Source organism: Macaca mulatta, chromosome 6, assembly GCF_049350105.2.
Source record: "Macaca mulatta isolate MMU2019108-1 chromosome 6, T2T-MMU8v2.0, whole genome shotgun sequence".
In the NCBI taxonomy this organism is placed as follows: Eukaryota; Metazoa; Chordata; class Mammalia; order Primates; family Cercopithecidae; genus Macaca; species Macaca mulatta.
The window spans coordinates 20,183,662-20,472,019 of record NC_133411.1 but is presented as its reverse complement, the minus strand read 5'-3'; positions in this window follow the sequence as shown (position 1 = coordinate 20,472,019).

Below are 288,358 nucleotides of genomic sequence, written 5' to 3'. Positions count from 1 at the left end.
CATTGCCATTTCCTCATCATGGAATGCATTGACTCTAAATTTCCTCACGACTGGCTGCTTCTCATCATATATTCTCTTGTCATCCTCTTCCCCCCACTCAGTTTTATGTCCTTGTACTTCTCACAATATGAAATTAACTCATTTGTGTCTGCTTACTTGGTAGCTTTATTTCTTCTTCTAGAGAATGTAAGCTCTCTAATGTCAGGGACTGTCTTTGAATGTTATAACATTATCTCCAGCATCCAAATTAGTTTCACACAGAAAATAAGAACTCAAAAATGTTTTCTTTACTAAATTAATAAAAAGTGGTCATTCATTTCTGCATAATTATAAGCCATTTTTTAAAAAACCAGATGAATGCTTTAGCTTAAAGTTTTTTTGAGTTTCTGGTTGATTTTGGTCATTTTCTAAATTATTATATTCATGTTGAATCAAAATTCTTTTCTGCTATTGGTTTGCTTTTAACACAAAGGATAAATGCTTAAGGTGATGTATACCACATTTATCCTGATGTGATTAGTATGCATTTCATGGTTGTATCAAAAAATTTCATGTGCACTGTAAATATATACACTTACTATGTGCCCACAAAAATTAAAAATTAAAAAAATATGTTAATGTGATGGTTGCAGTAATATTGTGATTTATGTACTTATGAAAAACAATTTTGATTTGTATTTTTATCAAACACTTTTGACAATGACATCATAAAAAATATTTAGGTGCTAATTCTCCCTTTTACTAACCTTCTGTATATGGAAAAAAACACTCTAACCACCTAGTATGCACCTCGATTTTTTATGTTGTGCACAATTGTACTTCTGTTTCAGGTGAAGTCTATTATATGAAGCAAAATCAGAGAAAGGAAAGGCCAAGTTGATAAGCTTTTTCTCAATTAAATGTACAAATCTTATCACAACAGTTCCAATATTTAAAATATTCATCTGTATTTATACTTTTTCCTCAACTTATCTTTGCTGTTGCACACAAAATAATAAAATAGAAAAGAATAAATATAATATTTCTTTAAAAGTAAGAGTTCGTATTCAATATATTTAAAGGCAGTATACCATTTTATTTAGTTTTATTTTCAATTCATTTGAGTCTCCTTAAAAATAAGGAATATGAATACAGTGATAATGATAACATTAATTTTCCTATTTCTCATGAGACTTCACACTAACCATGGGGAATTAAATTGTTTAGACAATGTTGTCATCAGATACCCACATACATACCTATAGGAAGGCAATGCCTTATTTCTTTCTGAAAGATTAGGATTGGTTCTTATCTACCAGTTTCTAACTATGTAAGCTTGTGCAAGTTTATGTACTTAGATTGGTTAAATTGCAATGACACGCCTTGTGCAATCCTAGAGAGAATCATGGGCACAATGCATGTGATATCTTGCTCTTACCAGGCATGAAGTAAGGACTCTAATCATCTACTATTATTACTTAATTTTTACTTTGTCTTTTATTATATGTATACTGTTGGTTGCACAAAGGCCTCATTAAATTCTATAGACAAGGATATAGGTTTCCTTCTATTTGGTTATTAAGGCCATCTATTAAATAAAAAATGTATTTACCAAAGTTAATAAAAATATAACTTTTACTTAAAGCTTTTGAAATGTATGTACAATATGCCATTAAAGAGAGCAAAGTTGAGTCACTGTCACATTAAAATTAAAAGAAATTCATAAAGAACACTAAAATGTTGACACAAGTTGATCTAAAGATTTGAGCTATTGCTAATTTTCTTTTTTCTTCTATTTTTTACCTAATTTATTTTTACCATTTTGTTTAATACGTTCATTGACCATTTTTCCTGTTTTGGCTACCCTTTTGATTTGGGAGAAATCTCAAGATAGGTGGAAGCCAACCAAGCCATCTGCTATGGAAACTGAAGAAGGCTGGATAATCCCTTCCTTTTGGCAACATGTTATCTGAGCTCAACAGCCATACCTTCCCTCTCTCCCACCACTAACGACTTTGAATCTTGAGTAAATGAAGCAAAAGTACGATGACATTTAGAGATTTTTGATAGCAGAATCAACAGAGTGGAGAGTCTAATAACACCGTACCAAGTGTCCCAGTGAAATGGAATCCAGCAGGACAGTGGCAGCAGTCCAGACATAGTGGCCACAGTGGACAAGGCAGTGAGTGTCCTGTCAGATAGCAGCAGTGTTCTGAGGTGGCTAAGCATGGAAGCTCTGTTGCTTTCTTGATTTTTATTTAATTCTTACTGAGCTTGATTTTCAGCAACCTTTTCCGTGTTTGGAGCAATTGAGTTCTCTGCCAATAAATTTCATTTCTGTTTAAGCTAACTAAGTTATAATCATATTCAAGTGAGAATTGTGACCTATTCAGAATTATATGAGACAAATCAGTACTGGTGCAAGAGGAGAACATGGAAATTCAGCAGTCCCTGTTATGTATTTTTCCAGCAATTAATAAATGTAGCCTGAAATAAAGTTTTCATTAAAGGTCATTCTTATGGAATCAATGTCAACCAGTTCTATACAGCACATATGTCTCAAGGGCATGGAAAACATTGGAAAGTGTGATAGCAATGGATAGCTGAAGGAAAGAAAATGACAAACTAAGGGCTGTCAGTTCTCAACTGAAGTGATCTGAAGCCTTGCAATAGTATTGCTTTAGAGGATTTCTCTGCTTTAGAGGATCTCTTCACTGAGGCAAATTAATGCAATTTCTGGTACTTGATGTGCAACTTAATCTGACAAATGGGCTTCCTATATATCAATAAACAGAGAACACAAGAGGCAAATGCTACAATTACAAATTTATGTTTTCATGTACGCATACATGAAGACAGGTCACAGTACACCTTTGCTCTGTGACTTAAGTTTATATTACCGTCTATTTTTTAGCAAGGAGAGATATTGATTGTCTTTCCAGGATATCACAGATCTGGTTTTTTTTTTTTGTTTTTTTTTTAATCACAGATAAATGACATCTTGCTTAAGTGTCCTAATAAACAAAATATATGCTCCATTTTAGGTGTATTGGTCAGGCATGTACATGACACATAATGGAGATATACCCCAAGAAAATTTATAAGCCTGTAACAAATTGGCAACATTTTTGCAGTGTCAAGCCAAAGTAAAAAACCCGATGCTATACTTTCTACTTTGACTCTCCTACCACAGAGAAAAAGCAACCATTATTTGTAGGCGCCACTTATTCTGAAGGGAATGTTTGCAATATTTCGGTTCTAAACATATTAAAAATGCAGAACTTTTGAGAATCAAAATGTGAAGTTTTGAGCCTCCTAAATCAGGTCTCAGCAGCTAACTCTGGACTGGATACATAGATCTGAGATTGTTGATTTTGAATTCATAGTTCATGACCTGACTTTGGATCAGCTGGAGGACTGAGTCTCATTAATATTGTAAGGGGAGAAATTATAGAAGGGTCAGGATGATACTAAGGGAACCTAATTCGTGTTTTAAAAGCACGTCCAATTTCTAGTCTTCTGGGAAGCATGTCTGGTCCAACAAACTAAAAAAAAATCTGATTTTTAGCAATCTGATCAAGCATTTAAGTATCTCTTATGAAGAAAAAGTGTAAAATAATAGCTAAAACAAAGGCTCTGAAACCAGATTGCCTCATTCAAATTCTGGCTTTGCCATTAGCTCTGTGACCTTGATCAAGTTACTTTCCCTCTGTGCCAGTTTCCTCATCTGTGATATGGGGATGCAGTATGTACTAGTAGATTAGCTATAATAATTATGTAATATGCAAAAATGCTAAAGAGATTTCTGATAGCAAGTAGATTCTCAGCATATGTTAGTCATTAGTTTTGCACTTTTTACCTAAAGGCATTGACTGTAAATATTTATCTTCATATTTATTTTCTGTCATATAGTGAATGATTCATGGTACTCGTTCACTAGATCCTTCTGGAATGAGGTGATTTATTACTTTAAAGTGTATTTCATCATGTTTAAAATTTATGAAACTAACACTTGGAAGAAGTCATCATGTAAAACTACCAATAGCTAAATTATCTTGACAGTGGATACTCGGTATATCATTATGAATCCAAGATAAAGAGGAGCACTATATCCTAAGGCATCACCTCTAACTCTAGATTCGATTTCCATATCAAACAGTCACAACTTCTGTTAATTCCCGAGTTGCTCACTGACCACAGGCAGAACTTCCTAAGAATGTTTTACCTTTACTTCTTCTGAGCTTCATACTGTGCTTTGAACCAGTAGGTTTTTCAATCTAGCCAACAGAAATTGTATCTGTTACATTTCACCTTTCAAATTCAGCCTGCTTCTTACGTCTATGAAGAACTTTGGAGATCCTGATTCTGTCAGAATATTTTGATATAAAATAATTTTAATGAGAATTAACTCTAGCAGATTTACTTTCTTGATGGACACATTAAGAAAAATTTATGAGATTGTAGTTCATTTTCAATTCTCCAAAATATGTAATTTGAGAGTTATTGAGAGAAAGTCTAAACTTACTTCATATCTTTCTAAAAGGCCAGTCTTGTCTATGTGAATTTTGAAAATCAATATTGTGTTAAATAATCTCTATTTACCTAGTTCATCACTCTACCCTTGACCATTTTGATGAATACCCAATGCTCTAAATGATTGACTTCTATAGACAGAATTACCCAGATACCTGTCTATAGTTTCTAATTGGATTGGTCAATGGGAGACACTGAGAGGAGAATGAAGAATGAGAATCAGGGAGCACAGGGTATTAATTTCCCATGCATCCATTCCCCACCATGCCGCTGTATTCACAGTAACGATGTTCCTCCAACTATAGCCAGAAGACCCAGAGCAACAGGTCCTTCCAAATTCTGCTAACCTTATACCTTTATTGCTTTGTCAAGCCTAAGGTAAACTAATGGCTATCTGTTATAACTATCAAAGAATATTTCAAACCTTTTGCTAGCCCACCTAGTCCTGCCTATATTTCTATATCACTTACAGAAATCTGATTTTCAGTATCTGATCAAGCATATAAATATCTCTAATGAAGAAAAAATGTCTTATATTATCATTTAAGTTCTATTGCTCTTTTTTTGCCAGGAATATAATTGCTACAATCACCAATTTATGTAGTTATGTAAATATACATGAATATATATTCATTTTTCTTTTTGGTGTCTTGAAATTCAGCATAAGTTATTTGTCCAGTGAAAATGTTTTATTGGCATTTTATCGATAATATGAAAAAAGTACTATTAATATTTCATAAATTATATGTTATATATAATCTTATTTTACGTAGTTTAATAGAAACAAATTTGTTATTATTATTATTCATAAAGCCTCATATGGTATTGTTACATGCTTTGATTAACAAATGATTTTATTTCTATCTTTAATCTGTAGATTTTACAATGTAAGCTAAAAAGATTCCTTCAATGATACAGTCTAGGTACAGTAAGTTAGGAAAAGATTATTAACATTTTCTGAAAACACAAGGGAAACAGGAAAAATAGAAATGGATAAAGATAACAAAAGAGAAAAAATATTTAACCTACATCAAAACAAAAGATAGTTGAATTGCTTTTGAAACACATTGAAAGCATTTCTCAGCTGCAGCTTTGGCAAGGGAATATGAGATCTGTCAGCAACTACTCCTCATTATTCATTCAAATTCATATGACTTTTAAAACTAGGCTCCTGCTTCTAATTGGTATGGGATCAAGTTCTTTGCAACAATTGCTAATTTATTTTTATTCTAAGATTCACTCTTGGGTTTTTATGCTTTTAAATTTTTAGTAGAAATACAAAAAATGAAATTCATAGAACTTGCTTTATTAACCAAAAATGGCTCATTTCACTAATTGGAAACTGAAGTTATCTTCTTCACAATAATTTTATTCAAACACCTTTTATTTTTAATTCCACCATAAATTGATTGTATACTTTCCAAGAATAGGAAGAAATCATTAGAATTATCACACTGTAAAAACCACACAATTTATTTATTAATATAAACATATTTATTCCATCCTTTGAATATGTCCCTTTCATTTTTAAAATATAAGAAAGTGAGAGAGGTGTGGGTGTAATTAAATAATATTTTATTGAACCAACTTTAACCTCCAGTATGAATATTCAGGTTGATTTAAATCATACTTACAGTCAATAGTATGAGATCGTATCACATGTAACTGTGGATCACTGTTAGTGTCCACTAGAGTGACTTTCAAGTGGTATTTTTTCAAAATCATGGAAAAGTGAATGATATAAAAGTTCCATCTTTCATTTTCTTGAAATGTTTGGTGTAGACACATAGCCCTCTTCTTGGTGTCTCTTAACATGGATGGAAACAGCCCAATTAGTACAACATGGGGGAGGAGGATAATTTGGAAAAGTTAATACACAATATCTGAAAATGTTTACTTTGCAATTGTATCTTGAGACAACTGAATGAGAAAAAAAAAGGCACGATTTTCCTATGTGAAGAATACACTGATGAGTCTCCAGAAATCATACAGCAGAGGTTTGAAATTCTAAATACATTTAAATAAAATTGGGATTAAGCTTAAAGAGAATGGCTGTGGAATAGAACATTTTATTTCCTAGAGATATTCAAGCTTAAAAATAAGGTCCATTTTACTTACCACTATATATCATGCAGAGATTGGCTGGAGTTTTTTGAGAATTATTTTTATTAATATGGTAAAATTAGTCTAAATATTTTAGGATAGCTAATGTTATTATGCATGAAAATATGATTTTCTACTGGCTAGGCCTGCTGAAATATGTATTTATTAAAGTCTTTTAGTATTAGATAATGGAATATAAGAAAACAAAAAAGCTTAAATTAAAAAATAAATCAAGAAAAATTCTCACACAAAAATTTCAGTAACATTTTATTTGCATCAGATTCAATTTACTTGTTATGCAAATAATATATTAAAATGTATTTTGACAATGTGTTTTAACATTTCTGAGCAACATGGCATACAATTACATTTATTTAAGTCATTGCGTATGTTGCAACTTACAGGTGTTCAAGATTTTAACATAAAAAAACTAATTTCTAGAAAATTATCTTACTCTTTAAAGGAACCATCAGTTGTATTTTTTAAGTTTTCCGTAATTTGCAAATTGGTTTAAAATAGGAAGATTCCTAGCAATTAACTTTTCTCTACTCCAGAAATAAGCAATCTGAAAGTTACTTTATTCTAAATGGCATGCTGGGCTTGTTCAGTGGAAACCATTACTGATATAATTTGCCAAGTGTAATTATTTTATTAATATGAAAACAGCTGGCCTTTCAAAATATTTTAAAACCCCACCAGAAAAAAAAAAAGGAGAAATTTCAATTTTGACCAAGACAAACTAGCTTCAAACAATATACCAGGCCAAGACCAACATGATAATCAGAATAAAATACTTTTAAAATATATTGCATCTTCTGACTACTTAGTCATGGAACGTCTCCAACATCAGCTTTCCCAGGCCTGTTGAGTTTTGAGCCTTTCCAGGCTTCCAGAGGCCTGAATTTCTTGTATAATCCCTGTCTACATGGATTTTATGTTGTGACTTCCTTCATCTTGCTGATTCACTCTTTCACGATCTTTCAGTCTGATAAATCTTTGTATTCACATTTAAATCATTTCATTTGCTTTACCCTCTTCTTCTTTTTGTCTTTGTAAGTATGTAAGTGTTTTTCTGTACTGTTATATTAGCTGTTGATCTAGGACTTGGAGTGATTAAGTATTTGAGTTCAGTTTCCCTTTTTAGGGCCAAAATATACTATACGTCAACTAAATTCTAGTTCAATAAAACTTAATTCAAATGATTGAAAGGTACATTAATGATAATGTACTATTTGCTACTCAAAATAGTATTTTAAAAAAATTTCCCAAGATGTGAAACTGAGTTTGTATGTATTTAGTGAGCTGGACAATAATACAATCATGTAATTTATCTTTAAAATCTTTCCCAGTTGCTACAATTGGCTTAATCAGAAAGCTAAGATGCTGGTATTAAAAAGACTCTAAAGGGGAATAATTTACTATTTTTTAAAATGTAAATACGTAGTTTATAAAAGTAACCCAACAAAAAGCAAGAATCTTAATATTTGATATTTGGTCATTTAAGTAACACTAGATTTAAACAGTTAAGCTACCTTTCATCATAGGCATAAATCTAATAAAAGAGATTGGCACCTTAAATTAAACTATTACTGGATATACTTTTCAAAAGGCTTGTGAGGAATACAAAACATAACATATTGCTTATAATTTTAAAGAGAATGTTAAAAAAGAAAGCTTAGCTCTTTAAATATTTTTTTCTAGAAATCAACTTCTACTACTCTTAAAACTATTTCAAAGTAATTTTTTGCATATTAGATACAGCTATTAAACTATTAAATTACAACACTAATGATTTATATGTGTGTATTTGCTAAAATATTGGACTATTTTTAGGCAAGGATTACTATAAAAATAAGAATTATTACTTACATATCAGATTAAATCTAAGGGTTGAATTTTTATATATCCAGTATTTCAGAAATAAAGCACTTTTCATGTTGAAATTATTAATATAGAAGAAAAATATTCATTAATTTTCAGTAAATAAATGGTAAATTGGTTAAAGCACATAGACTTTAAACTGCCATTAACCTGAGCAGTTTCATCCTTTGAATGAGACCTTTGACCCAATCCTCTCAAGTTGGTTTCCTTTCTTTGGTCTTCTAATTAAGTCATCCAATTAGAAGATGTAGATGTGCTTTTATGTTCCTGATATTAGTCTTAATTGTGTTAACAAGAGTTTTCTCATTTATCTCTATAGGTTCCATTGGTAAGTATATGCCACTACTTTGATAACAATAATAATTTGATAATACACTTTCCCAAGTATCTATAATGTTAATCTATGAAGCATGTTGGATAAGTTTGCATTTTTATATTAGTAAATTTATATCTCATAATAGTTCATCAAAAATAAGTTGATTATTTGACTAATTAGTGAGGTATGGTTAAATGACTCATTCAAAGAATGTTCACATGTGGAAAAAACACATAGTTCATTCTTTATAATTAATCCAGTCTCACAACTCCCATCAACAGGGTAGCAGAGGGGAAAAGTATAAATCTACTACAAATCACCAATAGTCATTTTGAAAAGTGTTTGCTTGGCCAACCCATTTCCTCTCCATTCATATTGCCATATATAAGATAGTGTGTACTCATAAGAGACAAATGTGGTTTATGTGATCTTGGTGTGACAAGGAGAACAAAGGGTTCTCAGAGGCAAAGTGTATGCTCTTGATCATCTTGTTCTCTGGTGATGAATAAACAACAGTTAACCATTTAGAAATGTGGCAAATGATTATGATTTTTCTCTTTTCGCTTATTCTCAGAGTACAGATCTCTTAGAATGTTGAACTTCTGCTCACTGTTGCTCTGTGACCGTGGCACATCCCCTCAGATCTTGGAGTCCTTACCCATAGAGTCTTCTTTCTTCTCACTCACAATTTTCCCCCAGAAATAGGGACTCAGCATTTACACATCTCATTGCAGTTCTCTATCCAAACCTTTGCTTCTCCTCTACACTGAAATTGAGCCAGAAGAGCAACAAACTCACTATTTGGACACAGGCCAATCATGCTGCTATACTTTAGCCCAAGGCTGATGGACACTGGATAGAGGTATTAAACCAAAAAAACAATTTATTATTGGACACATGGGTTTTTGCTAAGTTCTCACAACCTCTTCATGGGGATTCTATGGGACTATATTCATACATTCATGATATTCTTAGTCCCTTTCCCTTCGTATCTGATGACTCCAAAATGTCTCCTATTCTAGAACATTCTTCCATCTAAATAGAAAAAGCAAACAAAACAACAACAACAAAAGAAAAACAGAAGCTTGGCGTCTGGAGTATTTTATTTCTCTTCTTTTTCTGCTTAAAATCTACTGGGAATAGAGGGGGAGTCTTTCTCTGTTTTTCTTTATGCCTAGTAAGGATCTCTCATACATAGCAAATATACAAGAGACCAGGTCTGTAGGCTTTCTTAGGCTAAAAAAGGTGGCAAAAATGATAATAAAAAGGAAAGAGAAGTATTCTATCTTTTTCTGAACAATATTAAATCTTTTTTATCAATACAGAGATCACAAATGTGAGCTTCCATCTGAGCAATAAAGAAGAGAGAAAGGGCACAGCAGAAAAGCTACAAGAAAACGTAATTTAAGTAGAAAATAAAAATGTAAACATTTTTTGTTTGTACAACAGTAATTTAATTGTCTTTTCTCTCTTAGAATGGTTGGCAGTTTATTTACTTACTCAACAGTTATCTTGTCGATCGTCTGCCATTGTCAAAGCATTCTTCAGGGCTTTGTGAAAGAAACACAATTGAATAAGACCCAGTTGATCTTCTCAAGAAGTTTGTCATTCTAGGACAAACATACTATCTAAAAAATGCATACACTTGCTCTCAATAGGAAAACTAAGTACAAAAGAGTGTTTTTGCTTTTTTTTTTTTTTTAACTATGTATTCTAGGATCACATTTCTTTAAAAAAGTTAAAATAAATCATATTTCTTTTAAAATTCTTGTGATGGATTAGATTTCAAAATTTTTGTAATGAGTTATCACTTTCATAATTCCTTCAGTGATGAAAGTAGGATGTTAATAAACTTGACTTTGCACATATTCTTTTGAAAAGAGAAATTAATTTCAGAACAGTTGATCAGAACAGTTATTTGTCATATATATGTGTGTATATATATATGTATATATATCAGTGATACAAACACACACACACATACACACACACACACACACACACACACACACACACACACACACAAACTTTTTCTCCCCCAGCCTTGTTTTGGATAAAACAAATATTTCAAATGTAGCATGAACTGCAAACACTCCCTTAGGAGTCAATTAGTACTTAGCAATATTTGTCTTTTGTTTTTTTCTGATGCTGCTTGACAAAGTTTTACTTAGTTACTTTCATATGGGGCCTATGGGTAAGAAGTCTTCAAAGTATTTGAAGAGACAGTATCTCTTTACACACCACAGTGAAAGTTTGGATAAATTACTGTAGGGAAAAGTCAATGGATTAACCTTGGTTGGATACTGTCTGAAAATCAGTCTACATTCAGTTTTTTCAGATATTTAAAGAAATAAATTAATCAGTATAACATTTTATATCTTCTAGTATTCTAATTAAAATAAATAAGTATACACAAATTCTATGTATTTAATTACTGTTAAAAATTACATCAAATATCTGCCCATTTGCCAACTTTTTCAGAGTGGTTCAGAAGATTCAAGAAATTACCTATTTTGATTACAAACTCAGTTATCATATTCAAGATACACTCTAGTATTCTAAGAAAGCTATCTTATACATTTTATTTGCTTCAAAAAACTGTAATAAAAAGGTTGATTAAACTATATAATATAGGAGAGCTGTTTTGGTCAGATATTTTCCTTAGAAATAAATCTGATATGAACCTTTGAATTGTAAATTATGGCAAGAACGTTAATTCAAATATTAGCCAAAAAGAAAAAAAACCTGTGACGATTTTTCCTACAATTATATAAATAATGAACAAAAGAAATCCTAACAATAAAAGAATAAGGTTATTTAAGTATGAAAATAAAACTTATGATTAAAATGATTTTAAATTTAAATGCAAAATTAATGGTTAGAAATAACATTATTGTCATCAAACAAACCAAATCCTACATCCACAGTGAATTTACAATTTAATCCATCTTTTGATAAGTATCAAATATATGTAATATAGAAATGAATTCTACTTAGTTACATTTTAATTTTATATAATAAATTCATTTTAGTTACAAAACCTGTTTAATTTCTTTGTAAATTCTATTTCACCTAACACTGATATATACATATATATGTACATGCACTGTATATATATATATAGCATATAATATATATGTATAGTGTATATATATAAATATCTGCTTAACATTGTCTTCCGTTGATTTTTTTTCTAAGTGTTAACATTAGTCTAGCATCTATGTTATTAAGCTTCCTCTCACTGATTATCTTCTACTGTGTCTTTAATATACAAACACATTCTTTACCTAAGAACAAACAATGATGTATGTAGAAGGCAATACTGTTTAGAAAATGGAACTTGTTCAACTTATTCAGCTACTGAATGTTACAGTCACACATGCTGAAGGATCGGCCAGATTGCTTTGCAGCGGAATACCTTGAGAATGAAATATAGGTTTGTTTGAAGCATGAAGGGAGATGTTTCAGAGCCTGGGCACCTTTCCTTACTATGGCTAAGAATAGTAGGTTTCTGTCTCCCCGCCACAGTTAGAAAAAAAAGTTATCTATTTCAAACTGAATTGAAAAATCGGTTTATCTATTTCAGGCTGAATCAGCAACCTCTTGAATAGAGGTGACTTGGCATGTACACACTTTACTATAGGTAACATTTTTACTACTGTACTCAGTTACATGGTTTGCAGAGAAAGGGGGGCAAAAACTGTTTGGATTAGCATTAGTCAAGTGACAGTAGGAAAAATCCTCTAAAGTAAAGGTAAATATACATCTTCTGGGTTTATAATCACTTAATAATTTCTATTTGCAACAATAATCTACATCTGTGCAAATTATGGTAAATGGTAGAAAGAGAAAAAGTGAACCCCAGAGAATTAACGCTAACAGCTTCCATCTTATGGCATCACACTCTTCACATTCAATAAATATTGATTGAATTATAATCAATATACAAGTAGAAATTAGATATATATTGTTGTATGGGTCAAAAGGTAAAATATTTAAATGTTCTAAATTAGTTAAAGTATGAGGATAAAAACTAAATCATTTATGATAAAATAATTGTTAAGATCAATATATTTTATGGCTAAAACGTGTTGTAAATATGTATGAAGTAACCTAAAACACTTTTATGTGTTTTTTCTACCCAGGTTATTATAAAAATGAAACAAAGAAAATAAAATTAAGGAAGATGAAACACAGTTTTGAGAGAACCTAGATTTGAAACATGCATGATGATTTCTAAAATTAGTTGATATTGTCAAAAACCATAATATTCAGAATATATTCCAAAAAAATTCAGTGTTTACATGTATAGTAAATTATACGATTAGCAAATATTAACAGATCTATATGTCTGTTAGCCCTTTATAAATTAGTGTATTATTTCTGCCTATGAAATAGGTGGTGTCTTGCAACTAAGGCAACTGAGTCATAAAAACATTAATGAACTGGATAAAATTATATAGTTCAAGGCTAAGTGGGGAAAGTTGGATTCAAAACATAGTTTCAGTTCCAGAGCTGATGTAAGTAACCGCTGAATGTGCCATCTTTTCTAAAGCTGATGTCTAAAATCGCCCATTATTATTTCAGTAGCAAAAGGTTAGAAAAAGTACAAGTATTACCCCTAGGCAACTGATTAAATAAATTGTAACATAACTGTTCAGTGGAGAATTACATAGCTGTTAAGTAGAATGAGGTAGCTCAACATGTACTGATGAAGGCTAACCTCCAAGATATATAGGTATATATAAAAGCAAGGTTCACAACATTCTGGATGGTATTTTGGGAGACAAATATGCATATAAATATATTTTTATGTGCAATGTCTCCAAAATAGTTTAGAAGGGACCGATACTTGTGATTACCTTTGAAGGGTAGAACTAAGTTTCTACATATATAAGGCAATGGGAATATATTCTTCATTGTAAAGTTTTTTCTGAGATTTTAAAATTTTGTACATGGTCAAGTATTACCACTTTTAAACAGACAGAATTTATTTTGTAAAGCAGTTTTATGTACAGAAAAATAAGATTCCATGCTAGAATAGAAAGAAAAGCCCAAGTACATGTGATTTCCTGATTAACTCTACCAAATATTATTTAAAAAATTAGCCCTGGCTTTTTATAAATGCTTTAAGACATATGCAGAAGGAGGGAACACTTCACAACCCTTTCTACAAGGCCAGTATTACTGTGATGTAAAAATGACATGAAGACTTCACAAGAAAACAATGTAAATCAAAGTTCTTTATAAGTATACATGTGAAAAATCCTCAACGACCTAGGAAACTGAATCCACCAACATATAAAAGAGGATTATAGACCATAACCAAATATAATTTATTTCTTAGGTGCAAGGCGAGTTTAACACTTGAAAATCAATGTAATCCATTATATTAATAAACTAAAAAAGAAACCACTTATGAACATGAAAATTATCAAAGATATCTCAGAAAAGCAAATCCAGTAACATAAAAATGACTGTACCCCATGAAATGGTATTGATACCAGGATTGCAGAGTTGGTTTAACATATAAAAATCAATTAATATAATACATCATATTAATGAAAAAGGACAAAAACCCAGTGATCATCTTAATATATACAGAAAATGTTGTTCATAAAAACCAAACTCTGTTTATGGTAAAAACAGTGAACTAGAAATAGAAGGGAAGGAAATTGCTCAACTTCATGAAGAGCATTTATTAGAAATCCTCAGCTAAGATCGTATTTATATGGAGAGAAAAAGCTTTCTCTAAACATTAGCATATGGATGTTTACTATTGCTACTTTAATTCAACATTGTACTGAATGTTTTAGACAGAGAAATTAGGCAAGAAAACAAAAATTGATGTATGTTAAAATGATTTTGCAGACGACATAATCATATCTAGAATATGTTAAGAAATAAACATATATACACACTATTAGAGCTAACAAATGAGTTCAGTTAAGTCACAAGACGTGAAATCAACATATAAATATTAATGTTAATTCTATGCGGTAACAATGGAAAATCCAAAATTGAAATTATAAAAATAATTCAATTTGTATTAGCATGAAAGATAATAAAATACTTACGAATAATTTTAACAAAAGAAATGCAAAACATGTATACATCAAACTATAAAACACTATTAAAATAAATTAAAAATAATTTAAATCAATGGAAAGGTTTCCTGGGATCATGAACTGATAAACTAAATATTGTTAAAATAGTAATCCTCTCCAAAATGATCACTAGATTCAATACAATGTAAATCCAAATTCAGTGTTTTTTTTTTTTTTGTAGTAATTGACATGTTGCTTCTAAAATTCATACATAATTCGAAGATATAAGAATATCCAAAGTAATCTTAAAATACTGGAGGGATCACATTTCTGCAAATTTCACAATGTTTTTCCAAAACAAGAGTAAATAGGACTAGGTAATACCGTATTAAACCTAGACATACACATCAGTTAAAAGCCCAGAAATAAAGTCATACATGTTTTGGTAAGAATGTCAAGGAAATTAAATAAAAAATGAATAGTCTTTTCAAACAATAGTGATGGGAAAACAATATTCACCAGCAAAAACAAATGACGTTGGATTCATACTTCAGGCCATATGTAAAAATTAACTAAAAATTGATCAAACAACTAAATGTAAGAGCTAAACGTGTATAACTCTACTAAGCAAACATAGTTATAAATCTTTGTGACTACAGATTAGAAAATGAATTTTTAGATAAGACACTCAAAAAACAAGTAACCAAAGATAAATAGATGGTTTGTTTTGTTGTTATTGATGTTGGGTGTGTATGTGTTTCCTTAAAAAGATATCAAGAAAGCAAAACACAATGACACAATAGAAGGAAATATTACAAATCATATATCTGGAAAGAGTTTAGTATATTCCCTTTTTATAGATAGGAAGATTCAATATTATCAAGATGTCAGTTGTTTTCAATTTATTGTATAAATTCAATGCAATCTCCTTCAAATTTCACTAAGTTGCTTTGTGGCTATCAACAAACTGAGTCTAAAGTTTACATTGAGAGGCAAAAGACCCAGGATAGCTGAAACTGTATTGAAGGAGAAGAACAAAGTTAAAAGACAAACACTATCTGACTTTAAATTTTACTATAAACCTATTGTAATCAAGAAAGTGTGATACTGGCAAAGTAATAGATGAATAGGTTAATATAACAGAATAGAAAGAACAGAAATAGACCCACATACGTATAGTAAACTGATCTTTGACAAAGAAGCAAAGACAATACAATAGAAAAAAAAGATAGTCTTTGCAACAAATTGTAGTGACAAATACTGGTAATCCACATGCAAGAAAATTAATCTAGACTTAACCATGGATAACCAAGTTACCATGCAACCTGAGCTATCCCTTATGAACTAACTGTTATCTTACCTGCCAAGCTCTGAAGATGGGAATTCATAGCAGCACTCCATCTTCAAATGGAAGTCGTATATACATGACTGTATCTAAGTATAGTCTCAATATATAAGTTACATAAAGAAATTGACCAAATAACCATTTATCCCACTCCTGCTACGTTACCTTCTTTCTCCCAGCCTGCACCTATGACTTCATAGAGAGCTTCCCATAGTTAGTTAACAAAGAAACATAAGACTTAGGCACCATTTACATATAGTTCTGTATGATATGCAGGCATCACCTGAATGTAGATAGTTGCAATACTACAGCCCATTTATGGGACATCCATAAAGGACAGTGAGGGAGGACTGAATATGAACAGACCTTCAAGCAGCACATCTGATTGTTCACTTTTCTTGAAAGGAGAAATGATCAGAGATCTGGTTACATACTACTTTGACCAATGGTTTTACTGGTTGGTCAGAGAATTGGAAAAGACATACTTGGAAAATTGACAAGAAAATTTGGGAAAGAGGTGGGTGGAGATATCTCCTCTGAAAGTTTGAAAACAAAGATATTTGTATCCCGTGTACATCCTCACCAAAGAATTAGCTTAGTATAGAAGAATTTTAATAATCAAGTGGCTATAATGACTCATTTTGTGAATATGAGTCACGTTGTGTCCCCAGCCACCAATGGACTCATGAACAAAGCAGCTATGGTGGCAGGAATTGAGGTAATGCATGGGCTCAGAAAAATAGACTTCCCCTTTATTGCATGTGATGAGTCACTTTTCTTATGCTGCACTTTCTAAATTCTCTCTTTGACTTCTGGCAATTTAATTATAATATGTCTCGATGTGTATTTTTTTATTATCCTGTTTGAGGACTTTAGGCTTAATGTCCATTTCTCTCCCTAGATTTAGAAAGCTTTTGGCTATTGTTTCTTTAAATAAGCTATTAGCCCTTTATCCTCTCTGGTCCCGTTGGATCTCCTATAATGAAAATATTAGCTCACTTAATAGTGCCCCGTAAGTATTGTAGGCTTTCTTTAATCTTTCATTACTTTGTTTTTGTTCCTCTGACTTTGTTTTTGTTCCACGGACTGAATAATCACAATGGCCTGTCTTGTACTTCTCTGATGCTATTGAACTCCAATGGTAAATTTTTCAGTTTATTTATATTCTTCTCCTCCAGAATATCTGTTGAGATCTTTTAAAATAATTTCTATCTCTTTGTTGACATTTAAATTTGATTCATACTTTATTTTACTGATTTCATTTAATTGTTTATCTGTGTTCTCCTTTAACTCACAACTAACAGCTTTTAAGGTCATTATTTTGTATTCTTTGTCTGGCATTGTATTGCTCTTCATTTTTGTAGGTTTGGTTGCTGGAGATTTATTTTGTTCTTTGATTGTTCATGTTTTCTTGACTCTTTATCTTTCTTGTAGCTTTACATTAGTGTCTCTACATACACAGAAACAGGCATCTCACCCACTGTTAACATAATGTTGTTATCAATGGGAAAATAACTTCACCAATAAGCTTAGCTCAAAATTCTTGAAACCTTTCAAAAATTTTCTATAATATATTTTATCTGAACTTGTGCTGTATAGTTTGAATTATAGAGAGCCCGCCTGCCTGCCTGCCTGCCTTCCTTCCTTCCTTCCTTCCTTCCTTCTTTCCTTCCTTCCTTCCTTCCTTCCTTCCTTCCTCTCTTTCTCTCTCTCTTTCTTCTCTCTTTCTCAACCCCACAATTTCTTATTCCCTTCAGATGACTCTGAAGTTCCATGAGCTGGGATGTTAGATCATGCTCCACTACTTTTACTTCTCCCTTATGGAGAAGTCTCAAGTTCTGCACCTTTTCCCCGTATTGCAGGGCTGTACTTGGTACTGCATTTACTCAGACGTTTCTCTTTGTGCTTAGCTGCCCTCAGGAAAATGTGTGGATTATATCATAATTCCTGTGAGATGAGACATAAATCAGGACTTTGAGTAGTGAAACAAGGTACAGGATGTTGAAAGTAAATTCGACTTACCTTTTCTTGCCAAGAGAAAAGTTTCAAGCCAAGGCAATTTTATTTGGTTTTTAGCTATGTTATCTTGTGGGAAGCGGTTAATGTATTAATAGCTAAAGTAATATTATTCTCACCTGTTTCAATGCACCTATTCTCATGCTTGCCTTTATCTGGAGCAAAACAATTTCTGAAGTAGATTTTAGACCTCTCACAAAGGTTTGTTTTCAGCCATATATTGTGGTTAATTTGATGTTTCTGTAAAGGAATGAGGTCTGGGACTTTTTATTTTGCTACCTTGCTGATTTCACTCCCTTAGTTTTTTCTTATTGTTTGTGATATAGTAGCAATATGGAGAGAGTAATTAAAAAATTTCTTTTATGCATATTATAGAGTTGAACTAGGAAGTAAAAGCATACCATATGGCAGGAAACCAGTGTTCTCCATGTGGAAAGGGAGAATAAAACATTAAATGGGGAAAGAAGGGAAAAAGAATTTATAGTGTTTTATTGGAATTGGAGTGATCTCTATCTCTATCTGTATTTATATTTCTAGTTACATAATTTTTTCTACTCACACACCTTGGATTGCAAGCAATGTTACAACAAACATGCTCAACTCTTATTTTCTAAATATAATTTTTCAATGCAAGAATCCTTCTTTTTTGTACTCTTTGGAGGAATGAATAATTCCAGGACTATGGAAGGGATTTACTTCTTTACCATCGATCTACTTGCCTACTTTTATAAAAATGCCAGTATTTGATCATTCAGAATCTACAGTAATCCTTGAAGTCAGATAGCGTCAGTATTCAAAACGTATTCCTCTCAAATTTGTTTTTTTGCAAAATTCTTGCTATTCTAGACCTTTGAATCACATATAAACTTTACAATTATATTTTGATTTTTTTTAACACATGCATGCATGCATGCACATGCATACACTTGATTGCACATGTACACACACACACACACACACACACACACATAAACACACACACACACCTTCTGGGATTTTGAATAAGATTACATTGAAAATATACATCAATTTGGAGACATTTGGCTTCTTAATAATATCATCTTCTCATCAATTCACATGGAATATTTCTCCATTTAGATTTTTAATTTCTTTTTACCAATATTATAGTTTTCATTATACAATGCATATACTTCTTTTGTTAAATGTATTCATGTTTTATTCTTTTGATGCTATTTTGGATACTTTTATAGTTTTATTGTTAGATTATTCAATGCTAATATATGGATTCTTACTGTATGTTCATCTTGTATCCCGTAATGTGATATAACTCACATATGTTTTATATTTTCCTTAGAATTTTCTGTGTAGATGTTCATGAATTATATAGAGACCATTTTACTTTTTCTTTGTGATATCAGTAATTTCTCTTTTAATTGTCTTATTTCACTGCATAGTGATTTCAATACAATATTGCAGTAGTTATGAATATCCTCAAAATTTTTCCCCAATCATACATAGGGTGAAAGCATTCAATAATTGCCATTAACTATCGTGTTAGGAGCTAAATTTTTTAGATTATTTTCATGAGGCATAAAAAAGTTTCCTTCTATTCATAATTTGTATGGAATATCCTAATTAATGAATGTTGAATATTGTCAAATGCTTGTTCTTCATTTATTAAGATGATCATGTTCTTTTGTCTTTTGCATAAAAAGATATAAAATATATGTTTGCTAATATGGCTAATTATATTGCCTTATTTTCAATTAATAAATCTTTTGTTATTTGAATAATTTCCAGTGGTCATGATTCATTATCCTTTTTTATGTAGAGCTACCCTTCATATTCTAAACATTTATTAAAAATTTTTGTATCTGTATTGATCAGAAATATTGGTCAGTAGTTTTCTTTTCTTGAGAAATCTGTTTTTCAAGTCAGTGCAATCCTAATATCAGAGAATATCTCATGTTATCTTTCTGATCAAATTGTGAACAGCTGTACCATTTCTTCTTTAAATATTTGGTAATATATCAGTAAAACCATTTGAGTCTGAAGTTTTTGTTGTTATAGTTGTCATTACTAAAGACTTTTAATTGTGAATATGATTTCATGGATATATGGTTATTCATGTTATATAATTCTTCTTAGATGAAATGTGGAGGTTAGTTTCTTTCATGGTATTTTTCCATTTCACTATTTTTTTTCAATTTACTGGCATAAAATTGTTCATAACATATGCTTGTGGTTTTGCAATTTGTAGGATGTGAAAAAGTATTCCATATATTATTCTTAATACAGTTAACTTTTTGCTTGTCTCCTTTTTTTTCTTGGATGGTCTAGTTAGAAGTCTATTCATTTTATTTATCATTTCAAAGACCAGATGTTGATTTTCTTAATTTAATCTATTTTTTTCTGTTTTAAAATTATCGACATTTGCTCTATTTTATTTTCTTCCTTCTCTTTAAAATGTTCATTTTTTTTGTTTCTTAATAGAAACTTAGAATATTTATTAGATACTTGTCTTTTTTCCTAATATATGCATTTAATGCTCTCATTTTCTCCCTCACACACTGCTTTAGCTGCATTCCAGAAATTTTGATACATTTTGTTTTCTTTTTTATTTAGTTTAAAATGTACCTAATTTATCTTGAAACTTTTTAGATTTCTGTTCTTAATCTCTAATTTATACCTGCCATCACCTGGAAATATACCTTTTAATATTGTAATTTTAGTATTTTTACATTTATGGAAATTTGTTTATGGCTCATAATATGCTCTATGTTGTTAAACATTTTATGTGTATTTATTGCAAAATTCGTATTCTGCTATTCTTAGGCAAAATGTTTAATGAAAGTCTACTAAGTTAAGATGGTTGATAGTGTTCAAATTTTCTATTTGTTGCCTATTTTCTGTTTACTTTTAATATCAATAACTCAGAATGATGCACTGAAATTTTCAGCTGTAATTGTGGATCTATTACTCCTTTAAGTTCTATCAGATTGCTTCATACTATGATATGTGGAAAGCAATTTTGTTAAAGATCCTAATTCTACAGACAGGTAACTATACAGTTGTGTTTTTGTGTGTGTGTCTACTGAAGTGAGGTAAACAGTCTTTCCCACAAATACAAAGTATTTTATTGTAAACATGTGTTTCTCAAATTCAGTTAATATTATGCTTTCCTTTACCACACTACAAATAAGCATACGACTACCTCTCTGAAAGGAAACAAACCTCCTATGTACTCTAAAGCCATCGAATTTTGAAAAGTGTTGGAGTGTTCCAGAATGTATTGATAAAATGCAATATAATGTATGTGACTAATGATAGCATAATTTGTTTTATTGGATTAAAATATTCAAAATAAGTCTGACACAACTGAAAGTGAGTTGGAAAAAAGGCATGTCAGTAGCACCCAGCTCTTCAATGAGCATATAAAACTAGCCAACGAGACCAAGATGAATGTTCGCTATTTCTGTCTCTCCAAAGCACACTGAGCTTATTGGTAATCACAGTGTACTACATATAAGGTGTTTCCTACCTCTGCTGAAGACTGGAACAAAACAACTATGAGCAGAGATCATTAGATGTGCAGACTGGAAGTAAAACTTTTCAGTCCCTGGCTAGGTAACCCTTAATAGGTAGCATGTGTCTTTCACAGATTTTTTTTTTGTTATCTTGTTTCATCCGAGTTGACCTTAGATAGTTAAAGGAAATAAATAAAAGAAAGTTGTTGTCATAGGGCACATAGACTTATATTTTAAAATGCTCATCACTTTTCCTTTAAAAAAAGTAATCTTATGTATGTCAAAATTTAAGTAGAAATTCTCATTGGTAAAGATTTCTGGCAATGATGGAATAAAAGGGGTTAGATTTACCATCCAACCTTAAACAACTAGAACCCCACTCCCCAACCCTGCCCGACACACACACCCAAGGATAGCAATTCCTGGGTGGAGGAAAATGAAAATGAATGGGATAAACTCTAGCAGCACCCAATTCCCTGCCTAGAGAGATTACAGGATGCAATGCAGAGATGGAATATCAGTATTGGTGAGTTGAGGTGAGATAATTTGGAGATCTTAAGAATCAAAGCAGTTAGAATTTAAGGGGTAGATTATTGGAGAAGCAGAGGCTGTACCAAGAGAGACAGTCCCGGAGAGATCGCTTTGTGTTTTTGGCAATGGAGTCAGATTCAGTGGCTGGAGGAAAGGAAGGAGACTAAACTAATGCATACTTTCTTCTTAGTAAAAATACTAGAAGAAAATGAGTCCAGGAGAGGAGAATGAATTAAGAGGTATCTGGCTGGGCATGGTGGCTCACACCTGTAATCTCGGTGCTTTGGGAGGCTGAGGTGGGTGGATCACTTGCGGTCAGGAGTTTGAGACCAGCCTGGCCAACATGATGAAACCCTGTCTCTAGTAAAAATACAATAATTAGGTGGGCGTGGTGGTGGGCATCTGTAATTCCAGCTACTTGCGAGGCTGAGGCACAAGAATCCCTTGAACCCAGGAGGCAGAAGTTCAGTGAGCCAAGATCGCGCCACTGTCCTGAAGCCTGGGAGACAGCATGAGACTCAGTTTCAGAAAAATAAATAAATAAACAAATAAATAAATAAAGTATCTATCTCACCTAAGTATCTAAAAATCTTGAGAAACATGTAGGTTAAAAACAGGGTAGAATCTGGAAAGATACATGAATTAAAACATGTGATCATGACATTTTGAAAGTGGATAGGAACTCCAAGGGATATTAAGTAGAGTGATAAGGAGAAAAAAAGAAAGAAAAAAAAAAGGGAAATACAAAATGGGTCACTCTGAGTGCAGATGAACATTGCTGTAAAACAAATACCAACCTTAAAATGTTTTAAATGATTTGAATTACTTTTGAATTTGCAAAATGCCAGGTTATTAAGAAGAAAAATACCGCTATTCTAAATGAAATTTTGCTTCAAAATAGTTATGAGTTCCTCTTAAATAAATGCATAAAGTTTGGCAATATAAATGCTTCAGAACTTTCTCTGACTTAGATTGGGCCATACAGTATTTTTTTTCAGAATACTGATATGCTTTAGTACATTTCTATTGTTGTATTTTAAAATTTGATTTTGCAAAATCATTTTTGGATATGCTTGAGAATTACGACTTTGTATAAGCTACCCTCCTCTCATAGAGACAGCTAGAGCATAATTGTAACCTATTACTCTCCATTTTCAACATGTGTCAAATATTGGTAAACAGGAGTCTGGAGTGAGCCAGCAGGAGAGCTGACTTTTCTTCAGAGACGCTGTTTCAGAAATAAAATAGATAAGACAATTGTTTGGGAAGCACTGATAGGTTAATATATGTTCATTATGGGACAATGTTACTTTCCTTTTGACATTTTAAAACAACATAATAAATACTCAAAAAGTAACTGTGAATAAAGATCACATTATGAAGAACAAATGACAAAGAAATTACAAATATGCATTTAATTTACTGTGCTCTAGTTTTTTACAGCTAAACTTTTGACATATTCAGAAGTTTTTCCTGTATATAGAAAACTAAGTACTGATTGGTACCCAAAGAAAAGAAGAAAAGGACTCCATTTATTTTTTCCATTTTTATTAAAAAAGCTCTTCATTTTTAATGTAATGAAAACCCTTTGATTAGTACTCTGGTTAAGCTTTATATTTTGATTTTAAGTACTAAAACACCATATTCCTCAAAATATTTTAATATATAAGACTGTTTCAAAAGTTTCAATATATTTGTAGTGAATCATATGGTAACATCCTCAAAAAATAAGTTCATATTCTAACCCAAAGAAAGGATGAATGTGACTGACATGGTTTGGCTGTATCCCCACCCAAATCTTGACTTATAGCTCCCATTATCCCCATGTGTCGAGAAGGACCTGGTGAGAAGTAATTAAATCATGGGGTGGGTGTTTCCCATGCTGTTCTTGTGATACTGAATAAGTCTCACAAAATCTGATGGTTTTATAAAGAGCAGTTCCCCTGCACACACTCTCTTGCTTGGCACCATGTGAGACTTGCCTTTGCTCCTCCTTCTCCTTCTGCCATGATTGTGAGGCCTCCCCAGCCATGTGAAACTGTGACTTCATTAAACCTCCTTTTCTTTATGAATTACTCAGTCTTGAGTATGGCTTTATTAGCAGTGTGAGAACAGAATAATACAGTGACCTTGTTTGGATAAACGTGTATGGGCAAAGGTGGATTTGGTGTTTTCCGTATTTTGGATTTTAGTCATTCTAATAGATGTGTAGCAGCATCTCATTGTTGTTTTAATTTGTAATTAGCTGATGACATATAATGTTGAACATATTTTCACATAGGTATTTGCCATTTGTAGATCTTCTTTGGCAAGATGTCTGTTCATCATTTTATGTTTTTAAATGGGGTTGCTTTTCTCCTATTGTTGAGTTTTAAGTGTTTTTTTTTTTTTGTATATTTTGGATAACAGTGTTTTATCAGATATGTCTTCCACAAGTATTTTTTCCCAGTCTCTGGTATATCTTCTCATTACCTTGAATTCTCTGTTGTTTTAAGCCAACAAGTTTGTGATAATTTTTTACTGCAGCCCTTGGTAACCAATGAAATATTGAAAAAAAGTTTTTCATTCTGTTTATATTTCATACCTTTTGCTTGATTGAAAATCCACCTCAAATGGCTTAATTCTAGGTATAGTGAACTAGGAAATGCAGAAAAAGAGACCATCTGAAATTAACTTCAAAAGCAGCAATAAATAATGGGGCCAAAATCTCTTGTGAGAAGGAATTACAAAGAAATTATCCCAGTCCTAGTCATATGGGTAGTTCATTTCAGGGAACATCTATCCATTAGAGGAAGAGGTAGTTGATAAACTGAATCCGGGAGTAGAGCTTTGGAGTATGTCACAAATCTTTGAAAAGTTTGTCCCTAGCAAACACTACATATTTTCAGATTGGGACTCTAAATGATACTCTCTGGGATATACATAACGGGAAATAGCAAAGGCTTCACAGGGACTGAAGCCAGGTCCTCAGTGTCTTCATTGGATTAAAGTTATCAGGGATTGCTAACGTCTCTTATCTCCTGTCAAAATCAATGAGAAATGTTCTCTGCAGAAGATAGCATGATCCTGAGATAAATTTTTCTCCTTTTTAAAAATGCAGTATTCTGTAATCAATAAAAATAATCAGGAATGTAGGAATACAAGGCAATAGAATCGGAACAAAAAGTAAAAACTGGACTAGAAGGGATCTCAAATTGAATTTGGATAATGTAGTTATGCCGTATATCATGAATTTAGCCAATCCAATACTGGTTTGGTTCTGTGTCCCCAGCAAAATCCCATGTACAATTGTTTTCACCCAGTCAAGGATATGGCCTGAAGGGAAGTGATTGGATCATGGGGGCAGATTTCCCCCTTGCTGTTCTCCTGATAGTGAGTGAGTTCTCACGAGATCTGATGGCTTATAAGTGTGTGGCACTTTGCAGTTCGCTCTCTTTCTCTCCTGCTCCAACATCTGAAGATGTGCCTGCTTCCCCTCCATCTTCCACCATGATTGTAAGATTCCTGAGGCTTCCGAATCATGCTTCCTGTTAAGCCTGTGGAACTGTGAGTCAATTAAACATCTTTTCTTCATAGATTACCCAGTCTCGGATAGTTCATTATAGCAGTGTGAGAATGGACTCATGCAAATCGTTGTCATTACCAATAAATAAACAAATGAACAAACAAACAAAAGCCTTTTTATCATGTGCCAGTACTGTTCTAAGGACGTTATATGTATTAGCTCACTTAATGATAAAGATGCTATAAATGTACAGATAAGAAACCAAGGCACCGATAATATGTCCAAGGTCACTCAACTTACAAGTTGCAGAGCTGATGTTTAACCCCAAAGAGTCTAGTTCTACAACTGTGTTCTTATGTACTGTGACACACTCCCTCTGATTAGGTAAACATTTGTTCACTGCTGAGCCAAGTATTATTCTATTATTAACTTTCCTTCCTCTTATACTTTATTTTGCTGAAGTCAATACTTACCTTGCATTTTCCATATTTCTTAGTTTTTTGTATGTTGATTCCTATATTAATTTCTATACTATGCTCCCATAGATTACTTGAAAAATTACTTCACATTATTTATTTTTCTTTTAGAAAACCAAACTTTCTTCTCACAGACCTACCACTCTCTGCTTTTATCTGAACTCTTGAATCCCAGAGTTGAGTGCAAATCTATCTTCCCAGCCAGACCATTTTTAGCCTGTTAACATATCCATCCCTTCTTTTGTGTTTTTCTTATTTTGTGGGAGCACATCCTCTATGTTTTCCCTAATTAAAAATGTTTCCAAGACTATGAACTATTGGTTTGTTTTAGAAGTATAGCTTTTTAGAGTATACTTCAATAATCCTTTATATACACTTTCATATCTGCCAAACCGCTGTTTCCGAATCGATATTTTGCATTTCTTGTTTTTGTTTTCAAAATATAGACACAAATAATAAGCTAGATATTTTTATTTTTCCCCACCAAATACCTAATAACTAAACAAAGCTTGCTCAGAAAAACAGTTTGGATTTCAAATATCTAGATGTATTTCTGTTGAAGGGAAATAAGGTGCCAGAAGAAAATAGAAAGTATTTTATTGTGTGCTTTTTTTTGAATTTGTACCCATCAAGGAATTTATCATTTGTCTTGTGACAAACACAATATGGAATCATAGAAAAATGAGAAATTATTTAATGCACTTCTGGTGCTTGGTGAAAGACATTAAACTACCAGAGAAATGGAGCTATGTGAAGGTCAGAACAAACATCTTTCAATTTGATAATCTATTAATACTTAAAGTGCTGGAAGAAACCATTAAATAAAGATATAAAAGTTTTTGAAAATGCCATTTGCTTTAGATGAAACTGTACTGACATGTACTTTCAAGTGATACATGAACTCTTCTTCAAGAGGTATTTATGAATGAGTTGTGAAATGTCATCATTTGCACACAAAGTTTTGTGCGATGGTTCAAGTACTTAACTTTTTTATTGAAATTAACTTGAGTATGAAAACTACTTCCTGAGGTGGTAATATATGAGGAGTTGTAGTTTACTTACTCATTTTTGGTAGATAAAATAGATTTATCTATATACTAAAAATGTTCTCTGACTTTTAGCTTCAGACTGCTAAGCTAGTTTCAGTCTATAGGCATAGGATTTGAAAAATAGGCTTTTCTGTACTTTAAAAAACGTTGTGTGGGTAGTAAGACATTACATTTGAATTCCCTTGCAACCAATTACTGTCTTAAAATTATAAATTATGAAATATATTGAATGTCATTGTCTATTTTAATTGAAAATTTATCTTTTCTTCAAAAGGTTATGAAAATAATGTTTTTGAATGCCTTTCTTTGACAAAAACCTTTATAAATAGTAAGTCAATAATATTGTAATTCTTATAATAATCCTTGGAAATAATTATTATTGCCACCATTAAAAAAGTAAAATAAAATAAAAGGACACTGGAATTTAGACAGTATAAGTAGTTTACAGAAGTTCAAACCCCTGGTAAGTCAAGGAGGGAGAATTTAAAATTCAGTCTTTGTAAGTTTAACCTTATGCTGTTTTCACAACTCTGCATGGTAGTAAGAGTTTGTGCTTTTGATGTCTTTAAAGATTTCCTTTTTCAATGTTTAGCATAATTCTGTGATATGGTATTTATTAAATACACATTGATTGAATGTCTGTCTTAAAAGCAATCTAGGAGATCTTAAATAATTTAAAAATTTTCAGTACTTATTATGAGTCAGGTACTATTGCAATTTAAACCTCTTATTGTGCTTAATTCTTACCCTGAAAGTTAAAAGTTACTTTATTATTTCCCACTTTGCATTTTTATAAAATGAAATCTAAAAGTATTTAGTATTTTAATTTATTCAACAAACAGTATAAGTTATTAGTATTGCACTAAGACTCAGTGATATATTATTTGAAAAAATTATCATATAATACATATTTAACATTTAATACATATATATAACATATAATACATAAGTTCTCCATTCATATGTATTACAAAGTAGAATTAAAAAGAAAGGCATTATTTCAAAATTAATAAAACAAGTTCAATATGACTGCTCCTATAAAGGCTTTGAAACAAATGCCTGTTGTTCTCTGATTTTTGGCAAAAGGGGTATTTAACCTATTTCAGATATGTTTCATATACACCAGTAATTCTTGTAGGCTGGTTTGGGAATATTCTTTGAACTTCTACCTCCCTTGCCTGTACCTTACATCCCCAATTCCTCCCAAAATATGCAATGTCTAATTCCTACAAAAAATCATTTATTTTGTCAAACTACTTCCCCAATTAGAACCTGATACACATTGTGCCAAAATAGTCCCGTAGCTTACTTACTAACATCTAAGGGAAAAACTTACCTTTGCAATAAAGAGATCTCAGAATCACCTCTACAAACAAATGGTTAACTTTAGTGTAACTTAGAATGGAGCAACCAAACAATATAATAAATAAATAATAATATGTACAATTATGTGCTTCTGTCTCTGAGCTCTTCTTGTACCTGGAGAGGCTGTTTCTGTTTATTGCTGCTTAACAAAACACTTCTTTAACGTATGAAAAAGATATAAAAAAGATTGTAGATCACATTTAACATTTCCAAATTATTTGACCCAAAATAACTCTCTTGTAAATACACTAAATTTTCAAGCTTTTTATTTTACATATATAAACATAATGTATGTATCTAAATTATATATATTTATATATGTTATTTATGTTATATATAATAATATGTTATATGTAAATAAATGTTATATATAATTATATATTATATAATTATATATTATATAATATATGATTTATAAAAAATAAAGGCATTATTTATATAATGACAAATATGTTATATATAATAAAGGCAAATATATAATATATATTTATATATAATATATATTTTATATAGTATATTGTATATATTATATATAATATAGTCTATAATAAAATATAATATATTATTTATTATATATAAATAGATTAAATAGCTCAATAGATAAATAATAAATAGATAGATAGTTAAATAGATTAATATATAATATATTTATATTATTTTATATTGTATATAAAATATATTATATTATTTATATTATATTATAATATAATATATTATTTATTATATAAAAATACATATTTATATAATGATAGATTATATAAAAATACATATATAATGATAGATTATATAAAAATACATATTTATATAATGATATATTATTTAAAAATACATATTTATATAATGATATATTATATATAAATATATATTATAGAATAATATATATAAATATATATATGTATATTTTGAGAAGGAGTCTTATTCTGTCACCCAGACCTCACCTCAGGTCATCCATCCACCTCCCAAAGTGCTGGGTTTACAGCTATGAGTCATTGTATCTGGTCAAGCATTTTATTATACTTAATTATTAAAGCAATTGATCCAAGCCAGTTGAACATAGAACTCAATTTCATTTGGAATTGACACAATTTCTTGGAGATTTTTAAATTGATTACTGTCTCTTATTAATAAAGGTTCTGGTCACCTAAAGAGTCAAAGTTAGGAACATTAAATGTGAGAAAAAGTGTGGTTAAATTGCACTTTTCCCCTTGTTGATCTATTTAATCAGTAATTGGAAGGAAGAATATGGAAACAAAAAATTATTATTTCCACTTTCTGAAAAAAAATAAGTAACAGAAAAATAAGTAGTGAACACAATACAACATGTTACTTTTAATTATATGATAAACACCTGTAAATCAGTAGTTTTCCAAAATTGATCATTTACTTTATCCAAAAACATATTTAATTTGCATTCTTAAATAAGTAAATAATCTTCTACTATGATTGGAGTCCTTATATGGTTAGCCAAGCATTTGCCTTACAGAAAGTAAGAGGCTTATTTATAAATAATATCAACAAATCTGTAGAATGGCTTTAGAATAAGGTTACTGAACAATGGGACCGATACTTTTCCAGGTTTCTGCTGTGTGACTGTCATTTTATTGTGACTAACAACAGTAATAATAGTGCTACTACTACCGACAATAAATAATTCTGACAAAAATAAATAAAATTTCAAAGGAAGTCTGCCATTTTCATTTTACAGAAAAGCAAAATACAAACATGTGACAAATATGAAAGCATACTTCTTTCCATTCCATATTCTTAAATTCTAATGACTCTTCCCTATTATTCTTCTCTTCATCTAAAATCTGCCAAATTTCCATTTACTTTGATAAGCAGGATTGAGAGTATTTTACTAAAATTAATAAGTTATATTTTAAACTGTCATGTCTAATCCTAAAGTTGGTAGCTTGTTAAAATGTCAGGGTCCTGAGCCCCACCAAATTCCAACCTGATCAATACTCTAAGGGGAAGACACAGGAATATTAATATATCAGGACATTAATGTTTCAAAAAGAACATTAGTTGATTTTGCTATAAATGATGATGGAGAAACAAATATCAGGAGACTACTGTCTTAGTCTCTATTCTAAAATTTTCTCCCGGAATCCCATCCCCCTGGAGTACATGCTTTGTATTATCTCTTCTGCTGAATACAGGCTAAATATGTGAATATGATGAGATTGTGATTATTGATTGGGTTATGGTACTTGGAAAATGGTACATGGTAACTCCAATTATTATGTTATATAAGAGTCTGAAGAAGAAGAAATCCAATAGTTTCTCTCTAACTGGCCTTGAAGAAGTAAATGTGCATGCTATAATCTATGGAGAACAAGTGACAAAATATTGCAGTGGCCTCTAGAAGCTGGGAGTTATTCCTGGCTGCCTGATAGATAGCAGAAAACAAAGAACTCAGTTCTACAGACACAGTAACTGCATTCTGTCAATAACTAGAATGATCTTCGAAGAAGGTTGCAAGCCTCAGAGGAGACATACAACTAAGCTATTACTTTGATCATGGTCTTGTGAGGTTTTGATTAAAGTCTTGTGTAAGCAGAGAACCCACTCAAGTTATAGCCATATTTAAAGCCTATGGAAATTGTGAGATCAATAAGTATTATTTGTCAGGCATCATGGCTTATTCCTGTAATCCTAGGAACTTGGGAAGCTGAGGCCAGGAGTTTGACACCAACCTGGGCAATATAGAGTACCTGTCTGAAAAAAAAAAAAAAATCCTATTTGATCCAACACACAAATAGGATCCAAACACAAAATATTTGTCTTGATTTTTTTTTACCATTTTAGGTGAAATAATTTATTTGTTATAAAATTCAGTGCAAAGCTAAATTATTGTTTTCACATTGAAACCTTGTATCATTGCATCAAAGAGAACTGAATTTTTTTTCTCTTTATGTTCATTGTATTGCTTGGCAATATATGGTAAATGTGACAGATGGACAATCATCTATTCATTGTTACTGTTGTTGTTAATAGAATTGTCCAGACAGCAAGTTAAAGATTTTTGTTGTTATCCTATCAGATAACTTGCTTTCAGGAAGATATTATGCTGATAAAGTCACTGCAAATTTCCATTCATCAGACTTATATGCTTCAAATAATAAATGTGAGGTCTGTACTATCTCTAGTGACATATTTAATACAAACCTGATTCTCATATTCAATCAACACTAAGGCACTAAGATAAGCATGTATTCTCTTTCCAAGGCAGAAGTTTTGATCCTAGACTGTGTCAAATTCACCAAGTTTAATACTGTCTTGCAAAGCTTCTTCCTGGCTACTTATATCAGATGATACCTCCAACTTAATGTATGTCTCTCAAATAGCTGACAACTTTAAGATTCCCAAAAAAAGTATCTATATTTTATTGAGTTTTGTGTCAACATTGCGTTTAGCGAAATATAGCACGGTTGCAATCAACAAAATCTGGTTGAATGAAGGAGTGATCTAATCAATTAGTTTAGATTTTTTTAATAACTGGATTTTAATTTGACATTACTCACAAAATTGGTGTCAGTAAATATATATATAAATTAAATAAGCATATATTAAATATATGTATTACTTGATTACCAAGTATATATTTTATTTTCCATATTTTCATAATAGTTTGATGAAATCTTGGTTTCTACTAGCCTAAAAATCTGAACAATAAATAAGTTTTGTATGTGCTTGAACATTTTATTTTATTTAGGTACAATGTTATTACTGGTAGTCATGATTTTTTGAAAAACAGATTTTCTAATAATATATTTTCATGTATTGTAATCCTATTCCTAAAAACGTGAAAACTAGGTGAAATGATTATAACACATGATAATTATAAAATGTATAGCTTTGATGCTTGCTGATGTTTGCATCAGCTACTGAAAGTAATGCTGAATTATCCTATTAAACCAATAATAACATTAAAATAAACAAAAAACGATGAGAATCTTCCTTATGTACCAGGCAGTGTTCTAAGAAAATAACTAAGGACAAGTAGATAAATACAGACTAGAGACTAAACTAAATAGACACAAAAAGAGAGAGAAAAAGGAACTGTATATTACCCTGTATGATGGTAAGTGCTATAGAGAAACTGAAAGGAAGAAATGTGGAAATAGAAAGCCTGGAGGGTGTAATTTTCAATAGAGAGGTCAAGCACCTCATTAAGAATATGGCATTTGAGAGAGGCCTTAAAATAATGAGGAGAGGTCCATGTGGGTATTTAATGAAGAACATTCCAAGCAAAGGACACAACAAAGGCAGATCTCGATAGATGCAGAAAAGGCCTTCGATAAAATTCAATACCTCTTCATGTTGAAAACTCTCAATAAACTAGGGATTGATGGAATGTAGCTGAAAATAATAAGAGCTATTTATGACAAATCCACAGCCAATCTCATACTGAATGTGAAAAAGCTGGAAGCATTCCCTTTGAAAACCAGCACAAGACTAGGATGCCCTCTCTCATCACTCCTATTCAACATAGTATTGGAAGTTCTGGCCAGGGCAATCAGGCAAGAGAAAGAAATAAAGGGTATTCAAATAGGAAGAGAGGAAGTCAAATTGTCTCTGTTTGCAGATGACATGATTATATATTTAGAAAACTCCGTAGTTTCAACCCAAAATCTTCTTAAGCTGGCAAGCAACTTCAGCAAAGTCTCGGGATACAAAATTAATATGCAAAAATCACAAGCATTCCTATACACCAATAATAGATGAACAGAGAGCCAAATTATGAGTCAACTCCCATTGACAATTGCTACAAAGAGAATAAAATACCTAGGAATAGAACTTACAGGAGATGTGAAGGACATCTTCAAGGAGAACTACAAACCACTACTCAAGGAAATAAGAGAGGACACAAACCAATGGAAGAACATTCCATGCTCATGGTTAGGAGAATCAATATAGTGAAAATGGCCATACTGCCCAAAGTAATTTATAGATTCAACCCTATCCCCATCAAGCTACCACTGACTTTCTTCACAAAATTAGAAAAAAAAAAAAAAACAAACAAAAAACTACTTTAAATTTCATATGGAACCAAAAAAGATCCCGTATAGCCAAGACAATCCTAAGCAAAAAGAACAAAGCTGGAGACATCATGCTTCCTGACTTCAAACTATACAAGGCTACAGTAACCAAAACAGCATGATTCTGGTACCAAAATAGATATATAGAACAATGGAACAGATGCCTCAGAAATAATGCCACATGTCTACAACCATCTGATCTTTGACAAACCTGACACAAATAAGCAATGGGGAAAGGATTCCCTATTTAATAAATGGTGTTGGGAAAACTGGCTAGCCATATGCAGAAAAGTGAAACTGGACCCTTTCCTTATACCTTATACAAAATTAACTCAAGATGAATTAAAGACTTAAATGTAAGACCTAAAACTATAAAAACCCTAGAAGAAAACCTAGGCAATACCATTCATGAGTTTGAAATACTGGTTATATATCCTTGGGAGAACACTAAGAAGTTCAGTGTAAAGTTCTCAGATAGAAACATACAAAAGGGAGAAATCAGTCTGGAAGAAACATTTAAAGCCATAAGAAAGAATGAAATAAATAAAAGAAGATGTAAGCTATGTGTAGAATGGTGAGTCCTAGATGGGCACATGCTGTGTATCCCTACTAAGAGGAGGAAAGACACAGTTTATGGACATCATGTAGCTCATCTAACGGATGTGACAGTGGGAAGCTGTGAAAGTTCTCTTCTGATGCTACAATTAACTCAGTGAAATAAAAGGAAAGAGAATTAGTTTGACCTGAATATGAAGAGACAGTTATCATGTTTCAAGGAGAGGTAATAGTTTAAAAATATAATTAAGGACTCACTTGAGATAAATTATCATTAAAGTGACACCAGTTATTCTGGTTGTGTTTTTCACTAGTTAGATCCTGCCATAGTGAAAGACAACCCTAAGGATCTAACTAGGATTGGAATTTTGCCAGAAGATTACAATTAAAAGAGCAACACATAAATTTGAAATTTATTAATTTTAATTTTTTAAAAAATGGCATTGAAATTAGGTTGAGCAAGGATCCCACAAGATAGGTCTCTTTTCAATTGCCACCAACAGGCAATGGGGGGTTGATATGGTTTAGTGGTGTACCCACACAAATTCTCAACTTGAATTGTATCTCCCAGAATTCCCACATGTTGTAGGAGTGACCCAGTGGGAGGTCAATGAATCATGGGGGCTGGTCTGTCCCACACTATTCTTGTGACAGTGAGTAAGTCTCATGAGATCTGATGGGTTTATCAGGGGTTTCCACTTTTGCTTCCTCCTCATTCTCCATGAGGAACTGTAAGTTCAATTAAACCTCTTTCTTTTGTAAATCGGCCAGTCTCTGGTATGTCTTTATCAGCAGTGTGTAAGCGGACTAATACAGTAAATTGATTCCAGTAGAGTGGGATTTTGCTGAAAAGATACCCAAAAATGTGGAAGCAGCTTTGGAACTGGGTAACAGACAGAGGCTGGAACAGTTTAGAGGGCTCCAAAAAAGACAGGAAAATGTGGGAAAGTTTGGAACTTCCTAGAGACTTGTTGAATGGCTTTGCTCAAAATGCTGATAGCAGTATGGATGATAAAGTCCAGGCTGAGGTGGTCTCAGATGGAGATGAGGAACTTGTTGGTAACTGGAACAATGGTGATTCTTGTTATGTTTTAGCAAAGAGACTGCTGGCATTTGCCCCTGCCCTAGAGATTTCTGGAACTTTGATCTTGAGAGAGAGAATTTAGGGTATCTGGTGGAATAAATTTCTAAGCAGCAAAGCACCCAACGTGTGACTTGGATGCTGTTGAAGGCATTCAATTTTATAAGGGAAGCAGAGCATAAAAGTTTGGAAAATTTGCAGCCTGACAATGTGAAATTTAAGCGGGCTGCAGAAATTTTCATAAGTAATGAGAAGTCAAATGTTAATTCCCAATACAATGTAGAAAATGTCTCCAGGGCATATCAGAGATCTTCCAAGCAGCCCTTCTCATACAGGCCCAGTGGCCCAGGTAAAAAAGGTGGTTTCGAGGGCTGGGTCCAGGGCCCTAGAGCTGTGTGCAGCCTAGGGACTTGGTGTCCTGCGTACCACCCACTCCAGCCATGACTAAAAGGGACCAAGTTACAGCTCAGGCCATGGCTTCAGATGGTGCAAGCCCCGAGCCTTGGCAGCTTCCACGTTGTGTTGGGCCTGTGGGTGCACAGAAGTCAAGAACTGAGGTTTGGGAATCTCTGCCTAGATTTCAGAAGATATATGGAAACATCAGATACCCAGGCAAATGTTTGCTGCAAGGTTGGGGCCCTCATGGAGAACCTCTGCTAGGGCAGTGTGGAAGAGAAACGTGTGGTTGGAATCCCCACAGAGAGTCCCTACTGGGGCACTGCCTAGTAGAGTTGTGAGAAGAGGGCCACCATCCTCCAGACCCCAGAATGGTAGATCCACCGACAGCTTGCCCTATGTGCCTGCAAAAGCCACAGACACTCAATGCGAGCCTGTGAAATCAGCTGCAAAGCCGTAGAGGTGGAGTTGCCTAAGACCATGGGAACCCACCTCTTGCATCAGCATGACTCGGATGCGAGATATGGAGTCAAAAAAGATCGTTTTGGAACTTTAAGATTTGACTGCTCTGCTGGATTTTGGACTTGCATGGTGCCTACAGTCCCTTCGTTTTTGGAATGGCTGAATTTTCCCAACGTCTGTACCCCATTGTATCTAGGAAGTAACTAACTTTCTGTTGATTTTACAGGCTCATAGGTAAAATAGACTTGTTTTGTCTCAGATGAGACATTAAACTGTGGACTTTTGAGTTAATGCTGAAATGGGTTAAGACTTTGGGGGACTGTTGGAAAGGCATAATTGGTTTTGAAATATGAGGACATGAGATTTGGGAGGGGCCAGGGGCGGAATGATATGGTTTGGCTGTGTTCCCACCCAAATATCAACTTGAATTGTATCTCCCAGAATTCCCACGTGTTGTGTGAGGGACCCAGTGGGAGGCAATTGAATAAAGGGGGTTGGTCTTTCTCATGCTATTCTTGTGATAGTGAATAAGTCTCATGAGGTCTGATGGGTTTATCAGGGGTTTCCACTTTTTTATCATCCTCATTCTTTCTTGATGCTGCCATGTAAGAAGTGCATTTCACCCCCTGCCCTGATTATGAGGCTTCCCCAGCCACGTGGAACTGTAAGTCCAGTTAAACCTCTTTCTTTTGTAAATTGCCCAGACTCAGGTATGTCTTTATCAGCAGTGTGAAAATGAACTAATACAGGGTTTTTGACCAATTTCACATTACACATTAAGAAAAAAAGTCTTTATTGAAGAACACTACAAGTCAGGAATCAGCAAAAAACTGAAGACTTGGGTCTTAGGCTCTCATAATCAGAAAGCCATAAGCTAGGGTCAAAGTACTCTACTGGACAAACAGCATGAGTTTACCTTCCAGAAAAGGGAACACAGCCTCCTGTTCCTTTTCATTTTCATAGTTCAAAAGAAGACGAACTTTGTCAGTATGGACAAATTTACTAATGAGGTAACTTAGGTCATGATTTATGTGACAGCTGCCCTACTTCTGTGGACCCTGGAGGCTGGGAGAAGTCGTTAAGGTTCCATGCCTCACAATGAGGAGGAGAAGCCACAGCCATGTGGGCAATTGAATTTGGGGGCAGCCTTTTTTTCTTTTTTTTTTTTCCTGGGAGAACTGAAGTACTCCCAGTGCCAGCTGGTTTATTGTCCAGGCAAGGCAGATATATTCCCATGGTCATTTTTGGGCAGCTGTGTTTGTCACGTTACACCAGTGAGGTCATGACCTATTAAAAAGGTATGAACTAAAAGGTTAATACAGTAATGTTACAATATATGAAGAATGAAACCCATCATGATCTCATTGAATTCCTTCAGTCCAAGATTGTTCCAGAAATGATTCGGTACAAAAACAACATAAATAATTATTAGTAAAGTGATTCTTCAATGCCCCATAGGTGCTTTGAGCAAACGTTAAAGGAACTCATTATTTAAATAAATATGAACCAAAGCTTCTCAGCACATACGAAAGAAAAGAAAACTGAAAGATATTGGCAAACAAACAAAAATTACACATATGCAATTTCATTTAAAGAAAATCTTAAAGTATTTAAGAGCAAAAATATTAAAATGTGCAGGGTAGAAACAGTGGAAAACGGGATTAATGTATTTAAAAAATCAAGGGTAAATGAGAGACTAAGCATAAATGGCATCAAATTCTCAAAGGCTACCGTAATTTTACAGCAAAATGAAATGATGAACTATAAAGCAAGGGATTTGCAAGAAGAAACACTTCTCATTGATCTATTTCATTTTAATTTCAGAAAGAACCTTTTTGATCTTTCTTATATTCCTCTTTGTGAAATATTTAACTGCACCCTGGGATGTAAAGCTTATGTTCAAGAGAAGTTAGAATGAAGCACAGTTCTGTTAAGGAAATATCAAAGAACTATTGTCTTTGCTCTCTCACTCTCTCTCTTTCTTTCTCTTCTTCCTTTTTATCCTTCCTTCCATCTTTGTCTTTGAAATATTTCAAAAAGACTTACCTTTTTTTTTTGTTTTAGTTATTAAGACATGTTATGTGTCGCCTTCTCTGTTACAACATTTGGTTAGTGACTAAATGATAATGTAAGCTTTGTGCATATAATAAAATTATAGAAGAAAATCACTTTGATGATATTCATAATACCTTGTTGAAGACAGTTGATTTAACAAAGTAAGTATAGTCATTTGAATTTTAAAAAAAATGGAAGGAAGAAAAATCTCATTAAAAAATATCAAACTTTTGATTGATTTTGTAAAGATAATAATTTACTTGGAATTCTGCAGGTTTTCACTATTGTGTCCTCGGTTTTCAAACATCTAAGAAAGTCAATTGGACAGTGACTTTATAAAATAGATAATATCATATGTTTAATGAAAAATACCATTTTTAAACTCAATTTTAACCTTCTAATCTAGTTTGTAAACATACCTAAATAATCAAATGAGATTGTCTAATGTCTTGTTATTAGAAATTGATCCACCATCAAAAATTCTGTAAAGATAAGAAGCATTCTGTATTGATATATTTTAACAGTTTTCCCAAAGAATAAGAAAGTAATGTGCAAACATACCTCACATCAGTATAGCCAAATGTAAGCTCATTTAACTTGTGTCATATTGTCTTCTGTATATTTTTCCTGTTCAGTAAATGGCACCTTTATGTAATCATAAAATCTGGTATCATTCTTAATTATTTCTCTAACACCCCACATTCAGTCAAAATCCTCTGATCAATTTCTCTGAAGGTCATTCCACACTCAGTCCAATTCTGTCAGCCTCCATTGCATCTAGCATACTCCAGGCCATGTGCCTAATTTATCTGAATATGTCAAAATTTTCGTTTTGGCAAGTGTATTTTCTATACTAACATATTCAAATCATTCTCCATTTTTAAACATGTGAGAACCATTGAAATTGATCATCTATTTATGACATATTATTTCTTAGTATATCTTAATTGTTCACATAATGTAGCCAAAGTCCTTACTATGATTTAGTATACCTTACAATGTACTGTTTGCTCTGAACCCTGCTTAATTCTCCAGCCTGATTCTTGTTCTTTGCAGAGTTGCTAACATTTGGTTGGAGGTTGAGTATACCACAAGGCAGTGAGAGACCTAATAATTGATGTAGATTGTTGACTTAGAGTTACAGTCACTGTGTCCCTGAGTGTCCAAATCAGTCTATTCACTCGTGAATTCTTGTCTTTATTCAGAAGCAAATAAATATCTAATGACAATGTCTTAAATACTATAGCAGGATCGGGCTAAAAGTAAACAGGAGGCAATTTATCAAACAAGGTAGATAAGTGGTGGTCAATACATATTTGGAACTAATCTTAACCATCTTAAACATGAAAAATATAGATTAATGTGTACAGAAAAAATTTTAAAGTGAAATATCAGCAAAAGTTTAACACATAGTTAGAATTCACTTCTGAGAAGACATTACAGGCAGAATTAGAAATATATTTCATTGCTAAAGTAAGTATAAATCGGTAAAAACTTTAAAAATGAACTTTACTAGTACCGTTCAAAATATTAAATTTATATTTCCTAACGTTCAGTAACTCCTCTTATGAATATTTATTTTACTTAGAATACAGCCTGAGATGGATGTGCAAGTATAGTTGTATCATTTTTTAACAATAGCAAATCTGTGCAAAATGCTTATGTATTATTTGGAAGAAGAATGATTACATAAACCATGTCCTAGCCACACAATTAAGTGCTAGGCAACCATTAGAAAAACACAAGGTAGATTATGTTTATTAACCTAAAAAATCTAATAAATTTTAGGAGAGATAAGGCAAAGTACAAACAAATCTGAATAGTGTGATACATTTACATGAGATAACATGTAACAGTTTTGTGAAATATTATACATATTTTGCCTATTTCTTTGCAAATAAATGTGTGAGTAGATGGATAAATAAGCATAGGTGTGAGTCAGAGGGAGTGGTTTATTATAAACAGTGTCTATCACTTTACTCTGCAGAGTACAATGGACAGGTGGCTGTATTTTCTCTGTGCACTTTTTGTCTATCTTTTTATAAATAAAGGATGTTGGAAAGGTAACTTATTCAGATAACAGTGTCCCTTTTATTACCCCACTTTCAGTGAAGAAGAATGAGTACAGGCCCTTTCCAGAACAAAGTACTCATCTAAACAGCCCATTTCCAAATGGTCAGGAAAGGAGGGAAATGTCATTTTAATTGCAATATCTTAATTCATTAATTTATCCTTGTAGTGGTTGCACTGGCCTGAAATGCTTAGGATGTGGGATGGTGGTTACAAAGTCTGGAATGCAGTGTTCACCAGGGGCTGTGAACCGAAGCACCTACACTTCACAACAACAGCAAGACATGCTGAGGATACTTTATAGAACAGTTCCTAATCCCTTCAATGACAGATAGAGGTTACTTGCATCCTTCTGAATTTTGGCTGAACTTGGTGATGTGGTTGAATATGACACAGCTCTTGTGTAATGTCTCAAAAAATACTTGTTTTCATATGTTTTAATAACTAAATAGATGATTATCTGGGCAGTTTTTAGAAATCTTGAAACTAACCAACTAGGATTTTATTGTAATTTTCTCCACTTGTTACTTTTTCTGATATTATTGCTTATAAGTAGATATTCCAATCTATCTATTATTTCAAAAATTCCCCCATGAGAACTCAGTAAATTCATCCTTCTTCCCCATTGGTGGAATTCTAGCACTGAGACACTTGGGCAAAATAACAATACTAATTACCTTGTCCCTTGGTGTAATTTCCCTTCAGATCCTATCATTGATGAACTAATCCTCTTCTTTATTCTCCCACTTTCCCAAATCACAGATTGATTTCTTCTAAATGAATCAAGTCTCTGTACACTTAGGAGTGTGAGTAATACAGTAATAGAGGTATCACATATGTTTGAAAGCTAAAAGTTAACTGATTAAACCCTGATACTATTTCTCGACATGCTTTTAGTTGATGCAAATGCCATTCTGAAACGATGAAGGGAAATGGAGGAGAAAATAGCCAAGCATACTATGACATAAGAGTATGCATGTAATTCCTTTTAATGAAGGTTTGTATGAGGTTGCAATGAAAGTTGAATGACAGTAGATGTGAAATAAAGCACAAATCAGTAGTTTCCTCAGCCAATCTTAGCTCTGGGGATATTTATTTCTGGATAAAACATGTTGCATGTGGTACTGAGTTTATTGTTTAATTTTTTTTCTCCCACTTAATATGACCAGCCAACACAAAATCATCTTTTTCTCAAACACACACACAATCATACAGATACCTACAGCACTCTGGTTGAACAAGTTGAACACTGAAGAAAAGCTGGATGAATAGGAACTTTTTATCAATATAGCATTTTTCTTATCACATATTCAATGGCAATTTGTATTATATGTGATTTTTGCCTCTTGAGTTCAATTTTGAAATAAAACCTCATGTAAAATGTAATCCTTTTTAAATTGATTTTCTTCTTAACTCATTCTGCTTACGTTTAATGTCCATTCACATTATAAATTGCAGTCTTCTCTTGAAAAGTGAACTCCTTGGCAATTTGGTGTCCTGTATGTAGTAAGGGAAAGTAATATCTTAAAGCCACATAGGCCAAGTTTCAGACAGAATATAATTGAAATTCCAGTAATCAGCTACAAAATATTGCACATAAAACGTTTTAGAAAATGCCTGGTAAGTTCTCAAAAAAGGTGCCCTTATAATAACAATAATAATAATATAATTGAACTTTAATTGGTACATAATCATTTAATTGATCTTTCCCGTTCTGACCCCTTAGTGTTCAGCCATAGATTCTATATGATACATCTAATTCGGACGTTCTAGCAATAAAGGTTTTCATCTACTGAGTAGATAATATTTACTCCCTATGACTATTCAGTGAAGGTAACAGAGCTTATAAAGTAGAAATACACTTCATTGTACACCTTGGAGGAAGGAATAATGCATTACTAGCTTTAGAAAGATATAAGCAAAATGGACCTAATCAGGCTGTGGGCTAATTTTGAGTAAAATAAAATTATACTAACAATATTTATAAGGATGCCATTGCAAATCACTGTAATATATGGTGCTAATTTCATTTTAAGAAGAGATGAGACACATAGCTGTTGTTTATGTTGCAGATAATGCATATAATGTAATAGAAGTCCATTTGTATTTATTAATACCATTTAATGTGTAATTTTATATTCATAACGGCAATTAGTGTTGAAGAATTATGCCTCAAGCTTTATTTCTAGGGACTTTGCTCACACCCTCTCTTATTAAATATATATATTATTTGTGTGCTTTAAGTTTTTAAATTTACTACAGCTTGGGAGTAATATAGGAATATCAGGTAATTAAAGAAAGCATTTTCTTATATATATCTAAAGTATAAGAACCTTAAATTCAGCTTATTAAATCAATTTATACAAATAAAAATGAAGTATGAGTATATTATGATATTTCTTGTGTGGCGAGCATAAAGCTACCGGGTTATAATGGCTAAGTTTAATACTCTTTATTCATATTTCCGTAAATCAGAAACAGTTCTTAGAATGCATTTTAAAGTTGACCTTTTGTTCTTAACAACTTGGTTTTCATATTTAATTAATAATAATGGTAATTATCAATCTAACTTAATATATGAATATTAATTTATATTATTTAATTTTAAAATTGTCATCTTGATTACAAATTAGCATGTTTTTCAACCATACCAAATAAGATGTAGTGAATAGAAATAACTAATAAAATTGTAGAATAAAATACGTTATTCCATTTACAAATTTACTTTATAATTTCAGTATAATAAAATCACTATTTAATACCAAGTGCTCATACAATAGTTATTTCAAAAAGTAACTATTTACCAAGCCACAAAAACTTAATATTTATCAAACACAGAAATAGTAGAGATTACATTATTTAACCAAAATACACTACTTCTAAAAATTAATAGCTGAAATATTTTTAAATACTTGGACAAAAAAACAGGTTTAGCATTTGATAGACGATGTGGTTCAAGGTAAAAGCAAATCAAAAATAGCAGTATATCTGGGAGAAAATCAATGTATAGCTAAAGCCTTCTCCTCGGAGAATAAATAATGACAGTTTTCAAAACTAAATATAAAAACAACACAAAAGTATCTCCAAGGGTAAAGAAGTTAATATAAATATTAAGTTTATATTACAGTTTATTTTCTTGTTCATTTAAATAATATTTGTTTTATTCAATCAATTTATTACTGAGGAAGTTTCCCTTGGTGTTTTGATATGTGTGTTCATGTTTATTGATTTATTGGTAGATAATAGTTTTATACTATTTGTATTTGGGCATATACATTATAATGTAATATATGCTATTTTGCTCATTTTCAGTGGTTGTTTAGACATTTATTAATCACTTAATATATGCTTGAGATTTATTTGTGAAAAAACAGAAAACATGTCTACTTTTGTGCAGTTTAAATTCTGTTATAGAGAGGTAGGAAATGTTTAATGTGTAATGAGTATAGACATCTAAAAACGTAAATTGTATATATGTTAGAAGGCGATTTCTACACATTATTAAAATGGAAATTGGGTACAAAATGGTCAATTTGCAAATTGAAATTGGGTCATGTTAGCTCTTTCAGAAAAGATGATTCCTGATTGAGGTCTTGAATGAGGTGAGGAAGTGAACCAAATAAATATGAGGAAATATACAATACTTGTGTATTGCAGTCACAAGTGAGGTACGCTGGGTAACTTGGCACTAGTGAGTTACGGAGGATAATGGGAAGATGTATGGGGTGATGTGTCAGACCGTTTTGACCATTCTAAGCTATTATAAGAAATTGAGCTATTACTCTGAATCAAATGAGGAATTAAAACTCAATCTTCAAATAGAGAGAGTGCATAATTTGACTGAGGTCTCATAATGATCACTTTTGTAAGACAATAAGGATGAAAGCCGGAAGGTCAGTTAGGAAGCTATTGTATTTATCTAGATGAGGAAGAATGGTGTTTTACAAAAGATAGCACCAGTGTAGTTAGTGAGAAGCAATCATATATTTAATGTAAATAATTTCCACTTACAGCAGTGCTTGTCGGAAAGTAACAAAATTGAATGTTCTTTTAATCTGTTGAAGTTGTTAACAAACCATGGACTTTGAGCAATTTACCATATGATACTGAATAACAACTAAGAATTTTTAGTAAGTGCATATACGAGATCATCAATGGAACTAAATGAATGGCCTTCCCTGGCCAATGAACAACAGGACTTGTTTGAGTCAACTATGTACAGGCTCTGGCACTTACTCTAAATTGTCTGGATTGCAGCTTCTCAACCCTTAATTAATCTACCATGAATTTCATCTTTCTGCACATAAAATCCATGGCTATTTCTCTTTAGTGATCCATTTAGTGAATTTTTTAGTGTGTTTACTTGAATTAAGCAAAGTCAGATTTAAACTTTTAATTTTTAAATAAATTTATATACCAATGTATTTAATTTTAGATTGGGTGGTTATTTATTTACAACCATTGGAACATAGTTCAAAGCTAGTGCTGATAGGATTTCCTGATGCAATTGGATATGGGAAGAGGGACAGAGGGAGATAAAATATTTACACATGAGTCTAACCCACTTGAAACACAGGCATAATACAGTAATTTCATAAGTATTTATGTTTCAAGAGGGCAGCTAATGCATAAAGACTTAAGAATACTTATTAATAAAAATAAGATATAATTGTAACTATGCAAGGAGATTTCAGAAAAGTAAATGTAAACCTTTATTAGGTCCACTATTGTTACTGAAAACGATATCATGATCCTTTTGTTTATGCATCCCTCACTTCTTACCCATCAAGCAAAGATTTTTCCACATAATATAACAGAGGCTGAACACATATTATTTGCTCTTCCTGAGCCTCTCGGGAAGAGATTTATTACTTATAGCAAATATGTTTTGGAATTAGAATATCAAAAGAAGGTAAGTATAACATTTCTTCTCTGGAAAATGAGTATAATATTACATATTACCCAAGTGTTATTCAAGATACAAATTTAGAAATTCAAAAGACTCTTAGACAACTTTTAGGCAGCTTATTTCCTCATAATATCAAGACACAACTCACCCAGCACTTACAAGATTAAAACTGATCCAACATCTTCTAGGACTTTTTGAGTGCTACAGGTAATATACTTCTTTTTATAAATTTCTTTTTTATTTTTTCATATTTTATATTATTTATTATAAAATGTTATGCATATGTAACATTTTACACATTTCTAATCTTTGTTATTGACTATTTGCATAATTTAGCCATTAAGAAGAACGGTACATCCTGTATAGTTCCTATGAAACTATATTTTAAATAGTTTTAACTCTTTTGTAGTATTTTTTAACTTTTATTTTAAGTTAAGGGTTACAAGTTAAAGGTTGTTACATAGGTAAACTTGTGTCGTGGGTGTTTTGGTATGGATTATTTCATCACTCGGTTACTAAGCCTAGTACCCATTAATTGTTCTTCCTGATCCTCTACTTTCTCCCCCGTCCACCCTCCAAAAGGTTCTACTGTATGTTTTTCCCCTCTATGTATCCATATGTTCTCATCATTTATCTCCCACTTATAAGTGAGAACATGTGTTTGGTTTTCTGTTCCTGTGTTCATTTGCTAAGGATAATGGCCTCCAGCTCCTTCCATGTCCCTGCAAAGGACATAATCTCATTTTTTTAAATAGCTGCATAGGATACCATCATGTATACATAACACATTTTCTTTCTCCAGTCTATCTTGATGGACATTTAGGTCAATTCCCTGTGTTTTCTATTGCAAATATCACTGCAGTGAACATACATGTTTCTTTATAACAAAATGATTCATATTCCTTTGGGTATGTAGCCAGCAATGGGATTGCTGGGCCAAAAGGTATTTCTCCTTTTAGGTCTTTGAGGAATCACCTCACTTTCTTCCACAATGTCTGAACTAATTTACAGTCCCACCAACAATGTATAAGCATTCCATTTTCTACACAATCTCATCAACGTCTGCTGTGTTTTGACTTTTTAATAACAACAATTCTGACTTGTTAAATGGTGCTTCACTGTAATTTGTATTTCTCTAATGATCAGTGAGTTGAGCTTTTATTGCATATGCTTATTGGCCACATATATATCTTCTTTCGAAAAGCGTTTGTTCATGGTGTGTGCCCACATTTTTATGGGGTTGTTTTTTAATTGTGTATTTGTTTAAGTTCCTTATAGATGCTGTATATTAGACTTCCATCAGATGTATAGTTTGCAAAAATGTTCTCCCATTCTGTACGTTGTGTTTACTCTGTCGATAGTTTCTTTCGTGTATGGAGGCTCTTTAGTTTAGATTCCATTTGTCAGTATTTGCTTTTGTTGCAATTGTTTTTGGCATCTTCATCATGAAATATTTGATTGTGCTTATGTCCTGAATAGTATTACCTAGGTTGTTTTCCAGGATTTTTATAGTTTTGAGTTTTATACTTAAGCTTTTACTTCATGTTGATTTGATTTTGGTATATGGTCTAAGGAATGGGTCCAGATTCAATCTTTTGCATATGTCTAGCTGGTTATCCCAGCACCACTTATTAGATAGGATGTTCTTGCCCCATTGCTTTTTCGGTCAGGTTTGTTGAAGATCAAATTGTTCTAGGTTTGCAGTCTGATTTCTGGGTTCTCTATTCTATTCCATTTGTCTATATAACTGTATTTTATTTATTTATTTATTTACTTACTTAAATAGTACCATGTTGTTTCGGTTACTACAGCCCTATAATATAGTTTGAAGTCAGATAGTGTGATGCCTCCAGCTTTGTTCCTTTTGCTTAGGATTGCCTTGGCTCTTCAGGCTCTTCTTTGGTTCAATATGAATTTTAAAATAGCTTTTTCTAGTACTGTGAAAAAATGTCAATGGTAGCTAATGGGAATAACATTGAATTATACTTTGCTCTTTGCAGTATAGCTATTTAATTTTTCCTATTCATGAGCATGGAATGTTTTTCCATTTGTTTGTATCATCTCTGCTTCTTTGAGCAGTGGTCTGTAGTTCTCCTTGTAGTGATCTTTCACCTCCCTAGTTAACTGTATTCCTAGGTGTTTTATTCATTTTGTGGCAATTGTGAATGGGAATGTATTCATGATTTGCCTTTTGACTTGAATGTTCTTGGCGTATAGAAATGTTAGCAAGTTTTGCACATTGATTTTGTATCCTGAGAATTTTCTTAAGTTGCATATCAGCTTGTATTGCTCTGTTCTCATGCTACTACAAAGGACTACCAGAGACTGACGAATTTATAAAAAAAAGAGGTTTAATTGGCTCACAGTTCCACATGGCTGTGGAGGCCTCACGAAACTTACAATCATGGAAGAAGGGGAAGCAAACATGTCCTGCTTTATATGATATCAGGAAGGAGAAGTGCAAAGCAAAAGGGGGAAGTCCCCTTATACAACCCTCAGATTTTGTGAGAACTCACTCACTATCACAAGAACAGCAGCATGGGGGTAACTGCCCCCATGATTCAAATACTTCCTACTGGGTCCCTCCCATGACATGTGGGCATTACGGGAACTAAAATTCAAGATGAGGTTTGGATGGGGACACAGCCAAACTGTATCACAGCTTAAGTATATTTGGGCTGACACGATGGAGTTTTCTAGATACAGGATCATGTCATCTGCAAAGAGGGATAGGTTGATTTTGTCTCTTCCTATTAAAATGCCCATTATTTCTCTCTCTTCCCTGATTGTCCTGGCTAGAACATTCAATACTATGTTAAGTAGGAGTGGTGAAAGGGATATCCTTGTCTTGAGCTGGTTTTCAGGAGAAATGTTTCGAGCTTTTGCCCATTCAGTATGATGTTGCCTGTGGGACTGTCATATTTGACTCTATTATTTTGAGGTATGTTCCTTCAATACCTAGTTTATTGATAGTTTTTAATATGAAGGAATATTGAATATTATCAAAAAGCTTTTCTGCATCTATTGAGATAATCATGTGGTTTTTATCTTTAGTTCTCTTTATCTGATGTTGAATGAATCAACCTTACATCTCAGGGATGAAACCAACCTTGTCATAGTAGATAAGCTTTTGAATGTGCTGTTAGACTTGGTTTGCCAGTACTTTGTTAAGTATTTTTGCATCAATATTCATCAAATATATTGGCCTGAACTTTTCTTTTTTGTTGTTGTTGTATCTCTGCCAGGTTTTGGTATCAAGACAATGCTGGCCTCACAGAATGATTTAGGGAGGAGTCCCTCCTTTTCAATTTTTTTGGAATAGTTACTGTAGGAATGGCACCAGCTCTTATTTGTACATCTGGTATAATTCAGCTGTGAATCTCTCTAGTCCTGGGGCTTTTTGTGGTTGGTACACTATTTATTACTGCCTCAATTTCAGAACTCATTATTGGTCTTTTCAGGGTTTCAGTTTCTTCCGGGTTAAGTCTTGGAAGGGTGCATATGTCCAGGAATGTATACATTTCTTCTAGATTTTCTAGTTTATATGCATAGAGGTGTTTATAATATTCTCTGATGGTTGTTTTTATTTCTGTGGGATAAGTGGTAACATCCTCCTTATCATTTCTGATTGTGTTTATTTTAATCTTTTTTCTTTGTTAGTCTATCTAGCAGTATATCTATTTTATTAATGTTTTCAAAAAAATAACTCCTGGATTTGTTGATCTTTTGAATGTTTCTTGTGTCTCTATCTCCTTCAGTTCAGCTCTGAGTTCAGTTATTTCTTGTTTTCTGCCAGCTTTGGGATTTGTTTGCTTTTGGTTCTCTAGTTCTTTTAATTGTGATGCTAGGTTTTTAACTTGAGATCTTTTTAACTTTTTGATGTGGGCATTTAGTTCTATAAATTTCCCTCCTAACACTTCCTTTGCTGGGTCCCAGAAATTCTATTTCGTTGTCTCTTTGTTCTCACAGGTTCCAGAAAACTTCTTGATTTCTGCCTTAATTTCATTATTTACCCAAAAATTCAGGAGCGGGTTGTTCACTGTCCATGTAATTGCATGGTTTTGAGTTGATTTATTTGTCTTGAGTTTTAATTCGATTGTACTATGATCTGAGGGACTGCTTGTTATGATTTCAGTTCTTTCACATTTGCTAAAAAGTGTTTTACTTCTGATTATGTTATCAATTTTAGTGTAAGTATCAAGTGGCAATGAGAACAATGTATATTCTGTTGGTTTTGGGTGCAGAGTACTGTAGACATCTCTCAGGTCCATTTGATCCAGTGCTGAGTTCACGTTTCGAATATCTTTGTTAATTTTTCCTCTTGATTATCTGTCTAATATTGTCAGTGGGATGTTAATGTTTCCTACTATTGTCTTATAGCAGTTTATGTCTCTTTAAAAGTCTCTAAGAACTTGCTTTAGGAATCTGGGTGCTCCTGTGTTGGGTGTGTACATATTTAAGACAATTAGCTCTGCTTGTTGAACTGAATCCGTTACCATTATTTAATGCCCTTTTTTTTGTCTTTTTTAAATTTTTTTTTTTTTTTTTTTTGAGACAGAGTCTCACTCTGTCGCCCAGGCTGTAATGCAGTGCTGCTATCTCTGCTCACTGCAAGCTCTGCCTCCCAGGTTCATGACATTCTCCTACCTCAGCCTCCTGAGTAGCTGGGACTACAGGCACCCACCACTGTGCCCAGCTAATTTTTCTTTTCTTTCTTTTTTTTTTTTTTTTTTTTTTTTTTAATGGAGACAGGGTTTCACCATGTTAGCCAGCATGGTCTTGATCTCCTGACCTTGTGATCCACCTGCCTCAGCCTCCCAAAATGCTGGAATTACAGCCATGAGTCACCACACCCAGCCTTTTTAAAATCTTTATTGGTTTAAAATGTGTTTGTCAGAAACTGGATTGCAACCCCTGCTTTTTTGTTGTTTTGTTTTTTGTTTGGTTGGCAAATTTTCCTCCATCATGTTATTTTGAGCCTATGTATGTCATTGCATGTGAGATGGGTCTCTTGAAACAGCATACCAGTTGGTCTTTGTTCTTTATCCAGTTTACCACTCTGTGTCTTTAATTCAGCCATTTAGTCAATTTACATTTCAGATTAGTATTGCTATCCATGAATTTGATACCGTCATCATGATGTTAGTGGATTATTTTGCAGACTTGTTTATGTGGTTGCTTTATAGTGTCACTGGTCTGTGTACTTCTGTGTATTTTTGGAGTGGTAATAATCTTTCCTTTTCACATTTGGTGCTTCCTTCAGTAGCTTCTGTAAGGTAGATCTAGTTGTAATTAATTTCCTTATCATTTGCTTATCTGAAAAGGATTTTATTTCTCCTTTGCTTATGAAGCTTAGTTTGTCAGAATATAAAATTCTGGGTGGGAAATTCTTTTCTTTAAGAATGCCAGTAATCCCAGCACTTTTGGAGGCTGAGGTGGGTTGATCATGAGGTCAGGAGATCAAGACCATCCTGGCTAACATGGGGAAACCCCATCTCTACTAAAAAAAAAAATACAAAATATTAGCCTGGCGTGGTGGTGGCTGCCTGTAGTCCCAGCTACTTGGGAGGTTGAGGCAGGAGAATGGTGTGAACCTGGGAGGCAGAGCTTGCAGTGAGCAAGTCCAGCCTGGGTGATAGAGCAGGACTCCGTCTAAAAAAAAAAAAAAAGAAAGGTGAATATTGGCCCCCAGTCTCTTCTGGCTTGCAGGGTTTCTACCAAGAGGTCTGCCTTTCTCTCTAGCTGTCCTTAACATTTTTTGTTTCATATCAACCCTGGAGAATCTGATGATTTTGTGTCTTTGGGATGATCTTCTCACAGAATATCTCACTGGGGTTTTCTGCATTTCCCAAATTTGAATGTTGGCCTGTCTTGCTAGGTTGGGGAAGTTCTCCTGGATAATATACTAAAGTATGTATTCCAAATTGCTGCCAGTCTCCCCATCTTTCAGATACATCAGTCAATCATAGACTTGATCTCTTTACATAATCTCATATTTCTTGGAGGTTTTGTTCATTCCTTTTTATTCTTGTTTTTCTATTCCTGTCTGCCTGTCTTATTTCAGAAGGACAGTCCTCAAGTTCTGAGATTCTTTTCTCTGCTTGGTCTATCCTGCTATTAATACTTGTGATTGCATTATGGAATTCTTGTAGTGTGTTTTTCAGCTCTATCATGTCAGTTATGATCTTCTTTGTACTGGTTATTTTGTTTCTCAGCTTCTTCAATGTTATATCATGATTTTTAGCTTTCTTGTACTGACTTACTACATGCTTCTTTAGCTCAGTGAAGTTTGGTTTTATCCATATTATAAATTCTACTTCTATCATTTCAGCCATCTTATCTCAGTCCAGGTCCAAACCCTTGCTGGAGATGTGATGAAGTCATTTGGAGGAAAAAGGGCATATTGGGTTTTTGAGCTTTCAGCATTCTCGTGCTGATTCTTTCTCATCTTTGTAGGCTTATCTATCTCCAACCTTTGTTGTTGCTGACCTTTGGATTTTTTTTTTTCTTTGAACAGTCTGGCCACTTTTCCAGAGGGCTGCTGCAGTTTGCTGGGGATCTGCTCCAGCAGTCCCTGGTCATCTTGGATTTTTCAGTACTTCAAGGTATCACCAGTGCAGGCTACAAAATAGAAAAGACGGCATCCTGCCCCTTCATCTGGGAGCTGTGTCCCAGGGAGGTACAGAACTGTTGCTGTCCCAAAGGCACCTGTAGGAGGTGGCTGGAGACTCTGGTTGAAGGTCTCAGCCAGTCAGGATGACTTGGATTGAGGCCTTGCTTGAAGAAGCAGTCTGGCCATGCTTTCATAGAGCAGCTGTGCTGTTCTTGGGTACTGCTTCTGCCACTGATCAGCTTAGGCTCTCCCTCTTGTTATAAATTTACTTAAGCACATACATATTTGCTGCTACTTGCAAATCATCCCAATTTCCCAAACGTCAGGTGAGCATATTAGCACTGGGTATCTTGACCAGAAACTGAATTCATTTGAAATTTTATAAATATAAACCATTACCAGTGGACTGGCTATATGGTCTATTCCAATGGCAGCAACATTAATTACTTATCCAGACTTTCTCCCTCTGGAAGTCTCTTGCCTTACAGATACTCAAAATATAAATCCAAGTCACACAAGTTTTTACACATACTAAAGCCACTACACAAGTCCTAAGGAAGATATTGCACACCTGAACACAAAGGATAAATGCTTGAGGTGATGAATACTCCATTTACCATGATGTGATGATTACACACTGTATGCCTGTAACAAAATATCTCATATACACCGTAAATATATACACCTACTATGTACCCACAGAAATTAAAAATAAAAAATTTCTTAGGAAAAGACATTACATAACCCCTTTGAAGTTGTAAGTATTGACAACTATTAAGTCACTCATTTAACTTCTCAAAATACACAATGCTGGGCTGTTAAATAAGGCATGCAATGGAACTTTCACCTGTCTTAGCAGCCTCAGGCTACATGTCACACAGAGCACCATCATAAAATAATTAAACACATTCAATTGCAATTAAATGAAACATGGCACATTTTAGTCCTCAGCCAAACATAAAGGATTAATTTTAATAAAGTGTCTGACTCCATTATTGACGTTTGACTGCTCACAGTTTTCAAGTCCCACCACTCCCCTTCTCCTTTGGTCCTATATCTGGACAAGCTGATAAAAATCTCAGGTGATTCTTCCTTTGGTGCTGCTGGCAAGTTCAAACCAAAGAAGCTACAATCCATGCAAGGGAACCCTTACTTTAACCCTACTTCTTCAAAACCACAAAACCTGAAGTCAGTGGTTTCTTCCTGTTTTCTCAAGCTGTCTTTGGATTTCTTGGGGACCTGCCCTGAAAGCCTCATTGTGTGAGCAATACATTTTTTCATATCTTCTTAAATGATGTGAGTATCATCAGTCTTAGCATCTGAATCAAATTTGGGAGTAGGTGTGAGGAGGTTTACTAATTACTAATTCTAAGAGAAAACTCCCACTTTGTGGAGGCTAGAAAATGTCATCACTATACCAACCACCAGAAACAGGAGGCCATGTGCCATATCGACTGCATCCTGAGCTACTACTTACATCAATCATCCACTGATTACCAATTTTTCTGAGTCAAGTGAGACATTACCCATTCACACACAACTTATGTCAAAAAAATTATTGCATATACTTAGGCATCCATGGACAAAAATAATGTTGGATACATTGTAAGCCTGTACCCCACACCTCAAGAAAGCTGCCCAGGGCAGATGGAGTCTTGGCTGCATATTTCCTGTTTCTCATTACTCTGAGGAACCCCAAAACGCAGTTTGCCCTAGGTTATATACATCGGGCAGTGACATACTAAGCTTTGAGGAATATCCTGCTTAAGAGAGAGAAGAAGAAAGCTCGGACTATCCTGGGAAGCTTCTCCCTAACTCAAGATGTTATATCCCTAAGAGAGACAGGAAAAAGTCCTGGGTTGTCACCAACAATTTGTTTATATCTCAGGATATTACATCTCCAGCACATTCTACAGTTATTCTTGAGGACCACAAGGAAGTGAAAGGGAAGAACTGCATTGGTTCAAGGCCACCAGGAGAACAGCCCTGCAACAGGAGGATTCCAGTTCTGCAAGGTAACCAATACAGTTAGCTAATGTAATATATAGGAGAAATCTTTAAGAATATTGTCTATTTTCTGTTTTCAGGTATAAGATTATGTGGACCATGCGAAGATAATAACATTTGCCTGACATCGTGTTCTGAAAAAATCATCCCATTGAACAAAATACTTTGGCTTAGCAAAGTAATACTTAGCAAAGGGAAAGTGTATGACTGCACAAAATGGAAAAGCACTCAAGAGATATTTTCAAACCACAAAAATTGGCCTGTTTGGGGTTGTAGTTCCGACATTTTTAAGTGCCGTGTAATTAGTAATAATTATAGTAACAAACCTGTTCCTAATATCTTCATTTCTTGAATAGAAAATGTGTCTTAGAACACGATGATGATTCAGGGCATACTCTTCATGTTCCTTGCTGATTAAATCATCACAAATGAGATACAATTATAAAAAATGATGATTCTTTTTAATTTAAAAATTTTTATATTTATTTTAGAGATTGGATTCCACTCTGTCACCCAAGCTGGAAAGTAGTGGAGTGATCACAGCTCACTGTGGCCTCAAACTTCTGGGCTCAAGTAATCCTCCCACCACAGCCTCCTTAGGAGCTGGCATTATAGACACATACCTGTAGATTTTACAAAGATGAGGTCTCACTATGTTACCCGGGCTGGTCTCAAACTATCGTCCTCAAGCAATCCTCTTGCCTCAGTCTCCCAAAACACAGGAATTACAGCTGTGAGTCACTTTAACAGCCTGATGATAATTCCTGAAACCTGAATATTATTTTTATTTTATTCATCCAGTAGTTGTCCAGCTGCATGTGGGAATATAATGCTACAAGCAACACCTAAGAACTGAAAACAATTTGGATTGTGTTTGTTATGTATCAAATTGTTTGCTTTAAGTGGAATAAATGAAAATTAACATTTACGTATACTAGAAAATAAATTTTAAAATATATTAAATGCCCTTGGTATTTAAAAAAATCTTTATGTAATAAAGATTATATGTATCCCTATAACATTTCAAATGTATCAATTTTCTTTGAGATGAAGGATGTATTGTAAGCTTCTTGGTTTTAATAGAAGATTAGCTTATGATTAATGGAACATTAATTGAGAAACTACTCAAATGACTTTTGGTCACAATAACAGAAATTGGCATAACTATTACTAAAAGTATTCACTGCTAGAAGGCTTGGTTCAGGACTGAAACAAGATAGTGACTATTTTGATAGCATCAATGACATGCCATGACATTATTCTAACCTGTGTTTGTTACCTTTTTATCTTCAATGAAAAATTATATTTAATATGACTCATTTTTCTCATGGTAAAATTTGTGATTAAACTTTATTGAAGTCAAGAATATGTTTTTTGAAAAGAAAATTTATAAAATGCATGATAAATAAATCAAAATAATGATCTTAAGAAAATTAAATAAGGCTCAAGGGAACACAGAAAATACAAAGAAATTACTTCATAATCTGAATGAGAACTCAACCAATTTGATTTGGTTCAGATATCATAAAAATAACCAAATTGAAATTCTGGAATAAAATAATTTAAGGAATTAAATATTATTAAAACTGAGAGCTTCAATAATAGACTGACACAAGCAGAGTGATTTATAATTTAAGTATAGTTCTTTTGAAATAACACAGTCAGATAAATAAATATAAGATGAATGCCCATGTGACATGGAATAACATTAAGTGAGCAAACTGTTGCATTTTAGGAGCTCCAGAAGGATAAAGGTGGGAAAAGCCATAGAAAACCTATTTATTAATAATAAAATAATAGCTGAAAAATTCCTAAGTCTTGGGATAGAAATACAAATTTTGATATAGGGAGCTCAATGTTTCTAAAGTAAATGCAAACCAAAAAGATTATATTTGAGGCACATTATACTCAAACTTTCAAAAGTCAAAGAGAAAGAGGTAATTCTAAATACAGAGAGAAAATCATCAAGTCACCATAAGGGACACCCTGTAAGGCTACCAGAAAATTTCTCAGCATAACCCATATAAACCAGGAGAAAGTGGTGTGATATATTAAATGTGCTGAAAGAAAACAAAAACCATCATCTGAGAATATTATACCTGCAAACTTATTTTTCAAAAATAAAAGAGAAAAGAAGTTTTTCCCAGACAAGCAAAATCCAAGAAAAGTCATCACCACTAGGCTAACACTTCAAGAAATGTTTAGGATTGTCCTGTATCTGGAAGCAAAATGATTATATATGCCGTGATAAAAACATACAAAAGTATAAAACTCACTGGTAGAGCAAATACACAAATAATTAAGAGAAAGGAATCAAACATTACCACTACTAAAAACGGTCAAACCATAAAGATAAACAATAAAAGACAAAGAAATCAAGAATATATAAAACAATCAGAACACAATTAACAAAATAACAGGAGTAACTCTCTACCTATCAATAACAACCTGGAGTACAAATGGTGTAAATTCTCCAATTAAAAGATATATCCTGGATAAATGGATTTTAAAAATGCAATTATATGACACCCATGAAAAACTGACTTCACCTGTGGAGACACAGAATAAAATTGATGAAATAACAAAAATGAGATTTTACACAAATGCATTTCGAAAACATACAGGAGTAACAACACTTATATCAGACAAAATAGACTGTATTGGGAAAACATAAAGAGACAAAGTTATTACATAATAATAAGGTGATCATATCTGTAAGAGGATATAACAATTATAAGCATATATGCACATAATAATGGGGGCACAAATATAATATATGAAGCAAATATTAGAGGTAAAAAAAGAGATACAATAATATAATAGCAGTTGGGTAGTACAACACTTTATTTTCAACACTGGAAGGATGAATGTAGAAAAGCAAAATTAACATAGAACCATTAGATTTAAATTACTTTAAAGACCAATGTGATGTAATACATGTTTACAGAACATTTCATTCAATAGGTACAGCATACACATTTTTTCTCATCAGTAAATAGAACATTCTCCAGGAAAGACCATATGCCAGGCCACAAAACCAATCTGAATGAAAATTTTAAAATATGAAAATTATATCAAGTATCTTCTCAGATCATAATAAAATAAAACTAGAAATCAATAGCAAGAGGAGCTTTGACAACCATACAAATACATAAGAAATAAACAATATGGTCCTAAACAACCAATGGATCAATAAAAAAATTAAGAAGAAAATTAAAAAATGAGGCATAGAAGAAAAAATATATTGACACAAAAAACCAAATTCACAGCTAACATTATACTGAATAAGAGATAGTGAAAACCTTTTCTCTAATAACTTGAACAAAACAAGGAGGCCCACTTTCACCAATTCTATTCACCATTTTACTGTAAATTCTAGCCATGGCAGTTAACAACAGAAACAATTAATGGGCATTCATATTGGTAAAGAGGAAGTCAAATTGTCCCTCTTTGAAGACAATATGTTCTTGTAGATAGAAAAACCTAAAGATTCTACCAAAAAACTCTTAGAACTGATAAACAAATTCAGTAATTTTGTAGTATACAAAATCAACATGGAAAACCAACGATGTTTTTATCCACCAATAACAAACTGAGAAATAAATCAAGAAACTGTGAAGGGAAAATATCTTGGGCCCCCAAAATTACTAAGCTAAAGGGAAAATTCAACCTGGGAACTGCTTAGGGCAAACCTGCCTCGCATTCTATTCAAAGTTATCCTCTGCTCGGGGAGATAAATGTACATCTGATTGCCTCCTTTGGTAAGGCTAATCAGAAATTCAAAAGATTGCCACCATTTGTCTCTCACCTGTCTGTGACCTGGAAGCTCCCTTCCAGCTTTGAGTCTCCCTGTCTATGCTTTGAGTTGTCCGGTCTTTCCAGACCAAACCAATGGAATTCTTACACATGTTGATTGATGTCTCATGTCTTCCTAAAATGTTTAAAACCAAGCTGTGCCCGGATCATCTTGGGCACATGTTGTCAGGACTTCCTAAGGCTGTGTCACAGGTGCGCATCCTCAACTTTGGCAAAATAAACATTTTAAATTAACTGAGACCTGTCTCCAATTTTCTGGGTCCACAAAAGCAAGACCATTTTCAATAGTTACTAAAAAGTAAATATCTAGTAATAAATTTAATTAAGAAGGTGAAATATCTCTACCATGAATACTACAAAACACTGATGAAAGAAATTGTAAATGGAATAAACAAATGGAACGACATTCCATGTTCCTGAATTGGAACACTTAATATTGCTAAAATAGCCATGCTACCGAGAGTAGTCTATAAATCCTACCAAAATACCAATAACACTTCTTATAAAAATAGAGAAAACAATCTTAAAATTCATTCGGAACCACAAAAGACCCTGAATAGCCAAAGCAATACTGAGGAGAAAAAAAAAAAAAGAGTCTGGATGAATCACCCTACCTGACCTAACTTCAGAATATACTACAAAGCAAGAGTAACCCAACAGCATGATATTGGCATAAAAACAGATATGTAGACAAATGAAACAAAATTGAAAACCCAGAAGAATTTCACGTACTTACAGTCAACTCCTGTTTTATAAAAGTGCTAAAGACACACAATGGGAAAAAGACACCCTCTTCATTAACTGGTGCTGAGAAAACTGGATATCCATATGCAGGAGAATGAAACTAGACCCTGTCTCTCACAAAATTAAAAAAAATCAACTCAAAATGGATAAGAACGGAAACTATGAAACTACAAGATGAAAACAGAGGGGAAATGCTTTAGGACAATACTTGAGGAAAATATTTTTATGAGTAAGACTACAGCAGCACAGGCAACAAAAACAAAAATAGACAAATGGACTGTATCAAACTAAAAGCTTCTGCACGACAAAGGAAACAATCAACAGGGTGAAGAGACAACCTATAGAATGGGAGAAAATATTTGCAAATTATTGGGTTAACAAGGCACTAATATCCAGAGATACTAGTGGAACTCAAGTGACTCAACAGGAAACAAACTAATATCTGATTAAATAAATAAGCAAATAATCGGGTAGATATTTATCAAAAGAAGACATACAAATGGCCAACAAGTAAATGAAAAAATGTTCACCATCACTAATCATGGGGAAATGTAAATCAAAATTACAATGAGATTATCATCTCACCCCAGTAGAATGACTGTTATCAAAAAGACAAAAACAAACAAACAAAAATGCTATGGAGGTTGCAGAGAAAACACTTGACACATTTGGTGGGAATGTAAGTTAGTACATCCATTATGGAGAACATTTTGGAGGTTTCCAAAAATCTAAAGATATTAATAGGACTTTTATATAATCTAGCAATCCCATTACTGGATACTTATTCAAGGAAAAGTAAGTCAGGTTATTGAAGAGATACGAACACTCTCATGTTTACTGCAGCACTATTCACAATAGCCAAGATAAGGAATCAAGCTGAAGGGTAATCACCAGATGAATGGATATAGAAAATGTGGTATATATACACAATGGAATATTGTTTAGCCATAAAAACAATGGGCTCATGTCAGGAATGGCAGCATGTATAAACCTGACAGACATTATATTAAATGAAATGTCAGACACTGAAAGAGAAATGCCTCAACTTCTCACTCAAATGTGAGATGTTAAAAAAGAGAGCTCATAGAAGTAGAGAACAGAATTACGATTATTACAGCCTAGGAAGGTAGAAGGGAGGAGAGGATAGAGGTTGGTTAGTGGGTACAGCTAGATAGGAAGAATCAGTCCTAGCATTCTATAGCACTGTAGGGTGACTACAGTTAACAGTAATTTACTGTATGTGTTCGAAAAGTTAGAAGAGAGAATTTTAATGTTCCCAATGCAAAGAAATGATCAATGTTTGAGGATGGATATCCTGATTAACCTTATTTGATCATTACACAGCATATACATGTATTGAAATATCATGCTGTGGCCCCCAAATATGTACACTCATTACATGTCTACTAAAAATAAAATAAGAAATATATAAAAAATTAAAAAGCATGTTTTTGATCATTCATTGCCTACTTACAGATATAGCAAACCAATAATAAACTTGCCAGAGTCATGTGTAGCTTCATATTCGGCATTATCTAAAGAGTGCAATACTAAAAGACATTAAAATCATTTTAAAAGATGCTAAGAAAACAAACATCCAAAACTAGACCTTGTTTGATGTGTGATGTTAATCATTATTTTTATCTCTGTCAGTTTTGCATTTTGCAAAGTCCCTTTATAAATCTTGACCCAGAGAATACTTATAATCCTCTAATTTGAGTAAGGGAGGAGGTACCTGAATTAGTATTCTTACTTAATGAAGGATGACTTGCCTGAACTTCACAGCTAGTATGTGATGGGTCTAGATCTAATACCAGGTCCATCTGAGTTCAAGTGAATTACACTTTCTAATGAACTACAATGTATAGATTTATCTGTTTGGGGAATTGAAAGGCAGTATCTATGAGACTCTGTCTCATCTACCTGTCTTACAGGATCTGTAAAGATCCCTCAGCCTCTTCCACCACACCAAAATGCCCCTAAAAGTATGAAGCACAAATAATAGAATGATCAAATTAAACCAATATGAGCACATTAGAATACACAGGGATAATTTCGTTTCTATGGGAACTTCTGTGATTTCAACGATGCAGAATAAAATTTCCATAGACTTTGCTGGCATTAGTAAAGTTTTCCACTTAGAAGTTGGAATGCCTAACACGTTGATCAAAATTATGCATTCAATTATTTATTCATTCATTCTTGCATTTATTCATTTAATAAATATTGAATGAAAACTACTCATACATAGGACATTATGAAGGTATATAAAGATAAAAATGGTATAGATCTTGCTCTCTAAGGAACTGAATTACACAGAAAATAAGTAAGGAATAAAAAAATGTTTACAATTTAAATTTTTTTGGCAGTTTCTTAAAAAGTTGAATATAAATTTACCATATTACCTGACAATTTGACTTCTAGATGTCTGTCTAATGGAAATGAAAACATTAGTTCACACTTGCATAAGTATCTTAATAGCAGCATTGTTCACAGTAGCAAAAAAGGTAGAAATAATAAAAATGTTCATTAACTGGTAAATGAATAAACAAGATGTGATATATTCAGAAAACTTTTACAACCAATATGTTCTTTTAGAAGCATAATTCTTCGAATTGTTATAATCTTACCATAAATGCAGGAAAATTATTACTTTTCTAGTTTTATGTACAACAAAAACTGAGGCTCTTACAAAATGGGTTCCATGTAAGACCAAATGGACAGTAACAGAGCTGAGAATACCAACACCATTTTTTCTTTTTCAGGTAGTGTCTTGCTCTGCCACCCAGGCTGCAGTGCAGTGGTGCGATCATGGCTCACTACAGCCTTCAACTCCTGAGCTCATATGATCCACTGGTCTCAGCCTCCCAAGTGGCTGGGACTACAGTAGGTACATACCATCATACTTGATTCATTTGTTGTTGTTGTTGTTTTTCATACAGATATGTTCTCACTATGTCTCCCAGGCTGGTCTTGAACTCCTGAGCTTAAGCAGTTCTTCCCCTTCGGCCTCCCAAAGTGTCGGTATTACTGGTGTGACTCACTATGTCTGGCCCCAACACAATTTTTCAATGCCAAGAATTTTGACATTATACCATACAGTGTTACCTAAACAGTATACATAAGGATCTCAGTCACTTACAAAGTGATATATTCTTCCTCTCCCTAATTAAGCTACACTGTTCAGGTTATCTATTAATTCAGACAAAGCAGACTTGGTAGAAATGAAATATATTTAATGACTTTACTGTACATGATTTTGTTTATCGTTCCAGATTCAACCTATTAATTCCTTATTTCATTTTATTGCCATCTATAAATAAGGCCTTAAATATTTAAGTGAACAATAGCTAGAAATGTAGTTAATATTCACCATATGGATGCCAACTCATTTCTCTTCTTGTCAGCACTGGATTAAACACCAAAGTAATGTATTATTTATAGCTTAAGGGAAAATACTGTACTGCTGTAACTTTTAGCAATGTTTCTATTAAGCAGCTAGCTGCTCTGTGGGATAACATTATGTACAAACTCAACACCGTCACACCTCCCCTGACACATTTTTATTTTCAAGATTATGAGATCATATTTTAAAAAAAGCAAATATGTTCTAGGAAGGAATTTACTGTTTTTTCAAGAACACAGTGATTGATTTCATAAAGTAGGCATAGAAAACATTCAATGAAAATCTTATTTCAAGAATTTTTTAGTTATATGGACTTAATTTCCAGTAAAATACTTTTAATATGTTATTATCAAGATTAATATACAACATCATTGTATGTGTTAATCTTTCTAGTTAGTCTAAGAACTATGCCATGATTTAGATATTAGCAAAATGATTTTCAGTAATAATCAATGGCGTCACATACTTCCAGAAATAATTATAATCACACTAGTAAAATGGTGTCACAATTTCTGAGGACCTATGCCACATGTCATCAAGTGCTGGATGAGTCTCCAAGAGGAATTGTAAACTGTTTTTAGTGATTGCTGACCACAGAGCCATAGATAAATTAGCAAAGCTCTTTCTAGGTATCTTTTCTCCTCTCTTTTTTTGTCCCTTGCTCTCTATGATCTAAGTTTCCTTCCTACTATCCTCAATTTTTCTTTCCCTCGTTGCCAGGTTACTTTTTCGCCAGGCTACTACTCTATGGGAACTGAAAATTTCTGCTTTAGTACCATCCCAAATGTATTTCTATTCATACCACTCTTCCTCTTTTAATCATAACTTGTATCTGTACACACTTATTTGCCCTATTAATAACTTAATTTTTTAAAGCTAAGTTGGGTATCTAATCCCAGGTGCTAAATTCTCTGCTTAGTACCAAGGGAAAAACAAATAAAAACCAGAAAAGTCATATGGATTAGAGACTAAGAAATACAGTATATAATTAATTGAACAAATATACTTAATTATTATTTGATAAGTTTATAATGAGTGTCAGGATCCTCTGCAGGGGAATAAATGATTCGTGTTATTTGATTAAATGAATGTATCCAAACCAGGTTTTGTAAAACTAAATAAAATCTTTGTTTAATGGATAAAGCATTACCACTTCCTCCCCCTACTCAGCATCTTTAGTATTTAACGATTCTTTTTCAGTTATTCATTTACATGATTATCAAGGTTACTATGGGCCATACACAGTAGTGCCTGGCTACTGATACTTAATAGTGAATAAATTATTTTTACTCTATGATAAAAATGCTAAGTTGTATTTTTAGGTGGTTCTATAGGCATGTTGATTTAAAAGTGTATTGATCTCAAGAGATAATCTCCAAATAATTTGTACTTTATTGTAAAATCTCCCAAATTGTTTGACTACAGTTATTCAACACAATCCAGAGAACATGAGAAAGAAAACAAAATATGTTTTTCTGAGAAAACTTTTAAAGACATGCTAATATAATATTTCTTTTAAGCAGACACATTCAATACCCGGTCCAGTATCACTGAAATACATCTTATAATTGTTTTCTAGTAAGGATCAGAAGATGATTATATAGAATAAAATTTCTTTCAGATGCTTTCTTTTATCACACACTATTTTTTATCTTGTTTTGAGTTCACTGTAGGTATGCTCTCTGCTTATGAAACCACAACAATTATAGCAATTGAAAGTGTAATGAAACCAGGCACACTATAATAAAATGCAAAAGTGTCGCGAGTTTGAACTATGAAATTACAGAGAGTTTTTGTTTTCATGTGTTTTCTCAGTGAAACACCTTTGAATATAAAGCATTTTTTTTTAGGATGGATGAATCAAGAGTCTCCCAGTTAACCCTCAAGTAAATATATAATTTCATGAATTATTTCCTACACTGAGTATTTACCTGAGTACACACCAGCACTAAAATCTAGTCTAGGTTTTGGGGCTATCTACGTGAATAAAACAGGGAAAATTCTTCTTGCCTTCAATGTTCATCTCTAGGAAGGAGAAAGGAAATAGGAGATTTAATTAAAGCATTATATAGTGTTCATTCAGTAACAGGTGCTATGAGAACAAAGTGCAAGAAAGGGAAGTGAGAACTAAGGAAAGACTAGACCCCACTAGTCTTCTACAATTTTAAAATAAAATTCCCAAGGTGAGTGCCATAAGTAAAGAATCAAGAAAGCAAGGGAGACACTCAGTGGATATGTGGTAAGAATACCCTATAAGGAGAGACCAACAAATGCAAAACCACCAAAAAGGATCATGCTTTCCTGCCCAAGGCACAACAAGGAGGCCAGTCTGACCAGATTGGAGCAAGCAAGTAGGTGATGAGCTTAGAGAGGGGATGCAGGGGACATTTATTCTAAGGTGCTTGTTGACATTTCACAGATATTTCTTGTTTCTTAGTGATAAGAAAAGGTATTAGAAAGTTGGAGCGGGGAAATTGCACGAGTGGTTTTAATTTTCAATTAGAATCAGTCTGGATGCTATAAGGGGAGCCATAGCAGAATGAGACAGACCAGATAGAAGATCATTGACATATTCTAGCTCAGAAAAGGTGGTAGCCAAGGAAAAAGCGAGCAGTGAGGGGTTAAGGGAGATGTGTCTATATAGAAAAGACTACAGGATATGCTGGTGGCTTAGATGGGGTGGAGTGTCAAAGAGTGAGAAGACTCAGGAAGGACTCCAGTGTTTTTTGACGTAAGCAATCGCAAGGTTGGACATACCTTTTTTTGTGAAATGAGGAAAAGTGAGAAGGAATAAATTTAGAATGTATGTGTAGATCAGGAGTTTCCCAATAACCATACTCCTTTTGAGATGTCTAACAGAACTCTTAGTTGGAGAGGTCAAGTGGGCATTTGCATATACAGGTCAGGAGTTTAAAGAAATTACTGGCTTGGTGAAAGAATGTGGAGAGGGCAGTGGGGGTTATTGATGTCACACCCATCTCACCTTATATTTACTATTTCTTTACATATTTTCTCAATTTTGAATTACCAGTCTTTCCCAAAGAGTTGTCACCTAATGACAGATCAGGGTGGGTAAATATTCCTGTTTCTCTAACCTTTCTGATGGGACAACCGAAGCATATGTTTTTCTCCAATTATCCTGGATCCCTAGTAGGATTTGAAACTCAATTTTTCAGTGGTAACTAGTTTATTAACAAATTTATTTTTAGTCTTTAGTTTACTCACTAACTTTCCTACTTGTGTAATGGTATTTTCTAGGTTTATTCCTCCCCCTAAATAAACTACTTACACTTAAGTCTTGATGCCAATGTCCCTTTCTTAAAGAGCCAATATTAATAAAGGTAGTGTCTAATGTATAGATGGTATTTAATGCCAGGAGTGTGGATGAAATTATTAATCAGTAAATGTAGGCAAAATGTTGGACATGTTGGCTTGTGCCTGGTCATCCCAGCTACTTGTGAGTCAGGCAAGAGAATCTCTTGAGCTCAGGAGTTTGAGACCAGCCTTGGCAACATAGTGAATCCCTGTCTCTAAAAAAATAAAATTAAATAAATTAAATAAATTTAGACAAAAAAATAACTCAATGCATGACCTTTAAGAAACTCTGAAATCAAATAATTGGTAACATAAGAAAGAACTAACAAGGGAGAGAGAAAAACCTGTATCTGGAGATAAAGAAATTGCATCAGGAAACCGTAAGATACTGCAAGCCAAGCCAAGCAAATACCTCAATGTCAGTGGACTAATCAACACCGAGGAAGGTTGCTGGTAAGTCAAGGCCTGTTAGTTATTGGATTTAACAATGTGAGTATTGAGAACAATCAGATTTTTTAGCATCTTTTGGGCAAAATACAGACATTTAGAGAGTTCTGGAGAAAATAGGAGGAGGAAATTAAAAACAGGAAATAAAAACAACTTTAAAAATTTTTTTTATTATACTTTAAGTTCTAGGGTACATATGCACAACGTACAGGTTTGTTACATAGGTATACATGTGCCATCCTGGTTTGCTGCACCCATTAACTCGTCATTTACATTAAGTATTTTTCCTAATGCTCTCTCTCCCCCTCCCCCCTACCCCATGACAGGCCCCAGTGTGTGATGTTCCCCACCTTGTGTCCAAGTGTTCTCATTATTCAATTTCCAGCTATGAGTGAGAACATGGGGTGTTTAGTTTACTGTCCTTGTGATAGTTTGCTCAGAATGATGGTTTCCAGCTTCATCCATGTCACTGCAAAGGACAAGAACGCATCCTTTTTATGGCTGCATAGTATTCAATAGTGTATATATGCCACATTTTCTTAATTCAGTCTATCACTGATGGACATTTGAGTTGGTTTCAAGTCTTTGCTATTGTGAATAGTGCTGCAATAAACATATGTGTGCATGTGTCTTTATAGTAGTATGATTTATAATCCTTTGGGTATATACCTAGTAAAGGGATTGCTTGGTCAAATGGTATTTCTAGTTCTAGATCCTTGAGGAGTTGCCACACTGTCTTCCACAATGGTTGAACTAGTTTACAGTCCCAACAACAGTGTAAAAGTGTTCATATTTCTCCACATCCTCTCCAGCACCTGTTGTTTCCTGACTTTTTAATGATCACCATTCTAACTGGTGTGAGATGGTATCTCATTGTGATTTTGATTTGCATTTCTCTGGTGACCAGTGATGATGAGCATTTTTTCAAGTGTCTGTTGGCTGCATAACTGTCTTCTTTTGAAAAGTGTCTGTTCATATGCTTTGTGATGGGGTTGTTTGACTTTTTTTTCTTGTAAATTTGTTTAAGTTATTTGTAGATTCTGGATATTAGCCCTTTGTCAGATGGGTAGATTGCAAAAATTTTCTCCCATTCTGTAGGTTGCCTGTTCACTCTGACGGTAGTTTCTTTTGCTGTGCAGAAGCTCTTTAGTTTAATTAGATCCTATTTGTTTATTTTGGCTTTTGTTGCCATTGCTTTTGGTGATAAAAACAATTTTTTAAGAACTCTGTCTGCTAAAGGGAGCAAAGAAACCATGTGATAGCTATAGGGGTAGTGGACACAAGAGAGGCTTTTGTTTAATATAAGACAATCATATTATGATTTTATGCTGATATAAACAAATAAGTCAAAAGGAAAATATGCATAATGAAATATGGATCACCCTAGCAAATATTCTTCAGCAGTTCAGAGAGCCTGAGGCCCACTGTCCAGGTAAATAATTTAACCTTAGACAGGAACAGCATATCTATTATTGTAACAGAGGCAAAGACAAATACATGGGTATAGGTGTTCATTGATGGGTAGATTAACAGCAACTTCAAAATATTCTCTTCTGAATTCACATTATTTGGAGGCCTCTTGTTAAAGACAGAAAAATTATGACATTTCCAAATAAAAAGAGTTTAATTTCTTCCTTTTTAAATTGAATGCCTTTTATCTCTTTTTTTTTGGCCAAATGCTGAAACTTGAACTTCTAGTACTACATTGAATAAGAATGGTGAAGTGGACATACAGAATTACCTCATCGATAATACAGATTCAGTTCTATACCACTGGAGTAACACAAATTTTCTGGTTTCCCAGTGCATATAACAGTTACATTTACACTCTATGGTAGCATTTTAAGTATGCAATAGCAGTATGTGTCAAAAAACAATGTATATACCTTAAGTTAAAAAATATTTTAACCCTGAAAAATGCTAATGATCATTTGAATCTTCACCAGGTCATGATTTTTTTGCTCTTGAGTGCTGCTGACTGATAAGGGTGGTGGTTGACAAAGTGTGCGTGTCTGTGGCAATTTCTTAAAATAAGGCAATGCTGAAGTTTGTCACATTGATTGAGTCTTCCTTTCACAAAACATTTCTCTGTAGCATTTGATGATTCTTGATAGCATTTTATATGCCATAAAACTTCTGTCAAAATTGAAGTCAGTCCTCTCCATCTCTGCTGTTGTTTTATCAACTAATTTTATGTAATATTCTAAATTTTTTGTTCTTATTTCAACAATGTTACAGCATCTTCACCAGGGGTAAAGTTTCTTTCTAAGAAACTACTTTCTTTCATCATCCATAAGTAGTAGCTCCTCATCTGCTCAAGTTTTACCATGAGATTACAACAATTCAGTCATATCTTCAGAATCTATTTCTAAGCCTTGGTCTCTTGCTATTTCCACTACATCTGTAGTTACTTCCTCCACTGAAGTCTTATATTCTTCAAAAGTCATTCATGAGGGTTAGAATCAACTTCTTCCAAATTTCTGTTAATGTTGATAGTTTGCCCTCCTTCTAAGAATCATGAATGTTCCTAATGGCATCTAGAATGGTGAATCCTACCCGGAATCAATTCACTTTGCTCAGATTCATCAGAAGAATCACTCTCTATGGGAGCTATAGCTTTACAAAATGTATTTCTTAAATAATGAGACTTGAAATTCAAAATTACTCTTTGACCCACAGGCTGCAGAATGGGTGTTGTGTTAGCAGGCATGTAAACAACATTCATCTCCATGTACATCTTCAACAGAGCTCTTGGATGACTGGGAGCATTGTCAATGAGCAGGAATATTTTGAAAGGATTTTTTTTCTTTTTCTGAGCAGTAGGTCTCATCAGTGGAGTTAAAATACTCCATAAATCAAACTTTAAGCAAATATCCTGTCATTAGGCTTTATCGTTCCATTTATAGAGCACAGGTGGAGTAGATTTTGCATCATGCTTAAGAAACCCTAGGATTTTCAAGATAATAACTGAACATTGACTTCAACTTAAAGTCAGCAACTGCATTATCCCCTAACAAGAGAGTCAGCTTGGTCTTTTTAAAGCTTTGAAGCCAGGCATTGACTTCTCTGTAGCTTGGAAAGTCCTAGATGGCATCTTTTTCAAATAGAAGGCTGTTTTGTCTATATTGAAAATCTGTTTAGTGTTATCAACTTCATTATTCTCTCAGCTTGATTTTCTGAATAACTTGTTCCAGCTTCCACATTAGCACTTGCTTCTCCACCTAGCACTTGTGTGTTAAGAAGATGGCTTCTTTCCTTAAACCCCATGAACCAGCATCTGCCAGCTTCAATCTTTTCTTTTGGAGCTCCTTCATTTCTCTCAGCCTTCATAACATTGAAGAGAGTTAAGGCCTTACTCTGGATTAGGCTTTAGCTTAAGGAAATGCTATGGCTAGTTTGATCTTTCCTCCAGATCACTACAACTTTCTTAGTATCAGCAATAAGGCTATTTCACTTTCTTATCATTCCCTAGAATAGCACTTTTAATTTCTTTCGATAACTACCTTCACATTTCCAACTCGTCTGTTTGCTACAAGAGGCTTAGCCTTCAGTCTGTCTCAGCTTCTGACATGCGCAAGCCTTCCTCATGAAGCTTAGTTATTTCTAGTTTTTGATTTAAAGTGAGAGGTTTGTGACTCTTTCTTTCACCTGAATGCCTAGAGGCCATTCCAAGGTTACTAACTGGCCTGATTTCAATATTTTTGTGTCTCAGGTACTAGGGTGGTATGGGGAGATGGGGGGAGAAGGGGGAATGACCAGTTGGTGGAACAGTCAGACCACACACAGAATTTACTAGATCATTGTCCCTTATGGGCAAGATTTGTGGTGTTCCAAAACAATTACAATAGTAACAGCAAAATTCACTCATCATATTAACATAACAGATAAAATGATAATGAAAAATTTTGAAATATTGCTAGAATTACTAAATGAGACTCAAAGACACAAAGCGAATATGTGCTGTTGAAAAATATGGCACTGATGGACTTGTTCAACTCAGTTGCTATAAACCTTCGTTTTTTTTTTTTTTTTGAGATGGAGTCTCACTCTGTTGCCCAGACTGGAGTGCAGTGGTGTGATCTCGGCTCACTGCAACCTCCGCCTTGTGGGTTCGAGCGATTCTCCTGCCTTATCCCTCAGCCTCCTAAGTAGCTGGGATTACAGGCACCTGTCACCACGCCAGGTCCTTTTTTTTTTTTTTTTGTATTTTTAGTAGAGACGGGGTTTCACTGTGTTAGCCAGGGTGGTCTTGATCTCCTGACCTTGTGATCCACCCACCTCAAACTCCCAAAGTGCTGGGATTACAGGTGTGAGCCACCAAGCCCGGCCTTTGATTTGCATTTTTAAAAATCTGTGAAGTGCAAAGAAAAGAAATTCCACAAAACAAAGTATGCCTGTATTGTAGTTATTTTCTAATGTTGTTTAGAGATTTTTTTTATTAAGTGATATGGTCTCATTGTGTTGTACAAGCTGCAGTGTGGTCTTCGTAGACACACTCAACAGTGCACGACATACTTGAACTCCTGGGCAAGAGATCCTCCTGCTTTAATTTTCTCAGTAGCTGGCACTACGTGTGCCTACCTCTCCATCTGACTTAGATATTTTATGTTTGATCCCTTTTTATAGTTAGGTTTATTTTGTGGTTTTATTTCTGCATCTCTAATTTGAATTATTTGTTTCATTTTGTAGTTTCTTGTTTTAAATTTTTGGAAATTGATAATGTAAATTTTATTCTGAGTATCATTTCAAATAAATCTTGTCAGTTTAGTTAATGTAAATTATTTATTTGATATTATATTCTTGAAAGAATTTGAATTAGTTATTGGTTTATTTGCATTCATTATGCTAGTTTCAATAATGTGATTTAGCTTTACAAGTAAGGAGATTTTTTGTTTGTTTTTAATTTCAAGTTTAATTTACTTATGATCAGAGTGTGAAATCATATACATATACATAAATTTATAGACTTTTATTGATATTTTATTGTAGTACACTTATACTTAATTGCAGTCAGTGTTCACAGGCACATTAAAATGAAACAAATTAAACATTTCAAGTTGATTTGGAAATGTATATACATTTATTCGCCAAATTCTATGGAAATATATCACATATATTTGTGTAATATGAGTACGTGATGTGCCTCATCACTTAGGTCGTTTATACCTTGTCTGTCATCCCATGTGATTGTCATATCATGAGAAAAGTGAACTAAAGTACTCTACTACTGTGCTTCTTTGACGTTATCTCTTAATAATTCCAGTGTTTGATTTACTACTTTGGTAACTACGTTTTTGGGTGAAGGCGGTTTTTAAAAATCAGTATGGTGAAACTGGCCATACTACCCAAAGCAATTTATAAATTCAGTGCTATCCCCATAAAACTCTCATTGACTTTCTTCACAGAATTAGAAAAAATCTACTTTAAATTTCATATAGAACCACAAAAGAGCCCAGCGAGCCAAGACAATCCTAAGCAAAAAGAACAAAGCTGGTGGCATCATGCTACCTGACTTCAAACTACACTACAAGACTACAGTAACAAAAACAGCATGGTGCTGGTACAAAAACAGATATATAGACCAATGGAACAGAGCAGAAGCCTCAGAAATAATGCCACACATCTCCATCCACCTGATCTTTGACAAACCTGACAAAAACAAGAAATGGGGAAAGGATTCCCTATTTAATAAATGGTGTTGGGAAAACTGGCTAACCATATGTAGAAAACTGAAACTGTACCCCTTCCTTACACCTTATACAAAAATCAACTCAAGATGGATTAAAGACTTAAATATAAGACCTAAAACCATAAAAACCCTAGAAGAAAACCTAGACAATACCATTCAGGACATAGGCATGAGCAAGGATTTCATGACTAAAACATGAAAAGCAATGGCAACAAAAGCCAAAATTGACAAATGGGATCTAATTCAACTAAAAAGCTTCTGCACAGCAAAACAAACTATCAGCAGAGTGAACAGGTAACCTACAGAATGGGGGAAAATTTTTGCAATCTATCCATCTGACAAAGGGCTAATATCCAGAATATACAAGGAATTTAAACTAATTTACAAGGAAAAAACAAACAGCCGCAGAAAAAGTGGGTGAAGGATATGAATGGATACTTCTCAAAAGAAGACATTTATGTGGCCAACAAACATATTTAAAAAAGCTTATCATCACTGATCATTAGAGAAATGCAAATCAAATAATAATGGGATATTATCTCACACCAGTTAGAATGGTGATCATTAAAAAGTCAGGAAACAACAGATGCTGGAGATGATGTGGAGTAATAGGAACGCTCTTACAGTGTTGGTAGGAGTGTAAATTAGTTCAGTCACTGTGGAAGACAGTATGACAATTCCTCAAGGATCTAGAACCAGAAATACCATTTGACCCAGAAATCTCATTACTGGGTATATACCCAAAGAAATGTAAATCATTTTACTGTAAAGACACATGCACATGAATGTTTATGCATCACTGTTCACAATAGCAAAGACTTGGAACCAACCCAACTGCCCATCAATGACAGACTGGATAAAGAAAATGTGGTATATATACACCATGGAATACTATGCAGCCATAAAAAATTATGAGTTTGTGTCCTTTGCAGGGACAAGGATGAAGCTGGAAACGATCATTTTCAGCAAACACACACAAGAACAGAAAAATAAAATCTCACAAATTTTTTATACAACCTAATGCAAAAATAATTTAATATTAAGTTATTTCTATCTCTAAAGAGATGAAATTACAAAAGATTATTTTGTTTTTGTTTAGACTACTATATTTTTTCAAAATATATATGCATTTGCTTATATTATTGTATTTTAAAAAACAGAAAACCAAGCCCTGCATGTTCTCACTCATAAGTGGGAGTTGAGCAATGAGAACATATGGACACAGGGAGGGGAACATTGCACACCAGGGCCTGTCAGGGGATAGGAGGCTAGGGGAGGGATAGCATTAGGAGAAATTCCTGATGTAGAGACGGGTTGATGGGTGCCGCAAACCACCATGGCACATGTATACTTATGCAACAAACCTTCACATTCTGCCATGTATACCATAACCTAAAGTATAATAGCAATAATAATAATAATAACAATAATAATAACAATAAAATCATTTGCTTTTTTACCATTAGGTATGTCTAGATATTTTATTTTTTAAAATTTTTTTATTTTATTTATTTTTTTTGTTTGTTTGTTTTTTATTATTATTATACTTTAAGTTCTAGGGTACATGTGCATAACGTGCAGGTTTGTTACATATGTATACTTGTGCCATGTTGCTGTGCTGCACCCATCAACTCGTCAGCACCCAACTACTCGTCATTTACATCAGGTATAACTCCCAATGCAATCCCTCCCCCCTCCCCCTCCCCATGATAGGCCCCAGTGTGTGATGTTCCCCTTCCCGAGTCCAAGTGATCTCATTTTTCAGTTCCCACCTATGAGTGAGAACATGCGGTGTTTGGTTTTCTGTTCTTGTGATAGTTTGCTAAGAATGATGGTTTCCAGCTGCATCCATGTCCCTACAAAGGACACAAACTCATCCTTTTTTATGGCTGCATAGTATTCCATGGTGTATATGTGCCACATTTTCTTAATCCAATCTGTCACTGATGGACATTTGGGTTGATTCCAAGTCTTTGCTATTGTGAATAGTGCCACAATGAACATACGTGTGCATGTGTCTTTATAGCAGCATGATTTATAATCCTTTGGGTATATCCCCAGTAATGGGATGGCTGGTTCATATGGTACATCTAGTTCTAGATCCTTGAGGAATCGCCATACTGTTTTCCATAATGGTTGATGATATTTTAATATTTTTATCTTTTACACTATTTCCTTCAAGTTCTTGAAACATACTACATTTCTGGTAATATTTTACTATCTTCGGGCTAAACTCTGAATTTACTCACATTCACCAGCTCAGATCTCAAGTGTTTTCCCTAGTTTGCTGTGTGGGCATAAATTTTGAATGTCTCATGTGGTGGTGGGCTGGTAGACAAGAGAGAACTAACACAGAAACGCTGGTCTGAGCCATTAAGCATCCAAATTAGCCGCCTTCTCTGTCCTCCAAAGAAGTGCATGGTGAATCTGCCTCTGAAAGAACCTCTTGCCTGAATCATCTCTACAATAACCGTAAATTATTAGTACATGAAAGGGCTGCAACTATATGTTAAATGCTATCCCCATAAACTGACTGTTAATGGAATTGATGAATCATCCTAGCAGAAATGTAGAAGACAGAGAGAGTTGGTGAATTTAAGCTATCATCTTCCACAGGATTTCTAGTAGTGGCTTTAAGTTAGCTTCTTGTCCATTGGAAGAGTGTCAACCTAGAATTACAATAGGAAAAATGACTACATTTTAAAATCAGCAGAAACACATGCATTAGAACAATGTCAACTAATATTAACCTTCCTATTGTTCTATCACATTCTGGAATTTATTTTATTTCAACATTAAAACTCCCAGTTCTATAATTTACATATTTTGTTTTGCAATGCTGCTTCCACTGGAAAATAGAAAGCTTTAATAAATAGAAGAATGCAGTATTTACATGTATTAAGCTATTTATTGAAAATATACTTAAGAAAATCCAAAGTATCAACAGTGCTTTTAATTTTGACTTAATAATTTTAATAATATAAATCTAAAATTCATGTAAATAACCAGATTAAAAAATTATTTTGAAAACGATGATCTACCTGCGTTCATAAGTCTTTGGGTTGTAACAATGAATTTTAAAAATTGATTTTACTCTTATTCTCTCTCTCAGAAAGAAATGTCATCTATGTATCTAGCCAGTTTATAACAGCATGAGCAACTTTGGTCAAATGTGATACTTTATTAAGAGTAGAAAAAGAAAAATCTATATTCTTGTCTCTTTTCTTATAACTAAATCCACATGGGTCAAATATTTAAATCCAAAAATTTGTAAACACAGAAATTCTAAAAGGGAAGTAATTGAGAATTTTTAGAATATTGAAGATACGAACTTTCTAGGCATCAACGCCAAAGACACAACCAAAGACTAAATACGTGGATACATACCTGCATTGTTCAACTAAGCTACCTTATTGAAAACAAAAATTTTCAGTATGACAATAATACATAAACAGAATGTTAAAAGGCAAATTATAAAATAATCCGAAGACATATAGATTAAAATCCATAATGAAGAGCTATTATTATCTCTATGAAAAAAGTAAACATTTTAATTAGAAGATGTTTCAGATGGTGCCCCTTAAGTTTTAGCTCAGCATATAGACACCAGATGGAGTATGTAGTTTTGGCATCCCTTACTGCTGGGTGTGGCCATATAATGATTATCTGGACAATTGAAAGCAAGCAAAAATTTTTCCAGATTATGACACTATAAATTCACATTTGTCCTGTCCACTTCTTCTTCCCGACTTCCTGCTTCCTGGGAAATGGGAGAGAATGGAACAGTGCCTTGAATTTTGAGGGCGGTCATATTTGGCAATAGAGGCATTGACTATTTCTTTGACTATTTCTTCATCTTTTGTATATGAGAAACATAAACTCTTCTTTAAGCTGTGGCATTTTGAGTCCTCATTATCACACCGTCTTAGAAATCCTCTCTTCTGAGGATTCATTCTTCTCTTCTTGAGGTGTATACCTCCTGTTTCTAGAGTCTTTGGAAAACGTAAACAGCTTACAAATTTCTCAGGAGCAAAATTGAAGAATTACTGCTTAATTAGATTATAGATCACATACAGTCTACTTTAAACTTTAAAATGTATCTAATTTTTGGTTCGGCTTTTAAAAAGACACCTATAAAAACTATCACTTTTACTGAATTTCCTGATGATTGGTTTGGATTTTCCTCCTTTAATAATTAAATAATTTAGTACAAGCTATAGAAACTAGAGTTGCTTCTGACACACAATATTTTCAATGCTATCTGAATTACCAGAAAGATAATTTTAACCTTTTCTTGTACAGAATCTTTTTCTAAATTTTACCTTTCAACAAGTGATACTGATCAAGGATTACAAGTATATTCAAAGGAGAGATATATTTTTCCATTTGGGACACTTTTGTGTCAATTAGGTTTCTAATTAAAGAAACATTGATAATAATGATGACCTCAGATCAGTTTGTCATAGACTAAGAAAGATGTTTTGTTTCTCTTTTAAAGGTAGGCTCTAAATTTCCTGCTAATACTACTAAGGATTTTCCCCATGTTCTTATTTGAAAGGAAATGGTACTTTTTCCATAGATACCCAAGGGAGTCTGTGAACTGCGAATAAAGAACTCCTGACACAGCGAAGATGAGACCATCAAGGAATACACAATGTAGTACTTTCCTGCTATTTACTTTTCCAAAGTAAAATTTAATTTTCACAGGACTTTTTAAAAACCACAATTAAATGTTTTTAAAGACAAATCATAGGACTAGATAGAATATTTGTACCAAATTCACTGGAATATATTTTCAAGAGAATTTCAGAAGAAAAAATGTCTTGCAATCATTGCATTTTATCAGTACACCATATTTGATCAATGTATAAATAAAGTTTTTTTTCTATTTGAATACCTCTAAAATAGGGATGTGTTTTTGAAGTTATTTTGTCTTATCCTTACTGTTAGCAGTCATAATAAAGATGCCATTTCCTGAGTATATACAGATATGGCCATAACTATTCAAGTTGTTGTTTTTATAGTTTAGTTATTTGCATTATTGACACCACATATGTGAAATTAATTACCTCTCATTCTCTTCAAAATATTGGAATATAATTTGAAAATGAAACTAAAAGTGACTTTTATATACCTCCAGTTGGGGACTAGAGGACAGGGTCACAGCACTGGAACAAAAATAATGGTATAAATTTGACATTATTGAAACAAATATAGTTAGAGGAAAGACTGCAATCCTTATTTCCTTGCAAAGCACAAACTGAGATTTATGAAGCATAAGAATGCAAAATACGTGTATGTAAATGAAGCTGGGTTACAAAAAGATTGATTGTAACACGATATGTAAAGCAACTGAGGACACAGAAAATCAAAGGATCTTTCATATCAATGCCTTTTACAACCATAATGGGCCAGGAAGATAATTGAAAAAAATCATTGCATTAGAATTTAATTAGAAATGTTTTTAAATAAGTGGTATAAGAAAAAACGGGGCAACTTATGGGAGTACTGTCTTAGATTTTCTAAAATATAGCGTTTAAACTACAAAACGTAAAAATGAACAATATATGAAGAAAAATTCCAAACAATTTCAATATTTTCCCTAATTCTTTCCAGTTTCAAGTCTTTCTTTATGCACTCAGCACTTCAAAATAGATTTTTTAAATTAATACACATATATACTCATTTTGTTTATATAAATAGATACAAAATACACTCTCTACATACACTCAATATACACATTTAGTATGTATATATTCTTATACACACAAAGTGTGTATATATGCACATATACACACAAGTTAATTAACTTTATTTTTCCAGGTGACAATTTGTTGGTTTATTTCAGAATAAATTTTCAATAACTCTAACTAATAGGAAATTTTCAAAGTAGAAAATGAAAATAATAATAGTTCAAAAGCTGAAGACTATAGTAAAACATTTTGTTTAAGGGACTCCCTTTACTGTTCACTGTACAATAAATGTAAGCCTTGTATTTCCACATTAAGATGAGAGAAAACGAGTTAATTTTGTACTAGTTTTAATAGTTTAACATTTTAACTAATTTAATTGTTTGCTATGTTTACGTTAGTGGAAGAGAATGCTTAGGAGTTTATTTTATGCACAACACATACTGTGACACACGTGTACCTGAATGCTCATAAGCAGAAAACAGACTGAGTTCAATATTCTCAACCTATTAGAAGTGATAGATCCTTGGCAGAGCTCATATTTTCATAAGTGGATAAGTAATATGCTGCTGTGAAATAAACAAGAGTTCAGTATTGAATCCACCTGAGGAACATGTGCTCACTTAACAAAAATTAATATTTTATGTTCATTCCCAATGTAATGTTTTTAGATTTTAAATATTAAACCTACTTTATTATCTTAATTTGCCAATCTGTCAAAGGCTCTGAATAAATTATTTCATTAAGATTTATAGTCTATCCGTAGTCTATTTAACACATTATTTTTAAATGATTTGTATATAATAAACGTGTTCTATTTATATATCATTTTAAGGAGAAATAAATAAAATTCAGTTCTCCTAACTTATTCTTTTAGAAACAGTCTCAGAGTGATAATTATAGGTTCTACATGGTATTTTCCTTGATAGTCCCCTCTTCATTGTATCAGGAGTTCTTTTTTTTTGAGACAGAGTCACACTCTGTCGCCCAGGCTGGAGTGCAGTGGCTCGATCTCTGCTCGCTGCAAGCTCCGCCTCCAGGGTTCACACCATTCTCCTGCTTCAGCCTCCCAAGTAGCTGGGACTACAGGCACCCACCACCATGCCTGGCTAATTTTCTGTATTTTTGGTAGAGACAGGGTTTCACCATGTTAGCCAGCATGGTCTCAATCTCATCAAGAGTTTTTTATTTGCAGTCCACAGACTCTCTTCGGTATCTATGGAATCTATGGGTAAAATTCAAATTTCCTTTAAATTTGGATGAGAAAAATTCATTTCCTTGGTTTTATTGACCTCTTACTGCAAAGTACCATTTTCTTTCGAACAAGAACATGGGGGAAACCCTTAATAGTATTACCAGTATCTGTGAGTCTGTTATTAATAAGAATATTTTATTTTATATATATTGCTTGTAAATGTCATTGCATTAAATTAGAGTAGTTATTAAGCCTGCCATTAAATGTTATTATTCCATGTTAATAAAACAGCAAAAGAGCATATAGATGAAACAAAATCATAAATGCTTCCTATCTTTTAGTAACGGTATACCTATATAATGTTTCATCTTATTCTGCATATTTTATAAATTATAAAACATTATTCTGATATATACATGTACATATATATGGAGAGAGATATAATGTAAATAAAAATCTCAAATTGATTGCACTTTCTTCAAAATAGTATCTTCCAAATAGTGTTAGAGCAAAAAACAAGAGTAAAATAAATAGATAATATATTAACTGTTGTCTTTGTCAGCATAGGCTAGCCGTTATGAGGCAACAAGTGAGCTATATCTCAGTGATTCACAAGTACTTATTTCTCTTATGCTACATTTTCATCATTGTCTCATTTTGTTTTACAATTTCAAATAAATGAAGCAGCTTCCATCTGTAACACATCTAGTGGGGAGAACACAAAAATGAGCATGGCTACACATCACTTTACCACACTCACCTCCTCAAGAGTGTGACCATAGAATTCATGCCCAATTTCACTGACAAGTTATATGGCCAAGCTGGATTCTGCAGGAAAGATTAATGGATAATAATGGACCCTCATATAACCTACTACACTCAGAGAAAAGAAGGTGTGTCTGGAGAGATGTAGTGCTAGTGAAACTTTATTCATTTATTTATTTAACAAATACTAATCATCTATGGCATTTGAGACAATGTGATAAGTTCTGGTGATAGATTAGTAAAGATAATACTTGTGGCCCCCACCTTAAAAGAACTCACATAGTCACAGAAAAATATGTATATGAAATAAACATTACAATAATACACAATGAATATAATAATAGATTACATCACACAGATGGGGATGGAGTCAAGTGGATGAAATCAAGAGAAACTCAAAAATAGAATGTTAAAACCCAAATGGTAGATTGGATTTTTAACATTAATGAGAGAAAGTGTTCAAGGTGATTTCTCAGTTTCTAGCTTGGTAATTGGATATATCGTGAAACCATTTGGTATAACAGAACACAGAGGACAAGGGCAATGACTGTGGACAAAGGATTAATTCTACTTTGTCTATATTGAATCTTAAATATGTTTAAAACACTAAAGTGGCAATGGAGATTGAAACTCAGACTGGCATTCTATTATTGAGATGGAATTGATATTTTGATATTTTAATAGAATATTTTTGAATGAAGAATTGGAGATTGCTGCCTGGGTTATTTAAACAGCAGTGATATGCCTGACAGAAGAAACAGGAATTTCTAGGAAAAAGTAGTGTGACGGATATTGAATATAGATTTTAAGGTGCTCTTTTTAACTGTGCAAATATGGAAGATTCAAGTGGAGTTATGCAGCTGAAAATATTATATAGTTGAAAATAGAAGATATTTAAAATTTGAAACCGTGATTTAGAGAAGTGATATCTCCAAAGGTAGTTGCTCTCATTTCTAGGCACTGAATGTTTATATCCCTCTAAAATTTATTTTAGGAAATCTAACTTCCAATGTGATGGTCTTAGGACGGGGAGAGGGTTGTGTTGGGTGATAAGTTAGTGAAGTTAGAATCCTTCTGAGCTGATTAATGCCCTTTTCAAGACACACCATAGAGCTTCTTCCCCTCTCTCTCTGCTCTCTTTCGTGTGAGGATAAAATGAGACGACAGCTGCCTGAAAACCAGGAAGAGGACTCTCACCAGACAGATCTACTAGCACCTTGATCTTAGACTTGCCAGACTCCAGACTGTAAGAAATAAATGTTTGTTATTTAAGTCACTCAATCTATAGTATTTTATTATGGCAACTGGACTAAGACATTCTTGTAAGAGTAGAAAGATCCGAGAACCAAGGCGTGAATTTTGATTCATATTTTTATGTAGGATTAAGATGAATCAATGCTAGAAAGCAATCAGAAATTGACAAAGATCAAACAAAAGAAGAACCAGGTTAATAGACATAGACAATTAATATAATCAGTGACATTAACTATGAAAATTCGTATTTATTCCTCAAAATCCCGTCAGGCATTAAAGCATTAAAAAATGACATATTTAAGGTTGCACAAAAAGTCACCTTTAATGAATAAGCCTTAGATTACTTTTAAAATTGAATCAGGTGCAATTAAAACACAAAGCCAAAGCATAATGGGACCTAAGAAGCACCTTAAGTAAAACAAATTGAGATTAATGTGGAAAGCTCTGTAGTAGTAACAGAGTCTGTTGGTCACAGATTGTTTGATAGCCATGGGTATGTATGTGCCTGTGTATGTACAAATGTGTGTATAAATAAACTATAAATAAAGAAAACCTAATTCCTAGTACAAATAAAGAGAAAAGTGTACAACCAGAAAAGTAAACCACCTGACACATATATAGTTGCCAAAATAGGAGGATATCATAGCAAAATGCAGTCTCTCAAAGTTGCAGAACTGAGATTTAACAGCTAAAAAGGAAGATATGTGGTCTTCCGCCATTGCCAAGGAAGGAGTTGAAATTGAAAGTCTAGCATGACAGAATAACAGAAACACAAATGAAACTACTCATTAGTTAGTAAACCATTTGATGCAGAAGTAAATTTCAAAAATTGGTTATGAGGAATACATTCATATCTTAAACAGCAGAAGAATGCTGCCAGAGACTAGAATTCATTTTAGCCAATGGTTAGATTACAACTAAAGCTTACAAATTCTTAAGAGAAATAATCTATCAAGGAAAGACAGCAAACTCCAAAAGAAGAAAATCACCAACCTGAAAATTTGGATATTAGAACAAGGTGATATAGATTATAAATTGATTTGTTTAAAATGTGTGAAATGACAAAAGAAAGACGAATCAAGAGGAAAAAGAATAACATTGTGAAAAGTGAAGATGAAGATGAGAAAACTTACCAAATGGAAACTTGATGAATAGAAAGTATAGTGATGGACGCAAAAAGGCAATGGACAGGTTAAGTAGCAAGTTTGATACATTTGGAGAGAGAACTAGTGAATAAGAAAAAGAACATAGAGATAGTTCCAAATAATGAAATAAAGAATGATAAAATAATGATTAAATATAAAAGTGAGCATGAGGGACAAGGAAGAAAAGTTTGAACTAACAAAAAATATCCAATGAGCCTTCCAGGAGGAGAAAATATAGAATATGTAGAAGGGTAATATATCCAAAGGAAAGTCTAGAATGGAGATTTTTTTCCCCAAAACTGTGTATTTGAAGCAGTGTTAGAGCAGACAAACATACACAAAATACACATACACACACATGCACACCCACTCCCCCACACAGCGAGAGAGAGAGAGAGAGAGAGAGAGAGAGAGAGACAATATACACATGGAAAATGGCCATTCCGTATATTAAAACAACTCTGACTCGCAGCCTGAAGCATCCAGCTAAGAAGCCAAACCAAAACCTCTGTAGCTGTTGGCCCCAAACAAGACTTAATCAATAGCTGCCAGTTTCCATAATTCCACTTACTCCCTTCTGCTTCCAACTTATGACCAACCAGAAAAAGGCAAATACATTCCCCGAACCAATCATGGAGGATTCCCCACTTCTAGTTAACAGGTCTCTAGTTTACAGATGCCAACAGCATCTAATCAAGGACATACCAGAATCCTTCCTACTTTGTCCACTCTAAAGCTCTCCCACTCCTCTGTTTTGTGTCTCTGCCAAATGCAAATGATAGTAGCTTGCTACGGCATGCTATAAATAAATAGCCTGTGCTTGTTCTCATTTGGGTAGTCTTTACTTACTTCTATAACACACACCCCAGACATACTGAAGTAATTCTTAACACTAAAGACAAGTAGACTTTGACCATCAAGTTTGCCATTCATAGAGGCAATTCTACTGACTAAATCATGATGAATTTAGATTTAGATAGCAAGTCCTACAAAAACATTAAAACGTCCAGAGAAAATAATAATGTACCGAAATATTTTTAGATGTGAATTTGCATGCTTTTAAAATATTAACCATCTCTAGCTAACCTTTTAAATATTTTATATTGATGAAATGGAAGAGGCTGTTAACTGTACTATGCATTCAGAAGTCTGATTTCTCTATATTCAATTCCCCTCCACATTCTGAAACCCATTCTAGAAACACCTAAATAATAATAACAAATTATAATAATAAGGCTTTGAGATAGGCAGACCTGGCTACAAATTTTATCTTCACAGTTTAAAAGCTATGAGATGCAGAGAAAACTTATCTTAGTTTATTCTTCTACAAAATATTAATGATAGATACCGTGTAGGGTGGTTGTAATAATTAGCAAATGGTCAAAGAAATTTATCTTTGCATAATAAGTATTAGGTCACTTAATCTGTCGAAGCAAATTCATAGATATTGCTCTTTGAATATAGTGTTAGTAACAATGTATTTTAATATTTTTATAATATAAAGTAATGCTTTCTCTGGAATTTCAGTTTTGCTACATGTGGTCCTATTCAAAACTTTCATATATTTATGATTCTCTGTGTAGTGGTTCCTGTAAAGACAATTTATACATCATTAATATGTTTATTAATACATTCTAGAAGATAGTGTGGGAAAAATGTTCAAGTTTATTTTGTCAACTAATACAGCAGTCTCCACCCTTTTTGGCACCAGGGACCAGTTTCGTGGAAGAAAATTTTTCCATGGATCACGGATAGAGGCAGTTTCAAGATGATTCAAATGCATTACATTTATTGTACACTTTATTTCTATTATCATTACATTGTAATATATAATGAAATAATTATACAACTCATCATAATGTAGAATCAATGGCAGCCGTCAGCTGATTTTCCTGCAACTAGGCAGTCCCATCTGGGAGTGATGGGAGACAGTAACAGATCATCAAGCATTTGATTCTCATAACGAGCCTGCAACCTAGATCTCTTGCATTCACAGTTCACAATAGGATTTGTTTTCCTACGAGAATCTAATGCTGCTGCTGATCTGAGAGGAGGCTGAGCTTAGGCAGTAATGCTCACTCTCTGGCCACTCACTCACCCCGTGTGCAGCCTGGTCCCTAACAGGCCACAGACCAGTATTCAACTATGGCCAATGGGTGAATTAAGGACCCCTGAACTGTATGATCTTTTTTAATGTAAAATATTTATGTCTTAGACAGTAGAGTGGAGATAATCCGAAGTAGAATTCCTTAGGCTCTTGTATAAGAGTAAGGCTGATTGGTCTTCAGCAAATCCATCACTTAGTCTCTCTGCATCTTGCTTTTCTTATCAGTGAAATTAGAAGGTCTTGGAGAGCTTTCCAATTACGTTTTGAGAAAAAGATTATTGTGTTAATTTGTATTGTTGAACAGTTTAGAGACTTCCATGCATACTCTCACAGAGAGTTGGCATGAAATCCATTAGGAAATAGACTATTCATATTGTGTATAATAGGGCAAGAGAGAGAAACTAAATAATGGACTCACAGATGTTTGTCTAATAAAATGTTCATGAGAATAAAGGCTATTTATTCAACTTAAGTACAAAGTAGAATGTGTGAGGAATGGATAACAGCTTCTCAGGCTCATGCAATATACATAACTTTTCTCACTAAGAATATGTAGCTCAAAGGTGAGAGAAACTTAGCCCTATTTAGATAATGATAGTTGTATCTGCATATTTCACATGAAACAATGCAAGTGCATTTTCAAAGAGGTTATATAAAGAAGTACATACACACAAAAAATAAATTATAACACTAATTACCTTCAGTGACCCAGAAATAATTTAAATATTTTTTAAAAGGCTCAATATCTGATATACTACTTATTTTTAGGAATTAATGATATTTATAAAACTAATTCATTCAACATAATTTACTTTTACATTAAAAAATAATCATCAGTTTGTTCTATTAAAACCACATTTTACTTTGCAAATTGTCAGCTTTTACCTGATTTCCATTTTAAAAAATCTAGTGAGCTTTCTAGCTAATGAGTTTATATACAAAATTAAGCTACTTTCACATAAAATCACCCCATTGAAACAACAGTTATCAATTAATTAAAAAAACCCTCTGTACTATCTTGTATAATAAAGTAGATAAATTCAAGTAATAAATATCTATTCAAAATATATGATCTTTCAGTCTTCTTTGGCCCCACAGAACATTTGTAAAAGTGTTCAATTTTTTAATTACTGCCACAATGTAGAATATGAACATACAAATTCTCTGTTAAAACATGTTTTCATGAAAAAGAACAAAAAAGAAAAAAATTCTAAAATTGCTTTTTTTACTTAAACACTTCCCTAGAGTAAAAACTCTTCTATAACAGGGTGTGTTGGGGCCTGTGATGAGTGGGGGGCTAGGGGAGGGATAGCGTTGGGAGAAATACCAAATGTAGATGACAGACTGATGGGTGCAGCAAACCACAATGGCACGTGTATACTTATGTAACAAACCTGCATGTTCTGCACATGTATCCCAGAGCTTAAAGTTTAATAAAAAAATTTTTAAAAAGGCTTGAGCTAATGGTTTCCACACATGTTAATGAACCCCCTTCTGTCAAATTTCTGAAGACATCACTCTACTAGTTATCCCAGTTTTAATTTTTCTGTGGTAACAGAGGTGAGAAACCAACTCAAGTAACATCGGAGAGACCAGTTGACTTCCTTATTGCATGTAAGTCAACCACATACTTTCTCTGGAAAAAATGGAGTAAGGAAAATTAAAACTATTTATTTTTGCTAGAGTAGAAACTCTTGGATTCCTCAGTCATTTATTACTTAAGTATCCCTGCACCATACATCTGAATCATCTGCAGGTTTCTTAGACATGCCAGAAGCTCTGATTCAGTATGTCTAGGGCTGGGCCTATAAATGCATGTTGATGAGGTTCCAGGTAATGTGGATGCTGAAGTTGAGAGGAACACACACCCTATTGTAGAAAGTCCTCGGTAGCTTGATGGGGATAGCATTGAATCTATAAATTACTTTGGGCAGTATGGCCCTGTTGATGATATTGATTCTTCCTATCCAGGAGCATGAAATATTTTCCTATTTGTTTGTGTCCTCTCTTATTTCCTTGGGCAGTGGTTTGTAGTTCTCCTTGAAGAGGTCCTTCACATCCCTTCTAAGTTGGATTCTTAGGTATTTGATTCATTTCATAGCAATTGTGAATGAGAGTTCACTCATGATTTGACTCTCTGATTGTCTACTATTGGTGTATAGGAATGCTTGTTATTTTTGGACTGTGATTTTGTATCCTGAGACCGCTGAAGTTGCTTATCAACTTAAGGAGATTTTGGGCTGAGCAATCATGTCATCTGCAAACAGAGACCACTTGACTTCTTCTTTTCGTAATTGAATACCTTTATTTTTTTTATCTTGCCTGATCTCCCTGACCAGAACTTCCAATACTATGTTGAATAGGAATGGTGAGAGAGGGCATCCTTGTCTTGTGCCGGTTTTCAAAGGAAATGCTTCGAGGTTTTGCTCATTCAGTATGATATTGGCTGTGGGTTTGTAATAAATAGCTTTTATTATTTTGAGATACATTCCATCAAGACCTAGTTTATTGAGAGTTTTAGCATGAAGGGCTGTTGAATTTTGTCGAAGGCCTTTTCTCCATTTATTGAGCTAATCATGTGGTTTTTGTCATTGGTTCTGTTTATGTGATGGATTATGTTTATTGATTTGCATATGTTGAAGTCTTGCATTCCAGGGATGAAGGGAACTTGATTGTGGTGGATAAGCTTTTTGATATGCTGCAGTTTGTCAGTATTTTATTGAGGATTTTCACATCCATGTTCATCAGGCCTGAAATTTTCTTTTTTATTGTTGTGTCTTTGCCAAGTTTTGGTATCAGGATGATGCTGGCCTCATAAAATGAGGGAGGACTCCTTTTTCTGTTGATTGGAATAGTTTCAGAAGGAATGGTACCAGCTCCTCTTTGTCTCTCTGGTTGAATTTGCATCTGGTCCTGGAGTTTTTCTGGTTGGTAGTCCACTAATTGCTGTCTCAATTTCAGAACCTATTATTGGTCTATTCAGGGATTCAACTTCTTCCTGGTTTAGTCTTGGGAGGGTGTATGTGTCCAGGAATGCATCCATTTCTTCTAGATTTTCTAGTTTATTTGTGTAGAGGTTTTTATAGTTTTCTCTGATGGTAGTTTGTATTTCTGTAAGATCGGTGGTGATATCTCCTTTATTATTTTTTATTGCATCTATTTGATTCTTCTCTCATTTCTTCTTTGTTAGTCTGGCTAGTGTTCTATCTATTTTGTTGATCGTTTCAAAATACCAGCTCCTGGATTCATTGATCCTTTCAAGGATTTTTTTGTGTCTCTATTTCCTTCAGTTCTGATCTGATTTTAGTTATTTCTTGTCTTCTACTAGCTTTTGAATTTGTTTGCTCTTGCTTCTCTAGTTCTTTTAATTGGGATGTTAGCGTGTCGAGTATAGATCTTTCCTGCTTTCACCTGTGGGCATTTAGTGCTATCAATTTCCCTCTACACAGTAGGTGCAGTCCAAGGAGGGAGAGCCGAAGCAGGGTGGGGCGTCTCCTCACCTGGGAAGCACAAGGGGTCGAGGGACTCCCTCTCCCAGCCAAGGGAAGCCACTAGGGACTCTACCATGCACTCCGGCCCAGATACTGCACTTTTCCCATGGTTTTCACAACCCACAGACCAGGAGACTCTTTCTGGTGCCTATACCACCAGGGCCCTGAGTCTCCAACACAAAACTAGGTGGCTGTTGGGCAGACACAGAGCTAGCCACAGGAGTTTTTTTTCATACCCCAGTGGCACCTGGAATGCCAGCGAGACACAACCGTTCACTCCTCTGGAAAAGGGACTGAAGCCAGGGAACCAAGTGGTCTGGCTCAGCGGGTCCTACCCATACACAGCCCAGCAAGCTAAGATCTACTGGCTTGAAATTCTTGCTGCCAGCACAGCAATCTGAACTCGACCTGGGACACTCGAGTTTGATGGGAGGAGGGGCGTCCACCACTGCTGAGACTTGAGTAGGTGGTTTCACCCTCACAGTGTAAACAAAGCCGCTGGGAATTTCGAACTGCAGGGAGCCCACAGCAAGGCTGCTGTGGCCAGACTGCCTCCTCTCTGGGCAGAGCATCTCTAAAACAAAGGCCGCAGCCCTAGCCGGGGATGTATAGACAAAACCCCTACCTCCATGGGACAGAGCACCTGGGGGAAGTGGGGGTTGTGGGTACAGCTTCAGCAGACTTAAACATCCCTACCTAGCAGCTCTGAAGAGAGCAGCGGATCTACCAGCACAGCGTTTGAGCTCTGATAAGGGACAGACTGCCTCCTCAAGTAGGTTCCTGACCCCTGGGTATCCTGACTAGGAGACATCTCCCAGTCGGGGTCAACAGACACTTCATATAGGAAAGCTCTGGCTGGCATCTGACAGGTGCCCCTCTGGCATGAAGCTTCCAGAGGAAGGAACAGGCAGCAATCTTTGTTGGTCTGCAGCCTCCACTGGTGATACCTGGGCAAATAGGGTCTGGAGTGGACCTCCAGCAAACTCCAGCAGTCCTGAAGCAGAGGGGCCTGACTATCAGAAGGAAAACTAACAAACACAAAGGAATAGTATCAACATCAACTAAAACGACATCCACTCAGAGATCCCATCCGAAAGTCATCGCCTTCAAAGACCAAAGGTAGATAATTCCACCAAGATGGGGAGAAATCAATGCAAAAAGGCTGAAAGTTTCAAAAACCAGAACTCCTCTTCTCCTCCAAAGGATGATAACTCCTCACTAGCAAGGGAACAAAACTGGATGGAGAATAAGTTTGATGAATTAATAGAAGTAGGCTTCAGAAGATGGGTAATAACAAACTCCTCCAAGCTAAAGGAGCATGTTCTAAGCCAATTCAGGGAAGCTAAGAACCTTGAAGAAAGGTTAAACAAATTGCTAACGAAAATAACCAGTTTAAAGAAGAACATAAATGACCTGATGGAGCTGAAAAACACAGCATGAGAACTTCGTGAAGCATACACAAGTATCAATAGCTGAATCAATCAAGCAGAAGAAAGGATATCAGAGATTGAAGATCAAGTCAAAATGAAATAAAGTGAGAAGACAAGATGAGAGAAAAAAGAGTGAAAAGAAATGAACAAAGCCTCCAAAAAATATGGGACTATGTGAAAAGACCAAATCTACATTTGATTAGTGTACCTGAAAGCCATGGAGAGAATGGAACCAAGTTCGAAAACACTCTTCAGGATATTATCCAGGAGAACTTCCCTAACCTAGCAAGGCAGGCCAACATTCAAACTCAGGAAATACAGAAAACACCACTAGGATACTCCTCGAGAAGGGCAACCCCAAGACACGTAATTGTCCGATTCACCAAGGTTGAAATGAAGGAAACAATGTTAAAGGCAGCCAGAGAGAAAGGTCAAGTTACCCACAAAGGGAAGCCCATAAGATTAACAGTGGATCTCTCAGCAGAAACCCTACAAGTCAGAAGAGAGTAGGGGCCAATATTCAACTTTCTTAAAGGAAAGAATTTTTAACCCAGAATTTCATATCCAGCCAAATTAAGCTTCATAAGCAAAGGAGAAATAAAGTCCTTTACAGACAAGGAAATGCTGAGAGATTTTGTCACCACCAGGCCTGCTCTACAAGAACTCCTGAAGGAAGCACTAAACATGGAAAGGAACAACCAGTACCAGCCACTGCAAAAACTTACCAAATTGTAAAGCCCATCGATGCTATGAAGAAACTGCATAATCTAACGGGCAAAATAATCAACTAGCATCATAATGGCAGGATCAAGTTCACACATAACAATATTAACATTAAATGTAAATGGGCTAAATGACCCAATTAAAAGGCACAGACTGTGAAACTGGATAAAGAGTCAAGACCCATCAGTGTGCTGTATTCAGGAGATCCATCTCACATGCAAAGACACACATAGGCTCAAAATAAAGAGATGGAGGAATATTTACCAAGCAAATGGAAAGAAAAAAAAAAAAGCAGAAGTTGCAACCCTGGTCTCTGAGAAAATAGACTTGAAACCAACAAAGATCAAAAGAGATAAACGAGGGCATTACATAATGGTAATGGGATCAATGCAACAAGAAGAGCTAACAAGCTAACTATCCTAAATATATATGCACCCAATACAGGATCACTCAGATTTATAAAGCAAGTTCTTAGAGACTTACAAAGAGAGTTAGACTCCCACATAATAACAGTGGGAGACTTTAACACCCCTCTGTCAATATTAGACAGATCAGTGAGACAGAAAATTAACAAGGATATACAGGACTTAAATTCACCTCTGGACTAAGTGGACCTAATAGACCTCCACAGAACTCTCCACCTCAAATCAACAGAATATACATTCGTCTCAGCACCACATCGCACTTATTCTAAAACTGACCACATAATTGGAAGTAAACACTCCTCAGCAAATGCAAAAGAACGGAAATTATAACAAAGTCTCTCAGACCACAGTGCAATCAAATTAGTACTCAGGATTAGGAATCTCACTCAAAACCGCACAACTACATGGAAGCTGAGCAACCTGCTCCTGAATGACTACTGGGTAAATAACAAAATGAAGGCAGAAATAAAAATGTTTTTTGAAACCAATGAGAACAAAGACCAGCTCAAGCCTTTATTAAAAATACTGCAGCATAAGAGTAGCTTAAGAGGACAGCTCTTGGGAGTGGAAAGCCCAAGGGATTTCTATGTTATACTGAAGAAGGTCAGCTAAAGTTTACTATTAATTGTTTTAATTTCATAAGGTATAGATAACTTGGGTTGTCCTCAGTGAAAAGGGTCTGTGAGACCTGGGCTACGCTCTTAACACAAGCTAGTTGGTCTAATTAGGTTTAACAAGAAGGAGGAACAGCTCGAGGGTCAAGAATTTTCAAGGGTCATTGCAAACAGCAACTACTGTGAAAGGTAGGTCCCACAGTAGGTCCTTTAGCATCTACTGTGAAAGACAGTTGTAAGAATAAGTTCCCTCACTACAGTAACAAGAGTTAATTTTTAGATATCTCATATAATTATTATCCATTCATAAATACAGTGTGTCACAAGCATATTCTGTATCTAGTTCATCTTAGTTAACTTTTGAAGTTCTTGTGATAAGTGTCTTATCTCATATTTTACAAATAGAAGCTGCTTGGCCACAAAGGCAAAGCTTTCAAAGTGAAGTCTCAGGCCAGAGCATTTTCTCTTAGCAGTTTAGCTAAACTGCTTCTAAATGTTATAGCAAAGATAATTTTAAACATATTTAGAATAGCTTTATTATAAAAGACAGAAATTAAATAAAAGAATTTTATATTATTTAACTTTTTATTTTTACAATTTCTTTTAAGTTTTAGTTTTTTTAAATTTTAATAGATTTTGGGGAAACAGGAGGTGTTTAGTTACGTGAATAATTTCTTTAGTGGCAATTTTTGAGATTTTGGTGCACCCATCATCTGAACAGCATATACTATATGCAATGTGGCATCTTTTATCCCTTGCCCCCCCCCCCACTCTTTCCCCTAGAGTCTCCAAAGCCCAATGGATCATGGTTATGACTTTACATCCTCATATCTTAGCCCTCACATGTAAGTGAGAACATACGATGTTTGGTTTTACACTCCTGATTTACTTCACTTAGAATAATAGTCTCCAATTCCATCCAGGTTGCTGTGAATGCCATTATTTTGTTCCTTTTGGTGTTGAGTGGTATTGCATGGCATATACATACCACATTTTCTTTATCCACTTGTTGATTGATGGACATTTGGACTGGTTCCATATTTTAGCAATTGCAAATTGTGCTGCTTTAAACATGAGTGTACAAGTATCTTTTTTGTATAATGACTTCTTTTCCTCTGGGTAGACACCTAGTAGTAGGATTGGTGGATCAAACAGTAGATCTACTTTTAGTTCTTTAAGGAATATCCACACTCTTTTCCATAGTGGTTGTATGAGTTTGCATTCTCACTAACAGTGTAAAAGTGTTCCCTTTTCACCTCATCCACATGAGCATCTATTATTTTTTGATTTGGCCATTTTTTAAGGAGTAAGATGCTATTGCATTATCATTTTAATTTGCATTTCCCTGATACTTAGTGATGTTGAGTATTTTTCCATATGTTTGTTGGCCATTTGTATATCTTCTTTTGAGAATTGTGTATTCATGCCCTTAGGTCACTTTTTTGGGGATTGTTTGGAGGTTTTTTTTGCTGATTTGTCTAAGTTCTTTGTAGATTCTCAACATTATTCCTTTGTCAGATGTATAGATTGTGAAGATGTGCTCCCACTCTGTGGGTTGTCTGTTAACTCTGTTGATTATTTTGCTGTGCAGAAGCTTTTTAGTTTAATTAAATCTTGTCTAATTTATATTTGTTTCTGTTGCATTTGCTTTTGGGCTGTTGGTCATGAAGTCTTTGTCTAAGTCAATGTCTAGAAAACTTTTTCCAATGTTATCTTCTAGAATAGTTACAGTTTCAGGTCTTAGATTTAAGTCCTTGATCCATCTTGATTTGATTTTTTTATTAAGTGAGAGATGAAGATCCAGTTTCATTCTTCTACAATTGGCTTTCCAATGATCCCATCACCATTTTTTGAATAGGGTGTTCTTTCCCAATTTTATATCTTTGTTTGCTTTGTCAAAGATCAGTTGGCTGTAAGTATTTGACTTTACTTCTGGATTTTTTCCATTGGTCTAGGTAGCTATTTTTATACCGGTACCATGCTGTTTTGGTGACTATGGCCTTATAGTATAGTTTGAAGTCAGATAGTATAATGCCTCCAGAATTGTTCTTTTTGCTTAGTATTGCTTTGGCTATGCAGGCTCTTTTTTTGGTTCCATATACATTTTAGGACTTTTTTTTTTTTTTTTTTTTTTTTTTTTTTAGTTTTGTGAAGAATGATGGTGGTATTTATGGGCATTGAATTGAATTTGTAGATTGCTTTTCACAGTATGGTCATTTTCACAATGTTGATTCTACCCATCCATGAACATAGGATGTATTTCCATTTGTTCGTTTCATCTATGATTTCTTTTGGCAGTGTTTTGTAGTTTCTTTGTAAAGTTTTCATGTCCTTGGTTAAGTATATTTCTGTATTTTATTTTATTTGCAGCTATTGTGAAAAGTGTTGAGTTCTTGATTTGATTCTCAGCTTTGTCTCTATTTTTGTATAGCAAAGCTACTGATTTGTGTACATTTTGTATCCTGAAGCTTTGCTGAATTTATTTACCAGTTCTAGAATCTTTTTGAATGAATCTTTAGGGTTTTCTTGATATATGATTATATCATCATCAAAGAGCAACAGTTTAATTTTCTCTTTACCAATTTAGATACACTCTATTTCTTTCTTTTGTCTGATTGCTCTGGCTAGGACTTCCAGTAATATGTTGAATAGAAGTGATAACAGTGGGTGTCTTTGTCTTATTCCAATTCTCAAAAGGAATGCTTTTACCATTTCCTTATTCAGTATAATGTGGGCTGTGAGTTTGTCATAGATGGTTTTTATTTCCTTAAGTTATGTCCCTTCTATGCCCATTTGCTATGGGTTTTAATCATTAAGGGATGTTGGATTTTGTCAAATGCTTTTTCTGCACCTGTTGGGATAATCATGTGATTTTTGTTTTTAATTCTGTTTATGTGGCATACCACATTTATTGACTTACTTATATTAAACCATCCTTGCATCCCTGATATGAAACCCACTTGATCATGGTGAATTATCTTTTGGATATGCTGTTGGCTTCAGTTAGTATTATCTTGAGGCTTTTTACTTCTATGTTCATTAAGGATATTGGTCTCTAGTTTTCTATTTTTTAAGCCCTGGTTTTGGTATTAGGGTGATATTTGCTTCAAACAGTGACTTAGGGAGGATTCCCTTTCTCTGTCATGTGGAATAGTGTTAATAGGATTGGTATCAATTCTTCTTTAAATGTCTGATGGAATTCAGCTGTGACTTCATCTGGTCCTGGACTTTCTTTGTTGACAATTTTTAAAATTATCATTTTAATCTTGCTACTTCTTAATGATCTGTTCAGAGATTCTATAGCATCCTGGTTTTATCTGTCTTCCACGAATTTATCCATCTTCTCTAGGTTTTCTAGTTTATGCACATAAAGTTTTTCATAGTAGCCTTGAATAATCTTTTGTATTTCTGTGGCAACAGTTGTAATATCTACTATTTCGTTTCTAATTGAGCTTATTTGGATCATCTGTCTTCTTGGTTACTCTCTCTAATGGTCTATCAATTTTTTTTTTAATCTTTTCATGGAACTTGCTTTTTGTTTCATTCATCTTTTGTATTGTTTTTTGTTTGTTTATTTCAATTTCTTTTAGTTCTCTTAACTTGGTTATTTCTTTTCTTCTCCTAGGTTTGGGTTTGGATTGTTCTTGTTTCTCCAGTTCCATGAAGTGTGGATTACACCTTAGATTGTCTGTTTGTGCTCTTTCAGACTTTCAGATGTAGTCATTTAATGCTATGGACTTTCTTCTCAGCACCGCTTTCGTTGTATCCCAGTGTTCACGTTTCTCAGGCAGTGGGCAGGGCCATGCAGCTCCCAAGAGATTATAACCTTTGTCTTTGGCTACCAGGGCTGGTAGAGAAAGACCACCAGGTGGGATCAGGGGTAAGTGTGTCTGAACTCAGCCTTTCCTTGGGCGAGGCTTGCTGTGGCTGCTGTGAGTGATGAGGATGTTTTTCCTAGTCCGATGGAGTTATATTTTCAGGGGTATTATGGCTGCCTCTGCTGAGTCATACAGGTTGCCAGGGAAGCGGGGGAAAGCCAGCGGTCACATGCCTCATCCTGCTCCCATGCAACCCGCAGTCCTAAAGGCTGGTCTCCTCCTCAGACAGACAGAGCAGCATGTGAAGCACTGTGCCCCCACAGCAGCACCCAGTCTTATTTCCAGGCAGCCAGTGACCAGGGCTGAGAACTGCCCCAAACCAGGAGCCTCCTCATTGAGAAAACAAATAGATTGACAGTTTTTCTACATCTTGGGGAGTCTGCAGTGATTCTCAACTTCCCTCAAAGGGTCTGTGTATTTTCTAGATTTTTTCCTGGTATGTTCCTGCGTAGTTCTTGGAGCAAAAGTTCACAATGTGAGTCTCCACAACACTGCCCTTTGTGTCTGAGCAAGAGATGGAAGCTAGTCCTGGCTCTGTTCACCATCTTAATCCTAATTTAATTATTCTTTATGTGTGTCTACTTCTGTATATCATCCATAGAAATTTTAAATAAAAATCAATAACACCAGGCTAAAAGACTATGATATATTAAAAATATCTGATTATTATGTGAGGAGAAAAAATACTTTGGTTGTCTATATCTGCAAGTTTGTCAATAATCAATGTGTATCCCAGCCTTTTCTAACCATATAGGATGCATAAAATTGATCATAAGCTATTCCTTAATTTTATTTTTAAATGCACATACATATATGTGCATATTACTGAATTTTTTAGGAAATTTCTTAAAATGTGATGTTATATTGGATTATAGATGAGCAGTAATTAGAATCCAATGCTATGAAATTGCTACATTTAGAGGCAATTTAAGTAGCAAGTATTTTTCACAAGATTGACTCAAAGAATGTAATTTATTAACTACAAACAGCAAGTTTCAAAATAATGATAATAATACCTTAGATAGGATATACTTGATATTCTATTGCTTCTCTGCCAGGTCAGTGTAGATTAATGTAATCTCAAGCCTATCGGTAATTTGACAGTTTGTTGATTGAGCAGCTCTGAGTATGACGTTTTTCATCATATTTTCCCTGGGGCAGCTAGAAAGCAGTAAAGCTCTCTTGATTCTCTCGGCCCTTCACTAGACCAATACTAAGGTAGCAAGATGCAAAACAACCTCTCTTGGAGAGCTGAAATGAAACTGTTTCTTTTAGTCCCTCTCTTAAGTTCGTGGTGGACAGTATGATTAATATTTTGGCCATAGGGGACACCCAAGTTTAAATCAAAGTGTTGTGACCAAACATGTTAGCAAAAGCTTTATACTTCCAGAAATTAATTAAATTTGTCTTAGGGAGCATTTTCAGGTTTCTTGACTATGTAAGGTCTTTCATGCTGCTCAGAAATTCTCCTAGTAATTAATACAGTAAAAGAGAAGGAATTTGTTTTTTAATACACTGTCATCTCATTTTTAAAAAATTATTTATTCTTATATGTGGCAGAGAATTCAATTCCTTATTTTTCATTCCTCCTCCTGTTTCGTTAGCCAAGGTATGGATTTCATAGCCATCACAAAGAATCTGCTCTATTGTGTTACTCTAAATTAATCTTGGAATCACACTCAGTCTCTTTATTGGGGACCTCAAAATACTGTATATTTTAGCACTGTCACTCATTTGCAGGAACAGTGCTTTGAAAAACATTTATTCCTCTGCTGTTTAACTGCATTGCAGTTGCTTTCCTCAACCATACTTGGGGACATCAACCTAGCCTTTTGAAGCTCTTTGTTTTCGGAGTTGGTGTGTCCTAATGTATGCTCCATAAAATTATTTCTGATTACTGTTCGTATCTTCTTCTTCCTCTGGTTAATAATATTATAATTAGTAACATATTTGAGCTCTTTCTAAGTTATAGGTCATGAGCTGTTTTTTTATGCACAGCATAATAAAAGATACAAAGTGTATATATATTATATTACATATATATATATAAAATTTTTGCTTGTGGAACTGTCCACTTTCTATTGACTCGCATAGCTGAACCTCTTCTGATATTAAGAAGTTCAGTCATTTAAACAATGGAATGAAACTTTAGTTTGTATCATCTCAGCAAGTATTTAGACGAAACAAAAAACTACAAAGAAGTACAAAGAAAAATGTGTTTAAAAAGTTAGTATAAACAAATAAATAGATAATTCAAAAATTCTAGAGAATTTTTAAGCATATTTTTGTCTTGATATGCACAGCCAGTTTGTGGTATAGGTGGAATATTATTAAGATACAAAGTTCAGCTGGGCGCGGTGACTCACACCTGTAATCCCAGCACTTTGGGAGGCCGAGGTGGGCCGATCACGAGGTCAGGAGATCGAGACCATCCTGGCCAACATGGTGAAACCTCATTTCTACTAAAAATACAAAAAAAACCCAGCCAGGCTTGGTGGCATGTGCCTGTAATCCCAGCCACTCGGGAGGCTGACGCAGGAGAATCGCTTGAACCAGGGAGTCGGAGGTTGCAGTGAGCTGAGATTGCGCCACTGTACTTCAGCCTGGCAACAGAGCAAAACTCTGTCTCAAAAAAAAAAAAAAAAATTATAAAGTTCATTTAACTAATATGAAAATTGCTGAGAACTAAATCCAAGCTTACTATATTCTGATTGAGGTTTCATTCTTTTAGCTGTCTTCCTTGGAAATAATGCTAAAATATATGTTTTCTAAAGCTCACCATGAATCTAATTACTGAGCACAAATATGAACTCATACTAATGTTAAGACTTCAATAGAATCTCCAAAGGGCTTTTTCAAATCTCAAACTATTCCTATTTTACTGCTATCATTAAGATTGTAAGAGAAAGAGAATACGTAGTCCCAGTCCTTACTTTAAATATGTAATGCTTTATAGCACTGAGAAAGCGACACAGTCTCCTCAGACGTTAGTTTTCACATTTTTGTAACAGTCCATGATTCTCAAGAAATGAAATCTTTAATACTCCACTTAGCTGGAAGGACATGGTATGGTGAGTGGGCTGATGGCAAAAGAAAGTGTGAATTAGAAGATTCTGACTTCACATGATATGCTTGAGGTCAAAAAAGCACAGAAAACTTGGTAAAACTGAAGATACTCTTTCTTTGTTTGTAAAAATATGAAGGCAACCTGGGACTCACAAATGTATGCTTGTCCTTTGTAAATTTGCTCTCATTTTTTTTCACTATGGGAGTTAAAAGTTACACTGCTGAATAATTAAAATTAGCATACAATTACATGGCATTTCGAAACAACGTACAAAATGAATTGAGAAATTGAGAAATAAATAAGCCATGAGTACTAAAGATTATGTTTTCTAACCTTTTTGTTGGATGCTTTTTTGGGCTGCATATTTTTCTTTTTACAAAAGAATATTACATGAAGAATGTAAATCCCTGTAAATATGAAAACATGGAGAAAACTACTTTTAAATAAATTATTCAATTTCTTCAAATATTTATTCTTTCTTTTTTTTTGAGACAGAGTCTTGCTCTGTCGCCCAGGCTGGAGTGCAGTGGCGCGATCTGGGCTCACTACAAGCTCCGCCTCCCAAGTTCACACCATTCTCCTGCCTCAGCCTCCCAAGTAGCTGGGACTACAGGCGCCTGCCACTACATCTGGCTAATTTTTTGTACTTTTAGTAGAAGCGGGGTTTCACTGTATTAGCCAGGATGGTCTCGATCTCCTGACCTCTTGATCTGCCTGCCTCGGCCTCCCAAAGTGCTGGGATTACGGGCATGAGCCACCGCACCCAGCCTATTTATTCTTAATTTTTCCATAATATAGATGGTAAGGAGACTCATCTTTAAAAATTTCTAATTCTAAAAAACATTTATTTTTTTAAATATACAGAAATGTATATCTGTTTTCTTTAACTTGTCTTGAATCATTATAAAAATCTCTTTGTCATATATAATAACTGTGATAAATTATAATTTCTGTAACAAATTATATTCAATGTTTTTAAATCTCCTACATGTAATTTACATACTTCTTAGCTAATAAGCAAACACATTACCTAGAGCACCTGTAATGATAATTTTAATGATACATATCTGGGAAAGAATTTCACGCTAAAGATTTTATCATTTTCTAAAATAATTTCCAAGCTAAAAGACCATATGGCATTTTCTGGAATACCTGTTAAAACTCACTACATGTAAGAGACATGTGATAGCAAATTCCATTATATTTAGTCTTACCTTACAAGGAACAGAGTAAGAAAAGAAGATGAACACAAACTCAGAAACCACTTTGATATTGACGGGTGACAGAATATGCCACCCCAAAATACACCCCTTTGTCATAAGGATTATTTTGAGCCAAATGCAGTTTAAAAAGTTAACAACCAGCAGGTGCAAGAAGAATGTTCTGACATCTTCATCCTACCACACACATAGTTTTTTTTTTTTTTTTTTTTTCCTGAAAGCAGAAGATAAAACCCCCATACAGAAGATGTTCCTTGTATACCAGAAGGAATGCAACATTCTAATCAAGAATGGGTAGTTGAAATTGAGAAAATTTTATACAAACAGGCCTTGCTAAAATAATTTTTATCTTCTTTTAGCCTAACCCTCATATTTTAGTTACTTTTCCACAATTGCCCCTCTTTGTTCAACATAATATAAAAGCATTTAGATTTTGCCACTTTTTTGGGCCTTCACTTTTTTATGAAGGCTCCCATGTCATGCAAAACTTGTATTTAATAAACTTGTAGCTTTTTTCCTGTTAATCTGTCTTATGTCAGTTTATGTCAATTCTCAAGTCCACCCCAGAAAATTCCAAAAGGTGGAGGGTAAAATTTGGCCTGCAATATCCACATGAATGTCAATTAATATTGAAAACAATGAAAATGTCCTACTAAGTAATTCATTTCAAATAGAAGTATCAAAATATAATAATAGAAGGTGTCAGTAGGTCTTACTTCAATTGATGACTTTATTTTCATAGTACTAGCATTAATGATAGAATTGAATACTGTAATAGTACTTTAAATCAAATTATATATAATTTGATACACATTGTAATAGCACTTTAAATCAAATTATATATAATGTAGTTTAATAATGCACATATTTGATGTGTGTATGTATATATACATATATATACACACACACACACACATATATATATATCCTGACACTTTAGCATCAGGATTGTAAAAGAAAAAAAAAAATTACAGCAAAATTCAGGAACAATTTAGAGCAGAAAGCACATTTGGCAAGCTAACAATTTATCTGAAGATTTGAAACTTGATTAATGTGAAATACCTTCAGAACAAAGACTGTATTCTGAAAAAAGATGACTAATTACTTTCTTTTCTCTGTCACTTGAATTTATTCAATTATGATTATAAAGGAAAACAAAAAGATTGAAAATAAAGATAGTTTAAAATAATAACTTCAGGAAATGTATGGCTAGCAGGAGTTTGCTATACATTTTATGGATTAGAAAATAAAGCCCTAAATCTAAATTGATACATTTATACAAGACTGAACAGAAATTGTCAAGAGTCAAATCTAAAATCCTGTTCTTGAGATCAGTGTTTTTCTAACTATATATGGTTACTTTCTACACAAACTATTTAATAGAAATATAATTTCTATAATATAATAATATATAATAATTTCTATAATATAATAAGGATTTTTTTTTTACCCCAATGACAATAGGTCTCACAGCAGTGTCTATAAATCTTGAGAATAGATTACCTATATAAACATTATTTGAAGGTGGGTATATCATGTCTTTGAGTTTCTGGGTCTCCCCAATAGTGGTTCGATTCAGAAAATCAAACATCTAGCACTAGCATCTTAATCCTTAACACGTTTCTCAGGTGCTGCCTTTTAGAAATGATGGGAGCCATTATTCTGGAAGACCACTCAGTGGAGTTCAAAACTAACCATAATAAGGGTTTTTTTTTTTTTTTTAAATATATAAAATTTGACTTAGGCTTTCACAGAAACAAATCTTGAGATGAAAATGTGAGTGCAAATAAAGTATTGAGAATCCAGAGAATGTTGCTCCGATAAGGGAGAGTTAGGGAAATCAGTAAGCAAAAGGAAAGAAGACAAAATAGAGGATGCAGTGGCCCTTGTGGTCAACTGGAGCAAAGCCTCTGTCTTTCCTCACTCTCTCTAACACAAACACACGTCTCTGGCTTACTCGATACTGAAAGGGTTTCATAGTCACACAGGAAAGAGTCATAGGTGCTAGAAGTAAAAATTTTTTGTCATGTGCAAGTGTGTGCTGAATTTACAAGAGTGGGGCATTGACAGTGTTTGCGACATAGAACCCACAGTGATTAGATTGATGAGTCACATAAAAGAATCATTGTGATTTACATGTGTGTGTGTTTGTGCGTTTGGACCGAAATAATCTATAATGCAGCGACTATGTCTTTGATATTGTGTTGAGAGATTTAGCAAAATACAAATACAGAATACTCAGTTAAAATTAAATTTAAAATAAACAATAAGTTTTTACTATAAATATGGTCCAAATATGGAACGGAGAATATTTGTTTAAACAAATATCATTGTTTATCTTAAATTCTAATTTACTTGTACATCCTTCGTTTTATCTGGTAACACTACTTTGGTAGTAACTTTAGTAAGAAACTGACTTCGCAGGATTATAAGAACTTATTGTTACCTCAAGAAAATTCTGAAAGTTCTCCAGCCCATAAGCGACTTTTACCAAAATAGTTTAAGTGAAGATTATGCCAAAATTTCTCATACATTTTAAAGATTAAAAGGAAGGTACTTTTTTCGGTAATGACTAACTGTATAATAAATACAAATTAGAAATATACTTATAAAGCTTAACATTTCAGAAATACATGAATCATAGTTCATTCTTTGTTTTCTGGCATTGTTCAGATAGATTTTTGCCAATTTTTAGGTAGCTGATTCATTTTATTTTTTGCATTAAAAGTAAAGAATAGCCTCTGAAGTTAAATTTCAAATTCACAAATTTTAAAATTTACATCTGCCTACTATGAAAATGCATGCCCATTCAGCTAATAGAAATAAACATTTCTTAAGTCAGTATACAGAAGTGTGAGATAATTTTACAAATAACTCATTTCATGTAAGGTTTCAAGTATATTTGAATTTATTTCACAGAACAAATTTTATCAACATCTTACAAGTAAAGTAGAAACAAGTCTGGTATGGAGATAAGAATCTGCCCATCAAAGTGATAGAAGCCTATGTTTGCAACAAAGTTGCTACGTGCAGTAGTAAAGAAAAATCCAGGCGATAGATTAAACCCTTTATCACGGTGGACAAGCTTGCTTGGACCACAATTTCTGCCTCATGTGTTTACTGCATTTTTCAACCAACTTACTTTTCCCTTATGTATAAGAATATCTTAAATTTGACTAGCTTTCACAGAACACCCAGCTCTATCTTCCCTAAACCACTCAACTAAGTAGATAAACTCAATTTCCTACTGACAGGGAAAATAGAACTTCAGATGGAGTTTAATTCAAGCTTCCTTCCACCAGATCTGTTAGCCAACCTGTGTTCAGGTGCGCTCTTTCCCAGTACCTCCACTTGAATTCTAAATTTAGGCATGCCGTTTCCTATGAAGAACTTACCCAAGAATTGTCCTCTCCTCTGTCTTCCCTATAGAGACATTGAAGAGGTCTGTGTATGGAAGAGCTATGTATTGAAGATATATGTGTATTGGATTAAACATATTCATATTGACAAATCAGGTTACTACATCTTTATAATCTATTTTTAAATAAATACTTCTCCTTTGATTCCTTATTTCCATCAAAGGGACACCTTCATTCTCTCCTTTTCATTATCTATATTTTCTTGAATTGTCTGTATTCATACGAATGTTCTAATTTACCTCTCATTTTGATTCCCTTTTAACCTGACTTCCTTACTCACTATGCCATAGGTTCTCTTTGGTTTCATTTTACTTTCACTAATTCACTAATGACCTTTAACTGATTCAATTCAATTAAAACCTAACAGACTTTATTTACCAGTAATCATTCTGTTGATGGCAACTTGTTACACTTGTTTGTTTGGTTGCTGGTTAGTTTTAACTATCAATCCTTGATTTCCATGATCATACAAACCTGAATCTTGTTTTATTTCTGAACCCTTGTTTTGAGCCCCATATGTCATCGTTTCATGCTTCTACACATCATTAGATGTTGCAGTTACACAGAAGATATTATAGAGTCTCTTTCTAATTCTACACTTCCTTGTTATACTACAATTCAAACCAATATTAACTTACTTAGAGTTGCCAAAGCAATATCTCCATCAAGGATTGTCTTCTGAGCTCCAAGCTTCCATATCTACAGGTACACTTTACAAAATTCTTTGGGTATCTTGCAGGCAGTTCAATCTCAACATATTCATCCATGCATTCATTCACTCATTAGAAAGTATCCATTGAGTGCCTAGTATGTGTATAGGGGATGTAACAGCCAGTGAACAAAACAGAAAGAAAACAATATAAAATAAAATTTTATCTTCTATGTAGTTAAGGTACTATTTCGAAGGATAAAACAGACTAAATAGCTGTTATGTCCTTATTAATAATTTATCATGGGCTCAATATTAACTAAGGAAAGGATGAAGAGGTTAAAGAAAGCTTGTAATTTTTAATGGAGTAGCCAAGGAAGGCACTTCTGTGTAAAAAGTTTGAGCTTTGGGGTCACCTTAGGAAAGACCTGTTCAGTCAAAATATACAAGTACAAAAGATACAAGTACAAAGGCCCAGAGGCAGACAAGTGATTATCGAAGGATATTACTAGAAGGTTAAGGAGATAGAAGAAAATGATAACATCAAGGGAGTAATGGGAGCCCTGATTAGGAGGACTTTATGCATCATTATAAGTGGTTTGATTTTTACTGTGAATAAGATTGGAAGTTATTGAGCAGAGGAATTACAATGACTGCCTTACATTTTACCAAGATATATTTCGAGTCACTCTTTGTGACTGAAGGCATCACAGAAGGAGGTAGAATAGCTAGAATGCCACTGCAATAAATTAAGCAAGAGATGAAGTGCTTTAAACAATCTGTGAGCAGTGGAGTTGCTGATATGTTTTGGGATGCTACTATTGATGCAGGTTGAAATGGTGGTTCTGCCTTAATATATGAGAAAAACTAGAGTCAAGGATGATTCCAAGATTGTTTATGTAGTTATGTATAACTGAACAATTGGAAAACTTTATTGGATTCTTACTGACTTGAGTAAAACTGGAAACTGACATGAAATATTCATTGAAACTTCATCCTTGCCTATGATGTCTCTTCGCAGTATGTGACACTGATCCGATGCTTAATACAGAAAATTAAAAATCATGGATGTCTCTCTCTTTTTGAGAGAAATATATATATATACACACACACTACACAAACACACATATATAATAAGCATACATATATATAATAAGCATACATATATATGTGTGTATGTGTAGACCATATATTGACACCCTTAAACCACTCCCTTGTTATCCTCTCTAGTCCAGTCTATTGCAAAACTAACTTAATCAGATCCCCCACATTCATTTTTGTCCCCTTCAAATTCATTTTTTAAACTAGAGAAAAAATGATTTAAAAGTTAAAAAAACTTAAGATACTTAGCTTAAAATCATTTGATTATCTTTTTAGTTTCCCTTAAATTCGAAAGCCTTACTCTTATTATCAAAATCCTGAATAGTCTAATTCTCATCTGCCTCTCCAACTTTGCATGGAGCCAAACTATATTTTAATCCATATAGTATAACTGCCATAGTCTTCTCAATGGACTCTCAGTGTTCCTCAATGTACTCCACTCTCTTTTTCATGATATGATCTCTAGATATGCAATTTTCTCATAGAGTTCATAGACTATTTAATTTCTATACCTACAATGTACGGCTCATTTGTTAATAAAGGCATAGATTTTGTATTAATACTGATTTGTCTCTTCCGTCAATCAAGTATAAATGCTTTCATTTGGTTATAATGTGTCAAAATACATATACATATACATTAATTTAATGTAAATACTTATTAACTGATAATTCATTTGTATATTAATGTAATGTTTAGTTTTCTGAATTTATATGGGTTTTGATTATAATGTGGAGGCATTTCTCAAGTTGAATATAAAAAAGCATTAGAAGACTAAGTTTTAGTATGTTTTCCATTGCAAATAAATTAAGGAAACACTGGATTAAATAGGTTTTAAGATATATACCTTCAGGACAAAAAGTATCATTGTTATAATATCATAAAATTCATTGTGAATCTCTAAGAAGTAAATAAAATATAAAAAAATTAAACATATGACTATGAATTTTCTAATACTAAGATCTTGGTAGACAGTAACTCACAGTGAAATCTAGAATGGCTAATATGTGAACATCAAAAACAACTTATTAATTCATATTGATTGATCAAGTAAATTAATGACCAGAATATATCCAGTAACAAACGTTCATTCAATGACTTATAAACTCATGTTGATATAGTCTGAAAGTAAAATAGAAAGAATTGGAACAAAGACATATAGTGGCTAAGAAATAAGGCTACAGCTATAATGAAGTCTCATTTTTACTTTCAACACGAATGGCTCTAACGTAGCTTTCCCCTCATCCACAGGAGATAAATTATAAAATCCCCAGTGAATGTCTAAAACGATAGATAGTACTGAACTTTATATATACTAAGATTTTTTCCTGTACATATGTACCTATGATAATGTTTAACTTATAACCTAGACACAGTAAGAGATTAACAGCAATAACTAATAACAGAGTAATTATAACAATATTTCAGCATCTCTACTCTTGTGCTTTGGGGGCCCTTATTAAGTAAAATGAAGGTTACTTGAACACAGACACTATGTTACCACAACAGTCAATCTGATAAGTGGGACAGCTACCAAGTGACTAACTGGTGGGTAGTTAGATGATGTGGATACCCTGGACTGAGGGATGCTTCATGTACTGGGTCTGATGGAGCAGGACTGCACAAGATTCCATCCCACCACTCAGAATGGCATGCAATTTAAAACTCATGAATTGCTTATTTCTGAAAATTTTAATGGAATATTTTCAGACAGCCTTGACTGTGGGTAACTGTGAAACCATGGAAAGTAAAACTGCAGATATGGGGGGGGATAACTGTAGATGAAATTTCGTAATAATCTATAAATTTAACGCATGATAATTTTATCTGATTAAGAAGTTACATTCCTTTGCAAAAATTTAAACCAGGAAAGACTGGAGGACTATTTCAGGTTTTGTGGATATCAATAAAAGGAAGGTAATTTCAAAAGTCATGTATTCTTTGATTACGAGCTGAATTCAAAATAAGAAAATGGCCTGGGAATATCAACCCATTAAAGTGTATATGTCAGCATATTTTCTCACAATGTATTTTAAAATACTTTTGCCATTCTACAGGATATTTTATATTTTTTATATCAGGTGGTAGAGGAAACTTAAGTATGCATCTGGTAGTGGCATAATGTGTTATATATACGTATTTTGTAAATCAATAAAAATAAATACCCCAAGACTATAAAAAAGAAAAGCATTGTAGATTTACCACACCATGCTCAGCATCTTATAAGACATCTGAAAAATTCAACTGACATCTTGATAGGTATTTTAAAATACTTCGTGCACTGCCTTTGAATTTTACTTTGAAGTGAATTGATCCTAAGGGAGTTAAGAGTTGGACTTGAATGTGAACCAACAGACACTCTATAAATATCCAAAAGCAAGGTCGCCTTTGAATTTTTTTAAGAAATGAAAATCACAGAAATCCAGACCTTCTGAAATGTTTTCCTTGCTCTTAGTTTATCTTATTTCCACCTTGTATTGTACGTAGGATTAACTTTGCTTTATAAATTCTTAAATGCATTTAACTTACACCTACAGCCTAATGATTTAGCCTTCTCTTATGGAGAGCAGGTCATCAGAACAAGTGCATAGTATTTTGGGTTTCTGGGCTTTTCATAAGATTATTCTAGAAGTTAGCTTTTTTGTGTGTGGGTGGCCTGAAATGTCAATTAGGATCAGTCCTGGGTCTCCTGCTGACTGTCCTCTATTTCTACCTGCAGGAGTTTTCCTCGGAGAACGTTCATTTCCAGAAGTTTGTGTCTCACTCCTTCATCTGAGCCTTGCTTTGCTTACGTTTGCAAAATGTATAAGACTCATATGTCTTTTTTTGACTGAGTTTTTCTTAAAAGGTTGTTGTTTTGTAACATCTATTTTAAAGTGTTTTTAAATGCTAAAACATGATTCCAGAACGTTGATTATTGAAATAACACTATTCCTTGACTCAACAATTTTATGATTGTCCTTGGTACCCAAAGCTGTTTTGGTGACAAGTCCAAAACCACTACCATAAATGTTGTGATGTGTTGCTTCTTTTTCTGAAGTGCTCCAAATATTGGGCACGTAGGTTTATATTATTTGTTCTGCAAGAATAGGATTATGAGAATGAAGGTTGACTTCAAATGCAAATTAATTTCATATATGGGAAATAAAGATAATAGAAGACTCAAAGGTAGAACTTAAAGAGAAGATTAAGCCTTAATATATGGAAAATTTTGAAACATTCATATTCCACCATGACACAGGATGTGTCTCATGGTATTTAAGCAGATGACAGATAATTATCTGGCAGAGGCATTACAGAATGAACTCTGGCACTGAGAGAAAAGTTATTCCAATTCATTTTTGAGGACATTTTGACTAATATTTAGTAATTTCAATATTCTACTGTGGAAAATTAACAGGGAAAATTCTATTCCTGGATATCCAATATCCTAAAACACAAAAGCAAAAACTTGTCACTAAAAAAACAAGTAAAAATACAAATTAAATATAAAACTTTTAAAGTTTTTTTCTGACAAAAAGAAAAGTAAAAGCAACAACCAAGATTGAAAAAGACAGATGGAAATCAGACTTTCAAGCTGAAATATACATTTGAGCTGCTATAGAGGATTTTGTTTATTTCAGTACACTCGAGGGTAACATATTTAAAGCTACCCTAGAAAATGCGAGAAGATGTGGACCTGTAAAAGTTAGTATTTTGAATGGGAAACACCATCACAGGTAGTCACAGAACCAAAAGAACCAAAAGGACAGTCTTAAAAAGAACAGGCTGCAGAAACAAAGCAGACAATAAAGGAAGAAATCTTTGTACACCTAAGCAATGTATAACAAAAAGGTACCCTGGGAAATTTATAATCATAGAAGTACCCTTTAATACATCTAATTTCTGCATTTTCAATAACTGCTATCCCCAAACTCAGAAAAACATGATTAACTGAAATTAGCCCTGAGTATCTAGCAACCTCAGAATCTGTAATAAAAAATGCAATATTCTCTGAAGAATGTACTGTCAAGTTTCACAGGGTCTACTAAGCTCAACTGAAAATAAGCTCACAAAATGAAATTATAAAACAAAGGAGAAATTTTTGTATTTCAATAAATGGTATCATATTGCTGCTCCAGGACATTATCATTAATTTAGGTGTCAGTAACACAAGAAAAAATAAAAAGAGTGTTTGAAATTATTCAACACAGTGATAACTTATGAATGGAAGAATATTAAAATTAGAAATATGTTAGAATTAGAAAATAGTAAGAGTAATGAAAATATAATGCCTGAGTAATGTTTGGATATGATTGCTTGAAAAAGCTTTACTTGTTTAAATTAGAAAATAATACTAAAAATTCGTGTAATTGTTGATACTGAAGAAGCTAAGCAAATAAACTAAATGGGTTTTAAACAAGGCAATGAAAGAACAGAAATTAGGGAAATATGAAACAAATATATATTTTAAAAAGCCAGTTGTCAAAGCCTAGTTCTTATAAAAGACTAATACTATATACAAAATATTTTACGGCAGGTAAATTGAATTATTTTTTCAAAATATTTGTGGGGTTTTCATACTAAGCCCATTCCAACCTAGTTATATAAAAATAAATAAATTTTTACTATTATAAGATTTATTTTTTACCACATTATTAACTAGCTGGTATAGAAATGGACAATTGTATACATGGACTTGCTACAACAAATATGTATGTATGACATTTGTCTCAGGGATACACAGTAGAAGTTGGAAAGACGCTTACTTATATTATGGAACAATAAAATAATTGACAAAATATTGCTTGCCATTATATGGAAAGAATATAGTATGTCTAGTGAATCCTGTCATTAGGCCACTTATTCACAACTCTGAATATTAGTAGTGTGTCTTGGTTACTATTTCCTGTTATTGGTTCAAAACATGGGCCCAGGAAAAATGAGACAATATATAAAAAGAATGAAAAGAAACCAAGAGACATCTGAAATGTCCACAATTATAACCATTTTGAGATGGCCAGATGGGAAGGGATTCCTGGCAAAACTCCAGCAGGCCTATGCACTGGGAGGAGCGAGCACTGGGGTGGAGCCACAGAAAGTCTTGTGGGAGGAGTCTGGCCTCTCCTCTTCCTGGGTGGAACCTAGGATTCAACCTGCGCGGCAGGAAGCACGCTAGCAGGACCCTGGCCTTGCAGAGGGCAGAGGGTCCCTGTTTCCTTTTTCCTTTTCACCCAATAAAACCTGTCCTCCTCACCCTTCAAATTGTCTGTGAGCCTAATTTTTCATGGCCTTGTGACAAGGACTCCATTTTTAGCTGAACTAAGGAGAAAGGGTCCTGCAACAGTTTCTCATTTCCAACTGGAGAAAGGGTAAGTCTAGAAGACTGGTGTGTACATGTATGTGTGTTTGTGTGTGTTTGTGTTTGTAAGGGCAAATGACATGTAGCAAAATAATTTTTAACAAGTGAACAATAAGTGAAACCCTTTTGTTACTTGGATTGGTAAGTGCAAGAATTTTAAGTACAGTATGGTTTAGACTGGGCTTTAACTCTAATGTAATATTTTATTTTTCTTTAGATGTGTGTAGGTAGTTATGCTGATTTTAATATTTATTACATATTTCTGTACGCATAAAATAGTTTAAATGCTTTAAGAGGAAACAATTTGAAAACACTTTCTAGAACAGAGAATAATAAAAGTGAGCAGGATAATTTATTGTTATTAAAATGGTAACAAACATCATTTTTAAGGGACTACAATGGGATTTCTAAAATTCCCTTGAAAATTCGGAAAGATACCAAACAAACGTTTATAAATTTGATTAAAGTAAATTACATGTGGAATATTAGAAAATAAAAATAACTAAAGAAATAGATGTAAAAACATTAAAATGATTATTTTTAAAGAAAATCTAAGAGGAAAACATTAAAAATAGAATAAATTCATTGTGATATTTTGGAAATTCAGTGATTTAAAGTGAGGCAATTTATTAAAATGAAAATATCATTAGTTAAGGAAGTGGGTCTTACAGTAGCCTCCTAATTATGTTGTTTATACACTTTTTACTCTATTATTAATTTGGTATATTTATACTTATAGAATTATCACTACTATTATTATGTACACAATTAACATTTATTGAAAACCTACTCCATAACAAATGCTGTACTAAGTACTGTGATCACAGTGGTTAGTAAAGAGTCATTAAAATTTAAAGAGAATATAACCTTCTTCCCCACCCACACATGTGAACACAAGTTAACAAGTAAGTAATTGCTATGTGAATACATGTTATGACATGACTTATTAAGGCACAGTGTTCAGGAGTAACCAGTAGAACCTGACTAATGAAGAATATTGTTTGCAAAAGATATTTCTGAGAAAGTTACTTTTGAGTAGAAATCTTGAAAGGCAATGTAGTCAGCCTTTAGGTTTGTGTGGTGGTATGAAGACGGCTTCTATAGCAGATCAAGCTGGGGAATGACAGAAACATTTGATCACTAGTTAAGAGTTTGGATCATATTGTAGTTCTACTTCCAATTTTTTTGAGCAACCTCCATATTCTTCTCCATGGCCACACCATTCTAAGTCCCCACTAGTCGTGTGTAAGTGTTCCAATGTACATAAACAAAATATGGCATATACATACAACGGAATATTATTCTGCCTTACAAAAGGAGATCCTGCTGTTTGCGGTAATGTGAATGAATCTACAGGCCATTAGGCTAAGGGAAATAAGCTAGTTGCGGAAAGACAAATGCTTCATGATTTCACTTAGATGAGGTATCTGAAATTGACAAACTGATAGAACCAGACAATAAAATGGTGGGTAGCAGAGGGCTGGAGGGAGCGAGCCATGGGGAATAGTTTTTTAATTGTTGTAAAGTTTCTATTATGCAAGATGAATAAGTTCTAGAGATCTGCTGTACAATTTAGTATCTACAGTTAACAAGATGGTGTCTAACACTTTAAAATATGTTAGGAGGATAGATCTCATATTAGGTGTTCTTAACGATAACAGCAGCAGCAGCAGCAACAACAACGACTACAAAATATCACCAAAGGAAAAAACACAAGGACATTTTTAGGGGTGATGGGTATGATTAGCACTTTGGTTGTGATGATAGTATTATGAGTGTATGTATATGTACAAACTCATGAAAATGTACACATTAAATGGGTGCAATTTTTATATACCTCAATAAAGCTAAAAAGAAACAAAAATCTGGAGTTGCCATTTTCAAATTGGAAGAAGGACCATAGACCCAGAGTACAGTGGTGAATTGAGTGCCTGAAGGGAGACTGCAGAAATAGGAGAGCCCAGGGAATCAGAGCCTCTTGGTCTGGTTCAGAAATGTTGGCTCTATTCTTAGTAAAAGGAAAGCATTGGCTACACTAAGTATGAAAGTGACGTGTTTAATTTTCTGGCTTATAAGCCTCTGCTGTGCATGAAGATGAGAAATAGAAGCTTAGAATAGGGCAGGGACAGTATGAATTTGAAAAGTAGATAATTTGAGCTATATTTTGGAGTTATAAATGACATACTAACTGACAAATTATCTGTGACAATGAAGAAAGTAAAGAATCAAAACACTAGAAAATGTTATATCTCTAATAACAGTGTATAGTAGTGTTGTTTATGCAGAAAGATGACTGGGAATATCAAGTTTGTAGGGAGGGATTCTGTTTTTGTTTATGTTTTACTCTTGAAAAGCATTTAAATGTGAAATATTTTTATGACAGCAACATAGAGATTTTAAGTGATAAACTGAAAATTAGTCCCACTGGCAACTGAGTTATGAGATGGAAAACTGAAATTAAAACAGATATCACAACTTGCAAAATGTCTTCTGACTCACAAGACAGATAAACTATTCCAGACAGGACACGTTGTGCATCACAAACTAAGCTCAAACGTGTTGATATCATGTTTCTTTCGTTAAACCCATCGCTTGCAAAATAAGACCTGGGACAAAATGATCTAAGTGTGACACTTAATGGACTCAAAAGACAAAACTGCTTTTTCAGCAACTCTCCAGTTTACAAATTTTGACCATTCTCTGCTTGAACCACGCTGTGACAAATTCCAGCAAATCCCATCTTTATCAGTTGCCTTTGTTTAGAAGTTCCGTGGTTTCCCATGTTGTTTGTTTTCTCTTGATGGAACAAGTTAAGGAACACCACACTCTCTCATTACGGATGTGTGTAAGTCATTGGCCAGTGAGCTTTATCAAACCATGTAGTTTTGTTCATAAGCCTGGAGCAAAGAGGAGGCATTTTGCCTGGTGATGACTATAGCTTTATCAGGCATATGGTCTTTAATGAGGACAGCACCATAAAGAAGAGCATAAAGAATAAAGAATGTTGAGTCATGATAGATGAATGGGAGATTATTTCAATCAGGAGAAAGAGGTCAAGGGTTGCATGCTGGTGGGAGGGTGGCAGATATGAAGGGAGGGAAAAAGACAAGATATTTTGGCTGAGTGTATGCCTGAGGACCAAACTAAAGGTACAGCTAGTGAATGCAGTTGAGGTGGTATAGACATAGTACGTAGATGATATTTTACAAGATACTTTGTTGAGAAATGGAAGAGTAGCCTTATGGGGATGAAGAGTCATGTGGAATTTTAGCGATTTGAGTCTATTTGTATGCTAAAGGGGATGGTTCAAGATGCAGAAGACTAAAAAGATTATAAAAGTAGCTAAGTTTCTGTAAAAGGTAAAAGTATGCAATCCAGGACACAAAACTGGGGTTCTCTCTCTGTGGGAATAAGGACACTTCTTTAATTGTAAGAAAAGGAAAGGAGGGGCCAGGCATAGTGGCTCACGCCTATAATCCCAGCACTTTGGGATGCTGAGGTGGGCAGATCACCCGAGGTCAGGAATTCAAGACCAGCCTGGCCAACATGGCGATACCCCGTCTCTACTAAAAATACAAAAAATTAGCTGGGTGTGGTGGCGGGTGCCTGTAATCCCAGCTACATAGGAGGCTGAGGCAGGAGAATTGCTTGAATCTGGGAGGTGGAGGTTGCAGTGAGCTGAGATGGCGCCATTGCACTCTAGCCTAGGCAACAAGAGAAACCTCATCTCAAAAAATAAATAAATGAATAAATAAAAGGAAAGGAGAACACAAGTTCAACTTCAGAGAGGCTTGCAGGTAGAGGGATCAGACAGGTTTGACACTTTTCCCTCCCTCCTTCCTTCCCTCCCTCCCTCCCTCCCTCCCTCCCTCCCTCCCTCCCTCCTTCCTTCCTTCCTTCCTTCCTTCCTTCCTTCCTTCCTTCCTTCCTTCCTTCCTTCCTCCCTTTCCACATCAATTTTATGTGTGGGGATAAAAGCCAAAAGATATAGGAAGTTTGAAGAAAGATAACGATGTAACTGCTATCTACAAGAATATTTAAGCTTACTAGTGAAAGTACTGTTTCTAGGCAATGTAGAAAAAAACCTTGAAATTTGAGACTATGATATTAAAATGGAATAAATATATTTAACTTTTTGTCAGAATCATTCAGCCATCTGTAAACATTTACAGAGATAAAAGATAGGAAATCAATTCAAGAAGAGAATATTAGTCTGGTGAGAGAGAATATACTATAGTGATTCTAATAGATATAGGAAAAGTAAAAGGCTTGAAAACTTGAGGCAGATTTAACAAGGCTTGATTATTGGTTGGCTGTATTATGGAGGAAGGAGTAAAGTTAGTCACGACACTAGATTTTCAGCTGAAGCAACCTGCTTGGGTAGTGAGGCCATTTACCTTGATGGCAGATGGTGTAAATTCTTTCCCATTGTGTAGCGTATATTCTGGTAACATTGGATTTTAAAAGAGAAGTCTGGATTGCAAATAAAATTGTGAGTGATATCAGAGCAAAATACTGAAAAATAGCCTTGTGAGAGAATGTGATGTCACAGAAAGAGACTGTAGAAGTAAAAACAGAGGATTTTAAACAGAATCCTGAAGGTTCCTAATACTTTAGAGTAAGGAAGATGAAGAGAAACTTTCAAAACAAGATTGAAACAGTGTTCAAGAGATAGCTAATTTAAAAATAGGTGGATTTTGTATGGCTAAATGCCATTACAAGTGTGTGTTTGACATCATGACATTCTGCTTATGGAGTACAGTGATTAAAATATAGATAATACTGCTTATGAAATATATGAATTACTGTGGTGATTATCAATATTAATATCTTTCTAAGAGCAATTTTACAGTCATGGGAACAAATATCAGATTGGCATGCACAGGGAAATAATATGGCTGTGATTAAGGTTGAGCTAGTCATTTATAGTAGGATGGATTAAGTTAATAAAAAAAGCTAAAGTGTTCTCACTGCTAGTCATGTAATGATAGTAAATCAGCAAAAAAAAAGTGACAATAGGGAGTGACAAAGGAGAAAATCTTCTGAGAAGTGAATAGTAACCCGAAAGTTTAAAGGAAAAGAAATTCAGACAAAACAATTATAACTGAAAAGAAAGCAAGGATACTCCTTTCATATTTAACAAAGGCAAGGAGGAAAAGTATGCACAGATGTAGACAGACATATGGATAGATCCTGGTGGAAGGAGGATGAGGGAATTCGTACTTTGATTCTGAAATTCTCAGGATATTACAGGTCAACTTAATATACTGCAGGCAAAGGAAAGGTGTGGATTTGAAAATTTCAGGCAAATGGAGATTTGAAGATTACTTATTTAAAAAATGAGACCATGTACAAACTAAAGATGCATGAAAATGTAGTAGTACTTAGGTTAAATTAGCCATTGGCTTCAGTTACAACAATCTGTCTAGGTGTATGATCCCTTCATCTTAAGATACTTTCAAGATAGTGGTTGAAATAGTGGACGATGGCATCTGTGGGGATAACTGGAATGTAAAAAACCAAAAGGGGTCATATTGGGAGTCAATTTCTCATTTAAAATAACTCCTAATATTGGACTTATATGTTTATCCTAGTCAGGGTAGGATAGACTATATTCAATGATAACAAAGTAACAACAAAATGTCACAAGTGTCAGCAACTTAAGGTTTATTGGACAGGGTGCGGTGGCTCACACCTATAATCCCAGCACTTTGGGAGGCTAAGGTGGGCAGATCACTTGCGGTCAGGAGTTTGAGACCAGCCTGGGCAACATGGCAAAACCCCATCTCTACAAAAAATACAAAAATTAGCCAGGCAAGGTGGTGCACACCTGTATCCCAGCTACTTGGGAGGCTGACACAGGATAATTGCATGAACCCAGGAGGCAGAGGTTGCAGTGGGCCGAGATTGTGCCACCGCACTCCAGTCTGGGTTACAGAGCAAGACTCCCGTCTCAAAAATAAATACGTAAATAAATAAATAAAATAATATTTTAAAAATATTGATGGCTCTACTTCCCTAAGGTCCTACTCAAAATCCTCCATTAGATTCTCTGCATTCAGATCAATAGATTTAGAAAGAGTGAACCAAGTATCTTACGGAAGAATCTAGGATGGAAAATGGCATACCACACTTATGACCATATTCCATTAGCCAGAACAAGTCACATAACACCAACCCAGCTGCAATTCTCCTGGACACCCAGGAGGAGGCAATGGAAAGATGAGCATTCAGCCAGTTCCCAATAGTGCAGAATAAATTTTTTTTAATTTTATTTTTTTTAGACAGATTATCACTCTGTCGCCCAGGCCCGAGTGCAATGATGTGATCTCAACCCACTGCAACCTCCACCTCCTGGGTTTAAGCGATTCTCCTGCCTCAGCGTCCCGAGTAGCTGGGACTACAGGCACGTGCCACCACGCTGGGTTAATTTTTTGTATTTTTAGTACAGACGGGGTTTCACCGTGTTAGCCAGGATGGTCTCCATCTCCTGACTTCGGGATCTGCTCTCCTCGGCCTCTCAAAGTGCTGGGATTACAGGCATGAGCCACCATGGCCGACCCTAGCGCAGAGTAAATTTAAGCCACATGTGTGTCTCATGCCTTGAAAAGAACATTTCTAAGGTCAGGAATCATATCTATTTATTTTTAAGATGATAAATATATCAGAAGTTAGTGAAGAAAAACATGACTTTTTAACCACAATAGAGATATAATAAAAGTACAAACCGCTAAAGTAGCTGGACAGAAAAATGAAGAAGTAAGACAACATGCTCCATGGGTAATATAGCTTAAATTAAAGGAGAATTTTGATGAAATGTGGCCTCAGATAATCGTTTATTAGGGAAAGCCCATCTATTAATTAAGATAAAGGCCAAAGTTTAAAAGGTTGATTTTCTTAAATAATAGTTGATTCATAATAATAGAATTCCCCAAAATATAATTTAACTTAGAAGATACAGTATTAGTTAAAGAAGTTTTTGATTTTGATGTTTAAATACTTTTGTAAAATTTAAAAACACGTACATTCTTTATAAAATTAATACTACACATAAAATATATTTTAATGTGAAAATAATCATGACAGAAGGAAATAAGACCATTCTTTAGCCACTCATTCTATACTAGAATTCTTTTGAAATGAAATCTATGTTGTCCTAACTTTGAAGACCTGAACTTATTTTACCATTCTTACTGAGAAATAACAAATACATGTACCAAAGAATAATAAAATCAGAGAAAACAACATTTAATATTGGTATAAAAGCTATAGAATTGTAGGCACATAGTAGAAATTGAGACATGGAATTTTTCTTGCATCCTCAAAGAAGTAGTATTGTCTTTGATGAATCTAAAAATGCATTTATTTTCATGAAACATTGGAATTACTGTTCATGTCATGATGTGCTTTCATGTAGATAACAGCAAAACATATTGTATAAAGAACAAGAAAAACAGTTCTGTGATGCTGAGCTGTTATATTTAGTGGTTTCCTCAAAAATGCCAATATTGAGTTGAATATATATATATGTATATATACATTTATACAAATCCATATATGAATAAAACCTCTATGACTACATTTAATCACATTCATAAAATGACTACTTAACCATAGAACAAAAATGTAAATATATTATTGATACAAATAAATATATGGAGGTTTACACTGTGGATCGTTAAGGTGTATTTTCAATTAAAAATTGACTAATCCAAGCTCTTTTGTGTCTGAAAAAGTATTTCCAACTTACTTCAAAGTGTTGCTCTTAAGTTATATTGAGTTAATAGACACAAATCATTTACAGACTTCCAAAGGAAACATAATTATTTTATCTTCCAGTTCAACTATTTTATTCATACCTGCAATGCATGAATCTATCTGCTTAGTGCTTTCCTATATAACATCTTATTTATGATTTTAAAACTATTGCATATTTTTATTCCAATGTTAGAGGTATAAAACTGAAGCTCAGACTCAGACAAACGCACACTTTATTCAATTTTAAAAGGCAAGCAATAGGCACACTGAGGATTTCTACATTTCCAAGCTTAGTGCACGTTTTTCTCCACCATGGTCCTCCTTGGATTCCTTTAACCAGACCTGCACACTCATACCTGAAGTTCTGAGCATGTTATTTTCAGGGCTTCATCCCATATCCTTCTTCAGAAGCCTGCTGCTGGGCTTCTGTAGCTGTTTCACCAAGAACTCACAGAGAGCAGAGAGGGCCCAGGCAAGAGTACAGAGTGTCACCTTGGAAGAAAGTCAGGAAACAACAGGTGCTGGAGAGGATGTGGAGAAATAGGAACACTTTTACACTGTTGGTGGGACTGTAAACTAGTTCAACCATTGTGGAAGACAGTGTGGCGATTCCTCAAGGATCTAGAACTAGAAATACCATTTGACCCAGCCATCCCATTACTGGGGATATACCCAAAGGATTATAAATCATGCTGCTATAAAGACACATGCACACATATGTTTATTGCGGCACTATTCACAATAGCAAAGACTTGGAACCAACCCAAATGTCCATCAATGACAGATTGGAATAAGAAAATGTGGCACACATACACCATGGAATACTGTGTAGTCATAAAAAGGATGAGTTCATGTCCTTCTCAGGGACATGGATGAAACTGGAAACCATCATTCTGAGCAAACTATCACAAGAACAGAAAACCAAACACCGCATGTTCTCACTCATAGGTGGGAACTGAAGAAACAATGAGAACACATGGACACAGGAAGGGGAGCATCACACACTGGGGCCTGTTGTGGGGTGGGAGGAGGGGGGAGGGGGAGGGATAGCATTAGGAGATACACCTAATGTAAATGACCAGTTAATGGGTGCAGCACACCAGTTTGGCACATGTATACATATGTAACAAATCTGCACGTTGTGCACATGTACCCTAGAACATCAAGTATAAGAAAAAAAAAAAAAAGAAAGCCTAGACGGACTAACAGTAAAGCATATTTCATACTCCAGAAGTCTTCCTAGGATAAGGCTGAGACTAAGATTTTACCTGAAACTGTGTTCTTGCCTTGAGTGTTCCACTTCCCTAGTCTGTCTTTCCAATCCCTTCTTGATTCTTCCTAGCAAAACTTCCACAAAATGTCACTTGCACCTTGACCCATATCCCAGGGTCTACTTTAAGAGAATAAGGATCAGCCGAGGAAATTGTTATTAGAGATCTCTAAGCCCCAATCCCAGAGATTCAGATTCAGTAGGTCTGGAGGGTGGTCTGAGAACATGTAATTTTAACAAGCTCTGGGTTAATGTTGATCCTGACAGTTCATGGCCCACACTTTGATAGCTCCTTTGTAGAGTCTAAATCAAGAAAATGTCATATTCTGTCCATGTTGTGAAAATGACGCAATTTTTTTAAGGTTGAATAGTACGCCACCATTGTGTACAAATGCCACATTTTCTGAATCTATTCATCTGTTGTTGGACACAGGTTGATTCCATTACTTGGCTATTATGAAAAGCTCTCCAATGACCACAGAATTGCAGATATCTCATCACAATGCTGATTTAAAATCTTTTTTAGTAAATTTAGTAAACAATCCCAGGATTGGGATTGTTGGATCGAAAGTAATCCTATTTTTAGTTTTCTGCAGAACTTATACACTGTTTTCACTAATAGTTTTGCTAATTTACATTCCCACCAACTGTGTACAGGCGTTTCCTTTTTCCTACATCCTGGCCAACACTTGCTATCTTTCATCTTTTTGATCATAGCCATTCTGATAGGTATGAGAAGATAGCTCATTGTGGTTTTAATTTGCATTTTCCTAATGATTCGAGATATTGATAATTTTTTCATATATCCGTTGGTCATTTGTATGTCTTCTTTGTAAACCAGGCACAAAAACAGACAAATGCCACACGTTCTGGCTTACGTAGCAACAGAGAGTAGAACGGTAGTTCCCAGAGGCTAGGAAGGTGGGGGGGATGGGGAGGTAATGGCCGTAGGGCACAAAGCCTCAGTCAGACAAAAACAGTGTTTGGGTTTTTTTTTAGATTAATTGCACATTGTGGTGAATATAGTTAATAATATTCTGTTGTATATTTCTAAGAGTAAGTTTCATATATTTTCAACACAAAAGAAGATAACTAATTGTGGTAATGTTATGTTAATTAGCTTGATTTAATTATTCCACATTGTATTCAGAAATCATAAACTCACATTATTCCCCATAAATATATGCAACTATGTTTTGTCAATTTCCAATAGAAAAGACAATATTATAAAGAAGCGGTTTTCTACCTTTGCTGTGAATATGAATTCCCAGAGGGCTTGTTAAAACAGTGTCAGGCACCATTCTCATAGTTATAGATGTGACAAACAAACTACTTTTGATTTCAAAGAAATTCAGCTTCAACTATTAAAATGAAAAGAATTACACTGATAATTATCTTGATAGTAGAGAAACTAATTTTATAAAATTTAAAATTTACAGTATTTTCTATTATATTATCCTAAGGGTATTTTTTTTACTCCGTTTTTAATTGCTACAAAGACAGATATCTTATTTCTCACTAACATTGCTATATTATCACATGATATCAGATAGCATTAGGTTGGGAATATGGATTGTGTGAAGAAGAATGAGGGAAAGGATTTGCTGAAATGAACCCATTGATGGCTCAGATGAGTGTCAACAGCAAAATAAATGTTACAACCATCTAAAGCATGATATCATTCTTGATCATTATATATATAGATATAGTTATTTTTATTCACATGACTATAAAAGTTGATAATTAATATTTTTATGTATTACTGATTATACGGTATTAGTTTTCTTATTCTTGAACCACTAGATCTTTAGAAATGCATAGGAAAAGACAACACACACACTCATACAAGTATATGTGCACATTCACACACACACACACACACACAACCAAAAATGATCATTAGTGACCTTGCTGTACAAAAGCAGGCCAAATTTTGCACATTCATAGTTATTAATAAAATGCACAATTGAAGTTATTGACAAAATAGTCACTTTAATACCTACGACAAATAATTCTTCATTAAGTTATTGGATTAATACTGTACTATAAATATATTTGCACAAAAAGCTGTCAAATTATCTGTGTTGTTTATCCTTAAAGGCAATTTTAATACATAAAGCATTTCATTGTAGGTTGCTTTTGCCCTCTCTGTCAGTATAGAAGCAATACTATGAAAAAATGTTATGACAGCATAATAGCTTTTCTAAAAGAAATAATCAGTGAAAATAAAACTTCTGTGGAGAAACCTATTAGCTAGAAGATAGTCTATTGTAGCCAGTAATAAGGGTTTTGTTTGAATAAAAACAGATATTTCTGACATTAGGATTATAAATTTAAGATCAGATATATTAATATACTTGAAAATGTCAAGGTTAAGGATTATGTAAATGTTATTTGTTTAGGATAGACTTAATTAATTTATCAGTATTGTTTTTATCCATCTGCTATATTATCTCAACATGTGACATATTGGTAAAATTCAGGTAACTATACACACACAAATAACACATAAAATGAAACAGATAAAAAATAAATACTTCAAAATTTACCCTAGAATTTCAGTTTGTGTAGAGGTTCTTCCATATGACTCTTTTTCTGCTCCGTTTAAGCATTCAAAAGTGACATTGACATTTTACATCATAAAAAGCAATATTTCATTTTTAGGACAGGTCAAGGGATAGTAATGATAGATTTATGACTATGCCAAGATCGTTAAATAGATAAAAATACAGCAGAATGTCAAGAAATCCTTAGTCAGCTCTTCACATACCTTGAACCTTATATCTTTGGAGGTGACTTTGATCTTAATTCCTACCCAGAGCATCTTATCTCACAGCTACATTTGTCAGATTTCTTACAGAACACTTCAACACTGGGAAATTTGGAAGATTCTATTTTTTAAAAATTGCCTTTAAGTATTACACTAGCGACAGACAAATGAGCCATTTGTTCCCATGTCCCATTTAAAGGCAGAGAACATACTGAGTACATTAAGGGAGACATGAGCAGCCGGAATACCCAAGCTGGGAAAGACAATGCTATGAGGCAGTGATTGAAACCCATTTTACCCTGAATTGACTTAGTATTAATCATGCAATTATAAGCCAGTTGTGATGAATATGTATATTTTTATTTGTATTACATTTACAGGCAATGTGAACATTTTTCATAATTATTAAATAACACATTCTCATTTTCCTAAATGCATGGTTTACAAATGGGTACATTTTATGGAAACAAGTATATATATTATATATATTGATCCGTTAGCATGAAGTACAATGATAAATAAACTGTTATAAATTCACAGCAGAAAGCATTTCTGTTTACTTATATGCTGTTGTTGTTTACGTTACATTACTGTAAATGATTTCAATTTATGACATAAATATATTAGGAAATTATTTAGTATATATATGTTCAATATAGACATAGTTCAATGAGCTGATTTATCAGTTTGCAAATATGAGAAGATATGTCAATAGAACATAATATTAATTTAAAGATAAAAAATTTTAACTTTAATAAAGAGTGATAATTGTCCTAAGATTAAAAAAAAGTAAACTAGCATAAGTCTTTTTCCGTTTTATTTCAAGGGGTAATTTTTCTTATTTTTCTCTAATATTCTGACATATGATGAGATTTTATGCTAGTGATAGTAAAAATTATTTGTATAATTAATACATACTACTTAGGATGGATATGTTGTTTGAGAGTAACAGACATAGTATGGAAGTGACTTTAAGCATATCCTAAAGATTGACCACGGGAAGAGAAAGGGAGCAATCGGGCATTGTAGACAGGCCGGGTCATAGTCTGAGCAAAGGAAAGGAGTTAGGCACTGGTTTGAGGCTTATTAGAATCATGCCACCATATTTTTCAAGAATTGAGTCATATTTGTCCTATTGCTATAGGAGTTATTAAGAAATTATTTTAGGCAGATAGAGAGGAAAAGGGGTCTTTGGGAAGATTTTGTCTCCTTTAAAGCAGCTCCAGAATCATTTCTCCTCTGGTAGGAAACCCTCAGGTCTTAGAGTCAGGCAGGCAACCTTTGATATGCAAATGCAGACCATTAGAAACTGGGTCCACCCAAACATGGCGATTACCGCCCTCTTCTTGCCTTTGCCCTCACAGGTTCCTGGCAACATGGCCGCCCCCACATATATCCACTTGTGTAGAACATCATGACGTCCTACATTTGCATATTAAAAGGCTAGTGTGGGAGGGCCAGTTTTTCACAGGCTACCCGTGAATGACATGCCTGGTCACACCAATCCCCTGAGCCCTATGTAAACCAGACACTACATCCTCTAGCCTCCTAGTATAACTGACTGGTTTCGGCACTGGAGTTTTCCTCTCTTGGCTTCGGAGTCCCACTCCCTATGTCTCTGGCGGAGCTTCTTCCTTCTTACTTGACTATTAAACTCTCTGCTCCTCAAGACCGCTCCACATGTGTCCACGTTGCTCTGTCCAATTTGACTCAACACAAAGAAGTGTTCCTCCACTAGTGCTCCTCCATTCATCAAAGCTATATCACTATCATTATTGCCTTCTGGGCCTGTTTCAAATATTTCTAAAAAGTGTGTGTATATGTTTGGGTGTACACGCATGTGTGAGTGTGTATGTACAGACTTGACTAATAGAGTAAATTGATCAAATGCAAAGTGGACTCTATTAGATAGGTTCCTTGATCATCAAATTTAGTTCTAGGTAGAAACTTTCAGATTGGAAGAATTTACTCATGGATTCTCCTTTGTAATGATAAAATATTAATCCAACATACAGAATGCTGATACCATTAAAAAGTGGTTTTTTCCATGTATGTATTTTATAAATGTCATTGACATATAACCCAAGTAACTCAGTACAAATGAAGTACTTGTCTCTCCCCCCTTTTTTTGGACAATTTTATTCTTGGTTACAATCTTATTAAAAGAAACTACTATGTGCTCAGAAATAAGTTCTGTAAATGCCTTTACTCAGACCATAAACAACATAAATTCAGTGATATTTCAAAGTTTTATTTCTGGTTACTAATATTGTATACTATTTGGATTTATTATCTATTATCTTTATTTCTCCATGCTATCTTGAAACTTTAAAAGAAGCGTACATTTTTCTAGAGGTTAAGAACAATATTTGTAAATTCTAAAGCAAATTTTTATTAATATTAACAATAAAAATGAACACAAAAAATAAAAATATCTATGACAGAATATATCTATGACATAATATCTACATATATATCTATGACAGAATATTATTCAGCCATTACAAATAAGGTACTTCTGTCATTTGCAACAACATGGATGGAACTGGAGGACACTATGTTAAGAGAAGTAAGCCAGGCACAAAAAGACAAATATCACATCTTCTCACTCATGTGGATGCTAAAAATAGTTGATCTCATGGAGGTAGATAGTAGAATGATAGATACTAGAGTCTGGAAAGCATAGTAAGAAAGGGGTTGGTTAATGGGTGCAAAAATACAGTTAGAAGTTTTAAGATCTATTGTTTGGTAGTATAATACGTCAACTTTAGTCAACATTAATTTAATTATATATTTAGGAGTGGATTTGGAATGTTCTCCACACATCACAGTTTTAGAATATCTTATGTTATTATCTTACAAACCAACATAAATTTTCAGAAACAATTTGTAAAAAAAATTCCACACATCTCCTCTTTCCTTCATAAATTACCCAGCCTCACATACTTCTTTACAGCCGGGTGAAAATGGTGTAATACATCATTCTAAGGGGAATTGGTCGCTTGTTAGCCAACTGGAGCTCTCTGATGTCTCAGGCTATAGACAGGTCTGCAGGATATGCAGTGGCTTGCGCTCTGTTCTTAGCTCCAGATGGGTGTTCAGTGAAGCTGGACCAAGCTGAGTTGTCCTCTCATCTCCCAGCAGCGGGTACCAGCACCAGTTCTGATGAAAGTGTCAGGGGAGTGATGTAGACTCTGTAAGATTTTAAGGTTATAAATAGTGTTAGTTTGCTGGCTTTCTCAAATGCCAGCTGTAGTTGTAATGTACTGGGCGTGTGGACAGGCGCAAACCTCCTGGCTATCAGGGGTGATGTAGCCAATGATAATAGCTGAAGTTGCATACGGTTTCTTCTTCCTGAGCCCTGTTATTATGCCTGCAGGTGCCGTATGGGCTGTACCATTTGGCCTGCAGCCACGACGTGGCACTTGCAAAAGAGCAGTAGCCACAGAGTAGCAGTAGGATTTGTGCTTGCCTTATGTTACACAGGGGAAGTGCTTCGGTGTCTCAGGCAATGAATGGGACCATGGAGCTCTCAAAAGTCCCTGTTCATTGTGAGAAGCCACCAGAGTGGGTGGAGGGGCAAAGCCAGGTTGGGGGTCGGTCAGTCAAGTTCATGCTCTGGCTCCCCATACTGCACAAGCAGCAGCCCCAGTGGGGATCAGAGGGCAGTTATCCATGGCCACTGGGGTAACATTCCAGAGAGGAACACAACTCTCTGCTGCACAAAAGACTCCATTCAGGGAGAGGGGGAGCAGGTGGCAGTAAGTCCCACCCAACCCCCATGCACTTGACAAGACAAGTCTCATACCTGCAATGTTCTGTAGCAACAGCTAACTGAGTTCCAGGCCGCCTGCACTCAGAAGGCAAAACCACCCCAGGCCACAAGCCTTCCATAGGGAGACAAAAACTGCAGCTTTCAGGCCACTCCCCTCCCAGTTGACCCGTGAATTAAGGGTGCCCAACCCCCACACCTATGGCTATAGCACACTTCCCACTTGCCCGTCAGTTCTGGCCAAGAAGGTTCATCCGCATGCAAGATTATACCACAAATTTTAGTTGGGAGATTCTCTCAACCTGTGACTGCTGCTTGAGTTAGCTGGCAGACTTCCCACAAGGCCCCTAGGAGGGAGGATTAGGAATGACTTCCCTCCATTTCTGATAAGGTCTGGGAGTATATGCAAAGCACTTCCCAACAACACTCTTTCTCATATACTTCCCGCAGTTCACTAAATCAGCTCAAGGTAGAGATAAGACACTTCTCCATGGCCTGGATTGCCCGGCTTCCCAGTGGGAGGGTGTGTCATGGAGAGAGTCTGCCCCCTTTCACACTCTGGAGACTCACAATTTTCTGCCTGGCTCTTGGTGTGAGCTGCTGCCTGCTGCTACCTTCAAAGTGCCAGTGGTTTCTTTCAGTTTTTCTGTTGAGTTCCTGTGTTGCTTCCTGTATAAAAGTTCACAGTATGAATCTCTGCTCACAATTTTGTCTTTCCAAGTGGGAAAGGCATGTTAACAAGCCGGCCTTTTTGATGGAATTTGTATTTCCAGGGATATAGGGGGAATTGTCAGACAGTTTCAAAGCTGGATCGTATCTCCACAGGAGATTTACAGAAATTCCAAATTATTGGGGGAAAAAAACACAGAAATGAATTAGAGTCTTTTGTTCATAAGGAAGATGTCTCAGTGGAATTTCTGATCCATCTACTGCCATGTCATGTGAAACTAACAAAACGTGGGTATTATGTCAGGGGAATGTTACCTTATTAGTGAAATAAACAGGTCTCTGATATGTCAAGAAGTTACCAGCAAAATATCAAAGGAAATGTTCAAACTCCACAGCACAATTGGAGCATGAACAAAATTAAATTTAAAAATAGGTAGTAGTGAATACACCAAAACATAAATGAAAGAAATGTAATAAGCAAACTGCAAACAAAAATCCAATCTAGAAGAATATATATAACCCAAAAACAGGAGGAAATTCCCCACAGTCGCACCAAAATACATGGGTCAAGTTAATAAGAACAATAGTTACATAAAACAAGAGAAGAAAGAAACTAACAGATAAAATGATATAATGGTAGATTTCATACCTCAGAAGGCATGTTCAGTAACCAAAACCTTAATTTTAGGAATCACACATATTAGAAACTTTAAGGAATAAATAGTTACAGTGGAAAAACAACGGTCAGATGGAGATATAGCTTGATATAAATGCAATTCATCCTCATAAAAAATAAAATATGAATGTTATAAATATGTATCTAATTATGAAAAAATATGATTAATCAAAAGACTAAATATTGCCCTAAATTGGAAAAGAAAACTATAAACCAAATTATAGGAAAAGAAGAATACTCTCCTGTCAGAAATGTTTGATTAGAGCTGCTTTTCCTCCCCAGCATCTACTTGTAATAGATGGAAATTACAAGTTAATGAAAACAATAGATACCTAATCAGTCAGAAAAAAGACAAAGTCACATACAAGTTAGAAAAAACCAACCACATATCAGAATTTCTTCTACAATAAAAACAGAGAAAAAATTGCAACACTTAAAAAGTTAAAAAGAAGCTGTTTAACTCTAAGAATTAATATACTCAGACAAGACTATATATATATTTATGTATATGTATAAATATATTGAAATATTTTATATATTTATATGTAAATATATATTAAAATGTTTTTATATATTTATATATGTTTATATGTACATTTTTATATAAATGTTTAAATATTTATACATATATTTATGTATATTTCATACACATGTATAACATCTTTGGAAGATGGAATAGGAGTAGGAGGAATCCAGATAAAAAACCTATAGTGAATGGTGAACACGTAATGTTCTGCTGATACCCAGTGTTCTTCCTTTTGAGCCCTAGTTGCAATATTAAATGCCATGTCAAAAACTAATATATCAAATCACTTATGACAGCTGTGTGTTACCACATCGATTATAAAATTACATAAATAAATATAAATTCTTAGGACTTTGCTTTATTGCTGGGAAGACTGCCTGTCAGACTTTCAATTCAGAAATGCAATGACAACTTTTGATGGTGTGTGGGCACAGAAAGAATATTTTTCTGCAGTGGTTGAAAAAAGGTGTTAAAAAGAACCATATCTTCTGACTTTAACCTTTTCTTCTCTTGACTGACACTGTGCTAAACTTTTTTTCTTCACATTTCTGAGAGCTATTTTTTCTCTCCAGTTGCTAAAACCATAGACTTCTAATGAAACCTGGACCTATTTTCTTTCTGCTTGCAGCCCCTTTGGGAAAAAATAGATGCTAAACCTGATTCTCTAAGATTTTGAAATATTTTATAACACGGTAGATTATTACACAGATGTGCAATCTTAACAAAACCTCTATGTATTACAACAAGAAAATTATTTTTGATAGGAGATAGGCTATGAGAGTGGACAGAAAACACCTTATAATGCTTCCAAAATTTTTTACAAGGGTACAATATTAATAATTTTTGCCACATTCACACATAAGTGAAGTACATTAAGTGCATTTGCTAGGAAAACTTCACTATTCTAAATAACTGGAAAATGGGAATTGTGTCATATACAAAAAGTAACTATACAATTAATAAAAATTATACTTGGTTCTATGTCCACGAACCACTTAAATGATCTTACAAACAGTTAATGGTCCTACAGGATGGAAAATTGACTTAGAAAATTGGAATGTGGAGAATATCTTGTAGGTTACCTGTAGAGAATATTTGACATCATTTCAATGAACTGAAGAGGGATTTATCTGTATATATTCTCATTCTGTATTTACTTCAGAAACAAACATAAAATGAATAGTGAAAGCAAATACTAAGAGAACACTGGCTTAGCTATTAAGGAGGAATTAGTCATGTTTTTCACTTAACTTCCGTAAGAACAACAAAGTGTAGTGAATATCCCATTTTACAAGAGTGAAGAAATTGAAGCTAGAGATAGCTGCTTGTGAAGACTTGCAAGACTATTACATTTTTAAAGCTTACACACAAACCTTAAGTTTTTCCCTTCCTTCATCCCCCACACCTGATCGTAATGTCTAAGCATTTGAGGAAAGATGGACACTATTACCTTGGAGACTGGAGCAAACGACCTGTTTAGATCCTTTACAAACCAAAGATCTTATTGGATAGTTACAGGTCTATAAAGAGTTTTCACACAGAGCCAAAAGACTGAAGACTAAAAGGAAGAAAAAGGCATAGACAGCAGAAGTACTGTTTCATTTAACAGACATAAAATCTGCCAATCAAACCAAATATTGATTTTCTCTGGCCACTAATATGACACCAAAGAAGAAAAGACTATGTGAAAATAATTGAATAACTAAAAATAATAACCAGACAAGGTTAACCATGTTAAATTTGTGATGTTTAAGTACTGCATTCTTAGCTTTAAAAAAAGTATATATATGAATGTTTAAAAATACTTTATGATAGTGTATGTTTTAGACAAAAAAGTAAAAATAATTGAGTCTGTTCAGTATTTTCATATTACATCAGTAATATTTTATTGTTTTTCAACTAAAACTCAAGAAGTGGCTTGTTATGAAATATTTTTTATAATGGCCTAATAACATTTATATTTGTATCTATAAGTTTATTACATTTATTAAAAACAAAATAGAGTCATCACAGTTGATCGAAGCTGACTAGCCTGTTAGATTGAAAGTTTGTCTAACATCTTGATTAATATGGATTCTAGCTATTCATCACTTTTAATCTTTTCCTACTTTATTTCCACTTGGAAGAGGCTCATCATTATATTTTCCTGACAGTTAAAATTAGGCTATAAGACCCGAGATTTTGCAAAAAAGTTGAATATTCTCTCTTCCTTTGTCCTCAGAAGCAAATTGTATGTCATTAGAGCATTATTAAACGTGATTTTAGTTTTCTATCCAAGAACAGGGAATGCCCTGTTCATTTGTCTTCTTTCGTGTTTTTCATTCAAGTTTTACAATTTTATGACATAAAATCTAAACAGTTCTCTAAATCTAAATACTGCGTATCTTCTATCTGTTGGTGGTGCAATGGACTTTTGTAGATTTGCCTTACCTTTATTTGGCAAATATAATTTTAATAATTTTAAATGCTTTTTTGTTAATTTGAAAATCTCTCATGTTTACCATGAAGACAGTCGTAATTTAATAGTCTTCAAATAATGAAAGTTTTATTACTTAATTTGCAGAAGTTATTTTTAATTTTTATTTTATTTTTTAAATTGTGTTATTTTAATGTTTAAATTTTGCACTGGCATGTATTTTTATTAGAAAGTTGTAGGGGTGGAAAAGGCAGGCTGCCTTGGCGTGTTCCCAATTTTAAAGAATTTTTAAAAATACAAATTCAACAACTCACCTTCACACATTATTTTTCCATACACATTAACTTCTATAATTATTGTAAATATAATTAATCAAGCTATAGAGTTTTTATCTTATTCTAAGATTTAATGATTATTATCATGAACCATTTTGAATTTTGAATGCATGAAAATTGTAATATTTTCTCCCTTATACGAAAATAGGTGAAAAGATACCTTACTGGAGACAAAATTTGCAATCTGAAATGTCTAACAATTAGGATTTTTTTTAATCTGCTGAAGATTATTGCTTTGAAGTTTGTAAGCTAGTCTTTGGATAATTCTAACTGACATCAGAAACTCATGTTTTCCATTATTGCTTATCGTGCCTCACTATGATCCAAAGAGTACCGTGGTATGTGTTCACCAGCAGGTATTCCTATGTTATATAATTAATTTAAATTAACTGTACACAAAGAGAGCAATGATAAATTCAATGCTTATTATAAATATACATCATAATATTGTGTACTTATTGAAAAACCCACTGCTGTATACATGTTCATTTATGTCTCCATCTATCTCTATACCTATATCTTTATCCATCATCTACGTCTCTGTCATCTAGCATCTATCATCTATCTATCTATCTATCTATCTATCTATCTATCTATCTATCTATTGATCTATGAATGCACCTACCATTTATCTATGTATATATTTATGTCTACAGTATGATGAGTATAACTGAAGCACATAATGCTGAATGCTACAGAGAAAATCACATGGAGAATAACACTAATGGGCATGTAAACACACATCGATAAATACAACACAATTGGCCCTCCGGGTCAGTGAATCCACATTGTGTATTCAACCAACCATGTGTGGGAATTTTTTTCTTTTAAATTAGCTCTTTACTAAACCCATATAGATTTTTTCTAGACATTATTTGCTAAACAATACAATATACCAACTATTTACATAGTATTTACATTGCATTAGTTATAATAGTATAAGTAATCTAGAGATGATTAAGGTATATAAGGCGATATGCATAAGTTATATATAAATACTACGCCATTTTATGCAAGGGACTCGGGCATCTGTGGATTTTGGTGTCTGTGGGGATCCCCCACAAATACAAGGGATGACAATCATTTTTCATACATATATAAGTGCACAGAGAAACAGTTAGAACCCTGTTGTTTGCCCCTGGAGACAGAGTAATGAAGTGAAACAGGAAAAGCCAACACGGGGCCTCTAATTTTATATGTGTTTCTATTGTATATGCATATATGTGTATCAATACATAAATAAGATGAATGTCAACAATTGTCAATATATAGACAGTAAGTATACAGGTACATTTACTAAAGTTTAAACATGTTTGCATTATAATACAAATAAAAAATAATGTTATGAAACCTGAACTCTTGAGACGGTTAATGTAGTTTTGTCTGTTAGCCATTCCTTAATAACCTCTTAGTTGGGATTTCATATCAATGTCAGGAGATGAAAGGTTATTAATTCAGAGTTCTTAAAAATTAGTGACACTAATTATTTAATTGTTTTAAGTGTACTGTGTATAAATAAACAAAACTGGTCAATTTCACTTTAACCTGCTTTATATTTATTGGATTCTTGTACAATACTTTTAAAACAAAATAATGTCTCAAAATTAATTTAATCATAATTCCTTTCCTGACTCAACATATCCTTGTTTCTCATGGATATGTTATAGGTTTATCTAAGATTTAATTGATACACTTGATATTAGGGGATTTGTTTTGTTTTGATTTTAGAACTGATGGAAAGAACATAGCAGAGGAGCTTTTCTGTATACATGAAACTATTCTCATTCTGTATATTAGAATCCAACTCCTTGGCAAAAACTAAACAGCCTCCAAAAAGCCTGCTGGATTGGCTCTGTCCATTCCTCATACTATGACAAAGAACTGTGGAGCATCGATAGGGAAAAGAAAAGGGCATGGGGGCACTGCGGGTGAGAATTAGGATTAACAGCTGAGTCCCTGAAGCTGAAATAAGTGATGAATTTTTTGTCCCACGTCACATCCATTTTAATCTGTCTGAATACAAATCAAACACTGAAATAGAATATGTTCTATGGAATATACATTTGGGTATTTTACTTCTAGTTAATTGAATTTAATGCTATTTATAATTTTTAAATTTCCACTGAAATATAAAGGGAGGTGATAATAGCAAAGTGGTCGCTAACTTGCTGATGAGGTACATTCTCACATTCTTCTGCTTCGTTTGCAAACCTTGTAAAATGAGTTCTGTTGTTTGACAGGTCACTTGTCATTCTTTCCCATTTTATTAGAATGCAGATCATTTCAACTCAGCACCAGGAATAAAAGCAACCATCTTATTCTGCTACTTCTTGGGATTGGGTATTTTATGTGATAAGAATCTAATGTATAATAAATTTTAATATGTCACTATTGTAATGAAAAAAGCCTATCTCAAGAGCGTTAATGTAGCTGCAGCTAGTAATCATGGGGCACTGGGGTTAAATGGAGAGTCAAGAGATCTGAAGTGAAGCCATTACATCACTACAGATTGGTAATCACATATGGTGCACGCTATTCATCCTCAGATTTAATTTAAATCAGCAAGTGCGGAGCTTCAAAAAGTCACACTTTAGAGATAAGCTAGCTCGTATAATAAAATCATATAAATGCTTCACTTAATAAATGGGAATATTAACATTTCTATAAAAGGTTATTAACTTTCTCAAGATCATTCTCATCACCATCCATGCTAATTTACTGTAATGAATAATAGATTTTTAAATTTTATAATATCTATATTTATATACCAATATACTTAACAATAAAGTCAATTTATTTGTGTAATGCATTTGTTTCCTTAGGTCTTTGAGAGACTCACTTTTTGGTGAGTTGTCTGTGTTATCCTCAGTACATGAACAGTAAATTTTAAAAAGGAAGAGTTGGTATAATATAAACTTAAATCCTTCCCTAGTATACTCTATTGGTTCCTTAAGAAAAAATAAGTCCACATTTTTTTTATTACTGTTCAAGTTGGATTTTATAAAACAGATATACATATTCAGGGAAATTTTCACTTTACTTTCTCTTTAAAACTAAGAGTCACTCCTTTTTTAATAACTTGTCTTAGAAGCAGCTATTTGCATGTCTTAATTGCATATCAATCTAATCATAGGTAGAAGAAAAGTAAAAACAGTCAAAATTATTTAAATATTTACAAGTCCATAGAGGCAGAAAAGAATACAGTTACAGTTTATTCTAATTTCAAAATTTAAGTACATCGACCTTAGTTATTATCAAAGTTATTTATCTTACTTATTGGATTTCGAGTTTACTGCTGTTACCTCTTTTCCAGTCTTCCTGCTTCTTGTTCTACTAAGTTTAGTCTCAGTGGAGCAGCCACAGGTAAGCTTTTAAAACCTAAATCAAATTTTTGTCCCCTCTCTGCAGGAACCTCTGCAAGGACTCTGCATTTCATATGGAGAATAATGGACTGGAAGACTACATAATCTATCCCCTTCACATCAACACACAAGCACTGATATTTCTCTGATATTTGCTGCTGCAACCTCCCCAGCTGCAGCCACAACTTACTTTGTTGTTTCTTTACACTGAACACATACCTTAGCTGATCTTGCTTCCTGAAGTGCAAATTGCACAAATGTAATCTTTGCTAAATTCCTCATATTCCTCAAACATTTGCTCAAACTTCATTATTTTTGAACTCTGATCACCCTACAAATGCTACAGACATCTATCAACTCAGCATTCTATTCATTTAATTACTCCAATATTTTCATTTTTTCAAACATCCATAACCTTTTAATGTATTATATGCATTATTTATTATTGTAGAAAATGAAAATTAGCTGGACAGCAAATATCTACCTAATCAAAAAAGGTTTACATAAATTCAGCTGGAAAGTTAACAGGAAACACATTTCTTCCGAGGTTTGTGGCCACTGAAAATTGGTAAAAATAACTGCTTTCTTTCTTTGACTGACTTTCTTTCTTTCTTTCTTTCTTTCTTTCTTTCTTTCTTTCTTTCTTTCTTTCTTTCTTTCTCTTTCTTTTTCTTTCTCTTTCCTTCTTTTTCTTTCTTCTTCTTTCTTTCTTTCTTTTTTTTTCTTTCTTTCTTTATCATAAATTGTGCTTTTTGAAATTATGCCAGTAAGAACAAAATATCCCACTCTTGCTTGGATAATCTGTCTTTTTGAAAGAGAGAAGCAGCCCTTATATGCAATCTAAACTCAAAACTTCAGTTGGGAGTTTCTGAATAAAATATTAACTTTATTGTTTCCAAAGAATTAAAACTCAGAGTGCACTTTTCAGTTCAGACAAAAACCAGAAATTTTATTTGGAAAAAAAAAAATGGCCCAATTCAGTGAATATTGGAAGGGAATCAATATAGAGAATAGAATATCCTAGAGCAAATTATCCAGAAACTTTTTTTTGAGATATATACTGTAAGGTTGGGCACAGTGGTTCATGCCTATAATCCCAGCACTTTGGGAGGCTGAGGTGGGCAGATCACCTGAGGTCAGGAATTTGAGACTAGCCTGGCCAACATGGCAAAACTCCATCTCTACCAAAATAAAAAATAAAAAGCAAAAATTAATGGGGCGTGGTGGCGTGTGCCTGTATTCCCAGCTATGTAGGAGACTGAGGCAGGAGAATTGCTTGAACCCAGGAGGCAGAGATTGCAGTGAGCCAAGATTGCGCCACTGCATTCCAACCTGGGTGACAGAGCGAGACTTCATCTCAAGGAGAAAAAGAAAAGAGGAGATATACTATAAAGAAACTATGCCATATATGAGTGTCATAAATAATGCCCATAAACATGAGGTGTGCAATAACCAGAATCTGAACATGATGTACGTTTTTATCAATTGCAATGGAACATATTTTCAGAGGATTTATAACTACTTGATAGTTAAAATGGATACACTAGCTCTATATATCAACATAGGAAGCTCTTGAAAAATTACTCCTTAGTAAAACTGGCAATTTCCATTATGTATAAAATTTGAAAACACAAAATAACATTATGAATAATTTGGGAGCATATTGATATACAGCAAATGTATTAAATATAGATGGGAATGATTCAGAATAATCCTTACTCTAGGAAGGATTCTGATTGCCTCTGGGATGGTGTGCAAAATTGGTTTAAATATCTTTAGATTTCTTAATGATATTTCTAAAGGAAATATAACAAAATCTTCACATCTTTTGTAATCCCGACATTAGATATATGTACCTTTGTTGAATTATTATCTGATCTTTCTCAAATTTACATTAATAAATAAAAATATAAACTAAAAAATAATTTAGCACTAAACTAAAAAACAATTTAGACAATGGTAAATAAACTGATTTATGAATGTCTTTAATTATTCCGTCACTACGCAAAGCAGGCTTGCTATTTCTGTTCTGCTTAATATGATAGGCCCTGAGGATGGCGGTCATTCTGCATTGTTCCACGTTTTTTCCTTTTACCTAGTGGAAATTATCTTTGCAGTTATCTCACTTGTTAGGACCATTTAAAATATTATATTTTCACACCTGGAAAAGCTGAATATAAAGTTAGGACTTACATCAAATGTCATAAATTCCCCAGAGATCCTGCTCTTTGACTGCAATAACAGGATAAAAATTCAGTAGTAGTCTACAGTGTCTACTGAACAAATAAATACTTGATGACTATGCATTTTACTGGTAACCCAGGGTCCACCTTCTTTACTCTCTAATGACTTTTCTATTGGCCATTTCAGTTTGTTACTTTCCTTGCCTAAGGTAAGAAAAGAAAATAAATTCAGAGTTCAAAATTTAAATGAGCCTAGTAGGATAATTTATTTTCTTCTATCCACCAAAAACATCTAAAAATCTGAAAGTGAAATATATATATCGTATGTATATTAAAATATTATAATACATAAATATGTATTTTTTACTCCCATTAAACAAAGAAATTATAAAATATACCTGCCAAATAACAATGAAATCTAAAAATTTAAAAATGCCTTTGGCAAAATACTGAGAGTTGCCTGATTCCTCCAAAAAAGAACTGAAGTAGGCTACAATTTTTCCCATTATTAAGCATCACACTCTTGAAAGACCTTTCCAATCATCCTTTCCTTAGAACGCTGGTATTTAGAAAGCTAGATGCATCTTACGAGAATCAAGAATGGTTTCTCTAGAACACTCAAAGCAGTAGTAAGAGTGTTGCCACATAGAAACCTTTCTTAAATTTAATTTTAAATTTCTGATGCCTGTCTTCAACCAAGGAATCCTGCTGGCAGTGAAACACAATAAAGAGAAGAAAAAAAGCATTGTTCTGTCTTTCATGAAAAACAAAGACACTTCCAAATAACTAGGATTTTTTAATTTTTCCTCTCACTATCTTACCCTCTCTTGCCACCTCCCCTCCCTAGTCTCTGGTAATTTAATGAACCAGATGAGCCATGAGAAAATTTAAAATTAAGGGAAGACTTTACCAAGGGGGAAAAAAAGGAATGATAAATATATAAGCAAGTAACGAACACCATCGCAAGGGGAAGTTCTCAAGAAGTAAAGGAAATATTCAGTTTCTCTGATCTCAACCCAAAATAGTCTCCAGGTATTCCAGATCTCTGTTGTTATATTCCAAGTTATGAAAACAAATTCTATATCAGTAAGGAATATTTCTGTTTCAAGTAATATATTTTTATATCAAATCCATTTAATTTAAAAAATTAATCATTTACTCCCAAAATTGGAGATAATGCTGCCATCAAGTACATCTTTGTTATCAAAGAGATTGGATACGGGGTGGAGGGAAAGATATAACAATTTAAAAATATAAAGATCTAGCATTTAGAATGGTCAACAAGTTAATGTAAAAAGATCTCAAATAATAATAAGCAGACACAAAAATAAAATATTAAGTAGGAAATTTTTATGTTTGTAACTTATTTAGAACAAAGACACTGTAGTAAAAATCAGAAATCTTCATTTGTTGTATTTACTTATAAATGTTTAGAAGAATTAGACAGTGAATTTGGGCCTGATTTAAATGTTTTCTTACTTGTATTATCTTTCTTTTTTGAGACATTTTTATAACTTTCTGTATTTTCTCTTCTTCTTTTTTTTTTTTTTTTTTTTGAGACATATTCTTACTTCATTGCTCATGCTGGAGTGCAGTGGCACCATCATAAGTCACTGTAGTCTCGACCTCCTGGGCTCAAGTGATCCTCCCATCGAAGCCTCCCAAGTAGCTGAGACTACAAGCACATGCCACCACACCTGGATATGCATATATATTTTTAATTTATTACATTAGTAGAGATTCGTTTTCCAGGCTGATCTCGAACTCATGGCTTCAAGTGATCTTCCCAGTTTGGCCTCTCAAAGTCCTCGTATTACAGGCATGCGCCACTGCACCTGGCCCTTTAATTCTTTGTGTGGTTTTCTTTAATTCTCTGAACACATCTAAAATGAATGCATTGACGTTAATGTTTGTTAAATATTATATCTATAACACTTTAATGACATTTTCCATTGGCTGCTTTTTTTTCTGTGTGTGGGTCACATTTTCTGGTATCTGCATATCTCACACAATTTTTTTTTTTTTTTTTGGTGAACACTGACATTTTAGATGATATATTTCAACAATTGTGGATTCTGATCCCTCTCTCTGTGGTCTCTGTGGCTTTTAATTATTGTTTGTTTGTTTTTTTTTCAGGGTGTGACTTGACCTTAAAAGTGAAATCTATCACACCTGCAGTGTAAAGCCCCATGTACACAGGTTCATGCATTTGCACAGTGACTCTGGAATGACAGTGCTGTTAACTATTGTCTCTCTTTCTCTTTCTCTGATCACACCCAATCGCTAAGCTGCTATTGTCATCTGAGTCCTCTATTACTTTTGAAAATGCCCCAGAGCATAAATTGCTCCACATTAAATTCAGAGCCCTTTACTGGAGTCGTGTTTGAGCTCAGTGTTTGAGATTTGCTCTGACCCCTAAAGGGCTCCTCTTAGCTGTCTCTTCCCTGGTTCCCTCTATAAACCAAGTGGTCTATAGTTTAGCTTGTATCCCTCATAAAACTACCAGCCTCCTCTTAATTGCCTATGACCAAAACTTTCATTGTGTTTGAGAGTGCCCTCAGCCTTGAACTTTCTCATACCCTGTTTTAAATAAAGTCACTTCCTTAAGGAAGAACACTGGAGCTCCCTGTTTTACAACCTGCTTCTTCCCCATGGCAAAAATCTCTGAGCCACAACTCCCAATCTGGGGGTAGAGATGATGTTGCACTTCTCTGTGAGTGACATCCCTGCTTTAGCAATAGGTCTCTGGGTAGAAATGGTACCCTTGTCTGCTCAGCTTGCCTCTCCTGGTTTGAAACTCCACCCTACAAATAAGCTGGAATGAGGGCAATCATGGCCGCGTTGTTCTCAGGGTGCCACTTTTTTGGTAAATCCTCTACCCTGTAAGTGGGGATTGGGTAGAGGAAGGGAGCTCTTGGCCTTTTGGTCACACTCACCTGAAATTTTTTTCTGCAACAGGTAGGGAGGAGAGAGGAATGAGAAATGCTGATGGCCTGATCCTCCCAGAAAAATACTACAGCAATATATATTTTTAATTTATTACATTAGTAGAGATTCGTTTTCCAGGCTGATCTTGAACTCATGGCTTCAAGTGATCTTCCCACTTTGGCCTCTCAAAGTCCTCGTATTACAGGCATGCGCCACTGCACCTGGCCCTTTAATTCTTTGTGTGGTTTTCTTTATATTTTTAAATTGTTATATCTTTCCCTCCACCCCGTATCCAATCTCTTTGATAACAAAGATGTACTTGATGGCAGCATTATCTCCAATTTTGGGAGTAAATGATTAATTTTTTTAAATTAAATTGATTTGATATAAAAATATATTACTTGAAACAGAAATATTCCTTACTGATATAGAATTTGTTTTCATAACTTGGAATATAACAAGAGAGATCTGGAATACCTGGAGACTATTTTGGGTTGAGATCAGAGAAACTGAAAGGTAAGGAGAAGGAACCCTCTGTTCTTCTGCACCCAACTGGAGTGAAGTTTCTGTCGCTCTGAGTTGTGAGGAGGAAGAAGGGAGAAGGCCATGATCCATATGCCACCGATTCTTGCTATTCTTACCAACTTGTAGATTTTCTTGAATGAATCTTTCTTAATTTGCTTTTCTCTCGCAGGACAATTTCCAGAGACTTTAAATGTTTGTTTTTGTTTGTTTGTTTTATAGTTTTCACCAGTTTTTATAATTTTTCACCAGTTATGTTTGTTTTGCTGGAGAGCAGGTCCTCATACGGCCATTCCAGAAGTTACATTGTGCATCTGCTCCAGAGTTGAAAGGCACCTGGGGAAACTTCCAAGTTTTAGCTATTGATATGGGAGTGGGGATGGGAAGTGCTGGGTAGAGAAACGCAAGGTCCCTAGCAAGGGCTCCACCTTTGGGACTGTGCCCAGGGATGTAGGTGGGGCCAGACATTTCTGTTTTCACAGTCACATGTTGCATTTTCCAAGACCACCCTGGCCCACCATCGACCCTATCCTTTGTCTATAAAAACCCCTGAGACCTGAGCAGGCACAGACACAGGAAGCTGGATCTCTACAGGAGCAGAGGAGCTGAAGAGCACACCAACAGGCACCAGCAAATGCTGGTGACCCAGGGAGGATGTGGGATTCAGCCAGGGGCAGTGCAGCCACTGGGCGGCCCCACTGCGGGGTAAGACCACCTTCCCATGCCATCGCTCTTCTGGCCTTCCCATTCACCTCACTGAAAGCTACCTCCACTCAATAAAACCTTGCACTCATTCTCCAAGCCCACGTGTGATCTGATTTTTCCAGTAAACTAAGGCAAGAACCCAGGATACAGAAAGCCCTCTGTCCTTGTAATAAGGCAGAGGGGTCTAATTGAGCTGATTAACACAAGCTGCCTGCAGAGGGCAAAACTAAGAGTGCACTACGCACGCCCACTGGGGCTTCAGCTGCAAACGTTCACTCCTTTGTGCTGCCTGAGGTCAGCGGGTCCCATGACCCTAGGGTTATGAACATCAGGGTAAAGAAAAAGTGAGCCACATCTGCATGGCACACCCTGCAAGGAGGATAAGGGATCTCTTCCCATTTCACTATGATGAACTGAGCTAAGGACAACTTCTGTATGTGCCTCTGGCATAGATGGACAATGTGGAAGTTTCTCATGGGTGTATGTATATCAGGAAGTGTAACTGCTGGACTCTAGATTATGTAAATGTTTATGCAAATGTTTAACTTTATTTAAAAATATGAAATTGTGTTTTTTACACATAGTTATTATATTTTGCACTCTGGGAATAAATCAGATTCTGTGGATTAACATCCTCCTTCCACTCCCCCCCACAAAATACAGAGTCTTTATTCTGGAGAGATTCATGTCATACCAGAGGATAGTTTTGTGTTTTTGCCGACCACTGGTCAATATATATTTTCTCCTTTCATATTTGAGTCTGCAATCCTCCTGAAATGGATACCTGTGTATGATGCTGTAGTAAACTGAATAGTGGCTCCCAAAGACATCAGGTCCTAATCTGTAGAATCTGTGTATGTCATCCTTTTAGGAAAAAGGGTCATTACAGATGCGATTAAGATAAAAAAAAAACTTCAGGCAGATTATCCTGGATTATCCAGTTAGGTTCTAAAGGTCATCACATGCCTCTTTATAAGAGACAGGCAGAGAGAGATTTGACAAATATACCCAAAGGCAATGTGATGACAGAGGCAGAGATTGGACTGATGCAGCAACAAACTAAAGAATGCTGGTAACCGGCCGGGAGCGGTGACTCACGCCTGTAATCCCAGTACTTTGGGAGGCCGAGGCAGGCAGATCATGAGGTCAGGAGATCGATTGAGACCATCCTGGCTAACACGGTGATACCCCACCTCTACCAAAAATACAAAAAATTAGCTGGTCGTGGTGGCGGGTGCCTGTAGTCCCAGCTACTCGGGAGGCTGAGGCAGGAGAATGGCCTGAACCCGGGAGGCGGAGCTTGCAGTGAGCTGAGATCGCGCCACTGCACTCCAGCCTGGGCGACAGAGCGAGACTCCGTCTCAAAAAAAAAAAAAAAAAAAAAAAAAAAAAAAAAAAAAAAAAGAATGCTGGTAACTAACAGAAGCTGTACCAGGCCAGGAAGGAGGATGGGTTCTCTCCTGTAAACTCCCTAGAAATGACAGCCCTGTTTTCACTGTACTTTTATTCCACTGACACTCATTTCAGACATATGGCCCCCAGAACAGGGAGAAAACAAGTTTACGTTTTTGAACTATTTGGAACTAAGGCACAGTAGTAAGAATCAGAAATCTTTATCTTTTTGCTATTTCTTTATAAATGTTTAGAAGACTCAGTCAGTGAGTTTGGCCTGAATTTTTATTTTTGATAATGTTTATTTGTGAGAAGGTTTACTTACAGACTATATATCTTTAATATATGTGTATTGTTATTTAAATATTCCATTATTTTATTGTGACACTTCTAGCATGCTAATCTCTTTTTCTAGGACTTAGTCCAGATTTTTTACAGTTTTATGTTTATTGAAAGAGTTGTTTATAACACCCTCTTGCTATCATTATAATATCTAGTTTCTATAGTAATGTCCCATTTATCATTCAGTACCTTCGGAACATTTTTATAATTTAATTGTTTTATTTTGGTGTTAGCTGACTTTGCTATGTGTTTATACATTTTACTAATCTCTTAATCTTTTGGATTTATGTATTTTCTTTCTTGTACATTTGCACTCATAACTATTTTTTTAAATGTTACTCTTTATGTTTATATTCTTTTTTAACTTTACCTCAGTTAATTTTTCACTATCTTTTAATTCATTTGCCTTTATTTTCTAACTTTTTAAGATATAGATATATATAATTGATTTATAGTCTTTCTCTTTTTTACTGTATGAACTTATGGCTATAGATCTCATTCTAAGTGCAGGGTTAACTACATTCCACAACTTTCAGTGTTTCTTTGCATTGCCACGTTGGTTAAAGTATTTTTTAATTCTATTTTTATTTTTATTTTTTTGATCCATGTGTAATTTGGAAGTGTCTTGTTTAATTTTAATATTTGAAACTTTTCTAGAAATATCTTTTGTTATTGACATCTAACTTCATTTTACTATGATCAGAAAAATATTCTGAATGAGTTCACTTTATTAATTTTCTTAAAGCTTGCTTTATAGTCCTGCATGTAATCAATTTTGGTACATGTTTTCTGTGCAGTTGAGAGATGGGTATAAGTTGGTATTGAAATCTCTATATAATCAGTTAGGTCAAGGTTATTTGTTTTAATCATCCCTTTCTCCATTGATTATTTGTCTCATATCATTTATTGATGAGGTCCTCTCCCATTGATTTGGAATTATTTATAAATTTTTTATTTCTGTAAATCTTGCTTTATATATTTTGAGTACAAGTTTTTATGTGCACACAAATTTCAAATATACTTCTGGTGAGTTGTTTTTTACTGTTAAGAAATATCTTTCTTAGTATAATAATTCTTGTTGCCTTAAGATCTATTTTTTTTCTGAAATTATGATAGCTGAAATATTTTATTTTTGTTGCTGTTGGCATATTTTCCTACCTTTTCTATTCAACCTTGTATATAAGTTGTGTCTGTTCTAAGCAGCGTGAAGATTCTCACCAGTTAGTTATTACTGTTTAACAAACCACTCCCAAACTTAGCAGCTTAAACCAATAAATATTTACTACTGATCACAAGTGTACTGGTCAAGTGGGCAGGTTTTCTGGTTTAAGATGTGTCCATTAATGCATCTGAGGTCAACTTGCAGGTGGATTACAAAGCTCTTCTATTCTTAGCTCCCTTTCTCTCATGTTAATGTCTTAAGAATTGCGTTTGCTGAGACAACTTATTTTCTTCTCTGTGATGTTTCTATGGGCTAATCTAAGCTTATTTACTTGGACATAACAGGGTTAAGTGAGAGAGTGAAAATATATGAGAACTCTTGAAGTGTACACTGAGAACTGGCACAAACCACCACTTCCACCTCAATCTAGCAGACAAAGCAATGAACAAGGACAACCCAGATTCAAGGGGTGGAGAAATATATTCCACTATTGGTAAAAGTTGTGCATATTTGTATTGTAAAGAGGATGGGTATAATTAGGGTAAAATATTTTTGTCATTGTCATAAATTTTCATAACTTTTCAGGGTAATCTTTAAAAATTTGCCTTATAGAAAACTCAATCTTCTCACATTTAACTTGTTAGTCATTATTTTAATTTTCTACAATCAATATTCATTTATATTTAGTCACAAAATTACCCTTTGCATTAACTTTTTTCTTCCTGTATTCCTAGTTCCCTCATAGGATCATCTTTTCTCTACCTTAAGGACTGTTTTTTTATATTAAAATTTTGTATTGGTCTGATAGTAAAGAAGTATCTAGGTTTGTATCAGTAAATACCTTTACTCACCTTCACTTTTGAAAGATATTTTCAGTGGTCATTACATTCCAATTTGGAAGCCTAAGTTGTTGCATTTGATAAATTTCCATAATTTCCTCATTCTGCTCTTTGGGAATATGATGTAAGATTTATATCACCTGCCTTCCCCATCTTAAACAGGATTTCTAGGTAAAACATAAAATATTCAGCTAAATTTAAATTTCAGGTTTTCAATGAATTTTTTAATATAAGCATACCCCACACAGTATTTGTCATATAATAATGTAAAAAATGTCTTAACCACTTGAGATTCAAATTTAACTGAGTGTCTGTATTTTTATTTACTAAATATTAGAACCCTACCTAACCCACAATTGAGAACCTCAGAGCAATCAGAACATAGCCTTTGAGAACGTCAGAGCAATCAGAGTGGAAAATACCATCACTTACAAGACAGTTTGTATGTTGTTAGCAGCTTTAATTTCTGCATGCATTTGACAGGCTGTAGAGGTATTGAGATTCTTGCATAGGGTATGAGGAAGAAATCTCATTTATTATTTTCTATGGAATAATTATTTCTTAGAAGCTCATCTCTCCACTGATGTGATATGCTACTTCTGTCATAGATCATGGTTCCATACATGTACAAATGTTATTCTCAGCTCTGTATTTCATGCAAGGTGAGTTCTCACATATAATGTCAAGGATCTTTATCATGCTAACGATTTTTATGGATATAAGCAAAAACTTAGAAATAGATATCTGCTCTTCTCTTTCTTCCCACAGGTGAAAAAGAAAATGAAATTATAGAATCTGAGAGTTGCATTCTAAGGTTTACATGCAGAATTTGGATTTTAGAAAAGATAATGTATACTTTTATCTCATTTTATAAAAACAGCCTCATTTGTCGAATTTGTCAAAGATGTTTGGATAAAGAGAAGTTAATTAACTTATTCATAGCTAAGAAAGTGTTTTCCAACTTTTATTTTAGGTTTTGGGGCTACATGTGAAGTTTTGCTACCTAGGTAAACTCATGTCACAGGGGTTTATGGTACAGATTATTTCATCACCCAAGAATTAAGCCCAGTACCAAATAGTTATATTTTCTGCTCCTCTCTCTCCTCCCACTCTGCCCCCTCAAGTAGACCCTAATGTCTGTTGTTACCTTCTTTTGTTCATAAGTTCTCATAATTTAGCTCCCACTTGTAAGTGAGAACATATGGTATTTGGTTTTATATTCCTGTATTAGTTTGCTGAAGATAATGACTTCCAGCTTCCTCCATATTCCTTCAACGAAATACAGGATCCCATTCTTTACAGGTGCATAGTATTCCATGGTGTGTATATACCACATCTTCTTTATCCAATCTGTCATTGATGAGTATTTAGGATGATTCCATGTCTTTGCTCTTGTGAATAGTGCTGCAATGAACATTTGTGTGCATGTGTCTTTACGATAGAATGATATACATTCTTTGGGTATATACCTGGTAATGGGATTGCTGGGTCAAATGGTAGTTCTGCTTTCAGCTCTTTGAGGAATCACCATACTGCTTTCCACAATGGTTGAACTGATTTTATACTCCCACCAGCAGTGTGTAAGTGTTCCTTTTTTCTGTAGTAGATCCTCGCCAGGATCTAATAATTTTTGACTTTTTAGTATTAGCCATTCTGACTCGCGTGGGATGGTATCTCATTGTGGTTTTAATTTGTATTTCTCTAATGGTCAGTGATATTGAGATTTTTTCAATGCCTGTTGGTCACATGTATGTCTTCTTTTAAAAAGTGTCTTTTCATGTCCTTTGCTCATCTTTTAATGGGGTTGTTTGTCTTTCTCTTATAAATTTACTTTTCTCATCAATGCTGGAAATTAGGCCTTTGTCAGATGCATAGTTTGCAAATATTTTCTTCCATTCTGCAGGTTGTCTGTTTACTCTGTTGATAGTTTATTTTCCTGTGCAGGAGCTGCTGAGTTTAATTGGATCCTATTTGTAAATTTCTGCTTTGCTGCAATTGCTTTTGGTGTCTTCATCATGAAATCTTTGCTTATACTTATGTCCAGGACGGTATTGCCTAGGTCGTCGTCCAGGGTTTTTATACTTTTGGGTTTTTACGTATAAGTCTTTAATACATCTTGAGTTGATTTTTTTTTTATATTGTGTAAGGAAGGGGTCCAGCTTCAGTCTTCTGCATATGGCTAGCCATTAGAAAGCTTCATTTCTTCTTCATGATAGCCATGGCCATATAAAGGTAGAATGGGGAATATAAGGAGATATTATCATATTGAAATATTAATAAAAACTATTAATTTATATTGCATAGAGAATGGGTACAATTAGGGTAAAATAATAAGTTAGTATTTATCGACTCCTTCATGGCAAGCAGAGTGTACATGCTTATCCATAATATCTAATTTAATTCTCTACTAGCCCAATCAACCAAGGACTATTATTTTCCTTATTTTTCAGAGGAAATTGCTAAGTAACATCACTGAGAAGTGACAGACTAAGGATTCAAATCAATACCCATCAAATTCAAGAGGTGCAATGTGTATCCACCACGTTACCAGGCAAAGAACGGAGGTGCTCCTTCGTCTGTGTGCATCTTTTATTCAAAAGAGTACGGAAACCAACATGACTTTATGAAATTTGCCACAACACATGCCATTGGCAATGACTGAGCTCACATGAAGTTTTGTGGGCTAAGAAGCAACGGTTTCATTCCATGCCTGCACAAGAAGAATGCAGGCTCCTTGAGAGAATCTTGCCCTAAGAATAAGGTCAGAGATTGAGAAGGAGGGAGGCATAAGTGGTTGCTGTTTTTATTTCCTTCGTTGTTCTAACACTCATTAAAATGGCCTCTTTCCTTTCCTGAAGTGCTGATTTTATGAACTTTTAATTTGGATATTTCTGCAAGTTTGTTTAGAGAGAATTGGGATAAGGTGTGTTCTTTTACTCCAATTTCTTTAGCATGTCCTCCCTTGTGGACTTCTGAAATAGATGGCTTTTGTTTCTCTGGGGAATTACTAAATTATGATGAACAACGAAATGCTGTACTTTGATTAAACAGCATGTGAGTTTGAGTACTAAGCTACATTTTGTGGGGTTAAATTGAAGTATGTACCAATAACTGATGATAGGCTGTCCAGAACAGGAGCAAACATAAGAAGACATATCTCAAATGTGAAGTCCTAATTAGGGAAAAGAAGTCAGGCTGGTAGGACCAGGTAAAAGCAAAAAGGGAAAGCAGATAAGCTACAAGTATGCCTTTCTTCATAATCCGGGACACATAGCCCTCCTGTGCAAATAACTCACAATCTTCCTGTGCCCAACTATCACCAAACACCTGAAAGTTAGCTCACTGCAACGCTGGCGTTATCAGTACTGCCCAAAGCCCACTTCAGCATACAGCATGCACACTATGCTATAAAATCTCCGGCAAACCTTTGTTTTTCTGCTGTTAGCTTCTGCTTGCCTGCATGTTGCTGTTTTGCAATGTATTTTCCAACTTACTTTAATAAATCTGTCTTTCTTTATCTATAACTCTTGCCAGGGAGTGAGGACTATCTGGGTTGGTGGCACAGGGGTAAAAGAATTTACCAACTCTCTTGGTAAATTCTTTTACCCCTGTGCCACCAACCCAGATAGTCCTCACTCCCTGGCGACGTTACATATAAAATCATAAAGTTTGGTTTAGTATGTCATCTAAAATATACTTCATTTAGATCAGGACAGGGGTAGGTGGTGTCTTAGCTCCAGCTCATCTATTTCATGAAGTTTATTCTGTTGGTATAGGGTTGAGGGAAAATCTATTAGTTACTCATTGGTAGTGAATGCATTTGAGATGAAGGGATTTCACTTGTTTTCCCAACAAATAATAAACAGATGGACATTCTGATAGACTGTAATTAGTATATATGTATGCAAAAGATTTCCCATATTTTCAAATAGGTACAACAGCATTTAGTAAAGACTCAGGAACCAGATCAATTGCGTTGACAGCTTTCCAATGGGGAAGGTGTTGAGCTCTTGTTTCTGTCCTAATGAGTGTCTCTATACAAAATCCCAAGCTTATACCATAAGAAAAGCTTGTCATCTAATCAACCACAACCTGGTTCAACAATGCAGGTAAAGAATAGTCCCTGTCACTAAATTTTTCTTATATGTTCTTCTCCCCTCCAAAAATAAAAATTAAAAAAATTAATTATTATTAGAACTTAATAAACATATTATAAACCAGATTATTTTATGTTTCTAAATGTCCTAAGCAAAGTTAGCAATATAATACTTTTGTGTCCCATAAAAAATAAAAACTTAAGATATACTAAATAGGACATTTATAAATGCAAGAAGAAATTAGAGATAGAACCAAATGATCTAGTAGGTGCATGTGGGAGATGATAAACTGTCATAATAGGTATTGTCACACTTGGGTATTGATGCTAAAAAAAGTTGTCACACTTGGGTATTGATGCTAAAAAAATACTTACTCCTAGTATGATAAGCCCAGAAATAATTCACACGTCTCTTGAATTTTTCCCGTGATTTAACCAATTTTAAATTTTTCTTTAGGTTTCAGGTAAAATCTAGTCTCCTGAAGATGTGCAGGTTTAAACTCTGGCATCCCTAAGATCATATTGCCTAAATGGAAAAGCACCTTAAACAGCCACTAACCATGAACTTCACCCTTATTTATTGCATCTGCTTTCAGAATGGATTTTAATTTAATGTTACTGTTGAGGCACAAAAAACAGAAATGAAAGTTATCAATCTTCAAGAGTCAACACAAACATCAAGAACACGGCAACAAAAAGAAAAAACAATAAATAAACTGAGGTTAGCCAAAATTAAAACTTTTGTGCTTCAAGAAAAATAACATCAAGAAAGTAGACAACCCACAGAATAAGAGAAAATATAGGCAAATTGTATGCCTGATAAAAGACTTGCATCTAAAATATATATAAAAACCCTTAAAATTTAATAATAAAAGGATAATCCAATTAAAAATAGACAAAGTATATAAATAGACATTTATCTAAATAATATATAAAAATGACCAATAAGTATATGAAAATATGCTCAATATTATAGTCATTAGATAAACACAAATCAAAATCATGACATATCACTTTGTACTCACTAGGATGGCTATACTGAAATAGGCAGATAATGACAAGTATTAGTCAGGATGTGGATAAACTGGAAACTTCAGACACTTTTAGGGGAATATAAAGTAATGGTACAAACTCAGAACATTCTGTTTCTCAAAAATTTAAACTAGCAGTTTTCACACATCCCAAGAGAAATGGAAGCATGTATCCACACAAAAAGTTGTGCAAAAATATAAGAGCCAAAAGTAGAAGCAATCCAAATACCCATCAACTTGTAAGTGGATAAAATGAGGCACATTAATCCAATGGAATGTTATTCAGCAATAAAATGGAAATACGTTGCATGCTACAACATAAATGAATCTTGAAATAATTATACTAAACAAAAAAGTCATTACAAAAGGCTACATATTATATAATTCCATTGATGTAAAATGTCTGGAATCGATGAATCTATGGAGACAGGAAATAGATTAGCTATTGCCTGGAAGGTGAGGTTAGGGGGAATCTGGAAGCAACTACTAATGGCCCTAAGGTTTGTTGAGCGTAGTGATGAAAATATCATAAAATTGATGTGGTGATGATTGCACAACCCTGTGAATATAGGAAAAGCAATTAAATGTAGTCGAAATAGTTGAATTTAATGTATGTAAATTTTATAAATAAATGGGTTACAAAACATACTAACAAAGAGTAGGGTCACTATAAACCTCTCTAGAGTGACCAGAGGTTCAGCAGGACTGCGAGTCAGCACCTCCTGGCTGATCTCCATCAGCAGGAAGATCAGCTTTGCCAGATACACCCGATTCAGTCACAGCTGATAAGCATGGGCTGAATGCACCAAGGGAACGTGCCCCATTATTTCAGGGGATGCCTTGCGGCACAGGGAAAATATAGGCACATTTCCTGAAAACACAAGTGGAAATCTCGGGAGCCTGTCTTCATTGAGTGTTAGCAGTCAGGACTGGTTCTGAGGTTGCCTTGTATGGAGAGAAGAAGTGTCATCATCCAACGTTAAAATCAAAGTAATCTGAAAACGAAACAGCCCAAATAAAGAATCTCTCAAAGAGTACAGCAAGACAACAGTCCCCAGATGTGAACAAAGGGGAATTATCCATCTAAGAAGTCCAGCAAGAAGAGGATGCTAAGGAAAAAGAGCCACCTGAGTTTGGAGAATTTAACCACAGCAGTAACATAAGGGATGCAGGTGGCTTTAGATTTCGACTAGGAAAAGAAATGGTTAAGTAAAATACTAAAAAGTCAAAAGTTTGTAAAATGCAACAAATGATCAGGAAATCCACAGGAATTGCAGGATCACTGTGTTGGTTCCTTCAAGATTGAGACAAAGAGTTAAAAAGTAAAACATCTTCAGAAAGGGACAAAGCAAGGCCAAAGGAAGGCTAAAACCGATGCAATCCACCAGCAGCAAAGAAAAAGCTTTGCAACTCTGGCAAGCTTGTTGTCCCAGGCAAGTAGCAAACCCCAGAGACGAAACCTTGCACTCTGACGTGGATGCCTGCAGCTGTTGATAACTGAAAAGCACAGGCTGGGTTATTAGTGTGGGGTTGCAAAACAGCAACAATCCTGTTATCAGACAGATGCATTTCCCTGACCACAGTCAATAAAAATTTCCATAGTGAACTCTGCTTTCAGATGTTTTTCTTCTGTTCAATATTTTGTGGTAACAAAAAATGTTTTACTATGACAAAACAAACAGGCTGTTAGAATGCTAACTATGATTCTCAAGTGAAAATATTTCATTTGCTGAAGGCTTACTACTTCAAATGAGTTTATCCTGGCAGTGTAATATCAATTTTCACAAGATCTGTAGGAACTGAAACCGGCTTTGTCTGAGATTATTGATTCATTTATTTTTTTAAATAAGATTTGGGGTAAACAGTTTTATTTCTGACACATTCCCCAGAATGTAAAAAATATACCACCTTGGTTTAAATATTTATTGATGGATTAAATTATTCTTAGAATGGTTGTGTAAGCTGATATATTATAGCATTAATTATATGTTAACATAATTTGCAGAATGAGAAATAGAAAATGGAAACTAGAATGTTAAGTTGAATAAAAATGTATATTTGCACTTTTTAAATCTCAAAGTGTATGAATATTTGTGAATCAGAACTTGAGTAGCAAAATGTCAGCCTGTCTTTTCTTTCATAGCAACAATGCTCTTTATTCTCCTTGAGTTAGCTAAATGCTGCTTTAGATATAAGAATAAGAGATAAGAATAGAAAAGAAAGGAGGAAATGATAAATAAGTGAAAGCAACCTTTCATACAGCATTAAAAACACTCATAAAAAACATTCTATGTCAATCCTTTTTCTAAGATCCTGTTCCTGTTCTATCTTAAATATAAGGAATTAAAATTCTACTGGAATAGAAGCTTTCTCACTTACCATTACTCTTTTATTTGAGCTTATAAATTTTGTGAAAATGCAAAAAATCTTCTACATAACAACATAAAAAGTTCTGATACTTTTAAATCATAATTACAAGCATTTTTGAGCATGTCTAATCAGGTCACTGATGAATAGCTGGACTATTTCATTTGTGCTTGTAGAATAGACAAACAGTGCATTCATAATCCTCCAATGACAAGGATCATACAACACTTTAAGGAGGCTACTGAAATAAAACAACTTCAATAAACCTTTACTAACAGCAGAAGTGAAATATTTCTGTATGCTTAAAACAACCTGCCATTTTGCTTAACTCAGAACCTGTAGTCACTGTCTGCAATATATTTTAAAAGGATTTTTCCAGCTTTCTTTGTAAATGAACAATTAATCATTATAAATCTCCACATCAATAGTGTTGCATTTATATCCTGGAATACAAATTTCAAGGGGAAAATGTTGTGAGAAATTAAAATAATTCTCCTCAGTGAAAGAATTGTTTCTATATTCAGAAAAAACACTCTAGTGAGGTTCTACTGAGAGAGGTATTAATATGAGAAATATCAGCCAACAGTACTTTCAATCTGTTTTTCCGACGTAAAGTGACATAAAATATGGAGTTGCCTGTTGATACAAATTTTAAATAGGTAGGAAGAAGCGTCTAAAAAGAAGATCAATAGAGGCCTGGGCAAAGGTCTCGTGTTAAGTGTTCTTACACACACACACACACACACACACACAATAATAATAATAAAGAGAGCAGGACAAAACTTGTATAGGTGTTGGATAGTTTTATGTCATAAATTGTGATAATAGTTTTGTGGGTGTATACTTATTTCCAAGCTCACCAAATTGTATAAATTAATTATGCGCTATCTTTTGTGTGTCAAAGCTTTTTAAGTGGCAAAAAATACGAATGAAAATGTGGAGACAAACCAAACAGTTTGAAATATTGCAACTGCCATAGGTAGTAGCCAGGAGCTGATTGTGAAAAAGTGTCCTACAAATTTCCAGAGCAGTGTGTTATAATCACACCATGATTATCCATACTCTCCAGCAAACGAAAGCTAACGCATAAAAATCATGCGATACAAGAGACTTAAGGCAGAGCATAGAATGTCAACGCAGAGCCTGTGGCTATTAAGATACCTGTACTCCAATAAGAGATTTTAAAAAATAAATCTTGAGTCCCATTCTTTCCTGATGTCTTCATTTCCCAGGTGAGTTAAGGCATGGATCCAGCAGGCTACAGGAGAAATTATGCCAAAACATGCCTGATCACCTATTTAATTACAGAAACTTTCTTCCAACTTCTGCCCTTTACATTGGGTGGGGAAGATGAGTAACAGATTGAATTTGTGACAAAGTTACTGTAATTTGTTTCCAAAGGAGTTTGAGTATGTTTAATATTCTAGAATTGGTAGCACAATAAATAATATTAAATTAGGATATTGGTCAAAGTCCATAAACCTAAGTAAAGAAGAGTATCAGTCAACTTCAGGCAAATTTATCTAAGGATGAAAACAACACCCAAAGTTCTTCAGCCCATGACATTCATTTTTAGTAGCATAAGTTGTCTAGGTATTTCGTCACTATAAAGATTGGCTGTGTTTTGGACGGACCATTTCATTGCCAAGTGACAAATCACCTAAGTAGGAACAAAAGCAAGCTCATGGTTTAATTAGACAGGAGGTGAAGTTAGAGAGTAAGATGTCACAACTTTTTTTATGAAGTCAGTTAAGGCAGGGCATTGCACTTGATTAGACAAGTTATTCCCATCTCACAATGTAAATTTCTGGGTCTTGGCACAACTTGGAAGACATTGATTCAGATAAGGCTGAAACCATTCGTATATGAGTATGTGTTACATTTAGTATCTACAGAACTTCCTAATCCTTAAAAACCAGAGACCAGAAATTATGAACAAATTAGTATTGGCAAATCTTCACACTTGCTATAGACACCTGTTACTTCATAGCATCTGAGGGAAAAAGCAGCCCAAATTTAAGAAGCGTTTTCTGGCTGCTTAAACTGTGTTCAAACCTTCTGGTTATAGACCATCTCATTTAAGTTTGCCAAATGTTGAATAATTTTATATAGACACTTTAACAGAGTTCTCAGTTGTGGAGTATGCTTCCTCTAATATCCAAAGAGCCTAATTATATAATGGCGTTCCTTATTTGTAGTCAGTGGTGATAAAGGCAACTCTTTATCCCTTAAGTCTTTTGAAGGTATTTTTGGGCTGCTAACATAACTACCAAGAACATTCACTGAAGTACCAGAAACCTAAATTTTGTACTTAATCAATGCCTTTTATTCCTTTGAAAAACTGAGTTTCAATGGGGAAAAATCATTCTGAATGGGACATCTCTGAAGGCATTATAAAAAAGATGAAATTTTAAGAAAGGTTGCCCCTTTGCACATTTCCTTCCTGAAGTCCACTCAAGCAGTGAACACAACTGGCCTTTATCTGCTTTTCATATTCTTTCCTTGAAAAGTTGAGCAACTTATTTTATTTGAAAATTATAGAAAAATAAACTGATTCAACAATAAGAAGGCTATTGGAACACCTTAGGCAGGAGAAAATCTTTTTTATCTTTGTGTGTTTGTGTGTGTGTGTGTGTGTGTGTGTGAGAGAGAGAGAGAGAGAGGAGAGAGAGAGAGAGAGAGACTAGATCTCACTCTGTCATCCAGGCTGGAGTGCAGTGATACAATCATAGCTCACTGTAACCTCAAACTCCTGCCAGGACAACTGATCCCCTGGTCTCCGCCTCTCAAAGTGGTGGAATTATAGGCATGTGACACTGCTCCCAGTCAATTTTCATAATTACCTTAAAATTGAATAATAATTATAGTCATAATTATTATCTTTTAAAAATGGAGTTATAATGATGAAAATTTTAAATGAACATTTTAAAATCATATAAATGCAATAAACTAAAAATACAGTGAAAATTATATCTGTAATAGTAAAGACCAGCCAAGTGTTATTTCATTCACAAATATTTATTGATCACCTATTGTATGCCAAGTGTCGTTCACGACATTAGGATCACAGCTCTATTGCTGTAATGGATCTCAGCTTCTGGTAGTAAGGGACAATAAAGAAAAGCAGCCTGTACATTATAAAATGCTACGTAGTAATAAGTAGTATTTGTAACTTCATAATAAAGGGTACATTACAGGGTGAAAACTTCAGAGCACAAGCCAAATATGCAGTGAAAGATACGGTTATATTAAGATTCTCCTTAACTTATGACAGGGTTATATCCTGATAAGCCAATCATTAGTTTAAAATATCATTGAGTTACAAATACATTTAATACACCAAACCTTGCTAACATCATAGTTTTGCCTAGCCTACCTTAAATGTGCTCAGAACACTTACATTAGCCTACAGTTGGGCAAAGTCATCTAATACAAAGCCTATTGTATAATAAACTGTTGAATATATCAGGTACTTTATTGACTTCTGTACTGAAAGTGAAAAGCAGAAAGCTTGTGTGGGTACTCGAAATGTGGTGTCTAATGAATGTTTATTGCTTTTGTACTTTCATAAAGTTAAGAAAGCTTCAATCAAATCTTTGTAAGTCAGTAGTGGAAAGTAAAACAATTCAGGTCGAAGGGATATAAGAGAAAAGGCCCTGCCTGAGATGCAAACCACCTTTCCTGGGAGAAACAGCTTGGAGACCAGTGTAGCCAAGACAGAGTGATCGGAGGAGGATGATAGGAGCTGTAGATGGGACAAAGCTAACAGGGAGTTTTGTAGATCCAAAGCAAAAGTTATTGAATCACTTATGTTTTTCACACTTTGTAATGTATACTGAGAATTGAAGCAAAATAGCTTTTTCTAAATCAAAGTTTATTTTACTTCTCTGAAGTGCAATTTCTTAAGTAATATTCTTCTGACTGTTCAATTTATTTTAAAATTCTGGAAGAATCATGCATGGAAATACGCATAGAAAAGATTGTTAGAATGACCTGTGAAATGGTCACTAAACAGTGTATTTTGAAGAATTGGGTAAAAAACTCTTTTAGACTATCTCTTAGTCAACTGAAATTAACCAATGAGTTCCATTATCTGAGTAACTTTCATAAACGCCACGGCACAATGGACACTCGCGGCTCATAGCCTAATGTCTCTGGCCATCTGTACACATTGGCTTTCACCACTCAGGTAGAGCACTTCCTGAAAGTCGGTTTTGTTCTCACACTTGATTGAGTAAGTTGTCCTTTAGATAATTATTAATTTAATTTTTACAATATTATTTAGAGAAAGGGCTTTGATCAAGTTCAAATGATTTATAAATAAATATCTATTCAAACATTTAAAACTTAAATAAAATATTTAAAGTATTATATATTATTTTGATTTTTCACTTTCTTTAACTTTTAAATTGAATAATTGATTATTGGCCCCAAATCCGAACACTTCCAGGAAGTCGAGTCACTGCCTAGTATTTTCTCTGGTTATTCGTCACCACTAATGATTCCTTCTTTGGAGTCTTGAGAACTTCGACTGTCTCTGGAGTTCCTGTTCAAAGGTACAATTTTCTGAGAGTATGAACATCGTAAGTATTATGAACTAATATCTCAGGAGTGACAAAAAACTGACTTCCAGCTGGACAGCTGACATTGCTAAGAAAGGCCATACTGCAGATACCTGAAACGCAAATGGAAAATAAAAATATAGTTAACTTGGGAGGCCGAGGCAGGCAGATTGCCTGAAGTCAGGAGTTCAAGACCAGTCTGGCCAACATGGTGAAACCCGGTCTCTACTAAAAATACAAAAAAATTAGCAAGCCGTGGTGGTGTGCACCTGTAATCCCAGCTACTTGGGAGGCTGAGGCAGGGGAACTGCTTGAACCAGGGAGGTAGAGGCTGTAGTAAGCTGAGATTGTGCCACTGTACCCCATCTGAGTGACAGAGCGAGACCCCATCTCAAATATATATATATATATATATATATATATATATATATATATATATATATATGTAGGCACATAAAATTGCCACCACAATTTTCCCTAAAGTCTGGTATTTAAAGAGCAAAATATGTAAATTTAAGAAAAACAAATAAGGCCTCTTCCTGGAATGCTCAGAGGAACGTCGTGTTTTTTAACTATAATTAAGTATATGTAAGGTTTAAAATAAGGATAAAACAAAATATAAAAGAAGCAATTGAGCCAAAAAGAGTCAAGGCCAATTAAGTTATATAATGTAACTCCTGACTGTGTGTCAGCTCATCACTTCAGGGTACCAAGTTTACTTAAATATTCCATTCTGCTCAGACTAAAAGCATTGGTGAAAAGCAATCCCAGTGAAGCTGTTTTTTGAAAGTATTTGAATAGCTGAAGATTGTTTGTTGGTTACAAATATTATTTCCTATACTTGCCTGAAAAAGAAATTTTTAAATTAAATGTTGCACCTTAGGTGTATAGAGTCTGCAAAAATATAAAATAATACTTTCCTGAATTGTAATCCACATATTCAACATTATCACATCTTCTGTTCACAGGAATAAATTTAGGTTCCTCTATATTTCATCTTATTCAAATATTACCATATAGAATATTAATTTTTAAGAGTCTTATTCACGATACCAACAAACCAAACCTATAATAATAAACATGCTTTTTGGAAAGATAACATTTAAAAATTCTTATGTTATTTCTAAAAGTAAACCAAATTATGCAAGTGATACCCTAATATATCAAGAAAATATAAAAGATTCATATAAATTAAAAATGTAGTCAATTTATATTGTCAAAATAAATATTTAGAACAATTGTGTTATTTACTGGGGAAATGAATATCATTGAAAATAGTATGAATTTGTTAAGAATAAAATTTGACTTACAATCGGTAAACACCCAATCAGAACAGAAATCTAAAGGAGGTAGGGCAGGTTCTATTACTTGTAAGAATTCTGATGTGATATTAGGAAAACATGAAATGCTTAAGTAGAATTCTATGACTTTGGGTTTGCACAATGGTCAGTCTTTTGAAATATTCTCTAATTCTAGCATAAAGCATCCATTGTTAGTACAAGAAACAAGGCAGAAGAAGAATAGCAATAACAATAAAACTTCTGATTTAAAAATGTACTACTTAAGTCAACAAACTTGGGAAGTAATGGAATATTCAAGATTTATGTTCATATATGTGTGACTATTACATTTGCGACTTGCCTGTGGAGTCTGTAAAAGATGCGTATTTTTAACACAGAAGATAAAAATCCTTAGAGAAATTATAGAGAAGAAGGAGAGTATGAATACTGTAAACAATAAAGCAAGTGAAGACAGCAACAGAGACCAGTCCCACAGAAGTAGTAGTAATAGCCATAGCTCCAGGCTGTGATTTTGGAAATGATGAGAAAACAAAGCTCAGAGTTTTGGAAATCAGCTTTTCCTTTACCTAAAGTTAAAATCATGACTCAATTCCAAATCTAGGCAATACACTTCTCCTTTATATCTGGTTCTAGGTTCATAAAGTAAACAGTCTTGGATGCAATTTACAATTGCAACTCTCACAACAAATACTAAAATATGGAAAAAAAATTGCTGAGTGTCTAGAGCCTGGGTTTCTGGATTTCCTCCTGGAAATATCTGATATATTAAGTAGAGTTGGATGGTTGTCGCAAGTTGTCTCAAGTGTATGATTCATTTGCAAATTCTATTCACAGTTAAAATAAGATGTTTTGTACAATGTTTAACTTAATGGTAGCAAAATTTAATTTCCGATCTGGGACGAACTTTCACCTAATAAAGATAGAATTGTAAATAAATAAACACGTATACATATATCTATAAATATGTACATATTTTAAAAAATAAATATGCACATATTTATGTATACACATATAACATATATATGTATATAAATATGCATAAAATAGTGACACAAGCTTATGCTGTCTGTGTTATATACAGGTGTGCGTTTATTGCTTTTTAACTGGACAAAAATAGGTCATTGCATTTGCAGTATTAACTACAAGTATTCATAAATTATATGTGATGAAGGGATATTATTGTGTGTAATTATTACACATGCAACCATTTGTCTGATAAAGTACTGGATATATAATTTCTCTCATACTTTCTATGTAGTTCTTTTCTTCTTCTTTTTTTTTTTTTTTGAAACGGAGTCTCACTCTGTCGCCCAGGCCTGAGTGCAGTGGAGCGATCTCTGCTCATGGCAAGCTCCGCCTCCCGGGTTCATGCCATTCTCCTGCCTCAGCCTCCAGTAGCTGGGACTACAGGCGCCCGCCACTACACCCGGCTAATTTTTCTTTTCTTTCTTTTTTTTTTTTTTTTTTTTTTTTGTATTTTTAGTAGAGACGGCGTTTCTCCGTGTTAGCCAGGATGATCTCGGTCTCCTGACCTAGAGATCCGCCCTCCTCGGCCTCCCAAAGTGCTGGGATTACAGTCATGAGGCACCGTACCTAGCCTTTTACTTCTTTTTTAGCCCAACATACAACTGCTCCTTCTCTTCTCTTGAAGTTTGTTCTCTAGAACTCCCAAACTCCCATTCACTTTATTCAACAAGGATACCCTTACATCACTTTTTATTTTATTTTATATTTATGTATTTATTTTGAGATGGAGTCTCGCTCTGTCACCCAGGCTGGAGGGCAGTGGTGCAATCACCACTCACTGTAACGTCTGTCTCCTGGGTTCAAGCAATTGTCCTGCCTCATCCTTCTGAGTAGCCTAGATGACAGGAGCCTGCCACCATGCTTGGCTAATTTTTGTATTTTTAGTAGAGACAGGGTTTCATCATGTTGGCCAGGCTGGTCTCAAACCCTTACATCATTCTTTATCTTCCACAGAATATTTAGAAAAAGGATGAAGAAAGAGAAGAAGAGGCGTTATAGACCAAGTATCTTCACGCTGGGGTTATTTAATGGTTCTCCCTGGCTCCCTCACATGTCTACAAACCATTTAAGTAGACAAACTGACTGGCTTTGGTTTCGCACTATCTTTTCAAAAATATTTGTATAGTGAACAATCTTGGCATGTGGAGGTAATGTCTCCTTTTGGAACAAAGGGAAGACATGCTTATTTCTGGTAAAATAAAGAAATGTCTTGCTACAGAGGAAAAGCAAATAAGCTTAGTATCCGAGATAAAATATGTTGGTCCACTAAACTCAGCGTTTCTCTACTGTCATTTAACACACTACAGGGGTAGGTGTCATCTGTCACTTTTCACATGGTCCTCTGGGAATTTGGTCTTACCAGACCAACAAGGAAATTTTGATAACTCTGTTTATTGTCCTGGTTATGCATATTAAACTATCCTTTATGTCTGTCGCCAAAATCTTGTGTTTTTCTACAGAACTGGCATTCATGAAACTTGACAGTTTGCAGGTAGAGAAAAATCTTAGACATCTCATGGATATTTCCCATTGCTCAGCGTTTATTGCCTTAGTGATGCTCATGAAGCCTTGCATGACCTAAGTCGCTGCTTGCTTGACCAGCTTTGTTGCTTGTCCTTGGTACCTTCCCTAATTTTCCCTAGCCATAACTATAGCCTTATACATCTGTATTCCTGCTATTCTGTCCTACTTTCATTTTGTCTCTTCTCATATAACTATTTATTTTGCCTTATAAATACTGCCTCATATGCCCCTTAAGGAACATACAGTTTCTTCCAAAAGCTGGCCAGATTTTTCATGCAATTTAGCATGCTCTCTGGCCAATGAGCATTTCTGAACACCTCCAAATATTTGGGAAATTTCTAAATCAGGAATGCCTACTTTTGCAAGACTAGGACTAAAACTTTATATGTTTTAGCCTCCCTTATGACCATGATAATCAGATATACCTAATCTATGTGCTAGTGGAACTGAAAAATTAGGCCACCTAGAGATTTCACCCTGATAGGTCAGCAGAAGAGATATTCAGCTTTCAGATTCAGTATTAACAGCAATATAAGAATCTAAGAGTCTAGTATTTGTAATGGAGTTTTAATATTCGTGCTCCCTAGCAGCAGAAATGTTTCACCAGCAGAACAGTCCGTGGTATAATTTTGGATTTATATATCCGTGTGTGTGTGTGTGTGTGTGTGTTTAACTGTCTAGTCTCCAATTTTGATTTTCAAGACTTTCTAGAAATTTAGTGAATATAAATACTTTAAAAATAATTTTTGCACAATTTTTATGGGAGTATTTCAAGTGTTTGCACTAAGAAGCAGTGATTACTTTAGTACCAAAAGCATTTTAGGTAGAAGACTCTCAAAGAAAAAAAGAGAATGGAGAGCCGGAGAAATGGTTGTTACATCTCTTTGGGTGTGAATATAATGAAAAACATGCTTTTATTACAGAAAGGAACAAGATGGAGCCATCTCCTACAGAATTAAACAGTTAAATTATCACATATGTTATTTAGAAAGATGTGAAAAATAAACGCAAGGCTTTGAGAACTAGATAGCAACTCATAATTAATATTATCAGGGGCACAAAGAATACAGAAACTGAAGAGTTGGGCTGGCTATTTCTAACTGTGCCAGAGAAGTTAAGAAAAGAGCGTGGAAATGTAAGTTGAGAATTTTCAGCTCAAAACATACTCAAAAGCAAAGGAACTATCTCTCTGCTAAAAGAATCTTAACTTCTTGGGATACGGTGCTCATACAGCCAAAATTCACATGAAGAGTTTGCTCTTTTTGGGTGCCAATTTAGATCAGTTTAATTCACAGTCAGGAAGGACATGAACAATGCCTGGGCTGGCCTGGGCAGTTCTTCTGTATCTCAATGTGTTACATTCCTAAGAGGGACAAGACCAAAGCCCGGACTATTTTGGGCCGTTCTTTTCTAGCTCAGGATGTTGCCTTCTGCAGTTATTCTGGGAACTACGGCAAGAAGAAGGGATCAGCAAAGGGCATCCAAGGACCGTCCTGCAGGATGTTGAAGGCCTCTCTAGAAACCAGGAGGAACCAAGATATCCTTCATCATAGAAATGAAGAGACTGCAATATATGCAGTTTCCTACACAAGATATACTTCACTTATCAGTAAAAATGAGACTTGAACATTCTAAAGGGGTCACGAGGAAAGATTTAACGGACTCAAACCCTCAGAGTCCTCTGATTATATTTTGCCAGCCAAAGCAGTTTTGTGTGTTGATCCTTTCAACTTTTGATAGAGCCATTTCTGCATTGCTTTAACTTGCTGAACCCATCTAACCTGAGGCAGCTAATTTGCAAAGAGAATCCTAATCTTTTTGTTTTGCCACCCCGCAATGTGTCATTTTCTCTAGCTCTGTTAACAGTAAGGCCCAAACTGACCCTCAGCGAACAATTACAAAGTAAAACTCAAGGAAAGACAGCTTGTTAGTTAATTGAATAATTACAAAATTTTCTTATTTGTCTATATCTATTTCTCAATCATCCTGTCTATTGATCGTCTATCACTTATCAATGATCTATCTATATATATACACATATATGCATATATGTCTTTAATAGTGTATGTACACAAAAAATATGTACATATATTTTAGATATAAAGGTAATTATTGTGTGACATTTATGGATTTTAAATAAGCTTAACTAGGAAGGAAAACATAATTTTATATCAGACTATGTATTGATTTCAGTGTTGCAGCAGACAGCCTACATAACAGCTAAAATCTGCATGTATCTCTGAACGGTTTCTCTTGGGTAATACAAGTCATGTTGTCCAAAGCTTACTCTGACTTGCAATTTCTGATCGTTAATTAACAAATTAATTAAATATGGACTGGATATAAAAATTATTTCCCCATGTTGAAATAAAATGTGGTGCTATTTTCACTCTAGATCCCACTGCAAGATCAGGCTGAAGCTAGATCTCACTCAAAATCCATCCTTGCTTATTTTCACCTCTTCTTCCTTCCTATTTCACTTTCTTCACTCCTTTACTTGTTCCTCGTTTAAGTATTCTCTCATTCAATCACAGGTATATGAATCTCAACTCAAGCTATTCTTCTAAGAAACTCACCTAAAAGAGTCATTATTAGGAGAGGTCCTAGGAAAGAGACACTTACGATGAGATTTCAGAACTGGAGCATCCTCTAGTTGACTGACAATTGGGATATCATTACTCATGGAAGGAGCAGTATTGATAACTTCAAGCATGCAGTTGCAATACAATTGCCAAGGTTTTCAGCTGTGGTGACCAGAGAGGTGATACAGGCCAAAGACTACAATAGCTTATGCAAAATTCTGACATTCAACAGATACAGTGGAGATGGTAATTATAGACTGTGGAATCACAGGGTTGTTACAAATCACCATTAATATGTTAGAGAGAAAAGAAGGACAGACTCCATTCAATTAATCATCAATTTAAAGCAAAGTGTTAAAGTCAGAGGACCTCATTGGCAGTGTTTAAAGTGACCCTCAATCCTGCACTCAAAGGCTGATGATGCAGAAAATCAAGCCCAGGATGTGATCCTAACAGGAGCACAAGAGCAGGGAAGGCTAAACACTCAGTAAAGATGAACCTTCTATGCCAACGTTAGGGTCCTTATAGGAAATATGTGGTACCTTGACTCTAGATTGGGAGATCTGGGTAGGTGCATGTGCACTTGAAAACTTTGAACTCTGAAGCCTCTGGACTTGCAAAAATGACTCTGTCCTCTTATTAAAAGACAGTATCCTTCTCCCATGCTTGAAGACTACATGGTGGCTTTAAATGATGCAAGTGATTCATATGACAGCACCCTCTCTCCTCCTGCCAATTATAGTAACAGCTAAGTTTAATTCCCAGGGATCTAACTAGGGAGAAGCTGGGCCTGTCAGGAGTAGAATGAAATTATATATGCAGAAGAAGCTGCTCAGCCTGACTAACACATATTGGCAGAAACAAAAAGAATGTGCCTAGTAATGAATCTCGAGGAATCCAGACTAAGGGGAGAGGAATATAAAGCTGGAAAAGATGAACTTTCTCAAAGTGCAGCACTCAAGATAAACTTTCTCAAAATGGAGAACTCCCTTTTAGAGACCAAGCAAGTTCACCTCATCCAGCTTTATACTCCTTCCTCTGTAGTCCAGCTTCCTCATGAGCCACTCCTACGCATGTTCTCTTCATTTCTGCCAGTTATCAGTTTGTCAGGTTGAGCAGCTCTTAATGGGTACAATGTACACTATTTGGGTGATGGTTATGCTAAAAGTCCAGACTTCACTACTACACACTATATTCATGTAATGGAACAACAGTTGTACCCTTTAAAATGAAAGAAAGAAGAAAAAGAGAGAAAGAGAGAAAGAGAGAAAGAAAGAAAGAAAGAAAGAAAGAAAGAAAGAAAGAAAGAAAGAAAGAAAGAAAGAAAGAAAAAGGAAGGAAGAAAGAAAAGAATGGAGACAGAAAAGAAAGAAAAAGAAAGAAAAAAGAAAGAAAAGAAAGGAAGGAAAGAAGGAAAGAAAGAAAGAAAGAAAGAAGAAAGAAAGAAAGAAAGAAAGAAAGAAAGAAAGAAAGAAAGAAAGAAAGAAAGAAAGAAAGAAAGAAAGAAAGAAAGAAAGAAAGAGAAAGAAAGAAAGAAAAGAAAGAGTGCTGGGTTAGGACTTGGAAGTTTCACAAATAATATAATCCACCTTAAATAAAGTAGAACTGTAAGGTGTGTGACAGGGGAAGATGGAAGAAGGAATATAAGGTTCAGAGAACTGATAATGCTAGAAATTATCTACTATGTGAGACTAGCAAACTCACCAAATGAAAATGTTCCTTAGGAAACCCAGAGCACATTCCATTGTTCAAGGTGACGAGATATGGTCAACAGGTGCTATCTCCTGTGGGATTGAGTTGACAGAGTAAATAAGAAACAATGGCAAATCTCAGGTGAAATGGCAGGAAAAATTGACACTGTCAAGGACTTCAGGGATGGTGGTCCTCCTTGTACACCTATCTGGCTCCTGCAAAACGTAGATGCAACATTGAAGGTGACAGTGGATGACCGCAAACTTAAGAACACAGCAGCTCCAATTTCAGCTGTTGTACCAGATGTGACATTTCTTACTGAAAGATACTGCTACAGCATTTGGTAGATGGTACACAGGTTTTGGTCTGACATTCTTCCCTTATCCTTCAAGAGAGGGCAGAAAAGAATTTGCAATCACTTGATTGGAATGGTGGTATGTATTTTCATGTTGCCCCAAGGTTATGCTATTTCTCTATCTCTGTGTCACAATATAGCCAGTAAAAACATGAAATCTGAATATTGAGCAGACTTTCATCGTTGTTCTACTATATTGATGCCAGTAAGTTAAGCAGACCTCCAGCCTGTGGATATTTTTGTGAGACACAGGCACTCTGGAAGATTATAGATAACCCTCACAAAGTTTCAAAGGTTTGCCATATTGGTGAATATTTTAGCAGTCCAGTATTCCTAGGCATATCAGGACAGCTTCTCTAAAAATGTACCAGTTATTCAATGTTACCATTAAAAATGACCACAGTATGTGGCCAGTGCCCACAGTTTAGAGGCAGAATAATTTACACTTGTGAGTACTCTTAGATCCTTTTATCGAGTAATATGAATATCTGTTCATTTTAAGTGGGGTTCAAGGCAAGTACAAGAAGAATGACACTTTGTCCATAAGAGCTATTGTATACCGTTGTAATAGTAGAAATATCTATGAGAGAAAGAACATTTCGTGTGGAGTCTCCAGCAAGGCACAAAAGAAGAGTTTTAGTGTAAAGCTGTTCCCATTTCTAACAGAAAACTGTACACCATTCAAAAGCAGCCCTTATCATGTTAGTGGGACTTGGCAATAAATGACTACCTGCCCATCAGTTGCAAGTGACCTCGCCACCCAAGCTGCCCATCATGAGCTGTTTGCTTTCCAATTCACTACATAATTGGGTTATCAAGTAGACATAGCAGCATCCATTAGAAGATGAAGGTCATACATCTGGTATTGGTCATATGTAAACTAAAAACTGCATACATAGATAGTTCATATGTTCATGTCATCCCCTCTGTTGCACCAGCATCATTACTGTGTGTGTGTATATATATACACACATATACATATATACACATGTGTGTATATATATACACACACACATATACTTATGTATATATATACACATATACATATATATTCATAGATGTATACATATACATATATACACATGTATATATATACACACATATACATATATATTCATAGATGTATTTATAAAATATTATAAGTAATATAATAAAAATATTACTTATATGAGCTGAGAGTTGAATAAAGTATGAGACTTGATTCAGGCATGAATTACCTTGGTGTGTTGGTTCAGATTGAAATGGTCTAAAGACATGTTTAGACACGAACTTAAAAGCCACTAAACACAGATTACTCTCCAGTGAACAGAGCTTTTGGCACTGCACCTGGCCATCTAGTTCATTTGGAGATAAAGTGGCCTAGTTTAAAGACATACATGGATGTATGTGCATTTACAAATAGCTTGACATTTGTGCATTTACAAATGGTTTGTCTGGTGTCTTGAAGAAGCAAAAATTAACAATCATGGGAACAGAAGTTTGAGGAATAAATACATAGACAGGTCTATGGAATAATATACAAATTGTAGGTGTCTTTTTGCTGCACAGTAACATGTGCCAGAAAGCATTCACTGCAGAATAGTTACTAATAAAACAAATGGACAGAATTATTGTGTCGAGATATATGAGCCTCAAGGTTTATGAATCTTGTTCCTCAGTGACCTCACAGCTTGTGCAACGGTGAACTCATGACTAAAGTAGGCAGGTGGCAGAGGTCAAGTCTACGCCAATACCCACCTACATGGGCTCTTTGTCACCAATTGCTGTTTCGAAATGTCCAGACTGTCTGCAGAATATAAAGAAACTGACTCCCACCATAACCCACATGCTTGCAGAGACCTACAAAGCACTTGTTGCAAGTTGATTACATCAGAATCATTCCAAAGTTTACTCAAAGCTACATTTGGTAGCTTCTTCCTCTTTCGCCAGTTCCTTACCTCATTCCTTAATCAATTTCTCCTAAGAACACTTCTTTAATAAATCAAATAGACATAAGTCTCCATCTCAGGCTCTGCTTCTAGGGCATCTAACCTAAGACAAGCATACTTTCCAGAGATTATGATTAAAACCTGGCAATTCAATATGTAGACAGATGTTTGAATTGTTTGCTTGGTTGACTAACTAAAATCTCTACTTAACTGTGGCCTCCTGCGCATGCACTTGAAAGACAGAAATTACTTGCTGAGAAGAGAAGAAAGAATCTAAAGGTTTAAAGAATAGTAATGCAACCTAATCCTTAAATATATCTCTTAACTAGATCCAGGAGGTGCTATTTTAACCTTAAGATTGACAAGCTTATTGGTGAGCAGAGTGACAGCATCATTGAAATGTGCCACCGTGTTTGTTCTCTTCAAGTAAAATATGTGGCAGTTGAAACAAGCTTTCTGATTTAAGTAGGGATATGGGATTTTTGAGTTGCTGAGGCCAACTGACAGCAGTTAACCTTCAGAGGCAAGGTAAGCATGGGGTATTTTGATTGACCGCTGCTGGGATCTTTGTTGGTGAATAGTATACTATTAGGTTCCTAGTTTGGAAATAGGTGAGCAACACACAAAATAGCACTTGATCTATTTATCTAGGAAAACAACTCTAGAACAGCTTTGAGTTTCCCCGATAATTACAACTCTCACTCATTTTCTGTACCCAATTCAATGATCAGGCTCAGAGTCACTTGAACCAAGAATACACCAGGAATCTTTGAGGAAATATCTTCCCAAAACATTAAAGTGAAGCACTAACTTCTTAATAGATGACATGCATTCAGGATATTCCTGAAAATAGCAATTCATCGAGGAAAGAAGATATCCAGAGACAATGGAGATTACTGCAGAAAGACCATTAGTTAAATCTAATCTTCTGGAGCACAAAACACCATAGTAGTTGAATGCTTAGGGTGTAGATTTGTGGCGTTCAAGTTAAAAGTAGAGTTTTGAACATAAATAGGTGACATGTTGGGACAATTGGAAACCAAACATTATGTCAAGATTAATTTCTCATTTCCTGTGTGGTTAAAGCAAATATAGCATTCACCCTGTTGATATTCCACATTTACTCATTGAACATAGAAGGGAGGGAAAGTGGAGAGCACTCCAAATATAACTCATCTTACCAATATTATTCATCTTATAACATATTACCCAGAGATAATTCATAGCTAGATTTGCAGAACTAGTTTGTGTATACTCTAGAAATTACCAGGGGTTTGGCTTCTTTGTTTGACATATAGTCACTTGATACCAGTTGTTCTCATCAACTATTTTGATAATGGAAAATTCTAAATAAGCAAATTAAAAAGTCATAGAGGAGGACCCTGAAAGTGGCTGTACATTTTTGAGAAATGAATCTTAGTTTGTCACTAAGTCACAGAAAGAACTGTGTGACCAACATAGAATACAAGGTAACCATTTGAATGGAGTTGCCTTTTATGAACCTGTTATTATCTTATTCATTAAGCTATAAAATAATGCATTACTAGCATTATTTAATTACTAAATTGAAGTAATGAATATGAAGCAAAGTCAGTCCCCTAAGGTAAAATTAAGTTAAACAAACATGCAGTTCACCATTTTTATATGCTTAACTCCTGCTAGCCTGTCCTGGCTCCCAAAGCTCACTTGTTTAGTTCCTTGGACATATTTTTATGGTCGTTTAACTGAAAAAAAACTTTTAAAAAGAAATCTGGCTACAAGTTCAAGATGATTTTGCACAGTTTGTTAACATAGGCAGAAGAGATCTGTTAGACATAATAATTATGCTGGTGTCTGGGGAGTGAAGACAGTAGGAGAGACAAATTGTATTTTTTATTGATAAACTTAGTTTTGTGTCCTCATTATCTGGAAGAAAAGGTAAGCTGAGGTTAAGATTCACTAGTTAATAGGAAAATCTGTAACTGGTCAGCAGTTTCAGATTTTTAACAAAAGCTATTAGTGAGTTAGTTAGAAGGAGATATTTCAGAAAAAAAAGGCAAAGGTAAATCAAATTTGATAATAACTTTGATCAAATGTGAATGTTTAACCAAGGCTTCTTATTGTACTAAGTCTTTCAAAACTTGGGTTGGCAAGAAAATTTGCTGTTACTGTCAGACAGTCTTTTTTCCTATCTCTAATGCTTTTGAAATAGATGTATAGACATTTTCCTTGTTGGCATAGACTCAGCAACAGTATTTTTCTTTTGGTAATACCAATCTGGTTAGACTTTCTGAGTTTCCAATATGGCTGACTGCCAAGGAAAACTATCATGGTATCACATGTCCAGTGTACCAATAGCTACTAGAGGTCAGTTGATTGAATTGCATCTTGTCATTTATGGTAGGTAAAGCAGACACCAATTATATTGTGTTACAATTCGATTTTGTCTTTTCTGTTCACCATACCTCTGCCTACAATCTCATTTATTAATTTAGCAAAATATAATATTTACCACACATTTCATGCATACCGTTGATTTTGCCTGAAGTATTTATTTTGTGGTAGAGGAGTATGGAAAAAAAATAATTTTTTTGTGATTTGCTGATCTTAGCATATACCGTATCATCTACAAGAAGCTCAGTTTATGTAACAGGAAGAAATAGATACCTTATAAATTTGAGGTCAGATGCTACATGATATGGCACATGTTCTAAATCAAGAAGTAATATGTCATTGTTTCTCTGACAATCAGAATGTATGGCTCATACCCTGAAATATATCTAATGAAATATAATTTTTGTCTTATATTTGTATCATTTTAGTGTCTACTAGATTGGAAGTTTCAGTTTCCTCAGAAGGAATAATTCCACCAAGAGAACACCAAATCATTTCATCGAGAATAGGTTCGGATTCACCTTTGAACGTCTTAGGTCACTGAACAAATAAATCCCTCTCTCTCTATCCTCAGTCACTAAGGACTTTCCATTCTAACATGTTACTTAGGCAACATTCATGGCTATGCAGCAGCCACCTTGGTTCTTTTGGATTTCCTTGAAAATCTGCAAGTGACTTAACAGCATATAACAAATGCTTTTCCTAATGAAACTAACTAGATAGATGTATCATAACGATTGCCATGATTGTGTGTTCTGTAAGTTTTATGTGAAACCTCGAATTTCCGGGATACTTCTTTCACTCTTGTATCCACTGAAAGTAGAAATTAAAGGAGATCTAAAGTGACATCATGGAGGTCAGTAAGACAACACGAAGGTGAAAAATAGTGTATTACACTATGAGACAAGGATGCTGAGATGTTTATTGAAGGTATTAGTTCCTTGACTTTAGTTTACATATATGTTTCTGATTTTTCAGAATTATACAATACTCAGTCAATTAAGAGAACTTTACCTTTGTTGTTTTTACGACTTCATTGTCATTGTTACTGTTTTGTGTCAGTTTAGGTGAGTTCTGTTGGCAATCTAAGAGGGGGACAGTATTGAACTGCTTTCAGAATAGTTGGCTGGCCAACATTTATATACAATTTTTCTCTCTTAGGGGAAAGTTTTCAACTTAGGAGATCACATGATTATCAAAAGTAGAAAGCAGAACCTCTTTTTTTAGGTAGCACATAGCTATGGCTCAGGCATACGATATAAAATTCTTCAATTAGGTACATGTTCATAGAACTTTGATTTAGAAACTGGCATCATATAGAAACAAGTTTATTACTGATTATATTCTGATGAAGATAGTAGCAGTAGTGTCATATTCAGGGTCCACTCTTAGTGATGTGATCTATGACATCAATACTCTGAAGGGTCACTGAAGACACTCCACTGTAACAGCCCTGAGATGCAATTTAGGCAGCATTCATGGCTGTGCAGCAGCCAGACTTGGTTCATTTAATTTTCCTGGAAAATCTGCAAGTGACTCAATATCATTTAACAAATGTCTTCCCTAAGGAAACTAACCAGTATGAATTTTAAAAAATTATTTTAAATTCAGAAATCATAGCATCACACTCTTATGTTCCATAGCATATATTGTATCATTCTTAAAATCTCATTATTATACTGTTTTGCTACTTCCTGTCTGTATCTCTTGTCTTCCCAGCTAGAATATAAATTTCACAAAGGCACTGACCATAACAACTCTAATAAAATTAATTAAATTAAAATATTTTCTAAATATTTGTTAATTTCTTAATAAATAATAAATAAATAAATATTATAATATTATAAATAAATAAATATTATATTATATAAATGACTTTTCCTATAAAGAACAGGTGAAACTCCTTGACACTGCTGAATTATGAGGAACAAAACACAAGATGCACAAAGATTATGTAGACTCATACAATAAACACTTCCAAGATAAAGCTGAAGGCTAACATGGGCATAATAGAAGGAATACAAGATAAATGGATGTGCACATGACTGTTTTCTGCTGATGCTTGCTGCATTTTCCTGTTTCATGTACCCTGTATCCACTTGATTTTATTTAGTGGTGCATCATATTAGTGAATTGGGAAAATAACATCTGAATTAATGCAAATTGTACTTTATTCTGATGCTTCTTATATTTACCAGTCACATTCAAACTTACTGAACAAAAACAAGTCTCAACTACCTAATTATTAGAAAATAATGTATAAAGTATATGGCAACTGAATTTAATAAATTAAAAGTCTTAAAATACCCTAAGACAGAATAAATTTTCAATTACTTAAATGACTTTCACAAATGAAATGTCTTCTATGTTTCAGACATTTTTGTGAGACATGTCTTGTATATTATTAGTAATCCATAAAATAACATGCATATTAATTTACTCTAATTATCAACAGAAGCCATTTGCAAAATTGAAGTTTACTCATCCTTCAAATTTCTCAGCAGTAGATTCTCAAGCATCAGAAACTAAAAGGTAGGGCATACTGGGAAGTGATTTCAGAAATTTGCTTTAGATTCAGGTATTGCCGAGCTGCAATGTCCTTACATATCTTTTATTCTGAGACAGCAACATTTAAGGATCTGATCATTTGAAGAAAATAAACATATATATTCAAGTCTAAGTATCAATCAGCTAAATTAAAGGCACAGCATAATCTTTATATATACAAAAAATTACCAGATACCTACATACCATTTAATTTAGTTTGTATAGGATTTGAATTTTAAAATTCTGCAATAACATCCCCTGGAACTTACAGATCAACCCGTCAATGATTTTATTGCTACTTTCATTTCCCTGTTACATGTTCTGAAATATAAAATGCTGTGTTTCCTGAAACACGAAAAGTAATATTTTCTGAAAATATAAAATTTTATATTTTCTCAAAATATAAAATTCTGTATTTTCTGAAGTATTAAAAATTTATGTCTTCTGCTTTCCTTTCATGAACTCAGACTGTTTTACATCCACACTCTAAACATGTAATTTCATTAATGCTATAAAGTCGACAGCAGAAAAGTAAAATTAGTTTTTTTCCCCCATAAAATTGCATCCATGGATAGAAATAAGGCCATAAAAGTCAGACAAGACCTCAGTGTTGTGGAACTCCAGAAAATAATTTCCCATATAATGTGGGGTTAAGGAAGGGCTTGTTTTGAGCATCATGACCCATAGGCTTTGCAACAGGAAAGCACTTAGTTTGAAACCCCTCCAGCTTTTATTATTGGTGAGATCAGAACAATATGTTATATCTCTCAAAATGTTGCTGTCCTTGTCTGTTAAAGCTAGCAATTAGTCATTTAATTCTACTGATTTTCATGTTAGTTTCGATGTGCCCGGTGTTACACACACCCACACTTCCAGTTTCTTTCTTATTGTTTCTTGCTCCCAGTTTTTACTCCATTAGCTTGTACTACCAAATATTCCTTGGCTATTTTTCTAACAAATGTATGTTTCATTCTAAAACATAAGAGCATTGTCATAATTTTCTATCAAATGAATTACTTGCTTTAGCAAAAGGCACTTTTAAATTTCACATAGGCAGAAATTCAACAGAAGTAAAACTGAGACTGAGACTGTGTAAGCTATACTAACACAGAACTTCATGTGCTTTTTCTATTGAAGGAAGGAGTGTTTGACCTTCCTTTCATATCAGAATAACCTGAGAAATATTAAGAATATTGTGATCTGACCACACTAACAGCAACTCCAATTTGATTGGTTGGAATAGAGCCTAAGAATTGCTATATTTTGAAGCTTAGCATTTGATTCAAATAGGCAACAGATTTGAGAACTGCTAAAGCAATTAATAAAGCATGAAAACAGTTCTTAATTACTGAAATTTTGTTGATACTAAGGGATTCTTGTTGAATTGTGGTAGGCAAATTTCTAAAATGACTCCTGTGATGGTTAACATTGAGTGTCAACTTGATTGAATTTAGGGATGTAAAGTATCGTTCCTGGGTGTGTCTGTGAGGGTGTTGCCAAAGGAGATTAATATTTGAGTCGGTGGACTGGGAGAGGCAGACCCACCCTGAATCTGGGTGGGCACCATCTAATCAGCTGCCTGCATGACTAGAATAAAGCAGGCAGAGGAAGGTGGAAGGAGCTGACTTGCTGAGTATTCCAGCCTTCATCCTTTCCCATACTGAATGCTTCCTGCCCTTGAACATCAGACTCCGAGTTCTTCAGCTTTTGGACACTTGGATTTAACACCAGTGGTTTGCCAGGGGCTCTCGAGACTTTGGCCACAGAATGAAGGCTGTACTGTTGGCTTCCCTACTTTTGAAGTTTTGGGACTTAGACTGGCTTCCTTGCTTCTCAGCCTGCAGAGAGCCTATTGAGGGACTTCACCTTGTAATCATGTGAGTCAATACTCCTTAGTAAACTCCCTTCATATGTACTTCTGTCCTATTAGTTCTGTTCCTCTAGGGAATCCTGACTAATACAACTTTCAAGACTCCTGCACCTGGTGCACACTCCCTGTATAATTCCTTTCACTTGAGTGTGGGGAGAATACTTGTATATGATTGGATTTTCTCTCCTTCAATTAGGTTACACTATATGAGCTTCCAATTTAGCAGATTTGATGGAAACATTTGAAGCAAATGAGATTCTCTTGCTAGCTTTGAAGAAGCAAGCTGCTGCTATGTTTGAGGATGGGCTTGTGGTTAGTATCTAAAGGTAATTTCTAGGAGCTGAGAACAGACCTTCACCAAAATCCTACAAGAAAATAGAATGTTCGTCCTATAACTGCAAAGAACTAAATTCAGCAAACACATCGAATAAACTTGAAAAAAAGACTCGTTGTCTCTGATGGGACCAGAGACCCCACCAACAAATTAATTTCTGCCCAGTAAGACCCTGAGCAGAAGGTCCATTTAATTCCTACCTGGATTCTTAGCTCATGACAATTCTGGGGTAAGAAATGTATGCTGTTTAAGTTGCTAAGTTTATGCCAAATTGTTAAGCAGTATAAAACTAATACATAAGTTTCATGAATTTTTAATGATCGCCATTCTAACTGGCATGAGATGGTATCTCATTGTGGTTTTGATTTGCATTTCTCTAATGACCAGTGATGATGACCTTTTTTTCATATGTTTGTTGGCCACATAAATGTCTTCTTTTGAGAAGTATCTGTTCATATCCTGAGCCCATCTTTTGATGGGATTGTTTGTTTTCTTCCTGTAAATTTGTTTAAGTTCCTTAGAGATTCTGGATATTAGCCCTTTGTCATCTGGATAGATTGCAAAAATTTTCTCCCATTCTGTAGTTTCCCTGTTCAGTCTGATGATAGTTTCTTTTGCTGTGCAGAAGCGCTTTAGTTTAAATAGGTCCCATTTGTCAATTTTGGCTTTTGTTGCCACTGCTTTTGGAGAAATAGGAATGCTTTTACACTGTTGGTGGGAGTGTAAATTAGTTCAACCATTGTGGAAGACAGTGTGGCAAATCCTCAAGGATCTAGAACCAGAAATTCCATTTGACCCAGCCATCTCATTACTGGGTGTATTCCCAAAGGATTATAAATAATTCTAATATAAAGACACATGCACACATATGTTTATTGAAGCACTGTTCACAATAGCAAAGACTTGGAACCAGCCCAAATGCCCATCAATGATAGACTGGATAAAGTAAATGTGGCACATATATACCATGGAATACTATGGAGCCATAAAAAAGGTCAGCTCATGGCCTTTGCAGGGACATGGATGAAGCTGGAAACCATCATTCTCAGCAAACTAACACAAGAACAGAAAACCAAACACTGCATGTTCTCACTCGTAAGTGGGATTTGAACAATGAGAACATGTGGACAGAGGGAGGGAAACGTCACCTACTGGGGCCTGTCAGGGGGTGGGGGACTAGGGGAGGGATAGCATTAGGAGAAATACCTAATGTAGATGATGGGTTGATGGGTGCAGCAAACCACCATGGCACATGTATACCTATGTAACAAACCTGCACATTCTGCACATGTATCCCAGAACTTAAAGTATAATAGTAATAAAAAAAGTAATATGTAAGTCAACAAATAACTATGTTTGAATTGTAATGACATGCAAGTAATTTTGCGTCATTATTTTATTCTGACTGAGATCATTATCTGATAAATCTTTTATTTTTACTTTTCATTCAACTCCTTATTTTTCAGTGCTTATTCATCAAAACATGACGATAAAGAAAAGGTGATGAGAGAAGTTATGATGAAGAAGATTAGTAGGTAGTTTCAATTCAATTATAATGAAGACATCCAAGAGATGGAGACTTTTTTAAATCTGGCATAAGTACAAAAGATTTTGAAGTTTACAAGGGAGAGGAAAAGTGCTTGTTAAGAACATCAGTCATACAGAGACAATTTTCTTCTAAGCAATCTCTATTTGCACTAGAATATTGTAATAAGTAAGATGATTACATGGAAACAAATCCAAGCAAGCACTGCTTGGCAACAGTTATCACTAGACTGTGGATTTGACATATGCTTAACGTGTTGTATTGAAACAAGCAGAAATATTTGAGGACAGAGCTCTGAAATCCTACCTGTTTCTCAATATGCTTTGTGAATTTGAATATGTTTGAATGTGAATATTTTACTAAAAATCAAATCACTTTATTCCATTATGAGAATGTCCTTGACTTTGCATTATTAGAGACTAGTATGTGTAAGAACTGGGATGATCCACTTCAGCACTCTTCTATAAGTAATGTACGCCAGAAGCATGCATAATATATCTCATTTTTTAAAAATGGCATTGATGTCAGAAATGTTTTATTTTGTTGTTGTTTTCCTCCTAAGAGTTTACAAATAATAGCATTTGATGACCTAACGGTCAGTCGCAGCTTATTAAGACTACAAATAGTCACTCCTCTACCACCCTAATAATCTCCCTGCATTATTCTAATGTCTCCAAATGCTAAGAAGTAATGAAAGCCCCAAATAGAGTAAGGTGAACACTCTATATTTTAGTTATTATTCTCATTACTTACATTTCCTCCTCCTATTTCATGCGATCAAAATATTATTGTGGTAAAATAGTTTTGCTTATGTGTTCATATTAGAATTGTCCTCTGCTTAGCATATAACACAGTAAATGCATAACTTTACACACAACCTTTATTCTCCAAACTTGATTCCACTTGAAATATTTTATAAGCATACATTTTTTATATACTTTTGTCAAACATGTCCTTAATATAATTCACACTTTTAAATCTACGACTCATAAGGTTTGTTTACTAAGTTCCCCTCTACCTTGCTTTTACCTTTTCGTCAAGCACCCTTTCTTTTCCAGATGACAATATCTTCTTCTGATTTGTGCTGGTTAATCTGCTCATTAAGGCCAGGGTTATCCATGACACTGTGTGGCTTGCTTCTCTCATCGGCTTTCTCAGGCTGACTCCATTGATTCCAAAATCTCTCTCTTCCTGAAGCTACTCTCTCATTTTGCTAGAGCAAACTCAGTTCTCCTGAGAAGACACTGGGAACAATGGTGCTTGAAGCTGTGCATGGAAGCAAAAATCTTTATTCCACTCATATTGAATTAATATTCAAGATTATCAATTCTAGTGGAAAATATTTATTCTTCAAAAATTTGAAGACATTATTACATTGTTTTTCAATATCCAGTGTTTCAATAGAAACATCTTCTGCCATGTTTATTCTTAATTTTTGGTTCACATCCTTTCACTACTGGTGGTGGAAGAGGTGTTCTCTGCAGTCTTGATAATAACCTTATTATTATATCATGATGCTTACAATGGGTTTTTTAAATTACACCAAACAGATTCATTTTAAAAGTCTCATTTTTCTCAGATTATTATTATTATTTATTATTATTATTATTATTATTATTATTATTATTTGAGACAGAGTCTTGCTCTGTTCCCTAGTCTGGACTGCATGGCACAATCTCAGCTCACTACAACCTCCAGCTCCTGGGTTCAAATGAATTCATTCTCATGTCTTAGCCTCCCCAGTAGCTGAAATTACAGGCATGCACCATCATGCCTGGCTAATTTTTGTATTTTGAGTAGAAACGGGGTTTCACCATGTTGGCCAGGCTGACCTCAAACTCCTGGCCTCAAGCGATCCACCTGCCTCAGCATCCCAAAGTGCTGGGATTACAGGCAGGAGCCACTGCGCTCAGCCTCAGATTACTCTTATATCAAGGCATCTAATTCTGATGTATGTATGATTTTCTTAATATATACTAAGTATAGTAATTGAAGTTTCATATGTTTTGGTTCTTTCAATTATTAACTGGTTTTACCTAGTTTATTCAATTTCATGTTAATGCATCTTGTTTATTCAATCAGAAAAATACACTAAACAGGTATGTTAGCTTTGAATACAAGTTTGATGCTTCTTGACTGTAAGTCTTTTTTTTTTTTTTTTCATTACGTGAAAGCAGAAAGCCTTAATGCTATATAGCCTTAATGCTAGGGACAAATGAAAAATGTGGCTATTATTTTTTTTCCTGTATTTATGTTTTCTGCATGTCAATGACAGTACATTAGATTTCTTGTTTGCATTAATTATGTCATCAAGCATAAGCCTGCACTTTCACTGAGTCTGAAGCTTCACATGCCTTTTCTGTTTTCTGCCTCCTTCTCTGTTTTCTACCTTCCTCAACTTAAGGAAAATTTTGGTGTTTTGTAGGGTATTTTTTCCCCCAAGTCTTTCACCTGTTGATTTTCATCTCCACTTTCTTTGTCATTGTGGAGTTCTAATATGCCATTTTTAACTAGAAATATAGAAAACAAAAAAAATTTCAAAGTAGATGAACAAATCAAGTACCATAATTAACACTTTTACTGTGTTTTATTACTTTTAAACTTAAAATTTTATTTTTATTTTTACATTATTTTAAATAAAGTTCTATTTGTAAATTACGACCCTTTTTGTGAAATACTCTCCTTTATTTTTAATTCGTTACTCCTATTGTTTTTATCAACCTATATTTATTTTCTGTGAAATCATAATAATTGTATATTAATTTTATATGATTCACTCTGAAAATAATTGGCAATGCTACATTATTGTGTCTTATTTAAAAAAACATAATCTATAATGTAATACATTAGATACTAATGGTGAGAAGATGAATTTGATACAGTATTTGGTTTTATGTCTTCATATTCAATATTTTAAATGTCCAAAATGATTTTTAAAAGCATGGATTATATAGACTATGTCTTTTTTAGTAATTGCAAATATTGAATAAGGTTTCAATAAATATCTACCAAGTGAGTGACACTAGAGATGCTCAGCTATGAAAATAACACACACACACACACACACACACACACAGAGAAAGAGAGAGAGAGACAGAGAAACGGTGGGAATAACTTTTAATATTACAATAAATACAGACAAGCCTTGACCTCTAAATGTATAAAATATTCCATTGGTAAATAGAACAATTAGAAAAATAAAGTTCTGGCCCAAGAAGAAGGACAAACAGAAGAGTGATAAAAATAATATTAATCCCATAAACTTATATGGCTGCCATGAGGGGAAAGCTTTTGCCCTGTTCCTTATGAAACCACAAGAAAGAAAATTGGTGGTTTTATTTTATTTAATTAATGATTCCATATGTCTATTATGATTAAGTCACTGATCTAAGTATGTTACAAATATTAATTCATTTAAACTGTATACTATACTTTGAGATTGTTTTTAGCTGCATTTTATATATGAGAAAATGGAGGCACAGAGGTTTAAGATTCTCGTTTGTTAGCATACATCTAAAAGGTATTAGAACCAATACCAGAATTAGAAAATTAGATTCCAGCTTTTGCAAGCTGAACCACTATCCTTCAATGCCTTATAAACTATCTAAACACAGAAATATTGAACTAAAAAGGCACAATAATGTAGACACCGCTTTACTGCTTGTGTGATATACCACGGACATCAGTGATACTTAACATAAGTATCTGTTTTGTTGACTGGTGAATTGGCACGCTGTCTCTGAATAAACACACTGCGAGGATGGTAATAAAGGGAGATGCAGACACGTTTTATTGTGCATTGTTTTAGATTTGTTTCTTTGGTCTTTAGTAGTCTAACCAAATCAAAGATACTAAAGTATCAATAACCACTGTGAAATTATGTCTGAATACATATACTCATATATATGCATATATTAAACATATCCATATAAACATAAATATATAGGTATGTATCACATATTTATTAATGTGATATAGAAATAAAACATGTAGTGAACTAATTTGGAGAAAACAGCATATGGACAGAGATTTAACATCAATCTTAATCAAAAAGTGCTAACCTTATACATATATTGACATTTGCCCCTTAATATTTAATTTATGTTCAGAATTGCTTGGTAAAATCATTGAGAATAAGAATCTTTTATTGTATCACATGAACACACTTGCCTATTAGAATTTATAATTTTTTCTAGATCTATGGAAGCAATCAGAGAAGACATGATCCTTCCTAAAGTCTATCTCTTCATTCATTTGAAATCGGCCTTTTTTATTCTTTCAAAGTATTTATAATTGGTTCATCATCTATATGTTCCTTAGTTTAAGAATAATGACTAGACTAGTCTCAATATAAGAGCTACACATATCGCTTTAACGTTTGTTATCAGGAGATATAGTTTGAGGACTTAGCAAAATACTTTCTGGTAGAGTTCATGAATTCACAGCACATTGTCTGGTACTGTTTGAAAACATTTTGTGTGAGTGCTTTTCATGTATGCACTAGTGTGCATATGAGAGAAAAAAAGAATAATTACATTTAATCATTTTTAAGTTATCACTGTAGAGGAATAGTTTGTAACAAATTCTGTAGCATTATTGCTTTAACTAGATTTTATGATTCAGGCTTCATCTTTTACCTGTTACGAAATATTTCCATGCTTTACCTAATTTCAAATCTTCCTTTAAATTTTAAATTAATTTTAAAGCATTCATCATCATAAAGAATTGTTTTTCAATTTATAATTGAAAAATTTATATTTATCTTAAACCTATTAAATAATGGCATTTACAATAGTGTAATTATTGATTGTATTACAATAACCATTTGCTGACTAATTTCTGGCATACTGGAAACAATAAAATTAACTTTACTCTGACTTAATGTACTTGATACTATCAAAATAAAGATAATAAAAGTAGTATTATATAATTATTATTTAACATTTTTCTTAACTCTAAAGTGTCTCAAAATTGTAGATTTGATACCACCTACTTATTTTCCTGATTAACTAAGGGAAATTAATATTTATTTTGTACTACAAATGTGTCAGGACCTTCTAAGTGAGGCTAAATTGAATTTGGGTCTGTTCCAGCAATAGCACAAAGTGTAATGTAATGAGGGCATAAGGGTTTGTAGGGAAGTTATAGAAAGATAAAACAAAGAACTTTTTTTTTTTTTTTTTTTTAGAATCCTCTTGCAGGAAGTTTTAAGTGGCAGGGTAAGAAATCTGGGTTTAGTGAGGTCAGCGGTGAGAAGCTATCAAGAACTTTTTAGAAGGGCAATAATAGGATTAGAACTGTGTTTTAAAAAGATAAAACTAAGAGCTGGACAGGGAATGAATCTGGAGCATGAGAAGATTAGAAGAATTAACCTGTCAGGAAACTTTCGGTAGACCAAGGGTGAGTCAGAACAGTGGCAGATAAAAATGACACCTGATCATTGCATAATGCTTCCTAATTTGATTTCTAAGCATTATATCATTTGATTTGCATTGCACAGCAACCTCACTAAGAAGGAAAGGACAGATTCCAAAAAATACATTGTATTATGTTTCTAGAGTCTCAGAGAATAAGTGAATTGTGTGTAAAGAATCGATAAACAGAAGGCTTTCTTTTGAACTTTAGACATTTTCAAAAGAAAAAAATATGTAAACAAATATTTAATAACTGTCAAATGATTGACAGTGAGGGAGAGGAATGTCAGTGTTGGCAACCAAAGAAGCTTCTGTGAACTGGGAGAATGCTTACACTGAGAGAGTCACAGGGAGGAGCTCTTTCAGGGGCGGGCGAGGGAGAGAAGATCACAGTTGTCCTTTCTTTGGTTTTCTATTTTGTTTTGTTTATCAAGAACAAAACCAAAAGAATGCATCAGATTTGCCACAGTTAGGACTCTACCTTAAATACTTTAGTCCCAGATTGCTAAATCACAAAATTGTAGGGCTATGTCAAGGGAAGCAAAGGCAAAATGACCAACTACTCATGGCAAAAAGATAATGCCACAACAGAAAAGCTACTTGTACCATGTTTATTTTCATCACCTGATGTGTTTCTCTCTCTCTATCTCTCTCTTTCTACATATATATGTACACACACTCACCCACACAATTTCAGAAAAAGCATTGAAATGAAAAAGTAACGGGCATATTACACTATCTGGGCCCACTGATATGACATACTAAAAGGCAAAACTATAAGATCATGTCAGTGGTTGCCAGAGGTGGTTATACAACCTTATACATGTCTCAAAGCTGTACACCTAAAATAAGTTAATTTTACTATACGTGAATTATACCCAACATGAACCTAATTTTAATGAAAACCAGAATTTACTAAACTTATATTCTTTTGGGGAGGAAAACAAATTAAATTCAGGTATGTATACATAGGATTAATATATAAATATATATATAAAAATTTACTGCGGTTAAATTTCTAAATATATATTTTATAAATAAACATGTGTGCTTGTGTGTGTGTGTGTATGTGTGTATATATATATATATATTAGAAATTTTACCAAAATTAAATTACCTGTATATCGGCTTTCTGTCTTCATGAAATGTAATTGACATTGGTGGCCATCCTTCATTTTTAGAAAAATAAACAGTTATGTTTCCCAAGAATCAGCTTGACAAGTTGTCCGAAATTTAAAAACCAAGCAAATTGTTCTGGGCAGAACGTCTAAGAGAAAGTTGTTACTATAAAAGACCAGTAAGTGACAAGATTAGTTTACTTTCTGATTCATTAATCCAAAAATATTGATTAGCATATATAGGTCAGGAGTTGGTACCATATTCTAGGAGCTGGTATCAAAGAAAACACAGCTGGACATTAGTTAAATCAATAAAAACAGATTTTATTCACTTACTCCTGACAGTAGGGGAAAGAGCTGCACTCATTCTGATGTTTGCAGGTAACTGGGCATTTTAAAGAAAGAATGAGGGAAGGAGAGGGTAGGGACTCCAGCAGAGCCAGGAAGTAAAATTTACAAAGGATTGGTCAGTGTAAATGCAATTAGGCCAGCTTTTCTGCTAGCTGGCCATTATAGAAGAAAGGGTTCTATTGTCCCAAAGAGACTGGGATGCAGAGGCCCGTCCTCCTTGATGATTAATTACATTTCAAATGAATGGCTTTCATGTCCTTAAAAAAGACACTTCTGAGTTATAGGTGATACATACATAGCTCAAAGGGACAGAGAAAGTATTCATAAATGTAAGCTATTTTTGGTAATTGCTCTAAGGGAGGCCGGGGCCTATCTCCTATGTTGGCTATAACAAGCAGTCTATGGCTACAACAAGCAGTCTATCTATTCTCCTGGCAGTGCTGATCATTTCTCAGGTAGGCATTTTAATGGGAAGGTTGGGGTCATCCTAGGGACAGGAATGTATGCTGCTAGAAGCCGTGCTAGAATTTGGTCATCTCTTAGTGCAGAGGTCTGGATTGAATTATTATGAGACTTCTACATTTCTCAGTGGGTACACTGAGGAAAACAAGACAAAAACCTTGCCTTCATGGGGTTTGCATTCAAATAGGGTAGACTTATGATAAACTAACGGATGAATACAGAATGCAAAACCTGATAGTAAAAAAAAAAAAAAAATAAGTAACTTAGAGCATCAATTAAACTACCGATGATGCACTAGTAACTGGCATTCACCCTCATAATAAATTTTCAGGGTTTCAGAAACACTGGGAAGTTTTGAACTTTTGTTGGTGATTAATATCAAATTATTACCTTGCTCCAAGGCACAGTAGTAATCTTTCTTTATAATGATGTTGAAGAAAGTGATAGAAGTCTTCTGTTTACCTTGGGTCTGGATCAGCAACATCTTACTTTACATATTTACTTGTCATCCCCCAATCCCTTAGGGGTGGATTTTGTAATATTATATGTGAAGCATTGTTCTCAGTGTTCTCTCATGGAATAGAACATTTTATTCCTAGAAACCAACTTCGAGGTAGATGCCGTTATCATCATCAACTGCATTTGCCAGTGGAGAAAACTGAAGCAGCGCGTTCTAAGGTGACTCCTCATGGAGGTCTTTTAACTCAAAGCTAGCTTGTAGCACCTGTGTCACATTTGATCCTAGGTAGACTGGACCCAGAGTCTTCATATACTTACTCTCTATCTTTTCTTTATGTCGTTAACGGGAAGGCTATATACCTTTAAGGCACAATTCACGGTTCACCTGCCTTGGATATGATTATAGAAAAATCAAAGTGCACTGCAGTTTGAGACGTGATCTTCATTCTTCTACTCACAAGAAAAAAATTCTCATGGAAGTGGTTTGCAATACCTCTTCCATGCCACAAAAAGGTAGACTGGTTTTTTTTTTCTTCTTCTTCTTTTGATAGTAAATATATTGGACTTGTAGCATGGAAAAGGGATTACCTTTATGTTGCTGCATTCCTGAGATGTGGGAGACTTTACTGCAGCCTGTGATGATACAATAATGAATATACTATCTTAGAGTTAATAAAATAATAGCTAGTACTTTTAAAAAGAAAGCATTCTCATTCCAGGCCCAGTGCTAGATTATTTATATACCTCTGCCCCCTGATGTTAAATAAGCAATATTAACACATTTATGTTGAATGGGAGCATCTTTATAACAACCATGTGCATTGCCTAGATAATTACACCAATTTTACAGTGTTGGAAACTAAAACTCATGAGAATTCTGTGCAGTGCCCAAGGGTCCCCAGCTAATGGTCTGTCTGACTTCAAAGTCGGTTCTCTTTTACACTGCCATCTTGCCCCCTGGCTCACCTCACACTTTTAAAGCATCCTCTGACTTTGCCTTCAACTTGTGACAAGTTTTGACTTCTTTTAGAGTGAACATTTCAAAGGAAAATAAATTGCTTGCACTGTGCCTCTGGGAAGTGACAAACTGTTACACTGAGAATAGCATCAGATATGGAAAAGATACAGGAGGTTCATTTAGGCAGTAACAATGCCTTGGAAAGAAGAAAAGAATTACTGCTGGAGGTGACAGAAAAGTTGGTAATGAGTGTTTTCAGTTCCTAAAGGAGTGCAGAAGAGAATGACTCTTTTTCATAATAAAGTCAAAAATTAAAAATTTATACCTGAAATTGATAACAAAACATTAATGTTGGCACATCAATTAAAATCTATTGAAAAAGTATACTTCATGACCATAAATTTATTTGTAATATGGGAAAGTACATAAAAAAGTATCACAGATTCATTTCAAAATGCAAACTCTATTCATTAGTTTTCATTTACTATTGTATGAGCATATTCACAAGGTGGCAGTCTGAGTAGTAGCCTCAAAGGTACACTGACGTCCTAAATATCAGAATTTGTAAATATTACCATAAATGGGAAGAGTTAATGTTATCTTCCTAATGGGAAAAGATGAGAAAAGTTAAGAATCTTGAGTTGTTTATTCTGGGTTATCAGTATGGGTCCTAAGTGAAATCGTGTGTAGTCTAACAAGAGAGAAACAGAGGAAATTTTGGTACAGGTACACACATAAGGGAAAGTGACGTGAAGATAGAGGCAGAGATAGCAATGATAGGGCAATAAACCCAGGAAGGCTGGTAGCTACCAGAAGCTAGAAGAGGCGAGGGATGGATTCTCCCTTAGATACTCCAGAAAGAGTACAGTCCTACAATACCTTGATTTTTCAATCTGGCCTCTGGAAATGTGAAAGGATAGATTTCTGTGTTTTTAAGCCATCAATCTTTGATACTTTTTTACAGCAGCCATCGAACTTTCACAAAACTTTTGGCAACAGGAAACGAAGTGCTGCTATAACATACACTTAAAAATATGGAGATGGCTTTCACAGTGACAATGGGGAGAGACTGGAAAGATTCTGAGATGCATGATAGCTGTAGGGAATTAATACATGTTGTTAACCAAAAGACATTACGTATCTCAGTACCATGCTGTTTTGGTCACTGTAACCTTGTAGTATAGTTTGAAGTCAGGTAATGTGATGTTTCCAGTTTTTTTTTTTCTTTTTGCTTAGGATTATCTTGGCTATTTTGACTTATTGTTGGTTCCATACGAATTTTAAAATAGTTTTTTCTAGTCCTGTGCAACAGGCACATAGACCAATGGAACAAAATAGGGAGCCCAGAAATAAGGCCACACATCTACAATCATCTGACCTTCAACAAAGATGACATACAGAAGCAATGGGGAAAAGACTCCCTATTCTAACAATGCTGCAGGGATAACTGTCTAACTATATGCAGAAGGTTAAAGGTGGACCCTTTCCGTACACCATACACAAAAGTCAATTCACAATAGATTAAAGAATGACATGTAAAACCCCAAATGATAAAAACCCTACATGACAACCTAGAAAAAAACCTTCTTGGTTATAGGAAGTGGCAAAAATTTCATGACAAAAACACTATAAGCAATTACAACAAAAGCAAAAATTGACAAGTGGGATCTAATTAAACTTAAGAGCTTCTGCACAGTAAAATAAACTATCAACAGAGTAGACAATCTACAGAATAGGAGCAAATATTTGCAAACTATGTATCTGATAAAGTTCTAACATTCAATGTATATAAGAAACTTAAATTTACAAGAGAAAGCCAAACCCAGTAAAAAGTGGGCAAAGGACATGAACAAATACTTCTCAAAAGAAGACATACATGGGGCCAACAAGCCTATGAAAGAAAGCTCAGTGTCACTTGGATCATTAGAGAATTACAAATAAAAACTATAATGAGATACCATCTCACACCAGTAAGAATGGCTATTATTTAAAAGTCACAAAAATAATAGATGCTGGTGAGGTTGAAGAGAAAGGGGAACACTTATACACTGTTGGTGGGAGCGTAAATTAGTTCAGTCATTGTGCAAAGAAGTGTGGTGATTCCTAAAAGAGCTACAAGCAGAACTGCATTCAACCCATCAATCCCATTACCTGGTATATACTCAGAAAATATAAAGCATTCTACCATAAAAACAAATGCATACAAATGTTGATTGCAGCACTATTCACAATAGCAAAGACATGGCATCAACCTAAATGTCCATCAATAACAGATTGGACAAAGAAAATATGTTGCATATACCCCAAGAAATATTATGCAGCCATAAAAACCGATGAGATAATGTCATCTGTGGGAACATGTATGGATCTGGAGGCTATCATCCTTAGCAAACTAATGCAGGAACATAAAACCTAATACCACATGTTTTCACTTACAAATGGGAGCTAAATGATAAGAACACAAAAAAGGAAGCAACAGATACTGGGCTTTACTTGAGGATGGAGGGTAGCGGGAAGGAAAGGAGCAGAAAAGATACCTACTGAGTACTAGACTTAATCCCTGGGTGATGAAATAGTATGTTCAACAGTCCCCCATGACACATATGTGCATATGTAACAAACCTTCACATATACTCCCAAACCTAAAATAAAAGTTAAAAAAGAAAGAAGTGTACGGTTATCAACATTCGCTCCAATTACTGCTGTTTTATAAAAGAATATTATAGCTTACGATGAGCTAGCAAAAATTTTGGGACAAAAGCACTCTATATGGAGCAAGTGAATGAATCAAATCATTCATTCATATCAACCACTCTCCTAGTGACTACATAGCATTCAACCACTTTCTTAATACTGCATATAACCTAGTCTAACCAATATAATTTGCATACACACTTTTTTTTTGACTAGAATTTTTCAATCATTTCCTTCATCTAGGTTCCTAGGTTGAATATATTCATTATTTTATGTTTTCAAAGGTTTTTGGTATCTACTTCTACATTTTATTTCTTTATTTTTATTTTTTAATTTTGTATTTAGGGTTTATATGTCCAAGTTTGTTACATGGACATATTGCATAATGGTGACGTTTGGAATTCTAGTGAACTTATCACTCAAACAGTGAACATTGTACCCTATAGGCAATTATTTTCACCCTAACCCTACTTGCATCCTCCCATTTAAGAAAGTCTGTAATGCTAATATAAAAAAGTCAAAAGATAACAAGTATCAATGAAGATGAGAATAAAGAATGCTTATACCTTGTTGGTGGAAATGCAAATTGGTATAGACATTATGAAAAACAGTATGGAGGTTCATACTAAAATTAAAAATAGAATTACCACATGATCCAGCAATCCCACTCTGGCTATATATCTAAAGTATATAGAACTGATGTCTTAAAGAGATGTCTGGATTCCCATGTTCACGACCATGTTATTCACAATAGCCAAGGTATGGAAACAAACAATCTAAATGTCTGTTGACAGAAAAATGGATAAAGAAAATGTGGTATATATGTACCATCAACCCAAATGAGAGACTGATACAGGAATCCCAACCTAATGAGGTTTATTAAGATGGAGCTTGAGGATGTGCACCCAGGAAGCCAGGATTACACTAGCCTGTGTCAATTACATGAAACACAGTACTTATATAGTTTCTGTTTTTTAGCAAAGGGATAAGTACAATGCACATTATAGAAGATGGGCAGCAAAGCACATGTTAACATGTTTGCAAATTTTATTAATGTCCAGTGATATTACACATAGAACAAATATGTGGTTGAGTGGGTAAGAGGAAAAGATTAATAATTGTGTAGGCATCTTAGGGTCTGGTGGGAGGATAATTGATTTCATTCTACCTTGTTCTACATTCAATAACCAAGGTTACAACCAGTACTTGTCAATGAAATATTTAACATATTTCAATTATATAGATAAGAGGTCAGCTTTTGTTTATAGACCCTGGGGTTACAGCTGTCTATTTATGGGAGATTACAACATGCAATCCTAGCTACCATAGCTGCCTTTGCACCTCCACACATCCTGGGCCAGAACAGAGATTCAGAACAAGCCGGGGCTGATTATTAGTTCTATTTCTCTTTTATGTCTTTTCACAATACAATGGAATATTACTCAGCCTTCAGAAAGAAGGAAATCTTGCCATTTGTGATAGCATGGTTGAACCTGGAGATCACTAAGCTAAGTGAAATAAGCCAGACACAGAAAAACAAATACTGAATTCTCTCCCTTATATGTGGAGTGTAAAAAATTCCAACACATGCCAATAGAGAGTAGAAGGGTGGTTGCCACAGGTCGGGGAGGACTTGGAAAAAGGGGAGATGCTAGTCAAAGGGCACCAACTTTCAGTTACAAGATGAACAAATTCTGGATACTGAATGTACAGACTGGTGACTTCACAGTAGTCTCTTCTGATCCACGGTTTTGCTTTCTGCAGTTTCAGTCACCCAAGGACAACTGTAGTCAGAAAATAGGTGAGTACGGTGCAAAAAAGGATTTTGACAGAGAGAGAGAGAGAGACTACATTCACATAACTTTTATTATAGCATATGTTTATAATTGTTTTATTTTATGATTATATTGTTTTTAATGTCATAGCCTCCCTAATTTATAAATTAAACTTTATCACACACACATATATATATATATGAGAAAAAACCTAGCATAGTTAGGATTCAGTACTGGTTTCAGGCATGCACCAAGTGTCTTGGACCATATTGCGAGTGGATAAAGGGGGACTACTATAGTTAAGAGCATTGTGTTATACTCTTAATATTTCCTAAGATATCAAATCTCCACATTCTCACAAAGAAAGGTAATGATGTGAGATAATGGATATGCTAATTAGCTCGATTGTGGTAATCATTTCACAGTGTACATGTCTATCAAAATATCATACTGCATACCGTAAATAAACACAGTGTTTATTTGCCAATTATACCTCAATAAAGCTGAGGAAAAAGGAATAAAAAACAGTTTGTATGAATTATTTCCTACAGCAACAAAAGAGAATGACCTTTCCTCATATATTCCACCCTAAACAGTGAAAGGGCAGCATTATTCTTTAGATTTCTGCCAATCTGCAGACAATATGATTTTGTAATGAATTAAGCTTATTAGAAATGGGACTGAAATCATTTTAAATGCTTGACATTTTCGTTTCTTCTCAAGTAGATTGTCTATCATATCTTTAGACACATTGGAAAAAGAAGTGTTTAATGATTTGGCAGCTTTGTTCATAATACAGTTATTTTACCCTTCTCTGTTTTACAGAACAATTGCAAATATTGTTCTAGATTGATAACAGTGTTTCCCATTTTTAACTTCAACATTTAGTTCACAAGAAAATGTCATTTTTTGCACTCAACTGTCAGCCTTAGACCTCACAATTCTTACCCTTAAAAGTAGTGTTTATGAAGCGGTTTAACACAAATTAGCTAGCAATTTTTTTTTTTTTTTTTTGAGACGGAGTCTTGCTGTGTTACCCAGGCTGGAGTGCAATGGCCAGATCTCGGCTCACTGCAAGCTCCGCCTCCCGGGTTCGCGCCATTCTCCTGCCTCAGCCTCCCGAGTAGCTGGGACTACAGGCGCCCGCCACCTCACCCGGCTAGTTTTCTTTTGTATTTTTTTAGTAGAGACGGGGTTTCACCATGTTAGCCAGGATGGTCTCGATCTCCTGACCTCGTGATCTGCCCATCTCGGCCTCCCAAAGTGCTGGGATTACAGGCTTGAGCCACCGCGCCCGGCCTAGCTAGCAATTTTAAATAGAGACTTTAACCTGCACATGATTTTATTTTCTAGTTTTAAAAACTTATATAACAGTTACGTTAATTGAGATATAAATCAAGCAGAAAATTTTGAAGTTAATAGTCATTTTTTTCTCAAAGTTTTATAAATAATGCATACATTTCTTCTTGACAAGAACTATAATTATAAGAATTGCTATGGTTCAGATGTTCACTCCAAAACTCATGTTGAAATTTAGTTGATTAGAGGGGCGGAGCAAGATGGCCGAATAGGAACAGCTCCAGTCTCCAACTCCCAGCACCAGCGACACAGAAGACCGGTGATTTCTGCATTTTCAACTGAGGTACTGGGTTCATCTCACTGGGGAGTGCTGGACTATCGGTGCTGGTCAGCTGCTGCAGCCCGACCAGCGAGAGCTGAAGCAGGGCGAGGCATCGCCTCACCTGGGAAGCGCAAGGGGGAAGGGAATCCCTTTTCCTAGCCAGGGGAACTGAGACACACAACACCTGGAAAATCGGGTAACTCCCACCCCAATACTGCGCTTTAAGCAAACAGGCACACCAGGAGATCATATCCCACACCTGGCCGGGAGGGTCCCACACCCACGGAGCCTCCCTCATTGCTAGCACAGCAGTCTGCGATATGGCGGCAAGGCAGCAACGAGGCTGGGGGAGGGGCGCCCGCCATTGCTGAGGCTTAAGTAGGTAAACAAAGCTGCTGGGAAGCTCGAACTGGGTGGAGCTCACAGCAGCTCAAGGAAACCTGCCTGTCTCTGTAGACTCCACCTCTGGGGACAGGGCACAGTAAAAATAACAAAACAGCAGAAGCCTCTGCAGACGCAAACGACTCTGTCTGACAGCTTTGAAGAGAGCAGTGGATCTCCCAACACGGAGGTTGAGATCTGAGAAGGGACAGACTCCCTGCTCAAGTGTGTCCCTGACCCCCGAGTAGCCTAACTGGGAGACATCCCCCACTAGGGGCAGTCTGACACCACACACCTCACAGGGTGGAGTACACCCCTGAGAGGAAGCTCCCAAAGCAAGAATCAGACAGGTATATTCGCTGTTCAGAAATATTCTATCTTCTGCAGCCTCTGCTTCTGATACCCAGGCAAACAGGGTCTGGAGTGGACCTCAAGCAATCTCCAACAGACCTACAGCTGAGGGTCCTGACTGTTAGAAGGAAAACTATCAAACAGGAAGGACACCTACACCAAAACCCCATCAGTACATCACCATCATCAAAGACCAGAGGCAGATAAAACCACAAAGATGGGGAAAAAGCAGGGCAGAAAAGCTGGAAATTCCAAAAATAAGAGCGCATCTCCCCCAGCAAAGGAGCGCAGCTCATCGACAACAACAGATCAAAGCTGGACAGAGAATGACTTTGACGAGATGAGAGAAGAAGGCTTCAGTCCATCAAACTTCTCAGAGCTAAAGGAGGAATTACGTACCCAGCGCAAAGAAACTAAAAATCTTGAAAAAAAAGTGGAAGAATTGATGGCTAGAGTAATTAATGCAGAGAAGGTCCTAAACGAAATGAAAGAGATGAAAACCATGACACGAGAAATACGTGACAAATGCACAAGCTTCAGTAACCGACTCGATCAACTGGAAGAAAGAGTATCAGAGATTGAGGATCAAATGAATGAAATGAAGCGAGAAGAGAAACCAAAAGAAAAAAGAAGAAAAAGAAATGAACAAAGCCTGCAAGAAGTATGGGATTATGTAAAAAGACCAAATCTACGTCTGATTGGGGTGCCTGAAAGTGAGGAGGAAGATGGAACCAAGTTGGAAAACACTCTTCAGGATATCATCCAGGAGAACTTCCCCAACCTAGTAGGGCGGACCAACATTCAAATCCAGGAAATACAGAGAACGCCACAAAGATACTCCTCGAGAAGAGCAACTCCAAGACACATAATTGCCAGATTCACCAAAGTTGACATGAAGGAAAAAATCTTAAGGGCAGCCAGAGAGAAAGGTCGGGTTACCCACAAAGGTAAGCCCATCAGACTAACAGCAGATCTCTCAGCAGAAACTCTACAAGCCAGAAGAGAGTGGGGGCCAATATTCAACATTCTTAAAGAAAAGAATTTTAAACCCAGAATTTCATATCCAGCCAAACTAAGTTTCATAAGTGAAGGAGAAATAAAATCCTTTACAGATAAGCAAATGCTTAGAGATTTTGTCACCACTAGGCCTGCCTTACAAGAGACCCTGAAGGAAACACTCAACATGGAAAGGAACAACCGGTACCAGCCATTGCAAAAACATGCCAAAATGTAAAGACCATGGAGGCTAGGAAGAAACTGCATCAACTAACGAGCAAAATAACCAGTTAATATCATAATGGCAGGATCAAGTTCACACATAACAATCTTAAACTTAAATGTAAATGGACTAAATGCTCCAATTAAAAGACACAGACTGGCAAACTGGATAAAGAGTCAAGACCCATCAATCTGTTGTATTCAGGAGACCCATCTCACACGCAGAGACTTACATAGGCTCAAAATAAAGGGATGGAGGAAGATTTACCAAGCAAATGGAGAACAAAAAAAGCAGGGGTTGCAATACTAGTCTCTGATAAAACAGACTTTAAACCATCAAAGATCAAAAGAGACAAAGAAGGCCATTACATAATGGTAAAGGGATCAATTCAACAGGAAGAGCTAACTATCCTAAATATATATGCACCCAATACAGGAGCACCCAGATTCATCAAGCAAGTCCTTAGAGACTTACAAAGAGACTTAGACTCCCAACAATAATAATGGGAGACTTCAACACTCCACTGTCAACATTAGACAGATCAACGAGACAGAAAGTTAACAAGGATATCCAGGAATTGAACTCATCTCTGCAGCAGGCAGACCTAATAGACATCTATAGAACTCTCCACCCCAAATCAACAGAATATACATTCTTCTCAGCACCACATCATACTTATTCCAAAATTGACCATGTAATTGGAAGTAAAGCACTCCTCAGCAAATGTACAAGAACAGAAATTATAAAAAACTGTCTCTCAGACCACAGTGCAATCAAACTAGAACTCAGGACTAAGAAACTCAATCAAAAACGCTCAACTACATGGAAACTGAACAACCTGCTCCTGAATGACTACTGGTTACATAACGAAATGAAGGCAGAAATAAAGATGTTCTTTGAAACCAATGAGAACAAAGATACAACATACCAGAATCTCTGGGACACATTTAAAGCAGTCTGTAGAGGGAAATTTTTGCACTAAATGGCCACAAGAGAAAGCAGGAAAGATCTAAAATTGACACTCTAACATCGCAATTAAAAGAACTAGAGAAGCAAGAGCAAGCACATTCGAAAGCTAGCAGAAGGCAAGAAATAACTAAGATCAGAGCAGAACTGAAGGAGATAGAGACACAAAAAACCCTCCAAAAAATCAATGAATCCAGGAGTTGGTTTTTTGAAAAGATCAACAAAATTGACAGACCACTAGCAAGACTAATAAAGAAGAAAAGAGAGAAGAATCAAATCGACGCAATTAAAAATGATGAAGGGGATATCACCACCGACCCCACAGAAATACAAACTACCATCAGAGAATACTATAAACACCTCTACGCAAATAAACTGGAAAATCTAGAAGAAATGGATAATTTCCTGGACACTTACACTCTTCCAAGACTAAACCAGGAAGAAGTTGAATCCCTGAATAGACCAATAGCAGGCTCTGAAATTGAGGCAATAATTAATAGCCTACCAACCCAAAAAAGTCCAGGACCAGATGGATTCACAGCTGAATTCTACCAGAGGTACAAGGAGGAGTTGGTACCATTCCTTCTGAAACTATTCCAATCAATAGAAAAAGAGGGAATCCTCCCTAACTCATCTATGAGGCCAACATCATCCTGATACCAAAGCCTGGCAGAGACACAACAAAAAAAGAGAATTTTAGACCAATATCCCTGATGAACATCGAATCAAAAATCCTCAATAAAATACTGGCAAACCGGATTCAGCAACACATCAAAAAGCTTATCCACCATGATCAAGTGGGCTTCATCCCTGGGATGCAAGGCTGGTTCAACATTCGCAAATCAATAAACATAATCCAGCATATAAACAGAACCAAAGACAAGAACCACATGATTATCTCAATAGATGCAGAAAAGGCTTTTGACAAAATTCAACAGCCCTTCATGCTAAAAACGCTCAATAAATTCGGTATTGATGGAACGTACCTCAAAATTATAAGAGCTATTTATGACAAACCCACAGCCAATATCATACTGAATGGGCCAAAACTGGAAAAATTCCCTTTGAAAACTGGCACAAGACAGGGATGCCCTCTCTCACCACTCCTATTCAACATAGTGTTGGAAGTTCTGGCTAGGGCAATTAGGCAAGAGAAAGAAATCAAGGGTATTCAGTTAGGAAAAGAAGAAGTCAAATTGTCCCTCTTTGCAGATGACATGATTGTATATTTAGAAAACCCCATTGTCTCAGCCCAAAATCTCCTTAAGCTGATAAGCAACTTCAGCAAAGTCTCAGGATACAAAATTAATGTGCAAAAATCACAAGCATTCTTATACACCAGTAACAGACAAACAGAGAGCCAAATCAGGAATGAACTTCCATTCACAATTGCTTCAAAGAGAATCAAATACCTAGGAATCCAACTTACAAGGGATGTAAAGGACCTCTTCAAGGAGAACTACAAACCACTGCTCAGTGAAATCAAAGAGGACACAAACAAATGGAAGAACATACCATGCTCATGGATAGGAAGAATCAATATCGTGAAAATGGCCATACTGCCCAAGGTAATTTATAGATTCAATGCCATCCCCATCAAGCTACCAATGAGTTTCTTCACAGAATTGGAAAAAAACTGCTTTAAAGTTCATATGGAACCAAAAAAGAGCCCGCATCTCCAAGACAATCCTAAGTCAAAAGAACAAAGCTGGAGGCATCACGCTACCTGACTTCAAACTATACTACAAGGCTACAGTAACCAAAACAGCATGGTACTGGTACCAAAACAGAGATATAGACCAATGGAACAGAACAGAGTCCTCAGAAATAATACCACACATCTACAGCCATCTGATCTTTGACAAACCTGAGAGAAACAAGAAATGGGGAAAGGATTCCCTATTTAATAAATGGTGCTGGGAAAATTGGCTAGCCATAAGTAGAAAGCTGAAACTGGATCCTTTCCTTACTCCTTATACGAAAATTAATTCAAGATGGATTAGAGACTTAAATGTTAGACCTAATACCATAAAAATCCTAGAGGAAAATCTAGGTAGTACCATTCAGGACATAGGCATGGGGAAAGACTTCATGTCTAAAACACCAAAAGCAATGGCAGCAAAAGCCAAAATTGACAAATGGGATCTCATTAAACTAAAGAGCTTCTGCACAGCAAAAGAAACTACCATCAGAGTGAACAGGCAACCTACAGAATGGGAGAAAATTTTTGCAATCTACTCATCTGACAAAGGGCTAATATCCAGAACCTACAAAGAACTCCAACAAATTTCCAAGAAAAAAACGAACAACCCCATCAAAAAGTGGGCAAAGGATATGAACAGACATTTCTCAAAAGAAGACATTCATACAGCCAACAGACACATGAAAAAATGCTCATCATCACTGGCCATCAGAGAAATGCAAATCAAAACCACAATGAGATACCATCTCACACCAGTTAGAATGGCGATCATTAAAAAGTCAGGAAACAACAGGTGCTGGAGAGGATGTGGAGAAATAGGAACACTTTTACACTGTTGGTGGGATTGTAAACTAGTTCAACCATTATGGAAAACAGTATGGCGATTCCTCAAGGATCTAGAACTAGATGTACCATATGACCCAGCCATCCCATTACTGGGTATATACCCAAAGGATTCTAAATTATGCTGCTATAAAGACACATGCACACGTATGTTTATTGCAGCACTATTCACAATAGCAAAGACTTGGAATCAACCCAAATGTCCATCAGTGACAGATTGGATTAAGAAAATGTGGCACATATACACCATGGAATACTATGCAGCCATCAAAAAGGATGAGTTTGTGTCCTTTGTAGGGACATGGATGCAGCTGGAAACCATCATTCTTAGCAAACTATCACAAGAACAGAAAACCAAACACCGCATGTTCTCACTCATAGGTGGGAACTGAACAATGAGATCACTTGGACTCGGGAAGGGGAACATCACACACCGGGGCCTATCATGGGGTGGGGGGAGGGGGGAGGGATTGCATTGGGAGTTATACCTGATGTAAATGACGAGTTGATGGGTGCTGATGAGTTGATGGGTACAGCACACCAACATGGCACAAGTATACATATGTAACAAACCTGCACGTTATGCATATGTACCCTATAACTTAAAGTATAATAATAATAAATAAATTTTAAAAATAAAAATAAAAAATAAAAAAATAAAAAATAAAAAAAATAAAAATAATAAAAAAAGAAATTTAGTTGATTATAAGTAGTAAGAGAACTTTTAAGAGGTAATCCGCCATGGGGACTCTCATGAGGCCTTTGGCAGATGACAGCATTTTGATCTTGGAATTCTGAGTTTCCAGAACTATGAGAAAATAAATGTCTGTCTTTATATATTACCCAGTCTCAAGTATTCTGCTATATCAGCAAAAAACAAACCAATACAATCAATCTTACACCCTTGATTTATTTTCTGTATGTTCTATTCTACTGTATTAATTTATGCATCTTTTTGTTTTTGCTTACACTTTATTTTTATATGAACTCTAAAAATTTTCTATTGTCTGTTATGGCTCCACTTATTACCTGTTTTCCAAATTTTTAAACATTATTTATATATTTTCATATCTTCTCTAGATCATTCTATTATTGAAATTTTCATATAAACCACACATTTTTGCTTACAGAAATTCTAGAGAGTATGATATTTTTTAAAAACAAAACTTCATATTGTGTTCATATTTCACTAGTTTTTTAACTTCTTTTGTTTTTATTTTTTACTGTTCCTAAAACCCATTAAGGATACCATATTGCAACTAGTTGTCATGTCTCCTTATTTTCTTGGTCTGTGCCAATCTCTGTCTTTGTTTCTCATGACAATGTCACTTTTAAAAATTACAAGTCAGCTATTTTGTAGGATGTCCCTCAATTTGTATTTAAGTGATTTTTATTTCCTCAATAATAGACATAGGTAATAGGTTTTAGAAAAGAGTATCATGGAGGTGAAGTCTTCTCTCATTACATTTTATCAGGAGTTACCTGATATCTACATGGCATCAACAGTCATTTTAACTTTGGTCATTGGATTAAGGGTGTGTTTGGCAAGTTGCTTCACTTTAAATTTACTGTTTCCTTCTTATAGTAAGGCTGTTCTTTGGACTACAGTCACTTAGTCCAGTTTACCCCAGGGAACGTATAGGGAAATTGTGTTTCTCTCTTAGTAGAGGAGAATGTCTATATATGTTATTTGGGATATTCTGTAAAAAATATTTTTCTCTTCTTTACCTATTCAATATTTTATTTTATCAATATGGGTTATTGTATATTTATTTTATATTTTGGATTATATTGATTACTCTGTTGGTTTTTTTTCCTTAAAAATCATTATAGCTAAAACTTTTGCATGTCTTTCAGATATTTAGAAACCAAGATCTGGGTACTTGGTGTGTTTATTGCTATTGGAAAGTCATTTCTTATAGTCAATAATTTACTAATATATATTAACCCATGTATATACACAAAGTAGAAAGAAAAATGATATCTCAAAATTTTCCACATTCTAACTGCCAGAGTCTTGAACATGTTATGTTGCAAGTCAAGGAGGGATTAAGGTTGTACACAGAATTAGGGCTGCTAATTACCTGATTGTGAGATGAGGAGATTAACCTGAATTATCCGGTTGAGCCCTGTGTAATCACACGGAACCTGGTAAGTGAGAGAGGGAAGCAAGAGAGTCAGCGTCAGAGTGATGTAGTGTGAGAAAAACTCAAGCTATCATTGCTAGCTTTGAGGAGAAAAAGAGACCATGAGCCAAGGAACATAAGGAGCCTCTAGAAGCTAGAAAATGAAAGAAGATCCTACTCCAATGCCTCCAGAAGGAACATAGTCTTAATGACACCTTTGTTTTAGCACTACAAAACCAGTTTACTATCAGGGGAACCTGCCCCCAATATTTCAACATAGTTTCTTTCTATTTTCCATAAATGTCAGCCAGCTGAGAAATAAAGAGAAAGAGTACAAAGAGAGGAATTTTACAGCTGGGCCTCTGGGGGTGACAACACATATTGGTAGGACCGTGACGCCCACCTGAGCTGCAAAAACAGCAAGTTTTATTAGGGATTTCAAAAGGGGAGGGGGTGTAAGAACAGGGAGTAGGTCACAAAGATCACATACTTCAAAGGGCAAAAAGGGGAACAAAGATCACATGCTTCTGAGTAAACATGACAAAAGGCAAAACAGAACTCCTCATAAGGGTCTATGTTTAGCTGTGCACATATTGTCTTGATAAACATCTTAAACAACAGAAAACAGGGTTCAAGAGCAGAGAATAGATCTGACCTCCAATTTATCAGGGTGGGGTTTTTCCCCACCCTAGTAAGCCTGAGGGTACTGCAGGAGACCAGGATGTATTTCAGTCCTTATCTCAACTGCATAAGGCAGATACTCCCAGAGCGGCCATTTATAGACCTCCCCCCCAGGAATGAATTCCTTTCCCAGGGTCTTAATTAGTAATATTCCTTGCTAGGAAAAGAATTTAGTGATGTCTTCCCAACTTGCACATCCGTTTATAGGCTCTCTGCAAGAAGACAAATATGGCTCTATTCTGCCTGACCCTGCAGGCTGTCAGACCTTATGGTTGTCTTCCCTTGTTCCCTAAAATCGCTGTTATTCTGTTCTTTTTCAAGGTGCACTGATTTCATATTGTTCAAAACATGTTTTACAATCAATTTGTATGGTTAACACAATAGTGGTCCTGAGGTGATGTACATCCTCAGCTTACGAAGATAACAGGATTAAGAGATTAAAGTAACACAGGCATAAGAAATTATAAGAATATTATTAGGAAAGTGATAAATGTCCATGAAATCTTTGCAATTTATGTTCTTCTGCCACAGCTCCAGCCGATCCCTCCATTTGGGGTCCCTGACTTCCCACAACAGTTTAGAACCCCTGATTTTCAGGACTTTAGGACAGTAAGTTTGTGTTGTTTTAAGCTACTAAGTTTGTAGTATTTGCAATGTTAGCAATAGGAAACTGTTATAACATATATATACACACACACACATATATATACACACATATACATATACATATATATATATAAAACTGTGTTTTTACCTGTCTAATTATACTATTAAGCTAAATGTGACCTCATACTGATGCCTCCAACTTAAATTCATTATGATGGGGATTATTCCAAACTTCTCTTATTGATTATAACTTCCTTCTCTGATAATGAGAATTCTGGCTCCCATAATCTACCATCCATTTATTTATTTGCTTAAGCCTTATATTAATTTAATGAAGTCTTAAAATTTATAACCTGTGTCTCTATGAGAAAAAAATATATCAACTAGAGTACAGCACTTATGTTCAGTTTGTCTGTGTTAGTCTTATGGTTTCTAGCAAAAACACCATTTTCCATAGTTGGATAGGTCATTTCCTCACACATGAGTTTTTCCTTTCCACTCTTTCGTCTTCCTGTGTGATACATTTATAAAAGAATTTGTATTATCCCTCAACCTTCTGGTCGAGTTTCTGTGTACATGATTGTGGTTTGTTTGAGTATTTTGTTTTCATTTTTGGTTTGCACACATGAAAATTTCATCTTTGTTATGCACAAATCAATGGGTTTTTACAAATGCACACTATTATGTATCCACCAGCCCAACACCACATAACAGTTCTTCCAGCTTAAAAGATTTTTTCATCCTTTGTGGTCAACCTTTCCCCATACCCAACTACTGAAAACCACAAATTTGTTTTTCATTCCTAGAGTTTTGCCTTTTCCAAAATGTACTATGAATGGAATCATACAATACATAACATTTTGGTCTTGACTTCTTTCCCTCAGTAAAAATGCATTAAAGATTCATCTATATTGTTGTGTATATCACTAATTAATTTCTATTTATAGATACATAGTATTCCATTGCATGCATATATTGCAGTTTGTTCATTTCTATGATGAAGGATATCCTGGTTGCTTCTAGTTTTTAGTGATTGTGAATAAAGAAGCCCTCAACATCCTGCAGGATGGTCCTTGGATGGCCTTTACTGACCCAGATTTTTCCCCTTTTTGTGCCCATAGTACTCAGAAAAATTGCAGAGTGCAACATCCTGAGATAGGAAATAAACAAAACAAAACAAAACAAAAAATCCTATCCAAAATAGCCTAGGCTTTGGTTCTTTCATTCTTAGGAAATGCAACTTCTTGAGGCAGCCAACTGCCCAGGTCAACCCAGGCATTGCTATTGTCTCTCCTAGAGCGAAATCTTCTACAATGCTTTATTCCAGAGATTCTCATTTCCCTTGGGGCATCAAACCCAGAGTGGACTGGTTTTGGGGTTTCTCAGCTGCAGTGCAAGTGGGGCATGATCAAACAAAATTCTGTCCACTCTGGCCAACTTTCCTGAGCCTTAGGAGATGGATGGGCTTGTTATGAATCCTAGGCTTCCATTGTCCCTTGCTGCTTCTCTGTAAGTAATAAACCTGCTTTATGCAACTTGTGATGTGTGTGAGTATTCTGTATCACCAGACTCAGGCAAATAGTAAAGGTACAGCTAAAGATGCAGTGAGCTGAAGCAAAGATGCAGTGGGCTGAAGCTTATGGGCTCCTTTTCCTGGTAGTTAGCAGGTGATGCACTTTGCTAATCTCAATACAGTTGAAGTTCTTTCTTGTAATTGGTAATAAGTGAAGCTGTTTCACAAATCCATGTACACATTTTGGCATAAGCATATATATTTAATTCACTTGGTAAATAACAAGGAATAAGATTACTGTGTTCTATGGTATATTTATATTTCCCTTTATAAGAAAATGCCAAACTGTCTTCTAAACTGACGGTAGCATTTTGAATTTGCATCCATAATGAATGAGTGTTCCTGTTCCATATCTTTACTGGAATTTGTTATAGTCAATTATCTGTATTTTAGCCACTCTGGCTGGTGAACAGGAGTAGATTGCTATGCTTTTAATTTGGATTTCCCAGATAGAAAATAATGTTAAGCATCTTTTTTATGGGTTTATTCATTATCCATATATCTTCTTGGAAAATTTTTTCTGTTCAAGTCTTTTGCTCATTTGTTTAATTGAGTTTCTTGTTTTCTTATTGTTGGGTTTTAAAAGTACTTGGTATATTTTGGATATAAGTCCTTTTTCAGATATGTAATGGAAAACTAATTTCTCCTAATCCACATCTTGTCTTTTTATTCTTTTAATAGTGTCTTCTTTAGAGTAAAAGTTTTACTTTTGTTGAAGTCCTCCAATTTATCACTTTATTTATGGATTATATTTTCAATGTATTTCAAAAACTGTTAAACCAAATATCACACAGATGTTCTCTCTCTCTCTCTCTCTCTCACACACACACACACACACACACACACACACACACACACATATTTTAGAGAAAGGCTGGGTCTCACTCTTTTGCCCAGGTGGGGATGTGGTGGTGCAGTCATAGTTCACTGCAATCTTGAACACCTGGGCTCAATAAATCCTCTCACCTCAGCCTCCCAAAAAGCTGAGATTACAGGTGTGTACCACTGCGCTCAGCTTTTATTTTTAATTTTTAGTAATGATGAGGTCTCGCTATTTTGCCCAGGCTGGTCCAGAATTCCTGTCCTCAAATGAACCTCCAGCCTCAGTCTCTCAAAGTGCTGGAATTACAGGTGTCAGCCACTGCACCCAGCCCTGTATATTTTTGTTATTTTTGTTATAGCTTTACATTTTATATTTAATTATGTCATCCATTTTTAGTTAATGTTAATAAGACGTGACTCATGTGTTGCAATGCATATTTTCACATATGGACATCTAATTGTTCCAGTATGCTGAGACCCAATTGTTAGGCATGGATTGTGAATAGATGTGACTTATTAGATTAAGGAATCTTTCTTCTATCTCTATTTCTGTGTTGCTGGCAGATTTTACATAAATACATGTTAAATTTTATAGAGTTTTCTGCATGTATTTTTTATTTTTATTTTTATAGATTTAGGGGTACAAGCACAGTTTTGTTTTTACATGGCTGTATTACTTAGTGACAACTGTGCTTTTAGTGTAACCATCACCCAAATAGTGTACATTGTATTCAATAGGTGATTGGTCATCCCTGACCTCCCTCCCACCCTCCTACCTTTCTGAGTCTCCAATGTCTATTATTCCACTTCCTATGTTCACGTGTACATATCATTTAGCTCCTATTTATAAGTGAGAACATGTAGTATTTGACTTTCTGTTTTTCAGTTATTTCACTTAATATAATGAACTCCAATTTGTCCATGTTGCTAAAAAAAAAATATGATTTCATTCTTTTTATTGCTGAATAACTTTCCATGGTGTGTGTGTGTGTATATATACACACACACAAAATAAAACAAAACAAAATATATATATATATTTATGTACATGTACATAATCATGTACAGCTTTGCATTTCTCTGTTGTATTCATCATTATTAATATACTGGGCAGCCGGTTGCTATCACTAAGTGGTTTAAAATATCAACATGCTATAAATGTGTATATATATGTGTGTGTGTGTATATATATACATATACACACCACATTTTTAAAATTCCAGTTCTCCATTGATGGACACTTAGATTGATTCCATATCTTTCCTATTGTGAGTAGTGCTGAGATAATAATGCAGGTATCAAGGATGATTGCAGAAGAGTCAGTTGATTTTGTTAAAAAAAAAATGACACAAGAGGAATGGTTTACCTTGCTTCATTGTATATAAATGTGGTTTGAGAAGTAGCTATCTTGCAAGAGACTGCACCTCCTAGCCCCATTTCAATGTGAATAGGATTATATGACCACTCCTTGCTAACGGCATGTGAATGAAAAAGATGAATGTTCACTTTGAGGCTGAAGTGGTTAAAAAATGTTCCTTTGCATTTTGCCTGGTCCTTCTGGAAGCTGAATATTTACACCAAGTCAATTTTTAAAATCATCTACTAAGCTGACAGGGCATCCTTCAGCCTAGCTCCCTACATAAATTTGAAAATCAGAAATTATTTACCCTCATATTAATCTAAAACACTTACTTTGAATTTTTAAAACAATAATAAATTCATTTCTAAATGTTAACCCACTGAAAATTTGGACTTGGTTATAGCTGTCTGTGTTATTTTTCCCAATATAGAAATTTTTATCAGAAGTGCTTACCACTACATACAGCAGGTGACAAAGAAATATTTATCAAAGGCTTGGGAAATGGATACCCTTGTTGTGCAACTGGTAGAACTGCTTCCTGCGAAAATTCAGAAGACAGATCTCGTTTTCACAGTGCCTGTAGCTAGGGGAAGCACTGGAAACACAATGTTAGTAGAATGCTGATGGTTACTTGCTGCATTCTGAAACCTTTTGCATTCTGTTCGGCTAAAACTTGTTTCTTTTATGCAAATTCTCTCCTATACACATGGTGAATAGGGAATGATGTTAATATAATTCAGGAAATGTACTGGATATCTACTTTTTTATTTTATAGCATGTTGATATTTTAAACCACTTAGTGATAGCAACTGGCTGCCCAGTATATTAATAATGATGAATATAACAGAGAAATGCAAAGTTGTACATGATACTCCTTCAACCTACTTTCTTCCTCTTCACTCGGTTTGGCATCTGGTCTGTACTGAAAGTACTTCTCACAGAGAACCGGAGATCTTGGTGTTTTGTGTCGCACTCTACTACCTCAGTACTTCCTTGGACCCATTTCCATCAAACTGTCTTTACTCACAATTTTAATATGAACTTCTACATTCACCAGAGTAAATAACTGTCTTCATTCCAGCTTTAAAATACGTATTTGCTTTGCTTTTGTTAAGAAATTTTAAAATTATTATTGTAACTGCTTTGGTTACAGGGCCGCATTCATTTCTATTGACCTGATGCTGTATGTTCTTTCTCATCTGACTCAATTTTGGGAAACATAAAGTTTTTCAGAAACATATTATATTGCATTACAACTGAAATATCTATAAAAGAAAGAGGAAAATTCAAAAACTAATTGTTTGGTTCAAGTGTTGACCTGAAATGAGCTAGAAAGATTTCAAAGTTTGAAAACTGAAAGGTTTGAAAAGGCAAACTTTGTAGATCCCAAACAGTCTTAGCTAAGATTCTGAAAACACCTTTGAGCAATAAAGTTCTACTGAGAATTCCTAGTCGTCTATAAGAATTTATATCTGCCCAAAGTTCAAACTAAGTTTACTGCTTTTCCATCCAATCTTTGTTTTTTTTTTTTTTTGAGTTTTTGTTTTGTTTTGTTTTGTTTTTAGGCTTCAAATTAGCTTTCAGTAACTTAAGAATGTAAGGTATTGGAGCAAGGTGGCAAATAAATCAGTTCTAGTTATTATATTAAAGAAATACATTTGAATATGGTTAAAGACACATGAAACAAATGAGAAACAAATGAATAAGATCTCCATGCATGTAAATTATATATTGCCAGTGAAATATCTTGTTTAAAATCATCATTTACTGTGGAAGTATTTAAATAATGTATGGGTCTTCAAATTGAGTAAGTAGAAATTAATCTCTGAAAGCTTACCTTCGGAATTCTCACTTAAGATATAGTTATGGGGAATAATCCACAAGAAAGTTGTCCGTGCTGGGATAAAGGAGCCATGAATAACAATAGATAGTAGGGTTTCTCCCAGTTTGCAGAATCAAGAGATCGTGGTGATTATAGTTAATACCAATATATTTACCTTTCTGGGGTGTATGTTAAAAAAAAGAGCTAACAATAGATTGCATATTTAACAAGTGCTAACAGGTAGAATTTAAGTGTACTTACCACAAGGAAAATAGATGTGTGAGGTAATGGACAGGTTAATTAGTTGGATTTAGCCATTGATAATGTATATATATTTGAAAAGGCTGTTGTACATTATAAATACATACAATTTGTACATGCCAATTAAATAAATAAATAAGACTTTTTTCCTCTTCAGGAGAGAGGGTTTTACTGTGTGACTCACAGATGGATTCGTAGATGAAAAAGTGTGTATGTCTGCCATGTTTCTTTTTTCGGTTCACAATTTTCACTTTATCCTTTTGCCTTCTTGTGGGACATGTGCTTTAATTCAAAATTTACTGGGTCACAGAAAACCTCCCCAGGAACTGACAGGTATGTCTGGAGATCCTAGAACGCATGCACGAGGCAGGCACTGGACAGGATTTTGCGCGAGCTTCAGCGTGTTCTAGGCACAAAAAGAAAGGGGCGACAGGATCGTTTTCAAAAGCAGAGAAGATTATGGTATAAACTGGCTCCCAAAAATTGCAGACTCCTTTCCATGGATTATACATGTGGCTTTGCTTAGAAATGGCTAATATCTAGGAACTACTTTTTTCCAGCCCTACATACCCCTCCTCACAGCTCTGCATGGAGGAGGAGCTAAATGACTGGTTTACTGTAATGAAATTTAGCCAGAAGTGATGTGTTTCATGCCTAAGCAGAAGCTGATGAGAGGTAGACTTGCCCCCCTGCCCTCGCCTCACTGCTTGATTGGCTGAGTGTTCATGCATAAAACCACCTTGTATCTCAAGTGCTAAAGATGGCAGTTTCCAACTCTGGGTAGAGCAGAATTCACCATCTTCCCTCTTTGCTGAAACCTAGGGAACCTCGTAGAATCGAAAGCAGGCAATGATTAAATTGTTGTATTAAGGCACTTAAATGAAGGGATTTTTTTTTTTAGCAGTCCGCATTTTGTTACAGTAGCTAACTAACATAATGACGACACCTGACAGGTTGGTTTCCTTTTTCCTTTATAAAATGGCAGTAATCTATGTGATACTTTTAGACTACTCCTATCAAATAATAATTTTAGGCTAATCCCAAATACAACAGGTATTCAAATCAGAGTAACAGGACATTCTGAAGCACATGCTATGGAATAGTATGTATGTATTTATATTTGTATGTGTGAGATAAAGAGGGCTATCTTATTATTCTGTATTGTATTTCAAACTGGCACTCAGGCAAAAGTTTTATTATTTGTACTTACTCAGAAATATTTGGTTGACAGCTGAGATGGGTTAAAAAATGATTTTGTGACTTTGGAACAAGGGAAGTATACATATCTGAGGCCACTTTGTAACTGATAACAGCTATCAAAACTACATTTGGTCCTCAAGACTTACAACTTTATAAAATTACTGGATATTTAACAATTACTATAAAAGAAGCACAATCAGTCAGAAAAACCCAACGACTAGACAGTGATCTTTTGAATATTTCTAATCTAGCATCTATGTATGCAAAAGATACAAGCAAAATTATTACATTAGTCACAATATGAATTTATTTCATTTTTAATAAGAACTTTACATAACAAATCCCCAATGCCCTTATCTGTGTGTATATATGTCTGTGTATACACACAAGTATGTTCAGTGATTTGTCCTATAAAGACGTTTTGGGCAGTGATGGACTACATATACAATGGTGATCCCATAAGAATGTGATGGAGAAAAATTCCTATTGCCCAGTAACGTTATACCCATCACAGCATGGTAGTCATCACACCGTTGTACCACAACTCATTACTCACATGTTTGTGGTGATGCCTTTGTAAACAAACGTGCTGTGCTGCCAGCTTCATAAAAGTATAGTACAGGCTGGCATGGCGACTCACGCCTGTAATCACAGCAATTTGGGAGGCCGAGGCGGGCAAATCATGAGATCAGGAGTTCGAGACCAGCTTGACCAACATGGTGAAAACCCCATCTCTACTAAAAATACAAAACTTAGCTGGATGTGGTGGCGCACACCTGTGGTCCCAGCTACTCGGGAGGCTGAGGCAGGAGAATTGCTTGAACCTGGGAGGCAGAGGTTGCAGTGAGCTGAGGTTGCACCACTGCACTACAGCCTGGGCAACAGAGCAAGACTCAGTCTCAGAAAAGAAAAAAGAAAAAAAAAGTACACACTGGGTGCGGTGGCTTATGTCTGTAATCCCAGCACTTTGTGAGGCCGAGGCAGGTGGATCACGAGGTCAGAGGTTCAATATCACCCTGGCCAAGATGGTGAAACCTCATTTCTACTAAAAACACAAAAAATTAGCTGGGCGCAGTGGTGGGCGCCTGTAATCCCAGCTACTTGGAAGGCTGAGGCAGAGAATTGCTTGAACCCTGGAGACGGAGGTTGCAGTGAGCTGAGATCATGCCGCTGCACTCCAGCCTGGGCAACAGAGCGAGACTCCGTCTCAAAAAAAAAAAAAAAAAATACAGTACATGCAATTATGAACAATATACTCAGTATTAAAAATAAACAACTATGTTACTGGCTTATGTATTTACTATATTACATCTTTAATATTTTAGAGTAGTCCTCCAGCTTATTTTTTAATTTTTTAAAGCTAACTGTATAACAGCCTCAGGCAGGTCCTTTGGGAGATATTCCAAAAGAAGGCATTGTTATCATGGGAGATGACGGCTCCATGCATGTTATTGCACCTGAAGACCTTCTACTGGGACAAGATGTGGAGGTGAAAGGCATTTATATTGATGATCCTGACCCTGTGTAGACATAGTGTCATGTGTATGTTTGCATCTTAATTTTTAATCAAAAAGTTTCAAAAGTAAAAATTAAATGGAAAATACCTTATTAAATAAGGTTATAAATAAATAAAATATTTTTGTACAACAGTACAATGTTTATGTTTTAAGCTATGCTACTATAGAATCCTAAAGTTAAAACAGTAGAAAACTTATAAAACAAAAAAATGCAATAAGCTACAGTTAATTTATTGTTAAAAAAGAAAAAACATAAATTTACTGTAGCATAGTTTACAGTGTTAATAAAATCTACAGTAGTGTACAGTAATGTCCTAGGCCTTCAGATTCACTCACCACCCACTCACTGACTCATCCAGAGCAACTTCCTTCTGCTCTTTCAATTTCAATTCATGGTAAGTGCCCTGTACAGGTGTACCATTTCTTATCTCTTAGACCATATTTTTACAATGACTGTTTTCTGTTTAGCTATGTTTAGATCCACAAATACCGTTATGTCATATATGCCTCCAGTATTTAGTACAGTAACCTACTGTACAGGTTTGTAACCTAGGAGCTGTAGGTTAAGCCACATAGCCCAGGTGTGTAGTAGTCTATACCATATAGGTTTTTGTATGTATCCTCTGTGATGTTTATATGATGACAAAATCACCTACTAATGCACTTCTCAGAACGCACCTTCACTGTTAAGGGATGCATGACTATATACATACAGCTGTTTTTCTGCAAATTGAAAAAATTCACTTCACCTTAGATATTTTAAAAATACTTTTCGTTTCATAGATTTATGTAGAAACATTGGACACGAATATTTATATATTTTGCTTTTGTAAAAATTGTAAGAGTTCCAAAACTATATAGAATGATGTAGAATTAGCTATGTAGCTACTAAATTGGATACCAAATAAAATGTTCAGTTTTTTGTCTAAAGAAGATTCATTTACTAACAAAAATAATATTAATTGGTTCTTATTATGCAGGCTCCGGTTAAAATGTTTCTATGAAACCAAACATTTGCAACTAATCTCACAGTTAAAACCTGAAACATTTTAAAAATTTTATTTCTGAGACTGTAATAAATAAAGTTTGATGTGCTGATTTACGGGCGTTTAATCAAATGAAAATTGAAATGTCACTTTTCAATCACTCACACTAATCTCATTGAAATATAACTGAAACACACTTAAATTTGATTTTACTTTCTTGCATCTTTCTCTTTGCTTGCCATTTGATTGACAGGCAATCAACAGCTGTTCTTCTAACTTTTTTATTGAATACCTGTTCGTGGTTTTAAAAATATATTTATTTTGCATGATATCTAATTTGGATCACTCTGTGGAAAATGGAGTCAGTGATAGACGTTCTATATCTTTTTAGTTTATAACAGTCATGGGCATACTCTCTGTTGACAGTTATGGCAGAAACAAAAACCCTAAAATTTCAATATAATTACATTTACTTCTTTTTTTCCAAGTGTAATGTGACTGTATTAGGATTATACTGTGTAAGCCCAAGAAGAGTTAGAATATCGAATCGATGGACCCTGCCATCACCTTCTTACTCTCTACTGTGGGAAATGTTAATCTATTTATTTATATTTATTTATATAACAGTGGCAGTGGGTAGTGTGATACACTATACAACTGTACCAGTGAAAATCTTCACACATTTCCATGTGGTGGTCAACGAATAATGCTTTTCCTTCTCTCCTTATCATCCTGTAGAGTATCGATCTCTCTCTTTCTCAGCACAATCACAGTAAAAGGCTTAGGCACTAAACATGTTTTTTCAAAATGAAAGTTCCACAATTTTACATAAATCCCACACTAAGTTGCTCAAAACATGACTTTACTTTCAAAATGACTACAAATAATGTGTATTATTTTGCTAAGTCTACCATAACAAAACCCCATAGACTGGGTAGTTTAAACAACAGAATGTATTTTCTCATAGTGATGGAGGCTGACATGATGTAAGAGTCAGAAAAGAAGACTCCACAACCAAATGAAACATGTAAAGATGCTAGGTTGCTGGCTTCGAAGATGGAAGAAAGGACCACAAGGCAAGGCTGCAGGCAACCCCTAGAAAGTGAAAAATGAAAGGCAGCTGTTTGCCCAGTTTCACCTCCAGAAGGAATGCAGCCCTCCCTGACACAGATTAGAGGATTTCTGACCTCTAGAACTGTAAAATAAGAAATTTGTTCTTTTAGACCACTAAATTTATGCTAATTTTCTAAGCAGTAATTAGAAACTGGTAAAAATATATATATATATGTAGTACTTGAAAATGTGATGCTGCTATAACAAATAAGAATTTGAAATTGGCTTTAGGATTGTGTAAAGGGTAGAAGCACAGGATATTTCAAGGGGCATGGTAGAAAAAGCCTTGAACAAATAGCTAGCAAAAATATGGATATTGGGTGCGGTGGTTCATGCCTGTAATCCCAGCACTTTGGGAGGCCGAGGCATGTGATCGCCTGAAGTAAGGAGTTTGAGACCAGCCTGGCCAACATGGCAAAACTCCGTCTCTACTACAAATACAAAACTTAGCTCAGCATAGTGGCGCATGCCTGTAGTCCCAGTTACGCCGGAAGCTGAAACAGGAGAATCGGTTGAACCCGCTTGAGGTGGAGGTTGCAGTGAGCCGAGATCCTGCCACTGCTGTAACACACACACACACACACACACAGTGTGTGTGTATATATATACGTGTATGTGTGTACATATACAAATATATATATATATGTATGTATGTATGTAAATAACTATGCTAGTGAGAACTCAGAAGGAAATGGAAAGCCTGGTAGAAGAAAACCTACAATGTCTTAGAGAATACTTACATCATCAAACATAATCTATTGGTAGAAATATGGACAATTAAATAATTGCTGGTGTGAGTTTAGAAAGAAATTAAGAACATGTTATTGGAAACTGTATAAAAGGCTGTTCCTATTGTATAGCGGAAGATATCCTACCTGTCTGGGTACATCAAACAGCTATGTAATAGGAAGAAATTGCAAGTGATGATTTAGCTGAGCAGGCTTTCAAGCAAAATGTAGACAGTGTGGCCTGCTTTGTTTTTGCTGCTTGTAGTAAAAAGTTGTTTATGGAGAAAATGGATAAATTGAAGGAAGAACTGTGAAGCAAAACGTAGCCATTACTTGATGACTTGAGAAATTCTCAGTCTATCTAAATTGTAAAAGATACTAATGTTAGGCATACCAATATTCACTGTCAGGAAAGTGTGCTCTGCAAAGAAAGTCAAGTATGTGGCTGGACAATGTTTGGATATTGCCTTGGAAGAATCAAAAGTTTAGATTATCCAGTCACAAAAAGTCTCTTTGAACAGATGACACAAGTGATCCACGGATCTTCTCAGCCATCTCAACACAGAAGCCAGGAACAGACATGATATCATGCAGGAAAGATAACTGCAGAAGTCACATTGTGAAATGGAGTGAATTCATCTGCCATATTCAGAAGACCTAGAAGGTTCTTGTGAATGTTACACCTGCAGAAACACTACCAGCTTGGACTAAAAGAAACAGAAGAAAAAATAAGAGAAAGCTTTAAGATTAGCCAAATTCCACATGAAAATAAAATGACTCAGATAAAAGCATAAAATACTCTCCATGAAAATGAAAGACTAAGTCCAAGGATAAAACCGTAAGCCAGGGGATAGAACTAATAACCCCATAAAAGTATTACTAAATCTTAAAACTTAAAGTTTTGGCCTAGCTTGATTTCGGAATTGTTTGACAAATAACCATTTTCCCCCTCATTGTGTTTCTTTTGAAAGAAGATTGTCTATAATTAGTATGCTATGTGTGTTCCACCATTGCATTTTGGCAACAGTTAACTTATTTTCTAGTTTCACAAGGTACAGATGGAGTAGAATTTTGCTCCAGTATCAATTACACCATATTATTATGCTTATCTGATTCAGATATAAGATTTGACAGAGGCTTTTGAGTTGATAAAAATTAAAAGAAATATTAGACTTTGAGTTGATGGTTTAATGGAGATGTTAAGATGGAATTATTATTATCATTATTATTATTTTACATTCTGATGGACATTGATCTTGAATATGTTGAATTCAGTATCTCAAATATCTGGACATCTGTGAATATCTTACCATATAGAGCAAAGTGGAATTTGCAGATATGATTAAATTAAGGATATTGAAATGGGGAGATCCTCCTGGATTAACCAGTATGTCTGATATAATCATGTATAATTCTTTTTACCAAATGGAGGCAAAAACTTAATGTAATAATGCAAATATAGGGAATGAAAGAAAATGAGCTAAATAGCCAAAAGGAAACAAGCAGAAATCCAATAACATAAGACATTAAAAATAAATAAAGATGAATGACCCAGATCCATGGGTGACTAGCTGACACCTAATGGGTACTGATCTTGGCTCCACTAGGTGACTTATTCTTTAGTCCTTACGTATATGCTAATGATGTGGTTCTCACTACCATGCTGTTTACTCTCTAAACCCCAATGTTCATTACTTAGGTTTCTGAAGTGAGAAATAAATTCCCAAAACACATTCAATATTTGGTTTAGTAGTTTGGGCAACACATTTTTTGACTTCATGGTTTAATACTTAAATTTTACTGCTCCATATTTGATGACTCATATTCATCTACATATACTAAGAAGGAAAAGCAATTTTACCAATAGGAGATAATTTTGTTTGTATAAAACATCAGAAAAACACAAATTAATACATCAAATAGTATCTTCTCTGAGAAAAAGCACTAAAACTAAAATCAAATTGGAATTGTGTCTGTATTATATAATAGAGACATACTATGTTATCAGAATTTTCATATGTAAAAGACAATAATGTCTTCTAGTCAATATTAGACTATGGTTTACAAAAGCTACTTATGCTGGGATTCTATGTTGTTGTTGTTCCATCATATTTTTGAAATGTAATAGAATGCATTAAATTGTAGGAAAGGTTATAATAATTTTTACTACTAGATGCAAAGTTTATACACATTATAAGTTGCAAATTTTATGCATGTATTGCAATTGACCTTGTTTATATGTTATTGACAGGAACTATGTCAACTGTTGAAATGTTATGTACATTTTAGTTTGTAAGACCTTTGAGGACTTGGATAGTGTCTTTGAATCTCCAGCACAGTTGCTCACATAAAATGTTTTATAAATATACACTTGTTCAATAAATGGGTGCTTCTGGTCATAGATCCAAATGATAATTTTCAAATCAGATATTCAATTGTTATGCTCAAAAAATAGTATCTATGCTTTTTTTTAACTGTTATTTTTAATTTACTAGAAAACAAAACATTTAAAATGGTTACATTGTGTGATTCAATTTATCAGGTGGGTTTGTGATGTTTTTCCAGACTAAATATTTAATTTCTTAAATTTATAGTTATTTTTATAGGGGTTTTTATTTTAATTTGGAAGCAGCACAAACATGTAGGGTAGAAAACAAATTTTTGAATGACGGTAACATACTTCTCAAGGTTAAATAATGTTCAAGCATTTTACCTCATACTTGAGCATTTATTTAACCTCATTAGCTTAAAAATGTCCGTCATTGTTTTAACTTATGTGTTTTGGTAAGAAAAAGAATGTATAAACTTTGTGAGAACAATCAAACCATGGGTGATATAAACTCGATTGTAAGGAGTGGTGAAATTTCAATCTATGTCCCTCTTCATACATTTTAGTTCATCATCAAGAGGAATGTTCTGTAGTTGCATGTGTGAAACACCTACAAATGTTAATGTTTATAAAATTAATTTCAGTTTCAGTTATTGGAAAGTCCCATTTGGATTTTTCTACAGTGAAAACAACATATGCCATAGCACTGTTTTCCTTGATTAGACAGGCTTCAACCATACATTCAGTTCTTTTCTTTTTCTTTTTTTTTTTTTTAACACACTTGTGGCTTCTGAAACATTCAGTTAAGATATTCAAAGTTTTAATAGAAAAAATAGTGTGTATATTTCAAATTTGTTTTCACAGAACTGCTTAAAATGGAGACAGTCTGTTTTCCCCTAAGATGTGATCATAAATATTTTTCTTCCAATGGAATTTACAATGACTCATTTTTAACAGTGACTTAATAATGTTTTTATATTACTCTGGGAATTAATTATAATTGGCTGTAGTCTTCATTGTCATTAACCCTTAAATCATTACCATGAAACTTTTACATAACATTATTAACATTTATCTTTCAACTATGAGATAAGCCCAGACTGATGACAAAATGACATAGGATACTTTCAAATATTTGCCTGTGCATAATTTCTTATAGATGACACTGAAAGCAACAACAAAAACAACCAAATACACATGAGCCTTCATTAGTAAATAGACTAGAGGGACAATAGTTGAATATCTGGGATAAACCAATTGATTACGACTTACTTTTCAAGGCTACTTGCTATGAGAGTTTCACTTGGCTGTTCTCAAACAATATGGTGATTATTGAGCACACCAAATCATGGAACACTATGAAAAAAAAAGGTTTTTTAAACTACATAAAGACAATATATGCAAAATTATTTTGTTTATTTTAGGAACTTTAATTCTATGTCTGTTTTAGATATGTATCTCTAGTGGGATATACAATGAATAAGGAAATAGAGAGCAAAAGGTGAAATATACAAAATAAAGTATTTATATTACCATAAAGTCTGCATCAGCTTAGAATTCCTTATTTGAAATCGACATATGTAAATTCAACCCATCTACTAGGAGTAAATTTAAGGATCATCTCTAAGAATAAACTTCCTAGTCCTTTCAGCTGGGTCTACTATGTCCTCAACTCCCACAGAAGAGCTACCGTACACTTAGGTGCTCTCTCCCACTCTCTGTCTCATTCTTTCTTTCTCATTAGTTTAAAAGTTTCTTGCTATTGCTCAGTAAAATCATGCCTGAATCACTGGTGACCAGGAATAACATTTAATCTATTTACTTCTAAAGCAACTAACACAGAAATATTATATTATACTTTTATAATATCTATTGTGTGATAAAATAAGCAAATTTACAGATAAAAGTCTGTGCTAGAGAATAATAAAGATATTTTTAAAAATTAAAGGGGAATTTGAAGATCAACAGAATAATATTCTATAGAATTTACATAATTTCCCAAATGTGGATGGTAAACTAAAAAGTAAAGCACGAGAGCATCCGTTCATTTGGATGCCTACGTTGCTGACATCGCCCTTTAGGAGTAAATGGTGGACATGGTTCATGTACTAAAGTCATGTACTAAAGTGTATTCTGTTATGTGAAATGAATACGAGAAATTTTCTTCACATATTGTGGAAATAATGCAGCTTTAGTCTAAGTGTACATCAATTGTTGCCACCACTATACACGGGCAAATGTGTTATTTAAATGGAAAACACCTAAATTAGAATTAACTTCAATTTTCAACCATAGAAAAGAGGTGGCTCCTTTTATCAGTTCAATGGACTGTGCCAGATTCTGCAACTGTCAGCGTAAATTGTCTCACAAGATTGAATCTAAAATAATTCCATGCAATCTGCAAAACAATGCAGGGCCTCAAGCCATGTAAGTGACATCACTGACTTTCTGTTAAATTTTTTTACCATGGCAATGGTAAAGAAAAAAAAAAGTATGAAGAATGCAAGAGTATCAAAACCTAAAGGAATAAAATGGTAAACAAAAATTCAGAAAGGACAGTGGTAGTTGAAAATGGTTGATGTTTGATGTGTGTGTGGATAGAAGGAAAGCCATCTGGAGGGAGTTGTAGCAAGAGTCAGCCCTTTCTGAGTTGTTCATAGAGATTAATTAGGAAGCATATTGCCATGTCATAAGCTTTGCTTTCAGAATAAAAATAGTACAGCAGGCTGTATACACACACACACACACACACACACACACACACACACACGCACACACAGAGTTGTCCTTCGGTATAGATGAGATAATTAATTCCAGGACACCTCCGAAGATACCGAAATCTGTAAATGGTTGATCCCTTTATAGGAAATAGCATAGTATTTGCATATAAGCTATTCGTATCTACCTGCATACTTTAAATCAACTCTAGATTACTCATAATAATTAAGATAATGTCGGTGGTATGTAAATAGTTATTGTACTGCATTTTAAGGAAATAATGACAAGAAAAAATGTCTGTACATGCTTAGCACAGTTGCAACATCTTTTCCAAATATTTTTGATTCCTCGTTGGTTGAATCCAGGGATGTGGTACCCATGCTTAGAAAAGATCGACTGTGTATGCATTGGGTTAACTCTGTTTTTGTGTCTCTGACTTAACCCTAATGTTCAGGATCTCTACTATCCAGGGAAATATATCAATAAAAGCAGCTATTTCAAATTTTGGGGACTATATTCTAAGTCAGAATTTTGTCATTTTCTATCATCTATTCACATAACCCCCAAGAACTATCTTAATAATGATAACAATTAGAATAGCATTGAATTTTGGGACAATTATTTTTAAAAAATAACAAAAATTACAGACCCAGAAAGTCTGTTTGAAAGTAGTCCATGCTGGGGGTCAGAGAAAGAGGAATGCAATCTTTTATAGCTGACTCAATAACACGGAACTCACCATTACCTACATTTCTAAGTAAGCCAGAACACCAGGTAATCTGATGATAGGTAATCTATTATCAGAGAATCAGCACTGCTTGCTAGAGATAAGGATCCACGAAGAGAGGCCTTCTAAGAGGGAAGCTGGAGCACCTCTAGGACAAGTGATGAACAAGCAACAGTTCATCCACACGGACCATTGACACATGCAAGTTCAACATTAAGAATGAAAGAAAAAAGCTGGGCACGGTGGGGCATGCCTACACTCCCAGCTACTCGGGAGGCTGAGGCGGGAAAATCCTTAATGCCAAGAGTTCTGAGCTGTAGTGCTCAATGCCGATTTGGTATTTTCACTATGTTTTGCATCAATATGGTGACCTTCTGGGAGTGGCATAAGGAGGAGTGAACTGGAGCAGGTCAAAATTCCTGTGCTGATCCAGAGTGGGATCATGTTTCTGAACAGACACTGTACTCTAGCCTTGGCAACACAGCCAGACCCCATCTCCTGAAAGAAGGAAAGAAAGAAAGAAAGCTTTTTACAAGTTATTAAATTGTATAGAAAAACAGTCAATGAATGTGAATGGAAAGTGAAGAGTTACATTCATAGAAGTTAGTTTTTTCCCCTAAAGACCAACTAGGAAAATGTTGTTTTCTGTCCTTTTCCAAATTTTTTTAATGAAGTACATTTTATACATGAGCTCTACAACTAAAGGATGTTGAGAAAGAATATTTGTAACCAAACTTTTTTAAATACATAAAAATTGTTAATGGTTCATGGGAAAGACCATGAACAAAACCACTTGGGCACAATGGCAGTTAACACGGCAACGCAGTGATGGGAACAGCTTTAGAACTTGCTGGCTTGGATTCAAATCCTGTCCTTCCCATTACTCAGCTATATGAAGACCTTTGTTAACCAGTTTACTAAGGGTTTGGAGGGAATTAAATTAATTAAAACATCAGTAAAAAAAAAAAAAAAATACCACCATACAAATTGGTCTACTTGACATAGAAATAAATCAAAGCAGTTAACTTAAAATGTAAATTTTGGAATAAATACTGGGATAAAATTTAAAATGAAAGCTAGTGCTGTAAATTTAAATATGTTAACAGACAATTTTAAGCATAAAAGAATGGTGCAAATATGGAAAAAATGTAATTTTCATATCTGAGGGAAACTTCTTGTTAAAACGTGATACGTGGAATGGCTCAGTGTACTCAAATAAATTGATAGACTAAAGAGTTAAAGAATAGGAAGATGGAGAATAAATAGACCAAAAAGTATGCCACGTTTCTCATAATATAGGAAGTCAAACTATTTTGCTTTTCTATATGAAAACAAAAAACATAAAAATGAAGAAAACCATTATCATTTTTTAAGTAGAGATAAATTCAAACAAAATGTAAGCTTTTTATTAATATAAAACTAAAATATGAAAATAACTAACCTTGAAATAAGCAAAATGAAAGGGAAATACAGTAAATTAAGGCAGAAACAGTAACAATAAATGATGACAAATAATATAGCCCTATAAAAAGACAAGGCAAGCAATACAGATTCATTTAATTTATATGGTACTTAGGTGAGGCATACAAATGTACCCTGGTGTAGAATGGTTAAAAGTAAAAATATAAAATAAAAATGAAAAATTAGTTGAAATGTATTAAGCAAATACAAAAAGTGATAAATTTGGGTGTCAAAGTCAATAGAAAAATCACATTGAATTAAATGTAAGAATAAATGAATAATTCATATTGCTATATGAGCAATATTTGAAAAAATCAACAAAGAATTAAAGGAGCATCATATATCCAGTAACATAACATCATAATATATGATGGACTATCTGCTATCAATATAAATAAATATTTATAATATCTTAATATAAAAGGACAGCAGTAGCATGACAGATAAAGTTCTTAAAAAAATATTTTTTTTTTTACAGGAGTTAAGGAATTAGGTTATATATTTATACACACCACGAGTCGATTTCCACCCCTCTACCCCACTGCTCAAAACTCTACTTTTTAAATAGTCATTTTTCTTATATTATCTGAGATTATTACATGTAACTGAAATCAGGCAAGAAAGTGCAAGCATCTTAAGAGAAAGATGACTTTTTCAGACCCGAATATACAGGTCTGCTTATGCACCCTCAATGAGTTTTGTTTTTTTTAATTTTATTATTATTATACGTTAAGTTCTAGGGTACATGTGCATAATGTGCAGGTTTGTTACATATGTATACTTGTGCCATGTTGGTGTGCTTTACCCATCAACTAGTCAGCACCCATCAACTCGTCATTTACATCAGGTATAACTCTCAATGCAATCCCTCCCCCTCCCCACTCCCCATAATAGGCCCCTGTGTGTGATGTTCCCCTTCCCGAGTCCAAGTGATCTCATTGTTCAGTTCCCACCTATGAGTAAGAACATGTGGTGTTTGGTTTTCTGTTCTTGTGAGAAACAAATTTTTCAGTAGGAAGAATTCTGAAGGACACAGTATAAATAATACAGCATGTTGAAAGTGCTGTGAGTATGCCATTGACAGTGATGATTAAGAGAAGTATGTGATAAAAGAAAGACATAAGAAAAAAAAAAAAACACTGTATGGCTAGTCATGAGGCCTAGATTTTCACAAAACACACAACAATGTCATTGATTGCCTATTAAAAACTGCAAAACAAAAAAAGAATTAACATGCAAAATTTGCTCCAGATGGCTCTGGAAGTACAAACTTTGTGTAATCTGCACAATTTATTTGTGCCTTGATGATAAATGAAAATATCATGAGGTGTTCCAACAACATTATAGGGATTATCAAAAAGGGTATTTTAAGGGAGAAAGATTACCTATCTTAAAAACTATTCAGTGTAGGTGAAATTGATACATTTTGAGAAAAGAGATTATATCCCACACCTGGCTGGGAGGGTCCCAAGCCCACGGAGCCTCCCTCATTGCTAGCACAACAGTCTGTGATCTAACCGCAAGGCAGCAGCGAGGCTGTGAGAGGGGCACCCGCCACTGCTGAGGCTTAAGTAGGTAAACAAAGCTGCTGGGAAGCTCGAACTGGGCGGAGCTCACAGCAGCTCAAGGAGGCCTACCTGTCTCTGTAGACTCCACCTCTGGGGACAGGGCACAGCTAAACAAAACAAAAAAGCAGCAGAAACCTCTGCAGACGCAAACGACCCTGTCCGACAGCTTTGAAGAGAGCAGTAGATCTCCCAACACAGAGGTTGAGATCTGAGAATGGACAGACTGCCTGCTCAAGTGGGTCCCTGACCCCTGAGTAGCCTAACTGGGAGACATCCCCCACTGGGGCAGACCAACACCCCACACCTCACACGGTGGGATACACCCCTGAGATAAAGTTTCCAAAGCAAGAATCAGACAGGTACACTCGCTGTTCAGCAATATTCTATCTTCTGCAGCCTCTGCTGCTGATACCCAGGCAAACAGGATCTGGAGTGGATCTCAAGCAATCTCCAACAGACCTACAGCTGAGGGTCCTGACTGTTAGAAGGAAAACTAACAAATGGGAAGGACACCCACAGCAAAACTCCATCAGTACGTCACCATCATCAAAGACCAAAGGCAGATAAAACCACAAAGATGGGGAAAAAGCAGGGCAGAAAAGCTGGAAATTCAAAAAATAAGAGCGCATCTCCCCCTCCAAAGGAACGCAGCTCATCGCCAGCAACAGATCAAAGCTGGACGGAAGATGACTTTGACGAGTTGAGAGAAGAAGTCTTCAGTCCCTCAAACTTCTCAGAGCTAAAGGAGGAATTACGTACCCAGCGCAAAGAAACACAAAATCTTGAAAAAAGAATGGAAGAATGGATAACTAGAATAATCAATGCAGAGAAGGCCATAAACGAACTGACAGAGATAAAAACCATGACACGAGAAATACGTGACAAATGCACAAGCTTCAGTAACCGACTTGATCAACTGGAAGAAAGAGTATCAGCGATTGAGGATCAAATGAATGAAATGAAGCGAGAAGAGAAGTCTAAAGAAAAAAAAAGAAGAAGAAATGAACAAAGCCTTCAAGAAGTATGGGATTATGTAAAAAGACCAAATCTATGTCTGATTGGGGTGTCTGAAAGTGAGGGGGAAAATGTTTTCCAAGTTGGAAAACACTCTTCTGGATATCATCCAGGAGAACTTCCCCAACCTAGTAAGGCGGGCCAACATTCAAATTCAGGAAATACAGAGAACGCCACAAAGATACTCCTCGAGAAGAGCAACTCCAAGACACGTAATTGTCAGATTCACCAAAGTTGAAATGAAGGAAAAACTGTTAAGGGCAGCCAGAGAGAAAGGTCGGGTTACACACAAAGGGAAACCCATCAGACTAACAGCAGATCTCTCAGCAGAAACTCTACAAGCCAGAAGAGAGTGGGGGCCAATATTCAACATTCTTAAAGAAAAGAATTTTCAACCCAGAATTTCATATCCAGCCAAACTAAGTTTCATCAGTGAAGGAGAAATAAAATCCTTTACAGATAAGCAAATGCTTAGCGATTTTGTCACCACCAGGCCTGCCTTACAAGAGACCCTGAAGGAAGCACTAAACATGGAAAGGAACAACCGGTACCAGCCATTGCAAAAACATGCCAAAATGTAAAGACCATCGATGCTAGGAAGAAAATGCATCAACTAATGAGCAAAATAACCAGTTAATATGATAATGACAGGATCAAGTTCACACATAACAATATTAACCTTAAATGTAAATAGACTAAATGGTCCAATTAAAAGACACAGACTGGCAAACTGGATAAAGAGTCAAGACCCATCAGTCTGCTGTATTCAGGAGACCCATCTCACATGCAGAGACACACATAGGTTCAAAATAAAGGGATGGAGGAAGATCTACCAAGCAAATGGAGAACAAAAAAAGCAGGGGTTGCAATACTAGTCTCTGATAAAACAGACTTTAAACCATCAAAGATCAAAAGAGACAAAGAAGGCCATTACATAATGGTAAAGGGATCAATTCAACAGGAAGAGCTAACTATCCTAAATATATATGCACCCAATACAGGAGCACCCAGATTCATAAAGCAAGTCCTTAGAGACTTACAAAGAGACTTAGACTCCCATTCAATAATAATGGGAGAATTCAACACCCCACTGTCAACATTAGACAGATCAACGAGACAGAAAGTTAACAAGGATATCCAGAAATTGAACTCATCTGTGCACCAAGCAGACTTAATAGACATCTACAGAACCCTCCACCCCAAATCAACAGAATATACATTCTTCTCAGCACCACATCACACTTATTCCAAAATTGACCACATAATTGGAAGTAAAGCACTCCTCAGCAAATGTACAAGAACAGAAATTATAACAAACTGTCTCTCAGACCACAGTGCAATCAAACTAGAACTCAGGACTAAGAAACTCAATTAAAACCGCTCAACTACATGGAAACTGAACAACCTGCTCCTCAATGATTACTGGGTACATATCGAAATGAAGGCAGAAATAAAGATGTTCCTTGAAACCAATGAGAACAAAGATACAACATACCAGAATCTCTGAGACACATTTAAAGCAGTGTGTAGAGGGAAATTTATAGCACTAAATGGCCACAAGAGAAAGCAGGAAAGATCTAAAATTGACACTCTAACATCACAATTAAAAGAACTAGAGAAGCAAGAGCAAACACATTCAAAAGCTAGCAGAAGGCAAGAAATAACTAAGATCAGAGCAGAACTGAAGGAGATAGAGACACAAAAAATCAGTGAATCCATGAGTTGGTTTTCTGAAAAGATCAACAAAATTGATAGACCACTAGCAAGACTAATAAAGAAGAAAAGAGAGAAGAATCAAATAGATGCAATAAAAAATGATAAAGGGGATATCACCACTGACCCCACAGAAATACAAACTACCATCAGAGAATACTATAAACACCTCTACGCAAATAAACTAGAAAATCTAGAAGAAATGGATAATTTCCTGGACACTTACACTCTCCCAAGACTAAACCAGGAAGAAGTTGAATCCCTGAATAGATCAATAGCAGGCTCTGACATTGAGGCAATAATTAATAGCTTACCAACCAAAAAAAGTCCAGGACCAGATGGATTCACAGCTGAATTCTACCAGAGGTACAAAGAGGAGCTGGTACCATTCCTTCTGAAACTATTCCAATCAATAGAGAAAGAGGGAGTCCTCCCTAACTCATTTTATGAGGCCAACATCATCCTGATACCAAAGCCTGGCAGAGACACAACAAAAAAAGAGAATTTTAGACCAATATCCCTGATGAACATCGATGCAAAAATCCTCAATAAAAAAAAAAAGAATTTTAATGGTAAAATCAACACTCCAGGCATGGTGGCTCACATCTGTAATTCCAGCACTTTGGGAGATTGAGGTGGGAGGACTGCTTGAAGCCAAGAGTTTGAGACTAGGTAACAAAATGAGAAACTGTCTCTAGAAAAAGTTAAAAAAAAAATAGCTGGGCATGGTGGAATGAACCTGTAGTCCCCACTACTCAGGAGGCTGAGGTCGGAGGATCACTTGACCCGAGGAGTTGAAAGCTGAAGTGAGCTGTATGTATTCTCACCACCGCACTCCAGCCTTGGTGACACAGAGACCTGGACACTGGAAAAATAAATAAATGCAACAATGAAAAATAAAAATAAATCAACATATTTAATATATTGAATTTTCAACTGTAAAACCGAGAATATCTCCTTTCTACACATTACTGTAACATTTATCAATTTCAGTGATTACACAGCTCACAGAAAACCTCAGTGAGTTCTCAAGCTTATAAACATTAAAAAGAGAACATTTATCATTATAATTTAAGAAGACCAACTATGTAGTAATAATAAGTGATGAAACAACCGAATAAAAATGAAGATTAAAAACATTCTCATAAATTACTCTATGGTCAAACAAAAGTAAAAATATAGGGTTATAGCATATTTAGAGGAGATTGTTGTTTCAAAAAAACTTGATTCCCTTTACTCTTGGACATTGAGTTTGTTACATTTCTCTTCCTCCCCGGCAATAGGATGTGGCCTTGTACCTGAGTTCTGGCCATTGAAATACACATCTAAATAATTTGGCTGTTTCTAGGTTTGGCCGATCAAAACCTCCTAAGCTCAATCTCCTCCTTCCCATCTATCAGCTGAGATATTATTGGGGGTAGAGACACAGAGGAAAGGATCTTGGGTGTTCAAAAATAATGCTATAAAGACTTTTAACAATGTGTAATATATGCCTTGTTATATTCATTCTTTTTTATTTTAAAATATTTGATTGACAGAGAAAAATTGCATATATTTAAGATGTGCAATGTACCTATACATTTCATGAACCTATACATTTGTGTACTGTTTTTACAGTCAATTAGTACATCTATCACTGCTTTTAATTACTCTGTGTGAGTGTGTGTATGTGTGTGTGTGGACATATAAAATCTGCTCTCTTAACAAATTTCAAATAAACCATAGGGTTTTTCATTAAATCCCCAGAACTTAAATTAATCTTATAATTGAAACCACCATTCTACTCCCTACTTGTATGAGTTTAACTTTTATAGATTCCACAGTTAAATGATATCATACAGTATTTGTACTTCTGTTTCCTGTTTATCTCGCTTAGCAGAATGTTCTCCAGAGTTTGCAGGATTTCCTTCTATTTATGAGTGAAGAATATTCCATTATTTATATACCTTATATTTTCTTTATCCATCCATTTTACTCATCTCTTCTCAACATACATCAATTTCATCTACACTGAATAGTTTTTAAGACAGGTAATCTTTCTCCCTTAAAATACCCTTTTTGATAATCCCTATAATGTTGTTGGAACACCTCATGACACCTCATGATATTTTCATTTATCATCAAGGCACAAATAAATTGTGCAGATTACACAAAGTTTGTACTTCCAGAGCCATCTGGAGCAAATTTTGCATGTTAATTCTTTTTGTTGTTGTTGTTGCAATTTTTAATAGGCAATCAATGATATTGTTGTGTGTTTTGTGAAAATCTAGGCCTCATGACTAGCCATACAGTGTTGTCTTTTTTCTTATGTCTTTCTTTTATCACATACTTCTCTTAATCATCACTGTCAATGGCATACTCACAGCACTTTCAACATGCTGTATTATTTATACTGTGTCCTTCAGAATTCTTCCTACTGAATAATTTGTTTCATTCACATGGGCACATTTAATCATTTTTCCATCAGTGGAATTTATTTTACTTTCAATACAATCATAGTCATGGGCTTCTTAATAGCGCTTTCATCCCTGTCACTGCATCTGCATTTTAGAAATGATGAAGTAAATAATTTTTGTAAAATCTCTCAAAACTGAGCAAAATATGGCAAGAACTCCAAAGAATAACAACTAGATGGCTGAGACAAAAATGGCAATGACATATCACTAATATTTGTCAGCAGTGGATTGCACTGACACTGTTTTGTTCTGGACTTTAGCTTGCTTTGAATGTATAAGAGTCAGTGAAGTAAATGTTTAGAAAACAGGGAGCATCTGCTCTGTTATTTATGTTTCTGTCTACATTCTGTAATCTCTTTCTGCCTTTCACTTTCCATTCATTCATCCACTTACCTATCTACCTGCGTATCTAACCGGAATGCATTATTTCACCACATTCTGATACAAAGTGTGGCCATATTTTATTTAATGATAAACTATAATAATTCTGGATTTCTACCATTTGTAATAATATGAAGTTTATATCCTCATCTCTGTCCAACCAAAGAGTAAAACACAGACATACTGAAACATCACAGAAGCTCACTGTTTATGCACATCATGGTTAGAGTATAAAATAGCCTAAGAAAGTTATTGTGGCTTCACAGTGGCAAAGTGGTCTATAAGATTTGAAGAATATTTTTTTCATGGTGGGAAATGACACAATGACTCTTGGATAGAAGAGAAGCAGATTTTTTTTAACAGCTCCAAAAAATAGAAGACTACCAAGTGGGACTACACAGAGTGCTATACCTGGTGGCAAGTGACATGGGATTAGGTAAGTATCAAGGGCTCCCTGTGATTGGCTAATTTGGATAATTTTGGCCATCTCTGGGACATAAAGGCTGTCCCTAGCTATCTAGTACTTGGCCCTGGGACAATTAGAGTGGATGTGTAGTGGTTCCGAGTGTGATAGCCCAATAAGGAAAGTGGTCAGAACTGTGCTCAAGAGGGAGAACTGACCAACTTCTAGCTGAGCCAAAGAAAGCACAATAAAAAAAATTAAAAAAAAAAATTTAAACAAGGATGAAATGCTTCTTGCCTATTCTTTTTATTTTTTTTCTTTTTCTATTTTTCCCCCCAGAACAGAGTCTTGCTCTGTTGCCCAGGCTGGAGTCCAGTGGCATGATCTCAGCTCACTGCAACCTGTGTCTCCCGGGTTCAAACAATTCTGCCTCAGTCTCCCGAGTAGCTGGGATTGCAGGCATGCACCACCACGCCCAGCTAATTTTTGTATTTTTAGTAGAGATGAGGTTTCACCACGTTGATCAAGCTAGTCTCGAACTCCTGATCTCATGATCTCCCTGCCTCAGCCTCACAAAGTACTGGGATCACAGGCGTGAGCCCCCATGTCTGTTGCCTATTCTTTTGATAATATATTGCTCTTGTGTGCATTGCCCAAGGGGATTCCATCATCATTATCCGCTTTCCAGTAAGCAGGAAATGGAAAGAGAAAAAGGGAGGACAAGTCTTCTTTGATAGACATGGTCTAGAAGCTCATCACTTTTTCCCACAATGTATTTCATAGTTCTTGATCACATGTTTAGGTCAAACTATGAGGATGCTAGAATCTAGTCTCATTAGGAATATTCATATAACCACTTCAAAATGCTGTCGCTCTAAAAAAGTAAAAAGACATGATGGAGAACTAGTAGCACTTTTTGCCAGAACTAGTGACAATGGATGAAGAGAAGTAATGATGGTGGTAAAAGTCATTGAGCCATAGAGCTTGGCTGGTCCAAGAGAATGCCTCCAGATGGTGGGTTGAGCAAGAGCTGTTATGAGATGGAAAACCTAGGGTAGAAACAGGTCTGTAAGTGAGATTGGAGCAACGTTATTTAGATAAGGAGTAGCACATTAGGACCTTACAAAGTAGATTGAATAAAATCTGCTAAAAAGTAACTGGGTAAATAAAGAAATTCTTTTTTTATTGATGCATAATAATTGAACACATTTATGTGATATTTGAATACATGAATACATTTTATAGTGATCAAATCAGGCTATTTAGGATGTCCATCACTTTTGAATGTTGGGGTTTATTTCTTCTACCTAACTGCATGTTTGTACCCCCTAATCAAGCTCTCCTTCACCCTTTGCCTTCACCCACTTTCCCCAGTCTCTGTTATCTATCATTTCTATTCTCTGTCTCCATGAGATCAACTTTTTGAGCTTCCACACACGAGTGAGAACATGCATTGTTTTATTTTCTGTTTCTGGCTTAGTATACTCAACACAATGACTTCCAGTTCCATCTTATTCCACAAATGACATGACTTCAATTTTTTTTTATGATCAAATACTGTTCCATTGTATAAACACCATATGTTCTTTATCCATTCATTTGTCAGTTGGCACTTAGGTTGATCCTGTATCTTTGTTATTGTGAATAGTGCTGCAGTAAACATGTAAATGCAGGTATCCCTTATATATACAGATTAATTTTCTTTTGGATAAATTCCCAGTAATGCGATGGCTGAATCATATGGTAATTCTGATTTTAGTTTTTGAGGAATCCCCTTACTGTTTTCCATAGCAATTGTGCTAATTTACATCCCCACCAAGAGTGTATAAAAGTTCTCTTTTCCACATATTCTCACCAGCATCAGTTATTTTTTTGCCTTTTTAATTAATAATAGTCATTCTAACTGGGGTAAGATAGTGTCTCATTGTGGTTTTGACTTCCATACCTGATGATTATGTTGATATGTTGAGTACTTTTTTCATATATCTGTTGGGCACGTGCATGTCTTCTTTTGGAAAAAAAGGTCTATTCCTGTCAGCACACTTTTCAATGGAATTATTTGTTTTTGTATAGAGTTGTTTGAGTTCATTGTATATTCTGGATATCAGTCCATTGTGAGGTGAGTAGCTTGCAAATATTTTCCCCCATTCAATTGATTGTCTCTTCACTCCGGTGATTGTTTTCTTACCTTTTTTGGTTTTGTATAGAGTGCCATCTATATTTCATTATAATCCCCTGTGCTTTTGAGGTCTTAACCATGAAATCTTTGCCTAAACTGATGTCTGAAAGTGTTTTCCTAGGTTTTTTTTTTTTTCCTAGTTTTATAGTTTGGGCTATTATATTTAAATCTTTAATCCATCTTGAATTGGTTGTTGTATCAGGAGAGGTAGGAGTCAAGTTTAATTCTTCTGCATATTTAATTTTCCCACCATTATTTGTTGAAGAAGGTGTCTTTTCCCAAGTGTATGTTTTTGGAGTCTTTGTTAAAATTCAGTTGGCTGTAAATATGCGGATTCATTTCTGAACTCTCTATTCTGTTCCATTCGTCTGTGTGTCTGTTTTATACAAATACCATGCTGTTTTGGTTACTACAGTCTTGCAGTGTATTTTGATGTCAGGTAGTCTGATACCTCTAGCTTTGTTTTCTTTGTTCTGGATTGCTTTGTTTATTAGGGATCTTTTTGGGTTTTATACAAATTTTAGGATTTTTTTTCTAATTTTATGAAAATTAACAGTATAGATTAAAAGACAAAGCACAACTATATACTTTCAATAGCATTTTGACTGAGGGTATTTTGAAAGGAATTGCATTGAATCTGTAGACTACTTTAGGCTATACGGTCATTTTAACAATATTAATTCCTCTGATGCATAAACATGAGATGGCTTTTTATTTTTATGTTTGTCATTTTCATTTATTTCATTAGTGTTTTGCAGTTTTCCTTGCAAAGATCTTTCACCTCCTTAAATTTATTCCTAGGCATTTTACTTTTTTGTAGCTATTGTAAATTAGATAGCCTTTAATTTCTTTATTCAGCTAGTTCATTATTGGTGTATAGAAACACTATGGATTTATGTATGTTGATTTTGTATCCTGTAACTATACTGATTTATTTTGGTGGAGTCTTTAGATTTTTCTAGACATAAGATTATATTATCAACAAAAGGAACAGTTTGGCTTCCTCTTTTATAATTTGTATGCTTTTAAATTTCTTTTTCTTGTCCGATAGTTCTAGCTAGGGTTTGCATTACTATGTTCAGTAAAATTGGTGAGACCACACATCCATGTCTTGTTTCAGTTCTTATAGAAAAGACTTTTAGCTTTTCTTATTTGAGTATGGTGTTAGCTGTGGGTTTGTCACATATAACTTTTATTATCTTGAGATATGTCCCTTTGCTGAATTTATAGAAAGATTTTTAATCATGAAGTGATGTTGAATTTTAGCACACGTTTTTCCTGTCTATTGAGATAATCATATGGTCTGGCTGGCTTTGTAGAATGAGTTAAAGTCCCTCCACTAAAAATTTTTTGGAGTATTTTGCAAAGAATTTGTGTTAGATTTTTCTTATAAGTTTGGTAGAATTTAGCAGTAAAGCCATGTAGGTCTTAGTGTTTCATTGTTGGGAGACTTTTTGTTACTGATTTAATCTCATCACTTGTAATTGATCTGATGAATTTTATTTTTTTCTATTTCTTCCTGGTTTAATCTTGGTAAGATACATGTTTCCAGAAATTTGATTATTTTCTCAGGATTTTCCAATTTGTTAGCATATAATCGTCTCTCTACAGATATAATGGTTTCTCTACAGATTCTATGTATTTCTGTGGCACCATTTGTAATGTCTGCATTTTCATGTCTGATTTCATTTTATGGGCTTTCTGTCTTTATTGCTTGGTTAGTCTGGCTAGCGGTTTATTCATTTGTTCATATTTAAAAAGAAAAAAAAACCCACAACTTTTTGTTTTGCTCTTTTTTTGGTATTTCTTTTAGTCTCCATTTTATTTAGTTCTGCTCTAATAGTTATTATTTCTTTTCTTCTACTACTTTAGGGTTTGGTTTGTTCTTGCTTTCTAATTCATTACAAATCTCGAGGTACCTTGTTAGGCTGTTTATTTGAAATCTTTCTACTTTTTCGATGTAGAAACTGTTGGATAAAATGTTCTTTAAATGTCTGTTAGGTTTATTTGGTCTATGGTGCAGAGTAAGTTTCATGTTTATTTGTTGAGTTTCTGTCTAGATGATCTGCTCAATGTTGAAGTAGGGTCCTGAAGTCTTCAACTGTTATCATGTTAGATCTCTCTCTGTCTTCAGCACTAACAATATTTGCTCTATATATCTCAGTGCTTCTCTGTTGGGTGCATACATATTTACAATGATTATATCTTTTGGTGAAATGTATCCCTTTATCATTATATAATATCCTTCTTTGTCTTAAATTTTTTTTTTTTTTTACTTAAAGTCTATTTAGTCTATGTAGGGGTACTCCTGCACACTTTCATTGTCTATTTCCATACTTCCCTTTTAGTCTGTGTGGATCTTTACGGGTGAAATGAGTTTTCTTGGAAACAGTGTATTTTGGGGTCTTTTCTTTTTTTTACCCATTTTTCAAGTTTATATCTTTTAATTGAGGAATTTAAATTGTTGACATTTAAGGTTGATTAATAGGCAAAGACTCACTCTTATTAATTAATTTTTAATTGTTTTGCATATCCTTTGTTTTCTTTCTTCTTCTTTTGTTTACCTTTACAATTTGGTGGAGGTTTTTGGTAGTGATAACATTTTACTTCTTTTCTTTTTCAGTTGTGCATCTGCTCTACCAGGAAGTTTTATACTTTCACATATTTCCATAATGATACACACCTTCCTTTGGCTTCTAGATGTAAGACTTCCTGAAGCATTTATTGTAGGACTGGTCTAGTGGAGATGAATTTCCTCAGTGTTTCTTGTCTGAGAAAAAGTTTACTTTTTGTTCATTTTGAAAAGGTAGTTGTGTATAGTATTCTTTGTTAGCAGATTTTTTTTTCTTTCAATACTTTAAATAAATTGTTCTATTTTATTCTAGGCTCTCAGGTTTCTTTTGAGAAACATGCTGTTACTCTGATGGGGATTTTTTGTATTTGACTATAATATCCATTAGAGAAAGCTTTTTTGGGTTGTATCAGTGAGGGGATTTTTGAACTTCCTGTATGTGGATGTTTATGTGTCTTGCAAAACTTGGAAGATTTTCAGCTATTATTTTGTTAAATAGGTTATCTGTGCCTTTACCCATCTCTTCCTTTTCAGGAACTCCCAAATTCAAAAAATTGGTCACTTTCTGGTGTTCCACATGGCACAGGAGCTTTCTTTACTGTTTTCTTTTCTTTCTTTCCTTCTCCATCTCCTTCCTTCTCCTTCCTCTCTCTTCTCTCTCTTTCTTTCTTTCTTTCTTTCTTTTCTTTCTTTCTTTCATTTCTTTCATTCTACCTTTCTTTGTCTCTTCTTCTTCTCCTTCTCCTCCTTCCATCTTTCTTTCTTTCTTTCTTTCTTTCTTTCTTTCTTTCTTTCTTTCTTTCTTTCTTTCTTTCCTTCTTTCTTTCTTTCTCCAACTTCTAACTGATTATTTCAAAACACCTGCCTTCAAGTTACTCTACCTGATTTAGTGTATAGAAGCTTATATTTTCCATTCTATTTCTTTGAATTTTTATTGTATTTATTGATTTTTGTTTACTGTGGGGGGTTTATGATATTTACCTTTTTGTTGAACTTCTCACTTAGATCATGAACTGTTTTTCTGATTTATTTAGATCATTTAGTTTTGTTGTTTGTATCTCATGGAGTTTATAAAATGGCATGATTTTGAATTTTGTATTTCATATATTTCCCTTTTTGGGATTTGTTACTGAATAATTACTTTGTTTCACTGGACATAACATATTTCCTTGTTTTTTACAGTTTTTTTTTGTGTCCTTACATTGATATTTCTATATCTGGCATAAAAGTCACTTCTTCTAATTTTATGAGTTGGTATTCATAGGGAAAGAATTTTTCCTATAGAGATATCTATAGTGTTAGTTGGGTACGCTGCTTTGACTTTAAGTCTGGGTGGGCACAATAGTGTAGTCTATGTATATTCTTTTTGGTCATAATCAGTGTCAGTGATATTTGTTAGATTTTTAGAGACTTAGGCTGTAGTTGTAGTGGACTCTATGGCAAGGCTTTGCTGGGGACAGAGATCCCAGGCAGGCTGTCCATTGGGCACCAGTACTGGAAGCTGGAAGCTGGGCATGCTTGCTCTGTGCCTTCAGGGGATATATTCAGGCACCATCAGTGGCAAATCTGGTAGGCCAATCACTGGGTCTCCAACAGTGTGCTTGGGTGCTGGTAGTGGCAGAATCAGGCCATTTGAGCAGGCTTCAAGAACCCAGATTGTATATGTGGTATGGCAGTAGCACTGGGAAGGGCAGGCCCATCCTTATGCCTCAGATAATGTGAGCAAGCACCAGTGGTGACAGTTAAGACAGACCTATCCCCAGACTCCTGGACAGTGAGCCCAAGCAGTGGTGTCAAGTGGGGTAGGCCCAATCTCTAACTGAATTGTAGTATTTCCTTCATTTATGAATATAAGGGGAAAATCACAGTAGTAGCAGAATCTTTGGCTTTATGAGTAATAGAAGTCACTGCTATTTTGATATGAGGTATTACATATGTCAATATAGGGAATATGCTCATCCTGACTTTGAAATTATCTTATTATTAGACTTGCCACTAATTCCTGTTTTTAAGGCATTTAGAAAGAAGCACATCTATTACCAAATCATGTTTAAACATTTTGACATTTATATTTTAGTATACTTGGTTTTCTTGGGAAACCTCTACATTTTATTTTATGGATTTAAAATAATTACAGGCACTCAAAGAAGGAGTTTACCCTGCTTTAGAAGACTGCCAAAAGAATGTATTACCCACCAACTGATTAAGAACTTCTCATTTAAACAAATCTGCTAAAAGGAGACTGATGAGCCAAGAATGAAGCATTTTTTTATGTTGTGTGTTTCTTATAATAAACCTTTCAATCATAGTATATCTATTTTTTGATGCAGCATTTGACAAAACTCATGGTAAATATTTTGTGAAAAATATCACTTGCAAATGTTCGTATACCTACTCACTCTGAATTTCTTATTTCTTTCAAAGTACTAGTTTAGAAGAATTATAATCTCTTCTCCTCCAAAGTACATTGGATAGTCTCATTTATTTAGGTGATATTAAATTCCAGAAGGTGAGCCCCATTTCCTACGTAATTGTTTTCCTAAAGCTAAAACCATAGCTAACTCTTATCTGTGGGGGATATATTTTGAAATCTCCAGTGGATGTCTAAACCTGTGAAGAGTACTAAACCCTATATACATTACTATGTTGGTTCCTATATATAAATGCCTATGATGAAGTTTAATTTATAAATTAGAAGAATAAGAGAATAACCATAACTAATAATAAAATAGAACAATTATATCAATACACTGTAATAAAAGTTATGTGAATGTGGTCTCCTTTTTCTCTCTCAAAATATCTTACTGTATTGTACTCACCTATTTTCAGACAATCATTGATCATGAGTAACAAACTGTGGAAAGACACACGGCAAATAAGGAAAACTACTGTATATAACTTGAACACTAACCGCCAAATTAGGTTTCTCAGAGGATAATCATAGTTTCCACACTGCAAAATGCTATAAAATGAGTTGCAAGCTGTAATAAATATAAAGTACTATGTAAATTTTCAAAAATATTTTCCTTCAGTAGAATGAGAGTATTATAAATATAAAGTACTATGTAAATTTTCAAAAATATTTTCCTTCATTAGAATGCAAGTATTAAAACATTACCAAATTGAATATATATGAGAGTATGTCTTCCTTTCCCATTTATACACTGATTAAAATAAAAGTAATACATATTCAGAACTGCATTTTAAAGATAAAAATTATTGTTAGAATTCCTGTTTTTAAATATAATCTTTCACTTAAACCAGTGGTTCCTAAATAAGGATGACTTTGCTCCCACTCAGGGTATATTTTTAATACCCGCAGATATTTTTGGTTGTCATAATGAGGAGTAATGCTATTGGTATCTAGGCATAGAAGTCAGGGATGATGTTAAATATTCTATAATGCACAGAAGAGCATCCTACAGTAAATAATGTAGCCCAAAATGTCAATAAGGCCAAGGTTGAAACACTGATTCAGATGTTTAAATCAATATAATGTTAAGTAAATCAACCAGAAAAGAAGTCCCAACAAACAGATACATAGTCTCTTATGTGGAAATTCTTTGCCCCCTGTTAATTTATTTTCAATAGTTTCCTCTCTAATGCCAAACCAGCATATAAACTGACCTTATGTAGCTCCCATAAAGACATTTTTTCATCTATTATATGGCTTCCTCAAATTAACACATGCTGTCATATAGATCATTATCTTAAAATAGTTGTGCATACCATACTCTTTACTCACTTCCCTTTTATTCACATCTAAATTGTCTTCAATTCTAGATTAAACCCCAATACCAAAAAAATTCTCTTATTCATAATAGTGAGATTATTTTACTAAATTTGAGGGACATTTTTAAATATATTCATTTTACCTGACCATCTAGCATATTGGCATTGATTATGATTACCACACTGTGTTTACTGTGAAATATTTTTGTTATTTGCTTTTAAGGTAAGGTGTTACACTTTCCTAATTTTCCTTCTACTCACTTCCGTTAATTTTTTTCAGCCTCCTCATCCATGTTGTCTTTCTTGTTGAACAAATAAAATGTTGATTTATACGGAAACTGAATGTGTGCCTCTACTTTTCCTATTCTGCATATAGTCATAGGCAATATTTATTACTCTAGGGCTGTCACATATCACCAGAAAAATGATTCCCAAATTCTATCTTTAGCTTATTTTCTGTTTTAAGAAAGAAACCTGATTATTCAATAACCTATTTACCAGTATAACATGCATGTGTCACACATACAACATGTCTGCAGTGGGACACTTGGTTTGCCATGCAAAACTCACACTTTTTTTTTTTTTTTTTTTTTTTAATCTCAGTAAATGACATTATCAGCTGATTAGTGATTGAAAGCAAATGCCTGGGGGTTTATACTGAGATGTACTCAATTTATTTCTCTCCCTCATTCTCATATCCAATCAATCATTAAGTACTACCAATTAGACTGCGATATGCTCTCAACTCTGTACAATTTCGTACATTTCCCTTTGGCGTTATTCTCTTATTGGCCATCTTCATTGTTTAACCTAGATTTCTGTAAAATCCTTTGAGTGCTCTCTTTGCCTTCTCTCCACTTAAAAGCTTTAATTGTCCTTTATAAGTCTCATGGTAAATGCCTTACCCTGGTTTACAAAACCCTGCATAATATAGCACCTGATAGCCCTTGTGGTTTGGCACTTACCACTCACGTGCTAGCCTCCACACCTCACTCTACCACCTCCTGATCTACTTTGATTTCCTAATGGAGGCTTACTCTCATATCCAGACTACAGACACTTGATTCAATTATCACAGAACGTTTTTTCCTCCTTTTTCCAGCTAACTTCAACTCATTCTTTAAGACTCAACATAAGTCTAAATTGTTTCAGAAAATATATTGTAATGCTACCAACTGAAATATGACTTCAGCACTCATATTCTTATGTATCCAAAATACTTCTGCTTTGTCCATCTTAAGTATTATCCGCTGTAATATAAATATCTGTTTGTTTATATCAAACACTAGCTTAGAGTACTTGGGATTAAGTATATGGTTCATTCTCTTGTTCTCAACATTTAATACAGTCTGTTTCCCCACCAAAAAACTCTTCAAAAACAAATTTTAATTTTAACCATATTTATAAAAATTTTGTCTGATCATTTCAATTCAAAATGTTGTATCTTGATATGAATTCATAGCACAAATAATCTCTTTCCACATTTGCTTAATCCAACTGATGATGTTCTATATAAAATAAAAAATAAGAAAAAGTTATAACGTCTTATTTCAGTTTATAAAAATTTATATATTTTTTGAGTACATTATCTAAAACTTATTTTGTTGTTGAGAAAATAATAAAAATGAAATGAATTTATCAGCTGTTTAAGGAATTTGATCAAAAGTATACATAGTGAGGAAAATTGAGAGAGGTGATTAATAATAATGAATTCTTTTTCTATCCTTTATAAGATTTGTAAAACACGTTGATTTTTATTAAGTTCTTTTTTTGTATTTCATTTATATATCATACAGTTTATGATTAGAAGTCACATATAAGGAAAGGTGAGGAAAAAGTTGATAATTTGGAATTACTGAGGCAAAAGATGGGGACAAAACAAGAAGTTATCTGTGCCCTTATTAACACCTGCACAAAGAAATAAGGAAAACAATACCACAGCTCCTGCAGATATAGAGATCTACGAGATTTTGAATTATTACTTTTCTGTCTATGAACATTTAATTGTGTGGTACAAAAAATCCATTTAACATGTGAAGTCACAGAATTGCTGAATGAAATAAAAATATAGAGATTTGAATTTCATGCACAAAGATAACACAATTGTTTCTACATCATACTTTTAAAAAAGTATTGTTGTATATTACAGATAATAAAGTGAAAAATTCATAAGCATAAAGCTTAAATACTTACTTTTTTTTTTTTTTTTTGAGACATAGTTTCACTCTGTTGCCAAGACTGGAGTGCAGTGGTGAGATCTCGGCTCATTACAACCTCCACCTCCCAGATTCAAGCAATTCTCCTGCCTCAGCCTCCTGAGTAGCTGGGATTACAGGTGCCCACCACCACGTCTGGATAATTTTTTTTTTTTTTTTTTTTTTTTGTATTTTCAGTAGAGACAGAGTTTCACCATCTTGACCAGGCTGGTCTTGAACTCCTGACCTCGTGATCCCTCCACCTCAACCTCCCAAAGTGCTGGGATTGCAAGCATGAGCTGCTGGGCCTGGGCAATACTTTCTGAATGAAAATTTTTGTTCTAGGACATTCTCAGATTTTCAGAAAAATTGTGAAGATAGTTCAGAATGTTTTTGTCTATCAGACACCTGGTTAATCTTATTATTAAAATCTAACTTTAGTTAGTATAATTGTGACAACTGATAAACCAATGCTGATCAATTATTATGAATAAAGTTCTTACATTATTCAGGTTTACCTAATTATTTTCTAGGATCTCATCCTGGATTAACCATTACATTTAGCTCTCATGCTTTCCTAGACAGGCCTTCATACATTCCTTTTGGCTGGAAAAATTTCTCAGAGTTTTTTTTGTTTGTGATGACTTTGTTTTAAGAAGTGTTAAGCAGGTATTTTATATTATTACTTCTCAAGTATTATTTCTCAGCAAAGATTTTCCTGTTGTTTTCCTCAGAATTAGACTGGGACTGTGTGGTTTCGGGAGGAAGACCGTAGAGGTAAAGTGGAATTTTCATCATAGTAATAATGATGCATATTATTAACATAATTTATCACTGTTGATGTAGACTTGATCACCAGAGTGAAATAGTACTTACCAGATTTCTTCATTGTAATGTTACTGCATGATTCTTCTTTTCATACATAGCTCATTGGAGAAAGTAACTACATATGGTTCAAACTGAAGATGTGGCAAGTTGAGCACCATCTCGAGTGTCTGATATCAATATAAACAACTTTGAATATTTCTACACAGAAATGTTGCCTTTAGTCCTCATTTATTTATTTACTCAACCATTTATTGATACCAGTATAGACATAGAAATATTTATTTTATAATTGGGTATACTTGTTTTGCTCTACTACTTGCTTACTCAGGAAATTTTGTCTAGTCTTTGGGGTTTATTACATTGAAATCATATAATCAACAAGGAAAGAGAGTTTCATCTCTTTGTATGCAATCTCTATATATGTATTTCCTTTTCTTATTTTATTACGCTGTCTAGGATTTCTAGTATAATGTTGAAAAGGGGTAGTGAAAGAGGACAGCCTTTCTTTGTTCCTCATTTATGTGGAAAGTTTCCAGTTCCTCACCATTAAGAATAATTTCAGTTGTATATTATTTGTAGGTGCTCCTTTATCAAGTTGGGAAATTTCTCTTCTATTCTGAGTTTTAATCATGAATGAGTCTTGGATTATTCAAATTTTTTTTTCTGGATCACTTGATATGCTCACATGATTTCTCCTCTTTAGACAGTTTATATGGTGATTATAACCATTGATTTTCAAAGACTGGTCAAGGTAGATATCTTGTTTTCCACGTTGTTGGGTTTTCTAAGTTTTTTTGTTTTAGCATTTTTGCATCTATTAAATGAAAAATATTCATCTGTAAATTTCCTGTCTTGTAAAATCATGATTGTGTATGGTGTTCGAATAACAATGGCCTCTTAGAATGAGCTCGCCCTTTCTATGCTTCCACTTTCTGGAAGAGACTGGGAATTCTTCAATTGTTTCTTCCTTAAATGATTGGTACAATTCTCCAGTAAATTCACCAGTGAACTTATCTGTGCCGAGAGCTTTCTTTTCTGAGAAGGTATTCATTATGGATTCATTGTCTTTAGTGGATAGAGGCATATTCAGATCATCAGTTTCTCCTACTGTGAGTTTTGGTCATATATTTCTGTCAAAGATAGTTCCTTTTCTTCTAAATTATCAAATTTGAGGACACAAATGTGTTTATGGTATTAACACATTGTACTTTTAATGTATATAGTAAATTGAAATGATAACCCCTATTTCATTTCTGATATGAGGTACTCTGTGTCTTCTCTCTTATTTCTTAATTAGCTAAGATAAAGACTTAACAATTTGACTGATATTTTCAAATAACTAGCCTTTGGTTTTGATATTACTTTTTCTTTTGGAGAAGAAATGGGTGAGATTTCTATGATGACTAGATTTTCTTAGAGCCAATAGAGGGAGGTTTTAATTTTTATTTGCCTTTTTAGATGTTTTTAAATAATAGACTTTCTAAGGCAGTTTTAGGTTTACAGGAAAATAGAGCAGAAGGTACACCAATTTCCCACATATTCCCTGCCTCTACGCATGTATAGACTCCTTCATTATCAGTATTTTTCACCAAAGTGGTACATTTGTAAATACTAACATTTCCTTATCACCCAAAGTCCAGAGTTTATATTAGGGTTATCTCTTGGTGTTGTACATCCTGTGAGTTTGGACATATTTATAATGACATGTATCCACCATTATAGTAACATACAGTCTTACAATTTTGTCTTTTAATGTCATATAATTGGAACCGTGCAATATGTAATTTTTTCAGACAGGCTTCTCTCACTTAGTAATATGCATTTGTTTTCTCCATATCTTTTAATTAGTTGATAGTACATTTTGCTTTTAAAACTGAATGATAATTCCATTGTCTGGATATACTACAGTTTATTTATCAATTCATTTACAAAAGGAAATCTTGGTTGCTTCCAGGTTTTCACAACCATGAATAAAGATGCTATAAACATCTATGTGCAGTTTTTTGTGTGGACATGTGTTTTTAACTCTTTTGAGTAAATGCTAAGAAAAAATGATGATGTTAGGGATTGTTTTTCCTTTTAATTTTCAGGATCTTAAATTACTTCTTCTTACTGTGTTCTTGCTCACTGTTTCAATTCCGAAGAGCTTTTTCCTTTTCACTTGTTTTTTCTACCATCTTCTCTTCCTAACAGTTGCTTTTCCAAATTGCTTTCTTGTGGCCCATCCATAACTTTGCTCTCTTTTCTGTAGTCAGTGCTCTGATTTAACTTTTTATTTTTTCAGTATTTTTATAATGTGGTAAACTTGCTATTTCTTGAGTGATTTTACTTCACACTTAGGCTTTGCACTTTAATTTCTGTATAATTTCTGCACCCAGTTACTATTCTAAACACTTAAAAAGAGACCACCAAGAATATATCTACAGAAAATAGTTGTTTATTATTCCAATTACTGGAGACTGCATGCTTTCAATGTTCTATTTCTTCTGGTTTTGCTGAAGATATGCTACTAATGAGATTGTATTTTACTTGCCACTGATCCATACACTTTTGGAGGACATGTTGGATGATTTGGATTTGAGCAGCTGTCAAAATTTTGGCAAAATGAAAATTTTAGTCAGTTCATTTTTTTATTTTAAGAAAATATAATAAAAAGTCATATTTTCCACATATTTAAATCTCTATGATTCTTTCCTGCACAGATGAATTTCCATCTGGAATTATTTCCGCTTAGCTTTAAGAACTGTCTTTAGCTGCAGGAACATATCAACTGGTTTAAAAAAAAAAAAGATCTTATTTCTTTAAAAAAAGGTTTTTGTTTTTCATTGAAATTTGAAAGGTATTTACTTTGTCTTTAAAATTCTAGAGTGGCTGCTCTGGTTTATTCTTTCACCTATTTAACATATCGTTCCATTGTTTCTTGGCACCCTTTGGACCTTCTACAAATGAGCTGTAATTCTGTCATTTTTGTTGTTCTTGTCTACATAAAATGTGTATTTTTTCTATGATGTTTAAAATAATATTTTGTCATTATCTGTTTTTCAGCATTGTTAGTTGCGATGCGCTCGGTTGCTATTACCTTTTTATTTGTGTTTCTTTTTTTTTTTTTTTTTTTTTTTAGATGGAGTTTTACTCTTGTTACCCAGGTAGGAATGCAATAGTGCAATCTCAGCTCACTGCAACCTCCTCTTCCTGGGTTCAAGTGATTCTCCTGCCTCAGCCTCCCGAGTAGCTGGGATTACAGATGCACACCACCACGTCCGGCTAATTTTTGTATTTTTAGTAGAGACGGGGATTCATCATGTTGGTCAGGCTGGTCTTGAACTCCTGACCTCAGGTGATCTGCCCACCTCCGCCTCCCAAAGTGCTGGAATTACAGGCGTGAGCCACCACGCCTGGCCACTTATGCTCAATTTTTATGCTTTATGTTTTATTTATGATTTGGTTATATTTTTATGTAGGTGTCTACCAAAGGATTTTTATACTTGAATAAATTACTTCATTCTGGCCGGGCGCGGTGGCTCAAGCCTGTAATCCCAGCACTTTGGGAGGCCAAGACGGGTGGGTCACAAGGTCAGGAGATCGAGACCATCCTGGCTAACACAGTGAAACCCCGTCTCTACTAAAAAATATAAAAAACTAGCCGGGTGAGCTGGCGGGCGTCTGTAATCCCAGCTACTCGGGAGGCTGAGGCAGGAGAATGGCGTGAACCCGGGAGGCCGAGCTTGCAGTGAGCTGAGATCCGGCCACTGCACTCCAGCCTGGGCGACAGAGTGAGACTCCATCTCAAAATAAATAAATAAATAAATAAAATAAAATTACTTCATTCTGCTCTGAGTCTAATAGGTATGTGATATCTATTTGCCTTCCTAGCTCTAATAATTGAACCTTAAAAATCTGAGGAATATAGAATAAAATAAAATGTTAAGTACCTGAAAAAATATGTATAAGATATGGGGAGTAAAGTAAGACAGAATAGAGTATTCAAACAATTTATATAAATGTGATTGTTGTAGTATTAATGAAAATAAATTGATAGTGTTTTTTTCCTGCAACTTGTCATTAGGTATGTGGTACTTATTTGTTTTATTATTCTCTATTATTTTAATGTTCAATTTCTGTGAAGACAGCATTTTAGATTGATGTAATTATCAGCTTTTATAACTCTATTAGTTCTCATGTCTGATGTACTAAATTAACACAAACTGGATGCATGGAATAAAATAAGTTTATGCTTTCACTGTTCTAAAACCAAACTTGAAGTCAAGTTGTTGGCAGAGTGAACTTCTTCTGGAGGCACTGAGAAAGAATTTGTTCTGGTGAGTATGGCAATCTCTGGCGTTCCTTGGCTTACAGCTGCATAACTCTAATCTTTGCAACCTTCTTCACGTGACCTAGCCATCCTTGTAGGTTTCTCCTCTTTTCTGCCCATAAGTCACTTATCTTTGGATTTGAGGCCCTCCTGATTAATCCAAGATGTTCTACTCTTGAGATCTTTCATTTAGTTATATCTGTACATACCCTTTATTCAAACAACATCACACTAACAGATACAAGGGTTTAAGATGTAGATATAACTCTTTGTCATTCACAATACAACCCATACAATGACCCAGTTACCCCTATAGGATTTTAGACATATATAGTCTTGTAGAGAGTGGCAGTCTTATTTCAGGATAGATTACTTATAATAGTTTAAGAAGTCCTCATCAAGACACTGACTTAAATGCTAACATTTTCTGTCATATTGTGCAAAAGCAATTCATTTTTTTCTCAGAATTAAAATTCAGTAAATACTATAAATTCTGTTATATTAGGTTTTCCAAGTAGCAGAAATATGCCAAGTGACTATCTTATATGATTAGCTTTCCATTTATGTGTACATCTATTTTGCTTTTCGAAAATATTCTACTTTGTGGGACTAAATAAAGGAATAGAGACGTCTGCAGATAGAAAACAAGGTATTCATGGAAGCTGATCAAGGGTAGTGATGAAAGATGACAAATCAATTCTTATTTTCTAATCTCTTTTTTATGACTATGGGTAAAATAAAAGTTCCACATTTTGATCTTTAGTATAGAACATATACTATATTTTGCAGGAAAGAACACTAAACAAAGTTACTGGCTTTCAATTTACATCAGACCTAAGTATTTAGTAGAATGTTCTAATTTTCTAAATAAATAGTTGCTTCAATATAGTGAATACATACTAATATATTGAGAATTCTATACGTATTTATCATTATTTTTTAAATGTTTTGCTATAAACTTGTAGATCAGAAAAATTATATTGATGGTTGCCATGAGAATGTAAAACACATTCTTCTGACAGATGTAATGTGAAAACATTTTCTTCCAGGGCAGCAGAAAAGGAAAATCTAAATTGGTAACGAGCACCTCCTCCAATTAGAAAAATATACAAATCTGTTAATGGTAGAAAGCGTCCGATATGTTCAGTGTTCTATCGATAATTATCTGATCCCTCGGTTTATGTTGCTATATGTTTTGTCTTTCTTTTGGATAAATTATGGACTTGTTACTCATTATCTCCATGGTATCCTTGGTGAAGGAATAAGATAATTGCTATCAAGCACACACATATCCTCTGTTCTTAACATATGACCAAGTCTTCAAAAACAAATGCAAGTCTAGGAACTTTTGCATTCATTCAGTAAATGTATGGGTGCAGCATATCCAATTTTGCAGACATTGTTTCCAGATTCTCAAGTTGTCCCAAGCAATGCATTTCTAACTTAATGATAGAGGGATCAAAGCTTAGAAAGCCATATTACTTTGAGGAACCCAATTTAACCAATATAATTTATCTCTGGAAGACTCACTGAGGTACTATACACTCATACTATGTTAAGATTTTCTCTCACCCTAGGATTTTTACTGAGGCAACTATAATGCTTTATTTATTTATTTATTTATTTATTTATTTTTGCTGTCCATGAAATCTTGAACCATTAATTTTCCTGTGACACAAATTACATCATAGAACTCATAACTGGGGTAGTCAGGTCAAATCTCTGCTCCCACCAAAGAATACTCATGCCTAATTCCTGGAATTTGTGAAATGTTACATTGTATGGCAAGGAGGAGTTTAAATATAATTAAGATTATGAACGTTCAGAAAAAAAAATTAGCCTGGATGTTTTATGGACTCAGTATATGGAACCACTATTATTGCAAGAGCCTTTAATAAATAATATCGATGGTCTAGCTGGAAGCAGAAAAAAATGCAACGGAAGTCAGAGAGATTCAAAGCATGAGATTAATTGAATACACTATTTCTGGTTAGAGCATGGAGAAGATGGTCTCAGGAGGGGTATAGGCCAACTTTAGGAAGTGAGAGAAGCTCAGAGATGGCAATTAGCAAGGAAATGGGGACTTCAGCTCTACAATCACAAAGGACTAAATTTTGCTAACTACTTGAATTATCTTAGAAACAGATTTTCCCTTAGAGATTACAGATACAAGCCCAGGTCCGCTAGCATCTTGATTTCAGCCTTCTGAATCACGAAACAGAGAAAACAATAGAGTAAACCCAGACTTCCAACATACAGAACTATAAGATAATAAATATTTGTCATATTAAGATATTAAGCTTGTGGTAATTTATTATATAGTAGCAATAGATAACTAATATAGTCATATAACCTTGTGGTAACATAGCGAATCCTACTTCTTTGCAAGTTTGTTAAGTAAAGCATTTCTGGTGGTATTTTTTGTTTTGTTTTGCATATTTTAATAGAAAAAATAGACATTAGCTACAAAACTTCACTTTATTTACCAAGTGTTGCACTGATTTGAACCACAAAGGACTACGTCTGAACAATAGCTGCATTTTGCAGTGCCTATAGGATTAAACTTACAAAAATTGTAATTTGTGGTTTTTGTTAAGAAATGCTTAGAGTTAAATGTGGATACTTATTTTTAATTAAGATCTATGAATCCATTTTGGAGGATGGAGTTCAATTCTTTGGATTCTCTATCATGTAGTATTAATTTGGGTTTATTATTTTAGCATAGAAGAGGAATTTTTAAATTTAATGTGGGTTTACATTGGTGTTTCCTGTCAGAAGTATTCCTTAATTTTATGACCCAGAGAAATAATAAATGAGTTTATCCAGTTACTATATGTATTTAATATGCCTCAATAACTAAGAAACAATGATTTCAAATAGAATATGAAATTATACTTTATCATAAGTCAAGGTATCACCTGATCTTTACAAAACTCCACACTAACAGCTAGACCACTTTGGTATACTCCGTCCCCTAGAATAAGCATAAAATCAATGTTACTGCTTAAAGATTGCAAGAGCTGTTTTACTTGTAAAAATAGCCACATTCTGTTTGAGTAATCTAACAGAGATATTATCAGTATATACAGAAATATATGGCCTTCTGGATGGTTACTTTGGTCCCATTAATTCATGAATTGATGGTTATGCTAGGACTCAGATCAAATAAGATTATTATGTTGGCTTAATGTGTCGTTAGAATATTCATAGTTATACACATCAGGATGAACTTTAGGTCATTTCTGACTATTTTGTTATTGAAGTCACAGTGATGTATCAGCTAACATCAAAAAAATACCCAGATTAGACTATTCTGAATTCATACTGTACTCCTGTTGCTCCTTATGGGGCTCTACCACTTCAGACAAAAGGAAGTCCAACTCAAATATAATGTCCCCAATTGTAATTTCTAACTATTAAATTACAACCCACAGTTGTAATCATCACCAAATTTCTCAAGGCTTTTATGAATGTCCGATAGTTCCTGTAAAGGGTTTTCATGAACAACATGCTTCAACATTCCTACTAAAGAATTCAATAAAAAGGCCGGGCACAGTCGCTCTTGCCTGTAATCCCAGCACTTTGGGAGGCTGAGAAGGGCAGATCACAAGATCAGGGGTTCGAGACCAGCCTGACCAACATGGTGAAACCCCGTCTCTACCAAAAATACAAAAATTAGTCAGGTTTGGTGGCATGTGTCTATAATCCCAGCTACTTAGGAGGCTGAAGCAGGGGAATCACTTGAACCTGTGAGGCGGAGGTAGCAGTGAGCTGAGATCATATCATTGCACTCCAGCCTAGGCAACAGAGTGAGACCGTCTCTAAATAAATAAATAAATAAATAAATAAATAAATAAGAATTCAATAAAATTTGGTAGGTAATTTTATTAATCATGTGCCACTCTTGAGGCTATACTTTGGTAAAATTAGAGCAAATAATTAGAAACAAACCCAACTAACAGAGAATCACAACATATTATTAGTAACTACACACATAAATACAATTTCACCCCAATAAAAAGTAAAATCCATCTTTATTTTATTTTAGAAACCATACTTGCACATACATTAAAATATTAGTAAACTTTTCCAATTGAATTTTGTCTAACATTTATCCTTCAATGTTTAACATTATCAGTAGCTCTGTGGTTAAATATGTGTCTGATTCTAGCTTTATTATTGGAGAAATTAAAGATTGTGGGTCTGTGGAAAAGGAAAGTCTCCTTTCAATTAAGTTATGACATTTTTATTCATATTGTCCAGAATAGTTCAGTGGGAATTGGGTATTCAGAACCATTTCTGTATTCCTTCCTATTTAGGTAATTACTCTAGAAGATCTTCTTCTTATTGATGTAATTTTTATAAGGAATTTTTACTCTTGTTTTCACATAACTACTTTGATAAGAATGTGACTTCAATTTTTCTTCTTATTCTTAACCGTTGGAATAAAACTGATACTGTATTTCCAGCTCTTTCAACAGAGTGGCGGCAACAAATAATGCATTCTTTTAGAACAATTCTTTTAGAACGATCCTAGGAAACCATTGGGATTTAGTCTGGATTCATCCAAGAATATAAGAATTTCAGACTGCCATTCTCATTCTTAAGCTATCCAATGCCTTCCAAAATTCTCATTTCATGTTGAAGTTTCTGATTTCTACATGATGTCTCTACCACAACTGACACATAATTTCATTCAAACCTTGACTTCAATGCACACATTAATTCTAGGTGGGCACAGAGAATAATAAAATTAGCTGCCTCATATCTTCAGTCTAGATTTCTGACTAGTTCTAATAAATATTTCTATATTTCCACCATTTTTAGGACTTTGTTTTTACAAATAAGTGATCTTTGTTAACAATAATAACAGTAACAATAAAACACAGATATTACATTTTGACTCTAATAGAAAAAAATAAAATAATTTAACAGTATTAAACAGAGCAAAATATTGCAGTAGTTTGAAATAAATGAGAGTTCAAAAATAAGTATATGTATGGGCACCATAATGAAAAAAAATGTCAATATTAGACCAGATTGTCAGAAATACTAGTCACAGAAAAAACCTGAAAAATATCACAGTTTTTCTTTTTTAAGAAAGGTGAAAAAAAGAATGACAGTGGAAATAGTGGAATAAGAATCTTGGAACATTCAACCTTCAACAAAAGCAACAAAAATGCTTGAAAATTACCACTCTGAAATATTTTTTATTTTCAGATTTTTAGAAATTAAGCAAGGTTTGCAACCATCTGAGGATTATTTGCTCGAAAAATGGCTTTCGGTAAAAAAGTATATTTTGTGTCAGATTAATTTGCCCCGTTACCATCATCCTCTCTCTTAGCCATTTTGTGGCCTTGAAAACCAAAAGCCTGACAATTATAATGTCTGGTAAAATCCAGAAACCTAGCAGACACTGGAAAACACAATATGGGGCTGGAGCTATACAAAAGTCCTGAATGCAGAGAACAGTCATCAGACCTGCCTGGCAATTTTCTGAAAAGCTGCACTCACAAAACTTCTCTTAATTGACCTGATTCAGAGCTCACTTGATTGTGAACACATTTTTCCTAAGGCATTTGTCAAAAATAATCAGTGAAAACTGCTGAACACCGCAGCTGCCTAACTCCATAGCAAAAGTTAGGACAAACGAAAGGAGACCAAATATTCAAAAGGGAAATCTGTAGAATAAAATACTCATAGGGACATTTTTTTTTAAATTCTGGCATATTTCTAAAAATCTAAAATGTTAGCCGTAGGTGCAGGGCTGTGTGTATGCTCTGGAGAGTCACTTGAAGTCCCTACCTTCTTTATGGCTGACTTTGAGGCCCTGCTTAAGCAGTAACTGAAGGCTAAGGCAGAGTTGTAAACTGCCTGCAGAGCATGGGAGGGGCACTCCAAAATAAAAACAGAGTCCCTTAGCAAAGGCTGAGGAGCTTATTTCATCAAAGGCTTTGAGGCAATCTCTAACCAATCATTAGGTGACGACAAATCTATCCAAGGAAATATTTCAATTGATAGACAACAAACCAATTCATTGAATTGGTTAAGCAAAGCCATTAAACAAACAAACTGCAAGAACATCAAAAAATACTGGAGAAGAACAGGACTCCAAAGTTGTCACATTATATCATGTGAAATTTCCAGTTGTCTACAATCCAAATTTGCAATATATGCAAATAAACAAGAAATATATTTCATACATTGGAAAAGATGTCAATAGGAACTGTCCCGGAGGAAGTGCAAATAATTAACTTACTATGCAAAGACTTTAAATTAGCTATTTTATGCAAATTGAAATAATAAAGAAACCTATGTATGAAGAACTAGCAGAGATTATAAGAATGTTTATTCACCAAATTACAGAGATGGAAACTATTTAAAAAACAGAAATTCTTTATTTGAAAATTATGGTAAGTGAAACACCAAATTTATTAGAGGGTTTTAAGATTTGACCTGGCAAAAAAAATACAGTATCATTAAAATTCAAGACAAGTAAATTGTGATTATCTAGTCTGTGGAACAAAAAGAAAAGAGGATGCAGAAAAATGAACAGAAACTCAGAGACAAGTGCAATAACATATGCATATTGTACATATTGGAAGTATTAGAAGAAAAGGAGAGGCAATAAAGAAAGGAGCAGAAATAATGGATGAATACTACACAAACTTGATTTTTAAAAAATGATCTACACATCTAAGAAGTGGAATGAACTAAAAATTATTAATCCAGAAATTCAAAGTATTATTAGAGAATAATATGGATATTTTTATGCCAAGTTTGATATTCTAGATGAAATGGACCTAGTTCTTGTAGGGGAATCACAAAATAAACCCAAGAAGATATAGAAAGTATTAACAAACTTATAAATGATAACATATGATAGTCTTTATTATGGTTTAGTAATCAAACATGTAATTTCATTACTAAATTAGTAATTTTTAAATCCCACAAACAAGTCCAGGAACAGATGATTTCACAGATAACTTTTTAAATTTTATTTTAAGTTCCAGGGTACATGTGGAGGATGTGCAGTTTTGTTACATAGGTAAACGTGTGCCATAGTGGTTTGCTGCACCTATCAACCCATTACCTAAGTATTAAGTCCAGCATGCATTAGCTGTTTTTTTTTTCCCGATGTTCTCCCTTCCCCCTGACAGATATATTTCTAATAAATGTTTAAAGAAGAATCAGCATCAATCCTTCACAAAATTTTCCAAAGAATAAAAAATAGTAAACACTCTGATGCCCAAATCATACAATAACTCAAGAAAATTACTGACCAATATCCTTTCTAGATATAGACATAAATTCCTTGACCAAATGATAACAAACAGGAGCTGTCACCATGTAAAAACTATTTAGATACCTTCACCAAGAAATATTTATCTCAGAAATGCAAAGGTGGTTTAATATATAAAAATAAATCAGCATAATACCCCACATTATTGAAGTACAAACTATTTTATAGTACATCATATTAATAATAACAAAATGCACAGACAGTAGGAAAAGAAAAAGCACTTGAAAAATCCAACAACTTTTTATGATTCAAAAAAATACTAAAAAAATTAGGAATAGGTATGAATGTCTTCAACCTAAAAAGGGCAATCTATGAAACATTCACTGTTAGCATACTTAATTGTGAAAGACTGGAAGCTTTCTCCTTAATATTAGAAACAAGACAAGAATGTCCATTCTATCCACTTCTGTTTTAACATCTTACAGAAGACAATAGCCAGGGAAATAAGCAAGATAAAAAAATATATATATAATATTCTATATAAAAATATATATTTACTTATATACATATAATAATATGTACTATTATATATATACTTATATATTATGATTTATTGTAGATATATATTTTTATATAGCTTAAAGAATAGAAGCAAAGTAAAATTATCTCCATTTGTAGGTAACATGATCTTAAACACAGAAAATTCAATGAATCTGCAAAATTACTTTTGGAGGTAATAAATCAATTCAGAAAGGTTACAGGGTACAATATCAACATACAAAAACTACTTATATTTCTATATACTGGCAATGAACAACATGAAAATGAAATTTAAAAATAAAATAACATCAAACAGAATAAAATTCATAAAAACATCTTTTCCAAATGAGTGCAAAACTTATACCCTCAAAACTAAAACAATTGTTAATTTCTAAAATAACATTTAAATAAGTGGAAAGATCCTGTATTTTGGGGTTGAGAGGCTTAATATTAAAATGGCAATCCTCCCCAAACTGACATACAGACTCGATTCAGTCTCTATCAGTATCTCATCTGGCTTTATTGCAAGTGTTAACAAGCTGATCCTAAAATTTATATGAAAAGCAAAGGACCTATAATAATCAAAGCAATCTTAAAAATGTGTAAAGTTGAAGAATTTACACTTCCTCATTCAAAACTTACTACAGGACTACAGTAATTAAAGACAATATAGCTAGCATAAGACTAGACACACAGATCAATGGAATAGGATTGAGATACTAGAAATAAAACTTGATGTTTATTTTCTATTGATTTTGCACAAGCGTGCCAAGACAATTCAATGAGGAAAGAATATTAATTTTAGCAAATGATACTGAAACAATTAGATCTACACGCAAAAAGAAAAAAAAAAAAAAGATATTGGGCTCTCCTTTACAGCAAATACAAAAGTTAACTTAAAATAGACCAAAGACTCAAATATAGGAGCTAAAAGTATAAAAACTTTGGATGAAAACAGGCATAAATCCTCCTGACTTTGAGCAAGACAATGATTTTAGACATAACTCCAAAAACATACCTATTGAAAAATAGATAAATTGGACTTCATCCCAATTAAATATAAACCTTTGAGCTTCAAATGATACCATCAAGAAAGTGAAAAGACAACTCACAAAATGTGAGAAAATGTTTGATATATATTAGATAAGAAATTCTATCTAGAGTATATAAAACTACAATAATTCAATAATAAAAACACAAAGTACATAATTTTAAAATATAGAATTTGAGCATTTTTCTAAAGAAGATATACAAATGGCCTATAAGTATGTGAAAAAATGTTCTACATTCTTAGTGATTATCAAAATGTAAATTAAAACCACAATGAGATTCTACTTTGCTTCTACTAGATGTGCTATAATAAAAATAATATAAAATAATGTGTTGGGGATGATATGAAGGGATTCAAAGAGTCATATATTGCTGGTAGACTATTAAATGGTACACTCATTTTAGAAAATATTTTGTCAATCCCACAAAAAAATTAAACATAGAACCAGTGTTCAACTCTTAGGTAAACATCCAAAAGAACCAAAAAACATACACTTATTAGAAACTTTGCACATATCATAATAGACAAAAAGTTAAAACAACACAAATATCTATCAACTGAGAAGTGGATGAAAAAATGTATATACATACAGTGAAATAATACTTGGAAATACAGTGAAATAAAATATTGATACATGCCACAACATGGAGAAACTTTGAAAACACTATGCAAACTGAAATTAGCCATATACAAAAGACTACATATTATATGCTTCACTTAATTTTAAATGTCCGGAATAGTCAAATCTATGGAGACATGAGGCAGATAAATGGTTTTCAGGAAATAGGGAGAGGTTGGAAGCGACTTAAGTACTAATGCATATATAACTTCTTTTGGGGTAAAGTGATAGATAGTGGTAAGGTTCTATAACTTTGTAATATACTGAAAGCAAATGAGTAGTTCACTTTAAAAGTGTGAGTTTTGTAGTATAAGAAATGTGTCTCAAAAAAAAAAAATTAAGGAAGTGCCATCAACACAGTTGACTCAGAAATCGGAACATTCATCCACAAATGTAGTGCAGTTCTGAAAATCTGTATCCACACAAAAGAGATTGAGAATGACAGTTTCTGAGCAAGTGAAGGCTATGTTATGTAACAAATTAGGATTAATACAAGAAAACGGAAACTTCTATAGCTATTTCATGTAGAAGAATATTTTTTAATCTGTATGTTTTATCTTTATTTTAGATAAAATTATTTAGACATACAATGCTTTAAAGAAGAATAAACAAAACCTCTATGAATCCAACAAATACATGCCCTATTTTACTACATTGCTCCATATTATTTTATTTCAATAATAAAATATTATAATTGTTTAAGGGATTTTTATTGATAGAAATTCCCAAAATTAAATTATAATGTTAGTCACATAACTTTGCAAGTGTTCTAAACAGCATTGAATTGTACACTTTAACCAGGGGAACTTTGTTTTATGTGAACTATATTCATCAATAAGTCCTGTTACAAAAAATAATAAGAAATAGATATCTTCAAGTATCCTTTTGAACTTTGACCTAATTTTATTACCTTTCCCATTTACCAGTTTGACATGATCAAGTTGGTAAGTGTCCTTTCTCATAAGTTTTTTACACATTTCTTCGATCTATAAGGAGCTTTAAAAGTATCATGTATTCATTGTGGACATTTAAAAAACTGTGAAAATGGTGTCCTCTGTACTTATACTTTTTCAATGACTACATTATTTAATTTTAATTTTGAGTTTTATACTTCTTAATAGAAAGCAAGTTAATTTTCATCCTCTATCAAATTAATTTGGATATTCAAATATATTTATATGTGTAGTAGTGACAAGTCCTATTTCACTTTTTTATGGTTGCAAATAATGAAACCATAAACATTCTTGTACATGTCATCTTCGTACATATATGTATACAGGATGAAAAAATTCAACTAGACATTCACAGTTGAAGGGCATGCACATCGTCACTTAGTAGATATTGATAATTTGTTCTTCACAATATTTGATTGTACCAGTAATATGATTTGGATCCGTGTCCTTCCCCATATCTCATGTTGAAATGTAACCCCTGATGTTGGAGGTGGGGCCTGGCGGGAGGTGATTTGTCGTGGGGGTGGTTTCTCATGCATGGTTCAGCAAAATTCTCTTAGTGCTGTTCTTGTGATAGAATTCTCATGAGATCGGTTTGTTTAGAAGTCTGCAGCACTTTCCCTCTCTCTCTCTTCCTCCTGCTCAAGCCATGTGAAGATGCCTGCTCCTACATTTCCTTCCGCCATGATTGCAAATTCCCTCAGGCCTCTCCAGAAGCAGACACTAACATGTTTCCTGTACGGCCTGCAGAACCATGAACAAATATAACCTCTTTTCTTATAATTTACCCAGTCTCAGGCATTTATTTATAGCAATGTGAGAATGAACTAATACAGTAGGTTTGTAAGAAAAAATGTTCTTTTCTCTGTCTTCAGTAAGTCTTTTATTCAGGACAGTTTAAACATGAATTATGTTTTTTTAAAAAATTATCCCTGGAAATAAAATTTTCAGATGATTCTTACATTCAAACATTACTCAGTAGACAAAAATATTCAAATACAGACCTACACATAATTAAAAACACATAATTTTTTTAATCAAATGACAATCTTATTAGTTTTTTTTAAATCTTACAACTGAATATTTAATCACTATAATTCTGGAGAAACAAATTGTTGTAAATTTGTAATAGAAAAATTTCAAATACTATACAAAACTATAATTAGTAACAATATTATCAATTTACTTTTATTATAAAAATGCTTGACAAACTGAATATAGATGGAACATTCTTCAAAATAATAAAGGTCATATGTTGCAAATCTACAGCATAGATCATACTGAACAGGGAAAAATTGAAAGCCTTCCTTCTAAGGTCTGGAAGTAAACAAGTATACCCAATTCTATTACTTTTATTCAATATAATACTGGAAGTCCTATGCAGTGCAATTAGAAAGAAGATATAAATAAAGGACACATAAATTGAAAAGGAAGAGATAAAATTAGCCTTGCTACAGATGGCATGATCTTATATTTAGAAAACCCTAAAGCCTTCATCAAAAACTTTTAGAACTAATAAATAAATTCTGTAAAGTTGCAGGATACAGAATCAAAACACAAAAATTACTGGCATTTACATACATAAAAAGTGAACAATCAGTGAACAATCAGATAAAGAAATAAACAAAGTGAACAAATTTATAATAACTATAAAAAAAAGTAAAATACCTAGGAATAAATTAACCAAAGAAATGAAAGACCTTGGCAAGAAAAACTATAAACCAATGAGGAAAAAAAGTGAAGCGGACACAGATGAGAAGATATCCCATGCTCGTGAATTGGAAGAATTAATACTGTAAAATGTCTGCACTACCAAAAGTGATCTACAGATTCAGTCAATCCCTATCAAAATATCAATAGCATTCTTCACAGAAATAGAAAAAAATGTTGAAATATATATAGAATTACAAAAGATGTTGAATTGTCAAAGCAGTCCTAGGTAAAAATAACAAGGCTGGAAGAATCATACTCTCTTACCTCAAAATATGTTACAGAGTCATAGTGACCAAAACAGAAAGGTACCGGCATGAAAACAGACACATAGACCAATGGGACAGAATAGATAATCTAAAGATAAATTCACACATTTAAAGCTAACTCAATTTCAACAAAGGCACCATATATTGGAAAAACAACAGTCTCATCAATTAATAGTGCTGGAGATATGAGAAGATATCTCATATGTAGAAGAATGAAACTACCCATCTCTCATAAAATCAAACCAAAATGAATCAAAGACAAGTCTAAGACCTCAAACTGAAACTGCTACAAGAAAACTTTAGGAAAATCCTCCAGGACATTGGTCTTAGCAAATATTCACAATAGCTTCAAAGAGAATAAAATACTTAGGAATCCAACTCACAAGGTATGTAAAGGACCTCTTCAAGGAGAACTACAAACCACTGCTCAATGAAATAAAAGAGGACACAAACAAATGGAAGAACATACCATGATCATGGATAGGAAGAATCAATATTGTGAAAATGGCCATATTGCCCAAGGTAATTTATAGATTCAATGCCATCCCCATTAAGCTACCAATGACTTTCTTCACAGAATTGGAAAAAATTGTTTTAAAGTTCATATGGAACCAAAAAAGACCCTGCATTGCCAAGACATTCCTAAACCAAAAGAACAAAGCTGGATGCATCACGCTACCTGACTTCAAACTATACTACAAGGCTACAGTAACCAAAACAGCATGGTACTGGTACCAAAACAGAGATATAGACCAATGGAACGGAACAGAGCCCTCAGAAATAATACCACACATCTACAGCCATCTGATCTTTGACAAACCTGAGAAAAACAAGAAATGGGGAAAGGATTCCCTATTTAATAAATGGTGCTGGGAAAATTGGCTAGCCATAAGTAGAAAGCTGAAACTGGATCCTCTCCTTACTCCTTATACAAAAATTAATTCAAGATGGATTAGAGACTTAAATATTAGACATAAAACCATAAAAACTCTAGAAGAAAACCTAGGTAATACCATTCAGGACATAGGCATGGGCAAGGACTTCATGTCTAAAACACCAAAAGCAATGGTAACAAAAGGCAAAATTGACAAATGGGATCTAATTAAACTAAAGAGCTTCTGTACAGCAAAAAAAAAAAAAAAAAAAAAAAACTACCATCAGAGTGAACAGGCAACCTACAGAATGGGAAAAAATTTTTGCAATCTACTCATCTGACAAGGGGCTAATATCCAGAACCTATAAAGAACTCAAACAAATTTACAAGAAAAAAAACAAACAACCCCATCAAAAAGTGGGCAAAGGATATGAAGAGACACTTCTCAAAAGAAGACATTCATACAGCCAACAGACACATGAAAAAATGCTCATCATCACTCGCCATCAGAGAAATGCAAATCAAAACCACAATGAGATACCATCTCACACCAGTTAGAATGGCAATCATTAAAAAAATCAGGAAACAACAGGTGTTGGAGAGGATGTGGAGAAATAGGAACACTTTCACACTGTTGTTGGGACGGTCAACTAGTTCAACCATTGTGGAAAACAATGTGGCGATTCCTCAAGGATCTAGAACTAGAAACACCATTTGACCCAGCCATCCCATTACAGGGTATATACCCAAAGGATTATAAATCATGCTGCTATAAAGACACATGCACACGTATGTTTATTGCAGCACTATTCACAATAGCAAAGACTTGGAGTCAACCCAAATGTCCATCAGTGACAGACTGGATTAAGAAAATGTGGCACATATACATCATGGAATATTATGCAGCCATAAAAAAGGATGAGTTCATGTCCTTTGTAGGGACATGGATGCAGTTAGAAACCATCATTCTCGGCAAACTATTGCAAGACCAGAAAACCAAATACTGCATGTTCTCACTCATAAGTGGAAACTGAACAATGAGATCACTTGGACACAGGAAGAGGAACATCACACACTGGGGCCTATTGTGGGGTGGGGGAAGGCGGGAGGGATAGCATTAGGAGATATACCTAATGTAAATGACTAGTTAATGGGTGCAGCACACCAACATGGCACATGTATACATATGTAACAAACCTGCACGTTGTGCACATGTACCCTAGAACTTAAAGTATAATAAAAATATATATATATATATTTTAGTAATACCTCAAAAGCATGGGCAACCAAAGCAAAAACAGGCAAATTAAATTACATCAAGCTAGAATGTTTCTGCATAGCAAAGGGAACAGTCAACAAAGTGAGTAGACAAGCCACAGAATTGGAGAAAACATTTGCAAACTGTCCATCTGACAAGGCATTAATCACCTGAATATATAAGGGACTTGGTTCAATAGCCAAAAAACAATTAATCTAATTAAAAATAGAAGACCTGAGTAGACATTTCTCAAAGAAAACATACAAATGGCCAACAGGTATATTTAAAAATACTCAACATCTCTAAACATCGGAGAAACAGGAATCAAAACCACAATGAGACATCAATTTGCCCCAGTGAACATGGCCAGGGAATAGTGGATGCTGATGACAAGGTGGAGAAAAGGGAATCCTCATACACTGTTGCAGGAATGTAATTTGTGCAACCACTATAAAAAAATGGCATTAAGTTTCCTCAAAAAAACTAAAAATACAACTACCAGAATATCCAGCAATCTCACTGATGGGTATATATCCAAACAAAAAAAGGAAATAGGTATAACAAAGATGTATCTGCACCAACATGTTTATGGCAGCACTATTCATAATAGCCAAATATAGAATCAACCTAAGTGTCCATCAACAGATGAATGGATTAAAAATACGGTTTATCTACACAATGCAATATTATTCAGTCATAAAATAAAATAAAATCTTGTCATTTGCAGCAATATGGATGGAACTGGACGTCATTCCCTCCCTACCGTCTTTCTTTTCTTCCTGCCTTCTTTCCCTTCTTCTTTCCTTCAATTCTTTCCCTTTCTTCTCATTTTCTCTTTCTTTCCCCTCTTCTTTCTCTCTCTCATTATCATTTCCTCTTTGATATTGGAAGATATTAATGTGCAAAAGAGAAATGCAAACTCTGCAATTATCAGGAGTTTTTAAATGGTAATATTCTAATTATAACTTTTATTGTCATTATCTGAAATAATTACACGAAGAAAAGGAATGTACTCATTAACTACTCTGAACATATTTTATGTGTTTTGATCCATTGTGCTTATTATTTATAATGACATGTTGTTTTCCAACTTTTACCAGTGAGAACCTTTCTTAGTTGATAGTTGAGTCCCTTTGACTACCCAGTGTCTTTAAAAGCTTCCTTGCTTCCTTAAATGACACAGCATTGCTTGGTTCTTCCACAATTCCAGTCCAAGTCCGCGAAATAACCATTTCTTCATGAGGTTCTAGGAAGTTTAGATACCACAATATTGATACTAGCATGCATTTCCCATTAACAGAAGTAGAAAATACATATGTTTTATAAAATACAAAATGCATAACGAGTTCACACTGGTAATTCTAACTCAAAGTCATTGTACAAGTTTTTATTTAATATTTTCAATCTTAAACCTGTATCACCTTTCTCCCAAGTATAAAAATGTTCAGATTTCAGTATAACTACTCATTTGATTTCTTTTATAGGATTCACACAACAGTTTCAGAAAAACAATAGACACAACTCACAATGACATAATTACTAAAACATTTATTTTTATCATAATTTATTTGATTAAGCTATATTATATTAGAAATATTTTGTCAAATTACAGTGTTTTGAAGTCACGTGTGATATCCATCTCTGTGTTGTATTGTCATCTGGTCTTACAACAGTATTTTATTACTTGAATAATTTATTTATTAGATTCATATAGCTTTTAAAATAGATTTTTTGAAGATTAACTTTATTTTATATTTGTTTGAAATGTGTACATGGATCCAAAGCCAAATACAGAAAGCAAAGTATTTCAAAAATATAAATTTCAAATTCTGGGCTTCCATCTTATACTGTCTTATCATATATTATTATTAATATTTTAATTCGTATTTTAGATCCATGTTTTTAATATAAAGGGTAACATCCTATTCACATTTAATTTTGCATTGTTTTGCTTAGAAATTAATCCTGGATGTTGTCAAAGTAGTAGAGGTATATTCTTTATTCAATTTTATAGCTGCATATCATCCCATTGTATAGATATACCAAAGACATTCAACCACTCTTCTCTTAATGAATATTCAATCCATTTTAAATATTTTGCTTTTATTAATATTACAATAAATAACCCAAATCATGCATCTTTTTCTAGTATTGCCATTTGTATTATGGTTAAATTTCTGAAAGTGGCATTGCTGGATGAAACAATCAATACAGATTTCATCTTCTCCTTTTATATTTTAATATTCCATATTGATTCCAATTTCAAGCCTAGGTACTTGATTTTTATTTTTGCTATTATAAATGGACTCCCCCTTTCAATATAATATCAAGCCAAGGATTCCACTTTATTTATGAAAGCTATCGACTGTGTGTTAACTTTGCAAACCTCTATTTACTAAATTTTCCCTTCTGATATACTGGTATTTTAGTTGACGCTCTCCTGTTGTGAAGAAAAGAGAAAACTTACTTTTCCTTTGTGTAACGCCAATTGATAACTATAGATTTTTCTAATATTTCATAAAACTCACCTGCCCTTTATTTCCTTGAAGTTGGGTTCAGACTCTTGATCTCTCATATTACAATGGTTTTGAATAAAGTCTTTCTTACATATTTAACTTTGTTAGGTGTAATTTTTGCTTTGAGTTTAGTTTTCTTGTTTTGTGTGCGTATACTTGTTACCCGCCCTCCTTGTCTATAGGGACCTTATCATGCTCTTTAGTCTTTTTTTCTAACAACATATTTTTGTAGGATTCAATTGCAATTCTTTTTCTGCCTCTTATGTTTAGGCGATATGAGTTGTTTTGCACTTTTAACAGGAATTGGAAAATAGAATTGCTTTTCTAGCTTCAGGGACTTAGAGTTGCCTTTTCAATTGTTTTTAAAAAGTGATAAAAAATATGTCTTACACTCTGATATCTGCCTCCTCTGATTTACTCCCCAACTTTTTATCTGTTTCATTACTCCTCTTTCCCTTGTTGCAGGAGTCCTGCTCAGTTTAGATTGTATTTCTAACATTAACTCTTCAGGGCAGCAGCTTGTCCTCAAAGGGAGCTTCTGTTTACTAGTTTCAAAAATTTACATTCCAAAGTCAGCGTGTGTCTTTTCCAAACCTCTGATGCTACTCTGAAGTACCCATAAATTAGAATTTGAAAAATATTGTCAATTTTGGTTGTTGTGCTTAGATTATGCCACATCCTAGTTAATAAGAACCTGTTGGATAATTTGATATTTTCCAGTTTAGAGTCCTGTTGCTATTCTTCTGATTCTTCTAGCAAAGTATCTGATACATATTATTAGATTATTTTAGTAGCAGGAAGTTTGTACATACCACATTTATTTGATGATTTCTGGGTGTTATAGATTGAATTCACTCTAGGAAGATGAAATCCCAATCCCCAGTACTGGTGAATGTAACCTTGTTTGGAAATAGTCTTTGCAGATGAACAAGTTAAGATAAGGTCATTAGGGGGCCCTTAACACAATATGATTGATATTCTCATAAAAAGGGAAAATTTTGTAGACAGAAATAGATAAGCATACGAGGAAAACATGGTGTGAAGAGAAACAGGGAAAGGATGGTCAACAGCAAGCAAGGAATGACTGAAGCTATCAGAAGACAGGAAAGAAACCTGGAACCAACCCTTTCCAAGAAACTTCAGAGGAGCATGTCCCTGCCAATACATAGATTTCAGACATCTGTTCCACAGGACTGAGAGATAAGAAATTCTTTTGTTCCAAGCCACCTAGAATTTGGAGCTTCGTTGTGGCATCCCTAGCAAACACTGGGGTTATCTAACTAAATTTAATTGCAGGTATTTTCCATGGGTATTTGATATTGCTATTCCAGTAACTCTGTATGTTTTTTCTGGGTAATTTAATGACTTTCAAAAACTGTTGCCATTATCCCCAGATAATTTCCCCTACTTACATTTTAAACTCCTTCCTATATTTTGTATATTTTGAGATATATAAGTCTAGCTATACTTGTCCTTCTTTATACAAGTCTATCCATACTTCTCATCTATGTTGCCTCTAAGAATAGCCTGATCTTTTAGCTGTTGCCACAGATCCCTATAGGTCAAAAATACCAGTTGCCACAGCCTGTTTCCACCAGTTTTGTAGCAAATAACATTGCTGCTGGTGTTTAGGTACTGCCCACTGGTTTCAGCTTTTTAAAAACAAATCAAGTTAACATAGACCAACGGCAGCATCTCTTTTCATCAATTATGACCTGATAGGGTATTCTTATTGCACGATTTGTGGTTGTCAGTGCCACTCACATATTGTGATATACCTTATGTTTTTCGTAAAAGGAATGTTTTCTGAACTCTTCAGGAGCATAAGAAGGTTTGCCATCTGGCTTCGTGTCATTTATCAATGATCATATTCCCAATTCTTACCCTTCCTCAAGGTTACAGCAACACAGTTGGCATATTAACGTCAATGCACTATACCAATATATGAGTACTAGTCAATTTATTATGACTGCATCATAATATCTAACACCCAAGAAGCATCCAAGAAGCATATTAGACATGTCTCATTGTAGGTGGTCAGGATATTAAATGCTGTATCAAAGGAGAGATTCTCCATGCCAATATTTTCTCACCAATTCAGTCATATTTTTTGCTGACTCTCTCTTTTACCTGTACCTTTAAGATCCATTGCTACAATTCCCCCATCATCTGTGCCTGTTAGTCATGGCACAGATGATGGCCATGAAATTTCTTCAATGAAAATGTTATTTTACCTCAAAACAGAAAATGACATTACCATAGTTATTGGTCTGTAGGCAATGAAAGAGTGGGAAGCACAGCTTAATGGTAAAAAATAGTATTTCAAGGCATTTTATTGAGGTAATAATTGGCATGCTAACTGAGCAAGAAGAGGCTGCTCTCCTCAAAAAGAATGATGGAAAGGCGACTTCTCTTCATCCAGAATATTCATGCAATTCTGGAATTTAATAAAGACAATTTACAACACAATTGCTATGTTTTACAGTTTTCTCATACCATTGAAGTCTTGGAGTTACTGAGAAGCCACTGATTCTTTTTTACCTCTCATCCCAATCCAGTCACAGTGAGAGCCTTATTAATTATGATACTATTGTGTGTCCATGTGCATACCACCTGACTTCTACTACATGCCTTTACTTGACTTTTACTATAAATGGAAACTGAGACAAAGACTTGGTTTCAGGTAAGGGATTTTGGAGGTGATGTCTGAAAGCAGGACTGACAAAATGAGGTGACTGAGACAGAAAAGTAAAAAAAGATGGTAGAGTGTATATTAATGATCTGGTTAATACTATGGAAAACTGTGTCTCTGTCTTTTTCAAGACCCTCTGTGGAAACATGTAGCTTGAATCTCGGAATTTTTTTTTCTAGATGTAGAACTGGGATATTTATTCACAAACTCAAACTCAGATCTTCACCCCCATTTATTAAGGGATGAGTTATACTTCTTTCCTCTTGGGATGCTTTGTTGGTGGGCTATGGATACTCTTAGAAAATCACACATCAGAAAATTTGAGACGTATGGCAAAAACATGAGGTTAGATGTTGCAGAAAACAAGAGACCTTTCATCAGATATGTAGCTGATGTCAAAAGTAGTAGAAGGAAATGCAACACTAAAGTAAAAAATGCCTTGCTAAGTAAATAGATAAATAAATCTAAATATCTCAAATTTCTCAAGTACTTAATTCATTACCTATGCAGGTTTTATTCTCAAACAAATTATAATTAGGAAATTTTACAATGCTATGAAATATACAATCAAGTACTATAGGTTTATAAAGCCAACTTTATTAGAAAAATAATTTTAGGGGTGGGATCAAGATAGGAGGTAGTATGTGCCCCCTCCACGGAGAGAAAAATGTACAGTAAGTAGATAATCGTATTTAGAAGAGAATGCTAGGATTCACCAGAGAACAGATAGGAAGCACCAGAAATAAGTAAGGAGAGGATTCAAAGCAGCTTGCCCACCTGGGAACTGACTCAGAGCCAGGAGATGCTCCTGGATATGCAGAAAGAGTACAAAAGAAACATCACTGCTCCAAGCAGGGATTTTACAGTCTTTGCGGTGGAAGAATTGCTCGACCCCCTAAAGCCTCAGGCCTGATATATGGAGCTGCCTAAAGATTGCACAGAGACACTGAAACAGAACCCATACAGAATGCCACAGGCATCTGAACCTAGAGCAGTATCAGCTTGCAACCATTATGAAAACCCTGAAACTGGAAATCTATAGGCATGGCAGCTGCTGCTGTGCTGCTCCAAGGAAGGAGAATGGAGACCAGGTGCTCTTATTCATCTACAGAAGGGTCCCTGCCCCCATGCTCTGGGCTGCTGTTGAGACTGAGATGTAAACAAACCACACACCCCACAGCTTCTTGCCAGTGCTGCTTTCCTGTGAGGGACTCTTCCCTCCAGCCCCAGGCTCAGGGTACAATTTTGAGTTTAACACTGAGCTGCATCCTACTCTTGATCTGAGTTCAGGTAGACATGCAGCTGCAGTCACCACCCAGGCCAAGGAAGGACAGGGAAACTAGACTATCCTATGCATATCTAGGTGAATTAGTATGTTTTTATACCGCTATAAGACACTACTTGTGAGTAGGTAATTTATAAACAAACGAGGTTTAATTGACTCACAGTTCTGCATGGCTGGCAAGGCCTCAGGAAACTTCAATCATAGGGGAAGGCAAAGGACAAGGAGGCACCTTCTTCACAAGGCGACAGGAGAGAGAGAGAGAGTGAAGTGGAAATTGCCAAACACTTTTAAAATAATCATCTCTCATGAGAACTCCCTCACTACCACAAGAACAGCATGTGAGAAACCACCTTCATAATCTAATCACCTCTGACCAGTTTCCTCCCTTGACACATGGTGATTACAATACGAGATGAGATTTGGGCACGGACACAGAGCCAAAACATATCACTATGATAAGACCCATTGACCTCCAACAGGCTGCTATTGAGACTGAGACATGAATGCACTCTACTATCCAGAGCTTATTGTTTAGGTTGCTTGCCTGGTAGGGATTCAGCCTTCTCTGCTCCCACAGTACCATTTTGAAAGTTTAATGTTGGGCTGTGCCCCACTTTCAGTACGAGTTTGAGGTGATGCAATTGCATCTGCTACCCAACTGGAAGAGGCACAGGGGAGACTAAGCTCTCCTGAGCACATTTAAGATAATACCCATTGCCTTGCTATGGGCAGCTGTGGGGTTGTGAATCAGCCTTTCCAACAGAACTTGCTTCTACCAACACAAATATGAACCACTTGGGTCTTAGTGGGCTGCTCCACCACTGCTGCTGCCATTATTGACACCACACCAGCTTCTCGGTGACCTAAGACACCACTCACACACTGGGCCCAACATTCCCGCTGCTAACTTCTGAGCAGGCCACTTGAAGGCCCAAGAATCAGCCCTCCAAGACCCACTAAGTCTACAGCCAGTGTAAACTGCTCTGAGACTTACAAACAGAAAGATTTACCCCACTGCCTTCAGCACTGGGGCCAAAAGACTGGCTCAGTTGCCACCCAAGTCCCCAGCTAAACTTTACCACAACCTCAACTACTAACTGTACCCTAAGTCACTGAGGACATCCAGAGATCACTGACCCTGTGTACTGCCAAATAAGTCACACAAAAATCATACTACTGCAGGCACCCAAAATCAAAGGCACTGTATCTTACTCAATGACATACATACATCTTCAGGAAAACACTCTTCTTTACTTCCCTCCATGAGGGAGTTCTCATGAGAGATGATTGTTTTAAAAGTGTTTGGCAATTCTCACTTCACTCTCTCTCTCCTGTCGCCTTGTGAACACAGAAGAATTTTGAAAAGGAATTTCAAAAAATTGGAATGAGGAACTGCTCCACCTATATATGCAGATATCAATGGAAAAACTCAAGAAACATGAATAAACAGGGAAATACAACAACACCAAGGGTTATAACTATACAGAAATAGATCCCAATTAAAAATAATTCCTTGAAATGCCTGATAAATAATTGAAAATATTGATTTTAAAGACATTCAATGAGATACAAGAGAAATCTAAAAATCAATAAAAATAAATCAGAAAATCAATTTAGGATAGAATGAGAAATTTACTCATGAGATAGATATCTTTTTTCATAAAAGCAGAAGTACTGGAATTAAACAAAATAATTGAAGTATATAAAAAAATACATTTGAAACCTTCAATAATACACTAGACCAAGCAAAAAAAAAAAAAAAAAAAAAAAAAAAGAAGAATATCACATCTTGAAGACAGGACTTTTGAAATAACTCACTCAGAAAAAATAAAGAGAAAAAAACTTTAAGGGGAATCAACAAAGTCTTAAAGATATCTAGGACTTTATAAAATGACCAAACTTACAAATTATCAGTATTCCCGAGGGGAAGAAATAGAAAAATGTTTAAAAAACATAATTAAGAAAATAATGAAAACTTTGCATGTCTATCAAGAGAGTTAAACATCCACATACAGGAGGCCCAGAGATCCCCAGGAAAATACATTGAAAAAAGGAATCCACCACAGCATATTCTATTCAAAAAAAAAGTTGAAGTAAAAACAAGATTTTTAAATTAGCAAAAGAAAAGTGTCTAGTCACCCATAAAGGAAACCCCATCAGAGTAACAGCAAACTTTTCAGCAGAAACATTACATGCCAGAAAAGATTAAATGGTGTTTCTGAAGTGCTGAAACAAACAAAAACAGTCAACCAATAATTTTACACACTGCCAGTTTCATAAATGAAGGAGGAATAAAGTCCTTCCAGACAATCAAATGTTGAGAGTTTGACACCACTAGACTAGCCCTACAGGAAATGCTCAACGGGGTCCTAAATAGAAAAGTGAAAGGTCAGTATTCACCAACACAAAAGCACATGGAGATATAAAATTCATAGTTCACATAAAACAATCACACAAAGAAGAAAGAGAAAGAAATCAAATATCAATAAGACCAAAAGTATAAAGCCACAAAGACAAAAAGAGAAGAACAAAACAAAAAATTTTAAAAATAACTCAAACACAATCAACATATAACAGGAACAAAGTCTTGCATATGAATACTAACACTGAATGTTAATGGACTAAATACCCCATATAAAAGATGCATATTGGTAGAATAGTTTGAAAAAGTAAACCAACTTGATACTGCCTACAAGAAACTCACTGTATTAGTCTGTTCTCAATTTACATATTTTTAAAAAGAGGTTTAATTGGCTCATGGTTCTGCAGGCTGTACAGGAAGTATGGATGGGGTGGTCTCAGGAAATGTATAATCATGTTGGAAAACAAAGAAGAAGCCAGCAAGTCCGACACGGCTGGTACAGGAGAGGGAGAGGGAGCAAAGAGGGAGGTGAAACATACTTTAAAACAAAAACAACCTGAACTCATGAGAACTCTATCACAAGATAATACTATGGGGATGGTGCTAAACTACTAGAAACCATCTGCATGATCCAATTACCATCCACTAGGTTCATCTTTCAACTCAGAAAAAAATAAAGGAAAAACACTCGGAGTCACAATTCAACATGATATTTGAGGGAACACAGACCCAAACCATATCACTCACCTTATTCACAAAGTCACATATGGACCAAAAGTAAAGATGAAAAAAGATATTCACTCAAATACAAATCAAAAGTGAGCAGAATTAGCTATAAGGTAAAACATACTTTATATCAAAACATTAAAAAAAGAAAAAGGTTATTATACAACAATAAAGAGCTCAATTCAGCAAGATGATATAACAATTCTAAATATATATGCATTTAACATCAGAACAAAATTTCACAAAACAAATATTACTAGACATAAACAAAGAGAGATAGAAATACATTAATAGTGAGGATGTTAAAACTTTATTCAGGTGGAATGTGCCCGCCACCACGCCCAGCTAACTTTTTGAATTTTTAGTAGAGATGGGATTTCACCATGTTAGCCAGGATGATCTCGATCTCCTGACCTCGCGATCCATCCCCCTCGGCCTCCCAAAGTGCTGAGATTACAGGCATGAGCCACCACGCCAGGCGAGAAATATGTGTATTTTCTTTTCACATATTTATTAATATTCAAATGAAAATAAGAAGACATCCTCAAAATTAGGTGAACTCATCTCTGAGCATAGACTAGAATACACAAACATAAGTTAGCAATAAATATAGTCTGTGTGGTACAAACTCAAATATGTGAAGTGTATAGGGAAAGTAGAAAATATTGTTCATAATCTATGAAATTGTTCAAAGCCTTTATTAGACTCCAGTTCAGCAATATTCAATAAACTGGCATTTGCCCCTTTCACTTGAAATTAGAATAAACTAAAAGAAAATAGGAGTATGAAAAATTATAAGAGTAAATGATTTAAATTTTGGAATGATAGAGAATATTCACAATTGTCATTCTACAAACTTGTAAATGTTAGTACTATGAAGAGAAAAATAAATAGCTTAATGTCAATATTTAACTGACCTCTTTCTAATTATATAAATTTTATTTAGTTACCCATGGAAGAATATACAATTAAATAGAGAAATTATGGCCAGTAGCAGTGGCTCACTCCTTTAATCCCAACACTTTAGGAGGCCAAGATGGGCGAATCGTTTGAACCCAAGACTTTTAAACCAGCCTGAGAAACGTGGGGAAACCCATTTTTAATAAAAGTAAATAAATAAATAATTTTCATGTGTAACTAATAATACCCCCCCATAGGTAAGAAGATTGTGAAGCTGTCACAAAGGCCATAAAAACCAGGCGATTGCAGTTTTCCTGTGTGTGTGTGTGTGTGTGTGTGTGTGTGTGTGTGTGTGTGTGTGCATGTGCATATTTTTGCAATGTTGTTTTAGGAACAATATGTCCAATATTTTTATGAAATACTTTCTCCAAAATAATTTAAATATAATTTAAATTATAATACTACATTACTATTTCCTCAGTTTATCTTGAAAAAGACCTAGCTTTTTCTAATAATAAAAACGGAATTATTTGGATATTTTATATAAATAGAGAATATGCAAACTATTTGGTGATTATTTTATTTTATTTTTGAGACAGAGTCTTGCTCTGTCACCCAGGCTGTAGTACAGTGGCACCATCTCGACTCACTGAAACCTCTGCTCTCGGGTTCAAGCAATTCTCCCTCCTCAGCCTCCCAAGCAGCTGGGATTACAGGCACGCACAACCACACCTGGACAATTTTTGTATTTTTAGTAGAAACAGGGTTTCATCATGTTGGCCAGGCTGGTCTTGAACTCCTAACCTCAGGGGATCTGCCTCTCTTGGCCTTCCAAAGTACTTGGATTAGAGGTGTGGGCCACTATGTAGTTTCTTATTATATGAAAGATGTCACTGAAATGTTGTGATATATATCACTTACAGTACAAATATGTATTTTATCTATTATATGTAAATTGAGAACTTCTGGTAAAATCTGCTATGATGTTTATAAATTGACTAATCAGGCTGAAAATTTTTTATATAGTACAGGATTTTTCCAAACAGACTAAATAGCACAAATAAAGAGTTCTGAGGAACTTAGAGTTCTTATAAGGTTTGTTCATAATCACAGGGAATCTCCAACTTGATAGTTGGTAATTTAGATGACGGACGTTTTGAAGCATAGCAATTTTTTTTCTGAATGTACAGCTATAATATATTTCAAATGCTGGGACCATATACACTTCAGGCACAGGCAAAAAAATTATGAGATCCGAATGATGACTTAGGTTAGTCATTTGAGACATAAATTTACAGTTTTGTTAAGCAGTGTTATGATAAAAATATTTTAATGACATTCTTAAAGATTTTAATTAGTGGCCTTTGTCCTAATGTATATTGTAGCAGCATTGATCATCTGTCTGGCCAAAGGTTATAGCTTGCTGAATCGTTTTCATGGTTTACTTTATTCTACATCAGAAATACATTAGTGTCATTTACTAAAGAAGGGCACAAACTCACTGGTTGTTACAGTGAAAATTAGTAGATCTAATGAGATGCTAATATTTCTCTCTACATATAAACATTCAGTTTGATAACTCTTTTAGTCTCATTAGTGTTGTAAGTTTTCCTACCATTTAGTATTTTCATGGTATAATGGAGTAAGTGAAGACTTAATATATCATTAAAATTAGCCTGTGTGATCTCAAAATATTATCTTTGGACTGCTTGTGGCATTCAATGCTTTATGACATTGTATGAAGCTATTTTGCCATTTTTGGAGGCCAATATAATTAAATAATTTGTCTATATCTCACCATTTGAAATCAAAGCCAAATAATAATTTTCAAAGGAATTGTGTAACAATTAGATCATCTCATCAAAGGCTGAACATGCCCTCAAATAACTACACTGCTTACTTGGTCTTTGCTATAGACCGAATGTACGTGCCTACACAAAATTCCTATGTTGAAGCCGAAACCCAAATGTGATGGCATTTGGAGGTAGGGCGTTTGGATGGTAATTAGGTCATGCTGGTAGAGTTCTCAAAATGGAGGTAGAGCCCTTATAAAAAGAGACATGAAAGAGGAAGCTGTCTTCTCTCTTTCCCCTTCCACCATGTGAGAACACAAGAATAAGGCCATCTGAAAACCAGGAGAACCCTCACCAGAAACCGATCCACCCGGCACCTGGACCTTGAACTTCCCATCCTCCACAACTGTGAGAAATAAGTGTTTTTTGGTTTGTTTGTTTAAATTGTCTGTAGTATTCTGTTACAGCAGCCCCAAAACACTAAGAGAGTCTTAGGCGAGTCTAATTTGCATATGTTTATATCTGTTGAAGTTCAATTTTTTTTTTTTTGCTCTTATAGTGCTGTATTATAATTTCAGCTCACCCAGACTAAGATTTAGTGATACTTCACCATAGCATGAAATTACCTGTGTAAAAAATAAAATAACTTCAAAAGAAAATAAAAAATGACATCACAAATTTAAAACACTCAATGGAACTACAGAGTCTGCAGAGATAATGAAGACCATGGCTACAAAAAGTTGCCAAATCACCTCCCCCAAAATATAAAAAGGGCCCTGACTATGAAAATATGGAGAAAACAAACTTAATTGACCTGAAGATCCATTTTTTCCAGATTCCAGTGCCTTTTTTTTTTTTTTTTTTTTTTGGTTTTGGCACCATATAAATAGTGGCATAAAACCACAAAAGTTTCATATTTTCAAAGCAGCACTATTTCCTGTGCTCTAAGAAAGCAATTTGTAGTTTTATATAGAATAAGCACAACATAACACATCCAAGCTTAAAACTGATGGATTATATTACTGAGACATCATGGAAAGTTACATTCTTAGATTAGGGGGAAAAAAGTTATGTTACACTTGCTCTAAAGCTTCTAAAAAATAGCTGCAAATGTTATGACAAATATCAGGCACTGAGAAAAAGCAGTATGAGCTGTTGGCAAAACTCTTTTATCAGACAACATTTCGGGCATCACCCAATTACTATCACATTTCTCTGGCTACAAAGTTTTTCCTTTACACTTGGATGAAACCAATTATGTATAGTGTATAAATCAGCCTTTGGCACTATATATATATATATATATATATCTTTATATAAAAAAGGCCATGTCTCAAAAAAAAGAGATATGGTCACCAGATTTTGACCCATTCATTACTGAAGTGCCCTGCTATGCAACAAGAGGTTTATTTAGGGAATTATGCTACGAATTGTAATGTAGCCTCGGAAAATATGCTTATTAGGATCAATGCCAATGAAATTATAGTTTTGTGTAAAGAAAATAGAATATTGTGCAAATAACTATATGCTATTTTGATCACAATGTAAAGATGTTGGTCAACAACATATTGCCTTTAGATTTGTTTTAACAAATTAAATATTTTATAAATCTTTGCTTTAACTTGCATAATATTAGTAGTTTGTATGGCAAAATTTAATTTAGTGAATTATAGGCACAAGATACATGCAAAGCTTTACTGCTTCCCAGTAGTGCGAGAAGTTAAATTACTGATATTCTCTGAATCTAAGCTTACTAATCTCTATATTGAGATAAAGCTTAAAAATTCATAGAATTGCTCTGAGGAACAAAAGGTTATGTACAATGTCTCAAGTATTACAAAATTAAATTTTCTGTTAAGCACATTTACATATATAATTTTATACATGAGTTTGTGAACATATACACATACACACATGCATATATCTACACACTTATTTATTCATTATTTATTCATTTACTTACTTATTTTTATATTTTTAAAGAGTGTGCCCAGTCAGAAATCAGATAATTATTCCTTAAAGGAAAGAAACCTAAGCACACTTCATTCTCGCCATAAGAACAAGCTTTCTGGGAACACTTACGCATTCTTGGTGGGAATGTAAATTTGTTCAGCCACTGTGAAAAGCAGTTTAGAGATTTCTCAAAGAACTTAAAACAGAACTACTATTTGGTCCAAAAATTACATTACTGGGTATATACCCAAAAGAAAATAAATCATCCTAACAAAAAGACACACACACTCCTATGTTCATCATAGCAAAATTCACAAGATCAAAGACAAAAGACAAAGAATCAACCTAGATGCCCATCAATGATGGACTGGATAAAGAAAATGTGGTACATATTATACACCACAGAATACTATGCAGCAGTGAAATCATGTCTTTTGCAGCAACATGGATGCAGCTGGAGATCGTTATCCTAAGTGCATTAATGCAAGAATAGAAAACCAGATATCACCTGTTATCACATATAAGTGGGAATTAAACATTGAGTACATATGGACATGAAGATGAGCACAACAGATACTAGGGACTACTAGAGGGAAAAGGGTAGAAGGAGGACAAGGGTTAAAAATCTACCTCTCTCTTAGGTAATATGCTCACTACCTGGGTGACAGGGTTATTTGTACCCCAAATCTCAGTGACACACAATTTACCCATGTAACAAATCTTAACCTGTAATTTCTAACCCTAAAATAAAAGTTGAAAAAAACCACTTTTCTCTTTTGTGTCTTCTCGTTTTAACTCTACAACTTTTTCTATATAGCACTAGAGACCACAATTGAAAAGGTATTATAAGATTTTGAAATAATTAGGAAAATACTATTAGAGATTAAAAGATATAAAGATGACCTAGGTGGGATGAAAGATTAGTGAAATAAAATCTTTGAGCATAGAAATATTTTTAGTCTATATGAGCCATGCATTTTAAAATAAAGTTTATCACATTAGTGCATATTAATGTGGCTACTAAAATAGAAAATGCTGCATGAATTAGATATAAAAACATCACATTATTTTTATTTGTATTTTGTTGTGTACTGATAATATAAAAAAGAAATAAATATTGAATAAAAGTGATAATACAATAATATTAGATACAATTTCAATATTTGAGTTAAATAAATTGTTTTCAATTGTACCTGGCTTCTTAGTTTCCACCTTCTCATTTTTTCCAGTGCATTCATTAATCTCAAGATTCAATATGAATAATTTATGAGGAAAGCTTAATTAGTTTATTTGTAATTAGTCTTGATATGGGAGATCAAAATGTAATAAAATATAATTTCTCTATAAAATAAAAAGACTAGCTATTCTTTAAATTTTGTTAATATTTTAAGATATCTTCTCAACATAGGAAGTATGTAAATTATACCATGAGCAAGCTAAAAATAGTTTCAACAATTCAAATTTATTTTGACACACCTTTATTTACACTAGAATATAATCTAATGACTATCAAAGAAATAAATAATTTCAAGATTTATTTCACGTATTGTAACTTTTCTTTAGTTAGCATTTAATAAATTACTACCAAAATAATATATATTTTTACGTTTGAATTAAATAATTTCATGTGCTTAGTCAATTGCCTTTGAAAGTATCCATAACATGAGTGTAATTTTCAAATGGACCACAACAAAAATAACTTATGGACCATAAGTTATAATACATAATTACTGGAAAAATATTAAAATATATAGATGATCATAAAATGGAAACTGGCCAAGTAAAATTAAAAAAATTTTTGACTTTGATTCAAAGTCCCGTGTTGGTAGTTTTCCCAGGCAAATCCCTTTCAAATTTTCTAAGCCACTTTTCATTCTTCTTCTCATACTTAAGTATTTGTTTCTCAGTCAACAAGCTACCAAGGTAAAAGAGTCTCATAGAGCTTTAATTATAAACAGACTGACTTGGTTATAGCGCTGCTGTTGCAATGCAACTACACATGCTTGAAGTGTTAAATTTGTAATTTTCTTTTAACAGTAGAGTTTCTAACACATAGACATGTATTTGTACATAGATAGTCTTAATCTATGGCCACCTCTGGTCAATCCATGATTATACCAAACTGATCTCATAAAAAGACTATTGGAAAAGGCTCCTTTCTTTGCTGTCACAACTGCACCTGCCACAACTTCAGCAGGATCCCTAGCCTTAAGCTGTTGATATAATTAGGCTGATTCATCCAGGTAATTTTGCAGACGCAGTACCTTTCACATTTTCTTCTGACGAAAGATACTGGAAAAAAATGACATTTACTCCTTTACAGCTGGATACTTCACTTAGTCACATGCAAAAACATAAAATTGGACTCATATCTTACATTATACATAAAAATTAATTTCAATTAGATTGGACACTTAAATGTACAATCAGAAACTGTACAACTTCTAGAAGCACAAGCAACAACAACAAAAAAATAGATAAGTGGGACTACATCAGGCTAAATAGCTTCCGCACAAAAAAGGAAACAATCAACAAAATGAAACCTACAGAATGGTGTAAAATATTTGCAAATTACATATCTAATATGGAATTAATATCCCAAATATATAAGGAATTCGCACATTCAATAGCAAACCTAATTAATGGCCCAATTAAAAATGGTCGAAAGACTTGAATATATACTTCTCAAGAAGACATACAAATGGCCAACAGGTATATGAAAAGATGCTCAGCATTATTGATCAGGAAAATGCAATCCAAATCACAATGAGGTGTCACCTCAAACTTGTTAGGATGGCCATTATAAAAAAAGTAAAATTAAAAAAAGTGTTAGCAAAAAGGTGGAAAAACTGATACCCTTTTATATTGTTGGTGGGAATGCATAAATGGTGCAGCCACTATAGAAAACAATTTGGAGATACCTCAAGAAAATAAAAATAGAGCTGTCATAAGATTCAGCAATCTTAATTTTGAGTATTTATTCAAAATAATTAAAGCGGTGTCTCAAATAGGGATTTGCACTCCTATGCTCATCACAGTATTATTCACAATAGCCAAGATGTGGAAGCAATCTAAATGTCCATTGATGGGTTAATGAATAAAATGTGGTATATTCTTACAATGGAATATAATTCATTCTTAGAAAAAAAAATCCTGTTATATGTGACAACATAGATGAACCCTGCATACATTATGCTGGATGAAATAAGCCAGTAAGAGAAGGGAAAAAAAAAAAACCCACAAGACCCCACTTACATAAAGTGTCTAAAGTAACCAAACCCATCAATCAGACTGGAAAGCAGAGTTGTAGTTGCCAGGGGCTGAGATATGAGGAAAGGGAGATTTGCTGATCACACTGTCTAAAGTTTAATTACTCAAGATGAAAAAGTTTTAAAGATCTGCTGTGCAACATTGTACTTATAGTTCACAATACTGCATTGTAAACTTACATATTTTTTTAAATGGTGGATCTCAGGGTGTGTGTGTGTGTGTGTGTGTGTGTGTGTGTTTCAACACAATAAAAGAAAAGAATACAGAATCTACCTTTATGAAATGAAAATAAGCTTTTCTTGGGTGAACACTCTCTAACCTAATTTTTAACCTTGAATTCAATTTGCCCCTTTTGACTTCTATTTTTATTTACCTTATGCATCTTTGCCAGCGTATTTTCTTTTTCTTTACATTTTAAACTACCTGTAATGGAAGATTCAAGAATACACGTAAGTAGTGAAAATGATAATAACAATATTTATAATTATTTGATAATTATTATCAATTGATAATAAATTGATAATTATGATTGTCCATATGCCATCAACCACCTACCTATTATACGCTAATAACCAATCTTGTTTGATATGTTCCTAGGCACTGTACTAAAGACCTCTGCATTACAACTTGAATAGTACTCAAATTAGGCAAAATAACATGGCATCTGCAAATATCTATAAGAGATCATGATCCTTTTTAAAAATCACAATCATAATATCATTCTCACAACTTACAAAAATAGCATCAATCAATCTCATCAAATATTCATTCAAAAGTAAATTGGTCTTTGTTTTGAGATAATGTGTTCTGTGAATAAAATCTTTGTTTAAAAAAGTAAACAATTTTATTTCTTCATTCCTGAGATATGTGTCTTGTATTTATTTTTCTTGCTTTATATTCTGGCTAGATATTCTACCACAATTTTGAGCAGAAGTCATTTGGCAACAAACCTTTTCTTTATTTCTAGTTTTAGGGACAACATGATCAGTCTTTGCCATTAAGTATGATGTTAGTTGTAGATTTTAAAACATTTATTGTTAAGTTAAGAAAGTACCCTTATGAGTTTGCTTAAGAGTTTTCCTCATGTATGTGTCATTATATCAAATTATTTCCTTTTTTTGCAACGATTGAAATTATCTTTCTGTTTTTCTCCTTTATTCTGTTTATATTTAACATGGACAATTATACTGATTGATTTCCTATTGTAAACAAATTTTCATTCCTGAGATAAGAATTATTTGGTCATGAGTTATTTTTCTTAATACACGTTTCCTATAAGTTCCTTTGCAAGTAGCTTTGGCAGACATTTATAATGAAATTATAGATCCTTTATTTCATTAGAAATTGAAAAACTGGGATGGTATCATTCCATCATCAGTCTATCACATCATCCTCAATTATTGGATAGAATACTACTATAAACAAAATCTACTTCATCTTACGCTCATATGATAACTCCAGATCAAATTTAGTAATAAGATTATTTGATTTTATTTTTATTTATCTCTCTTACTCCTTATATGGAAATACTAGTTTCTAATAAGACTGTTACTTATTTTATTTATTTTATAATACATATATAAGTATTTTAGAATAAAATATCATTAATATTGCTGAAAATTTATGAAGCCTAATTATTTTCAATCTTTCGTTATAAATATGCTTTGAGTATATTTCTTAGTTCATAAAAACTACATACTTTGGGCTTTAAATAAACTATTTTCTTCTGACAGAAAAGCAGAGCAATTGTCTATGATTATCCAAATACAATCATTTAGCAGTATAGTGATACATTCCAAATTGAACAGGGCACCATTCTGCATGACGACATTCCCACCGCATATGTTTTGGACTCTTCAGTTAAATACCAGGAATCTTCAATATGCTGAATTATAGAGCAGTGCTGTATTTTTACCCTCCTGGAAACTGTGATTTGTGATGATAAAACCCTTAAAGGTGGCTTTACTAGTAATTGAAAGAGATCATCCACACGATACCACAAGTAGGAGAAACGCAAAGAACGGTTGTTATGACCAAAATAATTTATCTTATATGTATCCTGTTGTGCTATGTATGCCTGCCATGAAAGCAAGAGTATGTCCACGTAATATTGGAGGTCATTCGTGAAAAACACCTTATCTGTTTTATTATATTTCTTTCCATTTTATGAGTCAGAGCAAACTTCACCTTAAGTCTGTCCATAATTTATAGGGATGCTTGGTTTCAGCTACATCAGGTAAAATAATGATACCATTTCTCCATTCTGCAATGTGTTCTCAAATCCATTGCAGGACTGCTATTTCTGTATATAAGTCATTCACAGAAAGATCAAAGAATGCTTATATCTGGAAAACAAGTAAGTTCAAAGTGATTAAGTGATCCACTTCAGTAACTGAAAACTTATGGGCAACTAGTTTTACATAAAGATTTATGATTTTTTTTCTCCTTTCCTTTCTCTGATGTTTGCCAGCAATTATGTCCTCTTTTCTCTCTTTCCATTGTTCTTTCTCCCTCTCCTGTTTAAATTTTAGAATTATACTGACATTTCTATGCTAAGTGTAGAAATTGTTTTCTTTTAAAAGCCAGAATTAAATGTATGTTCTATTAATATATTAAATTCCTACCCTTTGAAATCTATTTTACCAATCTATACCTTAGCTGTCACCACATCTTCACCTCAGCCTAATTCTCATGTTCTGTTATTTGGATTTTTTTGAGATTTTAGAATATTTATCTGTAAATCATTTATATACCATTTATGTATTTATGTTTCTGATTCTATAACTTTATTACAAATTTTACACTGTAACTCATAATTATTCACTAGATTTGACTATAAATATAATAATATCAATTGTTCACCATTAGTTCATATACTAATGCCTAATTCAATGTCTTGTTTTGATTCATTTTTAAAATCTCTTACAGATATTGTTTGGATACCCTGTGAGCTTCTCTATATCCAAAAATTGTTTTTCTTTTCTGACAGATGACTCATTTCACTTCTGGATATACTGGGTACACCATTCTTTTTTCTTAGTAATCTGTAGTCATTGTTCTATTGTCTTCTTGCTGCAAGTTATTCATATGAGAATTCCAACCTAATTGATTCTATTTTCTTTGATAGCACCATATATATGAGATTTTCACCTTTAAAAAAGTCTCTATTTTTCTTATTATGAAAACACAGATAACCAAATTTTTACATGTGTAAATACGAACTATGGTAGATTGTATTGCTAATCAACATATATTCAATTTTGCTTTTTCTGAGGTGTCCCTGACTGAGAAAAGCTCAAGAATTCCCATTCCATTCCTGTCAGGATAACCCATGCGGCCTGCTTTGGTTAATGAAATATATGTGAATGTGATCAATTCTAGTTGGAAGTTTTAATCCAGTGCTTGGTTCATCAAATCTCTTTCTCCTTTTATGTGAGCTGGGTGATCTTCCAGCCAGTGGCTACTCTTTCAGGCTGGGTTTCCCGAGTGAAGGTCTCTTGAAGGTAAACAAGCAGATTAGTGACAGACGCATTAAATACAAAAGATTATTGCTTTAAGGCGGAAACATTATGGATTATGTATTATCTCCCTATTAATTAGTTTATCCAGACTCATTCAGAAATTGGTAGAAAAGTTTGGTGCAGCAATAACAAAAAGCTTAACCTAGATGGATGTCTTTGTAGGTAGGCAGTTAGCAATTAGGGAAATTTTACTGAAAGTTCAAAACATATTAAGCAATAAAATCTATATTCAGCAATTAAAAACATTTAATAATAATGCCTGAGAAAATGAGAAAGATAATAATGTACCATATGAGCTGGTGGCTTAGAAGAAGCTATTTGAAAACAGAATGCTGTAGAGTGCCTCAGACATTTCAGCAAAATTGGAAAAAAAATTAAACTATAAGAAAGAAATTATCTCATAAAATCTAACCTGCACGTATGAAGGAAAGGGAAAGGAGAAAATTCAGGAACTTAGAAATTTGAAGGGATACAAGTTCTAATTTATTATTATTTCCAACTGGCAATGATAAAACCTTGAGTGGTAGAGACCAATTAATACTCAGTTTATGTCATTAAAGATACCATCAAGGTTGCAGTCATTACATAATTTCTTAAAATTCAGGATGAATTGAATTGGAAACATGAGAATTCTTTTAGTTGGAAAATATGGCTAAGAAAAAAAATAAAGTTATGATTTCCCTTTGATGTCTAACAGATGCCTGCAAGTAGAATTTTAAAAACATAAGTATGATAAAAATAATAGTGGTTTTGGCTCTCAGCACTTAGAACTAACTGGAATCTAATAGCTAAGAAACCCACAAATGTATTAAGAAAGGTGTTCTGTCAAGGCCGGGCATGGTGGCTCATGCATGTAATCCCAGTACTTTGGGAGACCGAGGCGGGAGGATCACAAACAAGGTCAGGAGATCGAGACCATCCTGGCTAACACAGTGAAACCCCGTCTCCACTAAAAATAAAAAAAATAGCCAGGCATGGTGGCGGGCGCCTGTAGTCCCAGCTACTTGGGAGGCTGAGTCAGGAGAATGGTGTGAACCCAGGAGGCAGAGCTTGCAGTGAGCCAAGATCACACCACTGAACTCCAGCCTGGGTGACAGAGCAAGACTCTGTCTCAAAAAAAAAAAAAAAAACAAAAAAAACAAAAGGTGTTCTGTCAAATAGCCACCAGTCTGGTTTAAAATACTGTGTAATTGTTTAATATTTAAAACAAGCAAATAAACAAATAAAAACACCTCTGGGCCCCAACATACTATAGAAGCTAAATAAAACAAGAAATTCCACACTTCCCAGATATGAACATCCTTAAGTGCTGTTTTTAGGTGCCATCAAAATGAAAAATGAAACAAACAAACAACAACAACAACAAAACTCTTTCCAGAAGACGGAGTTAAAAACCGCAGGAACAGGGGAGTAGATGCACGGAGATCCTGATAAATAATCCCTACCACCCAGAATGGGGGAAGAATTTGCATGTGACACTGGTGGAATTTAAAAATATATATGTGTCAGTGATGGATGTGGTTTTTTTTCATTATTTTTCTTTCCAAATGTGATTATTTAATATGATTATCTTCTTGTTTCACTATTAGTTGGGCTTGTGGAGGACAGGTATCTGTTATAGTTCACAGGTCTCTAAAAAGGAGGGAACAAATATAGTACTCATGTAGAGAACATCATGAAATCAGTTAGTGTATATTACATAAGTATATATTCTAGCACAAGCTGTTGGGGCCTTGCATCTAGAACCTGGGTGCTCCTTGCTACCATGTCTTCCTATGAAAACACCTGTGCCTCTGCCTAAGGCTTTTCTCTGGGCTGCTTGGTGGATGAAAAACTCAGTTTTGTAGCCCTTGTATGAGGCGACTCAGGCATGCTCTGAACTGTCACCCAGAAAGCCCCAGTTCTCCTTAGTGGTCATCCACTCACTAACATACCTTGCATTGAGTAATTTCACTCATCTCTCTCAGTCTTTACTGTACTCTACAAATGCTTTCTGGGGTCACCTTCTAAATAAATCCTTCATCTTCAAAATCTTGTCACAGGGTTGGCTTCCGGGTAAGTCCAAACAGACATATGTACACATATGTACACACACAAATACACCACACTCACAAACCACACACAAACGCGCACGCGCACACACACACACATAAAAATATATAAAAACACACCCTTCCAATGACTTTAGTCTACAACCTAACTGAGATGGAAAGTTGAAAGATACGAGAATTTTCCTAATATATTAATTCTAAAACCTCAAACTATATTTAAATACTTCGGTAGATTCAATTATATCTGAGATTTTTAAAATGTCAAGTTAGTAATTTTGATATTGGTTTTCTATTAAAAATCAAATGCTTCAGCCAAGTAAATATTTATTTCAGTTGATTTGAGAGCTCAATGAGTTTGAATATTGCAAGATCAGGTAAAAGAATTGCTATTCCACGGAAGTTCTCTGCTGCTGAACAGTTATTGTGCAGTGAAGAAGGAGTTTCAGAAACAAATGCTTTCTCAAAAAATGTGGACAGTTCTTGATTATTTTCTAAGCTTTCCAATTGAAAAGTTATATTTCACTTTGATATGATGACAATAAATCATTGTAGACAGTTGAAAGTATTGTAACACTTAAAAGTAAGCACTATGGCTGGTCTACAAAGTCAGAAACCATGCCTTGTGAATGTATATAATAATATGTCTAAGAAGAAATTTTGTGGATATATTGCTTATTAAGAAATTATTCTGCATTTCATATAAACAAAGTGGTCCATGATTATTAGAGCTTTAATGTTATATTGTTTCTTTGTAGTCCTTACCTTTTTTTTCTTATGCGATATGTGTAAAATTTAAACAAGAAAAAAATATGTAATTGGATATCAAATACTTTATAAATGCTATTTCTCTTTCTGTATTTCCTTAATTTTTTCAGTAGACTTTTGTTAGAGAAAAGCACTTGTCACATCCTTAACATACTTACATTAACAAATATATCTAATTTTCTGGTATTGGACACAGACGGACTACCACCACAGACTACGTGTCAAACACCAACTCACACAGAAACCTGGACATCTACCTGAACTAATTGGAAATTGCTGATTAAAAACAGTGTTCGTATTTTTCTAACATTGTTTTCACACTTATTTTGATTTTAGTTCATATAGTTGTTACAATTGCATGTACTTTTAGCCTTGTTGTTTTAAACTATACAGAAAATATTTTGCCAGTTATTGGTTGGATTTGAATTTACTTCCAAATTTTATTCATTTCCTTTAAATGGGCCTCCAGTTTGCAGTGGAAAGTGAGTTACAACGTTACCTAATGTGAACTTTTCTGCCTTTCCAGTAGGCATCTAAAAAGTTACAATTAAAATTGCAATTAAAAAGTACCGCTACCTGGTGGGGCGCGGTGGCTCAAGCCTGTAATCCCAGCACTTTTGAAGGCCGAGGCGGGAGGATCACGAGGTCAGGAGATGGAGACCACCCTGGCTAACACGGTGAAACCCCGTCTCCACCAAAAAAAATACAAAAACAATTAGCCGGGCGTGGTGGCGGGCGCCTGTAGTCCTGGCTACACCAGAGGCTGAGGCAGGAGAATGGTGTGAACCCAGGAGGCGGAGCTTGCAGTGGGCAGAGATCCAGCCTCGGCACTCCAGCCTGGGCGACTGAAGGAGACTCTATCTCAAAAACAAACAAACAAAAAACCTCTACCTTTATGTAACACTGACGTATGAGAAAGGAAACTTATCCAACTCTCAGAAAAAGATACACCATATAAAAAGTAAATGGAAGTAGAGTGATGTATTTTGGCCAACCAAAACAAACAAACAAACAAACAAAAAAACAGAGTAATCTTATGTTCCTTTAAAGGAACATAAGAAAATCTCTTCCTTCGGCACTGCTTGCTTTCTTTATTATAACAAACGCACCAATCAACAATCTCTGAAGGTCAGAGAGTTGCATTTAAGATAGCCAGCGAAATATTTAAAAATGGTTTCTATATTGCAAGCAGCCATAAAGCAAAAAGGCAGAAAGCAGAAATATAGGCAATATCAGAAGTATATTGAAATTTGAGAGTTATAATCTCTACAAGTACATAACAGGGGTTGGAAAGAGAGCAGAGGTTGTTTTAATGACAGAGCTAGAAAAAACCTTCAAGTTCTGTACGCCAGCTTTGTGATTTTATATATGATTCATCAATTCCCGGTGATTGAGAGGTCGTCGGTGGTGGAAAATATAAAAAAAGGGCCTCATAAAGTAGGAAATAAAGATGCTTATAATCATACCACTTAAAAATAATGGAAAGTAAACTATTTCAAATTCATGAGTGACACTTTGTTAGGCTAGAACTCATTTTAGTTCTTTGAAAATAAGTGTCAAGTCAGAAATCTCTAGACTGCAAAATATCATGAGAACATCTAGTATTATTTCTGCTGATTGCTCCTGTACAGAACGCTGTCATGACATTAACATACTGCTTTAGTGGTTTCAGACCTTCGCTTATGAAATTCTAATCTTCTTTGTGAGGTTGAGTCATTTTTCTCTGTCTAATCAGAATCAGACCTCTCTCAGCAGTTTATGGGACAGACACAAAGCATTTGCCAGTAGCCGCCCATCACCTCCCAGATTTGTATGTGTTCCAAACCTTCTAACAACCATTCTAAAGGAAAAGTGATCGGCAGTGATAGGAACCAATCATAACTCCATTATCCGTTTGTAGTAGATGAAATGAGCAGAGACTTCTGTGTTATTTAGAATCAGCTTTCAACAACAAGCGGGTACAATTTTTATAGAGTGATTTCTTGCAGAACAATGAAAGCATTTCATGTTCAATTTATTACAGTAATTTGAAATTCATATATCAGAGAAAGGTTGACATGGATCTTGCTGGGACTTCCTTGAAAACGATAATGATTAACAGTCATGATTTCTCATTCTCATCTTTTTCAAAGAGAGAAGGAAAAAGTCATTAAATGTGTTGTGAATGACAGGATTTCTAATCTATGAAAGAGGGTTTGAAAAGTGATTTTCTGCAACAATTTCCACATTTTTTCTTTCTACATAAATCCACATTTATTAATATTTAAGTGGCATTTAAAGTTACATACAATTTTATATTTTTATAATTGATATCCTTAACATTATAACGTTAGTATTTTTCATCTGATTAAATGATACTTAGCACATACTTTTAAATGTAACCTGATATTATATCATATGGATTTGGAATAATTCAATTAAATATTCTACTATCGTTAAAAAGAAGTCTTGCTTTTATAATTAATGTTGTAAATATTTGTGGATAAAATATATTCTTAGCATAAACAACAAAAGGTTAATTATTGAGAAAGTAATGTCATCATCTGAGTTTTATTCATATTGAATGTATTTTTGTAAAGACTAAGCATATAGGAGAATTTCCATATCGTCTGTTTTTTTCTATGATAAATCATTTTGTAACTTTACTTCCCTCAATCACGTTTCTTCTTCCTCTTTCTTAAATCAACTCTGCCTTGGATTGACTCAACCAGTGAGATCATTATAATAAATGTTTGTTTATTTTAAGTGGCTGCTAATTGTCAAACACTCTACCAAGGGGTTTACATTTATTAATGAATTGAATTCCCGTTTTAGAGATGAGGATACTGAGACACAAAGACATGCATAATAAGCTTCCCAACGTCCCCTAACCAATAAATAGCAAAGTTTGAGTGCAAAAGCAAGGCAACTGTCTTTAAACACTATATTTGATGACAATAGAGTGTGGTCTCTGATTAAAGCCCGAATGCCTGGAGGTGGATTCTCATGTTAGAGGAAATCGGGACCAATGCTGGGACCAGTAGGGGATTTACATAGGCACAAGGTTTCATTGTTCTGAAAACTGCTTACCAGCATGAGGCCCCAAAGGCTTCTAGGCAACACTTATTATAGTGAATAAAGCTGGGAAGGAAACCAGTTGTCTGGAGGAGGCTCAGCGAGAAGTGAGCACATTCCACATCATCTCTGACCCTGTTGACAGTGATGACACATGTGAACTGGACGATATGTTAATTTCTTACTATGAGTTGTCTATTAGTCTACATATGTTTGAGATTCCAAGTAGGCAATGGTGTAATTTAATACACAAATAAAGAATTGAATTAATGCAAATTAAATTAATAAAGAATATTAATATATTAATTTAAAAATAATTTTACTTCTTTAAAAGTATAAATTCTTAAAAACTATTAGGAAGTATAAAGATATTTACTTCTTAAAATATTTAAAAGTATATACTAAAGCTGGGCATGGTGGCTCACGCTTGTAATCCCAGCACTTTTTGAGGCTGAAACGGGCAGATCACTAGAGGTCAGGTGTTCCAGACCAGCCTCGTCGACATGGTGAAACCCGGTCTCTACTAAAATTACAAAGCTTAGCCAGGTACAGTGACGCACGCCTGTAATCCCAGCTACTCAGGAGACTGAGGCAGGAGAATCTCTTGAATTCGGGAGGAGGAGGCTGCAGTGAGCCAAGACGGCGCCACTGCACTCCAGCCTGGGCAACAGAACAAGAAGCAAACAAGGAAACAAAACAAAACGAAGTAAAACATAACGTTAAATATAATCCATATTATTATTTTGTAATTTGGAAAATGAAGGACAATGTGTAAAGAAATTGTCCATTTCTAAAATAGTATCAGTTATTTAGAAAAGTAATATGAACACAACAAAATATACATAAAATGATGACTTATTTTATTTTATGAAACCAAGGAATATGTGAATAAATTAAGCTGGAGGTTTTGGATAGATAAACAAACTGAAAGGTGATTAAATCTTTCTCATCATAAAATACGTGGGTGTTATAATTGCAATTTAAGTCCTAATGGGAGTCAATGAAGTTAAAGTGATTCTAAATTTCATGTGAAAATTAGAGTTAAAAATATAGATAAGACCTAGTCTTTGATAGCACAACAAAGTGGCTATAATTGATAATAATTTAATTTACATTTTAAAATAATGAAGAGTATAATTTGATTATTTGTAACACAAACGATAAATGCCTGAGGGGTTGGATACCCCATTCTCAAAGATATGATTATTACACATTGCATGCCTGTATCAAAGTATGTTATGTACCCAATAAATGCATACACCTACTATGTGTACACCTACTATATACTCCTAAAATTAAAAAATTAAAAAATAATATTAAAAAAGTAAATTGTTCTGATAAATAACAGTGAATACAAATAGGCAACTTTTCAAAATTCTGTTATTTTTATTTATTTGTTTGTTTATTTTTGAGACAGAGTCTCACTTTGTCGCCCAGCCTAGAGTGCAGTGGCATGATCTCGCTTCACTGCAACCTCTGCCTCCTGGGTTCAAGCGATTCTCCAGTCTCAGTTTCCTTAGTAGCTGGAATTACAGGCACGTGCCACCACACCCAACTAATTTTTGTATTTTTTTAGTAGAGACGGGGCTTCTCCCTGTTGGCCAGGCTGGTCTTGAACTCCTGACCTCAGGAGATCTGCCTGCCTCGGCCTCCCAGAGTGCTGGGATTACAGGCATGAGCCATGACGCCCGGCTGGCAACCTTTGAATGAAGTGAATTGTGAATGTGATAAATACATACATATTTACACATACAGAGACATGATGAGAAAAACGAGAATCCTGGCATAACATATACATGGAATATTTCATTTAGAAACTAAAGTAATTTTATATGTTGAATATGTGATAAAAGTAGATTTTAGAGCAGTTATAGATGACATACTTTTGAGTAAAAAATCATTACTAAAATTGATTAACGATGATGGTAATCACGTACTCTGCAGCGTTCACTAAATATTTATCCAAACTATAATATTTTAAAATAATAATAGACTTGAATGTATATAAATAAATATTAGATATAAATAAATATATTAAAATATTACATAAATTTTATATTATTTATATTTATATTTATTATTTGTATTTATATATACATAAATGAAATATATAATTAGTCAACAATATCAGGAACATAGGTAAATATTCATTTTGCTTAATAATAGTATCTACAAATATCAAATTGTAACTTTTAGTTACCTCTGTAAATTGTATATAATATTTCTAAAGTATTTTAAATTCTTCATTTCATGGAAAAGCTAAACACTTTTGAGTTTACTTAAGTTTAATATATTCTGAGAATACAATATACAATTCTTTTTTATTCTAATGTGTACTAGGAAAACTGTCATTCCCATTATGAAGGAGGTAAGGCAGAAAATCTGAAAAATTACAACTTGTACTTTCTGTTGACATCACTCTTGTCAGTAGACCTAGTAATAAATAAATAGCAAACAGAGTAATTGATCTATTAAGATTTTATAAACTACTAAAGTATCCAAAGTAATATGAGTGCTAAGAAAATGAAAAGAGAAAGAATGTGAGAAATATAAATGTATTTTTATTTTTTGACCCAAATCATTGAGATTTAAGCCAAATAAATTCTAAAGTCTTTTTCTTACATGTTTCAGATTTTCTGACCAAATATTATCTGTATAACTTGGGACAATTTCTGGATAATAAAATCTAGTTTTTTACAGTTAATCATTACTTCTTACATTTTTAGTTTTTATGTAGGCACTCCCTTAAATATATATTTGGGTAATTGAAACAAAACTTGTATCCCAGAGAAAGCTTCTGATTTCTAGGAATTTTTATGCAGTCAAATATTTGACGACCATGAATTCTGTTTGGGAAATTTAAAAATAGATATAATTAATATACATACTAATTTTGTTTGCAAATAAATGTACAAATTTAAACCCTTAATTATGAAATATTAAGCTAACAAAATATTCAATTAATGATAAACTGATGTGCATCCACGCATGTGGAGATATATAATTGTATTTTTGTGTGTGAATAAAGCAAAACAAATACATAAGCCTCTGTTATTCTTCCCTTGCCTATACTCCATACATAAAAATGTGAGTAACTGCAAACATGGAAGGACTTAGTCACCAAGGTTCTCTGCTTTTCTCTCGACTCTCAGAAAACGAGTAAATTTCAAAAGTAATGTTTGTCTTTTTGTCTGCTTGTTAGTATAAACAAAGTTAAAAATCGTTCCTCTGTAACAAACCTGCACGTTATGCACATGTACCCTACAACTTAAAGTATAATAATAATAAATAAATTAAAAAAAATCGTTCCTCTTCTATTTATACTCTTATTTTGCGGGGTCAGGGAAGGGCAGTCATTGTTGCTTATAAAACCATGCAAAAAATGTGTATTCTGAAAAGTTTCTGCTATAGTGCCTTTAATCTTCCATTTGTAGTTACTAATTTATTTCAAACTACAAATGATTCATGGCATTTTGAGATCTATAGTTAGGAAAGAGTAGTAGCTTTGTGTTATAATTTAGTACAAATGTATTTTCTTTTCAAATATACTTAAATAAAAATCAGGTTTTCATTCATTTTTTAAAAAATATTAATGAGGTTGGACATGAAAAGCAAGCTGATGGGAAAAATATATATCTTTACCTAAAGAACATAAAGTCATCTCTAAGATTTTTATACACATATGGGGCATTTCATTTTCTAAATATTGATCTACCGCCATGACACTCTTCTGAAACTCTAGCTCTTCATTTATTTCCTTTAATTTGGACATTACAACTTTTTATTTTTACTACTTTTTATTTTCAGGAAGTCTAAAAACGAGCATAATTTTTGCATTTAAAATTTTATTTATCTTCTACTTTCCCTATGTCAGTGGCTTTCAAATAATATAGAAATTATTGAGTAGTTGCCCTAAATGAATATTTTTGTTGTGACACTCAGAAAACTTCATTTTATGATACACTCTGAAGCAGTGTTTATCTAATTATTTCAAATCTGAATCTTAGAAACTCCAAAATAATTTGTTAAGTTGCTGGAGCTATATACTAATGAAATAAAACTTAAAAGAGGACACAGTCAAACTTTGGAAGATCTAGTAACTCTGATAACAATTCTTTATTTTACTTATTTTATTTCCTTGAATGAAATAAAATAGTCTCATTAAGATGATGGCATGAGCAAAACTGTATCTATGGAAAAAGACACCATTGGTATTATGGTGATGGAGAAGAATCCTTTAAATATGAACAAAAGTGGATAATGACTGGATGAAGTTAAAGGGTTGATCATTGGGAAAAAAAAGTCAGACTGGAATCTGAGGTTGACTTTTATCACTGGTGCTGGCTCTCCTCAAAATTTCATGGTGTGATAAGAAAAGAATAACCTCAGTAAATACTCCCTTTTAATTAATTTTTTTTTTAGTTTTTAATTTTCATGTACACATAGTAGGTGTACATACTTATGGTATACATGTAATGTTTTGGTACAAGCATATAATACGATATAATCAAATCTGAGTAATTGAGATATCCATCACCTCAATCTCTTATCATTACTTTGTGTTGGAAACATTTCAATTCTACTCTTCTAGTTACTTTGGAATATATAATGTTATTATTAACTACAGTCAGCCTGTTGTGCAACTAAACACTAGATCTTATTCCTTCTAATTAACCATATTTTTATACCCATTAACAAATGGAAGAAACATGGTAAACACTGTTTCATAGAAATCCTGAAGTCCAGCTCAGCATGTGGTGCTAGCTTCTCTTGATTATGGCCGATTCCTCTTTATGGGAATTATCTTTATGACTTTAGGTTTTGCCCTTTGAGCTCTTATTTTGTGCTCTTCCTTTTCAGTAAGGACGGTCTATATTTGTAGCTGAGTAGCATTCCCAATCTTCTTACTCATAGAAGGTTGTCATTCCTAAACTTGCTTTTGATTTTGACCATCCTTTGTATTTTACAGTCCAAGCTTACGGTGCTTCTGTTAGTACAATTCTCTTAAAAATGGTTGGTTTCCTATTAATCTTTTGGTTTTTCTCTTTTAAATAAAAAGTTAAACTCCGGAAGCTTTGTAAGATGGGTTCCTCTCTATACTGGTCAGTGAACCATGATGCTGTGGAACAACCTTCCAAGATTCTTTGAAACGATTTTTAAGATTTTTATGGAGTATATTCACATGGCATGTCCTTATGATTATGTAGAAGTCGTATTATCTGAAATGGGATAGCAACCTTAAAAATTCTTAAAATAAAATTTCTATAGTAAAAAAAATCTAAAAATAAATCACTTTATGCCATTTTGACATCTTATCAAGAATTCCCACAGCTACACACTTAATCTTAAAGTTACTGTAAGGCCATGTTTTACCAGTAGACCCTGAATTTGAGTTTTCCTCTGGTTATTCTTATCTTGAGAACATTTGAGTGGGTGGGAAGAGTCTTCTAGTCCCTCATATGTCCTCTAAATTTTGCTAAGCTATCAAATGGTTTCATCCTTAGTTTATTTCTTTATATATTCACTTTTTCAGACACTGTTAAAAGAAATTAGTTGGCCTGGAAAATCTCTTTAGATCAATTCATATGCTCATAAAGTTCATTTTTTCTTTTTCATGTTACTGCAGGCAATTTTTCTGCTAAACATTCTGCCACTAGAGAACACACATTATCATCCCTCTGGGCTCTTGTTTAGCATCCTTTTAGCTTCCAGCAGAGTCTCTCTGACATCATTTTTGCTTCTTCTAATTGCCTGGTTTCAAAGTCAATGTCAAATTATTCAGATTTGTGTTATAGCACCTCAACATAAAATTCCAAGGTGGCTCATTCACATGGCAGGTTTTTGACTGTAAGTTCAATAGATGCTGCTTACTGTGGAATCCACATATAACCTTTCACGTGACATGGGCTCTCACTGCAGGGCTACTGAGTTTGAAGAGAAAAGCAGCAGAAACTACAGGTTAGTTAAGAGCTATGTTTGGACCTGACAGTTGTACTATATTATTTTGGTCAAAGCATTCTCAGAGCTTGCACACATTCAAGAGAGTGGAAAGACGGATCCCAACACCTAGTGAGAAAGTAGTAAGAATATAATGCCAAAGAGCATGAGGATGGAAGGTAGAGGTGTAGTCATAATTAAAAGATACAATCTGCCATACATTCTGCTTAAAATGATTCTTACACCTGGACTGCATTCTCACTTAGAAAATTCATTTCATACACTCTGTATTTTAGACTAAACTAAACGTTTACTAATGGCATATTTTGTTTTAGAAATAGTGTGAATCATTTTGAACCTGGTGATCATAAACAAAAAGTTGTCAATCTAAAACAGCTTATAATAAATGATGGGAGATATTTATTCAATTTTGACTCATATTAGGAAGTACAGGACAATTTAATTCTCATTATTTTCCAAATGGCCTTTTTTTTTTTTTAGCTTTTTAGTGTTAGTTTATTTATTTATTTATTTTTATTATTATAATTTAAGTTCTAGGGTACATGTGCACAACGTGCAAGTTTGTTACATATGTATACATGTGCCATGTTGGTGTACTGCACCCATTAACTCATCATTTACAATGCTCATCATCACTCACCATCAGAGAAATGCAAATCAAAACCACTATGAGATACCATCTCACATCAGTTAGAATGGCAATCATTAGAAAAATCAGGAAACAACAGGTGCTGGAGAGGATATGGAGAAATAGGAACACTTTTACACTGTTGGTGGGACTGTAAACTAGTTCAACCAAATGGCCTTTTTGTCTGTTTGCTTAGTTTTGTTGTAGCTTAACAATGAAAGTTTTCAGAGTCTTTTTTTTTTTTGTCCGTGTTATTACAGATTTTCACAATGGTTTTGGGAAAGAGCCTTTAAAACTCACTCTGCTGAGCAATAACTGAGACTTTTCCGTCTGAAGATATTATAATTCTAGGTAATACAGTAGAATTGTGGTGATGATTTTCTTCTCTTCAATTTTTAGATTTCTATCTTTCTATAATACATGTAATGCAGTTGTTGAAATGTCCACTTTGATTCATTATCTAGGGCTCTTATCTTTTCAACACTTTAATCTTGGTCACTTGATTCTGCGTTTTGGGAAATTTACAGATTTCTCCAAAACTTCTACTTTTTTCATACTGTTGTGTTTTTATAGTTGTAGTTTTAATCTTCAAGTCTTTCCTATGCCTTTACTTGTATTACTTCCATGTTTCTTTCCATTATTTTAAATTTATTAATTTATTTTTTCTCTTTTCTTTTTCTTAACCGACTTCTTAAAAATATATATTTTAGATTTTATAATCCAGGCTCTCAAAGTTTTACTTAGTTATGTGTTAATCCTTGATAGTCTGTTAATTATTAAGATATAAAAATATTGAGTCGCCATCATCATGTCCACAGCCATAAATCTTAGGACCAAGACCTTCCAGGCATGGCCCCTGGGCACGGGCAGTTTCCCACTGAATCTTTTCAATGAATATGAAAGCTTAAAGAGAAATTATGAAGTGTCTTCATGATAATAAATGTGAAAATATTTTGCAGAAGAATAAATCAAAAGCATATTCAGAATGCAGAATGGAGAGACAATGAAAGGCATAAAAACCAACAGGACTACTGGGATTTGGAGGTTTGACAGAAAATCATAGACAAAAATAAATTTTGGTGGGAATAACACTGGGCTTTGTTCAAGGAGCAGTCTAAGAAACAGCATGTTGCACTATGTGCATCATATGA